Source organism: Saimiri boliviensis, chromosome 4, assembly GCF_048565385.1.
Source record: "Saimiri boliviensis isolate mSaiBol1 chromosome 4, mSaiBol1.pri, whole genome shotgun sequence".
In the NCBI taxonomy this organism is placed as follows: Eukaryota; Metazoa; Chordata; class Mammalia; order Primates; family Cebidae; genus Saimiri; species Saimiri boliviensis.
The window spans coordinates 113,357,363-113,607,399 of record NC_133452.1 but is presented as its reverse complement, the minus strand read 5'-3'; the positions used below and the strand labels follow the sequence as shown (position 1 = coordinate 113,607,399).

Genomic DNA, 250,037 nt, shown 5'->3' with positions numbered 1-250,037 from the left:
GCGATCTCGGCTCACCACAACCTCCGCCTCCTGGGTTCAGGCAATTCTCCTGCCTTAGCCTCCTGAGTAGCCGGGATTACAGGCACGTGCCACCATGCCCAGCTAATTTTTTGTATTTTTAGTAGAGACGGGGTTTCACCATGTTCACCAGGATGGTCTCGATCTCTCGACCTCGTGATCCACCTGCCTCGGCCTCCCAAAGTGCTGGGATTACAGGCTTGAGCCACCGCGCCCAGCCCTCTTTTTTTTTTTTTTATACACTTTTTGTTTTAGAAATTTTAGGTTTACATAAATGTTGCAAAGACAGTACAGTGAGTTCACCATAGCCTTTGCTTAGTTTGACCTATTATTAAGATCTTAGGTTAGTATAATTCATATATCATCATAAGCCAGTATAGATAATGAATTATTAATTGAAGTTCATACTTGATTTGAATTTCTTTAATTTTTACCTAATATCCTTTTCAGTTCCAGGATCTTATCCAGGATGCCACATTACATGTAGTTATCTTGCCTCTTTAGGCTCCTCTAGATTGACAGTTCATGACTTTCATTGCTTGACAGTTTTGGTAGGTTTTGTAGAAAGTCTCCTAGTTTGGTGTGGGGAACATTCCCGTGTGAGACCCGCAAAAGGTGTGAGTCTCACTATAAGGTGAGTTTGATCCCAAACACAGTTTCCTACTGGAGGCAGTCGAGCTATCCGGAAAAACAGGAACTTAAAGATGAATGATCAGTTTCTAATATCAACCACAATATCCTTTGGGCCTAAAACTATGCCTTGCTGCTACACCGAGTGACCCTGACGGCAACCGGTTCCTGCTTTTAACCTTTTTATGACTCTTTAAGAATAAGCCTTAAACCTTACTTACCGGACTGCCTTGTACCCTAGATAATGGTTTAACTGTCGATATTTGCAAAGCAAATGCCACCATAAGGGATGACTTTGATTTCTGACTCAGAGACTCCTGAATGGGGAAGTTGAGTTAAGTTGAGTCAGGAGCAAACAAAGGAGAATCTGATTAAAAGATATTCTGATGAGCAAAACCAGAAAACCTTTTCACATCTCAGTTCTAAAACAAGGTAAAACCAGAGATACCTGCAGCCAGGAGGAATAATGTTTGGACGTAAACAAGCTTTGTGAATAATGTTTGGATGCAAACAAGCTTTGTGATTACAGGAAATTCTGTTACTTTTTACAACCACTGATTGCATATCTGACTTCTCTATTGCATAGGCCATGTGAGGCATACATTTGCATTTCCTCTTACTATGATGTAAACCAGAGCCAAGAAAGTGTATTTATTCCTGGCCTTTGAAAAATAAAATTTGCTGTTTAGGCACAGCGTATCAGCCCTCCAGACGCCTCGCTTTCTCTCTCTCTGTCTTTATTAATTTTCCAGGCGCACTCCCTCTTCCAGGTATTGGGACCCTCTTGCAGGTCGAGAGACCCCGGGCAGACGTGCCTACCCGTCCCAGACGGTCCACAACAGTTTGGGTTGTCAAATTATTATTTTTTTTTGATGGAGTCTCACTCTGTTGCTCAGGCTGGAGTGCAGTGGTGTACTCTTGGCTCACTGCAGCCTCCATCTCCTAGGTTCAAGCAATTCTCCTGCCTCAGCCTCCCGAGAAACTAGGATTACAGGCTCATGTCACCATGCCCAGCTAATTTGTTGTATTTTTCATAGAGATGGGGTTTCACCATGTTAGCCAGGATGGTCTCAAACTCCTGACCTCATGATGCACTCATCTCAGCCTCCCAAAGTGCTGGGATTACAGGCATGAGCCACCACACCTGGCCTGAATGTTTTTCTTATAATTAGACTGGAGTTACGGATTTTTGAGGGAAAGGTCACAGAGGTAAAGGGCCATTCTCATCAAATAACGTCAAAGGAATCTGCTCTCAACCATTTATCACTAATGATGATCACTAGTGATTTTAAGCCTCATCACATGTCTGAGGTCATGTTTGTCAGTTGTTTTCACTGTGAAGTTAACTTTTTTCCTCCTTGCCTCATTTTTATCTTTGGGAAGAAATCAGTATGAGCAGCCTTCACTTAGGGATGGGGAGTTATCTATATTCCACCACTTTGAGGGGCAGAATTCTTTCGTTTGAGAGATTTGTTTATTCTCCCCTATTTATTTACTTATTCAATCATTTATTTTTATTAGTATGAAGTCATGGTTATTTATTTTATACTTTCGGTTATATTCTCAACACTATTTTATTTATTTTATTGCTCAAATTATTCCAGCTTCGGTGACTAGGAGCTCTTTAAGTTGGCTCTTGTGTCTTGCAAGCCCCCATTGTGGTGTTTTTGAGCATTTCCTTACTTTCTGGTATGATAAGATATTCCAGGCTCATCTTGTGTATTCTCCACCCCTGCCATTTCTCTAAGGAGAATGATATTACAAACTAAGATCTGAGCACTGCGTGTACTTCTTCCTACTGCAGTGTCATTGATTCTAGGTTCAGAGGAGGCACTTTTGTTTTGTTTTATAATCTTCCCAAGAAGATTTTGAAACAGGATGTTACTCTGTCACCCAGGCTTGAGTGCAGTGGTGTGATTGTGGCTCCCTGTAAGGCTCAACCTCCAGGGTTCAAGTGATCCTCCTACCTCAGCCTCCCTGTTAGCTGAGACCACAGGCAGATGCCACCATGCCCTCTAATTTAAAAAAAAAAAAAATTGGTAGAGACAGGGCTTCCCTATGATGTCCAGGCTGATATTGAACTTCTGGGCTCTAGCATCCTCCTGCCTCAACCTTCCAAAGTGTTGAGAGGATAGGTGTGGGCCACCGTGCCTGGCCCCTAGAGGATTAAAAAAAATGGTGATGATACATTTTTTCCCCTTATATTTGGCATTTGTTTCCCCATTGCATGCTACCATAGAAGATCGTTGTTGGCGTTATTTATTTATTTATTTATTTATTCTTTCTTTTTTTTCTTCTGAGATAGAGTTTCACTTTTGTTGCCCAGGCTGGAGCGCAGTGGTGTGATCTCGGCTCACTGCAACCTCTGCCTCCTGGGATTACACGCACCCGCCACCATGCCTGGCTAATTTTTTGTATCTTTAGTACAGGTGGGGTTTTGCCATGTTGTCCAGGCTAGTCTCGAACTCCTGACCTCTGGTGATCCACCCACCTCAGCCTCTCGAAGTGTTGGGATTACAGGCGTGAGCCACTGCTCCCAGCTTCTTACTTATTCTTTAGTTGGTACTTTTCCTTTATCAACACTTTAGACCAGCATATAATGCAAGCCATAGATGTAATTTTAAATTTTCTAGTAGCCACACACTTTAAAAAAGTAAAACAAGGCCGGGCATGGTGGCTCACGCCAGTAATCCAAGCACTTAGGAGGCCAAGGTGGGCAGATCACCTGAGGTTGGGAGTTCAAGACCAGCCTGACCAACATGGTAAAACCCTGTCTTTAAAAAAAAAAAAAAAGTTAAACAAAGCAAAATAAAATGGGGAAATTAATTATATAACATACATTATTTAACTGGATGTATCAGTTCAACAGGTAATCAATATAGAATGATTAATGAGATAAGCTTTTTTTTTGGTACTAAATTCTTTTTTTATACGGAGTCTTGCTCTGTTGCCCAGGCTGGAGCGCAATGGTGCAATCTTGGCTCACTGCAACTTCTGCCTTACAGCTTCAAGCAATTCTGCCCCAGCCTCCTGAGTAGCTGGGATTACAGGCGTCCACAACCATGCCTGGCTAATTTTTGTATTTTTAGTAGAGATGGGGTTTTGCCATGTTGACCAGGCTGGTCTTGAACTCTTGACTTCAGGTGATCTGCCTGCCTCGGCCTCTGAAAGTGCTAGGATTACAGATGTGAGACACTGCGCCCAGCCCCAGCTAATTTTTGTATTTTTAGTAGAGACGGGGTTTCTCCATGATGGTCAGGCTAGTCTCGAATTCCCAACCTCAGGTGATCCTGCCCACCTTGGCCTCCCAAAGTGCTGGGATTACACAAGTGAGCCACCGTACCTGGTCCCAAAATATTTTTAAAAGATATACTTGATAGGAAATTTTCCGTTAAACCGAAGATTTCTCTCCATTGTAATGTGTTCTCCTTTTCCCAATGAGATTATCCTTTACATGGACCACAATGTATGAGGATATGGTACCATTTCTCCCCCTCCTCCTGCATTTTTTTTTTTTTTTTTTTTTTTTTTTTTTTCCCGAGAGGGAGTTTCGCTCTTGTTACCCAGGCTGGAGTGCAATGGCGCGATCTCGGCTCACCGCAACCTCCGCCTCCCGCGTTCAGGCAATTCTCCTGCCTCAGCCTCCTGAGTAGCTGGGATTACAGGCACGCGCCACCATGCCCAGCTAATTTTTTTGTATTTTTAGTAGAGACGGGGTTTCATCATGTTGACCAGGATGGTCTCGATCTCTCGACCTCGTGATCCGCCCGCCTCGGCCTCCCAAAGTGCTGGGATTACAGGCTTGAGCCACCACACCCGGCTTTTTTTTTTTTTTTTTTTTTTTGAGGCAGGGTCTCACTCTGTTGCCTAGGCTGGAATAAAGTGGCGTGATCATGGCTCATGCAGCCTTGACCTCTTGGGCTCGAGTGATCCTCCTACCTCAGCCTCCTAAGTAGCTGTGATGGCATGCACGCAACACTGTGCCTGGCTAATTTTTGTGTTTTTGTAGAGCTGGATTTTGCCATGTTGTCCAGGCTGGTCGTTGAAACCTTGGGCTCAAGCAATCCGCCTGCCTTGGGCTCCCAAATTGCTGGAATTACAGGTGTGGGCCATGGTGCTCCACCTGTTATCCCTTAAAAACTGCTTCAATAGTAGCTTACTGCTTAGATATTCACGGGCACAGCTGACACTCCTATAACAAAAGACAGGTTAACAAGACAACAGATAACAAATTTGATCGAAGTTTTATGTGATATGGGAGCTTCTGAAATGAAGCTCCAGAGACCCAGGGAAAACTGTCTCTTTTTGTATTTGGGTTCAGTAAAGAATGGAGAGCTGTGTGGAAACGTGATTAAGTAAAACGATATGACCTAGTGGCAACAGAGTGAGTGTGGGGAAACCCAGCAAAGTTGATCAGTTCAAAATCTTAGTCTCTGTAGCATTTCTTCCTCCCAGATGTGGGACAGGATGCCTCTGGAATGAAGGACTTCAAGGACGAAGGGAGAAGTGGACTTTCTAGGTTTTATGGCTTGTTTTGGGGGACAGGGGTTCTAGTTTCTATGACCTACCTTGGTGAAGAATAATCCAGTTTTCTATTACTCACTCTGAGAGAGAAAGAGGACCGGGAGACAGGAGGGCAGGAGAAGGTCAAAGGGACTTTGTTTCTGAGATTGCTTTCGAGGCTTCCAGATCTCCTTTGGTTCAAGGTACTCAGCATGCCAAAGTGCCAGACTTTGGGGTATCTTTTTCAGAGCCCAACATATCCAATATGTACATATTTCTCTATAAAATGCACACATACACTATCAACACTCAACAAACACTTAAAATGGATGAATTGCAGACTACTGATAATCAGAATGTATAAGGAACTCAAACAACTCAATCGCAAAACCCACAATCTAATTGTAAAGTAGGCAAAAGACCTGAATAGACATTTCTCAAAAGAACACATACAAGTGACCAATAGGTATATTAAAAAATGCTCAATGTCACGAATTGTTAGGGAAATGCATACCAAGACCATAGTGAGATACCATCTCTTACCCTACTCAGAATGGCTATTATAAAGAAGACAAAAAGAAAAATACAAATTCTGGTGCTGATGCAGGGAAAGAGGAATGCTTGTCCGCTGTTGGTGGGAATGTAAAGTAGTATAGTCATTGTGAAAAACAGTATTTAAGGCCGGGCGCGGTGGCTCAAGCTTGTAATCCCAGCACTTTGGGAGGCCGAGGCGGGTGGATCACAAGGTCGAGAGATCGAGACCATCCTGGTCAACATGGTGAAACCCCGTCTCTACTAAAAATACAAAAAATTAGCTGGGCATGGTGGCGCGTGCCTGTTAATCCCAGCTACTCAGGAGGCTGAGGCAGGAGAATTGCCTGAACCCAGGAGGTGGAGGTTGCGGTGAGCCGAGATTGCGCCATTGCACTCCAGCTTGGGTAACAAGAGCGAAACTCCGTCTCAAAAAAAAAAAAAAAGAAAAAAAAAAAACCAAAAACAGCATTTAAGTTCCTAAAAAAAACTAAAAATAGAACTATCATATGATCTGGCAGTCACACAGCTAGGCATATATCTAAAAGAGAGGAAATCAGTATATTGGAGAGATAGCTCTACTCCCACGTTGATCCTAGCTCAGCTCTAGTCTCAGTAGCCAAGATATGAAATCAACCTGCATCCATCGATAGATGAATGGATAAAGAAAATGTGGTACATATATGCGACGGAATATTATTCAGCTTTAGAGAAGAATAAAATCCTGTCATTTGCAGCAACATGGGTGGTCCTGAAGGTCATTGTGTTAAGTGAAATAAGCTAGGCACAGAAAAGTTCATATGTTCTCATTCACATATGAGAGCCAAAAAAGCGGATCTCATGGAGGTAAGAATTGAATAGTTGGTTACCAGAGGCTGGGAAGGGTAGAGGGATGGGAGGATGAAGAGAAGTTGGTTAATGGGTACAAAAATATACGTTGATAGAAGGAATAAATTCTAATATTCAATAGTATAGTAGGGAGATTATAGTTAATAAAAATTTATTATATATTTCACAATTACTGGAAGAGAATTGGAATGTTCCCTGCACAAAGAAGAGATAAATGTTTTAGGTGATGGATATTCCAATTACAGTGATTTGATCATTATGTTGTATGGAGGTATCAGAATATCATACGTCCCCCCAAAATATGTATAACCATTATATAGTAAGCTCATCTAAAGCGTAAAAAGGATGAGAAAAAAGTATAAATGTGATTTTTTTCTGGATCATTTTGCACATGCTCTTGGGTAGGTGCACCCCACTTTGGAGATCACTGTCTAGAGAATAAAATCAAAATTCTTTGGTATAGATCCCAAGGCCTTTACAAACTGGCCCCAGCTTACATGTCCAGTCCCATCTTCCACCACTGCTGCCACCTGCTCTGTGCTTCACACGTTGTTCTATTCATTGAATCTCATACATATCATGTTTTCCTTGTGTTGTTTCTTCCACCTGTTTGCTTCTTTTGTGTATGGTAGGTTCTTATTTGTCCTTTGAGGCTAAAAGATCACCTTTTATTTAATGATTCCTTGATAATCTCTCCCTACTCCATGCTCCTCTGTATGTTGTACACACCTTTGTTATAGCATACTGTGTCAAAGTTATCTAAGGCAGTTGAATAGTATGTGAGTCATTCCTTGAGAGCAGAAACCTTGACTTACTTATTTTTCATTTCCTGCTTTAAGCAGAGACAATGAATGTTTATGGAGCCCCATATTATCTGTAAGGCACTGTCCTGGTTGCTATGGGGCTATACACTATCAGTGGAGCAGATAGATACACATATACAAGATAGCAATATATATCAGTGGAGCAGATAGAGATACAAGATGTATAAACATAATTTCTGCTTTCAAGGAGCTTATAAGTGAAAGGCACTTTGAAGGAAATATTTCTTAAAACTGTGCAAGGAAAATATAAAGTATTTTCCTAACAGTTAATGGAAGTCAGAGGACATATTTTTGTATCTATTTTTTATTAAGCAAGTGGTATATGATTTTCTTTTTTTTAGATGGAGTCTCTGTCACCAAGGCTAGAGAGCAATGGTGCCATCTCTGCTCACTATAACCTCTGCCTCCTGGGTTCAAGCAATTCACCTGCCTCAGCTACCCGAGTAGCTGGGATTACAGATGCGTTCCACCATGCCTGACTAATTTTTTTTTTTTTTTTTTTTCGAGACGGAGTTTCGCTCTTGTTACCCAGGCTGGAGTGCAATGGCGCGATCTCGGCTCACCGCAACCTCCGCCTCCTGGGTTCAGGCAATTCTCCTGCCTCAGCCTCCTGAGTAGCTGGGATTACAGGCACACGCCACCATGCCCAGCTAATTTTTTGTATTTTTAGTAGAGACGGGGTTTCACCATGTTGACCAGGATGGTCTCAATCTCTTGACCTCGTGATCCACCCGCCTCGGCCTCCCAAAGTGCTGGGATTACAGGCTTGAGCCACCGCGCCCGGCCTTTTTTTTTTTTTTTTTTTTAAACATAGATACAAGATTTCACCATGTTAGTCAGGCTGGTCTCAAACTCCTGACCTCATGATCCACCCATCTGCACCTCCCTAAGTGCTGGGATTATAGGCGTGAGCCACCACGCCCAGCCTGGTATATGATTAATGTATTCCAGAAGAAGAGTGATTAATATTTTTAGCAAAGGATTTCAATAATGGAGTCTGGACATACTTTCCCATACCCTGTTTCCTCTAGGCAGCTGTATTGTCAGATGTCCTCAGATACTGTTCAAAATATAATCAAAATAGGAGAGGCATATGTGCATAGCTTTCTGTTTCTCTTATGGCATGCATTCATTGTATTCATAGCAGAATTTGGATTTCCTCAGTGCTTTTCGACTTAACAATTGGGTAGTTCTTGTGGCACACACACAGAGATATGAACATTATTATAACCATTTCAAAGAGGAAAACTAAGAGATGGCAACTGAATGAAGTGATTTGTCCGAGGTTAACGACAGCCACTGTTGCCACTCAGATTTGTTACCTTTCATAATATTCAAATTCTAGGTGGTGCTTCTTCATAACTGTTGTAATTTTGTACATATTTTATGTTATTGTTTTGCATCTTAAATTTTGAAGCACAATTTTACTTAGTCTTGGAAATCATTCAAATGATAAGTATATAATGTGTGGTCCGTTGCTGATTACAAATTATGTGCATTTCTTTGTCAATTTCAGTTACTTGCTTTAGGGGAGCTGAAAACACAGCCACTGTAAAAAATATATATATACACACACATACACATTAGTAATGTTACCTCTGTGAAAACTTGGAAGAGAGCAGTCTTTAAAATTTAAACACATTGAAAAATTTAAAAAGATTTGTCACAGTTTTATCTCTGACTCCAGAGAATTTAAAATAAATCAAAATTTGCCGATATTGTAAAATATTAATGGAGCAGATAGAAAATCAGCTGGTAGAATCACACAAGAAACACAAGAAACAGAATGACCTTTCGGCATGAGCTAAAAGTGCATGCAAAGCAACTAAAAATTGCAAGGCTCAGGCAGATTAAAAGATTAAGGTTCAAATCTATTTTTCTTTTCTTTTTTTTTTGAGACGGAGTTTCCGCTCTTGTTACCCAGGCTGGAGTGCAATGGCGCGATCTCGGCTCACCGCAACCTCCGTCTCCTGGGTTCAGGCAATTCTCCTGCCTCAGCCTCCTGAGTAGCTGGGATTACAGGCATGCGCCACCATGCCCAGCTAATTTTTTTTATATTTTTAGTAGAGACGGGGTTTCACCATGTTGACCAGGATGGTCTCGATCTCTTGACCTCGTGATCCACCCGCCTCGGCCTCCCAAAGTGCTGGAATTACAGGCTTGAGCCACCGCGCCTGGCCAAATCTATTTTTCTAAGTAATATGTGAAGCCAAACAGGGCTGTTGAGTCAGCTTTTCCTGTTAATCTTTCTTGGTCCAAAATCTTTTCGTACATCATATATTCATATTTTCTGACCAAGAAACTATATAGGGGCTCAGAAACTAATTGCTGTTGTTTTATAACAGGGAAGAAAACTCAAAATCAATGAAATTTTAAAAACCTGCTGTATTTAAGTATAACTGATATATGAAAATTGCACACATTCAATGTGTATAATTTGATGAGTCTAGACATATACCAACACCTCTGAAACCATCATCACAATTGAGGTAGTAGACACATACAGCACTTCGAAAAGTTTCCTTGCATCTCTTTAGTTTCTTCTTGTTGTGAGAACACCTAACATGAGATCTACCTTCTTAACTCTTTAAGTGCACAATACAGTATTACTAACTATAGGCACTACATTGTACAACAGATCTCTAGAACTTATTCACATTGCATAACTGAAGTTTTGTAGATATTAAACAAAGACTCCCTATTTCTTTTCCGTCTAATCCCTGGCAACTTCATTCTATTTTTTGCTTCTATGTATTTGACTGTCTTTAATACCTCATATGAGTGGAGTCATGTATTATTTGAACTTCTGTGTCAGGCTCGTTTCACTAAACATAATGTCTTCCAAGTTCCTTTCATATTGTTACAAATGACAGCATTGGTTTCTTTTTAAAAGCTGAATAATATTCCATACCCATTCATCTGTAGATGAACATTTGAGTTGTTTCCATGACTTGGCTATTGTGAATAAGGCTGCAATGAATATGAGAGTGCAGATATCTCTTCAAGATACTGATTTCAATTCTTTTGGATATACACCCAGAAATGGGAATGCTGCATCATATGGTATTTCTATTTTTAATTTTGTGAGGAGCCTCCATACTGTTTTCCATAGTGGCGCATGATTTTACATTCCTACCCTAAGCGTGCAAGGGTCCCCTTTTCTCCACATCCCTGCCAACACTTGTTATCTTTTGTTTTTGATAATAGCCACCCCAACAGATGTCAGATCGTATCTCGTTGTGGTTTTGATTTGCCTTTTTCTGATGATTAGTGATGTTGACCATGTTTTCAAATATCTGTTGGCCATTTATATGTCTTCTTTTGAGAAATGTCTATTCAAGTCCTTTGCCCATTTTTTAGTAGGATTTTTTTTTTTTTTGCTACTTATATATTTTCGGTATTAGCCTTTTATCAAATGTATAGTTTGCAAATATTTTTTCTCATTTGGTGGGCTGGCCTTTCTCCCTGTTGTTCCCTTTGCCATGTGGAAGCTTTTTAGTTTGATGTAGTCTTACTTGTCTAGTTTAGCTTTTGGCTTTTGTTGTCTGTGCATTTTGTGTCATATCCAAGAAATCATTGCCAAGACTCGGTACTTCTATGTTTTTTTCCTGGGAGTTTTACAGTCCTGTTTTTTTAGTGTACTGCCCTAAGGATAAGGGGTGGGTGGTTTGTGGTAATCTCATGATTCTGCAAGATTGGGAGAATGTACACAATCCTGAAATTACTCCTCCAGGAGAAGAGAGCACATCTGTAAGAAACGATTTATTTATTTTATTTGTTTATCCTTTATTCTTTTATTTATTTATTTTTTGAGACAGAGTTTCACTCTTGTTACCCAGGCTGGAGTGCAATGGCGCGATCTCAGCTCACCACAACCTCTGCCTCCTGGGTTCAGGCAATTCTCCTGCCTCAGCCTCCTGAGTAGCTGGGATTACAGGCACGTGCCACCATGCCCAGCTAATTTTTTTGTATTTTTAGTAGAGACAGGGTTTCACCATGTTGACCAGGATGGTCTCGATCTCTTGACCTCGTGATCCACCCGACTCAGCCTCCCAAAGTGCTGGAATTACAGGCTTGAGCCACCGCGCCCGGCTTTTTTTTTTTTTTTTTTTTTAAAGAGACAGAATTTCACCTTGTTGATCAGGCTGGTTTTGAACTCCTGACCTCAGGTGATCCACCTGACTCAGCCTCCTAAAGTGCTGGGATTACAGGCGTGAGCCACCGTGCCCAGCTGTTTGTTTATTTTTTTTATTTTTATTTTTTATTTTTTTTTGAGACGGAGTTTCGCTCTTGTTACCCAGGCTGGAGTGCAATGGCGCGATCTCGGCTCACCGCAACCTCCGCCTCCTGGATTCAGGCAATTCTCCTGCCTCAGCCTCCTGAGTAGCTGGGATTACAGGCATGCGCCACCACGCCCAGCTAATTTTTTGTATTTTTAGTAGAGACGGGGTTTCACCTTGTTGACCAGGATGGTCTCGATCTCTTGACCTTGTGATTCACCCGCCTCAGCCTCCCAAAGTGCTGGGATTACAGGCTTGAGCCACCGCGCCCGGCTGTTTGTTTATTTTTTAAGGACTGAATATCACTCAGGAGATAGGAAACGTTTGAGAGGCTCCTGGAATCTCTAGCCTGGTCTGTTGGTTAAGGTCTTTTTCTGCTGAAGCCAGTCCATAAGTCAATGGATTTTGATATTTCGTGTTAAAACATCATCACAACCTACCAGTTAACACAATTATAACTCTTTTTCTAATAAATATGTTCTTTGAGTTTTATACAGATTTAATCATATTTAAGATGACATAGTAGAGTTTATGAGATATAGAGAAGCTGTGATTACTTATTTTGAAAGGAAGTAGCTGGATTTTCATTTTTTAGATGTTATTTTTTTTTTTCCCTCCCAGATGGAGTCTTGTTCTGTCACTCAGGCTGGAGTGCAGTTGCATGATCTCGGCTCACTGCAACTTCCACTGCTTGGGTTCAAGCAATTCTCCTGCCTCAGCCTCTCCAGTAGCTAGGATTACAGGCACACACTGCCACACCCAGCCAATTTTTGTATTTTTAGTAGAGATAGGGTTTCACCATGTTGGCCAGAATGATGTCAAACCCCTGACCCCATGATATGCCTGCCTTGACCTCCCAAAGTGCTGGGATTATAGGCGTGAGCCACCGTGCCCGGCCAGGTGTTCTTTAATAGGGCACATTTATACTGGTTTTTCCATTCAGTAGTTTAAGTAAAACGAGAAATGTTCTCATGTTTAGTTTATCTTTTTGTAAATAAAAAGATTGAATACTTCACTGGCAAGTAACTAGAGTAGAATAATAATTTATCTTTTTAATTGAATTCTCTCATGAGTAAAAATTGTAACCTTGTAAGTCCGTAGTTATATTGCTAATGAATTAGAATAGTTAAGTTTAATCTTGTCTATTAAAAAAAATTCCATCAGAATTGGTTATATCAGTTGGTGAAATGACTCCAATCTGTATCAATAGGCCTCTTTGTGGAATAAACAAACACAAAGACCCCAAAGAACAAATATCCAGCAACAGAAAACCAAAACTTAATCTACAGGATGTGATTGATTGATGTACTCCCTAAACCCAAAATAAAAGCCAACAGCAATAAGTAGCTAATTAAGCATGCTGTGTAGTGACATCCTTGCACATAAAGGAAGGTACAGGGTTGAGGTTGAGAGAATTCTATGAGGCCAGGACTTCAGTGCTGCAATGAGCCATGACCTGCCAGCCTGGGTGACACAGTGAGACCTGGTGTCTAAAAATAAAAAATAAAAATAAAGGGAAACACTTCAACTAGGTCTCAGTTTTAACTTTTAAGCTGTATTAAATAATGAGATGTGTGAAGGAGAGGGAGTTAAGAAATAGTCGTTAAGACAATTCTAGGGCAAAAGTTCCAAAAGTATTTTGAAGGATAGAACAATTAAGAAAAGGTACTCTGTTAAATTTGCATTATCTTTTACAGTAATTTGTGTTTATTTGAAAAAATTCAATAGCTCTATTGCTTCATCATTACACGATTGTCTCTCATGTAGCCAAGTAGCCAGCTTAGCCATTGTGATGTCAAGAGAGGCAGACCAGGCCGGGCGCAGTGGCTCAAGCCTGTAATCCCAGCACTTTGGGAGGCCGAGGCGGGTGGATCACGAAGTCGAGAGATCGAGACCATCCTGGTCAACATGGTGAAACCCCGTTTCTACTAAAAATACAAAAAATTAGCTGGGCATGGTGGCACGTGCCTGTAATCCCAGCTACTCAGGAGGCTGAGGCAGGAGAATTGCCTGAACCCAGGAGGCGGAGGTTGCGGTGAGCCGAGATCGCGCCATTGCACTCCAGCCTGGGTAACAAGAGCGAAACTCCGTCTCAAAAAAAAAAAAAAAAAAAAAAAAAAGAGAGGCAGACACTATACAATACTTTTCAGGGGGAAGAGCTTCAGTGAGTTAATAAGGAAATAATAATGCCTTTTATGAAGACAACAGGGTTGTTTTTTGTTTTTCCTAGAAAAAAATAATGGGTGGACTATGGGGAGGACTTTTACCTAAAGGAGAAGAGATGATCATAGTAAAGCCAGAAACTAAGGTTACTGATACTGTTTGGCTCTGTGTCCGCATCCAAATCTCATCTTGTCGCTCCCATAATTCCCATGTGTTTTGGGAGGGACCTGTTGGGAGATAATTGAATCATGGGGGTGGATCTTTCCTGTGCTGTTCTCATGATAGTGAATAAGTCTCATGAGATCTGATGATGGTTTTAAAAATGGGAGTTTCCCCGAACAAGCTCTATTCTCTTGTCTGCTGCCATATGAGATGTGCCCTTCACCTTCTGCCATGATTGTGAGCCTCCCCAGCCATGTGGAACTGTTAAGTCCGATAAATCTCCTTCTTTTGTACTGCCCAGTCTTGGATATGTCTTTATTAGCAGTGTGAAAATGGACTACTACAATGATTAACTTTTTAACAATTTTGTGCCAATAGTGCTTGCAAGCTAACATTCACATGGTAAGAATATACCTGTCACTACTTTGGTCCAATGTAGTGAGAAGCAAAAGAAAATGAATACTTAGTAACTGGTATGTGTCAGACACCACAGTAAGCAATTACACGTATTATTTAACTCTCTAGCATCCAGTGTTTGGTATCTTAAGGTTTTTTTTTTTTTTTCTTTGAGACGAATCTGGCTCTGCTGCCCAGGGTAGAGTGCAGTGGCACGATCTCTGCTCACTGCAACCTCCACCTCCTGGGTTCCAGTGATTCTCCTGCCTCAGCCGCCTGAGTAGCTGAAATTACAGGCATGCACCAACACGGGTGGCTAATTTTTGTATTTTTACCAGAGATGGGGTTTCTCTGTGTTGGTCAGGCTGGCCCTGAACTCCTGATCTTGTAATCTGCCCTCCTCGGCCTCCCAAAATACTGGGATTACAGACATGAGCCACGACGCCTGGCCTAAAAAAGAAAAAAAAAAAAATTTAACTGAGATAGAGATGAGGTCTCACTATGTTGCCTAGGGTGTTGTCAAATTCCTGGGCTCAGGAGAACTGCCAGCCTCAGCCTCCCAAAGTGCTGTAATTATAGGCATAAGCCACTGTGCCTACCTGTGTTTGGTATCTTTATTCTCATTATATAGCTGAGAAAACCTGACATCAGAGAGAGTAACCTGCCTAAGCACAGGGGTTAGAATGTGTGTCAGGCTTACTCCACATCCCATGTTCTTTCCATGCTACATTCCAGTAGATCATTTATGTATTCCTCATGCGTAGGGAGGTCCAAGATGGTAGAATGGGAGATAGATGGAACAAATTTGGCAAAATAATCCATAGCACCTTATTATCCTATTCCTTGTGTAGAGTTGAAACTTTTCCTAATGAAAAGGTTCTTTGAGGCATGTACTGTTTTTAAAGGATTGTGCGGATCTGTTTCCTCATTACAATAGGGCATAAGAAATGGAATTAGAATTCTGTCTAGGTTCCACCACTTGTTGCACAACAATGAAGAGGGACAGAGTGGGAATGACTGGGTTCCAACTAAGTAATAATTGAAATTCCTTTTGAGGCCATGTGTTATATTGGCAATCAAATTCAAAAGTAGGGTCATTTCCTTAAAACTGTATCATAGTGTTCAATTTATACAGTCCCATGCCTAAGTAATCAGAAATAAACCAATGAAAAACAATGACTCTGAGGCAGAACTGAAGCCATCACTGAAAGTCCTTTCTAGCCTGGGCAACACGGTGAAACCCTCTCTCTACTAAAAACACAAAAAAAATTAGCCAGGCGTGGTGGTGCACAACTATGGTCCCAGCTACTTGTGAGGCTGAGGTGGGATGATGATTTGAGCCCTAGAAGCAGTAGTTGTGTGAGTCCAGATCATGCCACTGCACTCCAGCCTGGACAAAAAAAAAGGAAGTCCATCCCTTCTAAGCTTTATAAAGGCATGATCACATTAATATCCTTAAACAAGCATCATAACATTTAATTTACTAATTCCTGTGCCTAAATAATCAAAAAAATGTCAACAAAATGAAACACTCACTCTGAGACATAATTGAAACTATTAGAAACAATGTCATCTGACTAACCTTTCCCAGAATAGTTGGAAACATAGTGTAGTCTTTTCAGATTGGCTTCTTTCACTTAGCAACAAGCATTTAAAGTTGTTTCATATTGTTTCACTGTTTGATAGCCATTTCTTTATTTTCTTTTTCTTTCTTTCTTTTTTTTTTTGAGACGGAGTTTCGCTCGTTACCCAGGCTGGAGTGCAATGGCGCAATCTCGGCTCACCCGCCTCCTGGGTTCAGGCAATTCTCCTGCCTCAGCGTCCTGAGTAGCTGGGATTACAGGCACGCGCCACCATGCTCAGCTAATTTTTTGTATTTTTAGTAGAGACGGGGTTTCACCATGTTGACCAGGATGGCCTTGATCTCTTGACCTCATGATCCACCCGCCTCAGCCTCCCAAAGTGTTGGGATTACAGGCTTGAGCCACCGCGCCTGGCTCTTTTTTTTTTTTTTTCTTTTTTTTTTTTTTAATTTTATTTTTGTTTTGAGACGGAGTCTCACTCTGTCAATAATCAGGCTGGAGTACAGTGGCACCATCTTGCTCACTGCAACCTCTGCCTACTGGGTTCAAGCTATTTTCCTGCCTCAGCCTTCCTAATAGCTGGCATTACAGGTGTATGCCACCACGCTTGGCTAATTTTTGTATTTTTAGTAGATGCGGGGTTTTACCATGTTGGCCAGGCTAGTCTCAAACTCTTGACCTCATGATCTGTCCTCCCTGGCCTCCCAAAGTGCTGGGATTACAAGTGTTAGCCACCACTCCCCACCTGGGGTGAGATTTTGTATGATTTCATTTTATACAATCATATAACTGATGGGATTAAAAAAAAAAGTCTGGTCAATGCAGAGTTAAAGCTAGTCAAGGTATACTCAGTAGTGCCTATTTCCTTTTTCTTTTCTGAGATGGAGTCTCACGCTGTCACCTAGCGTGGAGTGCAATGGCCAGATCTTGGCCAACTGCAACCTCTTCCTCCCGGGTTCAAACAATTATCTGCCTCAGCCTCCTGAATAGCTGGGATTACAGGCGTGTGAAACCACTCCTGGCTAATTTTTTTTAAATTTTTTTTATTTTTTATGAGACGGAGTTTTGCTCTTGTTACCCAGGATGGAGTGCAATGGTGCGATCTCAGCTCACTGCAACCTCCGCCTCCCAGGTTCAGGCAATTCTCCTGCCTCAGCCTCCTGCGTAGCTGGGATTACAGGCACGCGCCACCATGCCCAGCTAATGTTTTGTATTTTTAGTAGAGCCGGGGTTTCACCATGTTGACCAGATGGTCTCGATCTCTTGACCTCGTGATCCAACTGCCTCGGCCTCCCAAAGTGCTGGGATTACAGGCTTGAGCCACCGCGCCCGGCCAATTTTTGTATTTTTAGTAGAGACAAGGTTTCACCATGTTGGCCAGGCTGGTCTTGCTTGATTTTGTGATTCACCTGCCTCGGCCTCCCAAAGTGCTGGGATTATTGGCATGAGCCACCATGCCTGAACTCTCTCTCTCTCTTTTGTTTTTTAGATAGAGTCTCTTTCTCCTACACTAGAGTGCAATGGTTCAATCTTGGCTTACTGCAACCTCCACCTCCTGAGTTCAAGCAATTCTCATGTGCCCAGCCTATTTCTAGAACTTTATTTATTTTGAGACAGTCTCCCTCTGGAGACACACCTGGCTAATGCTTTGTATTTTTTGTGTAGCCGGGATTTTGCATGTTGCGCAGGCTGGTCTTGAACTCCTGGGCTCAAGGGATCTGCCCGCCTCAGTCTCCCAAAGTGCTGGGATTATAGGTGTGAGCCATGGTGCCCAGCCCTATGGAAACTAATTTGGAATAAGTAACCTAATCCTAGTTTCAGGTACTGGAAAATCTGTTCTCCAGGAAGTATATGTGAAAAGGTATTTTTAGGATGGATGGCATTTGTCATAAGGTTGAGCTTGGCACTGAGTTGAGGTTATTTTCCTGTTTCATTGAGGAAAATTTCAATTCCTTTGTCCACGGTGAAGTCTACGATGAGGAATATAAGATTATTAATGAGCAGGGTAGCAATCCTAAAATTCCCATGGTCTCATTTTGTGTCTTTCCTAGTACTCTTTATAGCTAATCTGTCCATCTTACAGTGGTGTAAGCTGAGGTTATTGATGGTTCATTTCACTAATATTTAAGTAAGTGACAGTAAACAGTTATCTCAGGTAGACTTTTAAATTATACAACAGGTATAAGAATTAGATTTTTGTGGCCAGGCACAGTGGCTCACACCTGTAATCCCAGCACTTTGGGAGGCAAAGGTGGGTGTGTCACATGAGACCTGGAGTTTGAGGCCGGCCTGGCCAACATGGTGAAACCCCCATCTCTACTAAAAATACAAAAGACTAGCCGGGTGTGGTGGTGTGGGCCTGTAATCCCAGTAACTCTGGAGGCTAAGGCAGGAGAATAGCTTGAACCCAGGAGGCGGAGGCTGCAGTTAGCTGAGATCGTGCCACGGCACTCCAGACCGGGAGAGTGAGGCTCCCTCTTGAAGAAATACATAAATAAATAAAACAAAAACTATCCAGGCATGATGGTGCTCACCTGTAATGCCAGCTACCTGGGAGGCTGAGGCAGAAGAATTGCTTGAACCAGGGAGGTGGAGGTGGAGGTTGCAGTGAGCTGAGATTGCACCACCGCACTCCAGCCTGGTTGACAGAGCGAGACTCAAATACAAACATACAAACAAAATAATAATTATTTTCTAAAATTTTTATTTTTTTTTACAATCAGGAGCATCTTTTAATAGTTTTATCAGTAACTGTATTACCATTGTCACACTGCGCTCTGGTCTGAATGTTTATGTCCCTCCATTCACTACCCCAAATTTGTATGTTGAAACCTAATCACCAATGTGATGGTATTAGGAGGTGGACCCTTTGGGAGGTGGTTAGGTCAGAGGGCACAGTCCTCATGCATGGGATCAGTGTCCTCATGCAAGAGGCCCTAAGAGAGCTGCCTTGCCCTTCTACCGTGTGAGACACAGCAAGAAAGTATTATCTATGAACTAGGAAAAGGGTCCTTACCAGACACTGAATCCACCAGCACCTTGATCTTGGATTTCTCAGCCTCCAGAACTGTAAGAAATAAATTTCTGTGTTTATGTCTATTTTTTTTTTTTTTGAGTTGGAGTTTCGCTCTTGTTACCCAGGCTGGAGTGCAATGGCACGATCTCGGCTCACCACAACCTCCGCCTCCTGGGTTCAAGCAATTCTCCTGCCTCAACCTCCTGAGTAGCTGGGATTACAGGCACACACCACCATGCCCAGCTAATTTTTTGTATTTTTAGTAGAGACGGGGTTTCACCGTGTTGACCAGGATGGTCTCGATCTCTTGACCTTGTGATCCACCCGCCTTGGCCTCCCAAAGTGCTGGGATTACAGGCTTGAGCCACCACACCCGGCCGTTATGTCTATTTTTTAAATAGCAGCCTGAATGGACTAAGACATATTGCTACAGATTTTTTTTTTTTTTTTTTTTTTGAGATAGAGTCTCATTCTGTCTCCCAGGCTGGAGTACAGTGGTGTGATCTTGGCTCACTACAACCTCAGTCTCCTGGGCTCAAGTGATTCTCCTGTCTCAGCCTCCTAAAGAGCTGGGATTACAGGCATGCATCACCTTGCCCAGCTAATTTTTGTATTTTTTTTTTTTTTGAGACGGAGTTTCGCTCTTGTTACCCAGGCTGGAGTGCAATGGCGCGATCTCGGCTCACCGCAACCTCTGCCTCCTGGGTTTAGGCAATTCTCCTGCCTCAGCCTCCTGAGTAGCTGGGATTAGGGATTACAGGCACGCACCACCATGCCCAGCTAATTTTTTGTATTTTTAGTAGAGACGGGGTTTCACCATGTTGACCAAGTTGGTCTCGATCTCTCGACCTTGTGATCCACCTGCCTCGGCCTCCCAAAGTGCTGGGATTACAGGCGTGAGCCACCGCGCCTGGCCAATTTTTGTATTTTTTATAGAGACAAGGTTTCACCATGTTGATCTGGTCTCCTACTCCTGACCTCAAATGATCTGTCTGCCTCAGTGTCCCAAAGTGCTGGGATTACAAGCTATGGGCATGAGCCACCATGCCTGGCCAGAATATCTTTTATTTTATATATACATGTATATAAATTTTAAATTTTAAATATACAGAGATGGGGTCTTTGTTGACCATATGTTGACCAGGCTGGTCTTGAGTTCCTGGCCTCAAGCGATCTTCCCATCTCGGCTTGCCAAAGTGTTGGGATTACAGATGCAATCCACTGTGCCTGGCCCTGAAACAGAAATATCTGTTCTATTTCCCTTGATTTTATCCAGTAATCATTAACTCTAGGCACAAGAAAAAGATGAGGCTATTTGGGGTTCATGTGGTATCACCAATAATATGTTGCCTCAACTTCTTTGACCACTAGGCGTCAGGCTGGTGCAGAATAACAGCTGCTGGGGAAACCGGACAGTGTTCTGTCTGACTTCTATGGACACCAGCATCATGATGACCATCTGCAGCAGGCTTTTCCTGTATTTAGAATGTAAAATGTAGGTGAACTCAAGTGTCTGTCACCTTACGGACCTGCAGCCCCAATATCTATTCTTCATTTCTGCTTTAGACCTTCATACACAAAAAACTAAGTGCCCCATTGAGGAAAATTATTATCTTTTTTTTTTTTTTTTTTTTGAGACGGAGTTTCGCTCTTGTTACCCAGGCTGGAGTGCAATGGCATGATCTCGGCTCACCGCAACCTCTGCCTCCTGGGTTCAGGCAATTCTCCTGCCTCAGCCTCCTGACTAGCTTGGATTACAGGCATATGCCACCATGCCCAGCTACTTTTTTGTATTTTTAGTAGAGACGGGGTTTCACCTTGTTGACCAGGATGGTCTCGATCTCTTGACCTTGTGATCCTCCCGCCTCGGCCTCCCAAAGTGCTGGGATTACAGGCGTGAGCCACCGTGCCCGGCCTGGAAAATTATTATCTTAATGTTATTCCAGGGGCTCTTAGATAGACATCTGGAATGTAGCGGGGTCACAATATAAAATTTTGAGTCATTTCTGAAAACTCATACAAACATGTAACAAAGATTAAAAAAAAAAAAAAAAAACCAGCAAAGAACCCAGAAGTGGTGATGGGAATTGTAAAGAATTGTAAAGAATGTATTAATTACAGTCCCTGGAGAGGCACTACAGCCCTCTTTTTATGAGAAGTCAAGGTTTCAGGCTGAATTGGCTTTCAGGGGTCCTTTCCTGGTGGGGATCCAGATCTTCTCTCTTTCACGTTACTCTTTTCTGCTTTGTAATGATATTACCTTCAGTATTGGGAGGGTCAGTGTCTCAACCAAAATAAAGAAACTTTTGCTTCCAAGCTTTTTAGATTGAACAAATTCTATTTTGGAGACTGATAAATTGGTCTGCTGTAAATGACTTCCACGGGAGTGATGTTGTGTTCTGGTTGAGTTACTGCCTCTGATGCTTGGGTCTTCCCAGACTCTCTCCTTCCCTCTCTCTTTCCACCCAAGCTCTTATCTTTCATGGCCTGACTTCTATTTCCAGTACTAGCCTGTCCCCCAGTGCTAGCGACCTTATATCCTTGCTCTGTATTCCAAGGTTGCCTTGTTAGTACTGTTGCTGTGTTATTGATGAGGCTCTACTACTGGCACCTGAACTTCTTACTTATACTACTCCTCCGTTTTGAGACTCTTAGGTACACTTAAGGCAATTACTTTTACTTTTTTCATTTCCCTGTGGTTGCTTTATGGAAACAGATTAATAGAAAATTCAAGAGGGCCGTGTGTGGTGGCTCACACCTGTAATCCTAGCACTTTGAGAAGCAAGGCAGGCAGATTGCGTGAGCCCAGGAGTTTGAGATCAGCCTGGGCAACACAGTGAAAACCTGGCTCTACTAAACATACAAAAAGTTAGCCAGGCATGGTGGTGCATGCCTGTAGTCCCAGCTACTTGGGAGGCTGAGGTGGAAGGACTGCTTGAGCCCAGGAGTTCAACGCTACAGTGAGCTGTGATTGTGCCACTACACTCCAGCCTGGGCAACAAAGCAAGACCCCGTCTCAAAAAAAAAAGAAAATTCAAGACATACTTTTAGAAGAGTTCAGTAAGGTTGTGGAATACAAGACCAAAATGCAAAAATCTTGTATATAACCAATAACCCATCATGTAATGAAATAACAAAATTATACCATTTATAAGAACATCAGTTCTATAAATCTGACACAGGATATGCAGATGTTTATGGAATAAAGCATAAAATATTGTAGAACACAAAAACAAATATGGAACTATACCATGCTCATGTATAGGAACATTCAATTTCATAAAGATTTGATTCTAAGTTAATCTACAAGTTAAATAGAAACATGCCGTCACACTTTTCCCTTTGGAACTAGACAGACTAAAATTCAAATGAAGAAGTAATAGTCTAAGAACAGCCAAAAACAATTCTGAAAAAGAACTAAGGGAGAAGATTTGCATATTAGATATCAAAACCTAACACAAAATTATATTAATTAAAGCATGAGGTGATAATTAAAGCATGGCCCAGTGATAGACAAATAGATCTATGGAAGAGAAATGAGAACTCAAAAATAGGCTGAAGGATACATGGCAAATTGATATACATGTGGTATATTAGTTATCTCTTTCTGTGAGTGATAGAAAACTCAAAGTATCCATGGCTTGAACAAGATAGATATTTATGCCGGGCATGGTGGCTCACACCTGTAATCACAGCCCTTTGGGAGGCTGAGGCATGTGGATCACCATCTTGGCTTACATGGTGAAACCCCGTCTCTACTAAAAATGCAAAGATTAGCTGGGCATGGTAGTGTGCATCTGTAGTCCCAGCTACTCAGCAGGCTGAGGCAGGAGAATTGCTTGAACCGGGGAGGTGGAGGTTGCAGTGAGCCGAGATCACACCATTGCACTCCAGCCTGGCACCTGGTGACAGAGCGAGACTTTGTCTCAAAAAAAAAAAAAAAAAGCACCGGGCGCGGTGGCTCAAACCTGTAATCCCAGCACTTTGGGAGGCCGAGGCGGGTGGATCACGAGGTCGAGAGATCGAGACCATCCTGGTCAACATGGTGAAACCCCGTCTCTACTAAAAATATAAAAAAAAATGAGCTGGGCATGGTGGCACGTGCCTGTAATCCCAGCTACTCAGGAGGCTGAGGCAGGAGAATTGCCTGAACCCAGGAGGCGGAGGCTGCGGTGAGCCGAGATCGCGCCATTGCACTCCAGCCTGGGTAACAAGAGCGAAACTCCGTCTCAAAAAAAAAAAAAAAAAATAAAAATAAAAATAAAAAGATAGTTGTTTATTTCTCTCTCAAGAAGTCCAGAGGAAGGCCAGGAGTAGTGGCTCATGCCTGTAACCCTATCACTTTGGGAGGCTGAGGTGGGCAGATCCCTTGAGCTCAGGAGTTTAAGACCAATGTGGGCAACATGGCGAAACTCCATCTCTACAAAAAACACAAAAGCTGGGCATACTAGCATGTGTTGTGATCTCAGCTACTTGGGAGGCTGAGGTGGGAGGATCGCTTGAGCCCAGGAGGTAGAGGTTGCAGTGAGCTGAGATTGTGCCACTTCACTCCAGCCTGGGCAACAAAGCCAGATCCCATCTCAAAAAAAAAAAAAAAAAAAAAAGAAAGAAAGAAAAAAGAAAAGTTCAGAGGAACCAGGTGTGATGTCTTACACCTGTAATCCCAATGCTTTGGGAGACCGAGGTGGGAGGATTGTTTGAGATCAGGAGTTCAAGATCAGTCTGGGTAACAGAGTGAGATCTTGTCTCTACTAAAAATAAAAAAAGTTATCCACGTGCGGTGGCATGTAGTCCCAGTGGGGAGGCTGAGGTGGGAGGATTTCTTGAGCCCAGGAGTTGGAGGCTGCAGTGAACTATGATCCAGCCATTACACTCCAGCCTGAGTGACAGAGAAAGACATTTCAAAAGGGAAATAAAAGGACTCCAGAGGAGTCAGGGACTTAGACTTCTTCTGTCACTGGGCATGGCCTCCTTTTCTAAACTCAACCATTGGTTCCAGATGGCTGCTGCAGCGCCAGCCACCATGTCTGTATTCCTCTAGAAGGAAAGAGGGAAAGGAAGGGAAAAGACTTGTCTCCTCCCTTTGGGGACTTTTCCCAAAGGACGCACACACTATTTTCACTAACAACTCCATGACCAGAACATGGCCACACCCAGCTGCAAGTAAGACTGGGAAATGTAGTTAATTTTGGATGCCCATGTTTCCAGCTAAAAATTCTTTTCCTATTTTTAGAGCTGAGCCTGGAAGGGCAAGCGTAGAAACATGCCAAGTGTGTGTGAACGACCCAGGCTCAGGGTGAGTCTTGAAGGGGACTGCATGGCAAAGCAAGTCCAAGCAGGATGGTTGAGATAATGGCAGAACGGAGTCTAACCAAGTTTATTTTCCTTGTAGAATGTCATGTGAAATTTAAAGGAATCACCATTGCTAATATAAATTTTAGAGAAAAACAGTTATATTCCAAAAGTTTTTAAAGCCCACTTCTAAAGGTTTCTGCAGTTTACAATTAAAACATCCCTGATCATGTACCCTTGGATAATTTTAAAAAAAGTTTAATATTTTATGAAGCAGGGAAAGGCAGCATTTCATATTTCAATACTAGCAACAATAGAGAAAACAAATGAGAAAATGACATCATAGACGTCTTTTTTCTTTTCCTTTTCTCTTTTCTTTTCCTTTTTTCTTTTCTTTTCTTCTCTTTTTTCTTTTCTTTTCTTTTTCTTTTTTTTTTTTTTTGAGACAGAGTCTCCCTCTGTCACCCAGGCTTGAGTGCAGTGGTGCAATCTCAGCTCACTGCAAACTCTACCTCCTGGTTCAGACGATTCTCATGCCTCAGCCTCTGAGTAGCTGGGATTACAGGTGGGTGCCATAATGCCCAGCTAATTTTTGTGTTTTTAGTAGAGATGGGGCTTCACCATGTTGGCCAGGCTGGTCTCAAATTCCTGAACTCAGGTGATCTCCCTGCCTCGGCCTGGGATTACAGGCGTGAGTCACTGTGCCCAGCTATAGATGTTTTTCAGTGTTGTCTTTGGTAAACCATGTTTTATGTGGAAAGTTTATGGTAGTGTTTTATTTTTGAAGAAATAAAACTATATGTGTTTCAGAAAGGATTCAGCCCAAGATCTGGAGGCAGGTAACCAAGTTGAAAGTAAAGTTGAAACCACAAACCCAGGGATATGAGTGAATTCATGATTCATTTCTATTAGGTTTGTTTCCATTTTTATATTTCTACAATGACTATTTTCTAAATATATTACATACAGATTTATGTAATTATATATTTTTTATTCTTTTTCTTCATACAATTCCCTTTTGAGGAAATCTGATTTGCTAGATGTTCAACCGGCAAACATAGTTTTAGCATAAGGAGGTAAATATCTTATAACAACCACTGAAGCTTGATGGATGATACCTTTGATAAAATATGCCAGTGGAAGGGTGTAACGTACTTAATAGAAAAATATTTAAGAGTGGGTGGAGAAATTACCCGTAAGCCAAGACGGCTTTACTTTGGTAGAAATCACTGACCTCAAGGGTGTGTTGTATTTTGTGGGGGCAGACCGGATGTGAAAAATGAGCTTTTGTGTTCTGGATGAACAGTAAAAGGGCAGTGGCTGCAGAGGGAGCTTTGAGGCAATAGTAGACTCTCCATGCAGCTGGCCAATCTTGCCCAAAGGGAGAGTCCTGTGGGGGAAAGATCCGTGTCTGAATGTCTAGCACTTAGTCAGGTGTTCCTTCATGCAAGGAGATGGATTGATGGGGAAGAGGGCATTTGGCTGGTCTAGGGCTCCCACAACTGCTTAATTGTGCACTTAGTGATCCAGTGCTTTCTACCTCTCATTCCAGTCTTCCCTTCTCAGATATCATTTGTCTTCTGAGTTTCTTTTTTTTTTTTTTTTTTTTGAGATGGAGTTTCGCTCTTGTTACCCAGGCTGGAGTGCAATGGCGCGATCTCGGCTCACCGCAACCTCCGCCTCCTGGGCTCAGGCAATTCTCCTGCCTCAGCCTCCTGAGTAGCTGGGATTACAGGCATGTGCCACCATGCCCAGCTAATTTTTTTTTTTTTTTTTGTATTTTTAGTAGAGACGGGGTTTCACCATGTTGACCAGGATGGTCTCGATCTTTCGACCTTGTGATCCACCCGCCTCGGCCTCCCAAAGTGCTGGGATTACAGGCTTGAGCCACCGCGCCCGGCCTGAGTTTCAAAGTATGGTGCCTGGGTTCTGGGCAGGACAAAAGTGGAAGAGCCAAAGGCTGGCTCCCTGAAGTGTTGTCTCCATTCAGGAAGGGAACCCCTTCCCTCCAGTCTTCATTTTACATCTCCTTGTCTAGGATTACCATACATGGACATGTCTAGCTGGATTGAAGCCAGAAAGTTGCCTATTTTAGCTTTACAGACTCTGTGGCAAAGGAATACACAGCAGAGGGAAGGAGTGGGTAGCTTTTTGGTGGCCTATTTGCAGTGTTCCCTCATAAGACAAGTTGGTAGTTACATAGGAAGTGTCTGAAAACCAAAAGTCCATTTAGATCCATGGCTTCATTTTATTCCCTTTTACCCCAGTGATATTGAGGTATAATTGATAACAATTTATATGTATATATAAGCTACAGAACATTTCCATCATCACAGAAATTTCTATTGGGCAGCACTGGTCTAGATCTATTAATTCACAAAGATTCATGAAATAGTGCTAACATTAATTTTACATTTATTAGCTGAAAACCTATAGAGAGAAATTCCTCATATTTACTGTTTAGTTACCAAGTGATCATTTCATGTAGGAAAGGCAAGATAAAGCTTAATTCTTTACCTTTAATAAGCTCATATTGCAGCATCCTCCAACAGTGAATGACTAAAAAAAATGCATGATTTTAGACATTTGATCTCTCCCTTCTTTTCTCCCTCCCTCCCTTCCTTCCCCTCTCTCTCCTTCCTTCCTTCCTTCCTTCTTTCACATGCATGCTCTCATTCTTCTCTTCTCTCCCCACCCCCCACCCCTCGTTTCCTTTCTTCCTTCCTTGTGTCTACCCTCCTTCCTTGACTGGCTAATTGTCCTTCATGGAAACACTCTCCTGATGAACAGAACATAGCTTTTGGCAAATTTTTGTAACTGTCTGTGGTAGACTGAATTATTCATCCCTATTTTCCTCCCATCTATATCATTTACCATATAATTAGGTTTAAAGTTCCACTAACCAAAAGGTGGAGTATGCTACACATCCTTGACTTGGTCCTTGGCAATGAAACTTGATTTGGGCAATAGGATTCTCACAGATGTCAAGTAAACAGGGACCTAAAATTACCTGAGCAGTGGAGCATGCTCTCTTGTGCTTCTGCCGTGACTACTACCACAAGGACACGCTTCTCCCGGACTACTGCTCCGAGCAGAAAAAGAAACACAAAGTGGGAACTGCCTCAGCTGGTCTGTACTCTTGGGATCTGAAGCAAAAGTGTATTGTTGGTATGATTTTGAGGTTGTTTCTTTGCTTATTAATAGATTAATAAGTTTAAAAATTGTCCTATTAGGTGACATCTTTCAAATTCCCATCTGGCATTGGTAGACGTCATCTCAGATTAATGTATCTTCCCCAGATAGTACTTTGCTGTTCAAGATATAATAATTAAAACTATGCACTAGAGTAACACTAGAAACGCTGTAAGAACTCAGATTAATTGTGATTCCTTTTTGTCTGGTAGATTTTATTTTGGAAAAAAATACCTTTGCTTTTAGGGTGATATTCATGATATTAGTATTTTAATTTCTAATTGACTGTTGTGAAATAAAAAATATACATATTGGTCTCTGCCCCCAGTCCTTGGCACAGAGTTCTTAAAATTCTTGTACTTTCCTGAGCAATAGGAGTGCTAGGAGAGTCTTTCATTCTAATGTTTGGTTTTTGCTCTGGTTCCTGAGACAGAGTTCTTAATACCATTTTAGATAGGGGTGCTAGGAGAATCTTTTGTTCTAATATTTGGTCTCTGCTCTGGTTCCTGACACAGAACTCCAAAGACATTTGTAATTTTCTGAGTGTTAGCGTCTGACACAGAGCTCCTAAATCCTTTGGAATTTTCTGGGTGATGAGAGAGTCTTTTTGATCTAATGAGGTAACTCTTGGTAGGCTGCTGGGTAGAGGCTGGTCACCAGAAAGACCAAGCTATGATTAGAAACCTGGAACTTCCAGCCTGCCCTCATTCTTTGGAGAGGGGAGAAAGGCCGGAAATGGCATTAATAATTATTCCTATCTGATGAAGCTTTCATAAAAATTCCTGGATTATAAGGTTCTGAGAGCATCTTTTTTTTTTTTTTTTTTTTGAGACGGAGTTTCGCTCTTGTTACCCAGGCTGGAGTGCAATGGTGCGATCTCGGCTCACCGCAACCTCCACATCCTGGGTTCAGGCAATTCTCCTGCCTCAGCCTCCTGAGTAGCTGGGATTACAGGCACGTGCCACCATGCCCAGCTAATTTTTTGTATTTTTAGTAGAGACGGGGTTTCACCAGGTTGACCAGGATGGTCTCGATCTCTCGACCTCATGATCCACCCGCCTCAGCCTCCCAAAGTGCTGGGATTACAGGCTTGAGCCACCGCGCCTGGCCTTTTTTTTTTTTTTTTTTTTTGAGACAAAGAATTCTTCTGTCACTCAGGCTGGAGTGCAGTGGTGTGATCAAGCCCACTGCAGCCTCCTTCAGGCTCAAGTGATCAAGCCCACTGCAGCCTCAATCTTTCAGGCTCAAGTGATCAAGCCCACTGCAGCCTCAATCTTTCAGGCTCAAGTGATCCTCCTACCTCAGCTTCATAAGTAGCTGGCGCTACAGCCATGCACCACCACATTTTTTTTTATTTTTAGTAGAGACAAGGTTGCTCAGGCTGGTCTTGAACTCCTGAGCTCAAGCAATCCTCCTGCTTCAGCCTCCCAAAGTGCTGGGATTACAGGCATGAGCCACCAAGCCCAGCTGCTTCTGTTAATTAGTTTGTTTATAAATTATTCCATTGGGTATCATCTTTCAACTTCCAAACTAGCATTGGCAGAGGTCATTTATTATATCCTTTATTAATAAACTGGGAAACATAGATCGTTCCCCTCAGTTCTGTGAGCTGCTGTAGCAAATTAACCAAACCAAAGGAGGGCACTGTGGGAACCCCAGTTTATAGCCATTGGATCAGAAGCACAGGTCACAACCTGAGTTTGTGATTGGCATCTGAGGTTGGGGGCATTGTTATGGGAAGGAACCCTAAACCTATGGGATCTGTTGCTATTTCCAGGTAGTTTGTATTGGGATTGAATTGACTTAGAGGATGCTCAGCTGTGTCTGCTATAGAATCTGCCAGAGAATTGATTGCTTGGTCAGTGTGGAGGAAGCTCTTCCATGCATTTTGGTGGCCAGTGTATTAAATTGAGTATAAAAGAGGGGAAAACACTTTGGTTCAGTTTTTCTTATATCCTTACACTGCTTTATAGGCTTAACATGCTTATGACATATTTCTTGATCTAAGAAGACTGTAGACACATTTTTTTTTTTTTTTTTTTTTTGAGACGGAGTTTCGCTCTTGTTACCCAGGCTGGAGTGCAATGGCGCGATCTCGGCTCACTGCAACCTCCGCCTCCTGGGTTCAGGCAATTCTCCTGCCTCAGCCTCCTGAGTAGCTGGGATTACAGGCACGCGCCACCATGCCCAGCTAATTTTTTGTATTTTTAGTAGAGACGGGGTTTCACCATGTTGACCAGGATGGTCTCGATCTCTTGACCTTGTGATCCACCCGCCTCGGCCTCCCAAAGTGCTGGGATTACAAGCTTGAGCCACCGCGCCCGGCCTGTAGACACATTTTTAAAGTAAGTTTCTTAGTGTCTCAGTCAATGCTTTAATTCTTCATCCCTCGTTGACTTTGTAAATTTTTGTCTTCTGTGCTTTTTTCATTTTTAAGTATTAATATGATTTACATTCTGTTCTGTAAACATTGTATATTTCACATATTTCATCAAATCTAAGATATACCACTTACTTTAACATTAAGAAAGAAAATATATTGTTGATTATCATAAGACACCACTGATTGTAAGATGAAAACTACTAAAAATGTGAAAAACATGTGTTTTAGAAATGGTGAAACAGTATGATTAAATCTTCTGTTAATTCTTTTATTCTATGTTATAAGTCAATAAACCATACTTACATCAACACAACCAAATAATTATTTTTCACTGCAAAGCCAACTAATGAATCATGGTATTTTCTTTTCTATTCAGTGTTTGCTTCCCCCCTGAATTTCTAAATTCCCTTCCTTTTTACTGCGCTATTTTACTTTATCATAGTCTCAGTTTTCTCGTATTTCATTATGTACATCTATTCTACTAAGATCCCTTTTACTCCCTTAAGACTTTACCCCTGGAACTTTTCCTATTAGAGCTTCTTCATTTTTTTTCTGGGGTTATATATACATTTCCATTTTTCTTGGCTTATTTCATTGGGTTGCTAAATATGTACTCCTAAATTCCTTAAAAGAATTTGTAAAAGGCAAAGTTTCCGAGCCATTACATTTCTGAACTTGTTTTTATTCCTTTTGTTTGTTTTACTATGCAGCTGATGATCATTTTATTTAAAAAAGGTTTGTAAAACATAAAGAAATGCTTATGATGGAATAATTAAGTGGGAAAAGTAGGATACAAAATTGTATTATATTTATAACATACTCTTAAAAAAAGATACCAGCAAATTATGTGGAGAAAGAAAGAGGAAGAAAATATAACAAAATGAAATAATGATTATCTCTTGGTATTGGTAAGACCGTGGGTGATTTTTATTCTTCCTTTTTTTCCTCCTCGTCATTCTAAGTTTTGTGTACTGAGCAACAACTCTACCTGACCTCCCCCTCTTCTCCAGGGGCTAGATAGGGTCACCTTTGGTTTTCTGCCCTGTTCTTCCCCTCTTCCTTTTTTTTTTTTTTTTTTTGAGACGGAGTTTCGCTCTTGTTACCCAGGCTGGAGTGCAATGGCGCGATCTCGGCTCACCGCAACCTCCGCCTCCTGGGCTCAGGCAATTCTCCTGCCTCAGCCTCCTGAGTAGCTGGGATTACAGGCACGCACCACCATGCCCAGCTAGTTTTTTTTTTATTTTTAGTAGAGACGGGGTTTCACCATGTTGACCAGGATGGTCTCGATCTCTCGACCTTGTGATCCACCCGCCTCGGCCTCCCAAAGTGCTGGGATTACAGGCTTGAGCCACCGCGCCCGGCCCCCTCTTCCTTTTAAGACACCCAGCTGCACTCTGCTTTCCTGTTCTTCTCCCCAGCCACCAGAACCCACAGGCAATTAACACTTTCTGGAAAAAGAAGGAGCCCAGGTTTTCCCCATCATTTTTCTAAAGGCAGAATTGCATGGCTAGGGAGGGAGACTGGAAAGGCAATGGCTCCCTGCCAGTCCTGGGTTCACCCCTTCCAATTTCCATCTGATGGGGGCCTGGATTCAGGTGGCCCCAGGGAAGGCTCCAGCTGGGTTATGGTGTCATGGACAGAGCAGACTCTATAAAGGGGAGATGGGATACCCCACACATTTGTATTTTTTACTCCCTGAAGCTTCGTTCAGAGTGCTAGACAGGTGGGAATACTTGCCCATGTTGTTACTAATGTGCTAGTTCAACCCACTTTGTGGGTTCAGGGCCACAGTCAGGCCTGTAGCTCCTTTGGTTCTCAGAGGCTCTCTTCAGTTTTTCTGGATTGTGGGCTGAATGCACATGCAGCTCTGGACAAAGGACACCAGCTTCTCCTGCAAGTTACCCATGACATTGAAGTTGGAGGTGGTAAGTTGGACACGGGTTCCACTTCTCAATTAGCTTTTCCTTGTTCTTAGCCACATTTAGCTTCTCTCCCCTGGCTGACTGATAGTGACTTTAGGCTCCACACTACACGCAGGGGCAATGGCCTGCATGGACTGCCCCAACAGCTCCCATGATTGCTTAGGGTCTGTCTCACTCAGAGTGGTTCTGCCTTTCCCCTTGAACTACATCTGTATTAGTCTGTTCTTGTATTGCTATAAAGTAATACCTGAGACTGGGTAATTTATAAAGAAAAGAAGTTTAATTGGCTTACGTTCTATAGGCTATACAGGAAGTATGTCAGCATCTGCTTCTAGGGAGGCCTCGAGGAGCTTTTACTCATGGTCTTAACTTTAGCATTGCCAACATATGGCAGAGGGGACTGATGTGCGAGTTTGTGGTATCTTACATGGCAGGAGCAGGACCAAGAGAGTTGGGGGAAGGTGCCACATACTTTTAAATGGCCAGATCTCATGAAAACTCACTATTGCAAGGACAGCATCATGGGGGAAATCTGTCCCTATGATTGAATCACCTCCCACCAGGCCCTACCTTCAATATTGGGGATTACAATTTGACATGAGATTTGGGCAGGAACATAGATCCAAACCGTATCAACACCCTAAAGGCAGCTCAGGAGGGACACAGGAACAGTGTGGGGTTCTTACCCAAGAGATCATTTAGTTTTCATGCGAGAAGCATAGATGATATTTTTGGTATCAAAATTCAGAATTTTATTCAAAAGAGCATCTAAGATGTCTCCTCAAAAATTATTTACTAAAACAATAATTATTTTTTTCTTCTTAAAGGAGATATAACATGTATTTATTGTAGGAAACTTGGGATATCCAGGTAGTCACCAGGATACTGATAACATTTTGGTGAATAACCTTCAAGTCTTTCTTCAATGCATAGATCTGCAATGTGTATGTATACATGAATACACTTTATTTTTTTATAAAAATAGAATGAAATTTAAAATCTGTTTTATAAAACAGACTTCCCCTCTGATAAGGTTTGGCTGTGTCCCCACCTGAGTCTCATCTTGAATCTGAGCTCTCACAATTCCCAAACGTCGTGGGAGGGACCCAGGATGTAATTGAATCATGGGAGTGGGTCTTTCCCATGCTGTTCGTGTGATAGTAAGTTTCATGAAATCTGATCGTTTTTCTGTTATACATGCTCTCTTGCCTGTCGCCATGTAAAACTTGACTTTGTTCCTCATTCGCCTTCCACAATAATTGTGAGGCCTCTCCAGCCATGTGGAACTGTGAATCAATTAAATCTCTTTCCTTTATAAATTACCCAGTCTCAGGTATGTCTTAGGTAGGTATTTTCTTTTTTTGTGTTTGGTGGGGAAGGAGTCTCGCTCTGTCACCTAGTCTGGAGTACAGTGGCGTAATCTTGGCTCACTGCAACCTCTGCCTCCTGGGTTCAAGTGATTCTCCTGCCTCAGCCTCTCAAGTAGCTGGGACTACAGGCGCCCGCCACCATGCCCAGCTAATTTTTGTATTTTTAGTAGAGACAGGGTTTCACTATGTTAGCCAGGCTGGTCTCAAACTCCTGACCTCGTGATCTGCCTGCCTCGGCTTCCCAAAGTGCTGGGATTACAGGTGTGAGCCACTGCACCTGGCCTCAGGTATGTCTTTATCAGCAGTGTGAGAACAGACTAATGCACGCTCCTTAATAACATATAGCATATGAATATTTGTCTAGATGATTAAACAAGCTATAATTAAACAAATAGTTTTTAATTATTTCACAGTATTCCATTGCATGGATATTCCGTAATTTATTTTCCAGTTTTTGTCTGTTTTGTGTTGCTATAAAGGATTACCCAAGTCTTGGTAATTTATTTAAAAAAAAAAAAAAAAGGTTTACTTGGCTCACAGTTCTGCAGGCTGTTCAAGGAACATGACACTAGCATTTGCTTGGCTTCTGATGAGGTCCTCAGGCTGTTTCCACTCATATGGAAGGGGAAGGGGAGCTAGTGTGCAGAGATCCCATGGTGAGAGAGGAAACAAGAGAAGCGGGAGGTGCTAGGCTCTTTTTAAAAACTAGTTCTTGTGGGAACTGAGTACTCACTCACCTCCCACTTCCAGGGAGGACATTCATTTATTCATGAGGATCCACCCCCAGGACCCAAACACCTCACGTTGTGTTCTACCTCCAACACTGGGGATCACATTACAGCATGTGCTTTGAGGGTCACACATCCAAATGATAACAAAGCAATCTCTTGTTACATGTTCAGACCATTTTCAGTTTTCCTTTTTTTTTTTTTTTTGAGACAGAGTCTTGCTTTGTCATCCAGACTGGAGTTCAGTGGCAAGATCTTGGCTCACTGCAGCCTGATCCTCCTGGGTTCAAGTGATTCTCATGCCTCAGCCTCCCAAGTAGCTTTTATGACAGGCATGGGCCACCATGCTGGGCTAATTTTTGTATTTTACAGTAGAGATAAGGTTTCACCATGTTGGCCAGGCTGGTCTAGAACTCCTGACCTCAAGTGATTTGCCTCTCTTGGACTCCCAAAGTGCTGGGATTACAGGTGTGAGCTATCATGCCTGGCCCATTTTCATTGTTTCTTTTTTCTTTTTGAGATTGGGTTTCACTCTTTTTGCCCAGGCTGGAGAGCAATGGTGTGATCTCGGCTCACTGCAACCTCCAACTCCCAGGTTCAAGCAATTCTTTTGCTTCAGTCTCCCGAGTAGCTGTGATTACAGACTTGCGCCACCACCCATGCCTGGCTAATTTTGTATTTTTAGTGGAGATGAGGGTTTTACCATGTTGGTCAGACTGGTCTCTAACTGGTGACCTCAGGTGATCCATCCGCTTTGGCCTCCCAAAGTACTGGGATTACAGGTGTGAGCCACCACTTGGCCTCATTTTCAATTTTTTTTAATAAAAAACCCACCACTGAGATGAATGTTTTTTCCATTAATCCTTCAAACAAATTTTTATTGAATAGCTACTCTGTGCCAGGCATGTAATAGCCTTGTCTCTATGCAAATCCATATGCCTAAATTTCTGCATGATTATGCCTTTCAACAAATGCGTGTTGTGGGAAGGAGGCATAAACAGGAAGGTGGCCTCACTTTAAAATCCACACAGATTTAGTTTTACACAATGTGGTTCTAAGCCTTTCTGTAAGTCTTCTTGGGAGGCAACATTATTAACTAACCTTTTGCAGTCCCTCTTATGTTTACCTACCTCTAGAATGAACCTGAATTTACGAATCCACCTTTATGAACTGAAAGATTGTGAGAATTTTCTCAGTGCTCCTAATTGCCCATGCTCATTCAAGTGCCCCAAAACTGTCCCACTTGTAGAACCTCCATGGGTCACCGTCTGCTAAAGCAAAGCAGAATCCCAATCCCCACTACAGACCCACCAAGTCAGTGTCTGTGTTTTAGTGTGACTCTCATACACATTGGCATGTGAGAAGCACTGCATTAGGCCTTGGTGCTTGGCCCACACTTGACCCGGGTCCTCCTCTCTGAACAACAGAGGCAAGGAGACCAGCAGTGACAGCTGTGTCAGGAACAGGTCAGCACCCAGGGACCCACACAGGCTCTTTTCACCATCCCTAAGTCCTGCATGCACAGGAATTGGCCACTAAAGATAGGCTGTCTGTAGAAAAGGACATTAGGACCTTTGCAAGCTGTTCAGTAGGGAGAAAAAGGGTGGAACAGGAAAGGGAGGAAAGCAAGTCCTGGACTCCCCAAACCACAGTTTGTCTAGGTGCTACTTTCTAACTTTTCCTTATTTAGCACATAGCGTTGTCATGAGACATCTTTTTGCTGACCTCTTTTCCGTTTGCATTTTGCCCCTTATTAGAATGCTATCATCTAAAACTTCTCCATGAATCAGAAAGTTTAAGTTGTCAGGGATTGAATGTGTCTGTTTTCCAACAGTTTCTGGCAGTTCCCTGCTTTTATGGTGTAGTCATGATGAAACCTGAGTCATCTGAAGATGGTGGCACTGCCAGAGAGCAGGGGAGAGGAGCTGCAAACAAGCCAGGACTGGGAAGAGTTGGGCATCAGTAGCTCCTGGGCACCACTGGCTCTGGCCTTCCTTCTGACAGGAGAGCCCCCCAACTCTAATTGTGTTCAGCCAGATTGCTTCAAGTTTTACGGTTCTGCCGAATTCTTTCTGTAGCAAAAATATACAGGCATCTTCTTAGATAATTGTTTTTCAGGGTTCCATGTAGCAACACCTAATGTCTGCAGTGCCAGAGTTCTTTTTTTCTTTCTGTTCTTCTTTCTTTCTTTCTTTTTTTAAAGGTGAGAAACCATAACATTTTCTGGAAAGAAAAGCAGTAGACCTCAAGTTTTAAGGAAAGTAAGTTTTTCTCTGTTTCCATTCATATACATTAAATAACTACCCAGGAAATGCGCCCGTTTGGGGTGTGTGTGTGTGTGTCTGTTTGTGTGTGCCGTTTCTCTAAGATTCTGACTCATAGTCTGGAGGACAATGATTGACTTTTTTCCACTTCACATAGCTGCTATGAATTTCTTCTCACAAGGATAGGCCTGTTTACTCACCCTGGGCATCAGTTGGTAGGGCGCTAGTGTAAACAGCCTGAGGAACCCGGTGGGCTGGGGAAGTGGACGCGCTCTGTTGTCTGCGGCCAGCGGGGACGCCCGGGCCAGGTGGGGCCGCCTGCTTTCTCACCCCCCTGGATTTGCGGTGTTTGCCAGAGCAGCGAGAAGCGCCATTGTGATGGGGATGAGAGGGGTGGAGCCTCCAAGTCCTGTCTCAATTTAGATCTCTCACTCTGCTGTTAGGCGCGCCCATTTCAGATTGCTAAACTCGAATTGAGAGGAAAAAAAAAAAAATCAGGGAGGAGGTGGCAAGCCACACCCTACAGTGCCCGCGAAGTTCCCCGGCAGCGGACTGTCGCCCCGGCAGAAGCCGTCGAGATGCAGGGCCCGCCGCTCCTGACCGCCGCCCACCTCCTCTGCGTGTGCACCGCCGCCCTGGCCGCGGCCCCGGGGTAGGAACGTGGGCGCGCGGGGGGCGCGCGGGCCTGGGCCGCTCTGCGGCTCTGGCCAGGGGCTTCGGGGAGGTGGCAGCGGCTGTGCGGCAGCGGGTGGGAAACGCCCGCCCAACTGCAGTCCCCAGCCCAGCACAGGCCTGGGGGTTTGACGTAGCTTCAGCGTGGCTCTCCATGGGACAGTTACTTTCTTCACTCCTGAAGTTGTTTAAGCGTCTCCCTGGCCATAACCGCTTTCTGGAGAGAGTCATTTTATTTTTAGTCCACGTTGCCTCTGCCTTTTGCTTCTCAACCTTTTGCTCCCAGATTGCGTTTCTTTTCTCAAAGACATACGATAAATATTTTCTAACCAAGATAAAAAGTGTGGCGGAGGGGAACTGATGTTTGGGTTCAGGTGCAGACACTGAAGGAAGATAACCAATAACAGCACCCAGTAATGGAAAGCCCATTCATTCCTAAAGATTTCTGTAGTTGAGCCATAACCCCTAGTTAGAGCAGAGAAAGTGCTGCTTTAATGACTCCTTTTATGCTACACCTGGAATTTTCACCAGTGATAGCTTATTTTCAAATGAAATATTTCAATCAATAGTATTGGTTAATTTTTTCCCCTCGTTGGGCAGATACTCTAGCATAAAGGTTTGAATAAGAAAGCAAAATCTTAGTTAAAAAAAGAAGAAGAAGAAGAAGAAGAAGAGGAGGAGGAGGAAGAAAGTAATCACTCTGGGATAAGGTCGTCTGTAAAGGAGAAGCTTAGAGACTTCTGCTTTGCCAATAACTCCAGCATGCCCCGGTGCAAGCCATTTACATCATGGTTCCTTCTGTGCTGTTTGTGGTTTATAAAATGGAAAGAATAACACAAGCTTTCCTCTGGTAGTGGTGCATGAATTACTGCATTAAAATTGATTTGTTGTTATTATGGTTGTTAATTCCCATATTTCAATGGGAATTTCCATTAGCATTTGCTAAATAGAGCAGTGGACAAGATTAACAGAAACAACTGCAGTTGGCACAGTATGGAGTGCCTTTCGCACTATGAAATCTGAAGGTCACAACGGAAAGGAGATGTGAGGATAAGAAACTTTGTTTTTTCCTTGTTGGGAACTCTTTAGGCCCCGGTTTCTGGTGACAGCTCCAGGGATCATCAGGCCTGGAGGAAATGTGACTATTGGGGTGGATCTTCTGGAACACTGCCCCTCACAGGTCACTGTGAAGGCGGAGCTGCTCAAGACATCATCAAACCTCACTGTCTCTGTCCTGCAAGCAGAAGGAGTCTTTGAAAAAGGTAAGGTAAACCGTGTAAAGTCTTACCCTTCTGCAGTAATAATTGGAATATGTTAATAAGGTCATGTGTTAGGTTGTGTTTAACAGAGAAACCCCAAATTCGCAGTAGCTTACCTAACATACTTTTAGTTCTCACTCATGTAAAGTGCTAGATGGTGTTCCTGCATGCTCATATTCAGAGGCAAAGGAGGCTGGGAAGTGTAGGCTACTGTGTGCCTCAGAAGAGGAAATGGGCTAGTCTCTAACACAAACTCATATTTATTGAGTGCAAAGTATTTTACAGAATAGGTCTGAGGGAAGGAAAGGAGAAGCTACACAATAGTTAAAATCCAGTTTTATGGAATACTTCTTAAGTTTTAAAGTTACAAGAAAAAAAGAAAACAGTGTGAAAGTGGGAGCCATTTGTAACAGAGCCATGTTTGGTTCTTGTTTCAGGTTAACATGGCCTAAGATTAAATTGGACCAAAGAATGTCTTCTTTTTCAATACTAAGGGAAAAACAATTTTGGGGGAAGGGATAAATACTTAAATACTTAAATTTTTTTTTCATTAAAATGAACATTTATTGTATTTTTTCTTTTTTTAAATTAATTATTATTATTATTATTATTATTTGAGATGGAGTCTCACTCTGTTGCCCAGGCTGGAGAGCAATGGCATGATCTCAGCTTACTGCAACCTCTGCCTCCTGGGTTCAAGTGATTCTCCTGCCTCAGGCTCTTGAGTTGCCGCAATTACAGGCACGTGCCACCATGCCTGGCTAATTTTTGTATTTGTAGTAGAGACTGGGTTTCACCATGTTGTTCAGGGTGGTCTCGATCTCCTGACCTTGTGATCTGTCTGCCTCAGCCTCCCTAAGTGCTGGGAAGCCACAGCACCCGGCCTATTATTACTACTTTTGGAGACAAGTTTTCACCATGTTGCCCAGGCTGGTCACAAGCTCCTAAGTTCAAGTGATCCACCCAACTTGGCCTCCCAAAGTGCTGGGATTACAGGCGTGAGCCACTTTGCCCTGCCGAGACATATATTTTTATAATGTTAAGAGTTATTTAAAAAAAAATCATTTAAGGCATGTAATGAAGGGTGGTTGGTATTTCATAACAGTTCATTACATAAGTGTTGATTTTCTACAAGCATAGAGAAATGAACATCATCACGAAATGAAATAAAAGTAAAAGTTTATCTACGTCTGTGTTTCTTTCCCCACTGGAAGTTCACTGGGTAGGTATATTTGGAATAGGAGTCAGGAAGAGATGGTATGTGTAGGGGCAGGCCACTTTGTCCCTCTTAGGAACAATGTCAGGGAAGTGGGAGGCCTTATTTCCCTGGAGGGGAAGTATAGATTAGCCCTTAAGATCTGAGTTTGAATCCTGATACTACTCTGCTACTTGTGATCTTGGGGTAGGTTACTTAACTGCTTTGAGCCACAATTTCCTCATCTGTAAGATGGAAATAATGAAACTGACCTCCTAGGTCAGTTATAATGTTAAAATCTGCATATAGTACCTCTTAGGCACTCAATAAACAACAATTGCTAATATTATTAGTATAACAACACTGCAGAAGAAGATGCAGAAATCTCACTTCCTTTTACATGGGGGCAGACTTCAACTTTCGTTACTGAACTGTCATTTCTGAAAATGAATGAATCCTGATCTTATGATAGTTGCTAAAGAAAATATTGAAATATTAAATCACAGGAGATAATACTTAAGGTAGTTCCACATTCATTATTTATTCATTAAGAATTTGTGAGTGGGAAGAGGAGAGGATCAAAAAACTACCTATCGGGTACCACACTTATCACCTGGATGATGAAATGTGTACACTAAAGCTCGATGACAGGCAATTTACCTATATAACAAACCTGCACATGTATCCCTGAAAGTAAAAGTAAAAAAAAAAAAAAAAGAATTTATAATCTTGGTTCCACTAGTGTGGCAGTTTCCCTGCAATGCAGAGGTCCAGAATATATATGGATGTTTTGGATAAATATTTGAGCTTCACTTGGACATTTACATACTCTAATTCTAGAATTTTACCTGGTATGTCTTTTCTGTGATCTCCGTATCAGTCTCTTTCTTTTTTTTTGCAACAAATAGTACCTGCATTGGGGGTGCATGTTGTCGTGGCTTGGTTTTCAACTTAATTCTTTTTTGTTTGTTTGTTTGAGATGGAGTTTTGCTCTTATTACCCAGGCTGGAGTGCAATGGCGCGATCTCGGCTCACCGCAACCTCTGCCTCCTGGGTTCAGGCAATTCTCCTGCCTCAGCCTTCTGAGTAGCTGGGATTACAGGCACACGCCACCATGCCCAGCTAATTTTTTGTATTTTTTAGTAGAGACGGGGTTTCACCATGTTGACCAGGATGGTCTCGATCTCTTGACCTCGTGATCCACCCACCTCAGCCTCCCAAAGTGCTGGGATTACAGGCTTGAGCTACCGCGCCCGGCCTCAACTTTATTCTTAGATCTTCTTTTGGGAGAAGGGTTCTTCATATGCCTGTGGGGGAGTTCAAGTGCTCAAGACTGGGTCAGGCAAAACTGTCCTGGGAGCAGTGGATCTGTGGAAAGGAAAGAGGGAATATGCTGCTTCTTTCATGGGCTGTTTTTGAAAATGCCATTGCTAGGAGCACTCACCTCTTTCAAAGGAGAATGTTATTCTGTTATCAGAGGCTGGGAGTTATTGTTCTCAGAGCAGATGCTTCCTGTAATGTGAGGACTTGAGGATCTAGACACTTCACCCTGCTTGTCTTCATATCCTTTGCTTTATTTGGCTTCTACCATTGTAACAATATGTAGATAACCCAGGGCTTCTAAATCAGGGGTCCGGATCTTCAAGTATCTGGATCTGGATTTGTGTTTTGTTTTTTTTCTCCAACATATTAACACCAACAAATAAATACCTTTTACTTTTAAGAGACAGGGTCTCCCTCTGTTGCCCAGACTAGAGTGCAGTGGTGCAGTGGTGAGATCATAGCTCACTGCAACTTGGAATTCCTGAGGTCAAGTGATCCTGATGTTCCAGCTCCTGAATAGCTGGGACTACAGGCAAGTGCCAGCATACCTGGCTAGTTAAAAAAATTTTTTTTGTAGAGATGGGGTCTTTCTATGTTGCCCAGACTGGTCTTGAACTCCTGGGCTCAAGTGATCTTCCTGCCTCAGCCTCCCAAAGTGCTGGAATTACAGGTATGAGCCTGACTGTTTCATCATTTTCTTATGAGCCACCCCATCCCCTCAGAAAAAGATTGGTTTTAATAAAGATTTATCTTTTAGTAGAGTTGGGTAAGGCAGTAGACTGTTTCTCAGTAGTTTATTTCCAGCAGTCCTGGACTTCTTAGAAATCCTCGGTGGGGAGGTGTTTTACCCAAACCGCAATAAATTTCTGGCTTGATTTGTGTCAGAAATAGTAAAAACTAAAGGGTGTGAATGCAGAATGTATTTAATAAAGGTGAAGAAGTATGGCTTTTCTTCAGTGAAGAGTTCATTTGTTTGTTTGACAGATGTGGAGGAGATTTTATTTACATTTTCACTTTTAAGGCCGAGAGTGTAGGTTGTATTACTGTTATTCATTTAATTCTACATTTGGGGATTGATTATAGTTTTTTTTTTTTTTTTTTTTTTTTTTTTTTTTTTTTGGTGATTAATAGACCTTTAGAAAAAATATTTCTACTACACTTTGCAGAGTTCTGGGAAGGTGTATCAGTACCTTTTTAGTAGTGAGATTCAGAAGACTGCTTGTCAGGATCACCACTGTCACTGCCCCTACCACTATCAACATCATCACCGTTATCTCCATAGTGAATAGAACTATGTTCCTAATCTTATCTTCCTTTTCATAAAGAGTTAGCTTAATAAACATAATTGACAAAGTGTAGTAAAAGTTCAGCAGGTCGTAATTACCAGAGGAGAGAAGATAGAGCAGCTACTGGCGTTTGAAATCAAGTCAGACTATTGTACTGGGTGGAGAGTGAGTCTGTCCTTTCTACTCTTCCCATCTTGGTTTTTTTCTCTTTCCTTACTGTGAGGTTGCTCTGGAGTTCCATGCTAAATTAAGAAAAAAAAGTTAAGAACATTTTGAGACCTGTATTCTCATCTGTTAAGGCATATAAAATAATTTTTTTCATGTCCTCGAAACCATAATTTCTGTTTTATTTTTCCTTCTCTTGCTACAATTTGACATTTTCATTTGTAAACTTTCAGTACTTTTCCTGAACAGAGTCACTTCAAGTAATAAAGAATATGCCCTTTCTCTCTCATTAATGAATTCATCATCACTAGTTTCATGTAAACCTGATTTGAGAAAAAATCCTGAGGCCGGGCGCGGTGGCTCAACCCTGTAATCCCAGCACTTTGGGAGGCCGAGGCGGGTGGATCACAAGGTCAAGAGATCGAGACCATCCTGGTCAACATGGTGAAACCCTGTCTCTACTAAAAATACAAAAAAAAATTAGCTGGGCATGGTGGTGCGTGCCTGTAATCCCAGCTACTCAGGAGGCTGAGGCAGGAGAATTGCCTGAACCCAGGAGGCAGAGGTTGCGGTGAGCCGAGATCGTGCCATTGCACTCCAGCCTGGGTAACAAGAGCGAAACTCCGTCTCAAAAAAAAAAAAAAAAAAGAGAAAAAATCCTGGAGGCTAGGTGCAGTGGCTCACAACCATAATCCCAGAACTGGGGAGGTTGAAGTGGGAGGATTGCTTGAACCCAGGAGTTTGAGACCGGCCTGGATAACACAGTGAGACTCTATCTCAAAAACAAAAACAAAACCCAAAACCCCAAACTCCCAAAAACCTAAACTGAAAACGCCTACTGAAAAATTTGGGAGCTCTGCATGGGCATCTCCTGGTGAGTGCTTGCTGGTTCAGGGCACCATTTTTTAAATGCTGCCAAATCTACTTCTATCTTCCCATTGAGTTATTGGGGTGGGATGTACTTTATAAATGTGTCTATATAGCCTTTAATAACTCACTTTTTCTTGTCCTAAAATCCTAGAGAGTTAATGGAACGTTAATTTTCTTTTTTTAAAGATTTAAAAAAAAATCTGTTTTTTTCCTTTGTTGTCTTTCTCACATTGACTATGGTATGTTTTATTTTCCATCTTGGCTCAGTAACAGTGTGGATTTCTTAAAATTTGAGATATTAGCTGAAAAACTTAAAAAATCATCCAGTTTGGTTAGGATGGTTTTCTGGTGGAAACAAAGCTCCCGAAAATACATTTCATGCCTCATAGATAAAATCAGTCCCATGGTCTTTATGAAAGTAGATTAATTAGTGTAGTGTGTGGGCAGCTCTCCCAGGGCAGGTTTCCACAGGCAGCTTTGCCAACAGAACTCAGTCTCGACCTGCAGTTATTTGAGAACTATTTTTAAAGAGTGTAAGCTTTTCATTCACACATCGTCTTTGCTATTGTGTGTGATGTATATTAACAGGTAGGTGGTACCTGAGAATAAAGGATCACAGCATAATCACAATGTGCCTGGGCTCTGGAGCCTGGCTACCTGGGTACAGGTGCTGGACATTCCACTTAGTGGTTGATTGGCTGTGGGCAGTCATGATCTCACTGGGCTTCAGTTTCAACATCTGAAAAATTGTGGTTTCTGCCTTATACAATTATACGGGTATTGTGAGGATTAAATGAGGTAACATTCAAGGCACCTAACACAAAGAAATTATTCAAGAAGATAGTAGCTATTGTCACTAGAAGAGAGTAACAACAGTTTATGTCAAAGGCAATTATTAAGCAACTATTGTGATGATCTTGAACTGGAAACTTTATAAAAGACGCATCCCTAGGAGGGGATTGGAATGGATTTAACATATTAAGTATCTAGTTTCCTCATAGTGCTGAGGACTTTATGCACACTATTTAATTTCAGCAACCTGATGAAGCAGATACTCTTGTCTTCATTTTGGAGGTGAGGAAATTGAGACAAAGAGAATAATTCGTTTTTCTGAGTTAACCCAGTTAGTAAATGGTTATTTCGAAGCCTGAATTTGAAGTTAGTTGTATCTGAGGTCCAGAGACCATAAGCTTTTCTATTGCTGGAAAGAGAGTGAAGTATTTTTGTTTCCTTGATTTTGGGATATCGATGCAACGTTGCATAGTCATCTTCCGCTAAAATCGTTTTCTCCTTTGCTTGCAGTAGTGTAGACCTAGATCTAATGAATCAAAAGAATCCCAAGATGAAATGTCAGATCTCCTCCCCACTCCCATTTTTTTTTTTTTCCTGGGTCGTAAGTACTTTTGCTTGGAGCAGATCTTCTCTTAATATACTTTCAGCCTCATAGAGTTTTGGAGCTGGAGGAGACCTCAAAGATGAGCCAATTTGATCACCTAATTTATGGCTGAGGAGACAGGTGAGGCATGCTGTTTGGGGATTTTCCCAAGGTTAAATCACTTATTCAGTGGCAGAACTGGAAACAGATTGCAGGTTTCCAAATTTGCAGTCTAGTGCTATTTTCATTATACTATACGAAACTTTCCTAACATAAGAAGAACTGAGCTTAAGACCTAAGATATATTTACAAATGTTGATTATTCTGATATGGAAGCAAATAGGGCTAACTAAGGAGTTTAAAAATGCTTACTTGCATATTGTACAAGTTTCTTATTTTAGCTCAAGGTGGAGTTGCTCTTTATGCCCTAATGGTTCTGTATAAGGGCTGGGGGCTGCGTTAGGCACTTCATAGATCTTTTAAAAACTAAATTCTGTTGCTGTGTTTCTCAAAGTGCAAACTGTATTTATTAAAAAGGATGATTCATCGCCTCCCTCAAGACATGGGTAAGAATCAAGAATCTCAGCTGGGTTCGGTGGTCACGCCTATAATCCCAGCACTTTGGGAAGCCAAGGTGGGTGGATCACTTGAGGCCAGGAGTTCGAGACCAACCTGGCCAACATGGTAAAATCCTGTCTCTACCAAATATACAAAAATTAGCCGGGTGTGGTGGCAGGTGTCTATAGTCCCAGCTACTCAGGAGGCCAAGGCAGGATAATCAGTTGAAGCCAGGAGGCAGAGGCTACAGTGAGCTGGGATCGCACCACTGCACTCAAGCCTGGGGGATAGAACAAGACTCAAAAAAAAAAAAAAAAAAAAAAAAAAAAAAGGAGTATGTAACTTTTATGTTCCACCATCATCACAGGTGATTCTTAGCCCCATTAGAATGAGAACAACTGCCCTTTGGTATCTCACAAATTGTACTCGACCAAATACAGGAAAGCTCGAGGATGAGTGGCATGCCCCTGCAAGCCTGTGATGATTCATGGCAGTGGAGGGAAGGCTCCTCCTGGACTTCTTTCATGTTTGCTTTTAAGCAGCCCTCAATCCTAAGTGCTGGTGTTCCTTTGCAGCTGCAGAGAAACATGACTTGGGCTCTGATTGTGAATCAACAATTGGGTGAAGTTAAAAGTGAACACACTGATTCTTTAAACTCCAAGTTAAACATGTGCTGCTTCTCTTCTAGCACTGAATGCGTCACTGTCCTTGTGACTCACTGAAGGGTTGTGGTGGAAATAGAAAACAGATCCTATAAGAATTTGGGCTGGGTTACTGTGGATCCTTTATGTCCTGTGAAGAAAGCTTTACAATGCTGAAACTAGCTGTTTCCCCACAGACATTTCTTCTCATTAATGTATTTTTTATTGATTATTTGCTGCATGTGAAACATGAATGAATAGGGGGTGGGGAATATGAGAAAGGAAGGCACTGGAGGAGATTCAGAGGTCCCAGAAGGATAGTATAATATTGAAAGTGCAGAAGGCTGGAGGAGTTTTTATTATTTATTTATTTATTTATTTTTTTGAGACGGTGTTTTGCTCTTGTTACCCAGGCTGGAGTGCAATGGCGCCATCTCGGCTCACCGCAACCTCCGCCTCCTGGGCTCAGGCAATTCTCCTGCCTCAGCCTCCTAAGTAGCTGGGATTACAGGCACGCACCACCACGCCCAGCTAGTTTTCTGTATTTTTAGTAGAGACGGGGTTTCACCATGTTGACCAGGATGGTCTCGATCTCTTGACCTCGTGATCCACCCGCCTCAGCCTCCCAAAGTGCTGGGATTACAGGCTTGAGCCACTGTGCCCGGTGTTTTTATTTTTTTGTATTAAAAAATTCAATGTGATTTGTAAATAGTGCTTCCTGTGTGTGACCCTGTGCCTGGTACTGTTACCTTTTACTTCCAGAACTATACAGATGTCCATTCATAAATGTCCCACCTCTGCTGACGTATTTGGCATTTGGAGGGAACAGTTACTTCACATAGTAGAGATGGGAAGGGTGTGCCGGAGGAAAGAGCTGCTGGCTGGGTGTGGCAGTCCTGAAAAGGAGATAGGGGTTTGTGTATGTGTTTTCTGAAAAGACGTTTCATTCTGCTTTGGATTTTGAGTTTGGGGAGACATTCAGGTGGAGATGTCCAGTAGGTAGTTTTGGAATTGCAGTTGGGGAGAGAGATTGAGGCATTGTTTTCATAGAGGCAGACAATATTTTGAAGTCCTGGAAATACATGAGACGCACAAGAGAGACAGAGCTCATGGAAAGAATAAGACAGATGACAGAAGCTTGGGAAGAGGAAAATAAGTGAATGAAAGGGAGAAGACGTGGTTCACACCTGTAATCCCAGCAACTTGGGAGGCTGAGGTGAGTGGATCGCTGGAGCTCAGGAGTTTGAGATCAGCATCGACAACATATCGAAACCTGATCTCTACTAAAAATAAAAAAAAAATAGCTGGATGTGGTGGCATGTGCCTGTAGTCCCAGCTACTCCAGAGGCTGAGGCAGGAGGATTTCTTGAGCCTGGAAGTTCAAAGCTACAGTGAGCCATGATTGTGCCACTGTTCTCCAGCCTGGATAACAAAGCATGGCCCTGTCCCTAGAAAAAAAAAAGGGAAAGAAAAGGATAGACTGAGGAGTCAGGGAAGGGTAGATTGAAAATATCTCAGAAGCCAAGGGAAGAAAAAGTTCCAAGAAGGAATTTTTTTTTCCTTTCTTTTTTTTTTTCTTTGAGACAGAGTCTCACTCTGTCACCTAGGCTAGAGTATAGTTGTGTGAGCTTGGCTCACTGCAATCTCTGCCTCCCAGGTTCAAGCGATTCTTCTGCCTAAGCCTCCCAAGTAGCTGGGACTACAGTTGCATGCCACCACACCTGGTTAATTTTTGTATTTTTAGTAGAGATAGGGTTTCACCATATTGGCCAGGCTGGTCTTGAACTCATGACCTTGTGATCCGACAGCCTCAGCCTCTCAAAGTGCTGGGATTACAGGTGTGAGCCACTGTACCCAGCCACAAGGTTTAATAGTATCAGTTCTCTCAGAAGGTCAGAAAAGAATTGAGGACAGAGGAAGGAACATTGGTGACCCTTAAGCAAATGGCTTTAAGTTGAATGTTGAGAGTAAAAGCAAGTTTGAGGGAATACATGGATGGTGACAAATATTATCAGAATCCGTTCTTTCCAGAAGTTTGGTGGTTGAAAGGAGAGAGGTGGATGGTCTCTTGAAAGGCATATTAGAAAGGTGAAAGTGGTTAAGGCAAAGGGGAGGGTAGGTAATTCCTGGGTTAGAAGTGGTGAGATCAGTATTAGGGGCAGAGGGAATTGGAGTATCTTAAAAAAAAAAAAAACCTCATACTTTCTCCTTTGACGAAAGAAAGAAATAGAAGAGAATCAATAAGGAAAGAAATATTTTGAGGTATGAAATTGAGATGAAGAATGAAATTGGAATACAGTTTTAAGAAAACTTGTCGGCCGGGCGTGGTGGCTCATGCCTGTAATCCCAGCACTTTGGGAGGTAGAGGCGGTTGGATCACCTGAGGTCAGGAGTTTGAGACCAGCCTGGCCAACATGGTGAAACCCCATCTCTAAAAAAGAAAAAAATAAATAAATAAATAAAGAGAATGTATCTATCCACCTCTAAATCGCACAGATCTGGCCACCACTTTATAAGAAATGGGGGTAAGACCGGGCGCGGTGGCTCACGCCTGTAATCCCAGCACTTTGGGAGGCTGAGGCGGGTGGATCATGAGGTCAAGAGATCGAGACCATCTTGGTCAACATGGTGAAACCCCGTCTCTACTAAAAATACAAAAAATTAGCTGGGCATGGTGGCACGTGCCTGTAATCCCAGCTACTCAGGAGGCTGAGGCAGGAGAATTGCCTGAACCCAGGAGGCGGAGGTTGCGGTGAGCCGAGATCGCGCCATTGCACTCCAGCCTGGGTAACAAGAGCGAAACTCCATCTCAAAAAAAAAAAAAAAAAAAAAAAAAAAAAAAAAGAAATGGGGGTAAAAGTTAAAAGTAGTGACACATCAGAAAGAGAAACATAGGACTGGAGATCTTCCCTAGTGGTCTAGTGGTGCCCTAAACAATGTCACCGCTGGATTCAGGGAAATTGGAATACAGGGGCCGGAACTCACATTGGTATCTGGGGGAGGTAACACAGGGAGGAGAGAGAAGAGGTAAGGGCTGTTTATGATGACGATACAACTCAGTTGAAGCTTGAGGGGAGTAGGTAGGGTTATTTATTACTGCCATGGTTGTCAGTGGATTTGTAATTCACCATCCCTTGGTCTGGGCCAAGATGACCAGCATATTAAAGGTACAATGATAAAACTTGGTGAGGAGGATTAAAGTAGATCTTGGTTTCGCTCTATCTCTTCTACTCTTCACTTCCCTCGGAGAATTCTATGAGGTGACCTTCTTCCCTTGCAAGGCTCCGGGTGAAATTGACCAAAGGTTTGGTGGAGGGAGTGGCAGTAGGTAGGTAGAAGGCAGGTCTATGGGTTGTTAGTTCTGAAGAAACAATTCATAAAATAAAATCCAAAAACCAGACTGGTAAAGAGCTTGGAAATAAATGGAGAGGAAAATTTTTAAAGAACACCTAGTAGCTCCCTTTTGGCAGGGCCGGGTTAGGAATTTACATTTATGAAAATGTAGCTGGCAGAAATGATTTAGTATTATGAACTTAAGTTTCACTGCAATATATATTAAAGCTCCTCAGGAATAAAGATAAGACAGGGAATTTATTATTCTGACCACTTCAAATTTATTCAGCACCATATTGCATATGGCACAATGCTGGGTGACGTAAATATTTGGTGACCACACAAGGATCTTGTGCCTATGTTCTTCGCAGGGAAGCAGAGTAGGCTTCATTTCATGTGTCAGCCCAGGTTGAGTATAGAGGCTGGTTGAAATGCCATGTTGACAGTTTTAAAGTCAAGCCTGGGTTTACTAGACTAGAGAGCTGGATGAATTAGCTGTGTCTGCCATGGACCTGGGAGTGGGGGTGTGTGGTCTGAATGCTGTGGTTGATTCTGTAGCCCATCCATAAACTTTATTTATGGATCAATTGAAGAGGAATGATCAAAGAGGAATGGTCACCTACATAGCTACATAGGGGCTTGAGGCAGTAACAACATGGATAAGAGAGAAAAGATGAAAGAGTGGCTGTATCCAAATAGTAAATGAGAGTGCTGCAAGCCACAGAGGAGGAACGAGGAGGTAAGGAATATGAGGTTATGTTTGCACTACTCTAGCTGGGTCTGTCCTGCACTGTTTGGGAGGCATAGTGGGTTAGAGTGGGAGCTTGGGAGCCACACTGAAATTGAACTCTAGCCTCACCTAATAATAGTACCCACCTCATAACATTGTTAAGAGGATTAAATGAGATAATACTTAAGAGGTGTATCATCCAATACGGTAGTTACTAACAGTATGTGTTTTCTGAGCTTTTGAAATGTGGCTCATATAAATTGAGATGCATTATGAGTATAAAATACAAAATGGATTTTGAATACTTAGTTCCAAGAAATGCAATAAAACTTATGATTTTAAAATAATGATTTAACTTTCAATGTTAATATTTTGGACATATTAAATTAAATAAAATGTTATTAAAATTAATTTCACCCATTTTTTTCTATTTTCTTTTCTTTTTTTTTTTTTGGGCATGTCTTTAAAACATTTATCACAATGCTTGGTACATAGAAAACACTCAGGGAATGTGAACTATGTTGTACCTAGTGTTTCCCAGTACTGGGTATTAATACTGATGCCTGACCACAAGCCCATGGCGTGAGTCCAAGTCTTCCTGCTGATACAGCTCTTAAGTATTATCTTGTTCTGGCTTAGGTGGGTCTTCAACCTTATTCCTTATCCCTTGAGGAAGAAGGAAATCTCCCTTAAAAGAGTCATGAGGATTGGCAAAATTTCTGTCAATGACCAGATGCTAAGCGTGTGGGTTTTGCCAACATTAAGGTCTTCATTGCAGCCGTTCAACTCTGCCTTTGTAGCTCGAAAGCAGCTGTAGACGGTGCATAAACAAATGAGCATGGTTGTGTACCAACAGAACTTTATGGATGCTGAAATTTGTAGTTCATATAATTTTTACTTATCACGAAATATTATTATTCTTCTGATATTTCCTTCAGTTGTTTAGAAATGCAAACCCATTCTTAGTTCATGAACTGTGCAAAAAACAGGCACTGGCCAAACTGGGTCTGCAGGCTGTGGATTGGTGACCCTGCCATTAAAAACGCCCTGTACATTTAGCAGCCAAGAACCTTGCTTGACTCTGAGTTTTTAATTTGTACTTAACCTAGCATTTAGTTTATCCTGTGCCGTTTTATTTATTTTACTTTTAGTAGGTTTGTGTTTGACCTGTTTTTTGTTTTTTTTTTTGCTCAGCGGTCTAAATGGAACAAAACTTTATTTATGAAACTCATATTTATTAAGATATTTGTAAGCAAAGGCAAACGAGAGAAAAAAAAGGAGTATGTAAGGGACCAAAGGAGATTTTTTTTGTTTGGTTTTGTTTTGCTTGAAATACTTGTATTTTCTGTGTAGATTGAATTTACCCAATAGTTGTTTTGCATTAAAGTGACATGAAACTGTGAAGCAGAAACACTGTATTTTTAATTCTTACTTTAAATTAAAAATTTTTTTTTTATTTTTATAGATTTAGGCGGTATGTATGCAGTTTTCTTTTTCTTTTTTCTTTTTTTTTTTTTTGAGACGGAGTTTCGCTCTTGTTACCCAGGCTGGAGTGCAATGGCACGATCTCGGCTCACCGCAGCCTCCGCCTCCTGGGTTCAGGCAATTCTCCTGTCTCAGCCTCCTGAGTAGCTGGGATTACAGGCACGTGCCACCATGCCCAGCTAATTTTTTGTATTTTTAGTAGAGACGGGGTTTCACTATGTTGACCAGGATGGTCTCGATCTCTTGACCTTGTGATCCACCCGCCTTGGCCTCCCAAAGTGCTGGGATTACAGGCTTGAGCCACTGCGCCCGGCCTGTATGCAGTTTTCTTAGTGGATATTTTGGATAGTGGTAGAGTCTGGGCTTTTGGTACAACCATCAGCCAAACAGTGTCCATTGTATCCATTAAGTAATTTCTCATCCCTCACTTGCTTCTCACCTGCCTCCCATCTGCATCTCCAGCGTCTATTTTTTCACTCTCTAAAAAACATTGTATTTTAAAGTTTGGTTTTTCCATGAATTTGTGGGGGAAAACCCCTGTTTCTCACCTTGCTTATCTGTAGATCAAAGAAACTGCTGAAGAATGAGGAAAAAAATTAGTTAATTGATAAAGACATCAAAATTTTTAGCTAAAATAGTGATAATAAACTTAAATGTATTATTGCATATGACTCAGTAGCGAAAGGCTGCCAAAAATAATTAAGCTGCAAACACCAAGTCAGGCATATATATAGTGGAAAATCCACTTTTTTTTTTTTTTTATATAGAAAGTATTTCTGTACCTAGTTGGATTTCCAATTACATACTACTTCTTCCCTTCAATGACTTTCCAGAGCTATTTGGTGAGGACAGATGTCAGAAGAGGCAGCATATATAGTATTACAGAGTATGTTTAAAAAGTTAAGGAAAGGTTAGTTTTTGTGTATGCTTATTACACAATTTAAAAATAGCTTTGACTCTATTTGTAAATCACACGGCCAGTTCTCAGGCTCTGCCAAACGCGAAGCCTTCAAACAAGGTTCCTTTTGAGTTGCCTCAGCAGCACTGGGAAGGAGAAAGCATCTGAAAGGGTTTTGAGACTGACTGTCTCTGGTTATACACAGAAATGATCAGAGTTTTATTAAGTTATCTCTAAAAACAATAAGAAGAATCTTACATAACAGAGCGTATCTTCAGTTAGTGATTTAAAAGAGCGCCATACTGGGTTTCAAGAGGAGGTGACCATTTCCCGTGTCTGAATGGAACCTTGCCAAAAGGGAGAAAAATATTGACAACAATTTGCACATACTATCTATTTAATTCTCAACCTAGCAACAGCAGAGAAAGAGATTATTATTCCTCTCTCATCTACATTGCCCCCACCCTCCTCCCTGCTGCTGCCAATTTTGTTTTGGTGGTGTAAATTATTGTCAGATTAGTAGAACTTTCAAATAAGTCCGATGCTAGGACTTTAAGTGCCTAGGAAATCCAAGCTGTATTTGTAAATTTAAAGGGAAGATCAGCAGAAAAAAAAAGTCAAATGCTTGAAGTCGACCTTTTAATAAGGACACGAGACCAGTGAGTAGGCCTTAGATTGGATGTGTCCACACATCCCCTGAGTCGCTCCCCAGATTTGGCAAGAAATAGGGGTGGGTGGGACATCTCTGTCCCTACACTCTAACTTTTGGGAAGAGTCTTTGTATTTTGTATTTTTATTTTTATTTTTTAAAATAGAAATAGGGTCACACCATGTTGCCCAGGCTGGTCTAGAACTCCTGGCTTCAAGGGATCCTTCGCCTCAGCCCTCCCAAGATGTTGGTATTACAGGCGTGAGCTGCCATGCCTGGCCTGGGTAGAACTTGTATCTGTATCTTTCTTGCATCTGTGAACAGATAAGGTCATATGTCTGAGCAGGTGGACCCAGGCATGCAGTCGAACTGCTCTTCCAGTTTCTCTCTAGTGAGAGAATTCGTCAACGTTTTCACTTGATTCATAGCTGCATTGAAAACAAAAGGCAAAACGAAAAACACTTTTACTATGAAATGAGATTTCCTGCACTTCAAATCTGTTTAGCTTGTTTTGAAGTGCCAGAATGCTTGCTCTCCAATTAGTCAACCTCTGAGAGCCTCATTTGGACTGTAGACTCCCAACTGTTTTTTACTTTCTCTTTGCTGATGTCATTGGATAAAAATAAATTACCACCCCTCCCAACTCATTCTTCGACCTTGTAAATTTGCTGCCAGTGGGTAGTAGCTTGTATCAGATCAGGACAGGAAGGAAGCACATTGCTTCCTCCAGTTATGGAGCTCGTGAAATAGTCAACCCCTGATGATATAATCCTGATGCAATGAAAAATAATTAACCCTCAATAATGAAGGGTGCTGGTTTGTTGGGGCAAAGCTCACTGCAGTTTGTTTCTGTTTTATTCCAATGTGGAACATTGTGGTGGATGCTGTGTTTTAGGGCCCAGATCGCCCTTCAGGGATGCAGGACCTTTTCCTGAAAGCTCCCGGCAGTGTTGTACCTGACTGCCTTCAGAGCCAGTTCCCTCTAATGATTGTATCAGCTGGAGAATTGATTGCCCATGCTGGTCTCCCTCTTGGGGCTGGGGCCTGCATTATGTGACTGATTGACATGGAGTATGAAAGTTCAGCCCTCTCATCCCAGTTCAGGACAACTCTCAAAGGCCATGGCTGCTTCTGAGCTGCCCTGGTGGAGGCCTCTTTGGAGCCTGCATTGCAGCCCCACGGCTCTCTCCCCAGTCCAGTTTCCCCACTTCCCTTCTGCAGGTGCGAATCCCCGGAATACTCCTTAGTAAACCTCCCGCATTGTAATTACTGTCTCAGAGTCGGCTACTGTTTTAACGTTCCTTTGGTTCCTTTGAAGAGGAATGTTTCAGATCTTGGAATTAACTTCAAACATTTCTTTTTTTTTTTTTTTTTTTGAGACGGAGTTTCGCTCTTGTTGCCCAGGCTGGAGTGCAATGGCGCGATCTCGACTCACCGCAACCTCCGCCTCCTGGGCTCAGGCAATTCTCCTGCCTCAGCCTCCTGAGTAGCTGGGATTACAGGCACGTACCACCACGCCCAGCTAATTTTTTGTATTTTTAGTAGAGGTGGGGTTTCATCATGTTGACCAGGATGGTCTCGATCTCTTGACCTCGTGATCCACCCACCTCGGCCTCCCAAAGTGCTGGGATTACAGGCTTGAGCCACCGCGCCCAGCCAACTTCAAACATTTCAAAACTGTATAGTGTGAAGAATTGACATGAGTTGGGACATTTTTAGTTTTTATATCCTCTTCAGAGTTCTTGTATGACACAAATTATTTTGGAGTTAGCTCCATTACTGCAGTGCTTAGAATATAACTCCAAGTTTCTTCTAAGGGAAACTTTATGGAAGAACAATCCACAGATTCTGGTGAGTGATAAACTTAGAGGTGAGGAAAGAAAAGAGTTCAAGATGATTGAAATTTTGAACATCGGTGATTGAGGAAGTGGTGATAGCAACATATACAAACAGGTTATCCATACTGCGGAAGTTTCACAGTAATCAAAGATATGTAAAATAAAAACAATGGTGAGGTACAGGCCCAGGCACGGTGGCTCATGCCTGTAATCCCAGCACTTTGGGAGGCTGAGGTGGGCAGATCACTTGAGGTCAGGAGTTCGAGACCAGCCTGGCCAACATGGCAAAACCCCATCTCTACTAAAAATACAAAAAATTAGCTGGCTGTGGTGGCATTCACCTGTAGTCCCAGCTACAGGGGAGGCTGAGGCATGAGAATCTTTTGAACCTGGGAGGTAGAGGTTGCAGTGAGCTGAGATTGTGCCACTGCACTCCAGCCTGGTGACAGAGCGAGACTCTCTCTCAAAAACAAAACCAAACCAAACCAACCGTGAGGCCCAGTGACTCACATCTATAATCCCAGGGTCTTGGAAGTCAAGGTGGGAGGATCACTTGAGCCTAGGAGTTTGAGAGCACCCTGCGAAACATAATAAGCACCCATTTCAAGAAATAAAAAATAAAAAAATTTAACCAGACATGGTGGCATGTGCCTGTAGTCCTAGTTACTGGGGAGGCTGAGGCAGGAGGATTGCTTGATTCCAAGAGTTTGGGGCAGCAGTGAGCTATGATCGCACCACTGTACTCTGGCCTGGGTGACAGAGTGAGACCCCGTTCCTAAAAAAAAAAAAAAAAAAAAAAAGGGTATGTGTAATAAAACCAAGAGTACAACTGATTCTTTTTTTTTTTTTTTTTTTTTTTTGAGACAGGATTTCTCCATGTTGGTCAGGCTGGTCTCAAACTCCCAGCCTCAGGTGATCTGCTCGCTTCTGCCTCCCAAAGTGCTGGGACTACAGGTGTGAGCCACCGCAACCGGCCAACTGATTCTTTTGTAAATTTTTGTGGATACATAGAAGGTGTATATATTTACAGGATACATGAAATAGTTTGAAACAGGCATGCAATGTGTAACAGTCACATCATAATAGCTGGGTATCCATTCCCTCAAACATTTGTCCTTCGTGTTACAAACAATCCAATTAATACTATTTTAGTTATTTAAAAATGTACAATTAAATTGTTACTGACTATAGTCCTCCTGTTGTGCTATCAAATACTAGGTCTTACTCATTTTTCTACCTACTTTTTCTGCCTGTTAAGCATCCCCACTTCCTCCCTAGCCCCTCACTTCTCTCCTCAGCCTCTGGTAACCATCCTTCTACTATATCCATTAGTTCAAAAATAAGTGAGAACATGCAAAGTTTGTTTTTCTGTGCTTGACTTATTTCACTTAACATAATGACCTTCAGTTCCATCCATGTTGTTGCGAATGACAGGATCTCTTTTTTTTTTTTTTTTTTTTTGAGACGGAGTTTCGCTCTTGTTACCTAGGCTGGAGTGCAATGGCGCGATCTCGGCTCACCGCAATCTCCGCCTCCTGGGTTCAGGCAATTCTCCTGCCTCAGCCTCCTGAATAGCTGGGATTACAGGCACACGCCACCACGCCCAGCTAATTTTTTGTATTTTTAGTAGAGACGGGGTTTCACCATGTTGACCAGGATGGTCTCGATCTTTCGACCTTGTGATCCACCCGCCTCGGCCTCCCAAAGTGCTGGGATTACAGACTTGAGCCACCGCGCCTGGCATGACAGGATCTCTTTTTTATGGCCGAATAGTACTTCATTGTGTATCTGTACCACATTTTCTTTATCCATTCATTTGTTGATGGGCACTTAGGTTGCTTCCAAATCTTAGTTATTATGAACAATGGTGTAACAAACATGGGTATGCAGATATCTCTTCAATATACTGATTTCCTTTCTTTTAGGTATATACTCAACAGTGGGATTGCTGGATTGTATGGTAGTTCTATTTTAGTTTTATGAGGAACCTCCAAACTGTTCTCCATAGTGGTTGTAATAATTTAATTCCCATCAACAGTGTACGAAGGTTCTCTTTCCTCCACTTCCTCACCAGTATTTGTTACTGCCTGTCTTTTGGATAAAAGCCATTTTAACTGGGGTGAGATGGTATCTCATTGTAGTTTTGATTTGCATTTCTCTGATGATCAATGATGTTGAGAGGACCTTTTCATATACCTGTTTGCCATTCGTATGTCTTCTTTTGAGAAATGTCTATTCACATATTTCCCCCATTTTTAATTGGATTATTAGATTGATTCCTATAGAGTTGTTCCAGCTCCTTATATATTTTGGTTATTAATCCCTTGTCAGATAAGTAGTTACAAAGATTTTCTCTCATTCTGAGTTGTATCTTCATTTTGTTGATTGTTTCTCTTACTGTGCGGAAGCTTTTTAACTTGACGTGAACCCCTTTGTTGATTTTTTCCTTTGGTTGACTGTGCTTGTGGGGTATTGCTCAATAAATCTTTGCCCACTTCAATGTCCTAAAGAGTTTCCCTGAAGACTTCTTTTCCCTGAAGGTTAAAGTTTTAGGTTTAAATCTTTAATCCATTTTGATTTGATTTTAGTATATGGTGAGAGAGAGGTTTAGTTTCATTCTTCTGCATGTGGATATCCAGTTTTCCCATCACCACATACTGAAGAGACTATCTTTTCCTTAATGTGTGTTCTTGGTATCTTTGTCAAAAATGAATTCACTGTAGGTGTATAGGTTTGCTTCTAGGTTCTCTATTGTGTTCCATTGGTCTGTACGTCTGTTTTTCTGCCAGTACCATGCTGCTTTGGTCACTATAGCTCCGCAGTATAATTTGAAGTCAGGCAATATGATTCTGATTCCCTTTTTTTTTTTTTTTTTCCTTCTCAGTATAGCTTTGGCTATTCTGGGTATTTGGTGGTTCCATAAAAATTTTAGATTTGTTTTCATCTATTTCTCTGAAGAATGTCATTGGTGTTTTGATAGAGATTGTATTAAATCTGTAGATTGCTTTAGGCAGTATGGGCATTTTAAACATACTAATAATTTCAATTCATGAACATGGAATATCTTTTCATTTTTTTGGTGTCATCTTCAATTTTTTCATCAGTATTTTATAGTTTTCATTGTACATGTTTTTCACTTCTTTGGCTAAGTTAATGCCTGAGTATTTAACTTTATTCGTTGCTATTATAAATGGGGTTACTTTCTTGTTTTTTTCAGACTGTTCACTGTTGGCATATGGAAATTGTACTGATTCTTGTATGTTGATTTTTTTTTATCCTGCAACTAGACTGAGTTTATCAGTTCTAATCATTTTTGGTGAATTCTTTAGGTTTTTCCAAATATAAGATCGTATTGGCTGGGCGTGGCGATGCATACTTGTAATCCCAAAACTTTGGAAAGTGGAGGAGGGCCAGATAACTTAAGCCCAGGAGTCTGAGACCAGCCTGGGCAACACAGGGAGACCCTGTGTCTACTTATCTTTAAAAATAAGTACATTTTAAAAATTACATCATCTGCAAACAAGGATAATTTGACTTCTTCTTTTCCAATTTGGGTGCCCTTCATTTCTTTCTCTGGTCTGATTGCTCTAGCTAGGACTTCCAGTGCTGTGTTGAGTAACAGCGGTTCAAGTGGGCATTCTTGTCATCTTCCTGATCTTAGAGGAAAGGCTTTCAGTTTTCCCCATTTAGTATCATACTAGCTGTGGGTCTGTCATATATGGCTTTTATTATGTTGAGGCATGTTTCTTCTATACTCAGCTTTCCGCGGGTTTTTATCATGAAGAGGTGTCGAAATTTATCAAATGTTTTTTCAGCTTCAATTGAAATCATCATATGGTTTTTGCCCTTCATTCTGTTGATATGATGTATCACATTGATTAATTTGCATACAACTATTTTTTATACTGAGAGTCATTGCAGAGCAGTGGTTTAGAGCTCAGACCCACGAGTCAAGTGGTCAGGGTCAGAAGCTCGGCCCAACGACTTTTTGTCTGTGTGACCCTGGGCAGGTCATTTCACATCTCTGTGTCTCAGTGTTCTCATTCGTAAAATAAGAGTAGTAATATTTAATAGTATTGTTGTGAGCATGAAACCAGTTAATAGATGTAATGCTTTAGAACATTCTGTTAGTGATATCTACTACTATCATTATTGTTTTATTCATAAAATTAAAAAATTGCATTCTGTCTGATCTGTTGGTTGTTTTATTGTTGCTAAACACAAATTTAGGTCTTCTATCCACTAGACCAGTTCTGTCCAATAGAAGTATAAGTCAACTACGTAAGTTATTGGAAATTTTCTAGTAGCTTCTTTAAAAAAAAGAGAAACAAGTGAAATTACTTGTAATAATATATTTCATTTAACCCAATAATTTACAAATATCATCAATTGAACATTTAATCACTATAAAATCACTGATGTGATATTTTACATTGTTTTTGGTTGTAAATCTCAGAAATATGGGATATATTTTACACTTGCTGCTTATTTCAGTGGCTCAATAGTCATATGTGTTTAGAGGCTCCTGTATGAGACCGAGTAGCTTTAGAGGGTTGGTAGTTAATCTTGCTCATTTCCGAAGTGTTCCAATTATCTGTTGCTGTGAAACAAGCCACCCCCAGATTTAGTAGATTAAAACAACGATGGCTTCTTATTTCTCACAATTCTCATTTAACTTATACATGCTAGATTGATGATTATTGCCATTATTTTGTGATAGTTGTGAAATGTTTGAACTCCACCATTCTGTCTACATTTATTAGTTGGAATTCTATGGTCAGGAATAACTTTTTCTTCTCTTTCACTGAGTCGTGTATTTAATTATACAACAGCATGAACTCACAGATTCTTGTTTTTTTTTTAGTAGGTTGTAACCCATTAATTATTTTGATATTCAAGTGATCTGACCATAGTATTTTAAATTTAGAAAACACCCTCTCAACACATGCTGAGGTACCTGGTAAGATCAGAACAAATTCTGCTATTTGGATGGTATTCTCAGTTCCATCCCTCCGACCCCTTTATTGTAATGTTTAAATGTTTCAGCCGAAATATTTCACAGGGTCTGCTTGCAGAGCCCCCCATTTATTCTCTTCAATAAATGTTCTTACAGGACAAAATTTGCCTAGCAAATAGTCTCTATTTGTGGTTCCTTTGAAGGTTTTACCAAATTTACTTGCTGAAATATCCTAGGGCTTTTCAGTTTCACTTCAATTCAGTATAGAGTAGAATAAGTCTTTCTCATTAAAAGTAAGCTTAATGAACAGAAGTTCCTTCCTACAAGGTAAGATACTCCCAAAGCACTACTGGCATATATAAAAAGATATAAAATCAGTATGTTGTAGAGATGTCTGCACTCCCATGCCCACTGCATGCTTCACAGTATGTAAGATATGGAATTAATGGCAGCGTCCATCAATGGATAAGTGGATAAAGAAAGTGTGGTATATATACATAATGGAATACTAGTCAGCCTTATAAAAGAAGGATGTCCTGTCATTTTCAATGACATGGATGAATCTGGAGGACATTATGTTAAGTGAAATAAACCAAGCACAGAAAAAGAAATATTGCATGATCTCACTTATATGTGAAGTGTACAAAAAGATAAGCTCATAGAAATAAAGGATAAAATGGCAGTTACCAGAGGCTGGGGGTTAAGGGAATGAAGAGAGATTGGTCAACAGACACAAAATTTCAGTTATAGGGAAGGAATTATTTCAAGAGATCTATTGTACAGCATGGTGACTATGGTTAATATCAACATTGTGTATACTTGAAAATTGCTGAGAGTAGATTTTAATTGATCCTTTCCACCAATAGTTATGTGAGGTAAGGCACATGTTAGTGTGATTTAGCCATTCTGTAAGGTACACATCTATCAAAACATTATGTGGCATACCATAAACACATACAATTATTACTTGTCAGTTAAAAAAAAATAAACATCTTCAAAGTTAATTTATGTGAGCATTAAACTCATTCTAGAATTGTATTTTGCTAACCAAAAAAAGATCCAGGACAAATGCTAAATCAGGATGCTGGAATAACAGTGTCACCTGGGACAATCTTGGTAAGGCTTCATCTTGTCCAAAGAGCCCTTGTGATTGGGCCTAGTCTCCTGGCTACTGTTCTCTTTCTGCCTGTGGTCTTTGCTCACCCAGCTCTTTGGTTTGGTAGATCAGGTTGATCTTGACTACTTTGCATTTGCTGCTCCTCTGCCTGTAACGTTGTACCCCTCCTTGCTCATATGGCTAATTTCTCCATAGCCTACAACCCTAGATGCTGGCGTCATTTTCTCTAGGTGCCTTCCCTTTATCCCTCCAATGTACTCCTTTTCCTACCTGTACTACGTATACGTGTTCCATGATACTTCCTTCTTCACCTTTTTGAAACACCATGTTCAATGTGCTATTATTTAGGAGTCTTGCTCTTTGCTTCCTATGATGACAGTTATTGGATGAACTGATCTGCGCTAGGTGATAAGTGATGGTGATGAATTACTTATCTGTTCTGAAAACATACTTGTATTTCATTGAGGCCCACTGCGGTGGTAGCCTTCACAGTAAGTGTGCACACAGCTAAGAGCAGGTGTCCCCAAACTTTTTACACAGGGGGTCAGTTCACTGTCCCTCAGACCGTTGGAGGGCCACCACATACTGTGCTCCTCTCACTGACCACCAGTGAAAGAGGTGCCCCTTCCTGAAGTGCGGCGTGGTGGGGGGGCGGTTAAATGGCCTCAGGGGGCCGCATGCAGCCCGCGGGCCATAGTTTGGGGACGCCTGGCTAAGAGTATATAAGACCATTCATAAGGATGCAAGTAGAAAATGTAGTAACTCTAATTTCTATTATTTTATTGAGCAAAGCTAAGAAATTAAAGTTCTTCTCTTCTCTCTCTCTCTCTTTTTCTTTCTTTCTTTTTTTTTTTTTTTTGAGACAGAGTCTTGCTCTGTTGCCCAGGCTGTAGTGCAGTGACGTGATCTCAGCTCACTGCAATCTCTGCCTCCCGGTTTAAGCCTTCCTCAGCCTCCCAAGTAGCTGGGACTACAGGCGCGCCACTATGCCTGGCTAATTTTTGTAGTTTTTAGGAGAAATGGGGTATTGCCATTTTGGCTGGCCTTTGGTGATCTGTCCACCTCAGCCTCCCGAAGTGCGGGGATTACAGGTATGAGCCCCTGTGCTTGGCTAGAAATTAAAGTTTTTCTAATGTTTAATATTTTGGTTGAGAAAATACATGTATATAATTTTATAAATCTAATTTGACATCAATAAGGTGTACTAAGTGTTTTTATTGGTAGAGTACTCTATCATAAAAATGTTAAGACCACGTCTGTAGGGGCGTGCTGACATCCCTAATGGAAAACTCTTCAAGCTTTTTGTCACTATAATAGCTAACATACATCAGGTGTTTCCTATATGTCAGGCACTGTCCTATATGCTTTACAGGTATCAACATACTTATTCCTTACAACCACCTCATGAGATTGGTAGGATTATTAGCAGCCTCATCTTAAGGATGAAAAAAGGAGCTGGAGAATCAGGTAATTTGTTCAAGGACAGGGTCAGTATGTAGGAAATTCATGATGTAGTCTGACTCCAGATGCCGCTAGCTTAACCCCTGCTGTGTACCGTGCTGTGCCCTGGTTCCTCTGCCCTCACATGAGAGACCCATTTGGCTTCCTGGAGGACAGGGACCATGTCTGTCTTGCACATTGTGCTAGTTTTTAAATGAATGAAGGAACTTGGGCCTCTCATTTCCCTCTCTCTCTTTAAAAATTATCTTTTGCCTCATTTTATTTCCCAAGGGCCTGTCATCTCCGATAGGAACTTTGGACAAGTACTCCTTTATTTTTAACATGAAATCATTTTTTCCCCTTGAAATAAATGGATCTGATGAGAAATTGGCATGAGTTTAATTAGCAGTCCAATGGATAGAAACTTTACATGAAAAAAAGTCTGCATTCCCCTAGTACTCATGAGTCAGTTATGAGTCCCAGCTCACCCCTGATATGACTAATGCCTTCCTTTCTTCCTTTATCACAAGGGTATGAGAACAAGAAATAAACCTCAGGCTACTTCTGTACAGTGTGTAAAGTGTCCTGCAAGCACATATAACCTTAAAACAGCAAAAAGGGCAGCAGCAACGTGACCACAGGCATGATAACGGCAAAGAGAAGCAGAACCTAATGTTTTTTGGGTTCGTCCACTGATACTCTTTTAATCCTGATTTTTAATTGTTTAGTACAAAGATATGTAATAATTTATTGGGTCTTCTGGGCATTTAAAAGTTATTTTGGTTTGACCAAATATATCTATGATTTCATTTACATGTATAAGAGTATTGGGAGAGTTTTGGAAGTTTTGTATTCTGTCATCATATTCAAATTGTGCTAACTCCGTTTTCTTTTCTGTTTTCCTTTAAGGCTCTTTTAAGACACTTACTCTTCCATCAGTAAGTATCCATTTCAAAAATCTGGTTTCAGAAATGTATTGCATCAGTGAACTAAATAAATTAATATTTCATTGGATTTTATGTCAATTCACACGTTTCACATTTCATGTAAGATTGGCTTGAGTTTAGTTCAGCCTTCAGATTATTTGTGAATAATATTTCAGGGAGATTGATAATGAGGCTCTTCAAACTCTTGGCAGAGATTTTCTCTTGTAAAATAGAGGACTTCACTGAAGGAAACTGGCCTGGATTATTAGCACCGAAATACCGACTGGTCATAAAAAGAACGAGACCATGTCCTTTGCAGGAAGATGGATAGAGCTGGAAGTCATTATCCACAGCAAACTAACACAAGAACAGAAAACCAAATACCACACGTTCTCCCTATTTACAGGTGGGAGCTGGACAGTGAGAGCACATGGGCACACAAAGGGGACAACACACATTGGGCCCTATCGGAGGGAGGAGGGAGAGGGTTAGGAAAAATAACGAATGGGTTCTAGGCTTAGCACCTGGGTGCTGAAATAATCTGTGCAGCAAACCCCAATGACACAAGTTTACCTATGTAACAAACCTGCAGTTGTACCCTGAACTTAAAATAAAAGTTAAAAAAGAAAGGAATCTGGGTTGGTTTGGTCCTGCTTCTGCTGTAATGAGCCTTCTAGTGTGGAATGTGAAATTAACACTCTGTTCCTCAGTTTTCTTGTCCTTGAAAAGGGCAGTGCCACACTGAGACGTACTAGAACTCAAGGCAAAAGGAAAATTCAGTAATATTGACCCTGTCTTTGTTTAAAACCTTGACTTTTTTGTGCCTTGTGTTGCATTAATTTTGATGTTTTAAAGTATTGTATGAAAATATTATTTTCTTGATTGCTAAGTTTTTTGGTACTGCCTTACATTTTGTACCTTAGACAAGTGCCTCACTTACCTCACCATAGCCCTGGGCCTGGAAAAGAGGATGAAGATACCATTTTTATCTCACAGCATGTCCTAGAGTGAAACGAGATGTGGAAGTGTTGTAGCATTTGCTATAGAAATGGAAAGGGGTTATTATTTTGTTGAGAGATTCATAAAACCTAATTAGATTCTTGTAAATGAATCTTACTTCCTACAGCTTTGATTTGGAAGTTTGTACGTTTATTACTATGCTTTGTTTTGCAGCTTTGCATGTTTAATGTACAATATAGTAGACCACAGCATCCAATATCAGGTGCAATTTGATATATGCACTTTTCTGAGAACAGGTGACTAATGACTTAGGTCCGGACACATAGCATACTCGAATAGTATCAGCGTTACCTCATAAGACAGTTTCACTCATTACCTTAAAAAAATTTTTTTTTGAGACAGGGTCTTGCTCTGTTGCCCAGGCTGGAGTTCAGTGGTACGATCATGGTTCACTGCAGCCTCAACCTCCCAGGTCCAAGCAATCTTTTCATTTCCCGAGTAGCTAGGACTACTGGCACATGGGCCACCAAGCCTGGCTAGTTTTTTATTTTTTGTAGAAACAAGTCTTCCTATGTTGCCCAGGCTGGTCTCAAACTCCTGGGCTCAAGCAATCCTTCTGCCTTGGTCTCCCAAAGTGCTGGGATTACAGGAGTGAGCCACCACACCTGGCCGACTTACTAGCTTTTGAAAGTTACTTGCCAAGCACATTCAGAAACCACATTTGTTTTGGGAGGTTCACAGAGAATGTTGTACTCTCAAACAGTACTTTATAAAAATTACTCAGTATGCTATATCTATTCTGTTTCTCACATACTATATTTATGCTGTCTTTCCAAAGAAATATACTGCTACTAATAATAGAAAGTGGAGGGAAAAAAGGCATAAGCAGGCAGAAGTGGGGGGGAAAACCCTGCAGTCTTTGTGGCAACAAAACATTAGATTACATTAAAATAACCTAAAACGTTAGATGCTGGCTCCAGTACCTGTGTGCAGAGCTTAGTTGAAAGGGTATTCCAGTGGTAAGATCAAAATAAATCCTGTGTCATATATTTGCCCTATAACAGAAGGAGGGTGGGGTTTAAGTTCAGGAGTCACAGCCTAAAGCACAATAATTGTCTGGTTTCCTCAGAGGAGTCTGCAGTTTCACATACCAGAAGCGCAGAATGGCTGAAAGGAGAAGGTGGGGCAAGGGCGTGAGAGTTTCTTCCAATGATGCCGGTGTAAACTGTATGTGTCTGAGCTACTATTAGCTAGAAATTCGTCTACTACACTTCTTTTAAGTCTTAAGCATATGAAATACTAACTCTGACCACCAGTATTTGTCTTTAATATTATGCTATTTCAATTGTATAGAAATATAGCTATTATTTATTGAATTATAAATTATTGAATTATAAATAATAGCTATATTTGTATACAATTGAAATGGCCTAGTACTAAATATAGGTATTATTTATTATTATTTATTGAAAGCTCTACTAGATATTATATTTTGGAGTATTTCTTTTTAGTAAAGCGCAGCTTGAAAGACTTAAAGTGTGTGGACAAATTTGATAATGCTTGACAAAAAGAGGTGACTCTGCATTTTAATGAGTTTTCAGCTAAAGCAGAACCAACTTTTTTTTTCCCCACTGAGAACATACCTGTGGATAGAACCACCTTTTAAAGTGCACTTGCATTCTGACCTTTGTGAATGTAGTATTTTAAATTATTTTTAAGGTCTTTATGGCTTTTTACTGTGAAATATAAATATTTCAAGAGTGTATTAACACAAATGTGTTTTTTATTTCTGATTTACTCATTGTACTTCAAGACACTAAAATAACTCTCAATATGAAGTAAATAAAAAACATATTGATACTATAAATATTATTGTTTTGTACACAATATGGCAGAAAAACTTGTTTTGTTCTCTTTGTCAAATGAGGGAGTGGTTTTATTTGATTAGAAATGTTTTTAATGTGTAAGTATAATTACTAATATATTTTGAATGGAAACTATCATCTTAGATTCTCAATTTTGAAAAATTGTCTCTTCTATGTTTAGTAACTGGCATTATTCACGAAGTATATGAGAATAAATACTATTGTGCTCTCTCAGTTTCCTTACAGCAGTAAATCTTTCAGAGAAGGTGAAATGGCTTTAGGCAGCCCAGATTAGAATAAGTAATCCTTATTTATTGCCTAGGAAGAATCTTTTTGAGGATGCTTTCTTTATGTATCCTAGGCAGAGAGCTGTCATCTCCTCAGAGAGTTTGCATTTATGTATACACAACATAGACGTGCATAAGTGAGAATCAACACACCCAATCCAAGGCTGATTGATATTCTGCTGGTCAAAGCTTAGGGATATTGTCAATTCCCAGACTCTTATCTTGCTTTCAGACAGCCTCTCACTGTGGGAACTGCACCTTCCTTCAGCCCTGTGCCCTCTGGTTAAGGAGTCCAAAATCTCTGTGAGTAAATAATTGATTCCTGTGTAAGAGCTATGCACTCCAGCCTGGGCAACAGAGCAAGACTTTGTCTTGAAACAAAACAAAACAAACAAAACAAAACAAAACAAAACTAAGCAAAACAAAACACTTCCTTATTGAAGAAAAGCAAAAATTGACACCAGAAGTTATTCGAAGGTGACATACTGATTGTTTTCCCTAACACTTTATTATTAACTTTCCAAATACACGAAAAACTTGAAAACATTTTATAATGAACACTCCTATACCTGCCACTTAGAGTCTACCGTTAATATTTTACTATACTTGCTCTATCATTTTCTTCATATTCTTAACCATATTGATACTATTCTGATGTCTGCTATTGCTGGAAAATCCCCTTTGAGATATCTGTAGACAAAACTTATTTGCAAAAATGAGTCAGGGTATAGTTTCAGGACCTCAATTTTAACATGAAAATCAGCTAAAAGTCAAGCATGCTAGTTATCTATTGCTAAGTAACCCTAAAACTTTGCTTCAAACAACAATAAACTCATACTTTTATTACTTCTCTCAGTTTTTGTAGGTGAAGAATTTGGGAGCAATATGGTTGGACATTTCTGATTTGGAGTCTCACGAGGTTGCCATCATGGTATCAGCTAGGGCTGCAGACATCTGAAGGCTTACCGGGGCTGTAGCATTCTGCGAGGCAGCTCATTCACTGGGCTGACACGTTGGTGGTGGTGGTTTGTGGGAGGCCCCGGTTCCTCCCAGTGTGGGCCTCGCCACAGGCTTCTCTAGTGTCCTTATCACCACTCTGGCTTCCCCCAGAGTGAGTGATCCTAGCGAGAAAGAGAGACAACAGGCCAAAGGTATTCTTTTTAGGACATAACCTCATTTTAAGATTTAGAAGAAAATCACTAAGTTGGAGGAATTAGTGATTCCGCAGTGTTTAGTGATTCACCTTTTGAAGGGAGGAAGGTCAGAGAATTTTTGGACATATTTTAAAATTACCACATCAATGTTCTTATTAGAGTAGGAGAGCTCATGGTGAGTTTGAATCTCAGCTAGTGACTTGGAGCAACTTTCTTAACTACTATAAGCTGCAGCTTCTGTGTGTGTTTGTGTGTGTGTGTGTGTGTGAGTGTGAGAAATGGTTTTGATGAGAGTATCTAGTAATGCTGGAAGGTAGGATTTCTATTGTTGTTATTTTGAGATGTAGTCTCACTCTGTTGCTCAGGCTGGAGTGCAGTGGCACGATCTTGGCCTACTGCAACCTCTGCCTCCCATATTCAAGCGATTCTCCTGCCTCAGCCTCCCGGAGTAGCTGGGACTACAGGCTTGTACCGCCCGGATAATTTTTTTTTTTTTTTTTTCTGAGATGGAATCTCACTCTGTCAGCCAGACTGGAGTGCAGTGGCACAATCTTGGCTCACTGCAACCTCCGCCTCCTGGGTTCAAGTGATTCTCCTGCCTCAGCCTCCCGAGTAGCTGGGACTACAGGTGTGTGCCACCATACACAGCTAATTTTTGTATTTTAAGTAGAGACAGGGTTTCACTATGTGGCCAGGATGGTCTCAATCTCTTGACCTCATGATCCACTCACTTCAGCCTCCCAAGGTGCTGGGATTACAGGCATGAGCCACCGTGCCCAACCTAATTTTTGTATTTTTAGTAGAGACAGAGTTTCACCATGTTGGCCAGACTGGTCTCGAACTTCTGACCTTAGGTGATCCACCTCCCTCGGCCTCCCAAAGTTCTGGGATTACAGATGTGAGCCACCACACCTGGGAAGGATTTCTGTTATTAATAGTAGTAGCAGAAGTAGCAGCATCATCATCCCCACCAAGACTATGACACATATGGGCAAGATGCATTAGGAGAATGCATCTCAGAAAGCAGCTTGAGAGAAAATGGCAAGAAAACAAATCTTGTGCAAAAGAGCCTTTCATCAGCTGACTGCCTCAAATAGGGTGAGTGTGGAATAGAGGGTTGAAGAATGTTAGGTATTCTGACTTGCAATAACTGTTAGGGAGGACGCACTTGGAATAGGAAATGGCAAGATGTCTCCTGCTGAGGGAGAGCAGTGGGCTGTGTGTCCCCCATGCCAGGAGCCTTGTGATGTAACTGGAGAGCAAACTACAGGATGTTAAAAAAGAGGAAACAAATTGTTTAACTCTGGTGCCTGGGAGGGGCAAATTTTCAACCTCACAGTTACTTTTGATAATACCATGTATTTACCTTTTTCATTCTAACTTGTAATTAAAACGCTTTTGAGGTAAAATAGAGACCTTAATGTGTGATTTCTTTTCCCCCCAGCTACCTCTGAACAGTGCCAATGGGATTTATGAGCTACGTGTAACCGGACATGCCCAGGATGAGATTTTATTCTCTAATCGTACTCGCTTATCATTTGAGACCAAGAGAATATCTGTCTTCATTCAAACAGACAAGACCTTATACAAGGCAAAGCAAGAAGTGAAGTTTCGCATTGTTACGCTCTTCTCAGATTTCAAGCCTTACAAAACCTCTTTAAACATTCTCATTAAGGTAAATGCTAGACAGAAATGAAGCAAGGAATTCTAGCCATCTTACTAAAGCCCTCTGGGAAGTTCTGCTTGTGTTATTGACGCTGGAATATCTTAGAAGTCACCTAAGATAAGCTTCCCTCCCACCACAGAACTCCTCTATTAGTAAAGGAGGTGGTGCGTGCAGTGCTGGGTTAAGAGCTCAGTGTCTTAACCTGCTTGAGTTCTGAACCTGGGATCTTCATTGATTTATTCAGTTGTTAAACACTTATTAAGCTTCTCTGTTCCAGGCATAGCCATAAGGCAGTGAACAAAAGCAATTAAGTCCTGCTTACACTGAGTTTATTTTTCAGTGAGTACTAGAAGACAGACATAATAGACATACGAATACATATTTATGTAGGGTGAGGTATGTATGTATTTGTGTGTGTGAGAGAGAAAAAGAGAGTGAGAAAGAGAGTTTGTGTCTGCTACTTTCTTTCTTTTCTTTCTTTTTTTTTTTTTTTTTTTTGAGTTGGAGTTTCACTCTTGTTGCCCAGGCTGGAGTGCAGTGTCAGGATCTTGGCTCACTGCAACCTCTGCCTCTTGCGTTCAAGTGAGTCTCCTGCCTCAGCCTCACAAGTAGCTGGGCTTACAGGCATGTGCCACCACCCCTGGCTAATTTTGTATTTTTAGCAGAGATGGGGTTTCACCATGTTGGTCAGGCTGGTCTCGAACTCCTGACCATAGGCGATCTACCTTCCTCTGCCTCCCAAAGTGCTGGGATTACAGGCGTGAGCCACTGCACCAGCATGTTTGCTACTTTCTTTAGAGTTGTCTGAGAGGCTGATTTGAGCAGAGCTCCAAAGGCAATGAAAGAAAATAAGCCCAGACAGAGGGGGAAGTACGTGGGAAGGCCCTGAGGAGGAGCTTTTTTGGCGCTTTGGAGGAACAACAAGCTGGCGTGTGCTGGAGCCCTGGGAGCGAGGGGACAGGTGCTAGGAGATGAGGTCATAGAGAAGTAGGTGGGTTAGGGTGGGGCTTATGCATGGCCTTAATGGCCATGCTTTGAAGTTTATATTAAGTGAAATGAGAATTCACTGGAGAATTCTGAGGAGAGGTGGTATAATCTAACTGAACATCTTAAAAGGATCACTCTCAGCTCTAAAAAGAATAGATGCCAAATGCTAGCTGTGTGATCCTGGGGATATTTATTAACCTTCTAGAACCTCAGTTTCCTTATCTGGAAAATATGTAATAATAATAAAACCTCACAAGGTTTTTATGAGGATTAAGAGAGATAATTCAAGTAAACCATTTAGAACTGTGTCTGGCACATAGTACATGCTCATTGAAAGTTAGCCATTACTATGGTTTTAGGAATCCCTTTTGAAAGGTAGTCATTTGGTCTTTGCTGCTTAATACTCTAATGATCTGGAGGCACTGTGTTTAGCACACAGAGTGCTCTCCTGTGAGAATCAGGATGAAGACAAAAGAGATCCAGCTGGGCCTGGTTTTCTATATTTCAGCTGAGAAGAGCACTGGACATTTGACCATTACTTGGAAATAGGGTGACTAACATATCCCGGTTTCCCTGGTATGTCCCTGACTTTAAAACTGAAAAGTCTGTGGTCTTGGGAACTTCCTTAGTCTCAGGATGTTGGTTTCTCCAAGTATTCTAATGAATACTATAGTGTGGAAGGTAAAGTCAGGCTTTTGAGTCCAGTATCTTCCTATTCTTAGTTTATTTGTTATTATATATTTGTTGTTATAAATTAAAACAACAAAACCCAATCAAATAAACATGTTTACATTTAACTTTGAGCCAAGATATATTTGTAGCCAGTATCACATTGGTTAGCATGGTGCTCAATGCACATTTCTTGAATTGAACTAGTATTATTTCAGACTTTGCCTTTGCTATGTAACAGAATGTCTATAAAGCAGGTTGACATAGTGAATAGCATTTCTAAATTCATGTCATGCTCTGAGCAGAGTTGAACTGACTCCATTCATACCGTCCTTCATCATTTATCCACATATATGGAGAGCTTACTGCATGCCAGAAGCTGTGTACAATAGATGGTTTAATAAATGTCTGGCTATCTGTGGCTGTTTACATTCAATGTAACAGTTTATGCAGTGCTAACTTTTATCTGCCTGCAATAGACAACTGCATAAATTGCCTGTTCAAGACATTAACCCAGAACTAACCCTACTGGTTCTGGATACTGAGTCTGTGCGTTTTCGTAGTTCTGCCTCTCTGCTCTGCCCTAGTATCTTCCTTTGAACCTTTGATTTGCAGATTCTTCGGGCTTTTCTGTGCGGTGTGAGACTTAGCTGACCACATTTGGCTTTCTGGAAAGGGCTCAGAGAGACTTCCTTCTTGTTAGCTCTGGTACTGATATGACCCTCTTGGCCAGGGGAGGGGAGTTTAAACTAAAATACTACCTGGAACCCAAAGTGTTTGGGAACTGTGAGTGAGGGGTGGCCATGCTCTCATCTCTGTACCTAGGAGGTGATGCTCAAATGTGGACTCAGGTCTAACTGCCTTCCTCCTTGCAACTTGCAGAGGCCAGGTGGGAATTCTTTCAGCTGACAACAGACATTTGGGCCAGGTTTACTAGACTATGATATTTTCTACATCTTTCAGTGTAGAATAATTGGTTTCTTGGCAAAACTTTTCAGAAAAAGTTGGAGCTTAGCCTAACTAGAGCCCCTGACAGCTATCCTCCTTGGTGCAGCACCACCTGCAGGCTGATGTGGAGAAGTGCACCTGTGAGTTGGGGCCCATCTTGCACAGCCAGGAGTGGCTGTAGAATGTAGCTAAGATACTGACTGTCACAGCACGTTTAGGGGTGTTCAGTGTTCTTGGGGACTATGGGGCATCTTTGAGTATTATTGATCTTGCATGCCCCAATAACTGGTCTTCTCAGGAGGGAAAGGGGCTTTGAGGCCTTTCGGCAGTAGAAGAAACATAATCCATGTGTCCCGTGCTTCTGGCCTCCTCTAGCCAGTTTGGCCTGACGCTGGGGAAAGGAGTGCCTCTGACTCTGATGGGAGCTGGCATGTCTGGCTTCTACTCTGACCTCTCCTTTAAGAAGTTGTTGGTGCTAGTACAGGCCAATGATCTTGTAGAGAAACAGGTGTTATTGGCTTGGGGGTATATTCTGTGCCTGTGCCTTGACACTCTGTTTTGAAGCAGTGTTGGCCAGGTAAGGAGGCCGCCTTATTTAAGTGATTTGAATTCTCTAATTCTACTTTCTGGACAGACATGTCCTTCACACATAATCCAGAAATAGTCCTCGCAGACACATTCTCCAGCCAGGGAGCTTACTACTTGAGACAGCCAGGTATTGTGTGCTGTGATGAGGCATCTGACAGAGTTCCAGAGCCATCTAAAGGCGACTCAAAGGGCATGTGGGGCCACTATTCCAGGATCTCTGGCCGCAGCTTTTCTGGCTGTGACTCGGGCATCGTTCATACTGTATGTGACTGTGTCGTAGCAGGAGATGACCGCATGCAAATGCTGGGCTCTGCTGTGACACCACCATGCTTGCCTGGTTCAAATCCTGATGTGCCTTGTAGACATCTTGTGTTTCTGCATTCTCTCCCTCTGCCGTATTGGTGACAGTAGACCTGGGTCCATGACTGGCTTGGGAAAGCAGAGGAATTATCTTACTCACCCCTAACTCTCCAGATACCCCAGGTGCAGTCATCAGTGAGGTCAGTGCAGATTTCCTTCATGTCTGGGAGAAATGTACCCCCTCGCTACCATAATGTTTCAGTAGAATATGGACATTCTGTTTTCCTACACTTCAGGTAACACCAAAAATTATTATTATTTTTATCTGTGTCAGTTTGACAGAAGAAACACAATATTACATTGTTTTCGTTTCCTTAATTATTAGACAGCATATATTTATTGGCTATTTATATGTCTTCCTTTGTTCCTGAGTCTTTGAACTTCATAGCCCTCGCATGCATCATGCTGTGGCGGGCACAGTAGGGCCAACCGCTGATGACAATGCCTGGCCCAGGAGTTTGCCAGGGATACTGTGACCTGCTTGTTATTGACTTGTTTTCGGTCTCTGGTTTTAACAATCGGTTTCTGGCTTATGAGACTGCTTCCTGCACAGTTCTCAGCATGGTACTTATCCCTAACTGTCATATCCCTGCTCTGGGAAAGAGGTTTCTTCTGGTTTCTAATAACTGGCTCCACTCACTACTTCCCGTCAAAGTTTAGAGACTAAGACTAAGGGAAAATATTCAACCCGTTCTCAGTCACAATCTAGTTAGGAATAATAAAATATAGATTTTTGGCAAAATAAAATGTGTAAAATAAACATATTTTGCTGCCTTTCACAATAATATGTACTCAAGAGAGATAAACTCCAGATATACCGGGGGCTTTCCAGGAAGCAGTCACCTGTATAGGAGGCAAGAAGCTGGAACTGATTTCACCAGTGGACAAGGAAGGGAGGGATTTCCTTGCAGCAGCTGCAGAGACCTAGATGCATGGGCTTTTGGGAATAAACTGCAAACAAATCTGTAATGTTTAGAGGAAGATGAGCCTAGAAATGTAGATGGAGTCATATTAGTACAGGACTTGTAAACTATGCAAAGGAGTAGGCAAATGAAAGCCGTGCGTACCTAGTGGTCTAGTATAATCATCAAATATGATAATCAGTGACTATAAAATGTGTATAGTCACTGCTTTTTATATCTAGGGACTACGCCAAGTATTTCAACCACTGTAACTCATTCTCAGATTTGTGTTTCAGATGGATCACACTGTTGGCAGTGGGGAGAATGTGGTGGAGAGGGCAGGACTAGAGGGGGAAGATCAGTTGCATTAGTTGGAAAATAGGACATGGTGGCTAGATTGAGGATGGAAAGAAGGAGACAAATTAGAGACATATTAACCTCACAAAGTCCACAGGGCTGGAGATGTGAGAGGAATCTAGGATGACTGCCGGAACGGTTTGGATGAAGGCTACATGAAGGGATTGTTGTTTGGGAGATTATAGGAAGGCTGAAGTGTTTTTCACGTATATCTTTGCTTAAGCATCTCTCTGATATGCTTTTGTTGTGTTAAAAGGCCGGGCGCGGTGGCTCACCCCTGTAATCCTAGCACTCTGGGAGGCCGAGGCGGGCGGATCGCCTGAGGTCGGGAGTTCAAGACCAGCCTGACCAACATGGTGAAATAAATTTTATTTATTTAAAATACCTTTAAATTTTATTTATTTAAAAATCTTTAAAAAAATAAATGAATAAATGAATAACAAAATAAATAAAAGGCTGACCTGAGTTTGAATTCTGAATTTCATCATGCATTGGTGCTGAAATATTGAGTCACGCCAGTCACTTGAATGCGTATTTCCTCTCCAGGCATCAGTTTTCTCAACTATAAAGTGAGGATAACCCTGTTCTAAAGGAGAATTATAATGATTAGAGATAAGGCAGAGTGCCTGACACATATTGGGTCTTTAATAAATGGGGCCTGTTATTTCTACAGTTAAATTTTCTTTTAACACTACCATCCCCTGCTGCCAGGGATTTGGTGATATACATGTTGTAGTGTTTCATGTAGAAGGAAATTGGGTGCCAGGAATTTAAAAGGTGGAGCAGAATCAAGAAGAACTTGGAAGAAATATGAGAAGAGAAGAAACCGATTTGTCTTCTTCAGTAATATAGTGCCTACATTTTCTGAAAACTATCCTTGTGCCATATTTTGGAGGAAAGTCCTGGGTCTGGGTGGGAATACTGCAAGGCGTCTTTCCTAACCACAGAGGACGCACGTGCACACAGGCAGCCTCTGCTTAGTTACATGTCTGCTTTTCATTTTAGGACCCCAAATCAAACTTGATCCAACAGTGGTTGTCACAGCAAAGTGATCTTGGAGTCATTTCCAAAACGTTTCAGCTATCTTCCCATCCAATACTTGGGGACTGGTCTATTCAAGTTCAAGTGAATGTGAGTATAAATATATCTTTTGGGGGACTGTTAAAGTGATTTAATTAGGTCATGTGGGGAAATAGCTCTAAAGTCATTTATTCAATGAAGAGAAAAAAATTAATGTCAGCACCTAGGCACTGAAGTGGTTTATTTTTAGTTTATGATGTTTGCAAGGGTTTATTTAGCCTTCATTCTAACATGCTAGAATTTCCATCCCTTTTGGCCTTTTCTGTGATATAATGTGTAAAAGTTAAAACTTTTGCCATTTTAGTACACAGTGTTTACTTATTTGTTTCATGCACTGTTTTAAAATTAAGTAATAAATACATAGCTATTATTTGGCAAATTTTTTATCTTAGAAAAATGACTCCTAATGAGTGATTAAAAAACCTACTTTATCTTTGTTTTAAGAAACAGTGACACACCAACCTCTGTTCCCCATTTCTCCCTAGTTTCTACACCTATTGCCTTTCCTTGTTGCCAACTTGTGTAGCTCAGAAATCTAAATGGACGGCATTAAATGGCATATAAATGTAAATGGAGGGCATTCATTAAAATGCCCTCCATTTCTTTGTGCCTCAAGTTTTCTCCTATGTATCACTGTGTAATACTTCAAAATTCATTGAATGCTTTTCTTTGGAATTAAAAAAATAGAAATTCATGAACCAGAGCTTTAAAAATAGTTGTTTTAAAAAAGGGCATCTCACTATTGACATTTTGGAGAAAAATTCTTTGTTGTGGGCTCTGTGCTATGCATTATAGGTCATTTAACAGTATCTCTGGCCTCTGCCCAATAGAAGCCAGTAGTAGCTCTCCTCTCCCTGTAGGCTGTGACAAGCAAAAATTTCTCTAGGTATTGCCAAACATCCCTGGGAGGAAATATCCCTTCCCCTGTGCAGTTGAGAACCATTGTAGCTGAAGGAATAATCATTCATTAGCCTAAGGACCTGAGGCAAGATAAAAGTACCTAGTATTTAATATGTGCCCTGCTTTTTACTTGCATTGCCACAACAGTCCTGAAAAACAGGTTTTATTAAACTTAATTTCTAGATGAGGAAAATGAAATGTGGAGAAGTTTAGTAACTTGCCAAGAAGTTGGAGTTGGGAAGCAAAAGAAGCAAGATTTAAATTCAGGTCTCTGATGGCAAAGCCTGGCCTCCATAGCTGACCCCATGACCCTCTGAACCCAGGACCCCAGCATCATGATAGAAATACTTTGAATCTGGGACCTGGTTAGAAGATAGAAGACACAGTAAATCCTTATTCAATTTCAAAGCAGTGTTTCTTAGATCAGTTTAAAAGAAAAATGATAAATTATCAGGTTAGACATTTGAAATTGCCATTTTTGTGGGTCAGAAATACAAAATATTAGCAATTCTAGATGCTTCAATCTAAATAGATTACCTTCATTCAGACAAACACATGCTGTGGATAAGAGGAACTTCAATAGACAAACGGAAATATATGGATATTTCACATCTTAGAATTGTGATTCTATTTCTAGGGCATTCAGGAAGAAGCAACCCAGAGGGAAGAACTTGGCTTAGATTTAGAAATATTAAAACATTTAATTTTCTTGATTTCTTTTTTGGAGTTATGTTCTGACTTTTGCTCTATTTAAAAGTAATGGGAGGCATGGTGGCTCACACCTGTAATCCCAGCACTTTGAGAGACTGAGGCAGGTGGATCATCTGTGGTCAGGAGTTTGAGACCAGCCTGGCCAATGTGTTGAAACCCCATCTCTACTAAAAATACAGAAATTAGCTGCGCATGGTGGTGAGCACCTGTAATCCCAGCTACTCAGGAAGTTGAGGCAGAAGAATCACTTGAACCTGGGAGGTGGAGGTTGCAGTGAACTGAGATCATGTCACTGCACTCCAGCCTGGGTGGCAGAGCGAGACTCCATCTCAAAAAAAAAAAAAAAAAAAAAAGGTAATGGGAACTTCAACATTAAAAAGGAAGAAAGGAAGGATATTGTGACAATGCTCCAACCTGGATACAACTTGAGGACATTATCCTGAATGAAATAGCCAGTTCCAAAAAGACAAATACTTTGAGATTCCACTTATATGAGAGATTTAGAATAGTCAAAATTGTGGAAACAGAAAGAAGAATGGCTGGTTGTAGGGAATGATGGGAGGGGAAAATGGGGAGTTGAAGATTTTCAGTTCTGCAAGATGAAAAAGTTCTGGAGATCTGTTGCACAACAATGTGAATATACTTAACACTAATGAATAGTGCAGAAAAATAGTGAATATACTTAGTTCTATGTCATATGTATTTTACCACAATGAGACATAAAACAATTTAAAAAAATAATGAGACTTAACTGTTTTATGTGATATAAATTGGTCATTTAGTATATAATATGTAAACCTTTATATTTTTCTATAATATATATTTATGTGACATATAAACATGTAAGATATAATCAATTTTTTTCCTGTGTCTAAAGGGGAAGATATGTTAAATGAAATACATGAAATTGTAGCTTACTTTAAGCACTATTGCTGAGCCTTGAGTAGGTAGGACTTGTGTGTGTGAATTGACCTGTATGGATGAGAACAGTGCTGGAGGTACAATCGACTCTCAACATTTGCTTCATGGCCATCCTGAGTCTTTATGGGTTTTTGCATGATACGTTTACCAATCTTGTTCTTTTTAATTTAGCAGGAGCTCTACCGAATGTATGATGTGTTTTTTTTTTTTTTTTTTTTTTTTTGAGACAAAGTTTCGCTCTTGCTACCCAGGCTGGAGTGCAATGGCACGATCTCGGCCGACCACAACCTCTGCCTCCTGGGTTCAAGCAATTCTCCTGCCTCAGCCTCCCGAGTAGCTGGGACTACAGGCGCGCCACCGTGCCCAGCTAATTTTTTGTATTTTTAGTAGAGACGGGGTTTCACCTTGTTGACCAGGATGGTCTCGATCTCTTGACCTCGTGATCCACCCGCCTCGGCCTCCCAAAGTGCTGGGATTATAGGCGTGAGCCACCGCACCCGGCCATGATGTGGTTTTAAAGAACATTGGTGGTAATATTATGAAAGGGGTTCATACTTTTAGAGAACAATGTATTGCATAACCATTAAAATCATGCACAATTTACAGTGTGATCTTTGCTTATTTCCTTATTTATAACAGTGTAGTAATAACCACTGTTATAAATGGAAGCCTAGAGCAGTGGGTGATGATTTCTAGGGGAATTAGAATTCTTTATATTTGAGCTTATAGAGAAAGTGAAAAGAGTAGGCATTTGTGAAAAATTTGTGTAGGAGTAGGGAAAATAGAAGGGAACCTTATGTGTCTGGGGATTTTGGAGAAGTTGATATTACTGGAGTATGTGGAGAATGATGGGAGATGTAGATTAGGAAGCACATTATGAGTTTAATTTGAATATTATTTTCAGTTCCCACTTACATTTTCCATAATCTTTTTTTAATCCATCTATCTGTCCATCTGTTCATCCATCCATCCATCCATCCTTCCATCCACCCACCAACTCAGTGTGTATTAAGGCCCTACATGGCCGTGATGAATACAAAGAAGTTAAACACATGACTTATATTTTCAAAGGTCATTGTTGTGGCGACATGAATAATATGAGAAAAATTAAATGACATAAGGGGGACAGACAACCACAAGACAGGGCAATAGCAGAGGAAGTGTAAGGTGCTCAGGCCAGGCTGGTGATAGAGAGAGTTTATTGTTAGCACAAGCACCGATGTTTTGGGGCCAGCTGCTCCCTCTGTCTCTCACGGTCTGCTCTGTTCTCCTGCCACTCTTCTGCCGACCTTTAAGGAGTCCTTCAGTTCTTCTCATTCCTTTGGCTTAGCTAAATAATCATCATGCCCAGTGTCTTTAAGGCAGGCCTCTGCACAGGTGGCTGGCAGCCTATGGGTGGGCTGCCCTTGGGTCAGGGTGCCCATTGTTGGTCCACTCAGAAACCACCTCTGCACAGTGACCAACAAGAGCAGTTTTAGCTGGATGACAGGCACTGAGGGATTAATTTGTTTGATGAATGGTGGACAGAGTAAGTACCAGAAGAGAGGGGGACAGAATAATAGAGAAAGACTTTGCAGAAGATATGAGATTATACTTTGAAAGATTTATAGGATTTCTCATGCTGTGGACTTGGCTTGTCATGTTGCTTTTATAGAAAAAAATAATGCTCTGAAGGAAATTTAGGTCATTAAAAAATTAAAAACCTTTGCAAGATCTGGCCCTTGCCCACCTTTTCAGCCTTGTAAAGTGCCGCCCTTCCTCATGAACTCTATGCTTTAGACATCTTACGTCCTTTATGTTTCTCTTCTTTCTTTTTTTTTTTTTTTGAGACGGAGTTTCGCTCTTGTTACCCAGGCTGGAGTGCAATGGCGCGATCTCGGCTCACCGCAACCTCCGCCTCCTGGGTTCAAGCAATTCTCCTGCCTCAGCCTCCTGAGTAGCTGGGATTACAGGCAAGCGCCATCATGCCCAGCTAATTTTTTTTTTTGTATTTTTAGTAGAGACGGGGTTTCACCATGTTGACCAGGATGGTCTCCATCTCTCGACCTCGTGATCCACCCGCCTCAGCCTCCCAAAGTGCTGGGATTACAGGCTTGAGCCACCGCGCCCGGCCCTTATGTTTCTTAAACTCACCTGTCTGTCTCATTCTGGAGCCTTTTCTCATGCTGTTCCCTCTGCTGGGAGTGTTTTTTCTTCCTTATTCTCGCTACTTGAGGGCATTCTCTAGAGTGGCCTGGCTGTTCCAGACATTCCCATAGTACTGTGTGCTTTCCACAGTTTATTCATGTTACTTTCTTTTTTTTTTTTTTTTTTTTGAGACGGAGTTTCGCTCTTGTTACCCAGGCTGGAGTGCAATGGCGCGATCTCGGCTCACCGCAACCTCCGCCTCCTGGGTTCAGGCAATTCTCCTGCCTCAGCCTCCTGAGTAGCTGGGATTACAGGCACGCGCCACCATGCCCAGCTAATTTTTTTTTTTTTTTTTTTTTTTTTTTTTTTTTTTTGTATTTTTAGTAGAGACGGGGTTTCACCGTGTTGACCAGGATGGTCTCGATCTCTTGACCTCGTGATCCACCCGCCTCGGCCTCCCAAAGTGCTGGGATTACAGGCTTGAGCCACCGCGCCCGGCCTCGTGTTACTTTCAATTGGTGGTCCCTGATAGACGGTAGCCTTTGTGAAGCTCCTGACCTTCTAGTCTTGCTCAACCCTCTATTCCTAGGACCAAGTTCAGTGCTTTTTCCTGTAAGCAGAAAGCAGTATTTGCTTAGCCGAATGTATGAAAGGTATGTAACAGTCATTTGTCTTGAACCAAATAAAATTTTTGCTTTTCTATATTCTATAAAGCAACTTTATTTTTTTGAAGACAAGTATGTTGATTAGGTACTCATCATTGGAGATATGTTAATTTCAACAACAAAAAACCCTTAAAAAAAGAGCCCTTTTATGACCACCAGGGGTCAGTATAACCAAGGAAATGTTACAAGAAGCAACTGCGGCCTTGGTCTCTGGCTTTTGTTTTTCTTTGACTACTGCACGGCATCGAAAGACTGTATATTGCTTATTATTAAACCCCCTTTCTTTTAATAGTGAATAATGACATGGAGGAAATGTATTTATTATTTAATCAGCACAGCATTAGAGACAATATTTTTATTTTTCTGAGGCAATCACCATTCTCAATATAAAACTCAGGGAGAGGAAAATACTTATTTTAAAGAGAGTGTTTTTAAATTTTTTAATTTTTAAGAAACAGGGTTGCCCTCTGCCACCCAGGCTGGAGTGAAGTGGCACAGTCATGGCTCACTGCAGCCTCAGACTCCTGGGCTTAAGTGATCCTCCCGCCTAAACCTCCTGAGTAGTAGGGACTACAGGTATGTGCCACTACATATGGCTAGTTAAAAAAAAAACTCTTCTTCATAGAGACAGAGTCTTGTTATATTGCCCAGGCTGGTTTTGAGCTCCTGGTCTCAAGCAATCCTTTTGCCTTGGCCTCACAAAGTGCTGGGATTACTGGTGTGAGCCATCATATGCAGCCTTCAGAAAGGTGTTTTGAAATTCCATTTTGTCTGTAGAAAAAATATGAAATGATATGAGTACTCCCACTGAGAGAGAATCTCTTTAAGGATTACCAGAGTTATCAGAACTTTGATGTGTAGTGACTATACAGGTAATCAGAAAGTGGTATTCTTTAGTTACCCTTTGTCCTAGGTCAGGAAAATGATCCCTTGGGTGAAACATACTTGAGGCCTTCTTGGCATTTCTCCACATGTATTAATAACATGTTTGTTTATAGAATAAGAGTAAGTCCTTTATGATACTGTGTTAACCTTTCTGGATTAATCTAAATTGTTTGCCCTTCAAGTATTGTATTGTTTTTCACCTTCAAGATTTTTTATGATAGTAATGCTAATTATTTCGTTCTAGTAGGATTTCTAGGTTTTTTTTTTTTTTTTCTCTCTCTCTCTTTTTTTCTTTTTGAGACAGAATCTTGCTCTTTTGTCTGGGCGTGCAGTGGCACGATCTTGGCTCACTGCAACCTCCACCTCCTGGGTTCAAGTGATTCTCCTGCCTCAGCCTCCTGAGTAGCTGGGCCTACAGGTGCATGCCACCATGTCCAGCTAATTTTTGTATTTTTAGTAGAGATGGGGTTTCACCATGTTGGTCAGGCTGGTCTTGAACTCCTGACCGCAAATGATTCACCTGCCTAAACCTTCCAAAGTGCTGGAATTACAGGCGTGAGCCACTGTGCCTGGCCTGCAAATGGCTTTTTCCCCCAATTTTTTTTTGTTGTGGTAAAATACGCATAACATAAAATTTACCATCATAACCATTTTTAAGTGTACGATTCAGTGGTATTAAGTGCTTTCATATTGCTGTGCATTCATCACCACCATCCATCTCCAGAACTCTTTTCATCTTGCAAAACTGAAAATCTACACCTATTGAACAGTAACCCCCCATTCCCTCCCACTCCTAGGCTCTGGCAGACACTGTACTTTCTATCTCTATGGTCCGGCAGCCGGAAGGCAGGCCAGAGAAACTGATGCTCTGGCGAAGCACAGGAGGGTGGCCTGGGGCCGCCAGGTCTTCGCTGGGGTTATTATATCAGCAGAATCATACAGGATCTCTTTTGTGACTGGCTTTTTTCTCTTAGCGTAATGTTATTATGGTTCATCCGTGTTGTAGCATGTGTCATAATTTCCTTCCTTTTAGAGGCTGAATAATATTCCGTTGTGTGAATATACTGCATTTGGTTGCAAATGTTTTTGTATCTATGATTTAAAAATCATATTCCAGGTTACCAGAAGGTGATTTTCGGGTTCTTTAAAAGAAAGGCTAATGTTGGTGTCTGAGAACTAGGCTTGTAGGAGCCAGGAGGGATCTGGCCACAGCAGTGCAGCCCATAGCCCAGAGCTCCAGGTCTCTGCGTGACCCAAGCGCTGGTACTCATGTTCCTCTGAGAGCCGAAAAGAAGAGCCTGAGTCACTGAGAGATTCCTGGTCATCTGATGGTGGCAGCCCTGTGCTGTCTTTCCTCAGTGTCAGATGGAAGTCTGTTCTTCCTTCTAGAGTGGCTCAGGCATTTGAGTTTGCCATAATGGCCACCTGAGGCTGCCGTTGGTTCTGAAACCTCAGTGTGCCACAGAATCAATGGACTGGCAGCTTGTTTAAAGGTGCATAGACCAGGTCCCAACCCCAGATCACAATTTACTAATTTTGGCACAGGACCTAGGAGTTTGAACTTTAAGTAAGCACTCCAGGAAATTCTACTAGTTTTTGGAATCACATTTTGAAAAGTGCTGATAAATGCCCACCAACTAGGCATCTTTAGAATCTGTCTTTTCCATTGAGAGGATGTGTTGGGCAGTCAACATGGTATGGAACTGGGGACAGACCATCTGTTTCATTCTTTGACTTCCCTAGCAGTGCTACTTTCCGCTATTTACTTTACCTGTCTAGTAGAGCTCCCTAGCACCTTCGGCATACTAAGTTAGAATTTGGAAGATGATATATGTCTTTTACAATAGCTTCTCTAGTGCTTCAGATGCGCAGCCAATTTGGAAACCACTGACTTTGATAATCTTACAGTCTTTTCTATCTGTCACCAGCTACAGTTTCTTAACCCTTGTCTCAATCTTAAGCCACCGTTAGGGGTGGGGAATAAGAAATGGAAAGCAGAAAACTCACCAGGATTAAGACTTGAAATCACTCTTCTGGAGCCCTGTGTAATGAAATGTGGGTATCAAATTATTATGTAACTCAGAAGCAATCTGCAACGAGTTATTTTTTTGCTTCTAACAGTTACATCTAGTTTCTCTTGAGTTAGTTGTTGTAGAAAGATTAGGTGAGGGTTGCCAACACCTTACTGCTTTTTATAACCTTTCAGGATATTTCTTATTTTTTCCAGCCTTGTTGCCCAGCCTCTGCCTGGGTCAGCTTGCTGCTTCTGTTAAGTTTCTCTGGAGCTGGTTTTCTTTTGCAAAAGAGCACATCTTTGTTTGGACAGTTCTTGTCCCTGAAGCATTCTACCAGTAGCATCTGCTTAACTTGCCTGGCTTGTGATGACAACTTAACAGAAAGCATGGAGCAAAACTTTGACAGGTCAGAAAACAGTGGCATTCTTTCTGAAATGTGGTTGTGGCTTTCAAAATACTTTTGCTAGTCCTTGCTTATAAAAATAATGATTTTTTTGGGAAAGACCTCAAGCTCTTACTTCCTTGTTCAGTGACAAAGGGAGGGAGGAGTTGGTTTTAGAATACTGATTTCTTAGAGCATCAGCTGCCAGAGCTTAGCACTTCTCCATTCTTCCAAAGGCCCTGATAAACATTCCCTAGAATAGCATTTATTAATCAGTGTAGTGTTATTTTGCTTTTTAAAAAATTGTGGTAAGATATACATGTAAAATTTACCATTTTAACCATTTAAAAGATTAGTAGGCTGGGTGTGGTGGCTCATGCCTGTAATCTCAGCAGTTGGGGAGGCCTGGGCAGGCGGATCACGAGGTCAGGAGTTCGAGACCAGCCTGTCCAACATAGTGAAACCCTGTCTCTACTAAAAAAGAAATACAAAAATTAGCTGGTCATGGTGGCACATGCCTGTAATCCCAGCTACTCAGGAGGCTGAGGCAGGAGAATCGCTTGCGCCCGGGAGGCAGAGGTTGCAGTGAGCTAAGAATGTGCCACTGCCACTGTACTCCAGACTGGGCAACAAAGAAAGACTCCATCTCAAAAAAAAAAAAAGTTTAGTAGTATCAAGTGCATTCACATTGTGGTGCAACCATCTACCACCATCAATCTCCAGAACCTATTGTATCTTCAGACATTTAAAAAATGTCTGCCTCATTTCTTAAACTGTGAGCTCCTTGAAGACAGGAGTTCTATTTTATTAGTTTTTATATTTATTCTGTCTAATATAATATCTGACCTGTTACGGGGACTCATTCATGCTTGCAGGATGAAAGAATGAGTGAATAGAGCTCCTTCTCGATCAGGCGTCCCCAAACTTTTTACACAGGGGGCCAGTTCACTGTCCCTCAGACTGTTGGAGGGCAGCCACATACTATGCTCCTCTCACTGACCACCAATGAAAGAGGTGCCCCTTCCTGAAGTGCAGTGGGGGGCCGGATAAATGGCCTCAGGGGGCCGCATGCGGCCCGCGGGCCGTAGTTTGGAGATGCCTGTTCTAGATGGTTGCTACTACTACCCTTTGTGATATTCTTTGACTTACAGTTCCATTCTGCTATATGATCTTGCAACTTAGTAGAAATATCTTTGTATATTTTTATTTTGAGAATATATATGGTGGTCGTATTTGATGAACCTGTGAGCTAATGGAAAACAGGACTTTTGGATTAACTCCCTGGACTTTCTCATTTTGAAAATTAGAAAAAGATTTCAGGTAATAACTGAATATTCTAGTTCCTTTAAAGTCTAAAAAGTACTCAGAATTTTGGTGCCATATTATTCTTGTGTCTTTATTGAGCCATTTGATCTGCTAGTGTCTGTCCTTTGGCAGTGGCATTTTAATTTCTGGGCCCCATGCAAATGTTCATGAGGAGTTCTTTGTTTTGTTTTTTCTCTCCAGAAGCCACCCTAGGAGGATCTCTCCTTTCAAATGTGTCTTCTCTACTCCTCTCTGAAGGTACAGGTTTTTGGCATCAGTTAGAAAACTTTGGGGCCAGACTTTAGGATGTTGTTCATTGGTGACATGGAGAGTCTGAGCACATAGCATCATCAGTCAGAGCATAGGGTCTCAGCGCTAGAGAGGATCTTACAGGTCACATAGATCTGTCTCTCCACTTTATGGAGGAAGAATCTGAGATAAGTGATATGACCTGGTTAGGCTAACACAGTCTATTGTGGGAGGGTCAGGACTAGAAACTAGTTTACTGATACTTTCAGTGCTGTAAAATTAAATTATTTATTTATTTTTGAGACACAGTCTTACCCTGTCACTCAGGCTGGAGTGCAGTTGCACCATCTCAGCTCACTGCAACCTCCGCCTCCTGGGTTCAAGCAATTTTTCTGGCTCAGTCTCCGGAGTAGCTGGCATTATAGGCATGTGCCACCATACCTGGCTAATTTTTGTATTTTTAGTAGAGATGGGGTTTCACCATGTAGGCCAGGCTAGTCTTGAAATCTTGACCTCAGGTGATCTGCCTGCCCTGGCCTCCAAAGTGTTGGGACTACAGGCGTGAGCCACTGTGCCGGGCCAGCAATTGCTGTTCTAAAATGGCCCCCTTTTAAGGTTGAATTTAGGTGTCAACAGGGCCTGTTGTATGCATTGGTGGAGAAGATGTCCGCTTTTATATGACTTGTGGACGCCCAGGGATCACCTTGGATTGTTCCCAACACGTCCCAGATTCTGACCACAACAGCCATGTGTTTAGATGGAAGATTTGAGTCCAGCATGTAGGTTACCTGGTTGATCCATTAATATCCATTAATATATTCTTAAGGATTAGAGGCCGGGCGTGGTGGCTCACGCCTGTAATCCCAGCACTTTGGGAGGCCGAGGCAGGTGGATCACGAGGTCAAGAGATCAAGACCATCCTGGTCAACATGGTGAAACCCTGTCTCTACTAAAAATACAAAAAATTAGCTGGGCATGGTGGTGCGTGCCTATAATCCCAGCTACTCAGGAGGCTGAGGCAGGAGAATTGCCTGAACCCAGGAGGCGGAGGTTGCAGTGAGCGGAGATCGTGCCATTGCACTCCAGCCTAGGTAACAAGAGCGAAACTCCGTCTCAAAAAAAAAAAAAAAAAAAAAAAAAGGATTAGGCTGCTGTCACCTAACTGCCTCTATAACCTTGGTCATGTAAGGCACACAAAGATTAATTTTTTGTTGTTTGTTTGTTTTTGAGATAGTCTTGTTCTGTCGCCCAGGCTGGAGTGACCCTCTGCCTCCCAGGTTCAAGTGATTTTCCTGCCTCAGCCTCCTGAGTAGCTGGAATTACAGGCACCCATCACCACCCCTGGCTAATTTTTGTATTTTCAGTAGAGACAGGGTTTCACCGTGTTGGCCAGCTTGGTCCTGCACTGCTGACCTAAAGTGATCTGCCCTCCTCTGCCTTTCAAAGAGCTGGGATTACAGGCATGAGCCACCATGCCCAGCCAAGATTAATTTTTAGAATAATTGTTTACCTTTAGGTAAATCCACAGAAAGTTGTGAAGATAGCACAGAGAGGCCCTATGTGCTCTTTATGTAGTGTACTCAGTGGTTATATCTTACGTTATTATAATACAATATAAAAGGCAAGAATTTGGCATTAGTGTGGTACGTGTATATGGTTCTATATAGGGCTTAATTTTCAGTGGCACAGAGGGAGTTTTGGAAAACGATAACTCACTGAGTGCCGACCAGTGGTGGCAGCCCTGGGTCGGGGGAGGGGGACACTGAAATGAGTACCGAGTCCCTGGTGGAATGAGGAAAGGGAGAAAGAGCAAGAAATGGAGTTGTTTATCCCCAAGGGTAACTTTCCTATTCAGTACAAAGCTGTAGCAATGCTGCTGCTTTTCCCCCTTGCTTAAGATAGGTGCCCAGGAAAGGTGGTCATGTTACATGTCTTTTTTTTTTTTTTTTTTTGAGACGGAGTTTCTTGTTACCCAGGCTGGAGTGCAATGGCGCGATCTTGGCTCACCGCAACCTCTGCCTCCTGGGTTCAAGCAATTCTTCTGCCTCAGCCTCCTGAGTAGCTGGGACTACAGGCGTATGCCACCATGCCCAGCTAATTTTTGTATTTTTAGTAGAGATGGGGTTTCACCATTTTGACCAGGATGGTCTCAAACTCTTGACCTTGTGATCCACCCGCCTCGGCCTCCCAAAGTGCTGGGATTACAGGCGTGAGCCACCGCACCCGGCTACATGTCTTTAAAAACCATAATTCCTTGTACTTTGAGTAGGAACAGAGAGGGTTAAATGGGTGGTTTTTGTTTGTTGTCTGTTTTCAAAGGGAATATGTTTGTAGTTAGTAGTTTTTTTTTCTAACACCAAGGAAACAAGTTTGTCCCTTGAACTGCGTGATGTATTTGTACTGCAGATGGTAACACTTTTTAGGGCATGAGTGTGCTTGTGACGCTGGCTACCTGGCCACTATCATTCTAACTGGAGCCTTGTATGGTCTATGTCTTGGTCATTGGCTAGATCCATTATTCCCAAGTTCTATCACTATGAGTGACTGTCAGGTATAGACCAGCTTCAGTTCTTCAGGTGTTTAGTTCCAGCCTTGATAAGAACCAGAATATTTGTCATCCTTTCTAATGAGACAAGGGATTCAGGAAAAAGCTATCTTGGCTGGGCATGGTGGCTCACGCCTGTAATCCCAGCACTTTGGGAGGCAAAGGTGGGTGGATCACGAGGTTAGGAGTTCAAGACCAGACTGGCCAACATGGTGAAACCCCATCTCTAAACCAAAAAACCACAAAAATTAGCTGGAGATGGTGGCTCATGCCTGTAATCCCAGCTACTTGGGAGGCTGGGGTAGGAGAATTGCTTGACCCGGGACCTGGAAGGTAGAGGTTGCAGTGAGCCAAGGTTGCCCCACTGCCCTCCAGCCTGGGCTGCAGAGTGAGACTCCATCTCAAAAAAAAAAAAAAAAAAAATGCTATCTCCTGGAGAGGTTCTGGTTCCTCTCTCCTCATACTCAGTAGATTATCTTCCTTTCCACTTGACAGAGAACACCGTCATCAGATGGGAATTTTTAAAACTTTTTCTGCCAGATTTGCATGTCTTGTCTGTGTCCATCTCATGCTTATTCGTTCTTTTTGCAGGAAAGGTGCTGTTCTTCACATCTCAGACCAATATCCCGATTTCTGCCTTGGATCCTTTCTTCCTGTGCTGTCTCAGAAAACTTATAGTGTTGACAATATCTTTCTTCTCAGTCTTCAAACTGCATCTCTTTCTGTCTTGAATCTTTTTACAAAATCTAATACGTTTAATTCTTTTTCACTGAAAAAACCAAAGATATGGAGAAATACTGTGCTTTAACCCTAATTCCTCTTCAGTGACTTCATGTTCCCATTTCTAGCCAGTCTTCTAAAAAAATGTAATCTAATCTCTCTGCCTCCATTTTTTTCCAACTCATTCTAGTTTGGCTCTGAGATTTCTTTCTACTTGTTTGGATTCTTCTTCTTTGTCACTTTTGCCATCTACTCTCTATTTCATACTGGTACATGGCAAGTTTGGTTTTAAGTTTCTTCATTTGTCACTCTAGGGAAGTTCACCCACAGACATGGTTGCGATGTTCATCTGTACACCAATGACTCTCAAATTGGCCTCTCTGAGAACCTGTGCCTCTGAGTTCCAGCCTTTAAAACCATCTACCTATTCAACATCTGTACTTGGTTGTTTCAAAGAACTCCAAACTCTTCATGACCAGTATCATTCTTACGATCTTTCCCTACCACACCTGGCTCTCCTGCAGCATTTTCTTTTTTCTTTTTTTTTTTTTTTGAGATGGAGTTTCACTCTTGTTACCCAGGCTGGAGTGCAATGGCGCGATCTCGGCTCACCGCAACCTCCGCCTCCTGGGTTCAGGCAATTCTCCTGCCTCAGCCTCCTGAGTAGCTGGGATTACAGGCACGCGCCACCACGCCCAGCTAGTTTTTGTATTTTGAGTAGAGACGGGGTTTCACCATGTTGACCCGGATGGTCTCGATCTCTCGACCTCGTGATCCACCCGCCTCGGCCTCCCAAAGTGCTGGGATTACAGGCTTGAGCCACCGCGCCCGGCCAGCATTTTCTATCTTATTTAATTGCTCTACCATCCATTCAGCTGTGACAGCTGGTAACCTTAGAGTCTTTGCCACTGCACGCTGCCTGACCACCCATATTCAGGCCTTCACCAGTTCCCACAGCTTTTGCCCTTAAATATGTTTCTTTCTTTTTTTTTTTTTCCCCCTGAGACAGTCTTGGTCTGTCACCTAGGCAATCTTGGCTCGCTGTAACATTCACCTCCTGAGTTCAAGTACTTCTCCTGCCTCAGTCTCTCTAGTAGCTGGCAATACAGGCTTGTGTCTCCATGCCTGGCTAATTTTTGTATTGTTTTAGAGACAGGGTTTCTTCATGTTGCCCAGGCTGGTCTCGAACTCCTTAGCTCAAATGATCTGCCTGCCTCAACCTTAAATGTATTTCAGATCCACTTACTTCTCTCTCTTTTTCCACTTTGACCTCCTTTGTCTAAGCCACTATTATATTGTTCCTAGATATTGCAGTGTCTCTTAATCTCTCTGCATTACTTTTCTCCTTTGCAACCAATTATCAACACAGCAGTAAAAATAATCTAAAGATTAGTTGGATTGTGTTATTCCCTAGCTTAAAACTCTCCAAAGACTTTCCATTGGCCTCAGAACAAAATTCAGATGTTTTATCATGGCCTACACAGGGTCTTACCTGATCTAACTCTGCTTTTCCTGTCTCATCTCCAGATTTCATAACTCTCCGTAAATTTTAATTCACAGCTTTTATCATAATTTGTAATATATACTCATGTATGTGGTTATTTGATAAATGTTCCTCTTTCCACTAGGCCAAAAGCTCCATGCAGGGGTGTATTCCTATTACGCCTGACATTCAGGTGCAATGAATATCTCCTGAAGGAATGAATGAATGAATGCCTTTGTTGTGTTTGGGCCTAAGTCCTGGTAATTCTGATTCAGTAGCTCTGGGGTAGGAACTGGACATCTCTATTTATTAAACCCATCACAGCTGACTTGGATGCTGAGTTTGGGTTGAACCCCCAGAGAAATATGTTGCAACTACAGTTTAGACCACAGATGTTTAGACTCTAAACAGGAAAGGGAAGGAAAGGATGATGTAAATGTTAATAAACATTTTCTCTCATTTTGCAAATCCTGTTGACTCTGTCATTCCTCTGAATAGGTCAGGGTACATCAGCTGACACTTTTACAGGATGATATTTCCATTGTGATTTCTTGTTTATTTTTAAACTCTCCCAATTTTATGGTAAAAGTAAAAGAGGGAAAAAATAGGATATTACATGATTGCTGTTATGTAGGCAGTAGGTTTAGTAAGTAGGGATAGGAATAAAGCTGAAAATATGAAGCTTTTCTGTTATATGCAAGGGTGGAAAGAAACACCAGTCAGTACACATCTAAAGGTGAGAAGACATAGGCTGGCTTTCAAGGAGCTTCCAGTTAGAGAAGCTTCATGTAACAGATGCAAAGAGCATTAGATTAGGAGTCATAAGACCTGGGCACTGTGCTCTACTCAAGTGATGGTGGGCGTGGCATTTCAGCTCTGGGTCTCCATTTCCTCAGCTGTAAAATCAGGGATTTGTATCGGGAATTTTTAAGGCTTTTCACAGGTTTACAAGTTCAAGCTGTACCTAAATGGGGCTGGAGGGGACTGTAGGACTTGGATGGGAAGTGTGGGCTCTGAGCTGATTGACAGGGCTGTGGGGCTGGGAGCAGGCACTGGTTGGAGTGCAGGGTTTGTAGAGATTAGTAGTTGAAGAGAAAGGTGGGGGAGTTTGTGGGCCGAGTTTTGGAGGGTATTAGCTATCAGGCTGAAGTTTTATATTTTATTTTGTAGACATTGGAGAGCTCTAAAAACTTTTATGAGGCTGGGCACGGTGGCTCAAGCCTGTAATCCCAGCACTTTGGGAGGCCGAGGTGGGTGGATCACAAGGTCAAGAGATCGAGACCATCCTGGTCAACATGGTGAAACCTTGTCTCTACTAAAAATACAAAAAAAAAATTAGCTGGGCATGGTGGCGCGTGCCTGTAATCCCAGCTACTCAGGAGGCTGAGGCAGGAGAATTGCCTGAACCCAGGAGGCGGAGGTTGCAGTGAGCCGAGATCGCACCATTGCACTCCAGCCTGCGTAATGAGAGAAACTCCGACTCAAAAAAAAAAAAACAAAAACAAAAAAACTTTTATGTATTTTACTTAGAATTTCTTTTTCTTTAATATATATATATTTTATTGCATTTTAGGTTCAGGGATACATGTTAAGAACATGCAGTATTATTGCATAGGTATACACGTGGCAATGTGGTTTGCTGCCTCCATAACCATCACCTGTTTCTGGCATTTCTCCTCATGTTATCCCTCCCCAACTGCCCACACCTCACCGTGCCTCCCCTAGTCCCCTCCAACAGACCCCAGTGTGTGATGCTTCCCTCCCTGTGTCCATGTGTTCTCATTGTTCAACACCCGCCTATGAGTGAGAACATGCAGTGTTTGATTTTCTGTTCTTGTGTCAGTTTGTTGAGAATGATGGTTTCCAGGTTCATCCATGTCCCTACAAAGCACATGAACTCATCATTTGTTATGGCTGCATAGTATTTCATGGTGTGTATGTGCCACATTTTCCCTGTCTAGTCTATCATTGATGAGCATTTGGGTTGATTCCAAATCTTTGCTATTGTAAACAGTGCTGCAATGAACATACGTGTGCATGTGCCCTTATAATAGAACGATTTATAATCCTTTGGATATATACCCAGTAATGGGATTTCTGGGTCAAATGGAATTTCTATTTCTAGGTCCTTGAGGAATCACCATACGGTTTTCCACAATGGTTGAACTAATTTACACTCCTACCAACAGTGTAAAAGTGTTCCTGTTTCTCCACATCCTCTCCAACATCTGTTGTCTCCAGATTTACTAATGATCACCATTCTAACTGGCTTGAGATGGTATCTCAATGTGGTTTTGATTTGCATTTCTCTAATGGTCAGTGATGATGAGCATTTTTTCATATATTTGTTGGCCTCATATATATCTTCTTTTGAAAAGTGTCTGTTCATATCCTTTGCCCACTTTTGAACAGGTTTGTTTGTTTTTTCTTTCTTGTAAATCTGTTTTAGTTCTTTGTAGATTTTGGATATAAGTCCTTTGTCAGATGGGTAGATTGCAAATTTTTTTTCCCATTCTGTTGGTTGCCAGTTCACTCTAATGATTGTTTCTTTTACTGTGCAGAAGCTCTGGAGTTTAATTAGATCCCATTTGTCTATTTTGGCTTTTGTTGCCAATGCTTTTGGTGTTTTGGTCATGAAGTCCTTGCTTATGCCTATGTCCTGAATGGTTTTGCCTAGGTTTTCTTCTAAGGTTTTTATGGTATTAGGTCTTATGTTTAAGTCTTTAATCCATCTGGAATTAATTTTAGTGTAAGGTATCAGGAAGGGGTCCAGTTTCTGTTTTCTGCACATGGCTAGCCAGTTTTTGTGACACCATTTATTAAACAGGGAATCCTTTCCTCATTGCTTGTTTTTGTGAGGTTTGTCAACGACTAGATGGTTGTAGATGTGTGGCATTGCCTCTGAGGCCTCTGTTCTGTTCCATTGGTCTGTAGCTCTGTTTTGGTGCCAGTACCATGCTGTTTTGATTACTGTAGCCTTGTAGCATAGTTTGAAGTCAGGTAGCGTGATGCCTCCAGCTTTGTTCTTTTTACTTAGAATTGACTTGGCTATGCCAGCTCTCTTTTGGTTCCATATGAAGTTTAAGATGTTTTTTCCCAGTTCTCTGAATAAGGTCATTCGTAGCTTGATGGGGATAGCATTGAATCTATAAATTACTTCGGTCGCTGTTGGCCATTTTTACGATATTGGTTCTTCCTAACCATGAGCATGGAATGTGTCTCCATCTGTTTGTGTCCTCTCTTATTTCGTTAAGCAGTGGTTTGTAGTTCTCCTTGAAGAGGTCCTTTACCTTCTCTGTTAGTTGTATTCCTAGGTATTTTATTCTCTTTGTAGCAATTGTGAATGGCAGTTTGTTCTTGATTTGGCCCTCCTTAAGTCTGTTACTGGTATATAGGAATGCTTGTGATTTCTGCACATTGATTTTGTATCCTGAGACTTTGTTGAATTTGCTTATCAGTTTCAGGAGATTTTGGGCTGAGATGATAGGGTCTTCTAAATATACAATCATGTCGTCTCCAAACAGAGACAATTTGACTTCCTCCTTTCCTAATTGAATACCGTTTATTTCTTTTTCTTGCCTGATTGCTCTGGCTAGAACTTCCAGTACTATATTGAATAGGAGTGATGAGAGAAGGCATCCTTGTCTAGTGCCAGATTCCAAAGGGAATGCTTTCAGTTTTTGCCCATTCAGTATGATATTGGCTGTGGGTTTGTTGTAAATAGCTTTTATTATTTTGAGATGCATTCCATTGATACCTAGTTTATTGAGAGTTTTTAGCATAAAGGGCTGGTGAATTTTGTTGAAGGCTTTCTCTGCATCTATTGAGAGAATCATGTGGTTTTTGTCTTTGGCTCTTTTTATGTGGTAAATTACGTTTATAGACTTGCGTATGTTGAACCAGCCTTGCATCCCTGGGATGAAGCCTACTTGATCATGGTGGATAAGCTTTTTGATGCGCTGTTGCAATTGGTTTGCTAGTATTTTATTGAAGATTTTTGCATCTGTGTTCATCGTGGATATTGGCCTGAAGTTTTCTTTTCTTGTTGAATGTCTGCTGGGTTTTGGTATCAGGATGATGTTCGTCTCATAAAATGATTTGGGAAGGGTTCCCTCTTTTTGGATTGTTTGTAATAGTTTCAGAAGGAGTGGTACCAGCTCCTCTTTGTATGTCTGGTAGAATTCGGCTGTGAACCCATCTGGACCTGGGTTTTTTTTGGTTGGTGGGCTATTAATTACTGCCTGAACTTCACCTTTTATTATTGGTCTATTCAGGGTTTTGACTTCTTCATGGTTTAGGCTTGGGAGGGTGTAAGTGTGCAGGAACTTATCCATTTCTTCCAGGTTTACTAGTTTATGTGCATAGTGTTGTTTGCAGTAATTTCTGATGGTGGTTTGTATTTTTGTGGAATCTGTGGTGATATCTGCTTTATCGTTTTTTATTGCATCTATTTGATTCTCCTCTGTTTCCTTTTTTAAAAAAATCTGGCTAGTGGTCTGTCTATTGTGTTGATCTTTTCAAAAAACCCATTTGTGGATTTATTGATTTTTTGAAGGGTTTTTTTGTGTCTCTATCTCTTTCAGTTCTGCTCTTATCTTAGTTATTCTTGTCTTCTGCTAGCTTTTGAGTTTTTTGATCTTGCTCCTCTGGCTCTTTCAATTTTGATGAAAGGGTGTCGCAGGGCGCGGTGGCTCAAGCCTGTAATCCCAGCACTTTGGGAGGCCGAGGCGGGTGGATCACGAGGTCGAGAGATCAAGACTATCCTGGTCAACATGGTGAAACCCCATCTCTACTAAAGATACAAAAAATTAGCTGGGCATGGTGGCACGTGCCTGTAATCCCAGCTACTCAGGAGGCTGAGGCAGGAGAATTGCCTGAACCCAGGAGGCAGAGGTTGCAGTGAGCCGAGATCGCGCCATTGCACTCCAACCTGGGTAACAAGAGCGAAACTCTGTCTCAAAAAAAAAAAAAAAAAAAAAAAAAAAGAAAGGGTGTCAATTTTAGATCTTTCCTTGCTTCTCATGTGGGCATTTATTGCTATAAGTTTTCCTCTAGACACTGCTTTAAATGTGTCCCAGAGATTCTGGTACGTTGTGTCTTCGTTCTCATTGGTTTCGAAGAACATCTTCATTTCTTCCTCCATTTCATTGTTTATGCAGTCAACATTCAAGAGCCAGTTGTTCAGTTTCCATGAAGCTGTGTGATTCTGAGTTAGTTTCTGAATTCTGAGTTATAATTTGATTGCACTGTGGTCCGAGAGACTGTTATGATTTCCATTCTTTTGCATTTCTGAGGAGTGATTTACTTTTAATTATGTGGTCAGTTTCAGAGTGTGATCTGGTGCTGAGAAGAATGTATATTCTGTGGATTTGGGGTGGAGAGTTCTGTAAATGTCTGTTAGATTTGCTTGGTCAAGGTCTGAGTTCAAGTACTGGATATCCTTGTTTATTTTCTGTCTTGTTGATCTAATATTGACAGTGAAGTGTTAAAGTCTCCCACTATTATTGTGTGGGAGTCTAGGTCTCTTTGTAAGTCATTAAGAACTTGCTTTATGTATCTGGGTGCTCCTGTATGGGCATATATATATTTAAGATCGTTAGCTCTTCTTGTTGCATTGATGCTTTTACCATTATGTAATGTCCTTCTTTGTCTCTTTTGATCTTTGTTGGTTTAAAGTCTATTTTATCAGAGACTAGGATTGCAACTCTTGCTTTTTTTTTTTTTTTTTTCCTCTCCGTTTGCTTCGTAGATCTTCCTCCATCCCTTTATTTTGAGCCTATGTGTATTCTTTCAAGTGAGATGAGTTTTCTGGACACAGTACACCAATGGGTTTTGACTTTTTATCCAGTTTGCAAGTCTGTGTCTTTTGATTGGTGCATTCAGCCCATTTACATTTAAGGTTAATACTGTTATGTGTGAATTTGATCCTGCCATTTTGATGCTAGCTGGTTGTTTTGTCCATTAGTTGATGTAGTTTCTTCATTGTGTTGATGCTCTTCACCATTTGGTACGTTTTTGGAGTGGCTGGTGCTGGTTGTTCCTTTCTATGTTTAGTGCTTCTTTCTGGAGCTCTTGTAAAGCAGGCCTGGTGGTGATGAAATCTCTGAGCAATTGCTTGCTCATAAAGGATTTTATTTCTCCTTTGCTTATGAAGCTTAGTTTGGCTGGATATTAAATTCTAAGTTGAAAGTTCTTTTCTTGGCCGGGCGCAGTGGCTCAAGCCTGTAATCCCAGCACTTTGGGAGGCCGAGGTGGGTGGATCATGAGGTCCAGAGATCGAGACCAACCTGGTCAACATGGTGAAACCCCGTCTCTACTAAAAATACAAAAAATCAGCTGGGCATGGTGGTGCGTGCCTATAATCCCAGCTACTCAGGAGGCTGAGGCAGGAGAATTGCCTGAACCCAGGAGGCGGAGGTTGCGGTGAGCCGAGATCGCGCCATTGCACTCCAGCCTGGGTAACAAGAACGAAACTCCGTCTCAAAAAAAAAAAGAAAGTTCTTTTCTTTAAAGATGTTGAATATTGGCCCCCACTCTCTTCTGGCTTGTAGGGTTTCTGCTGAGAGATCTGCTGTGAGTCTGATGGACTTCCCTTTGTGGGTAACCTGACCTTTCTCTCTGGCTGCCCTTAGCATTTTTTCCTTCATTTCAACCCTGGTGAATCTGATGATTATGTGCCTCGGGGTTGGTCTTCTTGAGGAATATCTTGTAGTGTTCTCTTTGTTTCCTGGACTTGAATGTTGGCCTGCCTTGCTAGGTTGGGGAAGTTTTCCTGGTTAATATCTTGAACAGTGATTTCTAGCTTGGATTCATTCTCTTCATCATATTCAGGTACACTGATCAAGCATAGATTATGCCTTTTCACATAATCTCATGTATCTTCGAGGCTTTGTTCATTTCTTTTTATTCTTTTTTCGATAATCTTGCCTTCTTGTTTTATTTCTTTGAGTTGATCTTCAATCTCTGATATCCTTTCTTCTGCTTGGTCGATTCGGCTGTTGAGACTTCTGCATGCTTCACGAAGTTCTTGTGTTGTGTTTTTCAGCTACATCAATTCATTTATACTCCTCTCTAAGCTGTTTATTCTTGCTAGCATTTCATTAAAACTTTTTTCAAGGTTCTTAGTTTCTTTGCATTGGGTTAGAACATGATCTTTTAGCTCAGAGAAGTTTGTTATTACCCACGTTCTGAAGCCTGTTTCTGTCAATTCATCAGACTCATTCTCCACCCAGCCTTGTTTTCTTGCTGGTGAGGAGTTGTGATCCCTTGGAAGAGGAGAGGCATTCTGGTTTTGGATATATTCATCCTTTTTGCTCTGGTTTCTTCCCATCTTTGTGGATTTATCTACCTGTGATCTTTGGGGTTGGTGACTTTCAGATGGGTCTGTGACTGGACATCCTTTCTGTTGCTGATGAAGTTATTTCTTTCTGTTTCTTAGTTTTCCTTCTAACAGTCAGGCCCCCCTGCTGTAGGACTGCCGGACGTCCACTCCAGACCCTGCTTGGCTGGGGATCACTTGCAGTGGTCTGTGCATTTTTGCTAGGAGCTGCAATCTAGAGCTGTTCCTATTCCTTTACTTTATATTTCAATCAGTGTTGCAAATTTCAATATAGGACTTCTGAGGACAAAGGAAAAAATGTGTGTGAATGAGTCTCTCAAATTATAAAAGTAATGGGATCACACCTTCGTAATTTTCCTCTGATTATAAAAGTAATGCATGAATAATGTAAAAACATCCAAGCATGATACTGTGGAAAGTATGACACCATTATGATAAACTTCCAAACAAACAATCATCGGTATGTATTGTCTTCTTACTGCTTTTAGTGGAAAGTTTCTATGTAATAGTATGACATGATTAAAGTTGTATTTTAGGAAGATCACTTTAGTGGCAGCATGTGGGGTGATTAGAGGGAGAGAAATTAAAATCCAGGAGACTACCAGAGGGTTAGTATTATTGTTTAACCAACATATGAATACCTTCAATGTTAGCTCATAATTGAATACCTTCAGTGTTAGTAAGTTCAAAGATAATAGGAGACTGAGGTGAGAACAGAAAAAGCTAAAGAGGAATGGATGAATTCAAGAGACACTTTAAAGGAAGAATCATTAGAATTTGTGACTGGATTTTGACTGGGGCAAAGGAGAAAGAGGAGAAAAATGTGCCTGGGAATTTCAAGTTGAGTCTTTGGGAGAATCTCCCATGATCAGTTCTAGAGAAGTCAGGGATGGAAGCTCAGTTTGGGTGAGTGGTATGAGCTGGAGGTATTTGGACTGAGCTGTCAGAAATCATGTTTAGGAGCAAAGCAGAGAAGCCATCCAAAGCAATAGAGAAATAACAGCCAGTTTTAGGAAGAGAGAAGCAAGCAAGTTCAGGCACAGAGCAGAGGGGAAGAGATTCAGAGAGGGTGACTCTCTAGGTGTTGCAGAGGCCTCAAAGAGAGTGAGGCCTGGGAAAGGTGATGAACGGTTAGAGGAAAGCAGAGTGGTGTTCCAAGCATCTTCTGGTGCCAGTGAAATGGTAGAGGCAGAATCCAGATTTCAAGGGCAATAAAGCATATAAATAGCTATATATAATATAGCTATGTAATGTAGACTATTGTATGCAATAGTATTCAACTTTTGTTCCGAAGAAGAGAGAATTAATATGACATCTGGTGGAGGCAGCAGCAATATAATTAATTTCATTTATGTTACGTTATTCCTATTCTTACTTAACATATTCATGCCCAGTTATTTATGTGTAACTGTGAAGTTGAACATTTATTACTTGACAGGTAAAGTAAAAAACCACATTATTCTTTTGCCATTTCGTCCTGTTCTTTGGGACTAATTCTTCCCTACTCCTTGGATAAAATGTAAGGAAAGTCCCATCACTTTTATGGTTACTCTTTGGTAACAAAAGGTCTTATCATGTTTGGTTACTTTCATACACACAAACAGTCTACATTCAGTGATTAATATGTCCAGCCTAATAAAATAAAATGCTCCCTTCTCCAGCTTGGGTCTTCTTTGGTCTGGATGCCTGCCTCTGACTCAAAATTGACTCCTCCAGACTGAATTGTGTGGAAGAAAGAGGCGTGAAGGGTAACAATTCTCATTTGATGTATAAGGATGGGCCATGTGAACTTGCTAATATTTGTCCTACAAAAAATGGCAATTTAATATGGTTCAATGTAATACTGTTGTCCTCTGCATCAGACCTCTCTGGGCTGAGCAGGCATTTAAAACTAACATATATCCTTCTTATAACTCATTTCTGTGTTCCTAGGAGCACCCTTAAATTGCTGGGAGGTCTTTCATCCAGAGCACCTTGAGTGCTTTTGAATCTGTCTCCTCCAAATGTCAGCGCATAATTTCATCTTCAGCTCCTGGGCATCTAGATCACATACCTCCAGCTTCCCTCTTCTGAGAGCTTGCCTTATTCCTACTAAGGCTGTTTTGATCCGGATAGAAAATAGTCCCATGCTGACTTGCTCTTTTTGCATATCTAGTTGAGGGAAAATGCTCATGCTCTCTCTGATCCTCAACACTCAGGAGATGCAAACCACCCACAGCATATCACACTCTCAGCTTCACTGTCAGTACCAATATTATGCCCTTTAGAGTTTCCAGGTATGTCAAGAGCTTGCTCACTGACAGCTTGAGGATGCTCCCAGGGACACATACCCAGCAGTCTGGATTGTCTATGGAAGCTCCTTTCCCTAGGCTTGAAGCTAGGGTCAACCAACTCCACCCGATGCCCCAGGGTGGGGTGTGTACCACTCCTAGCTCATTGAAAGCTCTCTCATGAAATTCCTTTCTAATTTTATTTTTATCTTTACCTTTCCACCTTGGTGACGGGTTAAGAGTTACAAAACCAGTTTTTGGAAACTTCCTTTGCAAGTCCTGCATGGTAATCTTTAACCTGTGGAATGTGGATATAGTTGACATCTGTTGTCTCGGGGGCCAGAGGCAAAAGTGAATCTGAAATAGTTCCCTTTTAACCTCCCACTAAGTGCAGATTTATCAAATTCAATGCCTTTCTTAATATTTAAGTAAAAGGTACATCCAGACACTGGAGTGTGGAGAGCACTGCTAAAGCGAACTACTAGGAAATTGAAATGATCATAAATGAACATAAGGTCCAAACAGAAATAGTCCAACCAGCACCTTAGTTTTGTTTCTGGCATTGCTTTTACCTCCAGAAGCAAGAGTTGAAAGAAACTGACCTGCTTTAAAATATGTTTTTAATGGTCATGTAATATGCTATATTTCTTCAAATTTGTTAAAAATGGAAACTTTTCAAGAGTTGAATGGCATCATGGTTAGGGAAGAAAAATTCTGTAACTGGAATAGATGGTTTTAGTAATTCACATGTCTCCAATTTGTACTCTAGTCATAGCACACTTCTTAAAAGTCTGGTAAAAATAATGTGTTTTCTCTTTCCCCCTTCATTTGACTAATTTCTGTAACATACACCCGCGTAATGAATTACTGACTCAGGGACAAGAGGTAGAGAAATTACAGAGATTGCTAGGAATATCTACTGATTCTTAATTTCTACTTCTGCTTTAGAAGTTGTTTAGAAAATCTAATCAAGCCAAGCTTACATCCAGTAGAAACAGAGAGTGAATACATGTACTTCAGAGCCGGTTTTTAAAAGAGAGCTTTCCCCATGGAACAGTGACCATATTGGGGAAAGAAGAGCTCAGAAGACATGAGTTATGCCTTCTGCTGCCTGGGAGGTGTTTGCTTAGAGGACACGTTGCTCAAGTATTTGAGCCTTCCCGTTAGCCTTTTCCCAGTTGTTGGCAGAGTGAATGAGCATAAACTGTATTTGATGAGCTACAATTAACACAAATACTCATTTTTAAGCAGATTTTTTTTTTTAAACTGAAGGAAAATGGTTTAATAAGAGAAACTTGTACTTTCTATGAAAGGACTAGAGTTTTTTTGCTCCATGTTTTTAGTAAAGTTTAGTCAAATTTAGTTTAGTTCAGCTAGAACTAACATAGAACAGTTTAGAAATACATTTTATTCCTTTTTTTAAACTAGAGATTAGCAAACCTTGGCAGAAAAACCAAATGCAGCCTGACACCGATTTTGTAAATAAAGATTTATTGGAACATAGCGGTGTTTGTTTGTTTAAAAGTTGGCTACATTTGCACTGCAACAGCATTTTTGAGTGGTTGTGACAGAGACCATATGGCCTGCAAAACCTAAAATATTTACTGTCCTGCTCTTTACAGGAAAAGTTTGCAGATCCCTGTTCCAGATTAATGAAAGTACTCAGTATCAGTGTTTTTGTGGTTACATATGGCATAAATGGCTATTAATTCTCTGAATTATTATTAATTTTAAATATGTCAGTATCTTCTGTACTTGATTATTTTGTAAAAATAACTGAATTAATTCTGAAAATTGGTATGGCCTGATTGCCCTTTGGAGAATATGTTGGACATTACAAAACTCATTTCTGCTTTTCAAATCCTGTGGACAGTAAAATAATTTATTTGTTGATTTGCATTTTACCACTTACAAGCTTCTTTGGAAGACATTGTGTAGTACAAAGCAGGCTGTCAGCACTCACTTACCAAATGCTTTCTGGATTTTTTGGAACAATTAAAAATGTCAGTGCTTTTCTTTTTTTTTATTTTATTTTATTGCATTTTATTGCATTTTAGGTTTCGGGGTACATGTGATGAACATGCAAGATTGTTGCATAGGTACACACATGGCAGTGTGGTTTGCTGCCTTCCGTCCCCTCACCTGTATCTGTCATTTCTCCCCATGCTATCTCTTCCCACCTCCCCACCCCTCCGTCCCTCCCCCATTTCCCCCCAACGGACCCCAGTGTGTAGTGCTCCCCTCCCTGTGTCCATGTGTTCTCATTGTTCAGCACCCGCCTATGAGTGAGAATATACGGTGTTTGATTTTCTGCTCTTGTGTCAGTTTGCTGAGAATGATGGTTTCCAGGTTCATCCATGTCCCTACAAAGGACGTGAACTCATCCTTTTTGATGGCTGCGTAATATTCCATGGTGTATATGTACCACATTTTCCCTATCCAGTCTATCATCGTTGGGCATTTGGGTTGGATCCAGGTCTTTGCTATTGTAAACAGTGCTGCAATGAACATTCGTGTGCACGTGTCCTTGTAGTAGAATGATTTATAATCCTTTGGATATATACCCAGTAATGGGATTGCTGGGTCAAATGGGATTTCTATTTTTAGGTCCTTGAGGAATCGCCACACTGTCTTCCACAATGGTTGAACTAATTTACATTCCCACCAACAGTGTAGAAGTGTTCCTATTTCTCCACATCCTCTCCAGCATCTGTTGTTTCCCGATTTTTTAATGATCGCCATTCTGACTGGTGTGAGATGGTATCTCAATGTGGTTTTGATTTGCATTTCTCTGATGACCAGTGATGATGAGCATTTTTTCATATGTTTTTTGGCCTCCCGTATGTCTTCTTTTCTTCCTTCGTGTTCTTCAGTTTTCTGTGATGGCTGGATGGTTCCACTGCTTGGCATTCATGTTCCTTCCAAGTAAAGCGCAGAGACTTAAGGTTACCCTATGGGTCATTTGCCTCATCAGGGTAGTTTGATCCTTCTCAAGAGAAGTTTAGTTTAATGTGTTGTAGGAGATGCTGCCTGATAACTGAGGCTGTTCTGTTGAGCACTGTAAGAACCAGACTGGGGACAAGAATTGATTTGTTTATTCATTTATACTTATGTTTATTCAACAAATGTTGAATACATGCTTTACTAGGTGCTGTGCTCTCAAGGATTTCATAGTCTCTTACAAGAGATGGACACAAGGCAAATAATTATCATATATTGTGTTAGGTAAGATGATTGAGTTATGGGCAGGATATTATAGGAGAGAAGGGGCATCTAACTCACCATGGGGAGAGGGAAATCTTGAAAGAGGCTAAATCCGGAATAATAAATCCAGGACATCCTGTCAGAAATTCAGGTGTAGATGTCTGTCAGGTGGATTTGAGTCTCAATCTGGGTTAGAGATAAGGATTTAGGGGTCTTTATTCTAGAAACGGCAGTTGAAACCCTGAGAGCTGATGAGAGCCTGAAGAGTGGGAAGAGGGCTCAGCATGGAAAGGCCAACAGTTAAAGATCAGAAAGAGATGCATAAAGGAAACAAGGAAGAGGTCACGGAGATATTTAAGAGAACCAAGAGAACAAAAAGCAAGAGTGCTTAGAGACTGAATGAAGGGAAGGAGATAGTCAATGGAAAGATGGAAAATCCAGGATTGATCAGGGACTGGCAATGTAGGAGGCCGAGGAGAGATGGAATTCATTTCAAAAATAATCTAATGTGACTACTTATGTGTTAAACAAATAATGGCCTAGAACTTAGTTTTAGGCTGTTGTTTAAAGTAGGCCCAAATAAATAGGTTGATTTCCTATATTTGTAAAAGTCCATAATTTTAATTTAATCAAACATATTTATTCAGCACTTATTTTGTATTAGGTGCTATGAGAGTTTTGCACCCCAAGGGATAAACTATGAGGGATACAAAAATGATCACAAAGTGAAGTAGTGATATTTAAGCTAAGCTCTGGGAAATGGAGAGGAATGGAAGTACATGTAAGTCAAGAATAGAATAGGCAAGAGTTAGAGCAAAAGCACAGTGCGTGAAACTCCAGGGCAGCTGTCAGTCTTGGACTTTTGTTCTTGACTATGTCTGTCTCCACCACTGGACTCTCTAATGCCGAGGACTGTAATTCATAGAGTCTCACATGGTGTCTTACATGGTGTATAATGTTTGCTATATGAATGAAACTTGATGAACAGAAACATTGTAATTGTTACTTATTCCGTAGCCTTGCCTGTGCTGGCCTCAGTAATAAAGCAAAAACTAACTTAAAGACTAGCATTTCTGTGTTCATCAGTAAAATAGGTAATAGGTAAATTATCTTCTTGTTTTGATGTTTGAGAATGACACATTAGAACTTATAAATAAATCAAGTATATGTAATTTGTAATGTTACTATATGACGTAAAAACAATTTGAGATAGAAGTCACAAATATGAAGTTCCTTAAGACTTTGATCAAAACAACACAATTTCTTTGAGATTAAAAAAAAATTTTTTTTATTTTTCAACAACAGCTAACCAAAGATGGAATCTTCTTTACATAATAATATTGAAGTCAGTTTATACATGATTTATTTGTTAGCATGTTAATGGTTATATTTGTTTTATATTTTGAAGTGAACTATAGCCTTCTTTTAGGATTAAAAAATAACCTCTTGGTGTACAGATGCTTTAGATTAACCAAGGGCAGTTGTTAAAAAAGCTAATATTTTATAGCTGCTTCTCTGTGTTTGATTTGATAAATTTGGGAATTAAATTTACAGTACAAATTTCATTAGTGGAATTACGTAGTCAATTTGGAGAGGTTCATTTAATGTGCTACCTTGATTTAGAATGAACATTTAGAAATATGAAGAGTTGACTGGGCATGGTGTCTAACGCCTGTAATACTAGAACTTTGGGAGGCCGAGGTGGGCAGATTGCTTGCACTCAGGAGTTTGAGACCAGCCTGGGCAAAAGAGACATGGCAAACATGGCAAAACCTCGTCTCTACTAAAAATACAAAACAAAAAAACAAAAAATTAGCCAGGTATGGTGGCTCATGCCTGTAGTCCCAGAGAGTTGGTGGCCTGAGGCAGGAGAATCGCTTGAGCCCAGGAGGTTGAGGCTGCAGTGAGCTGTGTTTGTGCCACTGCACTCCAGCCTGGGTGACAAAGTGATACCCTGTCTCAAAAAACAAAAGAAACAAAAAAAGAAGCAATGTGAAGAGTTAGATAAATGATACAATAATAGCCCATGTTTTCTTGTTGCTTGTCAAAAAGGAAATAACAGTATGTATTATAACCACACAGGATGTATTGATTTAAGGATTACAGTAGAAAATAATTCCAGGAATTGGAAAGTGAAGGATGTTACTCTATGAAGATTTTGTATCCTTAATTATTTATAAGTATTTGAGTTATGTGTGACTTCATTTTCTCCATGATTTTTTGATAATGGTATCCAAAACAAATCTGAAGTTATTTGTTAGTTTGACCTGTGTTATCCTTGCTTCATAAATTCCTGAATTATCTATTTTAATCTGATTCTTATTTCACAAATGATGGAAGTCAGATTAAGCAGTTTGTTTAAATGACCTGCAATGAGTTATAGAGATAGGTCACCTTTCTATGCTAACGAGTTGGCAAGAAAAATTCATGAAATTTTACAGGCTTCCTGTTGCAGTTGACCACAAATACACTTCTATAAATGAAAATAAACAGGTTTGTTCATTGCATCATTATAAATGTAATTTTAAGATTAATTTTCTAAATCGTTTTTTCCAAGTAAGCAAGCAAGAAAAATAAATAAGAACTCATATATTTTCTTGTCTTTTTTTCCCCTGCCCAATAGGACCAGACATATTATCAATCATTTCAGGTTTCAGAATATGGTAAGAGTTCCTCAATTTATTTTGGAAGAAAAAATATTTGTTACTTTCTGGAGAGACTAGAGAAATGTTTAAGGGATGTGTTATTTGAAGTAAAAACCCCAATGGAGTTAAAATTCTGGTGTTTTTTTAATAGGCTTTAACATATTTTTTTCTTCTGTAAAAATTCTAAAATCTCATTATATAGAAAAAAGTCAAAAAATATCACCTATATTTGTATTATGCTAGTCTTTTTCTTATGCACAACACAATCTATTTTTCTACTTTGTCATGATCATAAAATATTTTAAATGTGCTTAAAAATACTTAAATTCTCTTCCACAGTTTTCATTTGTTTGGCTTTGGTAAAGACAGTCTGTTGAACTCAGGTAAATCGTCTTCTTGCAGGTGCCATACTTATAATATCATAGTTAGAAATCCGTAGATTAAAACATGGGACTCACCTATTTTGTTGGTGAATGGAGAGGAATGAGAGATGAGAGTGAAAGCATAGGATCTTAGTATTAGCTATAATTTGAATAGTTATTTTGAGGTTACACATGCAGTTTTTTGTTTGATTTGAGCTTCTCTTTGAGATTGGGTTTTATTTAGGCAGTAGAAATGATAATATCCAGGTAGTAGTACCTCCGGCTCTGTGGGCCATGTATCTCTATCATTACTACTCAGCTTTGCCTTGGTAGCAGCAGCTAAAGATACTATGTACATGAATGTTTCTGTGCTGCAATAAACCTTATTTTATGGGCATGAAAATTTGAATTTCATATAATTTTCATATGTCATGAATATTATTCTTCTTTTGATCTTTTCCAACCAGTTAAATATTGTAAAATATGTTCTTAGTTCGTGCTGGTCGTAGTTTACTGAACTCTGATCTGTATCTATGCTCCCCAGTATGGGGGCCACTTGCCATGTGTGGCAGTTAAGCACTTCAGATATGGCTAGTCCAAATGGAGACACCAGATGTTAAAGACTTAGTATAAGAAACAAGAAAGAGGGCCGGGCGCGGTGGCTCAAGCCTGTAATCCCAGCACTTTGGGAGGCCGAGGCGGGTGGATCACGAGGTCAAGAGATCGAGACCATCCTGGTCAACATGGTGAAACCCCGTCTCTACTAAAAATACAAAAAGTTAGCTGGGCATGGTGGCACGTGCCTGTAATCCCAGCTCCTCAGGAGGCTGAGGCAGGAGAATTGCCTGAACCCAGGAGGCAGAGGTTGTGGTGAGCCGAGATCGCGCCATTGCACTCCAGCCTGGGTAACAAGAACGAAACTCCGTCTCAAAAAAAAAAAAAAAGAACAAGAAAGAAAAATAGTTCGTTAATTACCATTTGTTATTTTGATTATTTGTTGAAATAATAATATTTTAGATATATGGGGTTAAATAAAATATAGAAATTAATTTCATCTGCTTATTTTTACTTTTAAAATTTGGGTACTAGAAATGAACAATTACACACATGGCTCACATTTTATTTCTTTTAGACAGCCCTGATCTAGAAGAATAAATCACAGGGGACCAACATTTTATAGGCTATCTTTATATCCCATTGTGGTGATATGCTGGGTGGTTGTATGTTGTTGAATAAGGTATAGTGGAGGTGGGGAATTGATTACAAACCTATAATGTTTGAGGAAGAGGTGTTTTGATTTCCTTGGTGGTGGGGGTTGGTGGGGTCAAGTTGGCTCACATGACTTTTTTGGTCTCCCTGTCCTAGACTGGTCTAGAGTCTAGGAGTGTCTTGGCACATTCAGGGCCATTAGCCTTGACTGGAGCTGAAGGTCTGCCCTATATTGTTGCCCCTTTGAGTATTTTGATACTTCTCTTATGTTAATTGAATGGTGAGGTGCCTTGTTATGAGAGTGACCTGTTTCTTTGGTCAGAGAACTATAGAAAAAAAGTTTTATGGACACATTTTTTACTCTGGTAGAGTGCTTTATATCAATTAAAGTATTAATACTTTCAAAATAGTTTATACCTTAATTATTATTATTATTTTTTGAGATGGAGTCTCACTGTGTTGCTCAGGCCAGAGCGCAGAGGCACAATCTTGGATCAATGCAACCTCTGCCTCCTGGGTTCAAGTGATTCTCCTGCCTCAGGCTCCCAAGTAGCTGGGATTACAGGTGTGTGCCACCATGCCCAGCTAAGTTTTATATGTTTAGTAGAGACAGGGTTTCACCATGTTGGCCAGGCTAGTCTTGAACTCCTGACCTCAGGTGATCCACCTGCTTCAACCTTCTAGAGTGCTAGGAGGCATGAGTCTCTGCTCCCAGCCTCATAACTTAATTATATAAAGCTAACCAAACTAGGGATTTCTAGTTTTGGGTAAAATAAAGGGCTTTTCATCTGTGTTAACATGTATTTGGATTCTAATGAATTTAAGTTAAAATAGTACAAATTATTAACTCCTTCAGAACAATTTTATTTTTCATTTTGTTCAGTGGAAGATGATAATGAAGTAGATTTTTTTAAAAGATTTATCCTTGCTTTTCTTTTCCAGTATTACCCAAGTTCGATGTGGCTTTGCAGACACCGTTATATTGTTCTATGAATTCTAAGCATTTGAATGGTACCATCACGGCAAAGTAAGTGTCATTTTTCTTTTGCTATGATTCGAAACCATTGTCAAACTGTATGACTAAAAGCTGATTATATACTCCAGAATATTAGGGCAATTTTTGCTTATTAAAATACCTTAGTGGACAGGAAACAACTATTTATAATAAATAATTAAGCGTGGGACAGATCTCTGCATCCATTGCTCTGCTTCTAAGCTGACCCAGTCCTAAAATATTTCCCATAGACTAGTGTCTGTCTTAGACTTATTAAGGGATTTACATTATAGATAGCACTTGGTTTTTTTTTTTTTTTTTTTAGATTACATGGAATTGAGGTAACTTATCTTTTCTTAAATTCTATTTTTTTCCATTGATAATGGAGGTAGAGCTCTTGAGGGAGAGAATTGGTTGCCTTATTGCAATTAACAAATGAGTAAATAATCCACATTTATCCTTTACATCATGTGGACACAGAGACTTCCAACCCACCTTACGGAGCAGGTCTATGGTGTCTGTCATGATTTTGACTCACTAGCTTGAACAACACATAGCATTTTGTTTTGCTGAGGCAAAAAGCATTGTCAGAGTTCCAGACTAATGGTTCTCCGGAGTGCAGGCTGGGATTGCCCTCAAGTAATTCAAGGACTGGTCTCTTGTGGCTTTTATTTTTTATGTGTCAGTATCTGTGCTTTGGTTTCTGAAATATACTTAGTTTCAGAATTTACTTCTAAAAGCTAATAAAAGCTGGACCTCACTCTGCCATCTTCTCACTATATCCCTCGCCGGCTGAGGGTTTGTGGCCATGGCATGTCAAAGGATGGGCAGCAGAGAATCTCCTGGCAGAAGCATCTCCATAGACCAAAATGTTCTGAGGACTTCTATTTTAGACTTCAGCAAAATAATTATAGGAAGCCTATGTAACATAAAGGCAAAAGTGTGTCTACAATTTGTATCAAGTTAGATTTCAACTAAAAGTTAACTTCCAATATGCATTTGGGTTTCGTGAATGGATTAATGGTTTAGACAATGCATAAATGTCTGCATTTCCCATAATTATCATACAGTACTCGATCTTAGCTGAAGGTTAAGCATTCTGAGTTTTATTTTGAGTTCTTTGACTAATGCTTATAAAAGTTAGTGGGTACAAATCCACACAGACGTTGTGTGCGGACCTGCCCAGTCCCTGTCCACATGGGTTGGGCTGAGTCTGGCTATCCTCTTTCGTTCTGTTTTTGGTTTTCAGAAGTGTGCCAGGGATTTAATACACTAAGTTAAAACAGTGGTTGTAAAACTTTGGTAGCTCTCCAGAAAAAGTTACATGTCATTTTAGGGGATGACGGGTTTCCCTGAAGCCTTACTATCGACACTCTCCTCCCTAGCCCGGTGGGAGCACTTGTTTCATCACGGTTCTCATGGTTGAGCCTTTTTGAGACACTAATGGTTGATAATAACATGACAATTGTGATGGCCTCATGACATTTCTTTAGTGTTCACTGTGCTGTATTATTGTCATTTTTCTTAGTATGTGCATCAGTTGAGGTTCAACCAGGGAAGGAGAGCCAGTGGTAGATTTATATATTCCAGGGTGGCGCAGATCTTCTGTGTGATTTGGAGGAATGGCCACCATGTGGGTGAGGCGTCTCTCCCCAGAGGGCTGTGAGTAAATGATGAGCATCATATCTTCGCCCTAGCTGTCCTGAGTTCTGGGCCTACCAGTACAGAACCAAGAGAGTCTGTTGTTGCCTCCAGGGTGTAGAATCAGACTGAAAAGATCATTTACAAGTTTGCAACAGATTTAAGAAAGCTCTTTGACCAGCAGGAGATCTTTTATCAGTCTATACAACTTGGCGTATAAATACTGGCATATACTATTCTATAAATAGTGTCCCAGAAAAGGTAGGCCCTCCTCATCATCCTTACTGTGTCTGTCATGATGAAAGCAACATCTCTTTTTCCTTCAGAAGCAAATTCCTCCACTTGGGTCTTGGACACTGTCTCCTGAATCAAGAGAATCAAAATCCTGCTTCCTCTTTTACCTGTGTCTCAATTTCTTCCATTTGGTATCTTTAACCTTTTGTTCTTTGGTAGGATCTTCACTCTGTGTTTAGTCATTTGTGTTATTAAAAGAAACAAACCCTTGCTTAACTTCCATGCCTCCTTCCAGCTGCTGCCTTATCTCACCTCATCTCCACAGCCAGTTAGAATTTCATTTCCACGTCTTCATATTCTGTTCATTCTTCATTCACCTGCAATCAGCCTGTGACCTTCACCATGCCATTGAATTTGCTTTCACCATGATTACAGAGACATCTTGCTTAATCTTGTGTGTAGATTTTAAGGTTTTTTTTTTTTTTTTTTTTTTTTTTTTTTTACAACTTTTTCTTTGCAGATTATGACATTGTTGTCCACTCTCATTTCTTTTCCAGTTTTCCTTCTTTCTCTTTGAGACTCTTGCAGGTAACTCCCTCTGTCCATCTTTTAAAAGTTCTTGTTTCAAGGCTGGTGCAGTGGCTCATTCCTGCAATCCCAGTGCTTTGAGAGGCCGAGGTGAGAGGATCACTTGAGGCCAGGACTTTGATACCAGCCTGGGCAACATAGTGAGACCTGTCTCTACAAAAAAATAAAAAAAATTAGCTGAGTGTGGTGGTGGACATCTGTGGTCCAAGCTACTCGTAAGGCTGAGGCAGAAAGATCACTTGAGGCTGCAGGAGCTATGATTGTGCCACTGCACTCCAGCCTGGGCAACAAAGCAAGACCCAATTTCTTTTTTTCTTTTTCTGAAAAAAATAATAAGAAAAGTTCTTTCTTAGAGCTCTCCTTTGGTTCTCTTCTTTCTCTATACATTACTCAGATTTTTTTCCTCCATGCCTAGGTCTTCTGCTACTGTTTTTAACTGATGATATCACATCTCCAGCTGCACATGTCTTTCTTGGGGTTCAGACACTGCTATGTCACTGCCTGCTAGACATTTCTCACAGGCGCTTTTATTTATTTATTTCCCTCCTCCTCCTCCTCCTTCTACTTTTTTTTCTTCCCTCTTCTTCCTTCTTCTCCATCCCCTCCTCCTGCTTCTTCTTTCTTCCTTCATCCCTCCCCTCCTCCTCCTCCTCTTTCCCTTTTTTGGTAGGTCCCTGTAGAAGATCCCACAGGTACTTTTAAAGCAAACAAATAATCTTTCCCCAAACCTGATTGTTCTCTTATATCTCTTTTGGTAGACTGTACCACCTTCGGGTTAGCTTCCCATCAGCTGTGCTCTCCTTGTTCCCTCCATCCCCATAGCCAGTCACCATCCACAGCTTTTGATTCTAGCTCCTTACTCTCTCTCAAATCCTTCCATTTTTCTCCACAGCCACTTCCTTGATTCATGCCATCATCATCTCTCCCTCCTCACCTACTGTTGCAGTTTCTTAAATGTTTTTCCTGACTCAGGCTTTATTCTTCCAATCTTTTCTTGGCATGGTATCAAGTTTCTTGTTTCTCTTACTGAAAGGCAAATTTGATTTTATCACTCTTTTTGCGTGAAAACTTTCAGACTATTGCCTTGAGAGTGAAGTTCGGATTCTTTAGTTTATCTTGCAGGGCTCTTTTCTGGATTCATGTCTTTTGAAACATTCCACCTTCCTCTACTCCAGCCCATTCTGTACTGACGCACACTCTCCTCTCAAATTTTACTTTAGCTTCTAAAAATGCAAAACACTTTTTTCTGACCAGCAGGCCATTACATAGGCAATTTCAGGGCTTACTACTCGCCCCCAATGCTTTCTATGCCCCTCATAACACTAATCACACAGTGCTGCTGCTTGCTCGTCTACCTTGGTACCCTACTACAGGATCAGCCATGGAGTTGGTATCTAATATATACCTACTGAAAGAAAAAATAGGCCAGGCACAGTGGCTCATGCCTGTAATATCAGCACTTTGGGATGTTAAGGAGGGTGAATCATTTGGGGTCAGGAGTTTGAGGCCAGCCTGGCCAACATGGCAAAACCCCATCTCTACTAAAAACACAAAAATTAGCCAGGTCTGGTGGCACACTCCCAGATATTCACGAAGGTAAGGCATGAGAATTGCTTGAACCTGGGAGGCGGAAGTTACAGTGAGCCAAGATTGCACCATTGCACTCTAGCCTGGGTGATAGAGACTCTGTCTCAAAAAACAAAAAAAAAAGGAAAAAGAAAGAACAAATAGATAAGCAACACGACCCTTAAGATTTCAGCTCTAAGCTGTATATAGCACAGCAAAGGTCTCCAAAGCAAACCAAAAGCCTAGTATTTGGAGTTCTGTGGATATAGGAAAAAAGAAATTCAGTTTATCTTATTTTCTCATTCAACAATCAACACAGAAGACTTCTGTGACCTCTGGTCATGAAGAAGTGGGTAAGGATTTCTCCCCATTGGGTGTCCTCTAGTTCAATTCAAATCTGACACTATCTACTGGGACACAGCATCAGATCATAGATCACTTGCTCCAAGACTGTCCCCACTTCAGATGCCACTCATAAGTAGTAGGTTGTCACCTATACTTCTGATTGATTGGCTGCAAATCAGAGTTCCCACTAGCTTCTCTTTGGGTTTGACTCATTGCTGGAGCTGCTCACAGAACTCAGGAAAACAATACTAGCTTATTGCAAAGCATATTATGATGGATAGAGATGAAGAGCCGGAAGAGATGCGTAGGGTGAGCCATGTGGGAAGCGACACGGAGCTTCCATGCTCTCTCTCAGCTCTGCACCCTGCCCTCTAGGAACCTCCATGTTTTCAGCTCTCTGGAAGTTCTCCAAAACCTGTCCTTTCGGGTTTTTATTTTATGTTTTCTTTTCCTTTTTCTTTTTTTTTTTTCATTTACCACTCATCAGAAGGCAAGGTATTGCTTTATAAGCTTTTTGTCCTTTTTTGTGCTATGGCTGCTTTCAGAGAAAAAAAATTCCTTGTTTTGTTAATGAAATCATCCTAGAATATTTTGATTTGCTTTTTATTTTATTTTTTTTTTAAGTGATGAAGTCTCACTCTCTTGCAGGCTGGAGTGCAGTGGTGCAGTCATAGCTTACTGCATTCCCAAACTTCTGGGCTCAAGCAATCTTCTCACCTCAGCCTCCCAGGTGGCCAGGGCTATAGGTGCGAGCCACCAGGCCTGGCTAACTTTTTGTCCTTTATAACGATGAGGTCTTGTCATTTTCCCCAGCCTGGTCTTGAATTCCTGGCCTCACACAATCCTCCTGCCTTGGTCTCCTCAAGTGCTGGGACAACAGGCATGCTCCACCACTCCCGGCCTGATTTGCTTTTTAAAAATTAGTCAAGCTTTTATTTTCTGAATGATTAACTTACCCCAAATGCTTCCAGGTTCTATTAGGACAATAATTGTATCTTTGTTTCACAATTATTATAGCCAGCTTGCTGTTTGGAAAACTAAATCTGCTTCACATTGAAGTCAAAATTAAAAATTTTTGTGTCTGAGAGTACTTTAAATTATATTTGGGTTTTAAAGATCCATATACTATCATGTGAGGTAACTCAGTTAAGATACAATATCCTGGCATTCTAATTTTGCTTTTATTTAATCTTTAGCATGATACAAGTAGGGTCAGGTTTCGAAGACTCTGGAATGGGTGAATTTGATATTATGGTTGCTAACTAGGGATTTCACTAACTTTACTGTTTTTGTTTGGAAGTATGCTGCATTTGAAGGTGGATTTTATTATTTTTTTCTTCTTAGTTTGGAAAATGCTATATTTTAAGTTGAGTTGATCCAGATGAGGGGCTGTTTCTGTGTTCAGTTAATGGATTCAGGAAGCAGCAGTTTATTGCTGTGATTTATAGACTGCAGAGCGAAATTGACTTCCATCTCTGGCTCACATTTCACAATAGAGATAGAGACAACCCAGGAAATGCATTTTAAAAAGGCTTTCTGGCAGTAAAATGTATTCCCTTTTCTTCACATGAAGAGACTTTCCTATCATGAGAGAGGATAAAATTAATACACAGAAAAGTAGAAGAGAATGATGTTTGACTCAAAAAGCTATGTTTGGGCCGGGCACACTGGCTCGTGCCTATAATCCCAGCACTTTGGGAGGCCAAGGTGGGTGGATCACTTGAAGTCAGAGGTTTAGACGAGCCTGGCCAATATGGTGAAACTCCATTTCTACCAAAAATACAAACATTAGCTGGGTGTGGTGGCAGACACCTGTAATCCCAGCTACTCAGGAGGCTGAGGCAGAAGAATCACTTGAACCTGGGAGGCAGAGGTTGCAGTGAGCCAGGATTGGGCCATTGCACTCTAGCCTGGGCAACAGAGTAAGACTCTGTCTCAAAAAAAAAAAAAAAAAAACAAACAAAAAAACAAAAAAAAAACCCACAGAATTTTCTGGGCCTGGTGGTGTGTGCTTGTCATCCCAGCTACTCGGGAGGCTGAGGCAGGAGAATATCTTGAACCCCGGAGGTGGAGGTTGCAGTGAGCTGAGATCACACCACTGCATTCAGCCTGGGTGACAGAGTGAGACTCTGTCTCAAACACGCACACACACATACACACACACACACTGAAACGAAACAAAAAACCAAGTTTGGTACTATGGATTTAAAAAATTATTCTTGCCGGGCGTGGTGGCTCATGCCTGTAATCTCAGCATCCCAGCACTTTGGGAGGCCGAGGCGGGTGGATCACGAGGTCAAGAGATCGAGACCATCCTGGTCAACATGGTGAAATCCCATTTCTACTAAAAATACAAAAAATTAGCTGGGCATGGTGGCACGTGCCTGTAATCCCAGCTACTCAGGAGGCTGAGGCAGGAGAATTGCCTGAACCCAGGAGGCGGAGGTTGTGGTGAGCCGAGATCACGCCATTGCCCTCCAGCCTGGGTAACAAGAGCGAAACTCCGTCTCAAAAAAAAAAAAAAAAATGATTCTTATTTTAAATTTTTCTGCAAAAAATCCATTTTTGACAGCCATGAGCACATTTGGTGTTCCAGAATCTATGGTCTAATAAACCTTCCTGGCTAATATCAGAACATGCAGGAATAGAACATGGTGATTGCAATTTCAGCTGAAATTTAAAAATCTTCTAAAGCTGCAAAGTTTCCTGGGAATGCAGTTAATGGGCTAATCCAGATTTCTAGGAGTGAAGGATTTACATAATATTTAAAAAATCTTTGGACAGAAAACTGTCACTCCCAATTATGATCAGGTTTTCTTCTGGAGTCTTTCAGATGATCAGAGGTTGGGCAGAGTGTGTGTTAAGAACTGTTTTAAGGTACTATAGTTAAAAGTCTTCCCATTTTGGAAACTTAATTTCAAGGATCACCATTTGTTTTTTATTTATTTAATTTTTTTGAGACAGAGTCTCATTCTGTTGCCCAAGCTGGAGTGCAGTGGCACGATCTCGGCTTACTGCAGCATCTGCTCCTATTTTTAAGCAGTTCCCTGCTTCAGTCTTCCGAGTAGCTGGGAATATAAGCCACCTGCCACCAGACCCAGCTAGTTTTTGTATTTTTAGGAGTGACGGGGTTTCATCGTCTTGGCCAGGCTGGTCTTGAACTCCAGACCTTGTGATCCTCCTGCCTCAACCTCCCAAAGTGTTGGGATTACAGGTGTGAGCCACTGCGTCTGGCCCAATGTAATTTTTTAAAATGTTGGATTGCTAAAATGTATGCCATTAAAAGTAGTATTTTTATTGTGTTCTGACAATATGAAGTTGATATGTAAAAAAGACTATGTTTATAATTATTCAGGTATACATATGGGAAGCCAGTGAAAGGAGACGTAACACTTACGTTTTTACCTTTATCCTTTTGGGGAGAGAAGAAAATTATTACAAAAACATTTAAGGTAACTTTTGCAGATATTTTATGTCTTGTAATGGCGAAAAATATATGTAGTTTTTCTAGAAATAAGATTTAGTACTGAATTAACCAAAAGTTAAGTGTAAGAAAATCAAGAGCTTTCCAGCATTGAATAAGCGAGAATTTACCCAATTTATAGTGATTAAAATGGTACCAGAGCTATCATATTGTTGTGACTTAGTCTTCGTGTTATTTCTAAAATTTGAATTGCTAAAATGAAAAATAATACTGAACTTTTAAACAAAACAGATAAATGGATCGGCAAACTTCTCTTTTAATGATGAAGAGATGAAAAATGTGATGGATTTTTCAAATGGACTTTCTGAACACATAGATCTATCTTCTCCTGGACCGGTAGAAATTTTAGCCACAGTAACAGAATCACTTACAGGTTTGTAGACTTTAAAGTGAAGGTAAACTATTTATGTGACACTACTTCATCATCTTTCTTATTGTGACTGGCACTTTCATTTGGGAGCATATTGACTTTCTAAGGATGCTATTTAATGTTGAAATTGTTATGACTGTTAGTCCGACTTGCAGGATGATTTTATAATGGGGGACTTTATTTTCTATGAAAGTCTCTACTTCAACCACATGTGATTACCCTTCGTAATTTTTTTCCATTTCTATTCTTTCCCCCTGAAAACTACATGGAAAGGTTTAGATTTTCAGCTGGCCACTTTCTTTTTAAAATCGCTGAAATCTCAGCTGCTCCTAGACAGTCATAAGAAAATAAGGTTTACTTTCTTGGACCTTTCTGTTACTATTTCAGTAGCTTTAAGCAATCCCTGAAAGAGCAAAAGACTGTTCTTTCATTGGCCCTAATTTGCTGCTAGTGTACATGTCATAGCGGTACAATGGTAGCAATGGTGCTTAGAAGGGATCCACAGAGAACATAATAGAACTGTGTGATACTCTTAGTGTCAAAGCCAATACGGGAATGAGGCGTATGTGCCCTGATATTTTAAACCATTTTGGTAGTAGGTTAGGTGGAGAAATTTGGTGGATAGAAGCTTTTGGTGAACCATTACTTTTGCTTTCTAAGTTGTGTAATTTCCAAAAAAGGTATCTCAAGAAATGCAAGCGCTAATGTGTTCTTCAAGCAACATGATTACATTATTGAATTTTTTGATTATACTACTGTCTTGAAGCCATCTCTCAACTTCACAGCCACTGTAAGTTGGTATATTTATTTCCAGTCCATAGCAGCAAGTTCAGCGTAATGAAATAGGATGGGAAATAATATTTTCAGTGCTTTTCTAAAAATTTAAGCCAAAAAGTATATAACTTTGTCTCTTTAGATATGTGGGGCATGTAGATTTGTTTCCAAATGACTTTTTTGTTTCTAAAAAATTAGTTTGCAACAATAAAAATATTTTTTGAAAATGTATTTTTTTTTTACAAGCAATTTATGTTAGATGTGGATTGCTACACTGAAGCCTTTATTATTTAATTGAAAGAATTAGATGGTAGTCAAAAATTTCAATTTCAATTTGGTTTTGATAATGATTGATTTTAGTTCTAGCAAAGATGTTACATTAAAAAAATTATCAGCAGATCTCATTTTTATTTTTATTTTTTAGATAATGTTGAATTATCACATTAATTGCTTGAATTTTGGCAATGAGCAAGGCATGGTGCTGGGCAGGGCTGTGGAGCTAAGAAGGACTTAGTCCCTACCCTTGAGGTCACAGTTTTTGTGATGGTGACAGGAAAACATATACACAACTATAACTCATTGTAGATTAAGATTGTAGATTAAGATTAGTGTTACTAATTAATTTCTGTAGGGATTTAAAACAGGGGCTGGCAAACTTTTTCTGCAAAGGGCTAGATAGTAGATATTTTCAGCTTTGTGGCCATGTGGTCTTCGTCACAGATACTCAGCTTTGCCAGTGTAGTGTGAAAGCAGCCATAGCTAATTTATACATAAGGAAGAGTGGAATATACTCCAGCAAAACTTCATTTACAAACATACTGGATTGGCCTATCAGCTTGCAGTAGTTGGCTGACCTCTGATTTAAAGAGAGAAGGGGTCACTTGCTGAACGGGTCAGTAAAAGTTTCAGGTAGTTTCTGATTTCAATGATCTTAAAAATTTAGATAGTTTGAAAAGGTAAGTTAAAAAAAATTGAGGCTGCAAATGGAAATTTCTGAATGAGGTGGGTGAAACCATGGGAGCTCAGGGAGGGAGAGCTGGCTGTGAGATAGGCATGGGGGTTTCTATGGGATGCTTTATGGAAGAGGATGCTCTAAACTGTTTTTTTCAAAAACTAGTTGGGTTTTAAATGCTTGGGCATGGGAGTGGGAGGTGGGGAGCAAGATAAGTGGGATAAGAAGGTGAGCTCTGGCTGGCAAGTTCAGGGTGCACTCAGGTAGTGTTTGAGGGAGACTGCTCAGACTGTGTGCAGGAGGATGGCAGTAGCACGGGGGTGAGCGGATGGGCAGCCTTGTGGTGGTGGCTATGGGAGTGGAGAAGATGGAAGAGAGAAGATAGGACTTGGTGTTCATTGGATTTTGTGGGTAGGGAGAGGGAGGGAAAATCCAGAAATGTAAAGTCTTACAGAATCGTGATGTCAGCAAAAACAGGAAAATGATGTGGTTGCCATTTTACATGTGTGAATTTGAGGTGACTAGGATATCCAAGTAGAAATTTCCCGCAGGTAATTGGAGGTGTTGGGCAAGAGCTCCAGAGCAAGGTGAGGCTAGGAATTTTGGATTTAGGGTACAATCACAGAGATAGCAAGCTAAGCCATAGGACTGCTGAGACCTTGGAGGAAGAGAGAACACCTGTCCAAAATTCCCATGTTTAGAAAGAGGAAGGGGAAACTGAAAAGGACACTGAGAGGATGCAGAAGAGAGGTAGGAAGTCAGGGGGTTGTTTTGGAGCTGTGGAAGGTAAGGGAATCTGTAATATTAACAAGGGAGTAATCAGTGATGTTGGATGCCTCCCAGAGAGAGGCCACTGAATCTGGATATTATAGTGCTACCAATAATTTTTGAGAGTTCAGTTTCATGAGAATACTTCAGATGGCAACTGTATTCAATTGTACTTAAATCCTTTGCATTTTTAAGATGTTTTGTTTTGACCATTAGGTGAAGGTAACCCGTGCTGATGGCAACCAACTGACTCTTGAAGAAAGAAGAAATAATGTAGTCATAACAGTGACACAGGCAAACTATACTGAGAACTGGGGCAGATCTAACAATGGAAATCAGAAAATGGAAGCTGTTCAGAAGATAAATTATACTGTCCCCCAAAATGGAATTTTTAAGATTGAATTCCCAATCCTGGAGGATTCCAGTGAGCTACAGTTGAAGGTGCCATCTGTTTCCCATTATTGTGTCACTGCAACATTGTTACAGTTGTAATCTTGTGGTAGGCACTCAACCTGTCAGACGTGAAAGTGCATAGGAAGCGGATACATGTTTCTATTTAAAAAAATGGGGAGAGTGTTAAAGTAATATAATGACAGTGGCTGAATGTTACACTAAACTTTTCCTTGTAAGTTCATTTTGAAGAGCACAGTAAAATTAGCAATGTGAAGACATGATGGAGAAATTCCTCAAACCCCTAGTCTAGGGTTTGAGGTCAATCAATTGATTTTTTTTTTTTTTGCAGGAACTGAAATGAAAGAGGAACATATATATATGTGTGTGTGTGTGTGTGTGTGTGTGTGTGTGTATATATATACATATATATATATACACACACACACACACACACACACACACACATATATATATATATATATATACACACATATATATATCCTGTGTTTTAAAACTATCAGTTTCTTCACAGTATAAGCCATAAAATGATGAAAATCAAATGTTGTGAATGTATTTTTCTCACATAAAAAAAGGTGAAAATGAATTTAGTCTTTACTAATTGTTCAGCAGGTAGTGTCTTTTCTCAAAGTGTTACTAAGGGTGAATATTTACAGCTCCCTTTTCTTTTGTTATAGGCCTATTTTCTTGGTAGTAAAAGTAGCATGGCAGTTCATAGTCTGTTTAAGTCTCCTAGTAAGACATACATCCAACTAAAAACAAGAGATGAAAATATAAAGGTAATGCTTACAACTCACTTGATAATTACAATACAATCAGACTCTTGCTTTTGACATGTACATATTAATTAAAGTTTTTTTTTTTCTAGGTGGGATTGCCTTTTGAGTTGGTGGTTAGTGGCAACAAGCAATTGAAGGAGTTAAGCTATATGGTAATCTCTTACAGAAAACCTAAATTAATGATCTACTGTAGAATCATCTATTTTTTCATTTTTAAGTTCAGGGGTACATGTGCAGGTTTGTTATATAGCTAAACTCACGTCATGGGGTTTTGCTGTACAGATTATTTCATCACCCAGGTATTAAGCCTAGTACTCATTAGTTTTTTTTCCTGATCCTCTCCCTCTTAACCTCCACCCTTCCATAGGCCCCAGTGTCTGTTGTTCCCCTCTGCGTGTCCATGTGTTCTCATCATTTAGCTCCCACTTACAATTGAGAACATGTGGTATATGGTTTTCTGTTCTTGACTTAATTTGCTAAGGATAATGACCTCCAGCTTCATCCATGTTCCTGCAAAGGACATGATCTTATTCTTTTTTATAGTTGTATAGTATTCCATCATGTATATGTACCACGTTTTCTTTATCCAGTCTACCTTTGATGGGCATTTAGGTTGAGAATCATCTTAAATCGTGTCTGCCTTATATCCACACTAAATATTAATTTTTATAACCCAGCCTAATACCTTTTTAGCTTGTCTTTTTTATATTGCAATCAAATAAAAAACCTTTTTAATTTTTTCACCTATATTTGCATTTCCCATTTAAAATAATTAAATTTTATATTTAAATTTTAAATTTCTATTTGATAAGCAATACATATTCATTGTAGAAAATTATGAAATATAAGAAAAACAAAAAAGAAAATAAAAACTGCTATCGATGACCATGTAATTTTGCTAATACAACTTTCCCAATAGTGCCCTGTATTTCTTCCAATCAAAATTAGATTCTTAACTGTGAAGTTACTGTTGCTCCAATCAGTATTACTTTAATCATAATGTTCTGTTTCTCAGTGTATGCTCTCTGTGTTTGTCAGTGAGGTTTTCCTGCATTCAAAAAGACTCTGAAGCTAACTTAAGTCAAGAATTTGTGTGTATGCATACAATTATGATTAATGTAGCTTCATTTGAGATCTTACTAGGGTTAGCAATAAATTAAACCCATCTACTATTCTTTTCAGGTAGTATCCAGGGGACAGTTGGTGGCTGTAGGCAAACAAAATTCAACAGTCTTCTCTTTAACACCAGAAAATTCTTGGACTCCAAAAGCCTGTATCATTGTGTATTATGTTGAAGATGATGGGGAAATTATAAATGATGTTCTAAAAATTCCTGTTCAGCTTGTTTTTAAAAATAAGGTAAGATTTAAAGTAATGATGTTTAAAAGAAAACTTTATATTAGTGAAGTCTGAGAAATGTAATATTTCTTCAGAAAAGTATCATTAAACCAAATTGGTTAGAAATTTTTATTATTCCATTTCTAGAACTGTGGTTAAACATTTTAATATTTAGCACTACATATATATTTTCACATGTGGAGTTATTGGGTATTGGTAGTCTATTTGTAAGATTTGGTTCTGGTCTTTAAGATTTTAACTCAGATCATGAAGCCATTTCAGAATTTTTCAAATGGTTGAATAAATGTTGCTCAGGGCTGAAATTCCAGCGGTAGCATAGTGTTGATGTGGTGTTGATATTACAGTGATATAAAGGGTGTAGGAAGGAGGTAGGCCCTCTAGGATAATATGTAGAAGCACAGCTGGACTTTCACTGTCTATTTAATTAGCTGGACATTATCCCAGGGCAACTTTTCAATAAGCTTGATTACTTTGCATGTGAAGATCTGTGTGGAGTCTGGTCTCCAAGTGCACCAGTGCCTTTTATAACCTCAAGTGACCAGCTTGAGTAGGAAATCCCTTTGGATCCCAGCTCTGAAGAAACCTGATTGAGTCACCCCATGTATATCAGAATAAGCCATTGCTGTCACTAACAATTACTGCCTTCTCAGTCTCTTATGTAAAAAATTATTGCTTTAAATAGTGATAGGCAGAGTATGGTTCTTCCATTTCTTTTGCCTTTATTTATTAAAGTATTTTGAGAAGTAACAGTAGTGATCTGTCCTTTTTTTAAAAAAATTATTTATTTATTTTTTGAGAGTAAGTCATGAGACTGGCTAATTTTTATATTTTTGGTAGAGACAAGGTTTTGCCATGTTGCCCAGAAAAAAAATAAAAATAAAAAAAGAAAAACAATTCCCAGTAGGAGGGGGCCTCATGACATTTGATTGAGCAGTCATGTGATGACTGATGCTCTTTATAAAGTATTAGTAGGTTCAGGACCATGCTTTCATGAGAGTAATGGTGAGGAAGTTTAGAGGGCCATGGAGACTCAGAGCATGGGGTCCTGATTAGTATTTGCTCTAACCATCCCCTTCCCTGGAAAGGCCTCCCCTCACCTGCAGTCCAGGTGGTTCTGCGAGTCCCCTGGGAGCTCTTGTTGAATTCACTCTTAAGTTCACATCACCAACATGTAGGCATCTGCAGTTTCTGTGTTTCTCCTTTTGGCTACTGGCCTTCCTCATGTATGTCAGACAGTGCTGTTTTCTACTCATCACTGGTTGGGATCTGAGGGGTGGGAGATAGAGAAAGGGAAGAAAAAATATTCAGAATTGAAGAATAATTCAGATTTATACCACTGTGACAAGTTTTATGACTTGCAAACACTGTAGGAGTAGTTTTTTATTCCTTTCCCTAGAGAAGGGTTATGTATGGTTTTAGAATTATCCCTGGGCCAAGGCAAATGTAGAATCTGTTATATTTTGAGCCACTGATCTGCTATTATCAATAATTTGCTTTAAAAAAGTGAAATAACTTAATCCTGCTTTCTTTCCTTCTTAGATAAAGCTATATTGGAGTAAAGCGAAGGCTGAACCATCTGAGAAAGTCTCGCTTAGGATCTCTGTGACACAGCCTGACTCCATAGTTGGGATTGTAGCTGTTGACAAAAGTGTGAATCTCATGAATGCCTCTAATGATATTACAATGGAAAATGTGAGTTTAGCTACTTTTTAAAATTATGAAAATGTGTACTACAAGAGAAAAAGGAAGCTTTACTGTATTACTTTAAATATTTAAAGAAAATTTCACTAGTTCTTTTGCATGCACAAGTCAATAATTAGTAAACCTTCCAAATAAAAAATAATCTGTATTGTAATGGTTATGTTGGAAAGAAGCTTATGTGGCTAAGTGTCCTTGCTTCTTTTATGAGAAATATCACCTAAAGTTAGATGGGAAGAATAAATTCTGGAGGTCTATGGTACTACATGGTAGCTGTAGTTAATGATGATGTAATACATACTTGAAAATTGCTAAGAGAGTAGATTTTAATGTTCTCACCACAGAAAATGATCAGTATGTAGTATGCAAGGTGATGATATGTTAATTAGCTTAATTTAATCATTGCACAGTATATAGATATCAATCTATTGCATTGTACTCCATAAATCTATATAAAAAATGCCACTTATGGTTTTCCTTCATTTTCATACTATCTATCTATCTATCTATCTATCTATCTATCTATATAATTTTTTTTTTTTTTTGAGACGGAGTTTCGCTCTTGTTACCCAGGCTGGAGTGCAATGGCGCGATCTCGGCTCACTGCAACCTCCGCCTCCTGGGTTCAGGCAATTCTCCTGCCTCAGCCTCCTGAGTAGCTGGGATTACAGGCACGTGCCCCCATGCCCAGCTAATTTTTTGTATTTTTAGTTGAGACGGGGTTTCACCATGTTGACCAGGATGGTCTCGATCTCTTGACCTCATGATCCACCCGCCTCGGCCTCCCAAAGTGCTGGGATTACAGGCATGAGCCACCGCGCCCAGCTCTTCATACTATATTTTAAGACACTTCAGAAAGTACTAGGAAATTGACTTGCATATTTCTGGGTTACATTGAATAAGAGAGCTTTAGATAATTTTTGAAGTGTTTTCTATTTTGGTTGTATACAGTGATTATAAATAATTACAGTTCCCATTGAATCAGGAGTTTGCAGTATGTCGAAGTGGTGAAATCATGTTATTCTGCAGAAAATGTACAAACCAAGAAGTATGCGAACATCTAGCATTGCATAAATGAATTACATATTCATGAGTCATTTGGTTTTTAGTTATATGTTCTTGATATATCCCTGTGTACCATTGTCAGTTGTAATCTAGATTGTACAATTTATGTCTATTAATGGATTCAGTACAGTGATTAACAATACATCAGAAAGAAAATTATATATAGTTAGGTTGACTTGGTCATTATATTGTAAAATTTAATTTACTTATGAAAAATTGTACATTTTCTTCAGTCTATACAACTATTTTTTTATCTTTTATTTTTTTTGCAAACTTTTTTTACAACCAATTGGCCATTTTTTTCTCTTTGACTTTTCCTGAGTTCACATTATTTTTAGAAGTCTATAGATCTTGCGTTTGATTTAACTGAATACTATTATATTCAGTTAATATAATTATATACAGTTAATGCTATTATATTCAGTTAAATCAATAGTATTTGAAAAGTATTTAGTTTTCTAAATATCTTGGTAAATATATTATTTCATTTTTTCTTCCCTACGTATGTGTATGTTTGTTTGTATGTACATATATGTGTATACATACACACACACACACACACACACACACCCCCTTTCTGATGTGCTGCTCTCTATCTCTATGTTAATATATAATATATACATGTTTTATATATATATTTCCAGTATGTTTATAAATACATCTAATATATGTATATTTACATTAAATTTTCTCAGATATTAAGATTGCTGTCCCAGATTTCTTTTGGTTCATATTTTCTTGGTGTATTTTTCCATCTTCTTATTTTAAACCTTCTGTAAATATTTGAATATATCTTTTAAAGCATATTATTATATTTTGCTTTTGTTTTTCAATCTAATATAATGGTCATTATCTTTTAATAATTTTTTATTGAATCCACCTATAAGTATGGTAATTCTTGTTCTAATAGGGACTTTTTTCTGCATTTTTCATATTTTAAATTTTAGACTTTTTTTGTGGGCTACATTAAATTTGTTTTGCTAATTTAGAAGTTATTTCTATTTTTGTTACTCTGTTATTCACAAGCTGTACCCATGTTAATTTATTCTTGCTGATTTTGAAAGGTTATCAATATTTGAATCTTCTGGTATGCTACTATATCCTCCTGGTCTCTGTCTCCTCCTCCTCCTAACCTGGCCAGATCATTCTGATTGTGTACAGATTTTAGCTCTGTGTTATCATAGATTGCACTTTCAATCTATGCTGTTCTTTCATTTTTTAAATTGTGAAATCTGTGTTGATTATTTCTTTTTCTCCATTTTATTTTTTTCTCTATTTCTGGGACTTTTGTTATTCAGAAATTGGCACTTTTACTTCCATCTTCTCAGGTGAGCACCTCTGCCCTTCTAGTGTGGACACTTTCTTTCTTCTCTGGGAGAGTTCCTCAATGCACTCTTTCAGCTTAGTGATCATTCATTGGTTGTATCTATCCTACTTTGATCTCTTATACTGTGTCTTTTATGTCAGCTATTATGTTTTTAATATCTGTTATTTTCCTTTGTGTCTTGTTTTTGTTTTATATTCTAATATTTCCCCTTATCTTCTTGTATATATTCACTATGCATATTTTAAATTATTGAATCGAGTTTTTAGTAATTTTATGTCACATGCTGCATGCTACATGTCTAGTTGGATGTCTTACTTTTTTTTTTTTTTTTTTTTTTGAGACGGAGTTTCGCTCTTGTTACCCAGGCTGGAGTGCAATGGCGCGATCTCGGCTCACCGCAACCTCCACCTCCTGGGTTCAGGCAATTCTCCTGCCTCAGCCTCCTGAGTAGCTGGGATGACAGGCATGCGCCACCATGCCCAGCTAATTTTTTGTATTTTTAGTAGAGACGGGGTTTCACCATGTTGACCAGGATGGTCTCGATCTCTTGAGCTTGTGATCCGCCCGCCTCGGCCTCCCAAAGTGCTGGGATTACAGGCGTGAGCCACCGCGCCCGGCGGATGTCTTACTTTTACAGTAGTTATCCTCTGTGGAAGTGTAGTTGATTTGGCAGCTCCTCTGATATTATCTATTGGGGAAGGCATCAGGTTCCAATCTGTGTAAGTCCTGTGAATCCCTTCTGAGGGGAGAGTTCTAGCCTCATGGACTAGAGAATTACTCTTGATCCTTTCTGCTGCCTCCCTCTATTCAGAGTTTCACTTTTAAACCCTTGGGGAAAGAGCACCAGTAAGGGAAAGTCTCCTGAGGTTATGATTCACTAGCCCTGAGGGTTTTGGGGGAGGAGGAGAGGAAGAGTGAATGCTTGAGGGACTTGGGTCTGTTTGCATGTTTTCCTCACTTTCCCACACTAGAAGGGCAGAGGTGCTGATGTGGTGTTATCTTTTGGAGACTTGCACAGGCAATCTGAGCTGCTACTGCTATTGATTTTGGCAGTGAAGTTGCCAGGATTGTGTGTCCTGAGGCTACCCCTGGAGGGAAACAAGGGCAAAATTTAAAAACTTCTCCTCCAGTCTGTTTTCTGACTGTTGTGTCTACTGCTGCGTCTAGCTGCCTTCTGCCTTAGGCTGAAGCCACCCACTTTCTCCCAAGACCAATTGAAGATGTCCACCACTCTTCCTGGGGTTTTCTCCTTGTGCACGTTGAAGTTTCCTGCTTGCTTTTATTGGTTCTCCAGTTGGTTCTGGAGGAGGGAGTCAGGAGCCTGTGATAGTAGACTGTTTGGACTTCTTTTTTTTCTTGTTAAATTTATATGTGTTGTCAATAGCCTCTTGAATGCCTTGGAATAATTTAAGTATATTGGATCTTCCAGGAATAATTTTTAGAGGTTAGCCTTCTTGTGGGTGGCCTGTGCTGCAGCTTTGACAATGCTTTGTTTATTGAGCCACCGAGAACAGGAAGATTTCCTTATGAGATAGATGCTGCTTTTTCTTTTTTCCTTTTCTAAAAATAAATTTTACTGTGTATATTTGAGGTTTACAACATGATGTTATGGAATACATAGAGGCGGTATAATGGTTACTGTAGTGGAACAAATTTATATATTTATCATTTTGCATAGCTACATTTTTGTGACAAAAGCAGTTAAAATCTACCAAAAACTCCAAATATCATACAATTCTATTAACTGTATCTCTCATGTTATAGATTATATCACTGCATTTTTTCATCCCAGATATCTGCTGTTTTTTGTCCTTTGATCTCTGTCTTCTCATTTCCTTCTTCCTTCCCCCCTCATCTCTGTAACTATCTTTTATTTGTTTATTTAAACTTTTAAGTTCAGTGGTACATGTGCAGATTTGTTACATAGGTAAACTTGTGTCATGATGGTCTGTTGTACAGATTATTTCATCACCCAGGTATTAAGCCTAGTATCCAATTGTTATTTTTCCTGATCTTCTCCCTTTTCCCATCCTCCACCCTCTGACAGGTCCCACTGTGTATCACTTCTCTCTATGTGTCCATGTGTTCTCATCATTTAACTCCCACTTACAAGTGAAAATGTGGTATTTGGTTTTCTGTTCCTGGATTAGTTTGCTAAGGATAATGGCCTCCAGCTCCATCCATGTACCTGCAAAGGAAATGATCTTGTTCTTTATGGCTGTGTAGTATTCCATGGTGCATATGTATGTATTTTTTTAATCTAGTCTATCATTGACAGGCATTTAGGCTGATTCCGTGTCTTTGCTATTGTGAATAGTGCTGCAATGAACATATGCATACATATGTCTTTATAATAGAATGATTTATATTCCTTTGGATATATACCCAATAGTGGGATTGCTGGGTCAACTGGTATTTCTGTCTTTAGGTCTTTGAGGAATTGCCACATTGTTTTGTACAATGGCTGAATTAATTAACACTCCTACCAACAGTGTATAAGAGCTCCTTTTTCTCCACAACCTCACCAGCATCTGTCATTTTTTGACTTTTAAATGATAGCCATCCATTCTGACTGGTGTGAGACATATATCTCATACAGTTTTTTTTTTTTTTTTTTTTTTTTTAGACAGAATCTCGCTCTGTCACCCAGGCTGCTGGAGTGCAGTGACTTGATCTTGGCTCACTGCAACTTCTGCCTCCTGGGTTCAAACAATTCTCCTAGCTCAGCCTCCTGAGTAGCTGGGATTACAGGTGTGAGCCACCATGCCCAGCTGATTTTTATAGTTTAATAGAGACAGGGTTTCACCATTTGGGCCAGACTGGTCTCAAACTCCTGAACTCAAGTGATCCTCCTGCTTTGGCCTACCAAAGTGCTGGGATTACAGTGTGAGCCACAATGCCTGGCCTTGTTGTGGTTTTGATTTGCATTTCTCTAATGATCAGTGATGTTGCACTTTTTCTCATATGATTGTAGGCCACGTGTATGACTTCTTTTGAAAAGTGTCTGTTTATATCCTTGTCCACTTTTTAAATGTTTTTTTTTTTTTCCCTTGTAAATTTGTTTAAGTTCTTTATAGATGCTGCATATTAGACCTTTGTCAGATGCATAGTTTGCAAAAATTTTCTCCCATTCTGTAGGTTGCTTACTCCCTTGATAGTTTCTGTTGTGGTGCAGAATCTCTTTCATTTAATTTGATCCCATTTGTCAATTTTTGCTTTTGTTGCAATTGCTTTTGCATCTTCATTATGAAATCTTTGCCTGAGCCTATATCCTGAGTGGTATTGCCAGGTTGTCTTCCAGGATTTTTATAGTTTTGGGCTTGACATTTAAGTTTTTAATCCACCTTGAGTTAATTTTTGTATAAGTTGTAAGGGAGGGATCCAGTTTCAATCTTCTGATTATGGCTACCCAGCTTTCCCATCACCATTTATTGAAAAGGAAATCCTTACCCCATTGCTTGTTTTTGTCAGGTTTGTTGAAGATCAGATAGTTATAGATGTGCAGTTTTATTTCTGCATTTTCTATTCTGTTCCATTGGTCTATGTGTCTGTTTTTTGTACCAGTACCCTGCTGTTTTGATTACTGTAGCCTTGTAGTGTAGTTTGAAGTCAGGTAGCTTGATGGCTGCAGCTTTGTTTTTTTTTGCTTAGGATTGTCTTGGCTATACGAGTACTTTTTTGGTTCCGTATGAATTTTAAAATAGTTTTCTCTAGTTCTGAGAAGAATGTAGTAGTTTAACAGGAATAGCATTGAATGTATAAATTGTTTTGGAAAGTATGGACATTTTAACAATGTTTGTTCTTCCCATTAATGAGCATGGGATGTTTTTCCATTGGTTTGTTCATCTCTGATTTCTTGAGCAGTGGTTTGTAGTTCCCTTTGTAGAGATCTTTTACCTCCCTAGTTAGCTGTATTCATAAATGTTTTATTCTTTTCCTGGCAGTTGTGAATGGGTGCTTATTTCTGATTTATCTCTCTGCTTGCATGTTTTTGGTTTATAGGAATGCTAGTGATTTTTTCACATCAATTTTATATCTTGAGGCTTTGCTGAAGTTGTTTAGTCGGTTTAAGAAGCTTTTGGGCTGAGACTAGGGGGTTTTCTAGAAATAGGATTATATCATCTGCAAACAGGAATAGTTTGACTTCCTCTCTTCCTATTTGGATGTCCTGTATTTCTTCCTTTTGCCGGATTGCCCTAGCCAGAACTTCCAGTACTGTATTGAATGGGAGCGTGGAGAGAGGGCATCCTTGTCTTGTGCTGATAACCACTGTTTAAATGCTGCTTCTTGAATAGTTCTATGAATTGGTGTCTGAGCAAGAGCAGAAGCAAATCTTCCCATATTTGTATTTTGTGACAGAGTTAGAGTCATGGAACTGAAGGCTTTTCTCTTTATTGTGCCTGGCTCTGGCTCCATTGTCTTGCCAGCTTGTTGAGACATTATGAAATTTTTTTCTGATTGTGTTCTTATTGGTGCCTGCTCTAGTTGCTTACTGTAGATGTAGCTGTGGTTGTTGTTAGCATTGCAGAAATAGTGGTTGCAGGTGTTTAATTTTATGCTAGAGTGTGTTTTTTCAACTTGTACTTAGATTTTTTTGTGTGTGATTTTTAATTCCAACTTTGTCTTAATTTATCTGGTTAATGCTAATGTAAATTAGGGATAAGTATCAAAATCATTACCCGAAAAGGTGTAATACTTTAATTTTTTTATTTAGTTAAATATAAATGAAATGAAATTTGCTATTTTTACTATTTTAAGTATTTAATTCAGTGACATTAATTACTTCAAAATGTTGTGTGACCATCACCAATATTTCCAAAACATTTTCATGGCTCCAGACAGAGACTCTCTAATCATTAAACAATATCTACTCATTTCCCCCTCCCCCCAGCCCTTGGCAACTCTAGTCTACTTCCGTCTTTATGAAGTTGCCTGTTCTGGATATTTCACATAAATAAAATTATATAATATTTGCCCTTTTGTGTCTGGCTTATTTCACTTTGCACAATGTTTTCAAGATTCTCCCATGTTGTTGCATGTATCAAAACTTCTTTTCATAGCTGAATAGTATTGTATTGTGTACATATACCACATTTTGTTTTTTTTTTCTGTTGATGGACACTGGTTGTTTCCACCTTTTTTGGCTGTTGTGACTAATGTTGCAATGAGCAGTGGCATACAAGTGTCTCTTGGAGTTACTGTTTTCAGTTCTTTTGGGTATAAGCCCAGGAGTGGAACAACTGGGTTGTATTCTAGTTCTATATTGAATTTTTTGTGGAACTGCCAGTTTTACTCACTCTTTTACCCTGTTTTACTGACTTCTGCTAGCAATGAGTACTGTCCTTGAAGAAAAAAGCATTGCTAATAGGGTATTAGCAATATCTCAGCATTATACATGCAAATACCTCATTTTAGAAAAAACTGTATCTCATGGATGTTGTCGTTTGCATTGCTTTGACTGTCAGTGAGGCTGAATATTTTTCTGCTTATTAATAACTTATATTTCTACTTTTATAAATTGCTTCTTCAGATTTTTTTTAAAAAGTTAGGTCACTGACGTTTTGCAGAGTTTATATTAACCTTCAACAAAGTTAACCTGTCTTTGCCGAAAGTGTGGGTCATTTTTAATGCTGACCTCTGTCTGTTGGTTTTGTCAAACAGTAACTGTAAGTTCTCCCTGACAGAACTGAAGTCCAGACTTCTTAGGAACTCTGGATTGCTGAACAGAGTAAAAGTAAGGGTAAATAAGAAATGCATTTTTGGCTGACTGAATGATGAACCAAGCAATTACATATTCATTGCTCCTCAATATATGTCATTTTCAAAGTTGATAAACATGAAGGCTAAGTTATCTAAGTTACTTGTAAGAAGTGTTGTGGAAGGTTGCTATGAATCCATTCATTCTGTATGTTTTATCTTCTCCTTAGGTGGTCCATGAGTTGGAACTTTATAACACAGGATATTATTTAGGCATGTTCATGAGTTCTTTTGCAGTCTTTCAGGTATGTTTTGTTTGCTATATTGAAAAGATATTACTAGTTTTTACTATTGTAAATTTTCAGATTTAGCGATCATTTTGAGATGTTAACCTTTTATTAAATGTGTCACTGAAGTGCAGTCTTATGTAAGTTGTATTTGAAATGGAAAGATAATCATCTTTCCAGTTTTAAAAGCAAACAGAAAAATTCACCATTAGAAAAGTTAATGGAATTGACATTAAACAAATAATTTTTTTCTTTATGTGTATATATTGCCGTATAAATATATTTCATATATATATTTACTTGACTTTGAAATGGCTCTTTATGCATGAGTGTGTGTGTGTGTTTGAGTAAGATGGAATGTATGTGCATGTGTTTACCGACACTCTCAAAAATGAGCAAAAGTGAGTGAAGAGTGTGGGAGACTGCTGTGATAATTCAGAGAGCATATAAACTTGTGTTTTAGAAGAAAATTAAAATTATTCTTTTTAGGAATGTGGACTCTGGGTATTGACCGATGCAGACCTCAGGGAGGATTATATTGATGGTGTTTGTAAGTAATATATGGTGACATACTTGTATTTGTCTTTCACCTGATATTCAACATTACTTATGTAGGTATGGATATTTTCTAGGTGAACATAGAGATTGTGATTTTCATTTTACCATTCTCTTGTCCTAAAATGTTTGGAGTTCAGTGTACTTGGAAGTATATCTGGGCCATGACATGGAATGTTCACCTGAGCTCCTGTTTAGATCTTTGAAGTGAATGCTTTCCATTTTCTCTCGGTAATTCTTTGAGGTAGCTATATTTTTGGACATATTGGAAGCTGCTGTGCCTCCAATTTGTATCACAAACTGTGCTATTCTTTTGGAATTATTTAAAAGGAGCAACATATTTTTGAGATGGTTTTGTTCTCTAGCTTTTCGAAGTTCAAAAATAGCCCAGATGCCATCATGCCATGAAGTATTCTGGTATACACACACAGACACGCACACACACACACACACACACACACTCACACACACAATCCTTATCAATCTGAGTTCTTCCTGGATGGGTCATATCTGCACATCTTAGTTTCTTGGATAGCTAAATAGAGTTGGCTACCAAGCAATTATAAGTGTGCTTTTAGAAAGAAGTCATAAAATGTTTTGACTGAAGGAAATGTATAAATTAGAATGGTTAACCTTAGAAGGGATTCTCTTTTCTTTCAGGTAAAATTATACTAATATCATCTTGAAAGGCTTCTAGAACTGTCAGCTTCTATCCTTGAATTCCCTGTTTCTGTCAGGATTTCTGTTAGTCCATGCTAAGCCCCACAGTTTCTTTGGGTTGGTTCTTGCTGCCATAGGACACCTGATCCTCTGTCCTGAAGCTTAAAAGATAATGTTATAGTCTTGAAGATGTCATGAAGTCATTATTATCTCTCTATGTTAAAGATATGTGGTACATTTAGCTTTCCTCATATAACCTTCTATCCTAGACAATGTTCCAAGCATCTTTTTCCATTTGTTAGTATCGGCTTTTACCCATCTTTGTTCTTTTTTGTGTATCAAATTCTTCCTAATGCCTCCTGTAATACCCATTCTATTGCCAGTAATACTTACTGCATCCTTTACCTTTTCTGAAAACCTTCTTCAGAGACATTGTGTCTCTGAACACCTTCTCAAGTGATCAACATTTGTTCTGTGCATCGAGTTTACAATTCATTCTCTCTGGTGGCTGTTTTTCTAATTATTGTTAATGTTTATTTATAGATGACCATCCAGAGTATGCTGAAAGGTTTATGGATGAAACTGAAGGACATATAATAGAAATTAATGGCTTTTCTTTGGATAGCAGTCCACATGTCCGAAAACATTTTCCAGAGACTTGGATTTGGCTAGACACCAACATGGGGTAAAAATGTATAAAGTTCTTTGCCCATATATAGTTTGTTTAGTGTTTGTTTTAAAGAAGCTTTGCCCTCTTTCTAATGTTTAAGTACAAGCATAGTGTAACTAAGAACTAAGCAGACTGAAATTTTTTTTTTTTGAAATTACATTTATTGAATCTAAATGTAGTTTTTGATAAAGCCACACACAAATTATGGCAGGAAGCTCTGATCAATGATAAGACAGGCCTTTTTTGAATGAAGGGTAATTTTAACTTCCTTGAAGTTTTGTGATTCTTGTTAGAGAAAAATTGCTGGGAGTACATTTGTTGTCACAGGGTGGGAAGCACTCATGATTACCTCCTGTGACCCCTGGCAATGCTGCTAACTGAACCGTGTTCCTCACAAAACATTCCCAGGAGTCAAAGGGACAAGGGGCATGGGTGGTGGAAGGAATTCAGCTTAACTGATAAACCCGTACAACCTGGCCTGATAATTGAGCAGGTAAATCATGAAATCCATGTAGTATTTTATAATCAGCTGTTTAAAGATAGTTGAGTTAACACGTGAGTGAAATCTCAAGAAACAAATAACAGCATTGACAGGGATACAGATAAAAACTTTTCTGCAAATTTAGAGGAAAAATTAGAATTAAGTTTGAAAATATGTATTTATTATCTACACAAAATTTGTGGAATAAATGTTTATTCAGAAGATATAAATATTGCAGGAAGATTTTATTAGAATATGGAACAATATGCAGTATTATGACCTTATGATGACCTATTCTTTGAGAAGTTGGGATCTACTATTTTATACTTAAATCTTTTAAATGGTTTTAAATTTAGATATGTAAACAATGTGAAAAATTGAAATTCTTCCAAAAATAGTTTAGATTATGTTGCCTTATTTAGAAATAATCAGTTCTTGGTTTCGTGATGTTTATGTTTATTGTCTTGACTTCAGTTCCAGGATTTACCAAGAATTTGAAGTAACTGTACCTGATTCTATCACTTCTTGGGTGGCTACTGGTTTTGTGGTCTCTGATGACCTGGGTCTTGGACTAACAACTACTCCAGTGGAGGTATTGTATTGACGAGCTGCTTTTCAATGTTACAGTGACATTAGGCTAACAGAGTGTCAGCTCCTCAGTGGACTTTTAAAAAAAGTAATTGCTTATATTTATCACAGTTTAGAGATTCCTTGGCTTTGTCTTTGCTATTTATCTGTTTTATATTTTAGAATGTGAGCTATATATAGCTATATAAACTGCTAAATGTGCAAAGTCCATATTAAGATTTGGGTAGAAAAGTTTATTATTGACTTGAACTAACCATCTCCAAAGGCCAGAAGAAAGAGAAAGAGTAACAGAAAGAGAAAAAGAGAGAGAGAAAGAGAGACAGGAGGGGAGAGAGAGTGGGTCTTTTCATGTGTCCTCTTCAAGAATGAACAGAACTTCTCAAGTTCTTCCCTAGCCAGTATTCCATCATGTCTTTTAGTCAAATTGCATCATATATTGTTTCCTAAACCAGTCACTGGCAGGAGAAATATAGTGACCATGAGTGGCCTTAGACCAGTAGCTCTCACTTTAATTTTACCTGAAGCCCCCTTTTATAACAGACATTTTGTGTTGCCTTTTTACCATCCCCAGATGAAATTCATAGAAAGTATAAGACATCTGTATATACAACTTTCTAAAAAACATCGGTATGTGATTATTAGAGAAATGCAAATCAAAACCACATTGAGATACCACATCACGCCAGTTAGAATGGCGATCATTAAAAAATCTGGAGACAACAGATGCTGGAGAGGATGTGGAGAAATAGGAACACTTTTACACTGTTGGTGGGAGTGTAAACTAGTTCAAGCATTGTGGAAGACAGTGTGGCGATTCCTCAAGGACCTAGAAATAGAAATTCCATTTGACCCAGCAATCCCATTACTGTGGATATACCCAAAGGATTATAAATCATTCTATTATAAAGACACATGCACATATATGTTCATAGTGGCACTGTTTACAATAGCAAAGACCTGGAACCAACCCAAATGCCCGTCAACGATAGACTGAACAAGGAAAATGTGGCACATAAACACCATGTAATACTATACAGCCATAAAAAATGATGAGTTCATGTCCTTTGTAGGGACATGGATAAATCTGAAACCATCATTCTCAGCAAACTGACACAAGAACAGAAAATCAAACACCACATATTCTCACTCATAGGCGGATGTTGAACATTGAGAATGCAGGGACATAGAGAAGGGAGCATCACAAACAGGGGTCTGTTGGTTGGAGGGGGCAAGGGAAGGACAGCGGCGGGGGTGGGGAGTTGGGGAGGGATAATATGGGGAGAAATGCCAGATACAGGTGATGGGGAGGAAGGCAGCAAACCACATTGCCGTGTGTACTTATGCAGCAATCCTGCATGATCTGCACATGTACCCCAGAACCTAAAGTACAATTAAAAAAAAAAGAAGAAAAAATCAGTATGCCCTAAGTAAAAGACTAAGGAGAAATAAAAGGAAAGTAATGTATAATAAAATAATATGTATTTCAGTATGTAAGTGATCAGACATAGTGACATATTGAAATATTTATGCTGTGCATAGAACCACCCTGCATATAACAGCTACAAATGCAGTTTGATATATATGTATTGTTTCAGTAACTCAAAAACCTTGAGTGATGCTGCGTATGGTGGTATGCATTTTCAAAATGGTGACTGATTTTTGGTAAAGGTACAAATAAAACAAATTGCAGTTGTGTTGTTTGAAATAAAATGAATTGTCTCCTTTGAAATGTAATTTCGATTTACAAAATAAGTGTATTCATGAAAAATTCAGTGTATATTGAAAAATGCTTTGGGTTTATATAGAAATTAGAATTAGGGCCAGGTGCAGTGGCTCAAGCCTGTAATCCCAGCACTTTGGGAGGCTGAGGCAGGTGGATCACAAGGTCAAGAGATCGAGACCATCCTGGTCAACATGGTGAAACCCTGTCTCTACTAAAAATACAAAAAAATTAGCTGGGCATGGTGGCGCGTGTCTGTAATCCCAGCTACTCAGGAGGCTGCGGCAGGAGAATTGCCTGAACCCAGGAGGCGGAGGTTGCGGTGAGCCGAGATCGCGCCATTGCACTCCAGCCTGGGTAACAAGAGCGAAACTCCGTCTCAAAAAAAAAACAAAAAACAAAAAAGAAATTAGAATTAGATTGTAAGCTCAGGCCATTATAAACAGGCAATTCAACTACACGAATGTCTGAAGGGACATTCAAGAATCATGAGAACACAGAGCAATTTTTCATTGTCTGGGACTATCCTCAGCATTGCAGACTGTCACCCAGTAACTACTGATAGCACCTTTGTGTCACGGTGGCAATCTAAGGCACCTTCACAAATGTCCAGATAAAGTCTAGAGGGAGTTACTACTGCCAGCAAAACCATTGGCCTAAACTAATCCGGGTTTAGTTTTAGATGCCAGGGTGGGACTTGGCCAATGATACCAGAATTGGATCACTGAGGAGGAAGCACATGTATTCACATGTCCCACATATTTTCTTGTCTGTATGTAAAAATAAATCATATATGTGTTTTAGAAATAATTGCCAATTTCCTCTTTAAATTTAATCAAAAGGCACATGTATTTACATGTCCCACTCTAGAACAGGGGCTGTGGGATTTGGCAGAGATTTTTTTTTGAGACGGAGTTTCACTCTTGTTACCCAGGCTGGAGTGCAATGGCGAGATCTTGGCTCACCGCAACCTCCACCTTCCAGGTTCAGGCAATTCTCCTGCCTCAGCCTCCTGAGTAGCTGGGATTACAGGCATGTGCCACCATGCCCAGCTAATTTTTTGTGTTTTTAGTAGAGACGGGGTTTCACCATGTTGACCAGGATGGTCTCGATCTCTTGACCTCATGATCCACCCGCCTCGGCCTCCCAAAGTGCTGGGATTACTTGGCAGGGTTTTTAAAGCAGTCAGGTGGAGTTGATATAGGATGAAAGAAGAGCAAATTGCTTTGGGATTAGACAGGCTGCATTCTAGTTCTGGCTCTTCTACTTGCCAACAATATGAATTTGTACCAGTTATAAAGATCTCTAAAATTTAATTTTCTTTTCTATAAAATAGGAGCTTAACACTAATCTCATGGGGTTGTAATGACCAAACAAAATAATTTATGTCAAGTGCTTGTACTGGTAGGCACTTAATAAGTATAGAGATGATTGGGTTAAGTAACAGAAGTCAATTTGCCATCATTCATTTGTGATAAGTTGATGTTTGCTTTTCGTTGATAGACATTTCTAGATGAAGTTAAAAACTTCACAGGTTTTATAAAGATGGTATTTAATTCATAAAATGTGAAGAATTTTGACCTGAATGAAAACGTGTACTCATTGTGTTCTTTCCAGCTGCAAGCCTTCCAACCATTTTTCATTTTTCTGAATCTTCCCTACTCTGTTATCAGAGGTGAAGAATTTGCTTTGGAAGTAACTATATTCAATTATTTGAAAGATGCCACTGAGGTAATATATTCAAGCTTTTGTTGATCATTTACATTCAGCAAAAAATGGAGGTAGCCTGAAGGGATTGGGTTGTGTAGTGTCGGGGCATTTGGGATTCTAAGCACTTTATACATTTCTGGGAGACTGAAAATAGATATATCTTGCCAGTGATTTCTTCTGCTAATTAATGTCTAAGAACATCATTAGCATGTCTACACCTTCCCTCCTTGAATTTTCAGCATAGGTTTTTCGCTTTCAGCAGGAAAGTTCTTTATTGTCTCTGAAGCATGCCTTTTTCTTTCCTGCTGCCCTGCATTTCCCCCTGGTTTTGTCTCTTAGGCTGGAGTGCAATGGTGGGATCTTGGCTCACTGCAACTTTAGCCTCCCGGGTTCAGGCAATTCTCCTGCCTCAGCCTCCAAGTAGCTGGGATTACAAGTGTGCACCACCAAGCCAGGCAAATTTTTTGTATTTTTAATAGAGACAGAGCTTTTCCATGTTGGCCAGGCTGATCTTGAACTGCTGGCCTCAAGTGATCTGCCTGCCTCAGCCTCCCAAAGTGCTGGGATTACAGGAATGAGCCACTGCACCCGACCACCATTCTGTTATGTTTGTAACCTCCATGTTTATATTTTCAAGGATTCACTATTGGATTCATGTGCCTTGTATTTCTTAGCTAGTCATTTCCCTGGGAGGCAGGAGTTAGGTCCACTATTTGTGTTATGCCCACAGTATGTTAACCAAATGATTGATTTTTCTCTCCCAAGAATAAGTAGGGATATATAATATAATATAAAATTATATTATATAAAATATAGTATAAATATAAACTTTATTACATACATGAAAATACTATAATCTCTTTAGACACTTCATATATAGAGTAATTTTTTTAAATTAAAATTTTAATTTTTTAAGCTTTTTATTGACATATTTGGCTGACAATACAGGAAGTATTTTTTTATTTTTAAATTTTACTTTTAAACCCTGTAACAAGTAAAAGATCTAGAGCCAAAAGGCCTGAATTCTTCCAATCTACCTTTTACCAGCAAATGACTTAATTGTTGTTTCTCATCTGTAAAATGGGAGTGATAATTATTATACCCACAAACGATATTCTGAGAAGCAGAGGAAAACATCAATGGAAAAATAATTTATAAAATGTAAAGCCTAGAGAAATGCTATTTTTGATGAGTTGGCAACTTTGGGATAATTTACAAAACTTTACAACCAAGATATACTTCAGGACTAATAGTCTGAGTTGTACTTTCACTGGAATAGTTTTTACAACAACTTCAATGAATTCAATAATTCTTCATGCTGTTTTCTTCATATTTTTCTAATGGGACTGGTATGTTCCAGGATGACATAGTTAAATCAAGCTGGTGGTGAAATCAATATATGAAATAACCTTTCTGTGCACATCCTTACCACCTAATGGTGTCAGATAGTGAGAGAATTTAATATTAGTGAGAGGGCTAGAAATGGGGCTGAAGAGTGTCCTTTCCCCATGCATCTTGAGGTTGAGGGGAAATCATAGAAAATAAGTGAAATTTTTCCTGATAGCCTTTGAAACTCTCCTTGGCCGAATCTTTATCTCATCTCTTCTCTGGTCTTGAGCCCCTCAGATTGAACAGCACTTAAAGTGGTGATAAAAGAGCACTTTACTGATGAGCATTTATCATACAAAAGCTTTGATCTATTTTTTTCTTTCAGGTTAAGGTAATTGTTGAGAAAAGTGACAAATTTGATATTCTAATGACTTCAAATGAAGTAAATGCCACAGGCCACCAGCAGACCCTTCTGGTTCCCAGTGAGGACGGGGCAACTGTTCTTTTTCCCATCAAGCCGACACATCTGGGAGAAATTCCTATCACAGTCACGGCTCTGTCACCCACTGCTTCTGATGCTATCACCCAGATGATTTTCGTAAAGGTGAATATTTGATTTCTGAAATAAGTGAAGTAGAAATACATATTTAAAAAGGAAGCAGGTGATTTTTTTTCTCTTGGTTAAATGTTTTGGCATATCTAGCAGGCCGTCCTTTTACCTTTCTGGTAATGCCTAATAATTTTCTCATCTGTATGTAAAAATAATCATATGTATGTTTTAGAAATAATTGCCAATTTCCTCTTTAACTTTAGTCAGGAACGTGACTATAAAGACGAACAGCTCTTTTGCAGCCATTTACATCCACAGACGGTGTTATGTTGTGATCCTGTGAAAACATGGTCAAGTCAATTTGTAGATTTAGGATTTTGGAATTTTTCAGTGAAGGTAAAAGAGATTTTGATAGATTTTTTTCAAAGATATTCCAGACAGAAAGACAATAAGCATGGTGACTAAACACTTCTATTCTGGGGTGAGGCAACCCTGTGTTTGAATCTCAGTTTTGCCAAGTATGATTTTGAACAAGGCACTTAATCTCCTGCTCTTTGGATAATTTTAGCAACTACCTGAAAGGGTTTTTCTCCTTATGTTTTCATCTTCTTCTTTGTCATTTTCATGGTCAGTCCATGAGATGTCTTATCTAATTTAACTAGAACTTACTAACAGATTTGAAGTAAGAATAACAAAGTGTTAGGCACTGTGTCATCAGATTTAATTCAATTTCATGGAAATGGTGCCAATTAAGTGTAAATCCTGTTGGAAAGCACATTTCAGTTAATGGCTTTGTGAGAGAATCTAAAAGTAGGAAAAAATAATTAAAATTACGGTAATTTGTTGTAATACCAACTAACAGGAAAAACTCATTCTGTGAAACGAATGTATTACTTGTTTAAATAAAATATCTAATTTAAAGAAAACAAAAGAAGAAATGGTAGGTGCTTATTTAGCCATACACAAACCTCAGACACAACAGGTCAGATGTTTGTGCTCATATCTGTGTACAGTTCTCTGTAAATATATGAGTAGAGACCATGTTAATTGTGTTCCTTTTATTCAACAGGCTGAAGGAATAGAAAAATTATATTCACAATCTGTCTTATTAGACTTGACTGACAGTAGGCTACAGAGTACCCTGAAAACTTTGAGTTTCTCCTTTCCTCCTAATACAGTGACTGGCAGTGAAAGAGTTCAGATCACTGCAATTGGTAAGAACAGAGGATATCACCATCTGTTGGTTTCATTGTGTCTGATCATATATGTTGTTCCTTAAAGATGTATTTTCTTATTGAGTCCTAATGAGAAGAGATTTCAAAAATTTTTAGTTGGTTTGCCAGTATTTTATTGAAGATTTTTGCATCTTCCATAAGTTGGATATTGGCCTGAAGTTTTCTTTTATCATTGAGTCTCTGCTGGGTTTTGGTATCAGGATGATGTGATGCGGGGACGGAGGCAGGAAACCACCTTGCCATGTGTGTACCTATGCAACAATTCTGCATGATCTGCACATGTACCCCAGAACCTAAAGTACAATAAAAAACATTTTTTTAGTTGGCCCCAATGATTATATTATGAAGGCTGGAAGATTATGTATCATAGACTAGTTCTTCTCAGTCTTCATTGTGCGTAAGAATCACCCGGGAGTCTTGTTTAAAAGCAAATTCTGGTTTAGTAGGTCTGGAGCAGGGCCTGGGAATCTGCATTTCTAACAAGGTCCTAGATGTTGGTGATAGTTTTGGCTTCCAGACCATACTTTGAGTGGCAAGGCCTCACTCTACCGTGGCTGGAGAAAGGGATTATTCCTAAGAGCAGAGCTTCTGGCTTCTGTGGCTCTCCACCACTGGTGAATATCAGAATCTTCTAAGGAGCTCTGTAAATACACAAACATCTGGGCTCTACTCTAACCCTACTAAGTCAGAATTGCTTGGGCTATGACTTGGTCATGTATATCTTAAAAAGCTTTCACAAGTGATTCAGGTAATCAGAGGTTGAGTACTACTGCCTAGAGCAGTTCTCTGTGCAGGATATGAGGAACCCTTACAGTAGGAAGTTACCCACTGACTTGAGTCACCTTTCCTAGTTGCTTTCCATAACATAAAAGTACTTTTCAAAAATTGACAATTTATAGTTGTGTAAATTTGTGGAATACAAAGTGATATTATCATTTATGAATACAATATGGAATAATTAAATCAAGCTGGTTAATGTATTAATCACCTCAAATACTTAACTGTTTTTTGTTGGGGGGGGGGGAACATTTGAAATTTACTCTCTTAGCAATTTTTTTTTTTTTTTGACAGAGTCTCTCTCTGTCAAAGGCTAGAGTACAGTGGCAGGATCTTGGCTCACTGCAACCTCTGCCTCTTGGGGTTCAAGTGAGTCTCCTGCCTCATCCTTCTGAGTAGCTGGGATTACAGGCATGTGCCACGATGCCCAGCTAATGTTTGTATTTTTAGTAGAGATGGTATTTCACCATGTTGGCCAGGGTGGTCTCAAATTCAAATCCCTGACCCCGGGTGATCCATCCTCCTTTGCCTCCCAAAGTGCTGGGATTACAGGTGTGAGCCACGGCGCTCAGCCTCTCTTAGCAATTTTGAAATGTACAGTACTCTTGTTATTAACTATAATTTTCCATGCTAAAAGTGCTTTTTTTTTTTTTTTTTTTTTTTTTTTTGAGACAAAGTCTCTCTCTGTAGCCCAGGGTGAAGTGCAGTGGTGGACTGAAGTGCAGAAAGTGAACTACAACCTTCACTTTCTGGGTTCAAGTGATTCTTGTACCTCAGCCTCCCATGAAGCTGGGACTACAGCTGTGTGTCACGATGCCTGGCTAATTTTTTATATTTTCAGTAGAAATGGGATTTCACCATGTTGGCCAGGCTGATCTCAAACTCCTGACCTAAGGTGATTTGCCCACCTTGGCCTCCCAAAGTGCTGGGATTACAGGCATGAGCCATTGAGCTGGCCTATAGGTACTTTTTAATTAAACATAATGTCTACACAAATGGTGTTGTTAGTCAGGGTTCTCCAGAGAAACAGAACCAATAGGAGATACTTATATATAAGAGGAGATTTGTTATGAGGAATTGGCTCATGCAATTATGGAGGCTGAGAAGTCCAATGGTCTGCTTTTGCAAGCTGGAGACCCAGGAAAGTCAGTAGTATAATTCACCTGACTGTGAACCAGGGGAGCTGAAATCCCAGTCCTAGGAGAAGACGAGATGAGGTATCTCAGCTTAAGTAGTGAGTCAGGAAAAAAAGCGGTGATTCCTCCTTCCTCAAGCTTTTGTCTATTCAGGCTTTCCCCTTGAATGGTGTCCACACACACTGGGAGGACAATCTGCTGGACCCAGTCCACCAGTTCAAATGCTAATGTCTAGAAATACCCTCACAGACACCCAGAAACAATACTGAATCTAGGAACCCCATGGCCCACTTAAGTTGACACACAAAATTAACCATCACAAATGGTTTGTTTATATAGCGTGCTTTACAAATAACTGAAGAAAACGGTTTAATTAATGACATCTAATAGTTTGTTAGATCTTTAAGGTGTAATTAATGACATCTAATAGTTTGTTGGATCTTTAAGGTATAATTAAGGACATCTAATAGTTTGTTGGATCTTTAAGGTGGCAGGACCTAAAACACTTTTTTATAGTTCTTTTATATTTCACCAGCAGGTGTAATGCTTTCCATTATGACCCAAACAACCAATCTGTAGGCAGATGACTTTATTTGGAGAGTTAGATATAATTTTTCTTTTTTGGGGAAAGAGACAGGGCTTAGCTATGTGTGCGCCAGGCTAGACTTGAATTTCTGAGCTCACGCAGTCCTCCTGTGTCAGCCCCTTGCATCGCTGGGACTGCAGGTGTGCACCACTGTGCCTGGCCAATTCTTAAAAGGAATTAAATAAGCTCTCTATTTAGGGGAATAAATTCTGATTAAGCATCTCCTACAGTGTTGGGATGCTGGGCGATGCACTACACACACACACATGCGTACGCATTTGCACGCACACGCACACATATACACAGAAGGAAGGAGCCTGGCATTTTACATATATACTACCACTCCTTACATAGGACCAATTCTATCTATGGTCATGGAAATACCTCGAGGCTTAATTTTTATGCTTGATGTAAAGAATGGATTTTCGAGAAGCTGCTGCGCCCTTCCCTGGTCCTTGCACGTCTAAAGGCCGAGCGTCTAAAGGCCGAGCAGCCCCGTCGCTAGGATGCCGCGTGGAAGCCGAAGCCGAACCTCCCGCATGGCCCCTCCAGCCAGCCGGGCCCCTCAGATGAGAGCTGCTCCCAGGCCAGCACCAGCCGCTCAGCCACCAGCAGCAGCACCCCCGTCTGCAGTTGGCTCTCAGGCTGCTGCGCCCCGGCAGCCAGGTCTGCTGTCCCAGATGGCAACCACTGCAGCTGGCGTGGCTGTGGGCTCTGCTGTGGGGCACACACTGGGCCATGCCATTACTGGGGGCTTCAGTGGAGGAAGTGGTCCTGAGCCTGCAAGGCCTGACATCACTTACCAGGAGCCTCAGGGAAGCCAGCCGGCACAGCAGCAGCAGCCTTGCTTCTGTGAGATCAAACAGTTCTTGGAGTGTGCCCAGAACCAGGGTGACATCAAGCTCTGTGAGGGTTTCAGTGAGGTGCTGAAACAGTGCCGACTTGCAAACGGATTGGCCTAATCAAGAAGTTCAAACTAGAGAAATGGAAAACCAGCTCTCATAACCAACCTAATATAAAAATTTAATTAATAGTGAAGATGTAAAGTGTAGCCATGAGTTAAACCTCTCCTGTCCTTCCTAGCTTCCTTGCTTCAGAATTGAAATGGAAGGGGGTGTTCTTACTCTGTAGAATTTGGAGCTGGTCAGATGTTTGTGTGGCTTCCTTAAACTAGCTGTTATGATTTTATTCTTTGTGAGTTAATTAGAATAAAGTGATTTTCTTCCAAAAAAAGAATGAATTTTCAAGGTTTATTTTCACATTTTTTAAAAAAGATCTATTTTGTAGCCCAGAATGTACAAATTTTAGCTTGCTTCTTTGAACTTTGAGAGTCTAAGTTTATGTTCACTTTGAATATGAAACATATAACCTGCAGTGGTAGCAATAAACCTCTATTTCTTTGTATTCACATCTAAAGTTTAAGCTATGCTGGCACAGCTTCAGCCTATTCATATGAAACAGGCTTTTCCCCACCTTTTTAATATTCATTTTTTAGGATCACATTTTCACTAAGTATTTGGACTTGGCATTGTATAAGTTTTCAAAATAAACTACGTAGAAAGATACTCTTATGTATACACCTTAACAATGGAAGGACCAAAATTAGAACTCAGGCTTCATATTTCTGAATTTTTACTACTTTCTGTGAGTTGTGGTGTTAGGATGTGGGTAGAGGGTTTTTTTTAAAGGATGTATTTTATTTAATTTTAGATTGCTGACTTTGAAGAGTATTCCTAATCCTTTTAGGAATTAGAAATGCTTATATTTGTTTTTGCTAAATAGAGCACATTGGAAAACACTACAATCTTCTTTTTTTTTTTTTTTTTTTTTTTTGAGGTGGAGTCTAGCTCTGTCACCCAGGCTGGAGTGCAGTGGCGTGATCTTGGCTCAGTGAAACCTCTGCCTCCTGGGTTCAAGTGATTCTTCTGCCTCAGCCTCCCAAGTAGCTGGGATTACAGGTGCCTGCCACCACACCCAGCTAATTTTTGTATTTTTAGTAGAGATGGGGTTTCACTGTGTTGGCCAGGCTGGTCTCAAACTTCTAACCTTGTTATCTGCCCGCCTCGGCCTCCCAAAGTGCTGGGATTACCACCATAAGGCACTGCGCCTGGCCCCCCCCCCCTTTTTTTTAAAATTATTTCTCAACTGCTTGTGGTATATTAGTAAGAAATAAGAATAAAATTTTGTTTGTGTGAAGAATACTACTATTCAAAACATTTCTTTCCTGTATAAGTGATAGTGTCCTACTAATCAATTCCTTACATTTAAAAAAATATTTTTTAAAAAGTTATTTTTTGCCTAATTTATGGTGTAAGCTTTAACTGAGCTAGAAATGTCCTTTTTAACCACATGATTTGCAAGTTCAGTACCAGAGCTTTGTTATTTTTTGACCAGTCTTCCTAAAAGCTTGATGTAAAGTTTCAACTCTGTTCTAAGCAGGGGAATAATCATACTGCTTCAATGACAGAGGCCTTTTGTACTCAGTGGAAGTCTCTGCCACCAGCAGGTGGTAGTTACTGAATATTTACTGGATGAATTTCATGTCTTCTGCTTTCAGGAGATGTTCTCGGTCCTTCCATCAATGGCTTAGCCTCACTGATTCGGATGCCCTATGGCTGTGGTGAACAGAACATGATAAATTTTGCTCCAAATATTTACATTTTGGATTACCTGACTAAAAAGAAACAACTGACAGATAATTTGAAAGAAAAAGCTCTTTCATTTATGAGGCAAGGTAAGCATTTTAGAGACCTACATTTGTTTGTAAAAAATTTGTGTTTTTTTTTCAGGTAGGGTTCACTTTAGACCATATTTCAAATAGATGGATTTTGTCTCAGGTAGGTGATGGGCTACATGGTGTTGACATGTGCAGGAAGTACAAACACTGAAAAGCCGTTACTGTTCCTTTAGCAAACTGTTCACTCATGGCTGCTAAGATGTTTGTTAGTAATGGCTTAAGAGTTAGTTTCTGGAGGGGGTTTTATTATACTAAGGGGTCTGAAATTTAAAACTCCTTAAAAATCTAGAGGAACACTTATTCATTCATTATTTATGCATTTGTGGAGTGTCTCTTAGTGCCAGGATCAGTTCTAGTGCCAAGAAAAGAGAGGGAGCCAGAGCCTCTCTCTTTATATATATATATATATGTATATATATATATATATATATATATATTATTGTGTTTTAGGTTTTGGGGTACATGTGAAGAACATGCAGGATTGTTGCATTGGTACATACATGGCAATGTGGTTTGCTGCCTTCCTCCCGATCACCTATATCTGGCATTTCTCCCCATGTTATCCCTCCCCAACTCCCCACCTCCCACTGTCCCTCCCCTAGTTCCCCCCAACAGACCCCAGTGTGTGATGCTCCCCTCCCTGTGTCCATGTGTTCTCATTATTTAATACCTGCCTATGAGTGAGAACATGCGGTGTTTGATTTTCTGCTCTTGTGTCAGTTTGTTGAGAATGATGGTTTCCAGGTTAATCCATCTCCCTACAAAGAACATGAACTCATCGTGTTTTATGGCTGAGTAGTATTCCATGGTGTATATGTGCCGCATTTTCCCTGTCCAGTTTATCATCGATGGGCATTTGTGTTGGTTCCAAGTCTTTGCTATTGGGTGAAAGATATGAATAGACACTTTGCAAAAGAAGACATATATGAGGCCAACAAACATATGAAAAAATGCTCATCATCACTGGTCATTAGACAAATGCAAATCAAAACTATGTTGAGATACCATCTTATGCCAGTTAGAATGGCGATCATTAAAAAATCTGGAGACGAGATGCTGGAGAGGATGTGGAGAAATAGGAACACTTTTACGCTGTTGGTGGGAGTGTAAACTAGTTCAACCATTGTGGAAGACAGTGTGGTGATTCCTCAAGGATCTAGAAATAGAATTTCCATTTGACGCAGCAATCCCATTACTGGGTATATATCCAAAGGATTATAAATTGTTCTATTATAAGGACACATGCACACGAATGTTCATTGCAGCCTCTCTTCTTAATGAATTCGCTGCTCAGTGGAGAGGTTGGTTTGTATGTAAACAAACGCAGTGCTGTGTGGGGGAGACCTTCTTGGTGCATTTAAAATGTCAAGCAGATAGGGGTTAAGAGAGAAATGTTTGAATGAGGAGGACCTGCTGGACCCTGAGGAAATGCCATGCTAGCGGAGATTGTATCCTGATGCCTTGAAAGGTAGAAACTGTTCACAGGCACCAGATCCTTTGTTCTGGTAACTTGTTAATAACAGCAGTTTAACGTGAGTTGAGTGTGTACTATCTGGCAGGCAGTGTTCTAAGCACTTAACATCTCATACCTCATTGAAGGCTCACAATTTGTATTAGCATGCTCCTGTTTTTTGCAGATGAGCGAGCTGAGGTGTGGAAAAGTTAGCTAGCTTGCCTGGGGTCATGTAGTCATATAGAGCTGGGATTTGGACTCAGCCTATGCTCTTGACATCCACACTTTGGAGGAAACAAAGAGTTGTGAAACATGTTTAATAATAGTAGTAAATTTGATTTTCTGAAATACTCCAAAGCCAACCAAAAGTTACAGTCTCAGTTTTAGCATTTCCTTATCAGTGGACCTCTAGCACAAACTCTCTGAGGCTGAGTTTTTCTCTGTGCACAATTTGTATGATATATTCTGTCCATCAAACTCATGAGGATTAGAAGGGCTCACACAAACTGATTAAGAATTCATTATAATCTAAGAAAAATATGGTTCAGTACCTCCTACTTCTATTTTTTTTAATGACAAATGGATTAAATTCAAAGTAGAGGCACACTATTGTTTACTAATTTCTCCACAGGAGAATTAGAAAACTCATGTTAGTGTTTCTTCTAGCCTCCCTTATTGTGTAGAGACCTGTTTATTCTCTGTAAATCTATGTAATGACAGTAATAGTCACTAACTCTGTATAAATGTTTTATGCATGTTTCATTTAATTCTCACAAAAACTGTAGGTGTACTGTTACTATTTCCATTTTACAGATGAGGAAATTGAGGTGCAGAGAGGTTAAATAATTTACCCATGGTTTTCCCCAGGTGATCTGGCTCCAGAGTCTACCTTGTTCCTCAGCATGCTATGGGATAATTCTAATCTGCGAGGTTCTCAGGTTGTGAGAAGCAATGGGGTATGATGGAAAGGACCAGGAACTGGGGCAGGATGCTTGAGTATCACCACCATGTACAAAGTCTCATTGGAGGTTCTGATAAAATAGTAAAGGAGGAACATGGAGTCCCGCAGGGAAGGAGGCACCAAAGGTCAGAATATGGGTTGTTGGATTAGACTGAAGTGAGCAGTAAGGTGTTGGATTTAAGTAGATGAGCTGGAATCAGTGTCCAAAGATCTCCCTGGGATAGGATGGCACAGACACCGGCTGAGTAGGATTCAAGGGGTTGAAGATCAGGAACAATGCAGTGTATGAGGCCACAAACCAAGGGAGACCAGGGTTTGGAATGAGGGTGGGTGTGGCCTGAGTTCTGATGTGGGGAATGACATCGTGATGTATCTTCCCTTAGATTAGGGCCGGACCTTGCAGACACTATGGCCGGCCCTGAAATGCAGCAGGTGGTTAGGTCTTCTGGGAAATTGGCAGAGATCTAGCAGTTGGAATTTCCTGTATAGAATTGCCTATGTAAAATTATCCTCGTTAATACACATTTGTGGATTGGTAGTGTTTTAAATATACACATGCAAGAATAACCTATTTTAAGTGGTACCAAATGGTTTCTGTGGTATATTGTGTGCCATGCTAAAAACAAATAAGATCTTTACACATTGGCGTAATGGCTGTAATTAAGGAGATAAGTAAAAATTATTTGGGATTATCATGTTGAACTTTGTACCTTTTGAAAACAAGTTTCCAATTTGTAAGATTTAGTTTGTCTGGTTTCAAGTAGAAACTACAATGGATTTAGACTGGTGCTTTATAATTTGGTATACATTCTTTGAGATATTTTAATAAAATAAGGTAAAATATTTTAGAAAATACCTCATAATTCCATATTTTTATATGCTTTTATGAACTGTAACTTTGGCTAATCAAATATTAATGCTTTAAAAAGATAGGATTAATTTTACATAGCTTGAAACATTAAAGCAATGAAAACTCATTCCTTAAAAATAATTTCAGTATGGAGGGCCGGGTGCAGTGGCTCAAGCCTGTAATCCCAGCACTTTGGGAGGCTGAGGCAGGTGGATCACGAGGTCAAGAGATCAAGACTATCCTGGTCAACATGGTGAAACCCCGTCTCTACTAAAAATACAAAAAGTTAGCTGGGCATGGTGGTGCGTGCCTGTAATCCCAGCTACTCAGGAGGCTGAGACAGGAGAATTGCCTGAACCCAGGAGGCGGAGGTTGCGGTGAGCTGAGATCGCGCCATTGCACTCCAGCCTGGGTAACAAGAGCGAAACTCCGTCTCAAAAAAAAAAAAAAATTTCAGTATGTGTCCTAGATACTTTGGCTGCAGACCAGCTGCTGTCCTGCAAAATGAATGGTCCAAAATCCTCAGCATCTGTTGTTTTCCCAAAGCAGTGCTGGCCCCTTAGGTCAGTCCTGGTCAGGTAGGTGGCCAAACTGCAGTTTTTCAAAGTAACCCAGTGAAGATCTCTTATGATTGCCCGAGATCCCTCCTCACATTTGTTGGTTGTTAGAAGGTGCAGAGTGGCCGGAGTGCAAAAAAGCATTGTTCTCTAAATGCCAGGTAGTCCTCTCAAGAGTTGAGAACGCGGAGCGCTGCAGCTGTAAGTGAGTTTCCCCTTGAGAGGAAGTAGATCGGGGCATAGCACTGGCTGTAGAGGCAGTCAGACCTGGGCTGGAGTCCTGGCTCCCGCCTTGGGCCAGGTCCTTAGCCTCTCCAAGGCTTGGTTTTCTCACCTGGAAGACAGGGATAATACAGGCACTCACTTGGTGGGGTTGTTTGGAGGAGACAGTGAGAAATGTGAGCATTTTATTCAGAACATAGTAAGCACACAGAGAGTATCAGTTATAGTAGGATTAGTTGCCTCTAACTAGGGAGTTAGGGGTTAATGTCAGCAAACAGATTCTGTCCATTCTCCCTCTAAAACCCAATATGAAATTCTTCTATTTCTCTCCATCCCACTGCTAATTGTTCCATTCACACAGCACTGTCGCTCACCTGGACTACTCCAACGACTTCCTGAGTAGTTTCTCTTTTTCTGTGTTCCCTCCACTTCAGTGCATTCTTCATATTACATAAAAGGGATCTGTGAAGACATCACGATCCTGTCACTTGCTTGCTGGCGATCCTGCAGTGGGCTCCCGGCCTCAGCCTACTGGATTCTGGGTGATCTGGCTTGACCTCCCTCCTTAGTCTCATCTGGAACTGGCTGTGTCTGGAACACTGTGAGCTCCATGCTGCTTCAGGGACATGAGGCTTGCTCTTCCGTCTCCTGACATGCTTTCCCCCTGGATCTTTCCATCGCTGCTCCTTTTCATCATTCAGGTGGTGTTTGCCTCAGAGCGGCCTTCCCCGACCACTTAATAACTCTAACTTGTACTACTCCATTTTATTTCTTCACTTAACACTGCTTAAAATTATCCTGTCTGACATCTGTCCCTAGATTTAGAGGGGGAGCTCTGTGACAGTGGGGGCCATGGTTGATCTTCATTGTATAGCTATGTGAGCATCTCAATAAATCCAGAATGGGCGAATGACTTATTACCAATATTAACTTCTATGGACTTTAGGTTTATCATCCTAGTGTGGATATTGGGTCCAGAAGATCTCTGAATCTGAAGTGCCACAGGGTAGTGTGATGATTTCTGGGCACTAATGGGTCTGGCTGGCCTTGGAATTCTCTTAGAAGCTAAGAAATGTGACCAGTGATTTCCATGTGCTACTCTTTGAGCTGGTGAAGTGGCTGATGAAAGTCAGCACAGCAGAGCTCCCCAAAAAGACATCATCTCACATGCTGAACTAAATTATGTTTCAAAGTAGTACACAAAAGCTTTTTGGTAAAATGCTTTTCATTACAAAATCAGTGTCTCATTTCAGAGACTCTCTTTTTTCTTTTGCCATCACGTTTGCCAAAGTCCTTTAAATATACCGTAGTTGTTTTTATTTTTTAAGAAATCAAAGTGGCTTCGGCATGAGTCATGATTATATTATTTAAATGTCATTTATGAACAGCGCATTGTTTTACTTAAATCATGCTTGGCCAGGGAGCCCTGTAACCTAAGCCACTGTTTTGTTGGTCAAAACGACAGCTACATCATTGAATGAAGTGCCTTTGCTGTCAAAAAGAAAAACGGAACCATAACGTGAAAACTGTTTTTGATAAGGACTGGAAATCCTGAACCTGTTAATTCAAAATTTAAACCATTTGTTTTCCTAAGATATTTAAATCATAGTGCCTGCACTTCAGTTTTTTAAAGTAAAACGCAGACCAAGTCTAGTTGAAAACATATTTCCTCCACTGAAGTAAAAACAAGAGAAAGAAGGCTTCAGAATGTAGATGTTGCCATTGGTCACAAGTATGGCTAGTGGCAATAGCTTAAAAAATAGCTTAAACAAGCTGTGATATTCTCACTTTCCATTTCATGTCATAGAAAGTAAGCAAGTTCATAATGATTTCTTTTAATCCAGAGAATTTTTAAAGTCATCTTATTAGTAGAGGAAATGCTTGAAGCCGATTTTACTTCCTTTATTTACATATAATTTTGACACGAGGTAAATCAAGTCAAACTATGTTCGGATTGTTGCTTTTTATGTGTTTGTGAACAATATTTTTATCTTTACTATCATAAATTCTGAAATACATTCATGGTTATTCCAAAGAAAATTCATAACCCAGAACAGGATATATCTTATCTGGCCCTTTATGAAGGGCTCACAGGGTTTTATCCTAATAACCTCAGTACTTCTTCTGCATTTCGATTTTCGGAAGTCTATGAATGTTCTATATGATTACGTTTCAAAGTCAAGAGTTGTTCTTAAAATGATTAACTTAAAGGTGATACTCCTATTTCTTCATAAACTTTTGGAGAAAGCTGTGTTTTTGCCTTTATCGGCTATTGTGCTAAAAGGTCTCCAACTTAGATGGCTGCACCGGAACACTGAGCTGTTGTGAGCATTATGGATGAGTCATCAGTGTCCTGTTTTCTTTTTCTTTCTTTCTTTTTTTTTTTTTTTTTGAGATGGAGTCTTGCTCTGTTGTCCAGTCTGGAGTGCAATGCTGTGATCTCGGCTCACTGCAACTTCTGCCTCCCAGGTTCAAGCGATTCTTCTGCTTCAGCCTCCAAAGTATCTGGGACTACAGGTGCATGCCACCACATCTGGCTAATATTTGTATTTTTAGTAGAGACAGGGCTTCACCGTGTTAGCCAGGCTGGTCTCAAAGTCCTGACCTCAGTTGATCCACCCACTTTGGCTTCCCAACGTGCTAGGATTACAGGTGTGAGCCACTGTGCCTGGCCCTGTTTTGTTTGTGGAATGGAAATTAGGCCTGATACACTGGGATGCTTTGGGGGACAAACAGCCGAGGGATCCACAACGATGCATGCCGGTTTAAGATGAGGAAGGAAACCTCACAGGAGACTCCCAGAAGGAGACATACACGTTCTCTGTAGGTTCAGAATTTCTCCTTTACTTTTCCCTGGTAGCAGAGCTGGTGGTTTGGATTCTCAGTGTTACGTAAACCTGCTGAAGAAATTCGCTGCAGAACTGGTGATTGTCTGTGGCCTCGTCTGCTCTGGGCTGGCTGCCTCTAGTGGAAGAATGGTGCTAGTTGTTGACATTAGTGGGGAATGTTGGACGTCAGCCACCTGAGGGGTAATTTCTTTAAGCACTGATCTCATCTCCATGATCTCATCTCTGACTGGTTTCACAATATGTCATACTTGGAACTGCCGTTGTTGATGTGATCTGGGGGCTTGGAAGCACATGGTCCTCTCCTCGAGGTTGGTCTTTCTGTCACAAAAAGTACCTCCTGTAGGGATTGAGAGCCTCAAATCTCTTTTCTTTTTTCTTCTTCCCTCTCCTTTCCTTCTCCTCTCTTCTTTCCTTTTCCTCTTTTTTCTTAGATTGAGTTCATAGTTAAACTCTGGCTCTCTGGAGAATTTAGTACTTAACTGAAAATTGAGGGAGAATGTCCTGCACTCTTGCTGATTTCTTTTGTGAACATTAATTGCTTTGCTTCTCTGTGATCCCTGGATGCCTCTGAAAAATGAACTAATATACTGCATTTTTAAAGGTTTTGTGAAAACTCAGCTGAATTCTACCAGAGGTACAAAGGGAAGCTGGTGTAAATTAGTTCAACCATTGTGGAAGACAGTGTGGCAATTCCTCAAGGCTCTAGAACTAGAAATTCCATTTGACCTAGTAATCCATTACTGGGTATATACCAAAAGGATTATAAATTATTCTATTGTAAAGACACATGCACACATATGTTTATTGTGGCACTGTTCACAATAGCAAAGACTTGGAACCAACCCAAACGCCCATCAATAATAGACTGGATAAAGAAAATGTGGCACATATACACTACACAGCCATAAAAAAGGATGAGTTCATGTCCTTTGTAGGGACATGGGTGAAGCTGGAAACCATCATTCTCAGCAAACTGACACAAGAACAGAAAACCAAATACCACATGTTCTCACTCATAAGTGGGGGTTGGGAAAGAGAAGACATGGACGCAGGGAGGGGAACATCACACACTGGGGCCTGTTGGGGTGGGTGAACAGGGGAGGGGTAGCAAGGGTTTGGGGGATAAGCGAGGGATAGCACAAAAAGAAAAAGAAAGGTTATGTGAAAACTAAAACATGATAAAAAACTAGAGTAGTGATAATACTTATCATTTAATTTTTTCCACTTTTGTTTATGTTTTGATCATGGAGAACATTAACATGCTTCCAAAAGACTAACTTATTTTGAGAAGTATATTCAAAAGAGGGCCTCTTCTTCCTCTTTTCTTGCTCTCTACCCCTTGATGGTAACTGTATCAGGCTGTTCTTGCGTTATTGTAAAGAATTACCTGAGGCTGGGTAATTCATAAGAAAAGAAGTTTAATTGGCTCATAATTCTGCAGGGTGTGCAGGAAGCATGGCACTGGCATTTCCTTTAGGAAGGTGTCAGGAAGCTTACAACTGTGGCAGAAGGCGAAGAGGGAGCAGGCATATCACATGGTGAAAACAGGAACAAGAGAGGCAGTATTGGGGGGGGTGATGCCACACACTGTTAAATGACCAGATCTTGCAAGGACTCACTCACTATCTCAAGGACAGCACCAAGATTCAATGACCTCCCACTGGGCCTTACTTCCAACATTGTGGATTATAATGCAACATGAGTTTTGTGTGGGGACAAATATATCAACTGTATCAGTAGCCTACTTACTTCATTAGTTTCTAGTTTTTCTTTTCTTTCTCTCCTTTTGCTAAAAAATGGGCCTCTCCCTTTGCCCAGGCTAGAGTGCAGTGGCACAATCACGACCCACTGCAGCCCTGACTTCCTGGGCTCAGGTGATTCTCCTGCCTCAGCTTCCTGAACAGCTGGAATGACAGGTGTGTGTCACCATGCTAATTTTTTTTTTTTTTGTATTTTTAGTAGAGACAGGCTTTTGTCATGTTGCCCAGTCTGGTCTCAAACTCCTGGGCTCAAGTGATCCACTTGCCTTGGCCTCCCAAAATGCTGGTATTACAGGCATGAACCTTGGTGCCCGGCCTCATTTCCTCTTTTTATTATACAGAAGATAGTAAGTACTATACGTACTGTTTTAACTTTGCCTTTTTCACTTAACAGTATATGCAGGAAGTTACTCTGCCTCAGTTGACAGAGCTATTCCTCATTCTTTTTTCACAGTTACATAGTACTCCATCATACATATGTACCATAGTCAATCAGTCTCCAGTTGTTGGACACTAAGGTTGTTTCCATTATGTTACAATGACAAATAATGCTGTAATGAATAATCCTCTGCATGTATATTTTTGTCTTGTTTGAGTTGTATCTTCAGGGTAGATTCCTAGAACTGCGATTACTGGGTCAAAGGGTAAAGACATTCCCCTACATGGTAGCTGTACCCTTCTGAATTCCCTCCAGCAGTGGATCAGTGCTGGTGTTCCTGCAGCTCACCCAGCAGAAGGAGTGGTCTAACTTTTGAATCTTAATGCTAATTTGATGGGAGAGAAGTGGTATCTCAGCGTAGGTTTGAGTTTCTCCTATTATGAAGTTAAACATGTTTTCTGTATTATAATTTGTCTTCATATTTTTGTCTTTTGTGACTTACCTGTTTTGTCTTTTATTCACTTACTTCTATAGGACTTTTCATCCTTTACCCTAAATTTAAAAAAGTTCTTTATATGTGTATACATGTATGTAATAACATATAAATACAAATTACGTAATGCTGGTATTAGCTATTTATCCATATGTTGCAAATACGTTATTTTAATTTATTTGTTTGGTAAGCCTTGCTTATAGTGTGTTTTGCCTTGGAACAGTTTAAAGACTTTTAAAAAACAGTCAAATGCATCAATTTTTTTAGTTTATTGCATGTGGTGCTTAGAAAGCCTTCCCCTACACCTATATTAGAGAGTAATGCCTAATGTTTGTTGAGAGCTTGCCATGTAAAAGGTACTTTACTGAGGACTTTTCTTCTTTTATCGTGTTTAATCACTGGAAGAGCTCTGTGATTTACTAGGAGACAGTGGCCTTGGAGCCAGTGAGACCTTGGCTAATTCCCAGCTTCACTCCTTGTGAGCCGTGTGACCTTGCACCTGGTGTCTGTATCCTTTGAGTTTCAGTCTCATTACCTGTAAAAAGGGGAATAATAATAGCATCTATGTCAGAGGGTTCTTGTGAGAATTACCTGAGGACTTTGAACAGTTCCTGACATCTAGTGACTGCTTAATCAAAGCTGGCTAATTATTATACATAAAGAATATAATCTAATGCTCCCTTCTTCAAATTAAGCAAAGTTCTGTCATCACTTTAAATGTTTATATTTCTTTTACTGTAAGTCTTAAATATCACCATGAAACAGAGTTTCTTGGGTATTTTTTCTTTACACATTTTGTTTTATTGTAACTTAGATACTCAGAGCTAAAGTTTCTTTTGGAAAGACTCAGGGAGAAAAGTTTGAGACTTGATGGTAAGAGCACATGAACTGTAATTTCAAACCATTAATGCTTATGTTTAGTTAGTCAAATATGAATATTATTTATACTTATGAATGCTTCTAAAATATGGTATTCATAAAGTCAAATTTGTTTATTACTAGAGTTTACTGGGGAATGATTTCAACATTTCACAAATGAATATAGTTGCCAGGCTTTGTCTTGGCTGTGCTGCAAAGCTCAGGCTGTGTCCCCTCACCTGCTAATAGTAGAACCCTGTAATTTTTGGAAGGCTTTTTGGCTATCACAGAGTCATTGATAATGCCTTGAGCTGGAAATGTTTCTGCTAATGCTTGCTTTTAAGTGATAAGTTATTGCTATCTTAACTTCATTTTTAGCAAGTTAGTTTACTGTGGGTTGTTTGGGGAATCCTTTAGTGTTTGGCTCACGAGTTCTCACACTGGTTTTTGAGATCTGTATGCATTGCTTTGCAAATATAAAACATCTGCTTTTTATTAGCAATCATTATTTGTAACTATTGGCAAATTTGACACATCTGCTTTTATTAATGCAGATACATGAGCCTTAACCCCCGCCCGAATTTACTTCTGTAATGCTACTTCATTGCCACCACTAAGTATATATATATATATATATATATATATATATATATATATATATATATGTGTGTGTGTGTGTGTGTGTGTGTGTGTGTGTGTGTGTTAGTGGAAACGTGGAATTGGTGGGTAACTTAGATACTCAAATCTAAAGTTTATCACATGTAATCATTGGAAGAGCTCTGTTATTTACTAGGAGCCAGTGGCCTTGGAGCCAGTGAGACCTTGGCTAATTCCCAACTTCACTCCCTGTCAACTGTATGACCTTGTACCTGGTGTCTGTATCCTCTGAGTTTCAGTCTCATTATCTGTAAAAAAGAGAATAATAATAGCATCTATGTCAGATGTTATAGCATCTATGGCAGGCAAGTTGGTTTTTTGGTTTACCTCAGTTGGCCACGGCCAAAAAATTTAGAAGCGATTGTCTTAGCTTATGTAGCATTTCCTCCTTTCTATTACTGGTCTAAGAATAGAATATATTTTTATTTTCTGTTTTGGCCTTAAACTTTAATTAATGATACCCTACATAGTATTTTTCTTGTGAGCAAACAATTCTAGATGACTAAGCATTGAAACCATTAAGGTGAACTCTAGAGAGTTAAATAAAAAATCTGCCTTTAATTTGCTTGCTTTTGAATGGCTAGAAGTATCAATGCCATAGTGATCTTTTAATTTACTTTAATTTGGGATATCACTTTTTTTTTTTTGAGACGGAGTTTCGCTCTTGTTACCTAGGCTGGAGTGCAATGGCGCGATCTCAGCTCACCGCAACCTCTGCCTCCTGGGTTCAAGCAATTCTCCTGCCTCAACCTCCTGAGTAGCTGGGATTACAGGCACGCGCCACCATGCCCAGCTATTTTTTTGTATTTTTAGTAGAGACGGGGTTTCACCATGTTGACCAGGATGGTCTCAATCTCTTGACCTCGTGATCCACCCGCCTCGGCCTCCCAAAGTGCTGGGATTACAGGCTTGAGCCACCGTGCCCGGCCAGGGATATCACTTTTTTTTGAGACAGAATTTCACTCTTTTTGACTAGGCTGGAGTGCAATTGCACGATCTCAGCTCACTGCAACCTCTGCCTCTTAGGTTCAAGTGATTCTCCTGCCTCAGCCTCCTGAGTAGCTGGGATTACAGACATGGGCCACCATGCCTGGCTAATTTTTTGTATTTTTAGTAGAGATGGCATTTCACCATGTTGATCAGGCTGGTTTTGGACTCTTGACTTCAGGTAATCCACCTGCCTTGGCCTCCCAAAATGCTGGGATTACAGTTGTGAGCCACTGTGCCTGGCCGGGATAGCAAAGTTTTTTATTTTATACATTCTGCTTGAAAAGTCCCGGCATTTTAAAGTTTCAGCAGCACTTAAAATAGAAAGCACTCAATATTAGCTCTTGGTTTGATTTCTTTTTTCCCCCTCTCTCCCATATTTCCTCAACATGAAGTCATAATTAGAAACTTTCATCCATTGTAAGTTAATTGTTATTTTGATTTTGAGTATCTGTCCATTTTTGGGTCTTTAGGTTACCAGAGAGAACTTCTTTATCAGAGGGAAGATGGCTCTTTCAGTGCTTTTGGGAATGATGACCCTTCTGGGAGCACTTGGTAAGTGTCTTTGCCAACTGAACAAATCTGTGTCATGGAAATGGGCTTTCTCTAGGTCACAATAGCCATGAAATTGACAGATATATCTCTATATATTGTAGACTGGAAGGCTGCTTTTTTCCCTTAGTCTGGCTTTAAAAAGAAATTCTGTTTTTAAAGTATTATTTTTAAACATTAACAAATCAAATGTTTTTATTTAGAAAAGATAAGTTATAAATCCTCTTTTGTGTGTTTGTGGAAAAATCGCAATAAAAATACTTTATGACGATGGTGCAGCTGATAAAATCAGTTAGAAATGCTGGGTGATTGTGACACAGCTTTTTTTCTTAATCTTCCATAACTAATACAAGTGTTGTGTTAATGCAGCCAATGCAGTTTCTTTAAGATTTTTTTTTTTTTTTTTTTGCGTGTGTGAAGAACAGTCGTGGAATTAAGTATGAACAGCCAGTTTCCTTCAGACTGGAATCTCAATGTGGCTGATTTTGGATGATTAATCTCTCTTCTTGTACCTATCTTTAATTTTCTATTTTACTCAGAAAAAGATTGACTCACTGTATCAATCAGGATAGAGTAGGAGTGCTGTGGTAACAACCAACCTGCTCAATCTAAGCAGTTCACAGTGGAGGGATTTCTTGCTCATGCCGCATTTCCATTGTGGTCAGCAGGGGGCTCTGCAGCTGCCAGTGTGTCCACATCTGAATAGGAGGGTCCCCGTTTTCCGCAGCCTGGAAAGAGGAGGCTGGAGTATATAGCACTGGCAATTAGAGTCTTTGTCCTGAGTGTGTCATTTCTATTCATTTTATCCTCCTCAGAGCTGGTCACATGACTATGCCTAACCTCAATGGGGCAGGAAAGTGAATTCTTCTGTGTAACCAAAGTAAAACAGAACTGGATGTTATTGAATATTAGTAATGTTTACCCCACAAAACCTTATATAACATGAAACGGATCTGCTTCAAATTTTCCTTTGGCCTGAGTCAGGATATAGAACCATAAATAGAAAGCTTTCAGTGTTTTATTGCTTGATGTTCTTTTTACCTCAGTATAGTGTTGTGTAGCAGGGACTGGCAAACTTTTCTGTAAAGGGTCAGAGTGTAAGTATTTCAGGCATTTCCAGCCACATAGTGTCTCTGTTGTGTGCTCTTCCCTTTTCCTGCCTCTCCTCCATCTTTCTTTCCCGTCTTTTTTTTTTTTTTTTTTTTTTTTTTTTTTTCTTTTCTTTTCTTTATCCTTTTAAAAACCATTCTTAAGGTGGTGGTGTTGGCAGGTGGGGGCGGGGGTGGTGCCCGCATAAACAGGCCCTGGGGTATATTTGGCCTGAGGCCCACATCTGGGCCAGGCAGATTTGGCCCATAGGTCGCAGTTGGCCAACTCCTGTCCTATAGGAGAGAAAAATATCATTTCCCCCACTTGAAGTACTACAGTTTGCTTGTGAACTATGTATACATTCTTCATCCACAGCTATGGGGCTGAGTGAAGTGTGTTTGAGCTCTTCTTTGGTAAATATCTAGAACAACCCAAAGATGAATAACCTTGGACAATTTGTTTAACTCTCTTGGACTGTCAAATTCTCAGTCTGCAAAATAATGGGCTGGATTAAGTAATTTCTAAATTCCTTTCTAAATCTGCTATTTTTGAGTCAACATGGCATTTCTTGGTCACGCTCAAGTGGAAACGAGGTCTGCCTGCTAGAGAGAGTTGCTTACCTTGTCTGTTTACTGTTTCTCTTTCCTTTGTTCCATCTTCATTGATTCTCCCTTTGGTGAATCTTCTGATGGGGGAAAAAGTGTTGTTGTTTTGCTTGCTCAGTGTTATTTGGTGGACCTTATAAAGTATATTTTATGTGATTTTTCCCCCCTTTTCATAAAGGTTGTCAGCTTTTGTTTTAAGATGTTTCCTTGAAGCTGATCCTTACATAGATATTGATCAGAATGTGTTACACAGAACATACACTTGGCTTAAAGGACGTCAGAAATCCAATGGTGAATTTTGGGAGCCAGGAAGAGTGATTCATAGTGAGCTTCAAGGTGGCAATAAAAGTCCAGTAACACTTACAGCCTATATTGTGACTTCTCTCCTGGGATATAGAAAGTATCAGGTATTTCATCTTTAATTTAATAAATGAAAGATGGGAAATTCAAGGAGGGTAGGTCTTAATGGCTCAAATATATATGTGGAAACTTAAAAAGTTGCAATTTTACAACACATGTGAAATTTGAATTTAAGTACCTTTTTGCTTGCATTTATGGCCATGTTCCAAAATCTGAGGATAAAAACATTAACCCACTTTTTCAGAGTAATTAAGAAAATTACCGAAACGCTTTTGAATGTATGTATTTTACTTGCTATTGGTAAGATAAGTCAATACATGTTTTATCATTGGGAAAGTTAATTTCTGAGAGGAAAGAAAATTATTTAGAATTTGACAATGTGTTCTAGCCAGTTTAGGTTGTGAAGGATTTTTTATTTCTAAAACGTCATGGAAGAGTTACAATGTCTGTTAATTTAGTGTTGAGAACACCCATACCCTGAAACGTGTGTTGAATGGGCATGGATGCCTGGATGAGAATAAGTATGCATGGCAAGGTAATGCTGATGAGCTGAAGTTGGCTCCAGAGCTATCCTGGTGATTGGTGCCTTTACTGCTTACTGCTTACTGTATTTTATGAGATCACCAAAGCCATTCTTTCTCTTTATTAGGCCCCCCACTATTTTCCTTTTCTACTACTAGGCTTGTAGAAGCTAAACTTTTCCTAAACTTAGAGACGCAATACCAGAGATCAAATATAAGAAATATGTTTCTCGGGGAGCTTGCTGTCCTTGTCTGCGTTTATGATACCAAGTGGGAGAAACACTGGCAAAAGCTCTACTTTTTTCTTCTAAGGAATGACATGTGTTTACTTATAAAAACTGAAAAACAGTATTATTTTAAAAATGCATGGCAAATCTTTAAATGTCAATGATTATGGTTGATTTTTGTTTCCTAGGACAAGGTCAGGTACTACATAGATGCTGAACTTATTTTTTAAACAAATGTTTCAAAGTACTTTTTGTTTCAATATGTGATAGTGGGTTACTTTGAATAGTAAAAAATATCCTTTTTTTCTTCCAAGCCTAACATTGATGTGCAAGAGTCTATCAATTTCTTGGAGTCTGAATTCAGCAGAGAAATTTTAGACAATTATACTCTAGCTCTTATAACGTATGCATTGTCCTCGGTGGGGAGTCCTAAAGCAAAGGAAGCTTTGAATATGCTGACTTGGAGAGCAGAAGAAGAAGGTAATGTGCCAGGCCCATTTGAGGTTGTTATGCATTATGAAATAGATAACTTACATGAGAAAAATTTTTAGTCAGTTTTGAAATTGATTTATGCATCTTTTGATGAAAAGTAAAACACAGTGAGATCAGGATGGGCCTGACATGGCCATAATGCTTCTGGTCTCTCCCCAGGGCTTTTTTCTCCAGAATTTCAGGGCTCAGATATCTCTTTATTTTAGATATGTCATGCCCAATGTCAGTTACCCTTTGAGTGTCTGATACCATTTCTGATCTGGCAGCTTTGTAGTTTGCTAAGACCTTGGGTTCTGGAGAGACTTAGCTTCAAATTCTGGTTTTGTACCTTACCTTTATGAGGTTCAGTTTTCCCAACTGTAAAGTGGGAATAACACCTATTTTAGAGTTGCTGTGAGGATTAAATGAGATAATGTGCAATGCTGCTACATAGCAAGTGCTCAAAAATAGGAACTAAAAGAAATGCTAATGGAAAGAAATGTGAATCCCAAAAAATGCTGCTAGTAAGTGGATTATGTGCATTGTGTATATAAAGTGGACAACAATCTAGGGGTGTGTAAGAGAGAGATGGGAATGGGTGGGCAGAAATAAGATGATGTCTAGTGATTCCAACTTCTGTTAATTCAAGAAGGGATAATTGTAGAAAGTGTTTAGAGGCTTCTGAGACTGTAAAAAATATTGTATTAATAATAACTTAGATTGAATTCTTGTTACCTGTTCCAAAGCTGGGGACTAGAAGATTATTGCATAGAGGCTCAAGCAGTCTTTGACATTTTTTTCTTCTTGTCTGCTTGGCTAAGTGGTAGTTATTTAATATTCCACCTAAGTGTAATCATTATCTAAATAGTAATATTTGAGAGAGGGCACCAAGTAGGGTAGTCCTCTGGGGGATAGAGCAGAGTTATCTCTAGGAAGGTTGTTGAGTTGGTTGGAGTTCCTAATTTTTTTCTTGGAGGCTTGAACCTCAAACCTCTAACATCAACCTTCAGATAATAAAAATGGAAGATTCTTTCCAGAATATTAGAGCTAGTTGATGGCAGATTCCCAGAATAGGATTCTTTTCAATGTGTACTACAACATTTTGGGGATGGCCTGGTCAGATAAGTAATGTATGTTCTCTTCTGGAATATATTAAAATTTCCTTTTTTTAATAGTTAGTCTTGAGCCAAACATATGGAATTTCTCGTAGGAAAACTATTTTCATCAAAGCATCCTCAAATGTAGGCAGTGGGAAAAGGATGAAAATATGTAAGTATATAGGTTGAGCATCCCTAATCCAAAAATCTGAAATCCAAAATGCTCCAATGAGCATTTCCTTTGAGTATCATGTCAGTGCTCAAAAAGTTTCGGATTTTCAAGCATTTTAGATTTAGGAATGTATGTATTCTGTAAATATTCCAACAATTTAAACAAATCAGAAGTTGGACACATTTCTGGCCCCAAGTGTTTAGGATAAGCTATGCTTAACTTGTAATAGTTAAAAAAAGTGACATACTTGTACATGTGTGCATATGTATATGTGTGTGTGTGTGTGTGTGAGATAAGTAAATACATGTTTGGCATAAATAAATACCTGTATACAAATGTGTGTATATATATATTTATGCTAGTTAAGTACAGCTTGGACCAGAGTAGGAATATTTAATGGTATAAAATATAATTTTTCTCAATAAATGATCAGAACGTTATTACTTTTCTCTTGCAGGAGGCATGCAATTCTGGGTGTCATCAGAGTCCAAACTTTCTGACTCCTGGCAGCCACGCTCCCTGGATATTGAAGTTGCAGCCTATGCACTGCTCTCACATTTCTTGCAATTTCAGGCTTCTGAGGGAATCCCAATTATGAGGTGGCTAAGCAGGCAAAGAAATAGTTTGGGTGGTTTTGCATCTACTCAGGTGAGAGATGAGAGTTTTTTTTTTTCCCTTTAAACTATTCCCTTTAAACTATAGTATATAGTTTAAATACTATAATACTAATATTACATATATATGTATTATAGTATTTATATGCATCATAATATTACATATATATGTATTATAGTAATACTAATATACATTATATGTACATTAGTATTATAGTAAACTGTATACTATATACTATATGTATATGTGTATATATATGCATATATATACACATATATGTAATATTATATATGTATATATACACATATATACACATATATATATACACACACACACACACACATATATATATGAAAATGAAAGAAAATGAAAGTAGGATGAAAAATACTGAATAAAATAATCATTATGCAAAAGAATACATAAAAATCTTGAGAACTTTAAAATCATCTCATTAGAACCCCAAGATAATACTAATAGGACCAGAAATGGTTGTGTGCTTGGGTAGAAACAAACAAGTAAAAACACTGAAACACTTAACTGAAAAAGTTAAAAAAAGGCTATTATGGAGATGAAGTACTTTTTGGAAAACTATTACAATCATTCTAGTTGAGAGAACAGGTATACTTGGTGAGTACGGCAGGTATACCTTGCTAAGCAGGTATACCTGCCATATATATATCTGGAAGTGTATGGTTGCATATTTTCCTTGATTTTATAAAATTACTTGGCAGTTTCAAAGTTTAGTAACTTAAGCCAAAGGCTAAATTCACCAATTTTAATATTTTTCTCTTCATTATTATGAACTTTAAATCTGATATTTGTATGGAATAAATCAGTTCCCCATCTACATTTGCCATTTTTCATCTGTGGTAACTGATATAAGAGTAGATGCTCAGTTCCATACAGCTAATTTTTCTATTTTCTTTTCTTTTTTTGGAAAGGAAAAACTGACACTTTTAATTTACTGATAATATGATCATTTATGTGCAAAATTCCAATCTGCAAAAATGCTACTAGAATTAACAAGTGAGTTTAGCAACATTGTGGGATAAAAAAATCAATGTACAGAAATCCATTGTATCTATATATGAGCAATGGAAACTCAAATCAAAATAGCACAAAATGTGAACTATTTAGGGATTAATCTGACAAAAATAAGTAAGACTTGTACACTGAAAACTATGAAACATTTTAGCAAACATTTTCTGAGCCTCTCCTGTACTCTAGGCCAAGGAGATTCAAATATGAGTCAGGGAGCATTCCACTCTGAAGGAAGGTGGATGAATGCACAACAACAAAACGCTACTAAATTTACTCTTTGAAGACCTTGGTTTATACTTGTATGCACAAATGTTTTTCTTCCCTCAACAGGATACCATTGTGGCTTTAAAGGCTCTTTCTGAATTTGCAGCCCTAATGAATACAGAAAGGACCAATATCCAAGTGACCGTGATGGGGCCTAGCTCACCAAGTCCTGTAAACTTTCGGATTGACACACACAACCGCTTACTCCTTCAGACAGCAGAGGTGTGGACAAGAGGCAGTTTATTTAAAAATCTGTGTCGATGATTCTTTATGCTGGAGTACTGCTTTGTTTGTAATCTGTTGATTTTAACAAAGACTTGTTTCCAGAGCTCCGTAGAGGAGTAGGGAAGAGTGGTGCCCCCCTTTGGTTGAATTTGCGGAGCTCTGGAAGCGTGGGGAACTTTGGAAAGATTGGTGGAACAGGAGAAAACATGGGCAATGTAACATTGGGAAAGGAATGAACATAGAAACCTGCTGAGTTTCTATTCTTCACAGGCACTATGCTAGATCACTTTACATATGCTATCGCATTTACTTCTCAAAGTAACTCTAAGAAGTAAGTACGTTTATCCCCATCGTGCATGTGATAAAACTGAGGCTGAGAGAGGTTAAGTGACTTGCTCAAGATCATGTTACTAGGAACAGTAGAGCTAGCATTTGAACTCATTATTCCAAAGGCCATGCTCTTTCAGCTGTTCCACATGTCTTCTTAGGAGAATTGATAGAACTGGTAGTAGAATTCTTACTTTAACTGGAAGAAAAGAATATGCTAGTTTTTAACTTTATTCCCGTGGTCAATTTTGGGGGAGGTTGAGTACAATGGATGAAAGTGATAACTTCAGTTCTGGAAAGTGAGGAAGAGTGGTGATGATAAAGGAAAAGAAGCAATAAAGTTAGTCACAGTCATAGACAATATGTTATTGTACTTCTAGGAAAGCCAGGGAAGTAGGCCCTGATTAAGGGAGGTCAGGGGACGGAGATGACTTTAGTTTCTTGTCTTTTATGTTTCAACCCCAACAGGAGGACAGACTTGTAAATAGCACTAATGTGCCCTCCCATGGGCAGAAGTGAGGGAGCTTAGAGAGTGCACTTTTCCTGCCATCACCTTGCTTACCTGTTTGACTCATAGCTTTTGGTATGTGAGACAGTGCAAAGCTCTTAGTGCTGTCAGTGATTGCTTCTGCTCCTAATGAGGGATAGGGCTGATCTGTTTTGCTGCTTGGAAGGCTCTACATATGGAAAATTAGCTTCATTCACTTTTTTTTTCACCTTGATTCAGCTTGCTGTGGCACAGCCAACTGCAGTTAATATTTCTGCAAGTGGTTTTGGATTTGCTATTTGTCAGGTATGTAACAATGCTTATTTTTTTGAAGTTAAATATGACTTTTTATAATAATTATTTGATTTGGGGCTTTGATAAGTCTTTAACTTAGGTAACTTGAATATAGTTCTTAATGATATACATCTATGACTTAAAAAGATATATCACTGTCTTTAATAAAAAGTGTTAGAGATGTTGCCAGTCAGTGAGTAGAGAGCAATTATACAGACTGATTTTCTATTTGAAAAATATTTCTTGGAGATTATTTGCTTTTTGAAGTGAGGGTTAAAAATCCTCCAATGTGATTCCTGATAACAAACATGTGTTTTACTTACAATTTCTTAATATTCATCTGATAATATGGTAGAATTATTGTCAACATGGTAGAATTATTGACTTGAAGGGAGGAATTATGTTCCTTTAATGTAAAATCTTATATAATAGTAAATATAACAATTAGAGCATAATTATGTTCAGTGCTATGGTATAGGAAGAAAAATCTAAAGAAATTTATATTGGTATGGTGCAGCAGGAGCTACAAGAAAATGAAAGTAGGATGAAAAATACTGAATAAAATAATCATTATGCAAAAGAATACATAAAAATCTTGAAAACTTTAAAATCATGTCATTAGAACCCCAAGATAATACTAATAGGACCAGAAATGGTTGTGTGCTTGGGCAGAAACAAACAAGTAAAAACACTGAAACACTTAACTGAAAAAGTTAAAAAAAGGCTATTATGGAGATGAAGTACTTTTTGGAAAACTATTACAATCATTCTAGTTGAGAGAACAGGTATACTTGGTGATTACGGCAGGTATACCTTGCTAAGCAGGTATAATTTAGAAACTTCCAAATAATTCTAAGATTATTTTGTATGATGCTCAGAACACAGTAAACCTTTTTTTTTAAAAACTAAAGGAAAAATGATCGGCTGGGTGCGGTGATTCACACCTGTAATCCCAGCACTTTGGGAGGCCAAGGCGGGCGGATCATGAGGTCAAGAAATTGAGACCATCCTGGCCAACGTGGTGAAACCCTGTCTCTACTAAAAATGCAAAAATTAGCTGGGCGTGGTGGTGCGCGCCTGTAGTCCCAGATACTTGGGAGGCTGACGCAGGAGAATTGCTTGAACCCGGGAGGTGGAGGTTGCAGTGAGCTGAGATTGCGCCACTGCACTCCAGCCTGGCAATGGAGCGAGATTCTGTCTCAAAAAAAAAAAAAAAGAAAGGAAATAAAAATGATCACAGTGAAAAGGAATGGTATTCAGTGAAAAGGACAGAAAGAGACAGTGAATAATTTGTTTTGGTCTTTACTAACAAAGACTGCAGGAAAATTCTCATTCTCAAGCTTTCTTGCAATCCAAGAGTAAATCCAAAAGCAAATATTCAGTGTGTTCTAGATAAAACTGAAAAATTACATATACTTAAATCACCAAGTTGGTTGGGATTCATTTTTGATAAACTGAATGCAGAGAAATTATTGAAACCAAGTGATTTTTACTTGAGGCTTAAAGGACACAGGGTTAAACGTGGTACCTGATTGTCAGAAAGTTCACCAATCCCACATCAGTCTCAAAATGCAGAGGGACCAGTAGGCATTTTTCATGAGGGAGGAAAAAAATACAAAGAAGTTGGTCACCCAGAAATGGGTATTGAGATTTCTTACAGTTGATATTTTAATAAGTGCTCTGGAAAAAGGAAGGCAAAGAATACTCATGAGTTTGCAGTAAATATTACCCTCTTTCGGGTAATAAAATGCGAAACTGTTGGAAGTAAACTGCAAGATCTTTTGAAGTTCCCTGAGCGAGCAGTTGAGCTTTACTGCCAAATGTAAACCCTAATACTTAGTTATGGCCCGAGAGACAAATAGAGTAGTCCTCGTCTGTTTCCTGGCAGCATTGGTCTCTAAAAGAGCAGTTGTGTGCCACTGGAAAGGGAATGATGGAAATAATAGAGAGCATCTCTTCAATTTTATGAGACTATTCTTCAGCTGCTTCAGGAATACTCTATAGTTTAATTATCACACTTTAAGAAAGAGTTGATGAATGTCCAAAGTGAGATAACCAGAATGATCAAGAGGATGAAGGAGTGTATGAGTTTGGATTGTGGCAGAATAAAAAGATTGTAACTTTTAGATTTGAAACATGAAGACTTACTTTAGAGGATTTCTTTTTTAAGTATGCAAATCCATGAGTGATATTAGATGTTAGTTGTGAGAGGTGTGTGTGTATGTGTGTGTGCATATGTGTATATGTTTTAGGTTTAAGTTAATAGAAAATATAACCTTACAAAGCAGCAGTAAGCTTTATGAAACTTGTTATGAAAAAGGGGATGAGGTAGAGCATGTAAGTAGATTCCAACCCATCTGGGTATGAGACTGGCCTAGGAAGTTTTGAGTACATCCCTAAACTTCGGATTTAGGATCCCTTTGAGAAAGATGTGGGTCCTCAGGCTCCCCAGCTTGTCTACAGCACTTTTAACATCACTGATGGGTACCGAGTAGATGCTGAGAAAGACCCAGTTGACTTGAAAGCTGTCGCTTGTTTTATAATTTTTGACAAACCTATGAACAACAACAAAAAATCCTCAGCAATGTTAAACTAAGGCTCTTCAATGTTTTAGTTTTGATTTATCCTACTGAGAGTTTCTAAAGTTTTAGGTAGTAAAAAATGACCCCGTTTGGGAAACAGGCCTTAGAAATTAATGAATGCTCTCAAGAAAGTTTTTCCCTCAAGGGACTGTTTACCTTCTTTGACAAAGTATATCCCCAGATATCACCCATAGTGTTTTATTATTCTTGTTTTTGAATATTACTTAACAAATTTCTCCATTAAAAATTTTTTTTATAAATTGTAATAACATTTGTTAATAGTGATACTTTGTTAGCCAGTAAAATTAATTTTTTTTCAAGTTTGAAGATTAAAAATCTTATTGGGTCCGTCCAAAGAGAATCATTAACTAGTATAGTATTTAGAAGACATAATGATGGAAATTTATGTCCAATTTATTATTTATGCTATTTTATTTTTTACAGCTCAATGTTGTATATAATGTGAAAGATTTTGAGTCTTCTAGAAGACGAAGATCTATCCAAAATCAAGAAGCCTTTGACTTAGATGTTGCTGTAAAAGATAATAAAGATGATCTGAATCATGTGGATTTGAATGTGTGCACAAGGTAAATATCTGCTTAGGTCTCTCTTCTTTTTTCCTTTAAAAAATAGACTTGAAGATTCAATTACATATAGTTGTCTAACTATGTCAGTATAAGAAGTTATATTGAACAAAGAATTCAGTAATGCACCACACTTCATATTACAAACTAGAAATACTAATTATATTCAAGCATTTCTTAGATGCATACAAAATTTATTTATGTTGTCCCTGAAAATATAACAAATTTGAATAGAACAATGTATATATACATTAATAAAACTCAGGTCTAATTTAGGAAGACTTCAAATTGAGTCAATCATATTTAATACTCCAAAAATGGTTATTTCTTGTTAGGAGTTATTTTTCTGTTGAAATAATTATTTCAGGTTCATATTGAACTTTAACTGTTATGCATTTAACCCAAAACTTTATGATAGCAGGCAAATTCAATCAAGAGGATAGTTTTTTTTTTTTTTTTTTTAAGATACATTGAAAATATTCCATTTTAGGAGGTTCACATCTTGGATAATCAGACACTTAACAACTGAAGTTTCTGGGAGTACTTTTTTTTTTTTTTTTTTCTGGGAGTACTTTTTAAGTTGATTCTTAAATTGTTCTATATCAAAGCATCTGAGAATCTTGTTAAGTTGTAAGAAAGAAGGGTTCTACCTCAACCCTACTGACTTCACAGTAAGTCTGGGAAGCTGCAGCTTTTTGATCATTCTACTGCACACAAGAGTTTGAGCATACTCCTTGTGAATGTTCTTATAGAGGCTTCACATTTTTTTTCTTTCTTGAATCTATCCTGTTACATCTGCATTATTTGGCATTGAGCTGGGAGTTAAAGATGCACTGGCATTGAAGAGCTGCTGTCTGCTCTTCTAAAGTATCCCATAGCATCCTGATTTAACTTAGCTTATTGTTGGGCTAGAAGTCCCTGATGTGGTCCTGAGCTGGCAGGTGTTCTTCAAGCTCATCTCTGGGTGTACATCCTGGTGGCCAGCCTTCACAGCCATTGCCTGGACCCAGTATCTGCCATTATTGCTACTGTCTCTCTTATCTTTGGACCTTCTTGTTCTTGATTTTGGGTTAGAATGTCACACATTTGCCCCATTCTTCACCTTCTTGGGCATTTCAGGCCAGCAGCAAAGGGATATCAGAATCTCTGCAGTGGCATCCATTTTAGCTGAGAAGAAAATAGGACTCCAATTATTTTTTACTAATCTTGCAATTGGTCTCTGTTATAAAATAACAACTTCAAGTTATTATTATTATTATAAACAATAACAACCTATAGTAATTAGAAACTTATATGCCAGGCACTGTACCAAGCACTTTCACATGCATCTCATTTAATTCTTACAGTAAATCTGTAAAGTATGTATTATTATTATTCCTGCTTTTCTCAAATTCCTGGCCTCAAGTGATCCTCCTGCCTTGGCCTTCCCAAGAGCTGGGCTTATAGGCATGCCTATTCCTGCTTTTCTCATTCATTTATTTATTCCCTCAGCAAATACTGGTAGATTCTCTGCTATGTGCCGGGCATAGTGTCTGTGTGTCAGCTGTGGGAATATAATTGTAAGCCAAAAAAGACACAAGCTCTGCCCTCGTGGAAATTGGTGTTTGAGGGGGATACATAAATTAATGAAAAACATCCCCTAAGCAGGTCTAAAATTCTAGTTTTGAAAAGGGCAAAGAAGAAGACCCTCATGGAATTATGAGAGGGATATTTTTGCCTCTTAAGAGATACCAGGTGAAGAAACATGAGGAAAATGAGGTGGAACCAGGATTTAGACTATGAAGAGGCCTCAGCATTCATTTATAGGGGTTCATGTAAGGATGCAGGATTTCCAATCTTATCCACATGTCAGAAATCAGGTGGACAACAGAGTTTGGGTGGTAGGTAGAGCCTGAAGAAGGGAAATGTTTTCATGTGAGGGTAGGGGTTTTATAAAAAGGGTTTAAATGCTGCTACCAGTTTTCTGAGAAAAATCTGGTATGAAAGACAAACAACATTTAAGTGTATTTTTCAGCAGCACATTATAAAAAGACTACCTGATATTTCTGACACTTGATTCCTATCAACAGGGTCCAAGACCTTACGTCATACCAGTCTTTCTGTGTGGCATAATAGTTTAACAAATTCTGCCCCAGGCTGGTAGAGAGATCAGATCAACCAAGGCACTCTGAATGTTGTACTGAAAGTAGAATCTGCATTTTGCTTTTTAAGTATTTAAGCATATTGACTGTTTTTTCCCATCTGTAGTTTTTTCTCGTATGCAAACACCTCTAGTTTCAATCCATTTATTATTTTCAATAGCATCTATTTTTGCTTAGTGCATTATCAGCAGATGGTTTCAGTTGCTTTGGATTGCAGGGCCAGCTGAAGTCAGCAGTTGTACTGTGTGGCTTTTCAATCAGTCATGTTTGGTAAGCATGAGTTTGCTGCTCTAAAAAGCAAGATTTTTCTAACAGCCCATCTTGCTTTTGCTGTTTAAAAGGACAACAGTTACTAACTTTATGCTCTGATCCTTTTATATTGGAGGCAAACATCTTTCCTTAATCAGTTAGCTGGGCTCCTTCTGCTGCAAATGAAAAGCTCTTGCCATAAATTCATTTTAGAAAAATATTTATTTTCAAGGAGACAAAATGTTGTTGGTGCCCAGATCCTTTGATGCTCACATTATGTACAACGGGGTGAGAGAAGGATGCAGTGTAATAAAACTTTCCAAGGCTTGTAATTCCCTCACAGCAGCCAAAGAAAACACAAAATGTTTTTCAAGTATGTGAGAAAACAAAGGGAAGGCCTCTCCCTACTGGTCTGATGTTTCTAAAACCAGATGAATAAAAGGTTGCTAAGACCTTGGATGGGGCCTATCGCTAAGTTGTCAAGTCATGCCTCCCTCTCTGGGCCTGGCTTTCGGCTTCGAAGTTTGGTGCTGTCAACTTTTGAGAAAAGGAAAAATGCAATTCAGTTTGGAGTCACCACTAGAAAATAGAGTTGTCTGTTGAAAGGATGTATGTTGCTCTGCTACACTTTATCAGCGCAAGCGTGTTCCATTGAGGCATTGCATACTATCTGCCAAGTGAACACATTGTTGTATCATTATTTCTTACACGATCAAAACCTATAAGAATACCATACATGTAAGAAAATGATAACCTGTTTTAAAATTCTCTGTAGTGAAGTTTGTTTGAACTTAAACAGTATTTGGAATAACATTGGGTGGGTTTGATTTTCATATGAAGATAATTTGATAAGAGCTTTAGGTTTTTCCTGAGGAGTTTTCATTCACCCTCCCCTCTTTGATTTAGATTTTTGGGCCCAGATAGGAGTGGCATGGCTCTTATGGAAGTTAACCTACTCAGTGGCTTTATGGTGCCTTCAGATGCCATTCCTCTGAGCGAGACAGTGAAGAAAGTGGAATATGATCATGGAAAACTCAACCTCTATTTAGATTCTGTAAGTAGCAAAGCATAAAGTAACCGTTCACACAGCTACTATGTATTATGTTCAGATGTCTACCTTTAAGTGTGTTTTCTTTAAGTTGTTATTTCAACTTTTTGTGTCCCTGAATGAGTTCAACATGGCAACCATATATTTATCTTCATTAGAAAGACATAACTATAAACTCGGTTTAGAGAGTTGCTATTATTGACGAGGCTGGTGAAGGTCTTTAAAACTTAATCTCTATTTCACACCAGATGTGAAATACATAGAAATTTCCATATTATAATTTAAAAAATTCAGTCCAGATGTGAATTTGCGACCCTCTCTGTCTCAGGGACTTGCATAAGCTGGAGTGTAGTAGTGCAATCATAGCTCACTGCACCCTCCCACTCCTGATCCCCCCGACCTCAAGCTCCTGAGTAGCTGGGACGACAGGTGCATGCCACCATGCCTAGATAATTTCATGAAAAGTTCTTGCAGAGACAGGGTTTCACTTTGTTGCCAAGGCTGATTTTGAACTCCTGGCTTCAAGCAATCTTCTGGTCTTGGCCTCTCAAAGTGTTGGGATTATAGGTGTGAACCGCCATGCCTGGCTAGAAGACAAAAGCCTTGATTATACATTTAAAAATTCTTCCATGAAGATTTTAAGAAACCTTGAAGGGATTAATATTCTTACCTAAAAAAATTAGGTGCTAAATCATGGAAGATTATTCTCAGAGATTTGATCTTGACATATAATTATTATATAACCTTCATGTACTCTTTTTATTGCTGAATGAGTACTACTAATTCAAGCATAAGGTGCATACAATATGTAGGGAAAGGTAAGTGAAGAATTCCAGACTCTGCTTGGTATGTCTTAAAACTGGTGGCGTGTAAGTTTATTCATTTCTTATAGCATTTAGATGAGCTTCACAGGTTGACTTGATATTGAGTTCATAGTATTCTAAGGATTTCATTTTACATGGGTGGGTTTGTCTGTTTCTTATTTCAGTTTTGCTAAGTATGAATCAGAAATATATTGCAAAATATCTACTTTTAAAAAGATAGTTCCTGAATGTTCTCATTTGTCTTAGCTCTTCAAAAACACTTTGGTTAAAGCCCTGTTAAAATGAATTCAGTCTCAATGTAATGTTACATAAGAGTCTCTGGATTCTTTTGTTCTTTAGGAATTATCTTACATTAAACCCTGCTTGAAAGCCATGGGCCTGATTTGGAACTTGAAAAACAAATTTAAAGTTTTAATTTAGTAGTGTAATTGGTTTTGGAGTTGGTCTTCTATCTTTGATGCTCTTGTTAATGGTTATCTTAATTTGAGTGTCCAGTACTCTTTGAGTGGTCAGTTTGACTTTTCATTTACTGCTACTGGCAAATAAGGGAATGTTGGAAGGAATTTACTAATTTCTGATTCTTTAACTGGTGTTGTTTGCCAAATTGACAAAAGCTATCCCTCTTGGAGACAGACAGGCTGGCCTTGTGTACCCCATCTCAGTCTTTGGCTGTGGAGTACAGCCCCATCTTAGTTACCTCACCTACTGGGTGGCGTGCCTTGCGTGAGCGGAGGGAGATTCCCAGGAGAAGGAGGCTGCTGTGAGCCATTAGTAGTAACTGTGTGTGGGGTGCGCCGTTTGAGACAGGGGATGCACCCTCAGGTTTGCTGCTTACTTAACCACTCTAATTCTCAGCATTCCATTCAGCAAAATGGAACTAAGAACAATACCTTTTTGTAAGCATTGTTTTAAAAGTTAAATAAGAAAGTTCCTAGGAAGTACTTACTGCAGTATCTGACTTGTAGAAATCCTCCCTAAGTGTTAGTCTCTGTTTCTTAAAATAAGAAAAAGAAACGTCTTTACTTAATCATGAACACGCAGTGTGCCAACGCCTTAAGACTCTTTTGTATTTTTCAAGGTAAATGCAACCCAGTTTTGTGTTGATATTCCTGCTGTGAGAAACTTTAAAGTTTCAAATACCCAAGATGCTTCAGTGTCCATTGTGGATTACTATGAGCCAAGTAAGTATGCTCTGGAGTTCTTGATTCTTAGAAATTAAGCCAGGCATTCATTCATTTATTGGAAGTGACCACCTTTTAGATTGGTTTTGTGGCAAGGGCAGGGTTTGGTAGGAGAAAGTATAAAAGGCAGAGAGGCAGGAAGTGAGCATTCCATTTCAGTGAAGACTATTGATAATTTACAAGGGTCACATGAAAAGTTTTAGCATATGAAATTTAAAAATGATATATATTTTTTATAATGTTTTAAGTTTTTAACTCACAATTACAAACTTTACAAAGAAAAATTGACATAGAGAGTCTAGTTATGTTTCAGTTGAAGATATTGCTTCTATTCCAAGCACCCATTTCATTTGGTTCCAGCTTTAAAATGGGAGTTCTAAAAGCAGAGCTACCATTTGACCCCACAATCTCATTACTGGGTATATATCCAAAGGACAATAAATTATTCTACTGAAAAGACACCTGCACTCATATGTTTATCACAGCACTATTCAGAATAGCAAAGACAGGGCATTGACCTAGGTGCCCATCAACTGTGGACTGGATAAAGAAAATGAAGTACATGTACACCATGGAATACTAAATAGCCATTAAAAAAGAACTAAATAATGTCCTTTGCAGCAACATGGATGCAGCCGAAGGTCATTATTCTAAGTGAATTAATGCAGAAACAGAAAACCAAATGTCATGTGTTCTCACTTATAAGTGGGAGCTGAACATGGGCATAAAAATGGAAACAGTAGACACTGGGGACTTCAAAAGGGGGAGGGAGAGAGGTAAACAAAGGCTGAAATACTCTATTGGGTACTATGTTCATTATTTGGGTGACAGGATCAATAGAAGCCCAAACCTCAAGCATCACATAATATACCCTTGTAACAAATTTGTAGATGTACCCCCTGACTAGTACATAAATGAATAATAAGTAAAATGGGACTTCTTCAGAAGAGAACATGAACAGCGTCTGCAATGCAGTAGCATTGGCCGGAATTAGCTCTTTCTTCATTGAGGGAGTCTGGTGTTTTGCTGAAAACTTATACTTGATAACAGACTTTTAAAAGTGTATCAAGAAAAATATAGCCAGTTTGGAAAATAACTTGAGCTTCTTTGATTTTACTGGTAACTTCTTATTTTATAAAATGATGGGAATTTAGAATGTAAAAATAGAGAGCTGGTCTAGAGACGGCCCAAGTTTAACAGGAGGAATCCATGTTTAGTCAGAGTGACTTTTTGCATGTGATTTCTGGCCTAATGTTTCTAATGGTAATACGTCTTATTTTAAATAAGCACTTGTGGTGGTGCAGAATCATCATAATGATGAGAAGCATTACCATTTTGATGTGTTAGGTAGTTGTAGATAATTACACTTTAAATGAGATGAACTTGTTCCCATTGTTGTTAGTGCTTGCTAGAGTATTCAAGACGAAGGTGTAGCACCAGTTCTTTCCTCTAAGTCAACAAGCCAGTTCCTCTTGTTTTTTGGCACTGAGGAAGAGGATTCACCCAGGTTCTTGTGGGACATTTGGGAAACACTGATGTAGTACTTCTTTAGTGGAGGGATGGAATACACTGTGCAGACCCAATGACAGTAACTAGTTATCCAACTTGATTACTTAACTTAATTGAAAAATTCCCCAATTTATATTTCTTGGGTGCATGGGGAACATTTTAAACATTTACAAAACAAAAATAATTCAGTCTACAGAAAATTTTGTGGAAAGCAACTTATTTATGAGGAGGCCATTTTAAAATGAAAATTTGGGAAAGATCAGAATAAGCAAAACACAGAACTGGAAAAAACCACTTCAAACTTCATATGGAACCAAAAGAGAGCCCGCATAGCCAAAACAATCCTAAGCAAAAAGAACAAAGCTGGTGGTATCACGCTGCCTGACTTTAAACTATCCTACAAGGCCACAGCAATCAAAACAGCATGGTACTGGTACCAAAACAGAGACATAGACCAATGGAACAGAACAGAGGCCTCAGAAGCAACACCATACATCTACAATCATCTGATCTTTGACAAACTTGACAAAAACAAGCAATGGGGAAAGGATTCACTGTTTAATAAATGGTATTGGGAAAACTGGCTAGCCATGTGCAGAAAGCAGAAACTGGACCCCTTCCGGACACCTTACACTGAAATTAACTCCAGATGGATTAAAGACTTAAACATCAGACCTAACACCATAAAAACCCTAGAAGAAAACCTAGGCAAAACCATTCAGGACATAGGCATAGGCAAGGACTTCATGACTAAAACAACAAAAGCATTGGCAACAAAAGCCAAAATAGACAAATGGGATCTAATTAAACTCCAAAGCTTCTGTACAGCAAAGGAAACAATCATTAGAGTGAACCAGAAACCAACACAATGGGAAAAAATTTTGGCAATCTACCCATCTGACAAAGGGCTGATATCCAGAATCTACAAAGAACTAAAACAGATTTACAGGAAAAAAAGCAAACCAACCCATTCAAAAGTGGGCAAAGGATATGAACAGACACTTTACAAAAGAGGACATATATGAGGCCAACAAACATATGAAAAAATGCTCATCATCACTGGTCATTAGAGAAATGCAAATTAAAACCACATTGAGATACCATCTTACACCAGTTAGAACGGTGATCATTATGCTGACAGCATCTTGGCAGTGTCAACAAAATGCATGTTCTGCCCTGCTGTGCTGATTCTGATTATGGTGGACAGAGCCAGGTGTCCTCATTCACTGGAAGAGGCTGCAGGGGTGAGGGAGGAGGGCTGGGGGCCGCCCCTCCCTCCCAGTCCCTGCATGGGAGGGACTAATTAATACCTGGTTCATTGTGCAAGACCGAGTGGCAATTCCTCAAGGACCTAGAAATAGAAATACCATTTTACCCCGCAATTCCATTACTGGGTGTATACCTAAAGAATTATAAATTGTTCTGTTATGAAGACACATGCACACATATGTTCATTGTGGCACTGTTTACAATAGCAAAGACCTGGAACCAACCCAAATGTCCATCATTGATAAACTGGGTAAAGAAAATGTGGCACATATGCACCATGGAATACTACACAGCCATAAGAAACGATGAGTTCCTGTCCTTCATATGGACATGGATGAATCTGGAAACTATCATACTCAGCAAACTGACACAAGAACAGAAAATCAAACACTGCTTGTTCTCACTCATAGGCGGGTGTTAAACAGAACACGTGGACAAGGGGAGGGGAGCATCACACACTGCGGTCAGTAGTGGGGGGGCTAGGGGAGGGACAGAGGGGGTGGGGAGGGATAATGAGGGGATAAAGACCAGATATAGGTGATAGGGGGATGAAGGCAGCAAACCGTCTTGCCATGTGTGTACCTATGCAACAATCCTGTATGATCTGCACGTGTACCTCAGAACCTAAATTACAATAAAAAAAAATCTCAAAACACATTTACGATATGGACAACAATCTCTGAAAAACCATGAATAAATTAAAAATCAGAATATGTTTCCTTAAAACGATAAAACTCATCTGCGTTTTACAGTGAGTTTACTGTGGTTTTATAGGTACTTTATATAGTTTTTTCATGTTAGCTTTTAGATACTATATGCTCAGTGTTTTAAAACCTTAAAACAAGGTATTGCATAGGCACTCTTCCCTTCATATTTATGTATTTTTTACTAGAGCCCAGGGTAAATGCCTCGTTTCAGAAGTTCTCATGATTAGAATTTGATTTGAGTGCATAGAAAATGTCATCCTAAAATAAACTCTTGAGGAGGTTAAACAGCCCTCAACTGAAAATTCTTCCTGATGCCATGAGAGACTGAAGTGGGGCTTGCGATCGCAGTGTGCAGCTGCAGTCGATTTTCTCTCTTTCAATGCTCGCCAACTGCTGGTGGTCGACAGAGTGGACTGAGTGCATTGTTTCTCCCTCGGATTTGGTTAGTACTTTGGATCCCTCTTCAACATTTCAGTTGTTTCTTGTAAAGAAAAATAAAATTAGCTAAAGAATGGAAAACTCAGAAGAGTGTATCAAAATGCTCTTATGTTTTGGCAAAGTCAATGTTTCTAAACAAGGGAGCTGTGTGAACTGATGTCTGCTTCTTTGAACAGGGAGACGGGCGGTGAGAAGTTACAACTCCGAAGCGAAGCTATCCTCCTGTGACCTTTGCCGTGACGTCCGGGACTGCCGTCCTTGTGAGGATGGAGCTTCAGGCTTCCATCATCCCTCTTCAGTCATTTTTATTTTCTGTTTCACACTTCTGTACTTTTTGCAACTTTGGCTGTGATTTATTTTTAAAGGACTCCATGTAACACTAATATTTCCAGTACTCACATGTGATTGCTTTGTTTTCATAATCGAATATTGCTTCTATTTTGAAAAACAGTTTTTTTTTTTCCTTTCTATGGGGTTGGGGTGGTGGTGGTGTACAACAGGTCCTGGTGCGTATAGCTGTGTAGACTCCTTCACTTGATCTTTGTGTGGAAGATCAGAATGAATGCAGTTTTATGTCTATATTTTCCCCTTTCAAAATCTTTTAGGATTTTTTTTTTTGGAGCTGTTTGTTTTCTCCAGAATAAAGGTATTATTTTAGAATAGTTATTCTCCTCATTTTATGGAAGAAATGAACCTAGGTTCTTAAGCATTATTACACATCCATGTTTGCTTAAAGATGGATTTCCCTGGGAATGGGAGAAAACAGCCAGCAGGAGGAGCTTGATCTGTTCCCTTCCCACCTCCAACCTAACCCTACTGCCCACCCCACCCTACCCCACCGTCCCATGCCCAGTGGTCTCAGTAGATACTTCTTAACTGGAAATTCTTTCTTTTTAGAATATAGGTGGTAATTTTTTTTTTTTTTAGTGGCATTGTCTTTTCTCACTGGAAATCTGATCACACACCCCAGCCTTTCCCCTCCCTCTCTTTTTCCTCTATAGAGAAATGCGAGAGGGGCAGCACATGTCCCTGGGCTTTGCGTGCCATCTCAGAGGTTGAGGAGCATACAAAAAACTGCCCTGGGGGGTGCTGGGTGTGCTCCCTTCTTCCCACATCCTCAGCCCCACACTGACTCTATCTCAGGGTGAGAGGCAGAGAGCACTGCGATATGTGCCTCAAGGGACTTTGATTAGAAGATCCTAGACCAGGAGACACTGTGAGCCAGGGCACAACAAAATACTAGATAAGTCACCGCAGACCGACCTCCCTGCAATTTGAGAAAGAAGCTGGGTTTGTGGAGAATCAGAGCATCTTGACATGACTGCTGTCCTAAAGATCTCTGGCATTGGACAGGGGTTCTGTGGAACCTCTTCTGGGCTCAGCGATCTGAGCATCAGGCTGCCAGTCATCTAGTGACATCTGATGCTTGCTGTGAACTTTTAAGATCCCTGAATTCTGAACACCTCAATTTTTAGTTGCCCTGTATTCTGAAGAGTAATATAATTTATCTGGATGGAAATTTTAAAGATGTCCCCCTTTCTCTTTCTCCTCGTTCTCTCTTTCTTTCCTTTCAATCTCCCTTTCTTCTTTGCCTTCTAAATACACTGAAATAATTTATATCGGAGTCAACAATTAATGATCTTTTACTCAATCTAAGAAATTGTTGAGTTTTGCTCTTTAGCTCATTGGCATTTCTCTCCAGTGGACACGAGAAAAAGTAATTGCCATGGGCTCCAAAGAGTTTGTTTTATGTTTTTAGTTTTTTAAAAATAAAACCATCAAAAAGAAAGCATGCAAATGTATCTTTTAAAGTTAATTTTTAAAAATGCTCTTATTTTAGTGAATTTTCAGAAATTATAGCGGAATGGATGGTATATATTACTTACGGATATTTTGGATACCATGGTAGGAATAACTAACATTCAATATTTTAAAGCTGTCAAACCTATATTGCAGAAAATAGATGGCAGAGAGTGGTCTATGAAGAGGGCAGTTAAGTATCAAACACCTAATTTTCTTGCATTTATTTTTACGTGGGAAAAAGTTTCTAGATCTCTTATACCTCTGACACAATGTTCTAAAACAGGCACTTACTATTATGGGGCCTCCTTGTAATGGTGTTTTTGCCCTTTATACTCTGGGGGTTCTTTAAAGATCAAATAATCTTATAAAAAAATTGGGGGAGGGTCTTGGCACAGGACTTTCTCATCCTCTGCCCTGGTCTGGGAACCTTATAATGATAATCGATACTTTATATTCTTTAGTAATTAATGTATAGTGAACTTTTGGTGTCATATATTAGGAAACACTAGGATGGAAAGGCCATTGGAAGAGAGATTATATCTTTTTTAAACCGTATTTCCTTCTTTAAAAACTAGCATTTAATACTTTTTTGGTGAAGAACTTCAGGTTTTCAATTTAAAAGTACCTTGTAACTCATCTCTTTTTATTGTAAGTTTGTTGAAAGTGAAGAGGACAACAATGAGAAGGAAGAGAAAGGGTCAGCTAGGGGCATTGGGCTGTGCAGATGTCCCAGCCACTTCTTCCTTCATACTTCCCTTGGAGAACTTGCTCTGCTCTAAGCAGTGGACTTGGACTAAAAGTGATTAAAATACCACAGGCATAAGGAGTATATGTAGTAGTAACGATCAATAATATAGATGATTTTCTTCACATGCTATGGGTAAGAATATTAAAAAACTCATTTTACCATTAAGATTGCTTATGCTGAAGTTCTTCCATTTAGAATACTGTCAATGTCATTTCCTGATATGAACTAAAGCCCCCTTCTTCTCTACTGACTGGGAACCTTAAGACACCAGCACATCTCACCTCCCTTTCTGTTTGGCCAGTGCTTCCAGAGACTCCATGTTGGGAAAACCTAGTAGCCAAACACTTCTAGGACAGAATAACACTTTTATATTTGGTTTTACCATCTTATTACCTTTAGTTATAGTTTTAAAAAAGAAATTCAAGCCCATTAAAATGTGGCTGGTCAATGAAATTCTTCCTTTTATTATGCGGTTCTATTGTACTTGGTTTTTCAAACATTCTAAAAATAGTATCTTTGGCTTAATATTTTGGATTATATATTACAATCTGAGGAGCGTTTTGCTTATACCGAATACGATATATTTCTGTTACCTAGGAGTTGTTACTTACATATGCAATACTATCTCCTGAATGTGGTAATTTTCAGAATTACAGATAGCATAACTCTCCCTGCTTCTGTTCTTTTGAGTCTAGGTATAATTATTTTTTAAAAGACATATTTAGCTTTAATTTCTATTTATGCTAAATATAGTTATAAATAGACTGTCAATATAATTCCAACTATTTTTATTTTGATGTAATGCAGTTATTTCATTGGACATGTCTGGCTGACTCAAGACATTAAAAACATTGGAGCTATGATTTTTCTTTTCCAGTTTTTAAAAAAGAACCATTTTATTAACCTGCTGGCATATAATCTAGAGTTCTTTTGACAACCTTACTTTTTCTAATTTGCTTTATTGAATTATTGAATACTCATTTCTTTCTAAAAATATGTTGTAAATTCTCTCTTGGCACGATTTCTCCCTATGAGGGTAGTTATTTGAGTTTGCCAAGTGATTACTATGGGTCACGGTGCCATGATATATTCTTGGGTGCATTAGTTTTTTGCATATTGTAAATTTAAGACACTTATAGTAAGTGGACTCATTTGTGAATGGACTTCAGAACCTTTTACGTTCTCAGTAGAGGCTTCTGTTGGGCAGGCAGAAGAGTATATTGCTCACTTTTTTTTTCATCTTCAAATTCCAGTACGGCATAGGGCTTTTAAGAAATTAAAATTTTTCCATAATCTATTCAGATATTTATGTTAATATTAAATATGTTACACTGGGAGTAATTTAAGGTGCAATTATTTTATCACTACTTTGATTATCCTCTTCAGAAAACTAAGCAGTAAGTATAACTTTTAAATTAAGTATATGTCAGTGAGAGTAGGATTATTTTAACAACTATTTCTATCCAGTGAGTTGTGTTTTCATGTCTCATCAAAAGACAGCACCACATTGCATCATTTTATAAAATACATTATCATTTTCATTTCAATTGTAACCTAGGAAAATAGATATTTCCTGGATGATTCCTGAGTTTCTTATTGCAAAGAAAAGTTATACATTGGTATGCATGTGTCTCTGTAATAGGAACAATATTGATATATGTGTTGCTACATATTTAAGAATCATTCTATCTTATGTTGTCTTGAGGCCAAGATTTACCACTTTTGCCCAGTGTGTTGAACTGGTGGTAGAAGGTAGTTCCATGTTCCATTTGTAGATCTTTAAGATTTTTTCTTTTGATAACTAATCGAATGTTGCTCAATTCTGGTCCTTCAAGCCTTAATGATTTTGATTTTCAGTAGGGGTCAGTTGATGTGGAGTCAATCTCTTTTGTACACAGGAAGCTTTATAAAATTTCATCCACAAATTTTCTATTTTGGGAAGCTGTTTTGCTTTATTTGAAATATTATTTTTCCAGGCACTAAAGCTTTATATATTGATCAAGATTCTGAAAGTTTTAATTTTTAATGTTGGAATGTTATGTTATTATTAATTGTACTTTATTATGTATTCAATAGAAAATCATGATTTATTAATAAAAGTTTAAATTCCCATCTATTTATTATGTGTTCTTTATATTTTAGCATAAAGCATATCTATAGCACATTTCCCTTATTTAAGCTTACTTATGAGAAACAGGATGTCTGAGGCTAGCTTAGATTAGGTATTATTGTGTTGCAAGGGCTTGACATAAATGAAGTTGAAGAAATTTTATCACCAGCCTCCTTTACCTACCCCCCTCAGTGGAGAGGTAGGTAATACACAAATAAAAAAAAAATAATGTCAGGTAAGCACTCTCTTAATTTCTGGAAATTATACAGAAGTACACAGAACACATAGTTTTTATACACACAGGAAAATGGAGGCACTGATTGTCGCATCCAGACCATAAGATTTCATGTGCGTTTGCTAAATTCCCACTCAGTGTTATTTAATACTTCTGTTGCCATGAATTTTCTGGGTTTCTGTGAAATACTAAAGATAACATTTCACAATTGGGGGTTCTCAACTAGAAGTGGTTTTGCCTTCAGGTACCATTTGCTAATGTCTGGACATAGTTTATTTGGTTCACATAATTGGAGATAGTGCTATTGTTGTCTAGGGAATGGAGGCGAGGGATGCCGCTAACATTCTGCAAAGCACCAGACAGCTCCTTACAACAAATAATTATTTGGCCCAAAATATAAAAAAGTTCCAAGTTTGAAAACCCTCTAGCTAAGTGATGCTGGGCCTTTCTAGATCACCTCATAATACCAACTGTTTAATATGATTAAGTTAATACACTCTTATACAAGGATAGAGTCATTGGAGTCACTGGACAGATATTTAGATTAACAAATAAGTTTATATCCCAAGTCTAGGAAACTTAGCTTGAAGGCTGGGGAGAGATGAAGTAATTTTTTTTGAAAATATCTGTAGTGGTAGTTTCCAAACTTGATAGACATCAGATTCTCTTAAGAGCTTGCTTTGACAAAAATGTCTGGCCTTTAAGAAATCTTAATTCAGCATATCCAGAATCAGGTTCTGGATCTGAATTGTTAGATAAAGAGGTGATTCAGATGATTATTTTAATCTGAGAACCACTGGATTATTTAATGAGTTTTCCAGGCCTCACTGGCCTGGGTATTAAAAGGAGTCTTGGAAATAGCGTCATCCATGCCATCTAACAGGGCCTCTAGCTTCCCAGACAGTCCTTCCCAGGGATTCCCGGAGGCCTCCAGGACTGTTTCATTCTCTCACAAAGGATCCCAAGAGCTGTCACCTGGGATTTGCTTTGTTCTTTCTCTCTTATCTGGCCCACTTTGTGGATGTTCAGTGTAGCAGAGACTGCCACTTTCTTCCTCCTCCTCAACCCCTTCTTCTCCTGCTCCCTAGTTTCAGGAGCTCATTTCCCAGCCGCCTTTGCAGTAAGGTAGCGTCCCGGACCACGTTCTAGTCAGTGGGCTATAGGCTAAAGATATTAGTGATACTTGTGAGAAGTATCCTTAAAAGGAAGGGAGTAGGTACCTTGCTTCTTTTTTTAAAATTTTACTTTAGGTTCTGGGGTACATGTGCAGGTCATGCAGGGTTGTTGCATAGGAGCATGCTATATCCGGCATTTCTCCCCATGTTATCCCTCCCCACCCTTCCCACCCCCCGCTGTCCCTCCCACCCCACCCCCCCACCACTGCCACCAGTGTCTGATGCTCCTCTCCCTGTGTCCACGTGTTCTCATTGTTCAACACCCACCTATGAGTGAGAACATGTGGTCTTTGGTTTTCTGTTCTTGTGTCAGTTTGCTGAGAACGATGGTTTCCAGATTCATCCAAGTCCCTACAAAGGACATGAACTCATCATTTTTTATGGCTGTGTAGTATTCCATGGTGTATATGTGCCACATTTTCTTTGTCCAGTCTATCATTGATGGGCATTTGGGTTGGTTCCAGGTCTTTGCTATTGTACACAGTGTGCATGTGTCTTTATAGTAGTACCTTTTCTTCATCCTGCTGCCTGGATTGTGGATGATTGGCTAAAGCACTATCAGTTCAAGTTTTTTAAAAATTATACTTTAAGCTCTGCGGTACATAAATTTTTTGGTCCTTTACGGGGAAGGCCAAACCCTCAGGACTGGAAGCTGGAGAGCCTGAAGGAGCTGGGGTCCCTGATGACTATGGAACCACCCTGAACCACCTACCTTCGGATTTCTTCTGCAAGTGAGAGAACATCTACCTTGTTTAAACCAGCTGTGGTGGTGGGCGGGCCCTAGGGTAGGCCCCATGACCCCTTCCTGCTGATGCTCAGGCCATTGTGGATCTCCTCCCTTGAGTGTGTGTGAGGCCCGTGACTTGCCTCTGGCTGTTAGAACATGGCGAGGGTGACAGAATGTGCACTAGATTGTAGTGACCCTCTTGCTGGAGTCTCTCCCTGCTTTTCTGGCTTTGAAGAAGTGAGCTGCCAATATCGGGCAAGAAAGCAGGAGAAGCTTTTAGGAGCTGACAGCAGCCTCCAATTGACAGCCAGCAAGAAACGGAAATACCTACAGCTGTAAAGAACTGAGTTCTGCCCACAGAAGTGGGTCCTTCTCTCGTTAAGCCTCAGAGCAGACTGCAGCCTCAGCGGATGCCTTGATTACAGCTGCAGGAGGCCCTAAACGGGGAGCCCAACTGTGTGCCCAGTCTATGACTCAGAGAAACCATGAGATAAAAGGTGTGTTCTTTTCTTTCTTTTTCTTCTTTTTCTTTTCTTTTCTTTTTTTTTTTTTGAGGCAGAGTTTTGCTCTTGTTGTCCAGGCTGGAGTGCAGTGGTGCGATATTTCAGCTCACTGCAACCTCCGCCTCCCGAGTTCAAGCGATTCTCCTGCCTCAGCCTCCCAAGTAGCTGGGATTACAGGGATGCAGCACTGGTTTCTGGCCCCAGTGCCTTTTTTTGCTCTTTCTTTTTCTTTCTTTCTTTCTTTCTTCTTTCTTTCTTTCTTTTTTTCTTTTTTTTCTTTGAGACAAAGTTTTGCTTTTGTTGCCCAGGCTGGAGTGCAGTGGTGTGACCTCGGCTCACAGCTACCTCCATCTCCTGGGTTCAAGCGAGTCTCCTGCCTCAGTCTCCCAAGTAGCTGGGATTACGGGGATGCGGCACCAGGCCCAGCTAATGTTGTGTTTTTAGTAGAGATGGCGTTTCTCCATCTTGGTCAGGCTGGTCTTCAACTTCCGACCTCAGGTGATCCACCCACCTCGGCCACCCAAAGTGCTGGGATTAGTGTAAGTGGTTTTAATCACTAAGTTTGTGCTAATTTGTTATACAACAATAGAAAACTAATAACAAGAAAATAAGTGAAAAAATTAATTCTGGTGTATGCAGCTAATATTTCTAACTGGTACACTTGGTGTTGCCATCTTTTCTGCCATCAGGGAGCCTATAAACACATGAGCATTAGCCCTGGTACCCAGTACCCCTCTGTCCTGCCATTTCCATCTCTGTGCCAAAGATGAGCTGTGTTCTCTGGAGGCCTCATTGCTCCAAAGACACACTGAGTTCCGCAATGAAGTGAGGAGTTTTTCTTTCCCTGACTCTGTGCTATAGTGTATCTTTTTGTTTTCTTAGTAGGGCTGCTTGTGTCTCAGTGCTCACAGTCTCAAAAAAAAAACACAAAAAACAAAAAACAAAAACCACCTGGGAGGTGGAGGTTGCAGTGAGCCAAGATTGCACCATTGGGCTCCAGTTTGGGCAACAAGAGCAAAACTCCATCAGAAAAGGAAAGATAAGGAAAGAAAAAGAAAGAAAGAAACTAAGAAAAGAAAATAACACACATTTTTTATCTCACAGTTTGTCAGATATAGACTAGGTACGCAGTTGGGCTCCCTGTTTAGGATCTCCCGCAGCTGTAATCAAGGCATCAGCTGGGGCTGCAGTCTGTTCTGAGGCTTTTTAATGTTTTTAAATGAAAACTGTTCTTTTAATTTCTTCCTGCCCCACACCTCTCTCTCTCAGACCTAAGATCAGGAGGCTGTACCATGTGTCATGGGGTACAGATACTATACTGTCCTCCTAATCTCTCTTCTTTCTGACAGAATCTCAATCTCTCGCTCTGTTATTTCTCCAAAATCTTCAAGCAAAATTGATTCCTGGTAGCCCTCCCTGCCAATAATGCACTAGACACATTCACTTATAGATACTGATGGGTAAGAGCATGGGCTTTGGTAACAGGCAGGCCTGGCCTTGAGTCTTGTTAGAAGGGAGAGAGTTTTCTTTCCTGGTATATTGAGGTGGAATTTTCCCCTACATTTTCTTAGAGTCTCTCCCTTCATTTGCTCCATCCAAAAGGAGACAGTGGTTTTCTGCCTTGTCAAGTTAGGAAGAATGAAAAGGCAATGGTGGGCTCATCTCCCTCCTGGGTGCTACCCTGACATCATCCTCAGTTCCCCTGTGCTGACCTAGGACTTGTCTAGGCCCAGAGCTGCCTGCAAAGGTTGAGGAATTCTGGCCAAGAATGAGCTACAGTAGGAAGATCCATTGGATACTCACATCAGGTTATGCTCCCTTCCCCCACCCCCATTTAGCTTTTATCAGTAATAAAGTGAATATTTTGAGTCCTTCGTTTGTTGGCTTTTGTATACCAGATGGGGAGGAAGGATTTATTGCATATCTTCAGAAACCCCAAAACCTTCACCAGGAGCATGATCTTGGGCAGGTTTTGCAGTATCTAGTATATATTAGGTGCTTAATAAATCATGGTTATGATTATATATATGCATACACTGGTGGATACAGTTTAGGTGTTAGCTGTATATGTGTAACTTTGGGTAGGATGGAAGGGAATTCTATTCACTAGCTGAGCTACTGCTAAATGGTGGGTCTCTATGAGGCCCTGTAGCCTGTACTGATGTTACTCTAATATTCACAGTGGGCCACAGGTGGTACTTGGCTTGGGGATGGATTCTCCTCTCCTTCCTACTACTGCCTGTGCCATTCACGTTTAAATTTTTTTAAAAAATTATGTCTTAAGTTCTGGGGTACATGTGCAGATCTTGCAGGATTTTTATATAGGTATATACATGCCTTGGTGGTTTGCTGCCTCCATCCCCACGTCACCTATATTAGGTATTTCTCCTAATACCTAATACCTAATTTGGGTATCCCTCCCCAACCTACTCACCCGCTGCTATCCCTCCCCTGGTCCCCCACCCCCTCAACAGACCCCAGTGTGTGATGTTCCCCTCCCGGTGTCCATGTGTTCTCATTGTTCGACACCCATTTATGAGTGAGAACATGTGGTGTTTGGTTTTCTGTTCTTGCGCCAGTTCGCAGAGAATGATGGTTTCATCCTTTTTAATGGCTGCATAGTATTCCATGGCATATATGTCTGTGCCATCATTTCTACCATAGTGAATTCACAAATGGGACCATGAAGAAGGTAACAATTTATTCAAAATCACTGATGAGAAACCCAAATTCTAGAGATTCAGATACAGGAATATTGTGCCCTCTGATCTGGTTACATTGCCCTGCCAGCCTGTACAGGAACATGAGGCCTTACTGCCAGGCTTTGACAGTGTCCTGTGCTAGCAGAGGCTATCTCCATCTTCTTCCCTGCAAATGTCCCATATTTTATCTGTTCTCCATTCTGAAATTCTCACGTTTTCCACTTTTCCTGTCAGTTACTATGTTTCAGTAATCGGCAAGTCCCAGGTCTCCCTTTTTGCCTTAAGCTGTCTTTTGTTTCATGGAAGCTGTGGGCCAAAACTTTCTGTCTTCTGCCCGTCTACTGCCAGGTCACATCCCTAGGGTAAAAGGCTGATGAAAGAACTTTGGATGATTCTCCACTCTGATTGGTAGTTGGATTTTATTTCCTTTTTTGTTATTCCAATTATCTAAAAGGTCAGACAACTGCATGAGTTCAGGATGAGAGAGAAAGTAAATTGCAGCACCCATGAGAAAGAATTGATGGTTAAGAAAAGGATGAGTCAGTGACAAGAGAGCAAATGCTTCCAGTTTGCAAATGAAGGAGGGTATTCGTTCTGCATGTTTCAGTGTTTTATGTCCAGTTACTAATGTCACGATTTAGGAAAGCAGACCAGCTGGAGTCCACATGGGGCAGAGCAGCTGTAACAGTGTCAGGATGAAAGATCAAAGGGTATGCAGAGGCTCAGCTGGTGGAAGAGGCAACTCAGACTCTTAACACTTGTCTTCAAATATCCGAAAGACTGCTATGAGCAAGCTCAAGTTGCAGAATCATTCCAAGTGGGTAGAGTTTGGCTCAGTATTAAGAAGAACCAAATAGAGCATCTCTGAATCAGAAGGTAGTGACTACATGGTCCCTGAAGTTGCTTAGCAGAAGCTGATGCTCATTAGTGGCTGATGCTTCTTAAAATGGTACCTTATCCATTACTATTTTTGTTTTCTTGTACTGAGTGTTGAAAATGGTAAAGGTTGAGAGTTTTTAAAATTTTGCTTGTGTTATGGGTTGAATTGTATCCTCTTCAAAAAGGTATGTTGGAATTCCAACCCAAGTACCTTGGAATGTGACCCTATTTGAAAATAATGTCACTGCACACGTAATTAGTTAATATGAGGTCATACTGGAGTAGGAGTGAGCCCCTAATCTAATATGACTGGTGTCCTTATAAGATTATAAGAAGATGGTCATCTGGAGACAGAGGCATATAAGGAGAATATCATGTGATGATGAAGGCAGGGGTTGGGGTTATGCAGCTGGTAAAATTTTACTAAGACTAAGGGAGATGAAGTGCCTTGCACCAGTTCTAGAACTTCTATTTTCTCCTACCTCCACAACTTCTTAGGAGCAACATTGAAACTTCTGTGTGGCATGAAACAGGCACTCCATAACTGTTTGTGGCTTGAATTTCCTTGCCTCTGAATTCTGGCAGGTTGATGGCTTTCCCAGTTCCTGCTTACAGTCCAGTTTCTAGCCAATGCTGGTGGCTAAGCCCCCACACTTAACCACTGCTGCTGGCACACCTGCCTGCAGTCACAGGTAGGAGAACTGGAATTGCTATCCATTCCAGGCTGACTTACTCATTGTGTGTGTGTTTTTAAAAGAAACTCTTATAGTTAGGATGCCAAATTGATTTCCTCTTGAGTACCAGCTGAAATCAATTTGAAATAACTGCCTTGGGAGGGGGGGTTCTGCCAGAGTTTTGGAGGCCACTTATGAACCTGGTGGGAATAAGAGCTAGAATTAGCTGTGGATTTCTGCATGGATGAGGCAAAGCTAGATGGTGGCATTTGAGTTGGGACTCTGCCATTCCTGATTTAGGATCTGTGCTATACAAGTTACCATTGAATTATGTTGCCTTGCATTGTGAACTAATTTTCTTTATTGGTGTTGGTCTTGATTCACAGTCCACATCTTAAGTTCACATCTTTAGAATTTCAAACCTATGCTATAGACTCTATTACCTATCTATCTAATAAATGTTATCTGACTGAGATACCCAGTGTAGTCTGTCAGCTTTAGATTGTGTAATTTAGAAATAATAATAAAGTTATACACTAAAGGTCTTGGCATCCCAAACCAGTGAAAATGGACAACTACTTTTCTTCCTGAAGTCTGCTATTTTCTAGTTTTCATTCCTCCCACATCCCCTGCAAGTTACCACACATTTTTTCTTCTTTTTTAAAAAATATATATTTTATTGCACTTTAGGTTCTGTGGTACATGTGCAGAACATGCAGGATTGTTGCATAGGTACATACATGGCAATGTGGTTTGCTGCCTCCATGCCCCCATCACCTACATCTGGCATTTCTGCCCATGTTATCCCTCTCCAACCTCCGTACATTCTTAGTCCCCCCACCAACAGACCCCAGTGTGTGATGCTCCTCTCCCTGTGTCCATGTGTTCTTATTGTTCAACACCCACCTATGAGTGAGAACAAGTAGTGTTTGATTTTCTGTTCTTGTGTCAGTTTGCTGAGAATGATGGTTTCCAGATTCATCCATGTCCCTACAAAGGACACAAATGCATTGTTTTTTATGGCTGCATAGTATTCCATGGTGTATATGTGCCACATTTTCCTTGTCCAGTCTATCAATGATGGGCATTTGGGTTGGTTCCAGGTCTTTGCTATTGTAAACAGTGCCACAATGAACATACGTGTGCATGTGTCTTTATAATAGAACAATTTATAATCCTTCGGATATATACCCAGTAATGGGATTGCTGGGCCACATGGAATTTCTATTTGTAGGTCCTTAAGAAATCGCTGCACTGTTTCCCACAATGGTTGAACTAATTTACACTCCCACCAACAGTGTAAGAGTGTTTCTACTTCTTCATATCCTCTCCAGCATCTGTTTTCTCCAGATTTTTTAATGACCGCCATTCTAATTGGCGTGAGATGGTATCTCAATGTCGTTTTAATTTGCATTTCTCTAATGACCAGTGATAATGACCATTTTTTCATATGTTTGTTGGCCTCATATGTGTCTTCTTTTGAAAAGTGTCTGTCTGTATCCTTTGCCCACTTTTGAATGGGTTCGTTTGTTTTTTTCTTGTAAATCTGTTTTAGTTCTTGGTAGATTCTGGATATTAGCCCTTTGTCAGATGGGTAGATTGCCAAAATTTTTTCCCATTTTGTTGGTTGCCAGTTCACTCTAATGATTGTTTCTTTTGCTGTGCAGAAGCTCTGGAGTTTAATTAGATTCCATTTGCCTATTTTGGCTTTTGTTGCCAATGCTTTTGTTGTTTTAGTCATGAAGTCCTTGCCTATGCCTATGTCTTGAATGGTTTTGCCTAGGTTTTCTTTTAGGGTTTTTATGGTGTTAGGCCTTATGTTTAAATCTTTAATCCATAAATTTTGTTTTCTTAGGAATTTGTCGATGGATATTGAAAAACAGGGTAAATTACTTAGGAATATAGGATTATATGGCAAATTGGAAAGTAAAAAAACTTTCCCACATCAATAAATAAAAGATAAAGAAATGGCAGAAGAAATAAAGAAAGAAAATGGTGGAAAGAAAGAAATGAAAATGAGAGGAAAATACGAAATAGTTCTATGCATGACCAGTGGGTGATTTGTTAAATTTCAATTACAGAGATTACTGCAGAATTTCAGCGGACTTTCAAACTCCATAGATATTTCAGCCCTGTGTTGAAAGTGCCGAATAAATAGTCAACCTCATTCATGCAATTATGAGCAAATGCTGCTCTGTGTATTCTTATTAAATTATCTAATTTCTTGCTCCCCTTGCCCAAGTCTACAGAAATAAGGTTTCTATTGTTTTTGGTTTTAACTAATGTCAGTAATTAACATAGTAGTTGTGAATTATTAAATATAGTTTTAGAGTATTGTAATGATGAAATAAGATATATTATGAAAAGAGAGTAATTGACTTCTCTTTAACAGAATTGAAAAAAAATTCCAAAGCTTTCCCATATTAAAAATTTTGCATCTTTCTCAGCTTTGAGCCTATCTCCTCTCCTTTCATAGCTAAACTTCTTGATAGAGATTTTTATATTTATTACCTACATTTCTTCACCTTTCATTCCTCAGACCACTAAAACCTGAACTTACCTTGCAGAAGCTACTCTAAATCTAGTGATTGTCTCTCTTATTCTCCATCTGTTAGACAAGGTCCTTGCTCATTTTCTTGACATTTTAGCATCTGGCACTGTTGACCACTCTTCTTCTTGAATCCTCTTTTTCCTTTACCTTCTTTTAAAATTTTTTTTAGATGATTGTGGGCACATAGTAGGCATATACATTTATGGGGTACATGAGATATTTTGATACAGGCATGCAATGTATAGTAATCACATCAGGGTAAATGGGATATTCATTACTGAAAGCATTTGTCCTTTGGGTTAAAAACAATCCAATTATATTCTTTTTGTTTTTAAAATGTACAATTAAATTATCACTGATTCTAGTTACACTGTTGTGCTATCAAATACTAGGTCTTACTCATTCTTTCTAGTTTTTTGGACCCATTAACCATCCCCACTCCCCATCTATCCCCCTAACTTCCCTTCCCAGCCTCTGGTAACAATTCTTGTACTCTCTATCTCCGTAAGTTCAATTGTTTTAATTTTTAGCTCCCACAAATAAGTGATAACATGCAAAGTTTGTCTTTCTGTGCCTGATTTAGTTCACTTAATGCAATGATCCCCAGTTCCATCCATGTTGCAAGTGACAGGATCTCATTCTTTTTTATGGCTGAATAGTGCTACATTTTGTATATGTATCACTTTTCGTCATTCATTCATCTGTTAATGGACGCTTGGTTGCTTCCAAATCTTGGCTATTGTGAACAGTACTGCAACAAACATGGGAGTGCAGATATTCCTTTGATACACTGATTTCCTTTCTTTTGGGTGTATACCCTGCAGTGCCATTGCCGGATTATATTGTACCTCTATTTTTAGCTTTTTGAGTAACCTCCAAACTATTGACCATAGTAGTTGTACTAATTTACATTCCCACCAACAGTATATGAGAGTTCCCTTTTCTCTACATCCTTGCCAGCATTTATAATTGCCTGTCTTTTGGATAACAGCCATTTTGACTGGGGTGAAGTGATGTTGCATTGTAGTTTTGATCTGCGTTTCTCTGATGATCAATAATGTTCAACACTTTTTCATATGCCCGTTTGCCATTTGTATGTCTTCTATTGAGAAACCTGTATTCAGATGTTTTTCCCACTTTTACTTTTTATATTATGGTTGTTAATCTTTTGTCAGATGAGTAGTTCACAAATATTTCCTCCCATTCTGTGAATTTTCTCTTCATTTTGTTGTTTCCTTTGCTGTGGCAGTGGTTTTATAATTTGAGGTCTTAGATTTAAGTCTAATCCATTTTGATTTGATTTTTGTGTATGGTAAGAGACAGGGTCTAGTTTCGTTCTTCTGCATATGGATATCCAGTTTTTCCACCATTATTTATTGAAGAGGTTGTCATTTCCCCAATGCATGTTTTTGGCACCTTTGTTGAAAATGTGTTCACTATAGATGTATGCATTTATTTCTGAGTTATCTATTCTGTTCCGTTGTGTGACTGTTTTTATGCTAGTAAAATATTGTTTTGATTACTATAGCTTTGCAGTATAATTTGAAGCCAGGTAATGTGATTCCTCCAATTTTATTTTTTTTCTTGGTATAGTTTTGTGATTCCATATAAATTTTAGAATTGTTTGTTTCTCTTCAGTGAAGAATATCATTGACATTTTGACAGAGATTGCATTGAACCTATAGATTGTTTTGGGTAGTATGGATATTTTAACAGTATTGATGCTTCCAGTTTGTGAACATGGAGTATCTTTCCATTTTTTTGTGTCTTCAATGTCTTTCATCAGTGTTTCATAATTTTAATCATAGAGATCTTTTACTTTTTTGGTTAATTCTCAGGTATTTAATTTTATTTGTAGCCATTGTAAATGGGATAACTTTATTGATTTCTTTTTCACATTGTTTGCTGTTGGCATATAGAAATGCTACTGACTTCTGTATGTTGATTTTGTATCCTGCAACTTGACTGAATTTGTTTTTCAATTCTAATAGCTGTTTGGTAGAGTCTTTACGGTTTTCCAAGTACAAGATCATATTATCTGCAAACAAGGAAAATTTGACATCTTTCCTTCTAATTTGAATGCCCTTTATTCCTTTTTCACGTCTAATTGCTCTGGCCAGAACTTCCCGTACTGTATTAAATAACAGTGGTAAAAGCGGGCATCCTTGTCGTGTTACAGATCTTAGAGGAAAGGTTTTCATTTTCTCCCCATTCAGTGTAATACTAGCTGCCGGTTTGTCATATATGCCTTCTATTATGTTCAGGTATGACTCTTCTGTACCCAGTTTTTAAAGGGTTTTTTAATCATGAAGGTGTGTTCAATCTTGTCAGTTTTATTTTATTTTATTTTATTTTTTAGTATCAGTTGAAATGATCATATGGTTATATGGTTTGGCTGTGTCCCACCAAATCTCAAATTAAATTGTATCTCCCAGAATTCCCACATGTTGTGGGTGGGACCTGGGAGAGGTAATTGAATCATAGGGGTCAGATTTTCCCTGTGCTATTCTCATGATAGTAAATAAGTCTTAAGATAGTAAATAAGTCTTAAGTAAGACTTAAGATAATAAATAAGATCTGTTGGGTTTATCAGGGGTCTCTGCTTTGGCTCATTTTCCTCATTCTCTCTTGCTGCTACCATGTAAGAAGTGCTTTTCCCCTCCTGCCATGATTCTGAGGCCCCCCCATGTGGAACTGTAAGTCCAATTAAACCTCTTTTTATTCTCAGTCTCGGGTATGTCTTTGTCAGCAGCATGAATACAGACAAATACAGTAAATTGGTACCAGTAGAGTGGGGGCATTGCTGAAAACGTACCTGAAAATGTGGACGCAACTTTGGAACTGGGTAACAGTCAGAGGTTGGATTCGTTAGAAGGGCTAAGAAGAAGACAGAAAAATGAGGGAAAGTTTGGAACTTCCTACAGATTTGTTGAATGGCTTTGCCCCAAATGCTGATAGAAAATGTACAATATAATCTAGGCTGAGGTGGTCTGAGATGGAGATGAGTAACTTATTGGGAATTTGAGCAAAGGTGACTGTTGTTTTGGAAAAGAGACTGGTGAGATTTTGCCCCTGCCCTAGAAATTTGTGGAACTTTGAACTTGATAGAGATGATTTAGGGTATCTGGTGGAAACAATTTCTAAGCAGCAAAGCATTCAAGGAGTGACTTGGGTACTGTTAAAGACATTTAGTTTTAAAAGAAAAACATAGCATAAGAGTTCAGAAAATTTGCAGCCTGACTATGAAATAGGAAAAAAAAAAAAAAAAAAAAAAAAAAAACCAAAAAAACAACAACCCCATTTTCTGGGGAGAAATTCAAGAGGGCTGCAGAAATTTGCATAAATAGCAAGGACCCTCAAGTTAATCCCATGGACCATGGGAAAATGTCTCCAGGCCATGTCAGAGCCTCCATCACGGGCCTGGAGGCCCAGGAGAAAAAGTGGTTTCATGGGCCAGGTCCAGGGTCTCCGTGCTGTGAGCAGCCTAGGAACTCGGTGTCCAGCATCCCACCTGCTCCAGCAGTGGCTGAAAGGTGCCAATGTACAGCTTGGGCTGTGGCTTCAGAGGGTGGAAGCCCCAAGCCTTGGCAGCTTCCATGTGGTGGTGAGCCTGCGGGTGCACAGAAGTCAATAATTGGGGTTTGAAAACCTCAGCCTAAATTTCAGAAGATGTATAGAAATGCCTGAATGTCCAGGTAAAAGTTTGCTGTAGGGCTAGGGCCCTCATGGAGAACCTCTGCTAGGGCAGTGCAGATGGGAAGTGTGGGGTGGGAGCCCCCACACAGAGTCCCTAGTGGGGTGTTGCCTCGTGGAGCTGTGAGAAGAGGGTCACCATCCTCCAGACCCCAGAATGATAGATCCACTGATACCTTCAGCCTTGTGCCTGGAAAAGCCATAATCACCCAGGGCCAGCCAGTGAAAGCAGCTGGGAAGGAAGCTGTACCCTGCAAAGCCACAGGGGCAGAGCTGCCCAAGACCATGGGAACCCACCTCTTGCATCAGTGAAACCTGGGTGTGAGACATGCAGTCAAAGGAGATCATTTTGGAGCTTTAAAGTTTGACTGTCTCTCTGGATTTTGGACTTGCATGGCACCTGTAACTCCTTTGTTTTGGCCAGTGTCTCCCATTTGGAATGGCCATATTTACCCAGTACCTGTACCCTCATTGTATCCAGGAAGTAACTAGTTTACTTTTGATTTTACAGGTTTGTAGGTGGAAGGGACTTGCCTTACCTCAGATGAGACTTTGGACTGTGAACTATTGGGTTAATGCTGAAATGAGTTAAGACTTTGGGAGACTATTGGAAAGGCATCTTTGGTTTTGAAATGTGAGGACATGAGATTTGGAGGGGCTAGGGGCAGAATAATACAGTTTAGCTGCGTCCCCACCAAATCTCGAATTGTATGTACCAGAATTCCCACCTGTTGTGGGAGGGACCCAGTTGAGTTAACTGAATCATGGGGGCTGGTCTTTCCCATGCCATCTTGTGGTAGTGAATAAGTCTCATGAGGTCTGATGGATTTATCAGGGATTTCCACTTTTGCTTCTTTCTCATCTTCTCTTGCTGCTGCCATGTAAGAAGTGCCTTTTTCTTCCCACCATGATTCTGAGGCCTCCCCAGCCATGTGGAACTCTAAGTCCAATTAAACCTCTTTTTCTTCCCAGTCTCAGATATGTCTTTATCAGCAGCATGAAAAGGGACTAATACATATTGTTTTTGTCCTTCTTTCTGTTGATATAATGTATCACATTGATGAATTTGCATATATTGAGCTATCTTTGCATCCCTGGGATAAATCCATTTGATCATGATGAATGATCTTTTTAATGCATTGTTATATTTGGTTTGCTAGTATTTTGTTGAGGATTTTTGCATTAATATTCAGAGATATTGGCCTGTAGTTGTTGTTTTTTTTTTTTTTGACATGCCTTTGTCTGGTTCTGGTATCATGGTAATACTGGTCTTGTAGAATGGGTTTGGAAGTATTTCCTTCTCTTCTATTTTGTGAAATAGTTTAAGTAGAATTGGCATTTAGTTCTTTAAATGTTTGGTAGAATTCAGCAGTTAAACCATTGGGTTCCAACTTTTGTTTCCTGGGAGACTTTGCTATGACTTCAGTCTTATTACTTGTTATTGGTCTATTCAGCTTTTGAATTTCTTCATGGTTCAATCTTGGTAGGTTGTTTGTGTTTAGGAATTTATCCATTTCTTCTAGATTTTCCATTTATTGGCATATAGGTACTCATAATGGCCACTAATAATCCTTTGAATTTCTGTGCTATCAGTTGTAATGTCTCCTTTTTCACCTCTGATTTTATTTAATTGGTTCTTCTCTTTCTTTTTGTATTATTTAGTCTGGCTAAAAGTTTTTCAATTTTGGTAATCTTTTCAAAAAATCAACTTTTCATTTCATTGATCTTTTTTATCGCTTTCTTCATTTCAATTTCATTTATTCCTACTCTTATGATTTTTTTCTTCTACTAATTTTGGGTTTGGTTTGTTTCTGCCTTTCTAGTTCTTTAAGATGTATCATTAGGTTATTTGTAGTTTTTCTACTTTTTTTGCTACAGGCACTTAGAGCTACAAACTTTCCTCTTAATGTGACTGTCTCTGTATCCTGTAGCTTTTGGTATGTTGTATTTCTATCACTTATTTGAAAAATTTTTTTTGCAATTTCTTTCTTAATTTCTTTATTGACCCACTGGTCATTCAGGAACATATTGTTTAAGTTCCATGTGTTTGTATAGTTTCCAAAATTCATGTTGTTATTAACTTCAGTTTTATTGCATTGTGATTATAGAAGATGCTTAACATTATTTCAGTTTTTAAAAAATTATACTTTAAGTTCTGGGGTGCCTGTGCAGAACGTGCATGTTTGTTACATAAGTATACGTGTGCCATGGTGGTTTTCAGCACCCATCAACCCATCTTCAACATTAGGTATTTCTCCTAATGCTATCCTTCCCCTAGTCCCCCACCCCCTGAACAGTCCCCAGTATGTGATGTTTCTCTCCCTGTGTCCATGTGTTCTAATTGTTCAACTCCCACTTATGAGTAAGAACATGTGGTGTTTGGTTTTCTGTTCCTGGGTCAGTTTGCTTAGAATGATGGTTTCCAGCTTCATCCATGTCCCTGCAAAGGATGTGAACTTATCCTTTTTTATGGCTGCATAGTACTCCATGGTGCATATGCGCCACATTTTCTTTATCCAGTCTATCACTGGTGGACTTTTGGGTTGGTTTTAACTCTTTGCTATTGTGAACAGTGCCACAATAAAAACATGTGGCATGTGTCTTTTTTTCATATGTTTGTTGTCTACATAAATGTCTTCTTTTGAGAAATGTCTGTTCATATCCTTTGCCCACTTTTTGACGGGGTTTTTTGTTTTCTTCTTGTAAATTTGTTTAAGTTTTTTGTAGATTCTGGATATTAGCCCTTTGTCAGATGGATAGATTGCAAACATTTTCTCCCATTCTGTAGGTTGCCTGTTTATTCTGATGATAGTTTCTTTTGCTGTGCAGAAGTTCTTTAGTTTAATTAGATCCCATTTATCATTTTTGGGCTTTTGTTACCATTGCTTTGGCCGTTTTATTCATGAAGTCTTTGTCCATGCCTAGAATGGTATTGCCTAGGTTTTCTTCTAGAATTTTTATGGTTTTTGGTCTTACGTTTAAGTCTTTAATCCATCTTAATTTTTGTATAAGGTATAAGAAAGGGGTCCAGTTTCAGTCTTATGCATATGGCTAGCCAGTTTTCCCAATCTCATTTATTAAATAGGGAATTATTTCTCCATTGCTTGTTTTTGTCATGTTTGTCAAAGATCAGAAGGTTGTAGATGTGTGGTTGTAGATCGTTGTAGATGTGTGTTACTTCTGAGTCTTCTGTTCTGTTTCTTTGGTCTATGTCTCTTTTTTGGTACCAGTACTATGCTGTTTTAGTTACTATAGCCTTGTAGTACAGTTTGAAGTCAGGTAGTGTGATGCCTCCAGCTTTGTTCATTTTGCTTAGGATTGTCTTAGCTATGTGGGCTTTTTTTGGTTCCATATGAAATTTAAGGTAGTTTTTTCTAATTCTGTGAAGAAAGTCAATGGTAGATTCATGGGGATAGCATTGAATCTGTAGGTTACTTTGGGCAGTACAGCCATTTTCACAATATTGATTCTTCCTATCCATGAGCATGGAATGTTTTTCTATTTGTTTGTGTCTTCTCTTATTTCCTTGAGCAGTGGTTTGTAGTTCTCCTTAAAAAGGTCTTTCACAACCCTTTTAAGTTGTATTCCTAGGTATTTTATTCTCTTTGTAGCAATTCTAAATGGGAGTTCACTCATGATTTGACTCTCTGTTGGTCTATTAGTAATGTATAGGAATGCTTATGATTTTTGCACATTGATTTTGTATCCTGAGACTTTGCTGAAATTGCTTATCAACTTAAGGAGATTCTGGACTGAGATGATGGGGTTTTCTAAATATACAATCATCATCTGCAAACAGAGACAATTTGATTTCCTCTCTTCTATTTGAACATCCTTTATTTCTTTCTCTTGCCAGATTACCCTGGCCAGAACTTCCAATACTATGTTGAATAGGAGTGGTGAGAGAGAGCATCGTTGTCTTGTAACAGTTTTCAAAGGGAATGCTTCCAATTTTTGCCCATTCAGTATGATATTGGCTATGGCTTTGTCATAAATAGCTCTTGTTATTTTGAGATACATTCCATTAATACCTACTTTATTGAGAGTTTTTAGCATGAAGGGGTATTAAATTTTATCAAGCGCTTTTTCTGCATCTATTGAGATAATCATGTGTTTTTTCATTGGTTCTGTTTTTTTTATGGATTATGTTTATAGACTTGCATATGTTGAAACAGCCTTGCATCCCAGGGATGAAGCTGACTTGATCGTGATGGATGTCCTGCTTTTTGAAGTACTACTGGATTTTGTTTGCCAGTATTTTATTGAGGATTTTTGCATCAATAAATTTCAGTTCATCATGGTTGTTGGCGTGAAATTTCCTTTTTTGTTGTGTCTTTTCCAGGGTTTGGTATCAGGATGATGCTGGGCTCGTAAAATGAGTTAGAGGAGAGTCCCTCTTTTTGTGTTGTTTGGAATAGTTTCAGAAGGAATGGTACCAGCTCCTTTTTGTTCCTCTGGTAGAATTCGGCTGTGAATCCGTCTAGTCCTGGACATTTTTTGGTTGGTAGGATATTAATTACTGCCTCAATTTCAGACCTTGTTATTTGTCTATTCAGGGATTCGACTTCTTCCTGGCTTAGACTTGGGAGGGTGTAAGTGTCTAAGAATTTATCCATTTCTTCTAGAATTTTTCTAGTTAATTTCGTAGAGGTGTTTATAGTATTCTCTGACGGTAGTTTGTATTACTGTGGGATCAGTGGTGATATCCCCTTTATCATTTTTTTATTGCATCGATTTGATTCTTCTCTCTTTTCTTCATTATTAGTCTGGCTAGTGGGTTATTTTGTTGATCTTTTCAAAAAACCAGCTCCTGGATTCATTTCTTTTTTGAAGAGTTTTTCATGTCTCTGTCTCCTTCAGTTCTGCTCTGTTATTAGTTATATTTTTCCTTCTGCTAGCTTTTGAATTTGTTTGCTCTTTTACCAAGGCAAACAGGGTCTGGAGTGGACCACCAGCAGACTCCTGCAAACCTGCAGCAGAAGGGCCTGCCCATAAGAAGGAGAACTAACAAACAAAAAGGAATAGCATCAACATCAACAAAAAGTATGTTGACACAGAAACCCATCCGAAGGTCATCAACATCAAGGACCAAAGGTAGAAAAATCCACAAAGATGTGGAGAAACCAGTGTAAAAAGGCTGAAAATTCCAAAATCCAGAACACTTCTCCTCCTCCAAAGGATTACAACTCCTTGCCAGCAAGGGAGCCAAACAGGACTGAGAATGAGTTTGACAAATTGACAGAAGTAGGCTTCAGAAGGTGAGTAATTAGAAACACCTCCATGCTAAAGGAGCATGTTCTAACCCAATGCAAAGAAGCTAAGAACCTTGAACAAAAGTTAGAGGAATTACTAACTAGAATAACCAGTTTAGAGAAGAACATAAATAACCTGATGGAGATAAAAAACACAGCAGAAGAACGTCATGAAGCATGCACAGGTATTAATAGCCAAATTGATCAAGTGGGAGAAAGGATATCAGAGCGGGACAATTGACAATCAGCTTAATGAAATGAAGTGTGAACACAAGATTAGAGTAAAAAGAATGAAAAGGAATGAGCAGATCCTCTAAGAAATATGGGGCTATATGAAAAGATCAAACCTACATTTGATTGGTGTACCTGAAAGTGACAGGGAGAATGGAAGCAAACTGGGAAACACTCAGGATATTACCCAGGAGAACTTCCCCACCTAGCAAGGCAGGCCAGCATTCACATTCAGGACATACCGAAAACACCACAAAGATACTCCTCAAGAAGAGCAACCCCAAGACACATAAATCATCAGATTCACCAAAGTTGAAATGAAGGAAATAATTTTAAGAGCAGCCAGAGAAAAAGGTTGGGTTACCCACAAAGGGAAGCACATCAGACTCACAGTGGATCTCTCTGCAGAAACCCTACAAGCCAGAAGAGAGTGGGGGCCAATATTCAACATTCTAAAGAAAGTAGTTTTCAGCTCAGAACTTCATATCCAGCCAAACTAAGCTTCATAAGCAAAGGAGAAATAAAATCCTTTACAGACATGCAAATGCTGAGGGATTTTGTCACCATGAGGCCTGCCTTACACTGTAGAAGACAGTGTGGCCATTCCTCAAGGATCTATAACTAGAAATACCATTTGACCCAGCAATCCCCTACTGGATATATACCCAAAGGATTACAAATTATTATACTATAAAAACACATGCACATGTATGTTTGTTACAGCACTGTTCACAATAGCAAAGACTTGGAACCAACCTAAATGTCCATCAATGATAGACTGGAAAAAGAAAATGTGGCACATATACACCATGGAATATTATGCAGCCACAAAAAAGGATGAGTTCATGTCCTTTGCAGGTACATGGATAAAGCTGGAAACCATCATTATTTGCAAACTAACACAGGAACAGAAAACCAAACACCACATGTTCTCACTCATAAGTGGAAGTTGAAGAGTTAGAACACATGGACACAGGGAGAGGAACATCACACATCAGGGCCCGTCAGAGATGGGGGGCAAGGAGAGGGATAGCATTAGGATAAATACCTAATGTAGATGATGGGTTGATGGGTGCAGCAAACTACTATGGCACGTGTATACCTGTGTAACAAATCTGCACATTCTGCACGTATCTTACGACTTAAAGTATAAAAATAAATAAATATTATTCAAAAATATGTGACCAGTAGGGGGCAGAAGAGGATTAGAAAAAAGAAAATACCTTCCTTAAATAGTTGCCTAATTTTCACATTCCTGCTGAGTACTAAGAATGAAATGAGATCCGAGGGCTTTTCCTCATTTCTGGGAAAACAGATGCTAAGATTATTAAAATAATCCGCTTACTTCTGTTATCATATACTTTTAGGATGCATTTTTATCTTTGGCATGTAATTTATGCATAATAATTTGTTATTCTTAGAGCAAAAAAAAAAAAAAAAAGCCATGTACAGAGTGGGAGTTTCTTTTTGACTTTGTAATAGTAAATCCTGATTTTCAAAACTGAAGAGGTCGTTAACTTTGGACAGTTTAGAAACAGGACCATTGCCAGATTCTACTGTCATTTCTCTAGCCTGTTTTGGATAGGGAATAAGTTATGGCAAGTAAAGTTTGACCTAGAATTTGTGGAATTTTAATCTCCTAATGGAATCACGAATGTTGATTAATAATTGAACACTTATTACTTTTTCCACCTACTTTTGCTTTGTACTTGAAGTATATTTTTCCCGAGTGCATCCTCCTATACTCACAGCTGGAGAGAAATAAACATAACAGGAAAGATAGCAAAATAGACTTGTTAGTGGAGGTTTGATTGCCTGAAGGGCTTCTCAAAACCCGTCTTCATTGTACAGCCCCCACCTCCCACATGTTCCTTTTCATCGTGAACTATATAGAAACGTTTTTTGATAGTCCTGGAAACCCTTCTCATTTGGGAAGACTGTCTAGAAATTCTCTAAGAGGAAAGTACATTATTGGGTTTGATATCATAATGAAGGAACCTTACATTTAGAAGCCCAACCATCCTCTTTCCCCTTCCTTCACGTGAATACTTGTGTGTGATACAATTGTCCTGGTTAGAGAGGGACGGTCCTGTGGTGGGAGTTTCATCTCTGTAAAGGAGACAGTAATTCCTGGGCCATAATCTAGGGAAGTTGTGGGTCCTCAGAAAGAAAACTGGGAAATCAGGATGCGGGCGAGGGAGCTCTTGCTTTTTTCTGGGTATTACTGTCTTGTCTGTGCCGGGATATTTAGATACGCCTGAGGATGCTCCTGGGAAGGAGAGGTTTAAGACGCTTCTGCCATACAGATGAAGGCTGGGAACAGAGATAGGGCTGAAGGTGGGTGAACTATACCACCTCAACCAGATTATTTAGGACATTTTTTTTTCTCATTCTGTTTTCTCTTAGATGTTACCAATTTCTAAACGTTTTGGACTTATTTCAGCTATACTGAATAGAATTTAAGAAAGTTAAAATTGTATTGTGAGAGCCGTGTCTCCAGGTGAGGCCAGTGTAGAAGTGGTAGCTTTAATACATGAGACATTGAAAGCAGGAATTTGGAAGTCAAGGTGAAAATGTTGGCGCCACAAGGTCTAGCCCTCCTTTCCCATGAGAGCTTTGTTTGTTCATTGCCACCTTCAAGGGTGATGGGGATTCCGCTCAGAGGAGGACCTGTGCAAAGAGGGGACAGCTGGTATTTCTTCTCACACAAAATGCTACAGAGAGCTGCACTCTAAGCTTCCCCCTTGACAGAGTTCTTTCCAATCTGTCAGTTATTAGGTAGGAGAAGAAGGCCAAGCAGTTTTATTATCAACTTAGAACTGACTCTCTCACCCAGCTATTTTCAGATTCAGAGGCTGAGTAATGTTCCCAAAGTTACAGGGTTAAAGTTGGGCAGGGACTAACACATGTTTCCTGCATCCAAGTAGTTTTCGCATTTCTGCAGATGGAGATGTTTTCACTTTCTTGGCTAGGTCTTACTCTGCGGTGGTACAGAAGTTTTGCGATACAGGAGACAGACACCAGTGAAAAAAGATTTCTGCAATTTCTTTACTTCAAACTGTGCCAAGTAACAGTAGGTATTAACTTCATGGTCTTCAGCACCTGTGTTGAAAGTGGGGTTCTTTCAAGGACTCTGGGACCCTGAACTTTGTGGCCCATTGGTTGAAGGGCTGAAATAGAAAGATTCTCCTACACTTGCATTTGAAGGCATGATAAAGTGAATGCTTCAGAGGAGTGTGTGTGTGTGTGTGTGTGTGTGTGTGTGTGTGTCTGGGTGTGACTCATTTTACTGCTTCTTTGGAAAAGATGTGTTATGCCTTGCCATCAGATCACTACCCTCTTCCTTTTTCTGGTACACAGAAGGATAAATCCTCTTTAATGTCGGGGGTATGTGAAAGAAGCAAGCCATCCCAATTTTAAACAAAGGGGCATTGAGCTGGAGAGTCCAGATGTCTCATTTTTTCTTCCTCAGGGCAGTTTATTTCCTGGGAAAAGAGCACCAAGATGTTGATGACAATTGCTTAATAATCACAGAGTATGGACTCTGTGTTCCCATGAGAAAGGAAAATCATCATGTGGCATTGTCAAGGGGTTCATCTGTAACACTCACTCAGTCTTCTCTCCCCCAGGGCAGCTGTTGGCCACCATGTGTCACTTGCGGCAGCAGCTAACATTGACTGCTTGGCTACAATGTGCCCAGCACTGTTCTAAGGTCTTTACATGTTTAAGACCAGATAATTCTTCCAAATGCCTTACAGGTTAAGTGCAATATTACAGACAGAGACACTAATAAATGAGGTGAACTATATATCACATGATAGTAGGTGTACAGCCTGGACTCAAATCCAGGCGATCTGGTTCCAGAGCATATGTTACTAACCATTGCACCACCCTGCCACCGTGTTGCATTCACCTGACTTTCACCAAGATTAAATCTTGTAGAATTGATCCACAATTCCCTAGGTGCTGGTGTGGTTATATACATTGAAGATGTACGTTTTGTTTGGGGAAACAGATCTAGAGTAAAAACTGGAGTTTGATGATAAAACACTACAATGTCATTTCAGGAATAATGTGATCTGAGAATCACATTATATTTGAAGATAATATTGAGTTAAGAATACAGATGTTATTCTGTATTCTTAAGTCAATATTATCTTCAAATACACAGCTAATATGTATCAAAATATTGTTTAGTACTTAGCTATATGGAAAACAAATGCTTTGAATTTATTGCCCCTTAATTCATCTAGCAACCAAATGGGGAAAGTATAATTATTGTCCAAAAAGATAACTTTAGGGTTGTTGAGTTATTTTCCAATGCTATGTACCTTCTTAAGAGGCAGAAGTGAGATTTGAACCCACACTGAGACTATAGTTCTCACATTCTTAATCACAGAGTTTATATCAGCAGTTGGCTGTCTTGCAATTCAGGACAGACATCTTTCTAATCAGTGAGTGTTCCTGAGAATCTGGGAGCAGGATAAGCTTGGTTTTTGTGTTCTTGAATTTTGTTTTGCTAATTCTGTTCTTCTCTGGAACCATCTGTGTGCCATTCTTTCTTTATTTAGTATTCAGCTTTTATCATCTGGCTTTGATTTGCTCAAACTCTTTTCTTTATGCAATTTGTATTGTTTTGGTTTCTTTTTCTATGGAAACCATTTTTTTTGATAGTTAATGTAATAACACATGTTTTTACTACTTTAAAGTCTTATTCTTTCACTATAGTAAAGGGGCTTATGTAATATGATGAGTAGTATTTTTAGTAAAAATTACATATAATGATACATATATATGATTTTACGTTTATAAATTTCTAGCCCTGTAATTATCCTATGAATTGTTCGTCAAGCACCACAATTTACTTAAACTTGCCTACCAATGCCACCTTTTCCTTGCAGTTAGATTTGTAGAGTGTAGAAAAGTTTCTGCCTTAAAATATTTGTTAATGGCATAGAGAAATAAAGTATTACATTCAGAAAGTCTTGTGAAAGTTCTCATAAGAGCACTCGAGAAAAACTATGTATTATCTTAAGAGCCAAATGGATTGTTTCGAGTTGCCAAGTAGGATGCAGCCCTTGGGAAAGGGGTTTAGGACATGCAAATTACTCCCTTAACAGAGCAGTTTATTCAAGGTGTGAATGGGTGGGCCAGTGAACTTACAGAATCTAATAACCTTGAAGAATGTAGGTTCCAGTAAAAGCAAGGGTATGAAGAGAAAATGAGGAATTTGGAAAAAGCATGGAAAGCTAGATAAGTGTGTGGGTTTGTAGCAGACATCCATGCAGCTCTCTGGCCACCACGGTGGTTTTTCCTTCTCTGGTAACTTCTCATCCCTTGCCCCTGCTTCACCGCCCCCGACCCCAAGACCATTTACATGATCACAGTGGGAGCATCTGGGTTCACATGATATGTCTCTGCCTTCACAGATGATTGGACAAACATGGGGCAGCGTGTCCCTTCTCACATTTAGCCCTGAGACCAAGAGATTCAAGACAGGGGTTGTTCTCTCTAACAGAGGAAATACAAACCAAGACTGCAGTGAGCGACAAGAAAGAGGCAGATGCCAGACAGTGACAGAGATGAGAAACAGAATCTTTTGGTTCTCTCCAGTGCTCTAGTCACTTTTTTGTTCATTTCCCTAGGACCATGAGTAACTCTGCCTTTGGCATTGACAGACTCCTCTGCCTTATAAAATATCTTCCTCTTTGATTAAATTAGTGCATTTCATTGAACTTCCTTCATGCAAAACTTGTCACACTTTTATCATGGTAAAATATATATCATATATTTTACCATTTTAACCTTTTTTAAGTGTATAATTTAGTGGAATTAAGTACATTCACACTGTCGTACAGCCTTACTATCATCATCTCCAGAACTTTATCTCTCTAAATGGAAACTCCATACCCATTAAAGAACAACGCCCCATTCTAGTTCTCCACAGCCCTGGAAACCACCATTCTGCTATTTGTCTCTAAGTACCTCTTTAAGTGGAATCTTACAGTATGTGGCCTTTTGTGACTGGCTTATTTCACTTACCATAATTTTGTCAAGGTTCATCCATGTTGTAGTATGCCAGAATTTCTTTTCTTCTTAAGATTGAATAACATTCCATTGAATACATATGCTTTATTTTGTTTCTCCATTCATCCATCAATGAACATGGGTTGCTTCCTTTTGGCTATTGTGAATTATGATGCTATGAATATGGGTATACAAATATCTGTTTGAGTCCCTGCTTTCAATTATTCTTTTTGAATATGTAGCTAGGAGTGAAATTATTGGATCAAATGATAATTCGGTGTTTAACTTTTGGAGGACCCACCATGCTATTTTACATAGAAGTTTCATCATTTTACATTTTCACTAGAAGCACACAAGGGTTCCAATTTCTCCTCATTCTTGCCAACACTTGTTATTTTCTGTTACTCTGATAGTAGCCATCCGAATGGATGTGAGTGACATCTTGTGGGTTTGATTTGTAATTCCCTGTGACTAGTGATGTTGAATATCTTTTCATGTGCTTACTGGCTGTTTATCTTCTTTGTAGAAATGTTTATTTGTTTCTTTTTTACTTGGATGTTTGTTTCTTTGTTGCTGAATTGTAGAAGTTCTTTATATATTCTGGATATGAATCCCTTATCAGATATTTGATTTGTAAATATTTGTCCTTGGATGTACAGAAGTTTTAAATTCTGATGTAGTCCCACTTATTTATTTTATCTTTTATTGCCCATGCTTTTGGTGTTATATACAAAAAATCATTGCCAAATCCAATGTCATAATGTTTTTCCATGTTTTCTTCTCTGAGTTTTAGCTTTTACGTTTAGCTCTTTGACCCATTTTTAGTTAATTTTTCACACACTATAAGGTAAAGGTCTAATTCCATTCTTTTGCATATGGATATTCAGTTTTTCCAGTGGCATTTGATGAAAAGACTGTACACTGTCCATTGAATGGTCTTGGAATATTTGTGAAAATCATTTGATGATATATACAAGGATTTATTTCTGGGCTTTCTAGTCTATCTTACTGGCTTACGTGTCTGTCTTTATGCCAGTACCACACCATTTTGATTACTATAGTATTTATTTATTTATTAATTGACCTGCTCCTTCTTCTGAGACATTATTACTATAGCTTTGTTGTAAGTTTTGAAGCCCGGAAGTGTGAGCCATCCAAATTGCTCTTTTTTTTTTTTTTTTTTTTTTTTTTTTTTTTAAAGATTGTTTTGGTTATTCAGGGTCCCTTGAGATTCCATATACATTTTAGGATGGATTTTTCTATTTCTGCAAACTTGTCACTGGGATTTTCTTTTCTCTCTTTCTTTTTTTCTTTTTGAGACAGGGTCTTGCTCTGTTATACAGGCTGGAGGGTAGTGGCATGGTCACAGCTCACTGTAGCCCTGACCTTCTAGGCTTTAGCAATCCTCCACCTCAGCCTCTCAAGTAGCTGGACTACAGGTGTGCATGACCACACCTAGCTAATTTTTGTATTTTTTGTAGAGGCAGGGTTTTGTTATGTTGCCAAGGCTAGTCCCCAGCTCCTGGACTCAAGCAAACCACCTGCCTTGGCCTTCTGGAGTGCTAGGATTGCAGGCATAAGCCACCATTTTGATAAGGATTTTCTTGCTTGAACTCTTGCATTTTCCCTGTCAGCTCCTGATTTATAGAAGTAATTAGTTCAATAAGTTTTAAAGTTCACTTTTATCTGCTGCATGAAAACAGTTTTCTTGTATTTTTTTTAATCATTTGTTTTCCCAGTTATCTCCTCTCTTTTTTTACTTTCTGACTCTTTTATACTACACACATGCATAGATGCACACATGCACACACACACACACACACACACACACACACAGAGACTCAAACACATGAACAGACATACAGACACGCAGAGACTGACACATACATGTACGTTTTCTGGTGGTATGTTGGTGAGGTGTATCTGATGACTCCTTTTTGTTTTTTCTTCTCTCATTCTGGAACCAATCATGTTCTTTCTGTACTGTATATTAGAGGAGATTTATGTGAAAGAGGGGTTAGGGAATTTTCCAGGCTTGTAAAAAAATTTCCTATACAAGTAAAATTCCGTATGACACAGTGTTATGTGGGTAAATTATTTTAGCTTTTATTTCTTCCCAGCTACCTGAGATTGGCAGGCCAGCATTTACATAATGTATTCTACCCAGCCTTACCTCCCTTCCTGACAGTTTTCTGAAAAGATGATGTGTATGAATGATTGCTGGTTTCCCCCCACTTTGCCTGCTCTTCCTTGATCCATAGTACACATTCTCTCAGGTTGTCCTACGAGCCATGACCTGTGCTAAATCTTCAGCTAAATACTTCCTCTCTGGGTGTCTTCTCATACCTCCGTTTGACTCTCAATGCAGTTAGCAGCTCATCCTAAACAGTATTATGTTTTGGGATTTAAAAAGTCTCTGAATTTTATTAAAAATAGAGCTTACTTTTCTGTTTCTCATTCTACTGGTTGTTTTCGGGTGATTTCCTGAAGGAGAAGAAACTAGATTTATGGTTTCCACCACTCAATCTGGGAAGCTAGAATGTTAGCTAGTTGAAATAACAATCATAGAAAGTTGACTTTCATGAGCAAGAAATGTGAGGAGAATGGATAATATCAGAATACTGAACAATTTCTTTTTGGTGAATTTTAGCTACGTAAAGACACCTGCATGTCTGGGAGAACTCATAGATGATGAATGACAACACATGAAATGCGTAACTGATGTGAGTTTGCCGCCATTGCCCTTAACAGTTAACCTTACGATGCTCTGGAGATCTCTGCTTTAGTACTGTGTGTGCTTCTCAGATTGTGTTTTTGAATCTAGTATTGTCATTTGATGTTTCCACCTCAAGCCATGCTGGCTCAAATGCTTTTCATATTCTTCCCTGTGACCTTTATTTTGTCTTGCTTAGTCCACTGTCTCTATTGTCCTTTCTTTCTTCCACCCATCACTATAAACAAGTATCTGCTTGGAAGACTGGGCAGATTTCTGGATTTTCAAGATAATATGAATGTGACAGGAAAACAGTTGTCTTCATTTCCATTAAGGCTACTGTAACTGGAATTACAAAGAAGAGATAAAAAAATCGGTGGTTGTCACCATGACGCATCTCTACCTATGTAACCTGTGCATCCTGCACATGTACCTCAGAACTTGAAAATAGAATAAAAAATAAATCTGTGGTTGTATCTTACATTCAGGATACTGTCAGAAACTGGAATCAGGTATATAAAGAAGAATTTTGCATTCCACATGAGATTGAAAACGTTCAGATAGCACTAGTGCTTGACCAGTCAAAAAGTGGCAATAGATATCATAAGGAGGTGATGTGCAGAGAGGGTTAGATGGGGATTTGTTTCCTTTGTAGTTGACACATACAGAAATATGTGAAACAAAGTGCTCAGTAAAATACATTAATGGGTAATATCAAAGTGGTGTGTGAAGGAGAGTGGCTAGGCTGTCTTTAAAGTGGTGGATTCTTCCAGGTAGTGGCTTACAGTAATAGTCCATAAAACATTCTCAAAGAAAATGGGTTTGACTTCCTCTTTATTTTTCCAGTTCTGCTCTTTTCATATATATATATATATATATATATATATATATATATATATTGCCAAATCCAATGTCTTAATGTTTTGCCATGTTTTCTTCTAGAAGTTTTATCTGTTTGTAATTCATTTTCTCCTTCATATCTACTTTAGATGTTCATCTTGTCTTTTTTTTTTTTAATTGTGAGATGTGGCAGATGATAAAGAGGTCAGTGAGCTCACCCCTGTAGAGAGATCCTTAGGTTAAGCTATGTAGATTCCTTGATATTACAACAAAGAATAGAATACTTAACCAAGACCATAAGATTAGCCATCAAAATGTTAGAAGTAGAATGCCTTTTAAAGTTCTCCTATAGACATGATTACAGTTCCCTTAGGTTAAAGCATATTACTTCTAGGTGTTGCTTCTACAGAGAAATAATGTGCCTCCTGAATCCAAATATTAAGGAAGGACTAGATGTGTATGTGCTATTATCAAGCACAATCAACTACATATGTTCTAAATTGTACAGTTAATTCTTTAAATTTTTTTAGAAGAGTAATTTCATAATATACATTTCAGTTTCCAGGTACCTTAGGGTATTAATGATTATACACTTTTCAAATGAAGAGAATCAGTTATATTAGAAAAATTAAGAGAGAAGCCATATACTTGTTTCTTAAAGGAAATAATGTGCTGTCACATTCTTTTAAAGTTGTCTAAAATCTCTTGTGTGCTATATATATATCATAAGAAGAATAAATTGATCTCATTATTTTCCAGCTGTGTCTCTTTCTATTATATGGAATTTATGTTTTTCAAGTTCCAGGAAAGATCCTTTGTCAAATTTGTATTTGGCTCTTTTAGTTTCCAAAGCTTCAGAATAATGTCAGAGTGGGAAATGTGAATTATCCCAAATAATTGGAATTTTGGAAGTAAAATCATTACACCATATAAGTAAAATAAATTTTTTGCCTGTAGTATGTTAATTCCAATTTTATTACCCATCTTATTTGTAAAGTTTCCTTACTTTTTATATGGAAAATGTAAGGAATAGAATGCCTATAGACATTTCAATTATGAAAAGTTCTATAGTAAAATAAGCCAAATTGTAAAAAATGTGCAAAATATTTGCACTTATAGAGTAAATATTTCCATCTCTATTATATAAGAAAGGAAATCTTTCACTGTTCTTTTCCAAATGGGTTATATCTTTTAAAATAGCACATAGCACATTTATCTGAATGATGAACCCAGATTCTAGAGAGTTAGTTCAGTTCTTCAGATGTCCAAAGTAAGATAACATCCAGAGTTCTAACCAATTGTTCTTCTCCTCAAAGGAGAACTAGAATTCCTATGTTTTCCATTTACATAGCATAGAATCTTGTAGGCAGAGATCTAATTTACATTTGAAATCCATAGAGGTTACTTTTTTCAAGCGATTTGATCCAAGAATGATGAGATTCTTGATTGTTTCCTGGCCATGTTAGGAAGTCCTAATTTAGTAAAGAGCTGCTAAACTATAACATCAAAGAAGTAAGTTTAGGTTAAATATAAAAACTGTGCATTGTGATTGGGTGCTAAGTTTGGCAAATATTTTTGTGCAATCTCCCGGTATCTATTAAATGGATTTGGTACATCTGTAGGAAATGATGCCCCAGTACTTTATAGATTGATTAGATGCATTTCCAGTTTAATGGCTAACATTTTCATTAAGCATTTGTAGTGTAAGTAATTGAAGATCTGGGCCGTAATATAGAGGATAATGTGAATATAACAAGATGCATCTCTTCTTGTTGTTAAATATTATCTAATCATTAGAAAAATTTATTGAGTGCCTAATATGAAAGAATTTCTTTTATTTGCATATTAGAGTACATGTATGCTTTTATGTAACATAATGCACTATTTCTACATGCAAGATATATTGGTAAATGCTGTGGGAGATAAAAGATGAGAAAGGTGCAATTTCTCACTTCCAAGAAATTAAAATCTAGTAGAGGTGATACATGTACACAAATAAATGTAATGTAAAGCAGAGTAAGAAAAGAGATAAAAATAATGTTACTCACTGAGCTTCAAATGTATGTAAGAAAAATTTACAAATAAAAAACAATACATAGTTTACTTGCATGTTAATATTCAATTTTATTAAAGATGTACATTTAAAACTTTTATGCCGGTAAAACCAACTTATTAATCTTACTATTTTACTAATAAATTTGATTTTTCTTGCATTGCAGTCACTTTTGCATTTGTTCTTGGAAAAATGTTTAATGAATCTTGAAGTTTTAATATTATGAAATGCTTAATATATAAATATTTAGTGCCATTTGTATGCTTGATTAAATTGTCTTAGTCATTTCAATATTGCTTTGGTTTGAGCTTGTCCCCATCAAAACTCATGTTTAAATTTGATCCCCAATATAGCAATGTTGGGAGATGAGGCCCAGTGGGAGATGTTTGGTTCATATAGGAGGCTCTCTAGTGAATGGCTTTGTGCTGTTCTTGTAGTAGTGTGTGAGTTCTTCCTCTGTTGAGACTGCATTAGTTCTCTTCAGGGTAGATTACTGAGAATAGATTATTTTAAAAAAGCAGGACATCCTTCAGGTTTTGCCTCTTCACATGTATCTATTTACTCTTGGACCCTCTCTACCATATTTTGACTCAGTGTGAAAACCCCCATCAGAAGCCAGGGCAATGCCCTTGAACTTCTCAGCCTGCAGAATCGTGAGCTAAATAAACCTCTTTTCCTCATAAATTACTTTCTCTTAGGTATTCTGTTGTAGTAACACAAAATGAATGAAGACAAATTTACATTTGCAAATTTAAAATAATTGATTCATGAAAACTTGTAAAATACTTATAAGGTAGTATTATACATTTAACAAACACTATCTTATAAATATTATATTATAAACTTCATATACTTAGTATATCAGATCATGTTAGTGTTTCAAAAAGTCTTTAAAAAACAAAATACACACAAAGTAATATAATTATTACAAAACCTATGAACACCAATACTTAATCTATGCCCCAAATTAATACTATGTGATTGATTAATGTATTTCTCATATCTTTTAATTTTCTTTATCTCTTGCTGGGATTGTAAGAAGAGCAGAATCATCTGTTTGAGGTTGCAAAGTTACTTGTTTGGGTATTTGGAATTGAAATAGGGCACTTGAGTGAACTTTCTAGAATGGTTTGTTCTAAACAGGTGCTTTTCAAGGTAACCCTCGAAAAGTAAGTATGAAAATGTCTTGTGTCTCAAATGTAAGGCTAGGGATTTGAACTTTGGTAAAAACTATTGTAGACTTTTGCGTAGAGAAAGCACACAATCTGGGTTGGGTTTTAGAAAGATTGATAGTTTCAAATTGTTTTCACGTATGTAAGTGTATAAATTTTACTTTGAATAATTGTAGACGACAAAATTTTGTTCTATAATTTTAGAAAATCAGAAAATTTAATAGATAAAACCAGTTCAGAATGAACATAAACTTCCCTTCCTTCCTTCCTTCCTTCCTTCCTCCCTCCCTCCCTCCCTCCCTCCCTCCTTCTTCCTCTCTCCTCTTTCTTTGTTTTGCTTTCATAAGTCATTTCATATGAGTTTTTCTCAAATGGGGAAGAGTTTTTAATCATTTTCCCCAAAGTACATTTGACAATGTCTGGAGACAGATTTGGTTATCATTCTGGGGAGAGGTGGAGTGTATGTGTTGCTGGAATCTAGTGTTTAGGAGAGGCCAGGGACTCGGCTAAACATCTTACAAGAGTAGGACAGTTGTTTACAACAAAAGATTATCTGGGCCAAAATGTCAATAGTGCTGAGGTTGAGAAACCCTCGTCTACACGTGTTGTGGGAATACTCTACACAAAGCACTGAACTAAGCTTGTCACTCTCTAGTTTTCAGTTCTTTTTGGGGAATACAGACCTCTTTGAGGAACCTGGGTGATTATCTTTATTTTCTAACATCTGGACTATTATAGAGAATATGCTTTGAAATTAAGTTTTCAAAACAATATGGTAATAATACTAACTCTTTGTTTTTATTCAGATATATTTTTTGTTTAAGTCATACTTCCTGAAATATAATGTATGGACATAGTGAAAAATCAGTAAGCAGCTCACATAACAGGTATTACTAGGACCTCACAAAACTAGAGTTATAGAAGGTTGAAGTTTATAAGAAAGGACAGTTTAAAGATTTTATGTTATTTACCTCAATAATAGCAATGTTGTAGTTATTTTTTCAAGGTAAATCTTTACTTTTAGTAGCTTAAAAGTAACAAGAAGTGGTGATCATATTTTTTGGCTGTTCTTAGGAAGTCAATCTAAAAATATATTTGATTTTGAAATAACTCAGTTTTTAGAAATCAAGACCTGAATCAAGACCTGTGCCTTTGTTATAGAATTTTAAACTTTTGTAACATCTTTTATGTTTTAAAAAATTTCAAATCTTGCAAGAATAGAACAATGAATTTGTGCATACTCTTCACCTAAGATCATGAATTATTAATGTTCTGTCCTATTTTCTTTCTTTTTCCTCCTCTTAATATGTGTGTGTATGCAGGTATTATGTTTACTTCTTTTCTGTGCCTCCTAAAAACAAGGAATTCTTTTATGTAACCATTACCACACTATAATGATCAAATTGAGAAAATTTAAAGTTGATACAATAATTATCTGATATAAAGGTTCTGTTCAAAATTTTCCAACTGTGCCAATATTGACCTTTATAGCATGTCATATCTGCATCATCTCTTTAACCTAGAATATTTTCTCAGTGTTTTTTTTTTTATGACTAACATATCAGAAGAAGACAGGCCAATTATTTGTAGAATGTTTCTTAATTTAGGTTTGTCTGATTGTTCTTCATTTTTTCCAGATTATGATTATTTGGTAGAGTTATTACTATTTCAGAGATGCTGTGTCCTTCTCACTGTATCATACCAGGAAGCACCTGATGTCAGTTTCTCCCACTATTGACGGTAACTGATCACTAGTTTCAGGTGATATTTTTCACATTTCTATACTGTAAAGGTATCATTTTCCCCCTTTTAAATTAAATAATACATTTTCTGTAAGGAGATATTTTAAGTCATTGCAAATTATCTGTTCCACACAAATATGCATTAGGTGATTTTAGCATCCAGTGATATTTCTTGCCTGAACGAATTATCAGTACAATGGTTGCAAAAGAGTAATTTTCCAGTGATATTATTCCTTCTACATTTATTAGAATGTGGCTTTCTCATTTGAATAACATTTTCTCTTAATTAATTTGTTGCTTATTTTAGTATTAGTATGAATGTATGGATTATTTTTATTCAATCTATGACTTTGATTAGTCATTTTAATGCTGAAATTGTTGAAAGTATGGACACTAGAAACTGTCAGGCTGGTTTCTGTATCCTTTTGATTGGGCCCCATCATTTTTTGGGCCCCACTTTACTTATTGGCATATTGAGATATTCCAAGTTCAATTTACACTTTCACTGGAATCAGCCTTTCTCTGTTTAGTTGGAAATGATATTTAGAAAACAAGATCTGGAGGTCAGATGTGCCCATTGCTACTGGGGTATCATTGCCTCTAGGCCATTTCAGTAGTCAGAACTATCAATCTATCTATCTATCTATCTATCTATCTATCTATCTATCTATCTATCATCTATCTATCTTATCTTATTTTTTCTTTTAAAATTAGTTAAAAATTTAATTGTGGTAAAAGATACATAACATAAAATCCACTATCTTGACTAATTCCAAGTGTTCTGTTCAGTAGTGCTAGGTATTTTCACAATGTTGTAAAGCCAATGTCCAGATCTCTTTTTGTCTTGTAAAATTAAAACTCTGTACCCAATAACTCTCCATCTACCCATCCTCCAAGCTTCTGGCAATCACCATTCTATATTATATCTCTGTAAAGTTGACTTCTCTACCTCCTCTAAGTGAAATTATACAGTATTTATCTTTTTGTGACTGGCTTATTTCAATTTAGGTTTATTTTTTAATCATGAATTCAGCAAGAGTATTTTTGAAGCATTATGTACTAGATTTTATTCAAATTGATGATAATTTTTTTGACAAATGCCATTTTAGAAATAAATAAAACTTCCAAATATATTTATTATAGTTAAGGATGTTGATCAAGTATTTGGTATGTAAATATCTGTGGGTTTCATTAAATAGTAAATGTTTGGCCTTAGTAGCTTATGAATCTCATTTACTTTTCCTGAACACACTTATTCTCTTCTTCTGGAATTGTCTGAGTACTTAGGAAAGAGATTGTGATTTAAGGTGTATTCTCTGAAAAAGGACTGGGATAAATACATTTATAAGTAGCTAGTAAAACGATCACCGAAGAACATGAATTTTATATTTTCTAGCTGGAGCACTGGAAAGTCACTGAAGCACATTTTAAGATACAAAATATATATCTACATACCTATCTATGTATAGGACAGACATATATTGAAATAGTAAATGTCTAATTTCCTAAGGGAGTGTTTCAAATTATGAGGTGATACTTTTGATAACTGGCCGGAGAAGCCAAGAATTACTGAGTGCTGAAAAAGATGGACACTTTGGAACTGCATGAACTTTAGAAGACTTTTGGATAGATTCCCAGATTCTAAGGTAGGCAGAATATCTGAGCAAATTTGCATTTGATGTGTGAAGAATTTTCTTATCATATCATGTAGTAATGAAAGTTGCTTGAACACCGGCTAAATAAGACAAGACATTCTAACTATCTCCTTTCCCTTTAAAAGATCTACTTTAATGTACTTGTTATTTAAAGTGATATAAATTAGCACTGTCTTTTGGATTTGGATTGAAGAGATGTGATGAAATTCACTGTGAAATATGGGTCCAGCAAGTAGGTATAGGGAATTTTGGTTCCCCTAAACAAGTTTTTCATTAATCACTAGGCAAAGGCCCTGGAACCATAAAGATCATCTAGTCCAAAACTTATTAACTCTGTCACAGAGATGCCAAACCTACACCCTCATCCTTTCCTAAGGCTTATGGTTCCATTATTAGAAATCTCTGGCTGCCAGAAAATTGTCTCCTGATAACTTGCACACACTTATCTTGGTCTAATCTATTGTAGCCATAGAGAAATGTCTCACACATGACTGGTCTTCAAATCTTTAAAGACAATATTCTATTTTCAAAGACTAGAATCTTTCATCAATATAGCCCAGGGCTCCATTCAAGAGGCAGAACAGATTGCAGAAGAGGAAAACAAAGAACTGACAGATCTGTCCAGTCCCCATCTGACCCCCACTTCCCATTGCTTCATACGTGAGAACAAGATTTGCTGGTTCTGCCAGCCATGTGTGGTTTCCCCACTCTGCCTCCTACATGCAGCCCTGTTGTCAGTTGGCCTAGTGCAGGTATACTTCAAATTACATAGCCAACTCACAGTATTTTGTTGCTTCTGATGAAAAAAGTTGGCACGTGTGGACAAATTATATACTTCACCTTGTAGCCATTTAAGGATGAACAAAACTTGCTGTTTCACAATAAGAACAAAACAGGAAAGTGGAAATTACCATTCTTATTAAAATCGCCACTGCATTCCAACCTGAGCAACAGAGAGAGAGATGCTATTTAACAAAAATAAAATAAAATAAAATAAAATAAAATAAAAAAGTAGTGACTAAGTGTGAAGGTCATTGTGTTCACCTTTTCATTTGACTAGAACATTGACTTTCCTACATGTATCATATCTGGAGTGCTAATTGTTATAAAAATCATGTAAAAACTGTGTAAGACTTATGAATGTGTGAATCTAAGAGCTCAGAAAGAAAGAACAATACCTCAGATTCATCTCCAGTATTCTCATTGTTTTCACTAGTTTGGCCTCCACAGCAGGTACTGGTGCTGCCACAGCAGAATCATGATTTTTGCCCTGGGACTCACACTTCAGTTGATTGTGTGTTTCAAAGGAGAAGGCCCTGTATTCAGCCCCAAAGGCTGATGCCAGTGATTCTTAAAGTTGGGAATCAGTTTTTTAGACAATAGGTCAATTCTTTGTTTTGTGGGAACATATTATGCATTGCAGGACATTTAGCATCCTTGATCTCATTGTCTGAATTCCAAAAACATCTCTGATCACTGTATCCCCTAAATACTCCCAAACATTAAAAAATATCCCATATGAACAGGGTATGGGGGCAATTGTAGGAGGACATGCTGAAGTGTAGGTAGGAAGTCTAGTCCCATGTGAGAACCACAAGTCCAGGGCCCCTTTCCTCTTGCCAGTGATCAGTGTAGGCTTGGAGATCTGACACAATTCTGACCAATGAGCTGAGAGGGAACATCTGCTAGAGGGCTTCTGGGAAAGTTTTAAGCCATTGATAAAAATGATACATGAGAATAAATAGTTTCTTATTGGTGTTTTGCCATTGTCATGCAGATATGATGTGTAGAAACTGTGGCTCTCATTTGTCAGGGGAGGAAGTGAAATTGCCAAAGACAACTGAGAAAAAGAAAAAAAAATCTGATCCATAATGGTGCCTGAGCTGCTAAATTAATCAGTCCTGGAACATTTTGTATTTTGACTTCTTACTATGTGAGATCATAAATTCCTTATTGATTGAATAAATTGAACCAAAGTTTTTGGTTACTTAAGTTAAAAGCATATTAAATGATATGCTTTATCCTTTCTCCCCACCCCCCATATCTGAAAGATCGCTTTGTTAACACAAATCAATATTAAAAATAGCTACACCTGAACCAAACACCAGTCCTCTTTAACAGGCCTGGGTATGTCTTCTAAACTCTTCATGTGTCAAATTGAAATAAGTCATAAAAATAAAGGCTGTGACTTAATTTTGATAAGTGATTCCGAAGCCAGAACTAATTCTAAGAGTAGCTAAACATTTTCCTTTTCAAAGTTTACTGGTATTTGAATACTAGTCATATGACATCATGCCATGTCACAACATTCAGTCATGGTGGCCTTTTCTTTTATGTTTGCATTTTTACTTGAATCATAACATTAATTTTTCCTTTTTTTTCCAGTGGGTGTGTCCCAGTTTGACCACAGATTTTGCCTGAAAATAAACACATGCTTGGAAACCAAGGGCAATGTCTTATGAATGAATCTATCAGGGGTGATTTTAGACCTTATTATTTTAACAAGATTTAAATTTTTTCACAGATTTATGGAATTTTGGTGTCTGGGTGGACATCAGAGGTAATCTGGTATGCATAAATCATTTTTGAATCCTTAATTAGAAGGGGGAAATTGGGTGGTAGAGTTTATTTTAAAATTGATATAAATTATTTAAGAAATAGCATGGCATGGTGAAATAAGAGGCACAGGTATTAGGGATGAGAACACTTTATTTCTTCTGCTCTCAGGCATGACAGTTCCCAGTTGCATGATATGAGTAAATTATTTACCTCAGTTTCTTTATCTATAAAATAGGTTGCTCTGCTTGTCTTGGAAGATTGTAATGAGAATTAAATAAAGTGTGTTTTCACTGGGGACTGTTGGTGGGGGTACTACGGGAGGGACAGCGGGGGGTGGGGAGGTTAGGGAGGGATAACATGGGGAGAAATGCCAGATGTAGGCGACGGGGGATGCAGGCAGCAAACCATGTTGCCATGTATGTACCTATGCAACAATCCTGCATGTTCTGCACATGTACCCCAGAGCCTAAAGTACAATTAAAATAAAGAAAAGCCATTTAGGATTTTGTACCAATAAGAACAATAAAGTGTGTGTTATCCAGATAGATTTTTTTTCTTTTTTGAGACAGAATCTCACTGTGTTGCTCAGGCTGGAGTGCAATGGCATGATCTTGGCTCACTGCAACCCTCCTGGGTTCAAGCAATTCTCCTGCCTCAGCCTCCTAAGTAGCTGGGATTACAGGTGCCAACCACCACACCTGGATAACTTTTTGTATTTTTAGTAGAGATAGGGTTTCACCATGTTTTCCAGGCTGGTCTTGAACTCCTGACCTCAGGTGATGCACCCACCTCAGCCTCCCAAAGTGCTGGGATTACAGGCATGAGCCACCGCTCCTGGCCTGATAGATGTTAAAAACCACCACAACTATCATAACAGCATCCTGTTGGGTGAATTTATTTTGATTAAGAACCATTGTAGTTATAACTTAAAAATAGAAACTCCATTGCTTGCTGAAACTATTTTCCTCCTTCTGTCATCAGGTTCACTCATTATCCATCATCGACCTCTGCTCAGACATCACTTCTTTTGAGAAGCTTCTCTGCCTCCTCTCAAGAACAGTTGAGGTCAGGTGCTCTGCCTTGTGCTCCTTTAGTCTAGGACAGCACTTATTTGTCTCTGTCTTGCTCTTCACCAGTGGTTCTCAGTGTGCCTAAGAATCACTGGGAAACTCATTAAACAAATTACTGGGCCCACTCCTGGAGATGGTGATTCAGTAGGTCCTGAGACCTGGGAACTTGAATGTTCAGCAAGTCACTGTTGGTGCTCTCATGAAATGATCTTTGGACCATGCTTGGGGATCTTAATAACCTTGAGGATGATCTCCACCAGAGCTGGGCTCTTTCCACTTCCATCCCTTGTACCTAGAATTCCTTGTAGAATATATATATATTATTCATTTGACTTTCCACACATAATTCAGACATATTGCCAAAAGCAGTACACATCTAAAAAGTTTCGCCTTTTGTGGTCTGTATAAGTTTGTTTTGGAGTACTATGAAGGAATACTCGAGGCTGGGTAATTTATAAAGATGTTTATTTGGCTTATGGTTCTGCAGGCTGTACAAGCTTGGCAGCAGCATCTGCTTGTTTTCTGGTGTATCCTCAGGGAGCTTTTATTCATGGTAGACTGTGAAGAAGGGGTCAGGTGTGTCACACGTCAGGTTCCTTTAAACGGCCAGCTCCTTTGTACATAAATAGAGTGAGAACTCATTACCATGGGGAAGGCACCAAGCCATTCATAAGGGGGATTGCCCCCATGACCCAAACACCTCCCATTGGGGCCCACTCTAAAGTTGGTGATCACATTTCAACATGAGATTTGGAGAGGACAAATATCCTAACTATATCATGGTCCAAACATTCAGATTTTTGAAGTTATTATCTTTCTGTTAAAATAGAAGTCTTTTCAGAATGTTTTTAGATGTCAGAGAAATGCAGAGAAAGGGCTCATTAAAATAATAATTTATCAGTTGCTTTCGGCATGTGTGTACTGTGTTGGGTACCATAAAAATGGAGGTATCACAAATAAATATAAGAGTTCAGATGCCCGGAAAATAAAAGGTGTATAAAATAACTCTGTACTAATATAAATAAAAGAATGTAAATTAGATGAGGTACAGAGAGTAGGATTATTTAGGAAGAGATTTGAGAAGTTGCTGAGTCTTGACGAATTGGAAAATGAGACAGAAATACTTTTGAGGAAAGTGGAACCATCTTATAAAAGGCTTAGAATCAATATCAACATGACCGTGTCAATATAAAAAAAATCGATATTATGTTAATTTGCTTCCCTATGGAAACCATTTTGCTGTCTCTATGTATCTTACAACATCATGTTGTAGATCTTAAATGTATACAATAAAATTTATTTTAAAAAGTAAAGCAGGTAGAAAGGAGATAAAGAGTCAACAAGAAATGACCACCCACCAAGACCATAATAACAATATTGATACTTGTTGAGAAAGGCAGCCAGGGACAACTTGCTTGACCCTTGCAGTGTCTGACACAATTGTGCCTCTGGCCTGGAGCATTTCCTTCCAGGGAGACAGAGAGCCCTCACAGCCTGTGCTGAACTCATCGCCTTGTTTAGAAGTATCTGTTTTCTTGATGTGTACTTTGTTCAGCTTGAGTGTGTTCATCGCATGGCCCCTGGCCAATCCTGAGAGGTTTGCATGCAGACCATGTACCTGCATTGCCTGGAGGGTGGGAACTGCTGGCTGGTGGGGATCAATGCTCACTTATTAAAGCTGTCTTTTCTCTGTGAGTAAAGTGTTATTCCACTTAAAACAGTAACAACAACAACAAGAAGCATGGCTCTAGCAGACAGACAGATAGTATTAGAGGAATAGTGGGGGTCTCAATAAACAGTGCCTCCTCCTTCTTCCCTTAGTGCTGAGCAAACAGAAATAAAACAAAGGAATGGCAGATGAGAAACCAAGACATCACATTCATTTCCAATAAAGGCTAAATCTGAGATTCTGGTTTTGTGTGAGAGCCAAAAGACCCCATGACAGATCCCTGAAGTAGTAGCATAATGAATGATACCTATGGGTAGCTCACTCTTAAGAGGAGGAAAGAAGTGAACTAGGCATGCTGCCCACATTTGCTGATCATGTAAGTCACTGCATCTCATCTGCTTTGAGAGAGGAAGGTGGCAGCAAAAGGTCAGAATTGCCACTTCAGTTAGGCAGCCTCCAAATGGAAGGACAGAACAAGAGTGTCGAGGAAATGTTCTCCTAACATTCTCTGCCTTGTGCTCTCTCACTCGCTGGACTAATCATTAAGCTCAAGGTCACCTGGGGCACAAGCATCCCCTTTGAGTAAGATGATCTCCGTTTTCACGATAGTCCTGATCCCATCTTTACTTGGTTACCCTTCAACACCAAACACTGGTCCTTTAGTTCTTATTCTGGGACCAACTGGTAGGCAATATAGATTTTGACCCAGAAAGTACACACTTGCTTAAAATATGTTAACTAACTAAACTCAAAACTACTTTGTGTCCGAGGGCAAAAGTTATCTCCTCTTCTAATTTATGCTACCCCAATTTATGCCCAACATTGTCTCTCAAAGTTTTAGTGGAATTATATGACAATTAAATAAATGTAACAATAAAACCCAGCATAAATCCTTTGTCTTCTAAAGCAGTAATTAGTTTAGCTTCTTCCACAACTTTGGGATGTCCAGAATCTGAATTCAAACGTCTGCCCTTATAAAATTCTCTGAGAGAAATTAAAACCTATATATAAAAAATTAAGGCTACAAATCATGTTCTATTGCTTTTATGACTTAATAGCATAAATTATTCTTTTCCAGTTTCTGATTTTATTCAGTCTTGGTTAGAAGTCCTTGGCCTCTGTGTACACGCCTACATCCCATATGCCACTTACTTGTATGGGTACAATTGGTTTAGGGCCTCAGAATCTCTGATGCCAATTCTCTGACAAACCTCCTTTTTGAAAAGAGTACAAAGAGTCAATAGAGCCTCACAGTGCTGGTCACACACCCAACAACTTCAGTGAGTAACCTAAATTATATTCCCAGAACCCAGTATGTAGTGTTGCCAAAGGTCATGGAAGAAATTCAATAGTATCTGATGTTAGAAGTTTAGATCAAGCAAAACAATAATAACCAACCAACCAACAACTGAAACAGCTGGTTTTAGTTTTATCAGGATGCCAATCAATGTCAGTTGCCCGGAAACTACTACGAATTGATAACCTAAAATCAACTGGAATAAATTTCTCATCAGTTTTGTTTAAGGGAAAAAAATCCATCCTGTTTTCACTTTCAGAAAGTGGTACTTGAGACACTGTTACCTTCTTGCAAAGTTGAGAAACTTGCAGGCCTACCAGTTCTCCTGTGTAGCCACTTTGGTCCTGCACCCCTGTGGCTGTTTCCACTATTTCTTCTGCGGAGTTGCTTAGGCCTGTGGAATCTGCCTCCTGGGGAAGGCTACTTTCTCGTGTATGGTTAAATTCAGAGCCACTTGATAGTCTTTGCTAGTAACTGTAGATGTATTGACAAATCATGAGGTTGGTCATGCTACAGTCCCCTCTTTGGAAATGCAGAATGAAATTCCGTGCAGCCAGCCCAGAACCCAGTCCTGGCTCGAATGAGTTAAATCTAGACCCTTGAGAGTGCTCAGTAGCACTGGTAAAATTCATCTGCCCTGAAGACCTGGCTGAGAAACACAGAAGCCTGAAGGACTGGGCAAGAAATCTGTTCCACCTATAACAGAATCTTTACCCCAGCCTGCCTTTGTGGCTCATTGGCTTAGTTGGGATGCTTAAGGCACAACTCCCTCCTCCCGCTGCAGGTTCCCTCAGACGTACAAGTTCACGGTTAAGCTCTACAGCTGTGTCCTGAGGCTGCCTATGAGGGCTCACTTACTGTTTGCCTCAGCCCATCTCATACCTCACTGCAAGTGAGAGATTCAAGTGTAAAGACCCATGTCCTTCCCATCCCTCCTCATGACCTCCTTATTCTTCCTCATTTTTACTTAAGGCCAGGATTGTTAAAGACCCTCCCCTTTGCTGAGGCCCTCACAGCCCATTATTAGCTAGTTCAGTTCCACTTCAGGCTGCCCAGGCCAAACTGTCTGTAGTTAGCTGCAGTGGGCTGAGTTCTGTCTAGTCATTGGAACTAGTATCTGTGGGCAGGCATTTAGGACAGGAAGGGTGAGTCTAGACTGGATGTTGTGATGAGCCATTTGGACAATAAATGTTTTTGTTGTTATTATTCATTTGTTATTGAGTTGGGGAGTGTCAAACTGCCCAAACTATTTTTTTTTTCCTAAAGGCAAATGTGGTATGTGGGCTGATTTGGAGTGGATAAGAGGGTTGATTTTGGGGTGAGTGTGGGGATTTTGGGATGTTATTCCAGTAATCCAAATCACAGAGGTGGTGGGGACAAAGGGAATATTTTCTGAGATATTTCCAAGCATTGAATAGATGACAGGGTCAACGGGATGCAAAATCCTGCAAGCAGTCCTGGCTGCAGACTCAGGGATGCTCTCCCTGCCTTTCCCTTCTCTCTGCTCCTATGGCTTTTGAAGGAAAGGTGAATCACCTAGGAGGATTCAGGGGGATCACTTATTAGGTGACAATGGAGTTGTTATAACAGAGGTCATGGAAGAGTCTTGGCATGTCCTGAGTTATGCTGTTGTACGGCGTTGGAATGCGTCTGCTTTAGTCTCTCAGGTAGTTAAATGATGCCCGCCTGCCCTTAGGTAGGATCCATTATGATGGTAGCTGTAGACATCTGGGGCTCTTGATGAATAGCTAATATTTTTAATAAAGGAAAATATTGCATCAGAGGATTTTGCTTATTCTCAAAACCAAATGGCACTGAAGCCACTAGATGTGTCATTGTTAAAAAGTCTCCTGGACTCAAGAGAACTGGAAGTAATGAAGAGAATTTTGATTTTTTCCAAATTTCTAGGCCCTAATTTAAAGAACATTCCTGTGACAGACTCATCGCCTTGCCTCCTGTAAAGGGAGAGAAATTACTTTTTATCCAATGACTATTTGACCATCATGGTAATGACGTCCACATGTTTTTTTTTTTTTTTTTTTTTTTTTTTTTTTTTTTTAACAAACCCAGCTGTTTTCTTTCATTCCAGGAGAACTGGGCATAAAATGTCTCACCCATCGTCAGCACTTGGCTTCTAGCACCTGAGCAGAATCCAGATCGGCATAAATTCCTAGCGATCTTCTAATGAAACACAGCCTTACAATCCATAAATGATGTAAGGTGTCCCGGCCTAAACGGGGCCGCATGCAATTCACTCCAGAAGAAATGGGGATGAGATGTTTTTATTTCAGGGAATTTTCAATTTTCCCACTCCTGCCCCCAGGGCCATTTGTAATCCATCACTGAGATATTTTACTTAATAAAATATTTCACGAAACTCCTAGTAAGAAAGGAAACATCTGGAGGAAAACAAGAGTCTGTTTTTGTATTACTTAAAGGAAAAATACCACTTGATAGTTGCCACAAAAATGGGCCTGCGGAGGAATTGAGTGTTGATTAATGATAAGGCATTGGGTCTAATGCTGAACAAGATTAAACAAGGCAGGCAATCTAGTCCCAGCCAGCAGGGGATTTGCAATGTAGATGGGGCCTCCCTGCTGTTGGCCACTGGCTGGCCTGGCTTGACAGGTTGCTGGCCTCCTTGTCTACCTCACAGTGAAGATATTTCCTGGGCAATCTGTGCCTTTGTCTCCCCAAACCGCCAAACAAGCTGTTCAGGTGTTTGCAATTTTCTTTACTAAAGGGCCCAGGCAATTAAAAAGAAAAAGAACTTGAAGCGGGAAGTCATATAATGTACTTAGTAGTATTTTCTCCAAAGTCCAAAGAGCAAGTAGTTAAGACAGACCTTCTGTTTGAGAGGGTTTGGAGCACAAGTCTCTCTGTGGGTCCAGAGCAGGTGAGGGGCCATCTAGTTCTTGACCGTTACTCCTGTTAAACCTAGCAAGTCCTCACATGCCTCCTAAGGTTAAGTTTTTAATTCTTGGGCAATGAATTATTTCAATTCCTAAAGAAGACAAAATTGTTTTCTTGTCTAATAGTTTGTAAGCTGTTTCTCTCCTTTTATGCAGGCTAGCATTCTTTTTGTTCCTGTTTTCAGATCAAGCACCTTGGGGACCTCAAGGACAGGAAGGGATCTACATCCCTTTTTGTCTTTTTCTTTGTATGATAAAGGCAGTCTGTGAGATGACAATTCTAGGGATGATTTTTCTTAATGAAGGAGCTTATTAGCCTCTGGGGCACGGCAAGAGGTAGGACCAGAGTCCAGTCACATCATTTCTAATCTTGCTGATAAGGCTAAGTATCTTAGTTATTTAATTAGCACCTTTTGAATTCTAATGAAATAAAGCACTTTCATGTATTTATCTTTCCATTTGTATATCTTTTGAAAATTGCTTGTTCATATTTCCCCAGGCATGTCATGTTTTAAAAAGTGATTTGTAAGAGTATAAACACAGCATTTGGTAGTGTATGCCAGCATGCAAAATTAATGTGTTTTTTACCCTTCTCTTGCATAGTAACTATTGTGTTCTGAGAAAGTTAGGCCAGGTAAAGCCATTCTGATACTGTTTTTGGTAGAATGTATGTCTAAATTTGAAGGAACAAGATTGAGGATTTGTATTAATAAGAAGATTGATATCTTATTTATATATTGTTTTACAACTTAAAAAAGATTTTTTACACATGCAATCATATCTGGAACCCAATGATGTGTTTGTTCTCTGAGTTCTTAGACCAAATGGAATGAAGTCTCTTTGTATATATTATAATGATTTAATCTGTACTAACTTGTTATTGTTTATATTTCACGAGATGTTCAGTTGCTGGCGGTGGGCTTTGTATCAGAGCAAAATGCTTTAACTCTCCCCTGGTTAATGCTAAGTGATAGAAGAAAAAGGAGTGTGTTCCTGGGCTCTGATGTTCAATTTGGTGGATTCAGAGTTGGATTGGGATTCAATGTATCTCAACTGAAGGTGCCATTGCATTTTTAAGGCTCATTTTTAATGGTGGCAAAATATATATAACATAAAATTTACCACCTTAGCTGTTTGTAAGTGTACAATTCAGTGCTATAGAGTACTTCACATTGTTGTGTAACCAATTCCATCGTCCATTTCCAGAGCTCTTTTTATCTCACAAAACTGAAACTCTGTACCCATTAGAGAGTAACTCTCTATCCCTCCCCGGATCCTCGTCCCCAAACTGCTGGTGACCACCATGATGCTTTCTGTCTCTGAATCTGAGTACTCTAGATACCTCATGTAAGTATTTCTCTCCTTGTGACTGGCTTATTTTATTTAAACAACTTGCATTTTAAGGAGGACAATTCTTGGTTGTGTGGGATTGTCCAATTGACCCTCTCATGATGTTTGGCTCCTTGGGTTACCCTCAGACACGAGATGCCTGTGGAATTACCACCACAACGTGGCATTCAAAACTGTGGGACAGTGTTTCTCCCAGTTGAGGACTCAGCCTTTGACTGGGTCTCCAAATAAAACCTCCCAACCACCTGAAGTTTATTCTTTCAAGGGCAAATATGTATTTGAAATGTAAATAGCTTCTTATCCCAGTCTGCGTAAACAAGCCCCAGATGCCACTCTCTTAGACCTGAGAAAGCCAAAGCCAAGTTTCATCAAAGGCTCTTTCAAAGTTCAGTTCCTTACCAGGAAGTTGTAAACAAGTTTAAATGCTCTGCTTGAAGTGTGTGGTTTGCATTTGGACTGTTAGAATCCAGAGCTCTTGACTTCTTCCAGTGGAAACAGACTACAGTTTTTTCTTCCACTCCTGAGCCAATGGCTTTTCGTAGTCCCACTTAATGCTCTCTGCATAAACAGTTTACCACCACATTTATTACTTATTGCATTTTTCCATATTATTTTAGTAGAAATACCACAAATAGCTTTGAAATACTGCAAGTAGCAAGCTTGTTTTAAATGCCAGTGTGGAAGTTGGACTTGAGGCAAACAGCCTTTTTAGTAGAAGTGGGCACCCCTATAACTCTGGGCTTTCATGAGACAGAAAGAATAGGTCATCTTGAGGGTCACTATTGTGAGACATATTCACCAACTAAGCCTTTATTTTTTTAAATTGCTTTGTGTTATAAGAGTAATAAAAGCATCTTATGAAAATATAGAAAATAAATTTATGAAGGAAAGGAATAAGAAGAAAGGCAAAAAAAGCTCATGTGTAATCCTATCATCCACAGGTACCTATGATTCACGTATTGGTTTATTGCCTTCTGGTACAATTTAATGCATCTAAAAACTCAGTTCCCACCTATTTTCAAAGGGAACATTGTTGTAGTCTGTTGTGCTTACTGGATTAATTCTACCATCATGGAGCTAAATTGCATTTTGTGATTGGCCAGTTCACCTCCCTCATTTTATAATGAAACTTTTTGGGGACAGTTAAGTGTTTTGCTAGTGGCCACACTACTCTTTGTAGCTACAGTTTGTAACTCTACATGCAGTTGATAATTTCAGTGATACTTTAAAGTAAGTTTGGAAAATCATAAAATCTACCTAGGAAGCCTCTCCAGGCTTCTTTATGAGCTGCGTGTACTGTGGTCTTTGTGGTTCTGCCTCTCTGCCGCACAAGTTTCATCATAATTTTCTTGGATAGGTCTTAGGTGTGATAATACATTATTTTCCCATTCACCCTTAATAGCTGCTTTGTAAGGTTATCTGATATTATGCCAACTCTGCATGCAATCCTTAAAAGATATGTTGCAGTAAATTATGCTGTTTAGTCTGGTGAAAATAACTCAGAACAAGAAGGCCTGAGCCTGCCTTTACCTTTCATAGTTACAGGATTTCTCTGAGTCTCAGTTTCCTTCTCTGTAAAATAGGGATAGTAATGACTGCCTAAGAGTTTATACAATGATTAATGAGGTAATAATTATAGGAGGATACTTTGTAAATGAACAATAGTATGAATATATTATTCTCTAATCCTTGAAGTTATACAGAAATGTTAGATGTAATCCTCATTTTTGAGGAAGGAAGGTTAAAACAATGTGTCTACATGGGGGGGAATCACACACTGGGACCTGTGGGAGGGTAGGGGGGTGAGGAGGAAGAACATCAGGAAAAGTAGCTAAGGGAAGCTGGGTTTACTGCCGAGGTGATGGGATGGTCTGTGCAGGAAACCACCATGGCACGCGTTTACCTATGTAACAAACCTGTACTTGTATCCCGAACTTAAAATAAAAGTTGAAAATAAATATGTCCAGGTTAACACAGGTGGTGATATTTCTGTTTTCGGAACTCCTTTTAATGTGAAATAACCATGTGGCTGGTCTCTACCACGTGGTTAATGCACATCTTGAGGATTCAGTGATGATTATTTGTGTCTCGAGTCTTCCTAATAGACTGTACATTCCTAGAAAGCCTGACCTGTAACTTACATTTCCCACGACTTCCTTATAGCATAACACACAGATGCAGGGCCCTTGTGTGCCTGGGTTCATGCCCATCTGCAGTAGGGTTTTCAGCAGAATAGTTCGAAGAGGACCACTGCATCACAGGGTGGCTTTGCGTGAAGGGCTGGGATGGTGGTGGAAAGAGGAAGAAGGTGATGGGTGACTTGGGGATATAAGCTTAGGCGTCAGTGAAGGGAAAAGAGAAAAGAAAAAGATGGAAAGAAGGGCTTCAGATTACCAGGCTAAATTTTATCTACATTCAGTTTTTTTCCTAGAGGCAGACCCAAAGGTGGAGTTTGGCTCATATTCAGTCTTTTGGATAAGAATACTTGGAGAGAAGGATATCTACGCTACTTCACAGGTCAAACCCTACCCTGCCACCTCTGCTCACGTGTGCTTTCTGCTTTTACCTTGTCATTCAGATCTGGGCACAAATGTCATTTCTCTGACACTTTCCTGTCCACTCAAGCTAAGGTTATCCTATCTTCCACCTCCTTCAAGCTATCACTTTTTGTTGCATTTTGGACTTCTTTCTCCATGGTCCTTATCATTAGTTGAAATGTTACTCTTTTAAAACTTAACATTTTATTGCTTGTTTACCCCAGTAAATCGTAAGTTCTAACATCTCTTTCTTTCTCAGTCTCTCTTATTTGCTCTTAAAACAGTTCCTGGTGCTCAAGAAGTGGTGATTGAATAAACATATAAATTACATATAGTCACAATTAGCTATAAGGAGACATCCAATTATTTTGTTAACTTGAAATTTTATTAACAAAGGTTGCTTTAAAATTGCACCACTTGTCGGGAGGCTGAGGCAAGTGGGTCACCTGAGTTCAGGAGTTAGAGACCATCTTGGCCAACATGGCGAAACCCTGTCTCTACTAAAAATACAAAAATTAGCCAAGCGTAGTAGCATGTGCCTGTAGTCCCAGCTACTTGGAAAGCAGAGGAAGGAAGATTGCTTGAACCCAGGAGGTGGAGGTTGCAGTGAGTTGAGATTGTGCCACTGCACTCCAGCCTGGGTGACAGAGCAAGACTCCATCTCAAAAAAAGAGTTGTAGCATTGGGATCAGTGTTGGAACTACTTAAGCATAATTTTTTGTAGGGGAAATGCAACGTGACCTACTATTATTATAGTACCTTTTATGTTACCACTAGATGGCCACAGAATATGGTGGTTAGTTAGGATAGAAAAGAAAGTCGCTATAACATCAGGGACCAAAAAATGAACCAGGTGTAAGGCTCTCTTATCTTACTTTTATCTCTACTGTCAGATGACAAGGTTGGTGTCTTGATGTCCAGAGAACAGTGTAATTCTGTGAGCTTTTAATAAGAAGAATTAAGAAAAAACAGAGAATCTTAATATTTGCATATAAATTAACATGTTAAAACATTTCTTTAGAGGAAAATAGTACATCCTTTTAAGCCATTGTGAAGCACGTCAATGAATTAATCAAGTGTGGTTCAGTCTTGTAGGAAGAGTTTAGAGAAAATACGAGGGAGGAAACAATTTCCAACATTTCTTTGTTGAGCAGATAGCTGTCTAGTCAATGCAGGAGTTTTCCTTTAATTTAGACCCTAGTTGATGACATAAATTGGCTAATTGAAGCATACTGGGAAATTTGTAGCCAAACTTGAAGATTTCTTTTTTAATCATTAGTTTTAATCAGAACTCATGCCCCAACTCAAAGAATGAATTACTTACTGCTGCTTTCCTTTCTAGCTGCAGGCTATTGCTTTTAATTTTATCTGATTGTTATCTTGGCACTAGGTTTGGTATGTGTGCTAACAGAAGCATTTGAAGTAGAAGCTAGTAGAAGGCCAATGGTTCATTTATGGATGCAGGTAATTTGGAATCCTCCCTTTTCACCTTTTAAAATCCACTGAAAATAAATACATAAAGTAATGGCAATGCTTAATGAATAGAGAAGCTGAAAAAGCAGTGCCGTTGTTGTGAACTGTGACAGCAACATGCTGAATGATGAGGTTTAACTCAGATGGAGGGTCTCCGAGCAGGTATAACTCACTTTTAAATACTAAATTCCTCTTTCTCTTTAACATCCACCATTTAAGCAAATGAACTTTCAGCTGGGTGTGGTGGCTCACACCTGTAATCCCAGCACTTTGGGAGGCTGAGGTGGATCGCTTGAACCCAGGAGTTGGAGACCAGCCTGGGCAACTTGACAAAATCCTGTGTCTACAAAAAATACAAAAATTAGCCTGGTGTGGTGGCTTGTGCCTGTAGCGCAGCTATTTTGGGGACTGAGGTGAGTAGATCATTTTTTTTTTTTTTTTTTTTTTTGAGACGGAGTGTCGCTCTTGTTACCCCGGCTGGAGTGCAATGGCGCCATCTCGGCTCACTGCAACCTCCGCCTTCTGGGTTCAAGCAATGCTCCTGCCTCAGCCTCCTGAGTAGCTGGAATTACAGGCACGCGCCACCATGCCCAGCTAATTTTTTTGTATTTTTAGTAGAGACGGGGTTTCACCACATTGACCAGGATGGTCTCGATCTCTCGATCTCGTGATCCACCCGCCTCGGCCTCCCAAAGTGCTGGGATTACAGGCTTGAGCCACCGTGCCCGGCCGAGTAGATCATTTGAGTTGGGGAGGTTGTGGTTGCAGTGAGTCGAGATTGTGCCTCTGCCCTCCAGCCTGAGTGTCAGAGTGAGACTGTCTTAAAAAAAGAAAAAAGAAAATGAATTTTTGTCTTTTTATGTTTCTGTTAATGGGTGTTAAGGCCATTTTTTCCCCAAATAAATGCAAAAAAAGAAAAAAAAAAAAAAAAAAAAAAAGAAAAAAAGAAAGAAAGAAAAAAAGTTTGTGTAGAACAAATCCCAGGTAGGCAATCTGGATTAGTTACCATTTGTTTCTGCTGTGCTTATTTAAGTAAAGTGATAAATACCATTTATAGTTTTATTGGGAGACACAAATGTGTTCTGATTGTACAGCAAACTTTCTTGGATGTGGATTAAAACATGATGGATTTAATGAGATTCCTTTAAAAATTTATCTTCAGCTGGGCATGGTGGCTCACCCCTGTATGATCCCAAGGCTTTGGGAGGCTGAGGCAGGTGGATCACGAGGTCAGCAGTTTGAGACCAACCCAACCAATATGGTGAATCGGCGTCTGTACTAAAACTACCAAAATTAGCCAGGCGTGGTCGTGAGTACCTGTAATCCCAGCTACTCAGGAGGCTGAGGCAGGAGAATCCCTTGAACCCTCAAGGCAGAGGTTGCAGTGAGCTGAGATCAGGCCACTGCACTCCAGCCTGGGTGACAGAGCGAGACTCCATCTCAAAAAAAAAAAAAAAGATTTAGTAAAAAATATTTTTCTACATAGTTGAGGGGTAGAATTGATTCCTCCTGGGAACAGTGCTCCTAGTTGGATGCTTCATTCAGCTAAAGATTCCTCTTCTTTCACCCCCAGCTGAAAGGCAGAAAAAAGAATGAGCTAGAAAATCTTGAGATGTGGTTGGACTGGCAGCCCCAAACCTTGGTGTCTTCTGGACTCTGCTATGTGGCTTGGGGCCTGTGCTCAGGAGGCCAGCTTCTCTGTTCCAGGGTGTGTGTGTGTGTTTCTATACATATGTGTGTATATGGAGGGTAAGTGGAGGAGGACGAGGAATTTATTTTTGTCTTCCTGGAAGGATGGGTTCTTCTTGAAGAATTAGCCTCATTAAATTTTTAAGTAATGATTCCTGGAAAAGGACAAAGGGATAAGGCTCTTTTCCAAAGAGTTATCATTTTGTGCCAGCAATCAGTCATTACTCCATACCATGCCATGTGACACAGGATGTGGTCTGATATTTAGTCTAAATACCTACTTCACATTTTTTCTGCTATAGGGAAGGCAATTATAATGCCCCTTTTGTTATGGAAATGACTTCTCAGAAAAGTGCCCTGTCTAAAAACTAGATTTACTCAGACTAGGGTGAAAAATAAAAAAGTCAATCAGGCATTTAAGTGCTTTCTGGCCCCCAGAAACCATCTTAGTAGAAGGTGATGAGTGTGTTTAGTGGCTTCCTATTTCTGGAATATGAGCAGGGTCAGTCTATAGCAGAATCAGAAAGCCTGTCCCTCCAGGGCCTGCTAACCTCACTGTATAACCCAGTCTTTTGGGGAACAAAGTTGACAGTTCTAAACTGTCCTTTTGTATTTTATTTCCTTGGACCCTACCCCGCTAAAGTGTAAATAAAATTGGGGTCAGTGGAATGAATATAATAAATCAATCTTTTCATTCACATATGTTAACTGTATATTATCCTTTTGTGCAACAAAATGCCTTAAGTTAGTTATTGTACTTATCTAGAATTTTTGATGTGATGAGGTTATTTCTTATACAGGGTCATTTCAAATTGAAGCAATATAGTTGTGTGATTTGCCTACAGATATAAATAGCTAGCATTTTTATTAATTTGCTGATGTTCTCCTTAAGTGAATAAAGCATATCATTAAATAAGAACTTCTGTGAGGCCTTTAAAATTTCTAGAATGCTGGCTTCCCTGTCCCCTATGTTGTTTCAGTTACTTCTGCTGGATTTAGCTATGTTCATAAGTGACATGAGCTTATATTTTCTTTTCTTCAACTGTCCTTATATAGTTTTGTGGAAAAAACGGTCTGATTGAACAGGCTTACATTATTTTACTATTTTTGTGAATGACTAGTATTAATATAGAATTTAATGATTCACTCACATGCACAAAAAACGATTTGGTCTTGTTTTTTCTTTTTCTTTTGTGGAGAAAGTGACATCTTTACCTTTTCAGATTCTTTAGTTCTAATTGGTTTGTCTAAGTTTTCTATTTTTTCTTGCATCAATTTTTGCATTTAAAAATTTTCTAGCAATTTAAAATTTTCATCTAGATTTAAAAATTATTCACATATAATTATTTATAAATTTTTATTATTTTTTAAATTCTCCAAAATTTCTATGGTTAGTTTCCATCTTTCTTTCTGTATTTTATTAGTCAATATTATTAGTCTGTTCTAGAGTCAGCTTTTGGTTTTATTACTTTTCTCATTATTTAATATTTGGTCTATACTTTTTAAAATTTTTCTCACTGCCTTTATTACTTCCTTCCTTCTTATTTCTTTAAGTCTATCCTGTAGCTCTTTCCTTAACATCTTAAGTTTATTGACTCATCAATTTGTTTTTAAACTTTCTTGTATCTTGACAAATGTAAAGTTAAAATTTCTCTGAGTACTGCTTTAGGTGTGTCCAGCAAGGGCTGGAAAGCAGAGTTTGCATTACCAGTCAGTTTTATATATTGTTTCTTTTCCTCTTTAACACGGGGACAATTTGGTAACATGTATTTCCAAACAGATGAGCTTTTTTTTTTTTAAAGCTCTCTGTTAGTAGTCACTAATTTTAAGATTTAACTTTTTAAGTGTTATATGGTTTGCTTATAAAGATCCAATGTTCTCTTTTAGGTGAAAAGTTATCTATTGTCTAATAGTTGGAACTTATTGTTTAAATTCTTCAGGTTATTGATATTACCGTATATTATTTTTTTCTGGCTGATACATTAGCCTCTAAGAAAGTATGTTAAAATTGATATCTAAAATTGTTGATTTATCTATTTCTACTTAGTATACACTCAGTCATTTGATACATTTTTCAATTGTTCTTGTTTTTTTGTAACATTCTTCTTTAACTCTTATGAATGTTTTGCCTTGTATTTTTATTTTTCAGAAATTATGATTGCTAACCCATGTTTCTTTTTCTTTTCATCTAAATTTTTAAATTTATAATTGGCACACAATAATTGTACATATGTATGAGGTATAATATGTTTTTTCAGTGAATATGCACAATGAATAATGACCAATTTGGTGGTAATTACCCTATTACTTAAAATATTTATAACTTATTTGTGGTGACACTATTCAAAATCTTCTCTATCTTGCTATTTTGAAATACATACTACATTGTTGTTTGCTATAGTGACCTTACTGTGTAACAGAATGCCAAAACTTATTCTTCCTAATTGCAGCTTTGTACCCATTGAACCACCTCTGTCAGTTTCCCTCTGTCCTTACCCTTCCCAGCCTCTGATAATCACTATTTTTTCAACTTTTTAAGATTCCACATATGAAGAAAATCATGTGATAGTTGCTTTTCTATGTTTGGGTCATTTTACTTAACACAATTGCTCTGGGTTCATCCATGTTGCCACAAATGATAGGATTTCATTCTATTTGATGGCTGAATACCATTTTATTAATATATATCATATTTTCTTCACCCATTAATCTATAGATGGGAATTTAGGTCAATTCCATATCTTGGCTATTGTGAATAGTGCTGCAATAAACGTGGATGTGCAGATTTCTCTTTGATCTACCGGTTTCATTTTCTTTGCTTGTATACCTAGAAATGGATTGTTAAATCATGTAGTAGTTCTATTTTAACTTTTTGAGGAGCCTCCATACCATTTTCTATAAGGGCTGTACTAATGTACAATTCCACCAACAGTATATAAGAGTTTCCTTTTCTTGACATCCTCACTAGCATTTGTTTTATATATATATTTTTAAAAATTGTACTTTAGGTTCTACATTTGTTATTTTTTTTGTCTGTTTGATAATAGCCATTCTAACTGGGATGAGGTAGTATCTCACTGTATTTTTGATATGCATTACTCTGATGATTAGTAATGCTGAGCATATTTTCATATACCTATTGGCCATTTATATGTCTTCTTTTCAAAGATGTCTATTCAGGTCTTTTACTCTTTTCAAAATTAGATTATTTGGTTTTTGCTATTCAGTTATTTAAGTTCCTTATGTATTCTGGATATCAACTCCTTGGCAGATGCATAGTTTGCAAATACTTTCTCCTATTCTTTAGGTTTCCTCTTCCTCTATTGATTGTTTCTTTTGCTGTGCAGATTTTTATTTTGTTATAATCTAATTTGCCTATTTTTGCTCTTGTGCTTTTCAGATCTTATTCTAATAAATCTTTACCAAGTCCAATTTCTTTAAGGATTTTCTATATGTTTTCTTCTAGTAGTTTAATGTCTTATGTATAAGTTTTTAATCCATTTAGAGTTTATTTTTTTTATGTGGTGAGAGGTATGGGTTCAATTTCATTCTTCTGCCTGTAGATATCCAGTTTTACCAGACCCATTTATTAAAGAGACTGTCCTTTTCCCAATGTATGTTCTTGGTGCCTTTGTTGAAAACTGGTGGGCTTTAAATACATTAATTTATTTCAGAATTCTCTATTCTGTTTCATTTGTCTAGTTGGTTTTTATGCCAGTACCATGCTCATTCAGTTACTCTTGCTTTGTTGTATATTTTGAGTCAGGTAGTGATATAGTATGACTCGGTGTCCCCACAGAAATCTCATCTCAAATTGTAATCCTCCCATGTCAGGGTAGGGGCCTGGTGGGATGTGATTTAATAGTGAGGGCGGACATCCTCTAGCTGTTTTCCTGATAGTGAGTTCTCATGAGATCTAGTGGTTTGAAAGTATATGACACGACTCCGCTACCTCCTGCTCTGTCATGGTAAGATAGATGTGTTTTCTTCCCATTTGCCTTCTGCCATGATTGTGAGTTTCCTGAGGCCTCCCAGTCATGCTTCCTGTTAAGCCTGTAGAATGATGTGGCAATTAAGCCTCTCTCTTTTTTTCATAAATTACCCAGTCTCAGGTAGTTCTTTATAGCAGGGTGACAATGGACTAATACAGAAATTGGTACCAGGAAAGTAGGGCATTCCTATAAACACACCTGATAGTGTGGAAGCAACATTAGAACTGGGTAATGGGCAGAAGTTAGAACAGTTTGGAGGGCTCAGAAGAAGAGAGGAACATGTTTGGAACTTCCTAAAAACTTGTTGAATGGCTTTGACCAAAATGCTGGTAGTGATATGGACACCATGCTGGGTGATCTCAGATGGAGATAAGAAACTTATTGGGAACGAGAGCAAAGATTATGCAAAAAGTCTTGTGGCATTTTTTCCCCTATCCTAGAGATCTGTGGAACTTTGAAGTTGAGAGAGGTAATTTAAGGTATTTGCTAGAAGAAATTTCTAAGCAGCAAAGTGTTCAAGAGGTGGACTGGCTGCTCCTAACAGCATATAGTCATATGTATTCACAAAGAGATGGTGTGAAATTGAAACATGTTAAAAGCGAAGCAGAACATAAAAGTTTGGAAAATTTGCAGCCTCACCATGTAGTAGAAAAGAAAAGCCCATTTTCTGTGGAGGAATTCAAGCCAGTTGCAGAAATTTGTATAAGCAACGAGGAGCCAAATGTTAATAGCCAAGACAATGGGGAAAATGTCTCTAGGGCATGTCAGAAACCTTGCTGTCAGCCCCCCAACCAACAGACCCAGAGGCCTATGAGGAAAAAATGGTTTTATGGTCTAGTCCCAGGGCCCTGCTGTTTTGTGCAAACTTGGAGTATGGTATCCTGCATCCCAGCCACTCCAGCTCTAGCTGTGGCTAAGAGGGACCAAGGTAAAGCTTGGGCTGTTGCTTCATAGAGTGTAAGCCCCAATTCTCGATGGCTTCCATGGGGTGTTGGGCCTATGGGTGCATGCAGAAGATAAGAATTGAGCTTTGTGAACCTCTACCTAGATTTCAGAAGATGTATGGAAGTTTCTGGATGTCCAGGTAGAAGTCCACTGCAGGGGCAGAACCCTCATGGAGAACCCCTACCAATGGAAATATAGAGGGGAAATGTGGGGGTGGAGTCCCCACACAGAGTCCTCACTGTGGCAATGCCTAGTGGAACTGTGAGAAGAGGGCCACCATCCTCTAGACCCCAGAATGGTAGATCCACCAATAGTTTTTACCATGCTCCTGGAAAAGCCAGAAACACTAAATTTCATCTTGTGAAAGCAGTAGCCAGGGCTTTCCCCTGCAGTGCTATAGGGGTGGATCTGCCCAAGGCCTTGGGATCCCACCTCTTCCATCAGTGTGCCATGACTGTGAGACATGGTGTCAAAGGAGATTATTTTGGAGCTTTGAGATGTAAGGACTGCCCTGCTAGGTTTCAGACTTGGATGTGCCCCATGGCCCTTTTGTTTTGACCAGTTTCTCCCATTTGAAATGGGAGAACTTACCCAATGTCCATAACCCCACTGTATCTTGGAAGTAACTCACTTGTTTTTGATTTTACAGGCTTATAGGCAGAAGGGACTTGCCTTGTCTTAGATGAGACTTTGGACTTGAACTTTTGAGTTAGTGCTGGAAGGAGTCAAGACATTGTATGACTGTTGGAAACACAAAATTTGTTTTGAAATAGGAGAAAGACATGAGATTTGGAAAGGGCCAGGGGTGGAATAATATCATTTGTCTCTGTGTCACCTTCCAAATCTCATCTTAAATTGTAATCCCATGTATCAGAAGAGGGGCCTGGTGGGAGGTGATTGAATCATGGGGAGTGGACCTCCCCCTTGCTGTTCTTAAAATAGTGAATTCTCATGAAATCTGGTTGTTTGAAAGTATGTGGCACATCCTTTCCCACCACTCCTACTCTGCCATGGTAAGATGTGCTTGCTTCCCCTTCACCTTTTGCCATGATTATAAGTTTCCTGAGGCCTCCCAGTCATACTTCCTGTTAAGCCTGTGGAACTGTGAGTTAATTAAACCTCTTTTCTTCATAAATTACCTGGTCTCAGGTAGTTCTTTATAGCAGTGTGAGAATGGACTAATATAGGTAGTATAATGCCTTTAGCTTTGTTCTTTGTGCTCTGGATTGCTTTGGCTACCTGGGGTCTTTTACATTTCTGTATGAATTTTTAAAGATTTTTTCCTATTTCTGTGAAGAATGTCATTAGTATTTTGATAGCAATTGCACTGAATCTGTAGATCACTTTAGGTATTATGGACATTTTAACAATATTAATTCTTCCAACCCATGAACACAGGATATGTTTCCATTTATTTGTGTCCTTTTTAATTTTTTTCATTATGTTTAGTCGTTTTCATTGTAGAGATTTTTTATTTTCTTGGTTAAGTTTATTCCTAGGTATTTTATTTTATTCATTGTAGCTATTTCAAATGGAATTTTTTCTAGCTTTGCTTTTCAGATTGTTTGCTATTGCTATACATAGTTTGAGTTTTAGGATTGGCAAACCTCCACTTTACAAATTTTGCAAATGTTCAGACCTTTAATAGGAGGAAGGGAGCTATAATCTGGAAAATGGAATTTTGAACTAGAAGAATAAGCCTGGTGAACTGAGAATTTAAGTTGTGGGTTTCATGGAATAAGAGACAGTTTGGATGCTCCTTGAAATTAATCAATATTTATTTCTGACAAGAAAATATAGATAGTGTGTATCTGATTAGAGTTGTTTTCTATCATTCTTAATACTCTTTTTATATTGCTCCAGATGTTCTTAGTCTCAGGATAATGTTTCCTTCCTGTGTTTACAAACATACAAAAGTTAAAACTCTGTATTTTTGAACTGAAAAAAATTTTCATAATATTTTCTCTAACCTAGTTTTTATTCTGACTTTGTAACTTCACAGTGACAGATCTAATGTCGCCAAAAAATCCCTTCCCCATATTGTGTTTTAGACAAAGAACACTAAAGTGAGCACCAGCCTAATGATAGATTTTCTAGATAACTTTGGACAACTGAAACATGTTAGTTTTAAAAGACATTTTGAATAGTTCTCTGTTGCAGAGTTTATGGCCTCTGATGCAATTTTACATTGTTCATACTTTTAAAATAAAGCACTATTAAGGCCATAAAAGTGTCTAGGACACACAAAGCAGAAACTTTGAACGATGTTGTAGGCAGATTCTAAGATGACCCCTGATGACTCTTACCCTTATATGATCCCCTCTTATGTGAGTATGGGTGAAACCTGTGACTGTAATGAGATATTACTCTCAAAATATGTTATATGACAACAGAAAGATTATCCATGGGAGGAGGCTTGAAGATTGCTGACTAGACACATTTTAAACCTTCTTTTCTTTACTAAGAACAGAAATTGTGAGTATATAGTTACACTTTGAATAGATAATCCAAAAAAGAAAACTAGAATTCAAAAGAAAAGTGACAGGAAATACCTAAAGCAAGGAAGGAAAATGAAGCAAGGCAGCCTGCTCAGCCAGGATAATCTGGGAACTGAGAGACTCCCCAATACAGGGAAAGGGGAAGTGAGGAACCCTTAATGGTACACATTTCCACAATGAACTTCTGTAATCCTAGCTATGGGAGAGTCTGTCGACCCTTGCAAATTCTGAAACTAACATAGGGAGCCACCAAGAAATTGTGGGATGACACTATTCAAAGAGGGAGCTCATATTGGATCCCACACATTCCCTGAGACCTAAGCTGCTACAGCAAGGCTCTAATTTAGAGTTCTTTCCCCAGAAGACTGCATACTGTGTGAAGGCCCAGCAGCACTGGGGCTGAGACACAAGAGAAGCATGGCTGCTGCCCCTAAAGCTTCGATGTGAGTGACTGCAGACTGCTATAGCAGGGCTGAGGTGTGGCCAATGCATGGGCTAAAAATATCAGACCTAAAGCATGAATGGAGTCTGCATAGCAAGCAGTGGCTAAGGCATGAACACACTGGTGGTAAGGCATGAGAGGTGCATGTGTTCCTTACCAGTCAGCCTAGGCTGCCTGCCACTGAAGGCAGTATCACCCTCCCAGTGGAAGGACAGCAGTGTGGTCACTGTCATCTCTCACTTGAGCATTCTGCCGATGACCTGGGGATTTCCTGCCCCTGCCTACCACGGCATACACCACTGGGAGGCCTGAGAATAAACCTGCCCAGCCTAGCTTTGCTCCTCAGTGCCAGAGCACATAGTCCAGGGACTAAGAGATTGCCCAGTTTCATCTACTTCCATTGGCACCTGAATACTCCTGTGGATGTGAGGTTGGGCCTCCCCACCCAGATTCTATTCCACAGCTGGCACTTACCTGCACATGCCACGTGCAAGCCTGGAGACAGACACACTCAGCCTATCTAGGCCAACACCAACACCAGCATACTTCCCAGGTACCAGAGGGACATCTCACTACTGCCACTACCATCATCCACACCATGCTAGCCTCCCAGTGGCCCAAGAACTCATCCTTCTTTCCAACCCAGTGCTGCCACTACCAGCATCTGAAGAAGCCACCTGAAAGCCCAAGAATCAGCTTGCTTGAACATACTAACTCCAGGTGCCACTATATCCCACTTGGGTTCTGGGGACAGGAAAGCTGAGCTTGCCACTGACACCATTGGGGGCTGAAGACTGGCCCACTGGCATCCTAGTCCCCAGAAAAACTTTACCACAGTCTCCACTAATAACTACACCCTATGCCACTGAGGAAATGATGGATATCATGGATGCTGTTTACATCTGAAGAAATCACACAGAGACTACATTACTGTAAGTACCCAGGATTGAAGCCAAAGTGCTCTACTTAACCAACATCATAGATTCATCTCCAGGAAATAGTACCTTCATATGAAAGTAAGTCAAAAAATTAGAAGCAATGTTTGCAGCAGATTAAGAGATATCAAGGCAAGTATACTGGAAGCATAAAATAGCAAGGCAACATGACATCTCCAAAGGAAAACAAAAATTCTTCAGCAACAGATCCCAACTAAAAATAAATTCACAAAGTCTCAGAAAAAGAATTCAACTCATTGATTCTACAGAAGTTCATACTAGATAATTTTTAAAAATAATAAAAAGGTAGCAGAAAAACAATTCAGTATATGAATGAGAAATTTATTAAGAGCTAGATATTATATACAAAAGAACCAAATAGAAATCCTGAAACTGAAGAATTCATTGAATGAATACAAAATACATTTGAGGGCGGCAACAATAGACTATATGAAGCAGAAGAAAGAATCTCAGAAGTTGAAAACAATCTTTTGAAATAATCCAGTCACATAAAAATAATAGTAAGAAAAAAGCAACAAGCAAAGCCTTTGTGACAAATAGGGTACCATAAAATGACCACATATTCAAATTGCAGGGGTTAAGAGGTTTTCACCAGAAGGTAAAGAAAAAAGGAAAAGGTTAGAAAACCTCTTAACAAAATAATAGCTGAAAACTTCCCAAATCTAGCAATATATTTAGACATAGAGACACAGGAGACCCAAAGACCCCTAACAGATAAAATGCAAAAAGGTCTTCTCCTTCACACATTATAGTCAAACTAAGTCAAAGACAAAGAGATATTAAAATAAAAAAACAGCAAGAGAAAAACATCTAGTCATCTCTAAAGGAATTCCTGTCAGATCAACTGTAAACTTCTCAGCAGAAACCTTACCAGTCAGAAAAGAATGGGATAATATATTCAAATTGCTAAAAGAAAAAAAAAACTTCCTTGTCAGCCAAGGAAACTATATCCAGTAAAATTATCTTTTATAGATAAAGGCAAAAATGTCTTTCCCAGGCAAGCTGAAGAAATTCACTATAAAAGCTGAAGAAATTCATTGCTACTAGACCAGCCCTATGAAAAATGTTTAATGGAGTTCTAAATCTAGAAGCAAAAGGACAATATTTACCATCATAAAAACAAAGTTAAAAAAGTCACTGGTAAAGCAAACACACAAATGAGGAAGAGAAAGGGCTCAAATGGTACCATTACAGAAAACTACAAATGCAAACAACAGGAGAAAAAGAAAGGAACAAAGAATAGGCTAAACAACCAGAAAAAATGAACAATATGACAGAAACAAAACTTCATATAGCAATAAGAATATTGAATATAAATGGATTAAATTCTACACTTAAAAGATATAGACTGGTTTGATGGTTAAAAAATGTAGCAGGCGCCCACAAGAAATGTACTTTATTTATAAAGACATGAATGGAAAAGACATTTCACACAATAAGAAACCAAAAGTGAGCAGGAGTAGGTATACCTATGTCAAATAAGACAGACTCTAGTCAAAAGCAGTAAAACAACAACAACAACAACACAAAGATAAAGAAGGTCATTATATAATGATAAAGGTATCAATCCAGCAAGAAGAAACAATTATAAGTATATATGCACCTAAGACTGGAGCACCCAGATTCATGAAGCAATACTACTAGATCTAAAGAGAGAGGTAGACTGAAATATAATAATAGTGGGAGACATCAATATCCAACTTTCAGCCTTAGACAGATTATATAGACAGAAAGTCAGCAAAGAAACTTTGGATTTAAGCTAGACTTTAGTCTAAATGGGCATAACAGTCATTTATAGACCATTCTGTCAGAAAACTGAAAGATACATATGCTTCACATCAGCACATCAAACATTCTCCCGGATAAACCATATGTTAGTTCACAAAACAAATAATCTCAACTGATTAAAAAAAAGTCAAAATAATATCAAGTATCTTCTCAAACCATAATGGAATAGAACTAAAAATCAATACCAAGAGGAAGCTCAGAAACTATACAAATACATGGAAATTAAACAACATTCTCCTGAATCACTATTTGATCAACAAAGTAATTAATATGGAAATAAAAACAATTCTTGAAACAAATGAAAGCAGAAACACAACTTATGTAGACTTGTGGGACACATTAAAAGCTATTCTAAGAGGAAAATATATAACAAAAAAATGCCTCCATCAAAAAGGGGAAAGATTTCAAATAAACAATCTAAGGATGCATCTCAAGGAGCTAGAAAAGCCAGAACAAACAAAATCCAAAATTAGCAGAATGAAAGACATCACAAGGACCAGGGTAGAACTAAATGAAATAGAGAATAAAAAATACAAAGTATCAACAAAACAAAAAGTTGATACTTTAAAAACATACACAGAATTGTTAAACTGCTAGCTAGACTCACAGGAGAAGAGCCAAATAAACAATATTAGAAATGAAAAAGGAGATATTACCACTGATACCACAGAAATACAAAAAGCATCACAGAGTATCATGAATAGCTATATGCTAACAAACTGGAAAACCTAGAAGAAATGAACAAATTCCTGGAAACATATAACCTGCCAAGATTGAATGAGCAAGGAGAAAAATCCAACCACCAAGATTTAAAGCAAAAACCTCAATAATGGGTAGTGAGAGTGAATCAGTAATAAAATATCTTTCAACAGAGAAAATCCCAGGACCAAATGAATTTACTGCTGAATTCTACTAAACACATAAAGAGGTTAATACCAATCTTACTCAAACTATTCCCAAAAATTGAAGAGGAGGAAATTCTCTTTAACTCATTCTACGAGGCCAGCATGATCCTGATATGACCATACAAGTACACAGAAAGAAAAAAAAAGAATATCCTTCATGAACATAAACATAACACCCTCAACAAAATGCTAGGAAATTTAATTCAACAGCATATAAAAAAGAGAATATCCTGTGATCAAGTGAGATTTATGCCAGAGATGTTAGCATGATTTAACATACCCAAATCAATAAATGTGGCACATCATATCAACAGAAGTAAGGAGAAAAACCATATGATCATCTCAATGACGGAAAAAGCACTTCATAAAATTCAATGTCACTTTGTGATAAAAATGCTCAATAAACTGGGCATAGGAAGAACGTACTTCAAAATAATAAAAGCCATATATGACAAACACACAGCTAACATTATACCAAATGGCGAATGAAGATAGACAATTGAAGGGATGCAGCTATGAGCTGTGAAACCTCAAAGATTGCCACTAAACCACCAGAAGTTAGGAGGGGGCAAGGAAGTTTTCCCTTACAGAGTTTAGAGGAAGCATAGCTCTAATGACACCTTGATTTTAGACTTCTAGTCTTCAGAATAGTAAGACAACACATTTCTGTTTATTATGTTAGGAAACTAATATACCTGCTAACACCTTTACTGTGTTAAAAAATCTGACCCACCTGCATCTGACTGTAGGTAGTCTGAAGGTATTATGTGCCGGATATCTGCCATGACACAGAGCTTGGCTAGCTGCTAACTGCAAAATGAATGGTGGCAGAGGTATCTTTTGGGAATGTTGCCGTCCCCCAACCCCACCACTGCCCTGCCTTTTCCCAGCCAATCCTTCCAGTTTCAGGTGATTGTGACTTTGATTAATACTTTATCAAGGGATCTACTTAATATCTTTTAGGTTGATTAGCATTGACTTTGTGCCACAAAATGCTAGGTCTTTTTTCATTTATTTAAACATTATATAGAAACCTCTACCTTCTTAAATTTTGTAATAACTCTGCTTTCTTGATGACATTTTCTTTCTTGAAAGTATTTTTTTGAGAAGTAATTCTTGAGAATAACTTTTGAACATCAACATTTTTGCTAATACAAAACATTGAACAATATAACTCAAGTTGTGTTTTATGGACTCTCAAAAGATACTATTTAATAAAACTTTCTGAGGCCAGATACATTCAGGAAACAGTGAATTAAACAAAACTAAACATGTTTCTTCCTCCATTTCTTCCTTGTAAGATTTCTCATGGCCTTCAATATGTTCATTTGTATTAGGAATTTCTTTTCTCTTTTTCTTTTTCTTTTGCGATGAAATCTGGCTCTTGTTGCCCAGGCTGGAGTGCAATGGCATGATCTCAGCTCACGGCAATCTCTGCCTCCCGGGTTCAAGCAATTCTCCTGCCTCAGCCTAAGTAGTTGAGATTACAGGCACATGCCACCATGCCTGGCTAATTTTGTATTTTTAGTAGAGATGGGGTTTTACCATGTTGGCCAGGCTGGTCTCAAACTCCTGACCTCAGGTGAACTGACTGGCTTGATCTCCCAAAGTGCTGGGATTACAGGCTTGAGCCACCATGCCTGGCCTGTATTGGGAATTTCTACAATAAAATAAAAACATAAATAGATTTTCAGGGTCTCCTAAAGTTGCTTGCATAGGTACACTATTTTGGAGAAAACATCCAGAAGACCACTGTTTCCTAAAATATACTTTGAGAAATGAGAGCAAAATAAGACTTTTAGAGCTGGAATACAATTTGAAAATGACTTACCCTAATCTTAAGATTTTAAGTCATCTAAAGTCACAAAAATAGTTAATGGCAGAGATGAAACTTAAAGCTCACACATTTTGAAGCCTGTATAGCTGCTGTCAACCATTCTGTATAACTTACACTTAAAAATAAATCTCTAAAATTATATATTTATTATATCAAAACAAAGGAGTTAAGCCTGGGCTTTTCAAGTTTTAATTAAATATAAAACTGGAGATCTTTCTGTTATCTGAATATCATTTTCTAGAATTGTTGCATTTCCTTCTTGACCCATAGTAATTCTTTTGGTTACTATACATATTTTCATGAGAAGAAAGTATTATCATTAGATTTTGACATTGTATGTCAATGCCGAAAGCAGTTCAGAAACAAATGGAGACCAGGTGTATAGATGGTAGGAGTGTGGTGCTGTGGGAGACAGTGAAGGAGCCATCCAAGTGAAAAATGTTGGAATGACTGAATCAAACCCAAGCTTTGTTAGTTTCCACTTTCTGTTATGAAATTTGGTAATGCTACTATTCTGTAATTCCTCTAGGGGTTGCCATTGCCTTTTTTCAGACTGGAGAGGATATGGCAGGCAGCCTTGTTCTATCATCAGTTCCAGGGAGCCCTTGCATCTCCAGCCCTCACGCTCCGTGTGCATGCCAGCAAGTTGATAACTCCAAGAAGCTGATCTCATCTCAGGCACTTGGGAAAGGTATGAATTCTAGGACTGGGAAAATCTTTGTCAGTTTATTCTTTTGGGCATCATTGAAGATAACTGTGACAGTCTTCTTAAACCAATTTCCAGGTGTTTTATCTTTCTTACTTGGTATAGAACAACCACCGCCCCACCCAATCCCGCCACAATGTAACAATTAAGTGGACCTTTGGAGATGTCTGGGATCTAGTCCAGCATCTCGTAATCATCAGTCTGTGGACATTCCATAGGACAATGGGTGAGACTCGAAGGGTCTGAGAGCCACTGAAATAGTACACAAAGTTTGTGACCAAGTCATTCTTCTGAGAAAGGTGTTTATAATTACATTAGATACTCAAATGGGTTGATATCCCCAAACCATTAAAAACCACTGATCTAGTCTGTCCATCCTAGATTACAAATTTGAGGAATTGAGTCTCAGAGAGGCTTAAATAATGAAAGAAATTATTTAAGAATAAAATCATAGTAGGCCGAGGCAGGAGAATTGCCTGAACCCAGGAGGCTGAGGTTGTGGTGAGCCGAGATCACACCATTGCACTCCAGCCTGGGTAACAAGAGCGAAACTCTGTCTCAAAAATAAATAAATAAATAAATAAATAAATAAATAAATAAATAAATAAATAAAATCATACAGTTTTCAGAGATTAGGCCTGTAGTACTTTTCTAATTCTATTTAATCATCAAGCATTAAATGAGTAACTTTTAAGAAATAAAAACTTTTTGTATAAAGTGTAAGGAAGGGGTCCAGAGCAATCAGGCAAGAAAAAGAAAAAGCGATCAGGCAAGAAAAAGAAATTCAGTTAGGAAAAGAGGAAGTCACGTTATTTCTATTTACAGAACACATGATTGTATATTTAGAAGACCCCATCGTCTCAACTGTACGTTTCTTATTAAGATTATTCCTGCCATCAGCAACTACTAAAGTATACTGATCTGTTGGCCACAGTGCTGAACATCTGGAAATCGCCCTGTTTATTGACTTCTTGCATCTAATTTTATAGTTTTTTTCACTCTTTCTGTCTTACAGTGTGCTGTTGGTGCTTACTGCTGCTCAAAGGTCTCATTTAAAATGTGCTTCTTCTAATGTGACATGGGCTGGGTAATTAATTATTAATGATAGCCAATGTTCATTGGATATTCAACTTGGAGAGGTTAAATGAAGTGGCCATGTTTACCTAGGCAACAACACTGGGTCTGGGATTCAAACCCAAGTAGTTTGACTTCAAAGCTGTTTTCTTACAAGTCAGTGCATCTTAAATATTTGTCTGAAATCAGAGTAATTAACATGATTAAAGTTCTGTTTGGTTGCCTAACATTGAGTTTATTCAGTGGCTTTTAAAATATTGTTCTTTGTTCCCCATTTTCTTCTATGTCTGGG

At 39.3% G+C, this 250,037-nt stretch overlaps 1 protein-coding gene and 1 pseudogene across 1 annotated transcript; both read left to right on the top strand.

Moving 5' to 3' along the window:
• The first annotated feature begins 36,175 nt into the window (after positions 1 to 36,175).
• CD109 (CD109 molecule) lies at positions 36,176 to 183,228 on the top strand. Its single transcript, XM_003926323.4, has 33 exons — positions 36,176 to 36,758; positions 37,868 to 38,040; positions 62,807 to 62,835; positions 68,534 to 68,764; positions 74,572 to 74,697; positions 104,991 to 105,030; positions 107,526 to 107,610; positions 115,307 to 115,403; positions 115,667 to 115,808; positions 116,486 to 116,595; positions 118,516 to 118,740; positions 119,388 to 119,489; positions 119,579 to 119,641; positions 120,672 to 120,848; positions 122,388 to 122,540; positions 130,866 to 130,940; positions 131,412 to 131,472; positions 132,681 to 132,822; positions 133,763 to 133,880; positions 137,214 to 137,327; positions 139,021 to 139,239; positions 140,255 to 140,399; positions 145,477 to 145,653; positions 158,156 to 158,237; positions 160,107 to 160,335; positions 161,351 to 161,516; positions 163,234 to 163,424; positions 164,763 to 164,918; positions 165,976 to 166,041; positions 169,056 to 169,198; positions 172,492 to 172,639; positions 174,536 to 174,638; positions 178,738 to 183,228. Exons 1-33 carry the CDS (start codon positions 36,685 to 36,687, stop codon positions 178,911 to 178,913), a joined length of 4,338 nt encoding a protein of 1,445 aa, XP_003926372.3. The 5' UTR covers positions 36,176 to 36,684; the 3' UTR covers positions 178,914 to 183,228.
• Positions 140,433 to 144,739, top strand: LOC101050204 (coiled-coil-helix-coiled-coil-helix domain-containing protein 2 pseudogene; annotated as a pseudogene).
• Positions 183,229 to 250,037: the final 66,809 nt, after the last annotated feature.

Excerpts from the sequence above, each read along its gene's own strand:
- CD109 (XM_003926323.4), top strand. The coding sequence starts at position 36,685 with ATGCAGGGCCCGCCGCTCCTGACCGCCGCCCACCTCCTCTGCGTGTGC. Across the intron at positions 122,541-130,865 it reads ATGATATTACAATGGAAAAT|GTGGTCCATGAGTTGGAACT; the intron begins GTGAGTTTAGCT and ends TCTTCTCCTTAG. Across the intron at positions 166,042-169,055 it reads TTGGATTTGCTATTTGTCAG|CTCAATGTTGTATATAATGT; the intron begins GTATGTAACAAT and ends TATTTTTTACAG.